Source organism: Globicephala melas, chromosome 16, assembly GCF_963455315.2.
Source record: "Globicephala melas chromosome 16, mGloMel1.2, whole genome shotgun sequence".
Classification (NCBI taxonomy): domain Eukaryota; kingdom Metazoa; phylum Chordata; class Mammalia; order Artiodactyla; family Delphinidae; genus Globicephala; species Globicephala melas.
This window is the reverse complement of record NC_083329.1, coordinates 30,791,978-31,080,335: the sequence shown is the minus strand read 5'-3', so window position 1 is coordinate 31,080,335 and position 288,358 is coordinate 30,791,978. Positions and strand designations below refer to the sequence as shown.

Sequence of the window (288,358 nt, the reverse complement as noted above, 5' to 3'; positions counted from 1 at the left end):
CAGCCGCTCCGCGGCATGTGGGATCTTCCCGGACCGGGACACGAACCCGTGTCCCCTGCATTGGCAGGCGGACTCTCAACCACTGCGCCACCAGGGAAGCCCTGATCCTCTTCATTTAAATTGCCCCCCTCACCTCCACCTTAACATCTTTATTCTTTCCATAGCACTTATCACCGTCTGGCCAACTCTAATTCATTTATTAGTTGTATTTATTGGTTCCCCCCCACCCCACTCCGTGATAGAATGTAAATTCCATGAGGGCCAGGATAGTCTGTTTTATTCACTCTGTATTCTTATTGTGTAGGATAGCGCCTGTAGTATAGTAATCGCACAATAAATATTTGTGAATGAATGAATTAATGAATAACCCCAGTTTAGGCCTCCATCAGCTCTCTCCTCTCCGTCTCCACGTCTCTGAGGTGTCCCCTTTCTAGACTATTGCAGCATCACTGCTAGGCTGACTTCCTCACGCCACTCTCTGCTCGGAAGCTCTCCATGGCTTCTCAATGCCTACTCAGGCTTTCAGCACTCTCCGAGAGCTGGTGCAGCCCTCCCGGCCCTGGACAGGCCCCCTCCTCTGTGAGCAAATTCTCTGCCTCTCCCCTCCCCTCTCTCCTCTGAATTCCTCCAGCAAGAGATTGTAAGAGGGGCAACTTAAACATCCTCTAGGGTGCTCTGAAGAGTGAGTGTGAGGTTGAAGGTTAACGCACGTCACAGAGACTAACATCTTTACAGATGACCACGACTGCTATGCCATCATCATACGATTCTGCCATCAACTTCTCATTTAAATCATAGGTGTCCTGAAGCTAGGAGCTAAAAAATCAAGTCGGATTCTCCACTTTACTAGAAACAAAGCTGATCTAGTGACTCAGATCACAGTGGTGTATCAGAGCTGGCTAGTGCCAGCTAACAAGATCCAAAGGTGAAATGTTCTAGAACTTTGAGAGCGGATTGTTAAACATTCACACACTCCTGGCCACCTATCTGATTCCTGTGTTTATTTCTGGTTTGCAATCCAGAGGGGATAGAGGTGTTACTGGTTACTTCAGAAACACTATCAAGTGAGAAGGAGAGAATTAAAAGGATCTGGGGACAGAGGTGAAGGAGAAGTTTGGGGAGTGAGGATAGAAGTTCTGTTTCAGACATTTTGAGTAAGACCCATAAGAGGAGACTATATGGGCTAGGCATTCAAGGGAGAGGAATGAACCAGAGATAAAGATTAGGAAATCCCCTGGTTCTGGCAGCACTGGAGGACTTACCCCAGGGATCCAGCAGCCACTGCTAACCCCGTCCACCCAACCTACGGCCAACAGCACAGTCACCAGGGCCTGCCTCTGTCACTTTAGACTCAGTTCAGGTTCTCTCCTGCCATCCCAGATCAGTCTTTGATTACCTCATGCCTAGATTAATCCAACGGTCTCCTAATTTCTTCCCTTCTCTACCTTTCCGATTCATCCCATTCATTACTGCCTGGTTGGTTTTCTTGAGGCTCCATTTCATCACATTGTGCCTTTGCTCAAACACCTTCAACAGCTCCCAATTCTCTGCAAATAAAATCCCAACTCTCCTATTCAAACTCTTCTTCAAGGCAAATACCTGTACTTTCTTACCTCCATGCTTGACACCCATGCTTTCACCCACCATTTTGTCTGCAGCTGGAGTTCAATAAATATTTTTTTTTATCAAAGTATAGTTGATTTCCAATGTTGTGTTAATTTCTGCTGTACAGCAAAGTGATTCAGTTATACACATATATACTTTTTTAAAATATTCTTTTCCATTATGGTTTATCACAGGATATTGAATATGGTTCCCTGTGCTATACAGTAGGACCTGTTGTGTATCTATTCTATATATAATAGCTTACACCTGCTAACCCCAATCTCCCACCCCATCCCTCCTCCAACCCTACCCCCCTTTGGAAACCACCAGTCTGTTCTCTATGTCAGTGATTCTGTTTCTGTTTCATAGATAGGTTCATAGAGTTTAATAAATATTTTTGAATGAAGACTAGAAGTCACAAATAAGCTGTTGTTTCCATCAATTCCCTTGTTCTTGCCATCATTCCTCACCTTGTGGATGAAGGGGAAACCTCAAGTTATAACTAAAATATAGAATTTTCTTGTATTTATTGGCATCAAGGATACAGAGCTACAGATTGATTTTCAGTGGCAAGAAGCAAATTTTCCAAGATTTTTGTCATTCAGGAAACCCCAGGAATTTTCCTGAGGAGGCAGTTCAAAGCTCCAAAAAACACTTGCTGCTGAGAACCAAACACAGCTGTCCAGGCAGCGGAGGAAGCTGGTGCTTGGTGAGAAACCAAACCAAAACAAAGCCCTGCCCGCACATTTGAGGATGGCAGAGTTCCCAGGTCGACAGCTTGAAGTGAGTAGATGATACAAGATTTTTGATATAAAAGAAAATAAAACTACCGGAAGCAGAAGTTTTCTCTCTCAAACTGACTTCTTCTAATGCACAGAAACGGAACAACAACAAGACTTCTCAGGACAAAAATAACGTTTTGTTTTTTTTTTCTTCTTTTGACGGGAAGAAGCCCACTTCCCCACCCAACCCAGGGAGAACCTGCAACCCTCTCCCTTCTCTCCTGCCCCAGATACTCATACTCAATAAAGGTCTGTAAGATCAATCATATGGATACCAAGTATTATCCCAGATTGAAAAACAAATCAAGATTAAATGAAGGAGAACAGCAACTGCATAGGAGCCGGAGAGTGGCAGCCAATGGCCAGGTGTGCTCTCTGTTTCCTCATAGCTGCCATCACCTACCCAAGCCAGGACCACTGGTTGTGTCTCCAGCACATGGGAGTGGCAGTACAAAGGGGAGGGTAGAATAGGGACCACGAACCCACAGTGGGCCAGGTGGCTATGTTCATGTTATCTTGTTCATCACTTACAATGCAATGAAGTCGGCACTATGATTGCCGTTTTACAAATCGGAAGCCGAAAAGCCCACAGGTTAAGTGACTTGCCCAAGACCACACACCTGGTGAGTGGCAGGTGGTTACCAGGCCTAACTCCAAGACCCCAGGCTGAGTGTGTATGCAGCTGTCAACACCTGTGGTGTTCAACAAGGTGATCTAGGAAACAAACCAACCAAAAATACAAGCAAGTTGGGAATACATTGGGCTAACCTAAAATAAACAGGTTTCTTTACTGCAAGGCTCCCCGAATAGTCTAACACACATAAAGCTTTTCTGGCTTCCCTTAATACACCACAGAACTTTCTGTTTTGCATGGAACACTTCATGAGAATGGTGTCACCCAGCACCCATTTTGGGAATCATGGCAGGACACCCTTCCAGTCTCATTGAGATCCTCGGTCTGTTCTTGAGTGGGCCTGACACCACTTTTGGAAGAGTCTAGGGAAATCAAAAGTCCAGTGAGAAGTACACTGACAGAAATACCTCTCAATTGTGTGGGAACACCACAAGGGACAGGGGAGGGAAGGGGGCAAGAAAGATGAGCTATTATAATGACAATGAACACTTTTTAGCACTTGCCGCCTGCCGGGACTCTTTGAGGTAATTATTTAGTCCTTATAACCACCTATAACATAGAAATAATTATAACCTCCATTGCACAGATGAGAGAATTGAGGCACAGACAGGTTTGATAACTTACCCAAGGTCACACAGCTCATAAATGTCTGGGTGTTGAATTCAGGTAGTCTGGCTCCTTTATTACTGTGTTATACTTGCTCACATTGAAGAGACATTTAGGTGGGAACTTGTAGCATGGAGAAAGGCAGACATGGCAGAAGATTCACATCACAGTTATCCAAACAGCATAAAAGCTTAACAAAAACACCAAGTTAGATTTGATTTCTAGTTTATTCTACTTTTACTGGTGCCTACTGTACGAGGAGGTGTGTTAGGTGCTGGGGATTCAGATGTTAACATGCCCTACATGATTCCTGTCCCAACAGGACTTACGGTCCAACAGAAGGTACACACAAGGGATTAGTGTATTACAGCACAGAATAGCATGTGCTCTTATGGGCAAGGAGACACAGAAGACTGTGGGAGCACAGACGGCACCTGACCCAAACTTAGGATAGCCCTAAGTACTTTAGTGCTTTATAAAGTACTTTCACCTCTATATGATGCTTGAAAGAGGGAACAATTGGTATGAAGTTATTTCAGGGGGGTCACATCTTCTTGTCCCCAGGACCATACCCACAGCTTGGAATTCTGGCAAGCGCCCAGAATGGCCTGACCACTGTACAGTGTGGTCCCCCTCTTGAAGCCTCTCCTCTAGGAGGTGTAGGGCTCTGGCCCTCCCTAATCTCTTCCCCAGGCTTGGTTCAGGTGCAGTAATGTCCCCTTGACTGGGAGTCTTCACAACCATCTGTCAGCACTTAGCTTGATCCTAGGCACTCCCCCTAAATCCCATGTGCTCCCCTGCATTTCCAAGCCCTGCTGTAGTTAGGTGGACTATGTGGCTAATCCTGACCAATGGGCTATGACCAGCAGTCATATGAGTATCATTTCTGAGACAAATTTCCCCTTAGAATAAGTATGCCTTCAGCAGTGTAGGTGATTCTCCATTTCCTACACCCTCACTTTCACTGGACAATGTATTTGTCAGTCAGGGTCCAGTTAGGAAATAGGAAAGCACACTAGATCTTTCAACAAAGAGAATTTAATATAGGAGATTGGTTTAGCAGGCATCGGAGGGCTACAAAGAAAAATGAGAACACTGAGATATCTCAGAGAGAGTAACTGTAGGAAGCATGTCCCACCCCAAGGGCTGCAGGAACAAAGGGACAGAGCAGGCGTTGTTGAAATCTGAAAGTTTGGAGCAGGCAGTCCCCATGGAGCTGGAAACCAGATCTCTGAGGAAAGGGTGCTGCCTGCTGCTGGTGTTGCTGTAGGAGTTCATAGGAAGATCCCTGCAGAGCTGAGACTGTGCCAAAAAAGGGGGAGAAAGGTTAAAAAAACAAAAGCTGGAGATGCCAGAGAGAAGAACCATTACTGAGAAGACCCTGAAAGTATCAGCAAGCAAATCAAAAGGGTCAAGTCCTCCCCTCTCCAGGCTTGCAGTCTCTCTCTCTCTCTAGCGCCCCCCTATCGGCAGGGCCCAACACGGAGCCAGATGACATGAGAGATGGAGTTTGCACGGTCCTAGCCCCAAAGGCATAGAGTAGATCATAGAAACAGAGATTTCTTGATTGAGAGACAATAACCTAATAACCAGACAGGCATCATCACATTTTTAATTTTTGATAGTAATCTTTCCAATACAAATGATTCAAAGCAAATTAAATAAGACATTGGTTAGCATAATATTTCAACGATTTAATAGCTTTATAAATCATATAGAATTGATTTCAGATCAAAGTGGGACTTCTCTAAAAACAAAACACGAAATCACTACCAACTGACATTTATTTAAAGTGCTTCCTCTGTGCCATACACTCCACTCAGGAGTTGCTGTGGGTTACCTCAGTCAATCCTCATTTTACAGATGGGGAAATCTGAGGTTTAGAGAAGTGAAGCACCATGCTCAAGGTCACAGTTCCAAAGCAATGGAGATGATGAGATTTGTACAGGCAGCCCGATGTCAGAGCCTGAGCTCTCAGCCATGTCTCTGTACTTCTCCATCCCTTTTACCACTTAGGTGACATACTGGTTCTTCCTCTGGCCATACCCTGGAGGTGAACACGACAATCCCAGATTCTTGCCAGAATCTTTCCCCTACTCCAGGCCACGGGGCCACTTGGTAGTTAAGACTGCATTCTCACGTGAAACATTCAGCACTTCAGTAACCAAAAGCCTACCAGTGAAGACCACAGTGGACTCTCATCCCAGATTTTGATCTTTGGCAAGCAATCACAGCACACTGGAACGGTAGAACTGCAGTAAAGGTCTTACCAGATGTTTAAATCCCTTCTGTAACATTTCAACAAACAGTTGTTTGGACTCTATTTGAACAATTTTCATGACCTGTAATATCCCACTATGCAATGTGGCCTCTCTATTTTTAGAGAACCCTAGTTAATAAAAAGTTCTTACTCTCAGAGAGTTAAAATCTATTACTCTGGAAATTCCCTGGAGGCAGTGGTTAGGACTCTGTGCTTCCACTGAAGGGGGCGTGGGTTCGATCCCTGGTCCAGGAACTAGGATCCTGCAAGCTGCCGGCTGGGGCCAAAAAAAAATGTATTACTCTATAAGTTCCATCTGAAGATTTTTGATCTTTCTTAATCAACACAGATAGCTTTGCAAAGGCTTGAAGGCAGCTGTCATATCACTTTTCCCTGGTATTGTGGTGAGGAGTTCATGTACTTTTGAAGGTAGCAACAGTCTCAAATAAGGCAGAATGGATGAGCAGAGCTCAAATTTGTTATTGGGGAAGACACATGTAGAGGAAGGCTTCTTTGCAGTTAAGAGCACAGGTTTCATACGCAGATTAAATTCAGTCATTTCCTACTTGTGACCATTGACTAGTTCTGTGACCTTGAGAAAGTTGTTAAACCCAGTGGGGATGCTAGTACCTACCAGACAGTGGTGTGAGGATTCAGTCAGCTAAGGCTTTTAGGTGCTTGCCATGGCCACAGAGTAGATGCTCCGGAAACGAGAGTAGTAAAGTGTATTGATGAAAGACACGAAATTTATTTTACACATAAGGTTATGAAAATGTCTCTTTATGGCAGTAATTCTCACCTAAAGATCATCCCATCCCATCCCAAAAGATTAATTTTAGGCTTATATAACAGACTACTTAGTCTCCTGAACAGACAACATTAGTCTACTGAAAAGCTGAGATATTTAGCATTTGAAACCCAAAGACCTAAATCAAGATCTGATTCTGCCCCTTATTCTGTGATCTTGAGTACATTGAGCCTTTGTTTCCTAACTTATAAAATGCACCAGCATAGTTAAAATGCCCACCATGAAATTCCGATGGAGCAATTAGAGGCAACAGATTAGAACACAGAGTAATGTGAAAGGATCCGAAAACACAGTTCTGAGTGAAAAATAAAAAGGTGACCAGCAGGATGAGAAGTATAACAGTGCCATTTATGTAAAATCAAAACAACCATACACGATGAATAACACCCATGCTAACTACAGAAATCCAATGTATTGCAGTGCCAACCTATGAGGGGAAGAGAATGCAAGCTACTTGGGAGGTTAAAAAATCATCAAAAATAAAGACAAGGAGAAAAGGGAACCCTCTTGCACTGTTGGTGAGAATGTAAATTGTTATAGCCACTAAGGAGAACAGTATGGAGGTTCCTTAAAAAACTACAAATAGAATTACCATATGACCCAGCAATCCCACTACTGGGCATATACTCTGAGAAGACCATAATTCAAAAAGAGTCATGTACCAAAATGTTCATTGCAGCTCTATTTACAATAGCCAGGACATGGAAGCAACCTAAGTGTCCATCGAGAGATGAATGGATAAAGAAGATGTGGCACATATATACAATGGACTATTACTCAGCCATAAAAAGAAACGAAATTGAGTTATTTGTAGTGAGGTGGATGGACCTAGAGTCTGTCATACAGAGTGAAGTAAGTCAGAAAGAGAAAAACAAATACTGTATGCTAACACATATATATGGAATCTAAAAAAAAAAAAAATGATCATGAAGAACCTAGGGGCAAGACGGGAATAAAGATACAGACCTACTAGAGAATGGGACTTGAGGATATGGGGAGGGGGAAGGGTAAGCTGGGACAAAGTGAGAGAGTGTCATGGACATATATACACGACCAAACGTAAAATAGATATCTAGTGGGAAGCAGCCGCATAGCACAGGGAGATCAGCTTGGTGCTTTGTGACCACCTAGAGGGGTGGGATAGGGAGGGAGGGAGGGAGGGAGACGCAAGAGGGAAGAGTTATGGGGACATATGTATATGTATAGCTGATTCACTTTGTTGTAAAGCAGAAACTAACACACCATTGTAAAGCAATTATACTCCAATAAAGATGTTAAAAGAAATAAATAAATAAAGACAAGAGGGGTCTCAAGAAATTTATAATAAGTAAATAGATTAATTAATTAATTAATTAATAACATGGGGAAAATGATGCTTCCCTACCTTCCTCAAAAGGTTATTCTGAGGATCTGATGAGATTATGCATAGGCACCCTAAAGTTAATTTACCATTTCCATTATCATCTCTGTACTGGACAAATGAACAGAGGTAGCAATTCCCCATGGATCTTCAGCAGGAAGTCATGAACAGGGCAGAGCCCAGTGAGATGGTGAGATGACATCAGGGCTCCTTATGAAGGAGGGGCAGGCTCTCCCTCACTTCTGGAGACACCACTTGTTGGCACAGCCAAAGGCAGCAGCAGTCTCTTCCCATGGATCCGCTGCACGTGGCCCCCTCAGGCCCTCGGAAGAAGAGACCCAGGCAGCTGGGTGCCTCAATGGCCTCCCCTTCTTATGACATCAAGTTTGGAGATTTGGTCCTCTTCATTTTGGAGAAGAAAATGGGAACCACCCGCAGAACCTTCCTCATGGAGCTGGCTCGAAGGAAAGGATTCAGGGTTGAAAACGAGCTCAGGTAAGACATCACGGATTTCAGTTTGTGAATAAGCAGGGCTTCTTTGGAACCCGTGTTTTCCTCCACCTACAGAAGAGGTGACTCTCCCACTGGGAGAACAGGTATGAAATTAAACAACAAATTTGAGGCCATTAGTTAAGGGAAATAAGATGAGTGGGGATTTGATGCAATTATATTGAAACCAGTTGGCACCAAAAGATAACGTAATTTTCTTTTTTTTTTGGCCTTTCACTATTATGAGATGAGGTATCTAGGGATGATCAACAGAAACCTAGTTGGGAAGTTCAATTATGAAACCATTCGAGTTTGTTCTTGACCAAATTAAACTAAAGCACCACTGAGTTCAATCAAAAACTGTCAGCTGCTTGGAAGCAAAAAGATTGGTTTGATTGCTTGGCCCTTGAGCTGTGCATCTGACTGTGCTGAGGTGGGTAGTGTCTGTGATGGTCTAGGATGAGTGACTAGCTGGCTCACCATAGGCACCAAATGTGGCTTTGATCATGCTTTTCTAAGCAGCAGTCTGAGTGGGATTTGTAGAGAGAGGGATGCTGGTTAAAGATTCAGGGGCAGCTCTGTCCAGGGGTGATGGACACCACGCTGAGAGTGATGAGCTCAGAGCCCAGACAAGAAGGCAGTTGAAGCAAGCATGTGGGGCACCTCAACTGGTTCACTAGCAAACCCACTCACATCCCAGCGCTGGCCCTGCTTTTTTTCTAACAGTTACGTAAACTCTTCACTGGTTTCAAACAAAACAAAATCCAGACACAAATGGTATTAGAACCTTGGCATAAACAGTTCCAAACAGAATTGCCAGAGGGCTTGTAGTGAATAAAGAATGATAATTAATGCAATTGGCTGGCTCTGATTGTCCAAGGAATAGTTGGACCACATTTTTTCTTTCAGGAAAATCGATAAGAATTCTGTGTGAAAATACATTTTTACTTTGAAGATGGTCTTTGACATTAAAAAATAAAACTGACAAGCATTTCCTGAGGAAGTGTCAGTTTCAGATTGCTAGAGAAACATATGTCAAAAGTCAGTAATCAGATATGATAATTTTCACAATACCCATAATTCATATGAAAAGTCAATCTCATAGAAACATTTTATTTATTTATTTTTTACTGAAGTGCCCCATTCAGAAATTCCTGAGTTTCCCATGGTCTCCCTCACCCGATTTCTCTTTACATGGTCTCCTTCCCCCAACTCCTGCCTCTTTTTTCCTTTTTAACCCCTATCTCATTTGGGATATTAAGCTCAAAATCTCATTGAAACATCCCTTCCACAAAATCATAGATGTCATCCAATTGTTGAGTCTGCCTTATTTAACAGACTTACATAAAATATTGGAATCAGGAGGGGGAAAGACGACATAGGTAAGTGGCTAAAAACCGAAATTGAAAAAAAGGAAACTGAAAAAGTAGAAACTAGAAGCCTTAGCAAATATGGAACTGCTCTTTGCGGTAAAGAAATTTGGCAAAGGGCCAGACAGGAAGGTGAGAGCCAGATGGTCAAGGCATCACTTACATAGAAAGCTCTCTGTCGAAATGTCCACACTTCCAGCAAGAGCTGACTAGTTTAGTTACAGGCACAGCTACGAATATGCACACGGTAGCTGAGGCAGGTACTAGGAGAGACGCTGGGAGGCAAGCTTCTTCTTTTGACAAGAGCCCAACAGGCAGCTTTGCTGCCAGGGACCGAGCCCAGCTGCTCAGGCGACAGAGGAAACTGGCGCACGGTGAGCCAACTGCTGCTGTGAGATGACGGTGGCAAGGTTCCCAGGCTGGCTGCTCAGAAGACACATTAAATACAAATGTGTTTTATGGCACAAAAATTAACCACAAGAAGTAAAAGTCCTAGCTCTCAAACGGAATTTCCATACATAGTTATATAGACTTTAACTGGAAAAGACAATGGAAATTATTGTAGGGGAAAATCTCTAGACAAGAAATCTAGAGACCTCAAATTCTGGCTCTGACCCTTCCCAGCCATGTGATGTGGGGCAAGACCCCCCTCTTCTCTCTGACCTTAGTTTCTTGATAAATGGTCTAGTCTATCTGATGTGATACCATATGTGATGATGGATGTCAATATACTTGGATAAATTAAAACAGTTATACAAATGTAAAGTGTGGTTGTTTTCTTGTTACTTAGCTGAATCCATTGACCTTTACAGTAAATCCCTAAGGAGAAGGCTCTCTCTCCACACTCTGAACTAGATCAAATGACATAAATAAATAGAACAAGGAAAGGAAGGAAACCCATCAAATTGTCTATTTCGTAGGGAAAGGGGTAGTAGGGAGAGACTAGGCAGTAGGCGGAGGAGGTCGTAGGGAGACATTATGGCTGCTTTTATGCTCTGTGTTTTCCAAATGTTTTTACAATAAACGTGTATTTTTAAAATGAAAATAAAGGAAGTTGTTTTTTAAAAGAAAGGATACTTCTCAATAAGAACAGCTAGATCTCTCCTTTTGATATATAGGATTCAGAGAAAGAGGAGCTAAAATTAAAAATGCTCTGAAAATAGACAGTAATCTCCATAGTTTCTAACACATTCTTTGGCTGCCAGGAGGATTAAATTTGAGGAAAAATCTGATTCCTACTTTACCTGGACCTGAACACACAGCTTAGAAATGGGGTACCTGAATGCATAGAACTATCTGGAACTATTTAAATTTCTAGCATATGTGCACTGTATCTTTATAGTTGGATTGGACTTCATTAATATTTATGTTATATTGCAAAAGACATGCTATTCCATGTGCCATAGGAAGCTGGTTCTTGAAATATAAATCAGGAGAGGTGTCAAGTCCTTTGAGGCATTTGTTCACATTCATTAAAAAGGTTTCTGAATTTTATTCCATGGCCAACATCCTAAATTTTAGAGCGGCTTCATGATATTCGAGCTACTCTAGCTGGGACAAGATAGAGAAGGATCAGAATCTAGTGTTTGTCATGTTCTTCTTTTATCCTTGATTCCAGTACTTTGAGCTATTTTAAAACTTTATCTGCATCAACCCTCCTCTAGGAACATATTAGCTAAGCCTACCATCTATGTCTTGACCTAAATCATTGATGCTGAAGAAGAAAGGGCTGGGTAGGAAGGGTGGATCTCCATGGTTACATCGCCCAGCAGATTAACACTTGCTGAGTTCCACTGTTCAAGCTGTAGAAACCCATCAGAGGATACTTTTGCCCTTCCTGGACCTGCATAATTTGTCTACAAGGGTACCTTTGGAAGGCACTGATTTTACTGAAAGCAAGATAGACCATCATGGCATCACATATAAAGAGTTCTGTTAGTACCCACTCTGCACAATATGTGTCAGGTTCTGGAGACAAAAAATAGTAGAAGACTTGAACCCTGCAAGCAAAGAGTTTAAAATCAGACAGGAGAGTCAGGAACTGTACCTTTGTTGTCACCTAGCATGAAAAGATAGCATAATGTATTTTCCAAGTATGTACTCGTCTTCCTCTTTTTTTAAAATTAGCATTTTCCTACCCAACACTTCGAGCCTTCTTGTGTCATTTTGGTTTCCATCCATTCACTACGTAATTTTTGAAACGTGGCTTCTGCCTCACTCATTATCCCAAAACTATTGTCTTCACAGAATTTCCTGGTAGTCAAATCCATGGTTTTTCACCTGAATGTTGATAAAGACTCTTTCCTTGACTAAACTCTAGTGTGGCTTTTAGCAGCTTAAGGCCATGTCCCTAGGATTGTACCCCTGGCCCCGCCTTAAAATGCCTGCCTGAGAAAGTTCAAGATTACCGGAGAATTTACTGTTTGTTCCAGCCAAAACCTGGCAATAGGCAGATAGACCCCTGAACCCCCTCTTAGAGCAGGTACTTTAGAAACCTTGCCAGTATAAACCCTTTCTGTGCCCCTTTGAGATGTAAATCTTCCAACCACCCAAAACTGTCTTCTCAAGGACCTGAGAGCAAACATCCAAGGAGATCATTCTCACCCCCAGTCTCTGCAGGAAGGTAAAGGCCTAACTTCAGTGGGCCCCTTGCTCTAACTTGCCCCACTGCCTCCTGTCACAAAGATTCCAGACGTTTTCTCCTCTGAATAAGCAGCAATTAGCAAATCCAGGTGGCCAGGTCACAAGGACCAGCCCCCTTAATGCCTCTCGGTGCCTTTCCCACACTCCAGCCTTTACAAGGTCTCCTGCCTTCTGTTCGCTCGGAGTTGAGTTCCATTCATGCTGGACCCTCTTCCCTATTGCAATAGTTATTACTGAATAAAATCTATTCTTACTGCTTTCAGTAGTATCCAGCTCTGTTTATCTTTGACAATGTCTGATCACTTCAAATTTGTGGTATCTCAAATAAGAATATTAAAAGTCATTGTTTGCCAAATAAACTAAACACCAGATGAAAGAGCTGTTACCTGCTCTAGAAAATACGATGTGGAACTGGTCCACCTCTAGGCCTCTTCTGGGTCCAATGTCCAAACACATCTGCATTGGTTTCTCTTTATGGGTTTTTCTCACTCTTTCTCCCCCAACCTTGAATGGCTCCTCCCTGCACCTCTCTGCATCTAAGACCTAAGGTCCCTGGAAGCCTTCCTAGAGGAAGAAACTTCCTCCGTGGACACAGGTGTGATCCATGGCCTAGGGTTGGGCCCCGGCTCTTCCATTTGGGTTTGCTCCTCATCTCACCCAGTTGCCCGTCCCTGACTCCATAAGGGCAAGGGCGTCATCTGGGCCATTGTGTAGACCTCATCTTCATACCCTTGACAATTTTCTTACCCAGAGTAGGCTTCAGGAAATATTTGCTCAAAGAATGATTTATCTGGTGAATATGAAGCCAACCAAAGGAACTTATGATTACCAAGAGTAATTTTTGTCACTAAACTTTTTTTTTCTACAATGCACCTGTATTATCTTTGTAATCAGCAAAGTAATGAAGACTTTATTTTTCTGAGTTCAAGAGTATGCAGTGTAAAAATTAGTCCTGCTCTGGTCCAAAGTACTTTATATTTCAAAATTTGTGGACTTTAAAAATGAAAATGTTGGGCTTCCCTGGTGGCGCAGTGGTTGAGAGTCCGCCTGCTGATGCAGGGGACACGGGTTCGTGCCCCAGTCCGGGAAGATCCCACATGCCGTGGAGCGGCTGGGCCCGTGAGCCATGGCCGCTGGGCCTGCGCATCCAGAGCCTGTGCTCCGTGGCAGGAGAGGCCACAACAGTGAGAGGCCCGCATACCGCAAAAAAAAAAAAAAGAAAGAAAATGTTCATAGTCCCATTTACTGTGGGTCAAAAACTCAAGGCAAGACCCTCTCAGTCTTAAGTATATCAAGGACTGGAAATAGAAACTTGGCTTTACTGGTGCTAGTAAGAATGTGCGATAAAACCAAATAAAACTACCTTGATTTTTCAGTGTCAGGGATTCTGAAACAGATCAGTTGCTAGGGAAATTTGCAAGAGGATATTTTTAAACTGTGAATGTCTCTGCTCAACTATAAATAACTATTTAAAGTTATTGTTTATAAAATAAGTCCTATGTCAGATGGAAAGAATTAAGAAATTAACAGATACAAACTACTATACATAAAATAGGTAAGCAACAAGGATTTACTGTATAGCACAGGGAATTATATTCAATATCTTGTAATAACCTATAATAGAATATAATCTGAAAAAAATAACTGAATCACTGCTGTACACCTGAAACTAACACAATACTGTAAATCAGCTATACTTTAATTTAAAAAAAAAGAATGCCCTCCCCAGGGAAAGAAAAGAGTTTTAAAGACAGAAAAAAGCAGGTGACCATCCATGAGGACAGCTTGGGGTGTCAGTCTGGCTCCTGGCAAAGAAGGATGGCTGCCTCTTTCCTCATGGAGAGTTTTTCTAATTGTATCAAGAGGCAGGACCAACTGGGAAAAGAAAGACAGAAAGATCAGGAATACTGGTATCTGAGAAAAAAAATCGGAACTGAGATTTGTGAGTTACTCTTTCAGTTTAGAGCTTTCTGGACATCTGAGGGCCACATTCATGATCCTTATAATATCTTTTACCATATGGATTATATATACCTAATGTGTTTCTTTTAATTGCCCCTAAACAGAATCATTGCAATTTAGCCCTATCTTAAGGAATAATAATCATAAAAACCATGGGTCTGATATACATAATTTAAACATATAGGTTTAATAAACATATAAACTTTTAAAATGTTCAGTTATGTACTCCCTAAAATTATTTCATGTGCCTGCAGAGAAATGAGTACCATGTGGGGAAACCTTGCTGTAATTAAGCAGCAAGTCCAGCATGGGGATCAGATCTAAGCTGGGGCAGGTAAAGAGCGATCTTTCTCTATAGCTCCGTTCCACAAGGTGGAGTTCTTGGGCTGTGAGGTGGTTTTGAAATATGGTGGCCCCCACGGAGTGACAGGGACTATTTTCCCTTTCCTTACATTGGGGGTGGGGGGCCTGGTGTACCCGATAGGGTACAGCAGGAGTGACACTATGTGGCTTTGGGGGCTAGGTCATAAAAGGCCCTGAGGCTTCTGCCGTTCCTTGGACCCCAGAGCCTCAGGTAAGAAGTTTGAGTTCCCCCTGAGAGAGGCCACTTAAAGGTGCTCAGGCTGATCGATGCTGCTGAGCCCAAGCTCCCAGCCACCCTCGCCAAGGTGCCAGACACGCAGGCTGTGTGGAACACCAGTACCTCCATCAGCCGTATATGCAACAGAAGGATGGCCCAGCTGAGCTGCCTAAATTCCTGACCCACAAAATTGCGAGACGTAACAAAACTGTTCCTTTTCAAAGCCATTACATTTGGGGGTTGTTGGTTGTGCACCAACTAGATAACTAGAACTGACTATGTCAGAATCACCAAGGGAGCTTGTCAAAATCCATATTTCTGGTCCCTAGGTGAGATTTACTGAATCTGAATCTCTGGTAATAAGGCTCATGCATCTGAACTTTAGTCCACCTTCCTGTGTGTCTCTAGTGGACACTAGAATTTTTGAAACGTTCCTTTAGAGCTATAGATTAATCAGTTCATTCTACTAGTGGGCTCTCTATTGACCATTGCTATAAATCTGGCCATGAGCTGGGCGCCAGGCATGATTATAACCAGGCAGATTATAACACTGTCCCTGCCCTTAGCGATGCCAAGCATCAAGTCAAGCACATTTCAGTTCAGCACCAGTTGAGGAACAGGACCCTGCATGGTTTTCCCTGTGGGAAGCTGAAGGACAAATCCGAGTTCAGAATTCCTGTCATTGGTTCACAGCCTGCCAAACCTACTCCAAGGCACTATTAATTGGTCATGGCTAAGAAACTGGATGCACTTAAAGAATGGAATCCACTGATATTCCAGGAACAGCCAGCTCAGCACTGCCTTGGGGTCTTTAGGAGAGATGGAAGGTGGCTGCCTGAGGCTCGCTGCCACCTTGTATCATAAGAAGAAAGCCCAGGTCTTTGGGGCCAGCCCCAAACAGCCATCTCAGCCCCGATCCCAGGTTGCTTTGCCCTTGAAAATGACATGCATGTGTATTTATTCCTTTAAGTGGAAAAGTGATGAAAGATGGTTCATGACAGAAAATGGGAAAATATAGAAAAATGCTTAAAACAAACAAAACCTCGCACAGGGGTCTAACCACAGTCTAGCAGAACGTTAAGAGATTACGCGAGTCATGAACACCTGGGTTTGAATCTTGGCTTCATGTAACCTCTGTAGACTTGGTTTTCTCATTTGAAATTTCATTCCCCACCTCATAAGACTCTTGGGCGGATTGAGTAAGAATATATCCGTGTGTGTGTGTGTGTGTGTGAGTGTGTGTGCGTGTGTGTGTGCGTGCATGCGCGTAGTTTTTGTTATTCTTGCTGATTGTCTGGAATGTTTCTCTCTAGTCTTTTTCTTTCGTGTATACCAGTATTTAATTGTTTGTTCATTGTTTTACAGCACCCTTCCCCCACATCCCTAGGCATTCAGAATGTCTGTTAGAGGCAGGGCTGAGTCCAGAGATACCCTAGGTGAGAGATGGTGTGGAGGAACCGGGAGTGGTAAGTGTGGATGGTGAGGGACCTGAATTTGGAAGAGGAGCCCCGGGGGTTCCTCCTGAGCACATCTATCTCCCTCCGAAGTTTAGGCAAAACCCAGAGCTCAGGGAGCCTGACAGCCCCTCTGTGACTACTCCATCCTGGTGTGTAGCCATAGCAACTGTTCTTTCAGACTTCTGGGACAGTCCTTATTGTAGCCCATATTATACTGGACATAAAACATCGAAACATGAATCCTATGTGGCAGCAGCAGGGAGAGAGTGTCTAACAGTGTTATGTAGGAAGTGTCAGTCCACCTCTATTTCTGCACTTCGGAGAGAATCTTCATCGTGATCATGATGGTGGTGGTGGTGGTGGTGATACTCATCCTGATGGTATTCCTTTTGAGAAAAGGAATAGCTCTCGCCAGAGCCATGGAATTAAGCACAAAGTCACAGAGGGACAGCTCAGTGTGGTCTAGCACACAGGTTTTATTCTATTTTATTTTTTTGGCTGTGCCACACAAGATCTTAGTTCCCCTACCAAGGATCGAACCAGCACCCCATGCAGTGGAAGCATGGAGTCTTAACCATTGGACCACCAGGGAAGTCCCCCAGTACACAGATTTTAGATTAAAACAGACCTCAGATCAAATTTCAGCTCCACCAATTATTAGCTGGGTGAACTTTTAATGTCTCTCAAAAGCTCTCTTTTCTTATTTTTAGATGGGGATAATCATACCTACCTCATAGTGTTATTGACAATTAAATGAGGTAGTGTATGAAATGTGCCTACCATGGTTCTGCTACGTGGTAATATTCAAATATGATTAGTCTTTTCAATACTGGAGTCTTCAGGGCAGAGAGAAAACCACTGTATCAGCAAAGGGCTGCCACAACACAGCAGTAAGACACTGGCAGCAGAACATACTAGAGGGGATGACCCTTCTTGGTAATACTATCTGCTAAGGGCTCAGAACAGAAAGTGAACAAATGCTTTATTGTGGTGGTCTGGAACCGAACCTGCAATATCTCTGAGATATGACTGTACTGTGATGATGTCAAAGTTCCTAATGGTGACTTTCAAGCTCTCACTTTGTGGGAACGAGTGACAAACAGCACTGAACTCCGAATAGCACAATGTGAATGTTTGATTTTTTGTTTTTGTATGTGCTTTATTGCTGTCGTTGTTGTTTTGTTCTGTTTGCTAGTTGCTTAATGAGCAGGGGTTGGAAGTCTAAATCAGAGTCTTCCTTCATATGATGTATAGCCTATATTCACAAATACGCTTATATGAATTCAGTAAGAGATGAACGTGGTCCTCATCCAATAGGGTGAGCTCACATATCCCCACTGGGGGATGGTGGTACAAGAGTGGATGGTGAGGGTCTAAATTTGGACACTGAGCCCCAGAGCGCCTCCTCAGCACACCCTGCTCCCTCTGAGGTTCAGACAAAACCCTATTTATAATAATAAGAATAAATATTATAATAAATAATGTAATAGTAAAATTTCCCTTCAAAGGGCAGAAATATAGAAGGAATAATAATTACTATGTAGCCCTGTTAATTCTTTTGTTGTTCAAGTCTTGACATAAACAATCTTTCAAGAAGTTTACCATAAATAATCTTTGGAATTATGTGGATCTGGATTAGGGAAGCAGCTAGCCGTCTTTCCTCATCCCCTGTAAAAGGTTGTTTTACCCTGACTTATTTCTGCCTGGGCCTGCTGCACATCCTGCCATCCAGATGGTCTCAGCTCTGATCTCCAGCCCTCACCTCTCTCCCAGCGCCAGCCTCAGATCCCAACTGTCAGCCAGCTATTTTCATTTGGATCTCCAGCCATCCTTCCAATGCAGCATGCCTGAAATAAACTTCAATTCCACTCCCCCACCCCTTCCCCCAAAGAGATGCAACTTCCTAAATCCCTGTTTCTACCAAAAGTGATAATACTTGAGTGTGATAGATATGCTGGAGTCATATGTGAGTCTATTCTCCACACCATCTTTCATAGGCGATGCCAGCTGTCCATCATATGTCTTCTTTGCCTTCCTTTCTAGAGCTATAGGAACCAGAGTGGGGTAAAAGTCATCTTATATCTGGTCCAGTGATTCATCTTCCTAAGTAGCTCCCCACCTTTCCCCAACCCATGACTCCCCCTTCCAAATCATTGTGTGTAACAGATTAGTCTTTTAAAATAACACGACAACACTATCCATGTCCTGCTCACAAAAGCCTTCAGTGGCTCCATAATCCCAGAAAACAAGATCCAGCTTCTTCAGCCAGGCTTCCAAGACCCTCTGTAATGTGGTACTCAGCCACATCTACAACTACTTCCCAACATGAATTCTTCACTCCAGTACAGGCCATTCTCCTTCCTTTCCTCTGAACCTTTTCTTCCAGGACGACCAAAAGTTCTGCCTACCATGTACCTTATCCCTCCCATCCACCCAGACAGGGCACAAATCCTGCTTTTCCACAAAGCCATCCACCTCTCCCAGCCCACACCAAATTCTTTTCCCTCTCTGTGTACCATCTGCAGATCCTGTCCATGTCTTGTGTCTTATCATAACATACTGTTAACATAAGATACTGATGCCCAGAGACTTCTCTTTTCTTCTTCGGTACCCATCACCACCACAAGAAACCTAGGGCTGTGCATATAACAGTGAACCAAAAAATACCCAATGAATCCAAGAGTCAGTCAAGAAAAGGAGAAGGAGAAAGAAGAAGTCAAGCAAGAGAAGTGGGAAAAACAAGAGAAAATTGATTTTTTTCTCTTAGATACCTAAGTACACTATTTGCTCTTGTTATTTCCCAGATTCATAGACTACTTGAACTGAAGGAGCCTTAAAAATTATTAGTTCCAATGATATAATGCTGACTGTGGAGACTTCTTAAAAACTAGAAATAACATACTTGACCCAGAAAAGACAGTCAAAAAGGATAAATATCATTTACCAGCTGTGTGACCTTCAGGATGTTCTTAACCTCTCTGTTCTTCAGTTTCCTCATTTTTGAAGTGTGACTAGTATGACATTTACTTGAGGAGCTATGTGAGTATTAAATCAGATAATGTATGTAAAGTACTTGGACAGTGCTGAAACATTGTAAGTGCTCAGTACTTACTAGGGAAAAGATACAGGGTCTTACGTCACAGGGTTGTACTTTGAAAAACATGTAAAACAGGGACTTCCCTGGTGGTGCAGTGGTTGAGAGTCCGCCTGCCGATGCAGGGGACGCGGGTTCGTGCCCCGGTCCGGGAAGATCCCACATGCTGCGGAGTGGCTGGGCCCGTGAGCCATGGCCGCTGAGCCTGCACGTCCGGAGCCTGTGCTCCGCAACGGGAGAGGCCACAACAGTGAGAGGCCCGCGTACTGCAAAAAAAAAAAAACCACGTAAAACAATATTTCTCAAAGGCTGGTCACCTCCTATTAATGGGTTGTGAGATCAGTTTAGTGGGATGTTATAAGCATATCGACATCTACATCTATATTTTGGGTGATGATATAAAATGTGTTTCTAACTGTGGGTCACAAATAAGTTTGAAAGGCACTGGGTTAAAGCCCTCTACAAATAAAAACAAAGTGGCACATCAAAGCCACAAGCAGAGGGCAAGGTGCTAATTTAAGAACGGTTTTATCCTCCATCCTCTCTGGACCTTGGTTTTCCATTGACACCACAATCTTACTAATGTTTTCTTAATTTTTCTTGCATCTGGTATGTAACGTAGACCACTGTTGTTACACTAATTTAAGTAGAATTCCCTTGCATGGAGGTCTAGGTTCTCTGTGCCTATGGTCAGGTCTACTGTGCACCTTTCTCCATCAGATGGAATGCTCTGAAACGCCTCAGGGAAAGAGGAGAGCTTCTCATTTCAAAAGTCCCTTCAGCTGGTAACTTTGTCTTGCATTCTGCAGTGATTCTGTCACCCACATTGTGGCAGAAAACAACTCTGGTTCAGAGGTTCTTGACTGGCTTCAGGTACAGAACGTAAGAGCCAGCTCACAGCTAGAACTCCTCGACGTCTCCTGGCTGATAGAAAGTATGGGAGCAGGAAAACCGGTGGAGATTACAGGAAAACACCAGCTTGTTGTAAGTGTCACGAATGTGATTTTCATTGCCTTTTGCTTGATGATTAAGAACATGGGCTGTAGAACCAACAGACCTGAGTTAAACCCCAGGTTCTCTGCTTATTCCCTGTGTGAACTTGGACAAGTCACTTAGCTTTTCTGAGCTTCAGTTTCTTCCACTACATTATGAGAATAATAGTGCCTGCCTATCTTGTAAGATGGTTATGAGGATTAGAATAACACACATGTAAAGTGCTTAAGACAGAGCCTGATTTATATATGCACTTACTAAATGGTAGCTATTTTTACAAACAAGTCTATACACAAATATTTCAAAATATTGAAGTCTTGATGTCTGGCAGTCAGAAAAGTAGAAGTTTCTTATTTTTTTTCTTACTGTGATCATTCATAAAGAAAAAAACAAAGTTAAGCTCTTAATTCCACACCCATCACCAACGGACCATAACTACATAAGTTCACAGAAAAGAAAAATGGTATTTAATTGGTAGTATTTTTTCATGTTATGTTTTCAGATTGCAAAAATAATACATGTTAATTGTAGCAAATTCAAATATTAGAGATGCATATAACATAAAATTTGAGCCTCCTATAATTTTATTCTCTTTCCAGAGACAATTACCATCAAACTGCCTTTTTCTTCACACACATCTATTATTATTACCACTATTAATTGTTATTTAAAATGGATGCTTATGCATTTGTTTAGGTGAGAACAGACTATTCAGCTACTCCCAACCCGGGCTTCCAGAAGACTCCACCACTTGCTGTAAAAAAGATCTCTCAGTACGCGTGTCAGAGAAGAACCACTTTAAACAACTGGAACCACATGTTCACGGTAATGGAGATTTACAACAACACCTAGAGCAAACGCAGGGCTTTCTGCTTCTTTCCATGAATCTCCAAATTAAGTTATGAATATTCCTGAAAATCTAGGAATGTTTTTCACACCCTTACCCACTCCTCTAACCTGATCTCTGGTTCCTCTTTCTGTCAAGAATGGGTCTCCTTTTGTCATGGAAATAGACAAATATATTCGGAGCACATCCTTTAGAGACAGTAGGTTACTACTTATCAGAAGTTGTCATTAATGGACGCAGCAGTTATCAAAGGCAAATATTCTGAAAAAACAAATATGTACTGTAATTAGTCCATTACATAGTAACAGCAAATTACATAGAAATAGCAATTGTGTATAAATAGCTTTGCTGGGAAGCCAGAGGATTGAGAGTCAGCAGACCTGGATTCAGCCTCTCTGATATTAACTAGCTGGGGCAAGTCAATTCCTCTCTCTGAGCCTCAGTTTCCTCATCTGCTCAAAAAGGAATTAGCTATAGATCATCTCTAAATTCAGCCCTGAAATTCAATAATTATGTTTCAAATGACCCGAACAAGCCTATAACTGCTTGTCCTCCAGCCTAGAGTCAGTAGTCAGACAGATAAAACATGCATTAGTATATCAAATACAAAACTTCTCCTTTCTAGTCTTCTAGCCCCACGTGTGCAAGGAGCACCAGGAAATTGCAGCTACTGGGCACACTGAGCATCAGGCCGCACAGCTGCAGCTGCTTCCTCCTCTGCCAGAAATGCAAACGTGCCCTACCTTAAATAACCCCCTACCTTAAATAACCCTGCCTGTGGGTTTGCGCCACTTATGATTATACCCATTCATTCAACCAGCCTGTGCTAAGTGCTGACTATATTTCACGCATGAAATAAGAGATGGGGCTTCCCAGTGATCAAGACAGAATCCTGGCCACAGGCTGCGGGGACAGTCAGCAAAGAGGGAAGGATCGTGCCAAGTAACAACTAGGAAGATGCAATGAGCACAGTATCATTTTATAGTTATATCACTCCTGAATATCTAATGGCAGAGAGCTCAAAGTTTCCTTACAAAGCACTCTGTGGCCTGTCTTTTCAACTCCATTCCGCTCATCCACCAAGGGAGGGGTGTAAAAGTACAGGACACCCAATCCTGATCTTTGAGGAAATAGTCACGAGGTGTTCTAATACTTAACAGAGAGCAAGAGGTGTTTGCAAGTGGCTGCTGGCTCGGGGGCTAGGGGCCGAGAAACAGACTGTGTTTTGCTCATCTGGTTTTATTCTTCAGGATGCCTTTGAGGTATTGGCTGAAAATTATGAGTTTAAAGAAAATGAAGTCTTTTGTGTGGAATTTACTAGAGCAGCTTCTGTACTTAAATCTCTGCCATTCACAATCATCAGTATGAGGGACACAGAAGGAATTCCCTGCCTGGGGGACAGAGTGAAGTGTGTCATGGAGGTAAGGGTGAAAGGTGATTCATCCCAACTCCTGATAGGTAGGTAGGGAGGGAGGGAGAGAGAGAGTTGCAGTTAATGGATTTTCCTGTTAACTATATAGATGTGGTATTCATGACTTATTTTCCTTTTTCTCTAATATAGATTATATAGATATATATATTTTATAACATATATATTACATAGATAGATAGATACACATATATATTTGTTTAATTCCTACTCCAATATTTTCTCTCCTGGAGCTACGTGGGGTCAGCTAGTGGGAAAATAACTCTCCCGTATCATTAATCACAGTGAAAGACTCTAGTGACCTAAAAGCTCAACGGGAGAGGATACTATGACTTCAAACACAGGCTGTGTGAAGAACCTCACTTCCACTCAGGGGACATTGCCCTCCAGAATGGTGGTGGGTGTGATGGGCAGTGGAGCTGATTCTGCATCTCTACCTGTATATTCTAGGAAGAGAGCCAGGGATGGGTAGTTATTTATTTATTTATTTATTTTGGTAGTTATTTATTTAATGATGTTTAAGGATTCCCTGGCAAGGCAAATTGGTCATCCAAGAGTAAGTTTCGATATAGTCAAGCTCGAGGTAAATTATTCAAGGGAAATAATCCCAGCTCTATTTAGAGGATGTTGGGTGGCTCTGAGCTGGACATCATAAGGGCTTGAACCCGGATTAGCTTTTCAGTGGGTCCAAAATTAACCGGCTCAGATGAAAAGTCCTCTTGTTTCAGCTAGTTTATATTAATTGAAAAGAAAACTATCTCAAATATTTAGACACACCTTTGTCAGTGAATCTTTTGGTTTGGTGTTCTGTAGATTTGGACCCTAATCATTCTGTACCTTCCTCCTTGAGGATTGTAAAGGGGTCCTTGGAAATATAATAACCTGAGATTTTTCAAGCAGGAAATGTCTTGTTTTCTCCAGATCAGCTAAGGAAATATCCTGTATACAGCAGGTGTATTTCATGAAAAATTAAGCTACTAGATCTGGGGATTTGAAAATCTTAGACTGCAGTTAACATCACTAAGGTAATATATTTTTCAACTGTTCGTGCAGGAAATTATTGAAGATGGAGAAAGTTCTGAAGTTAAAGCTGTGTTAAACGATGAACGATATCAGTCCTTCAAAGTACGTGATTTTTATATGTATTTATCAAAAATGGTTTTTCAGTTAATCCTATTACTTATTCTAAGTGGTTGTATTAGTCAGCTTGGGGTACCATAACAAAATGTCGCAGACCAAGTGACTTAAACAACAAATATTTATTTTCTCACAGTTAGAGCCTGGAAATCTGAGGTTGGGGTGCCAGCATGGTTGGGCTCTGGTTAGGACTCTCTTCCTGGTTTGCAGACGGTCTCCTTCTCAATGTGTCCTCGCATGACACAGAGAGAGAGCAAACTCTCTGGTGTCTCTTCTTATAAAGGCACTAATCCTATCGTGAGGACCCACCTCATGACCTCATCTAAACCTAATTACCTCCCAAAAGCCCCATCTCCAGATACCATCACACTGGAGGTTAAGATTTCAACATATGAATTTGGGGGGGGGCACAATTCAGTCCATAGCAGTGGTCTAGGAAGGAGATGCCTAAATAAATACGGGTGCTCGAGCTTATTGCCATGCTACGGTGAGATACAAATGACCTTACCTCCCAAGAGTCTGTCACTCCTGGGTACCCTAAGACTGTGAGACAAAACAAACCTACTCTTAAAGAACAAACCTGTTCTTTAAGAAACCTGCTCCTCACCGAATCCTTGTCTACTTTGAAGCAGGGTTTGTTACCTCCCAATGTTCCCTACCTTGGAGTTGCAGGGTCCAGAGACTTCCACCTAGCAATCCCTTGGGTTCAGAAGTGATGCTCAGGCTAACCTGTGGTCGAGGGCAGAAGGCCAGGCTCAGAGGGCGGACAGACTGGGTTGAGTCTGGGCTCTGACACTTACCAGTTGTGTGATGGTGGAGAATTCACACAACCTACACGTGCATCCGTCTTTAAATTGTGAGGGTGAATGTGCATGAGTGTGTGTAAGACACTCTTGGCCAAGGGTTGGGTACAGATCCCTGTGGTCACGCATTGACAGTGCAGGCAGTCCTTATTGGATATCTGGAAGCCCTCGGCAGTGCCAGAGGCGGGCTCCTCCCTTCTGCTTCATTTAGTAATAACATATGTCAGGAAGGGACCCTCCTGAAATAGAAATGCCTCTGAAAGATTACCATTGCCCACCTGCTTGTCATATTCAGGAGGAACTAGGTCAGAGCTTGTTTACACCTTTTCTTAATCGCTTGACCTTGAAAAGTATCATTTCATTGACATGATTGTTTTAGAAACTAAAGGCATGCCTTTCCCTTTGTTTCAGCTCTTTACTTCTGTATTTGGAGTGGGATTGAAGACATCTGAGAAATGGTTCAGGATGGGGTTCAGATCTCTGAGTAAAATAAGGTCGGACAAAACCTTGAAATTCACAAGAATGCAGAAAGCAGGTGAATTGTCTCTCCTAAAAAAAATCTCATGTTGTTGCCAGGGGCTGGTCAGGCTGTGGTAGGGACCTGTCTGCTGTACTTCATACGTCAACTCCAGTCTTGGTGAGCTGGTCTCTTGTTTGGCCTCTTTTCATGCTATGGCTAAAAGCCCAAGCTTTTGGAATCAGACAGACCTGGATCCAAATCCTGGCTCTGGCACTCTCCAGTCGTGTCATCTTGAGAAAGTTAGTTAAAATCTTTGAGCCTTCGTTACCTCATCTATAAAAGGGAGGTAACATCAGTACGTAAGTGGGGAACAGATCAGATCTTGCAGGCAAAGCGCTTAGCCTGGCACAGAGCAAATATACCCTGCATGAGGGCTGTTGTCATTCCTTTATCCTGCTGTCAAACCTGGTTGCACCATTGATCTAGTTCTTACTGAACTGACCCTTTCAGATATTTGGGTCCTGGCTGGGTAAGAGGTATGGGTGAGGAATCCAAGACAGAAAGTTGACCTGGAGAGTTGGGGAGTAAAGAATATTTGAACGAACTAGAGCTGTTGCTTGGTACAAATACGGATCTGCTTTAGAAACTGTAAGAACCAGGACATAGAAGGGAAATGGTGGAAATCTAGACAGGGGTTTATCTACCCAACCAGGACTCCTTAACCCAGAAGAGTGTAGAGACAGGCATCTGAAAGCCTGGCAGGGCCTCACGGAGGTTGAAGATGGCTTGATCACTTCTATTTATGAAGGGTCCTGGTATATTTTTTTCAATCAAGGAATGTCAAAAAACAGGGTCAAAAATTGTATCATTTAAATGTTTATTTTTAATATGCAATAGAAATACAATATAACTGGGATTTGAAAGGAAGTCACAGCCCCAGTTCTGAGCACTATGGCTTCTGAGTTAGAAAGAATGAGGATGTTGTCAACATTTTTAATCATATGAAAGTAAGGGAATCTTCTACAAGAGGAGACCAGAAAGAAAAGAAAAGAGAAAACAGCTATCTTCTGTTTAAGTGATGAAAAGAAACAAGGAAGCGGAGAGGAAGAAATCAATTCTTGGTGGTTCACATCAACACTACCATAGAATTCCCCAACTTCATTAAGTTGCTAGCCTCCGAAAAATTGCTAATAAGGTTTATAAGATGCCACATAGGAACTAAAAGAGCCTAAGGGAAAAAAAGACCCACATTCATATTCTGGGCTTCTGAAAGTGCACACTTAATAAGCGTGATGGACACCAGCTCTAGAGTTGCCATAGAAATATATACGTAAGTATTAAAATATACATAAGTATTAAACATGGCTCAGAATGATAGTAAGGGCTGTCAACACATAGAGAGAAAATGGGAGGCAATGCCGTATTTCCCTTAGATGAAAACCTTTATCAACTGACACCGAATGCTCTTGGGATCCAAGTAGCTCCCAATTCCCCAGCTTTGTAAACTGGATTTTTCTCTTCCTATTTGGGCTCTTCCAGACAGATGAATGAAGCAGCTATTATTCTCTCAATCCATCAGTGATGGCCATCCGACTATCTAATGCTTTTGTTTTATGTAGAACTCGAGGAATGCCTTCCTATCATACTTATAGCTGAAAAACCCAGGCTTTATGTGTCCCTTGTAGCAGCGCTACAATGAATGGACTTGTCAATGGGAATAGTTTAGCATTTTGCCAAGGGTAAGCTAACTGAACATGTTGAAAGTACGATCCAGGGGTGAAACCCTGATTCAGTTTTACTTATAATCATACTTGGTTTTAATTCCCTGAGGCTTGAGGATTCACATGCCACATTGGTTTCTGAAATATAACAGCACACATGTAACCCTGAACAGGGTAATAAGTTAACCTCCCTACCATACCCAAAAGGAAAGCCAATTAAGTTGCTTTCATAGGTGTCAACAAATTATTAAACTATCTCCATGTTCATTCCTGACACCTGCATATGTCCTTAAAGAAATTGCTGTTAATCATGACTTTTGGTTTAGGTACATCCTGAGTAATCACAGGAGTTTTATGGTTACCAAATGAGTTGTACTGTGACTATCAGCCATGATGAAATTTTTGTATCAAAAAAGAGCCAAATGGAAATTGTTGTTCATTTTTTTTCACATTTATACATGATTTGTTTAATTTTATTAAATTGATTTTTTAAAATATGGTACGAACACAACATGAGATCTACCCTCTTAGCAATTTTTCTTCCATTGGTATCATAATTTATTTACCCATTTCCTGTTGATGGACATTAGAATTATTTCCAGGTTTTGGCTATGAACATTCTTGTACCTGGGGATATATGTCCTCATTTCTCTTGTGCATACACCTAGGAGTGAAATTGCTGGGTCAGAGGCTGAATAGCTATTGATTTAGCTCTAGCAGACACCCCACCAGCACTGTGTCAGATACATAATATGCAAATATCTTCTCCCAGTTGGTAGCGTGTTTCTTCATTGCTTGATAATGTCCTTTGATGAATATACGTTCTTATATTCAATGAAATCCAAATTATCAATCTTTTCATTATAGTTAGTGCCCCCACACTAACTGTATTATTTATTTTTGGCTGCGTTGGGTCTTCGTTGCTGCGCACAGGCTTTTCTCTGGTTGTGGCGAGCAGGGGCTACTCTTCATTGCGGTGCGCGGGCTTCTCATTGCGGCGGCTTCTCTTGTTGCAGAGCACGGGCTCTAGGCACGCGGGCTTCAGTAGTTGTGGCACGCGGGCTCAGTAGTTGTGGCTCGCGGGTTCTAGAGCGCAGGCTCAGTAGTTGTGGCGCTCGGGCTTAGTTGCTCCGCAGCATGTGGGATCTTCCCGGACCAGGGCTCAAACCCGTGTCCCTGCATTGGCAGGTAGATTCTTAACCACTGCGCCACCAGGGAAGCCCCCCGCCTTCCTATTCTTGACTTCAATTCTGTAATTCATCTATAACCGTGCAACCCCAAATCTTCCCACCCCTAATCTTTATGCATTATCTTTTTAAAATAATAGGGCACAGCTTATTGATCAGGAGGGCTGGTTCTTCAATAGGAAGTCAGATTTGAACAGCTTGGTTCTAGGATATGGAATATTGCCTCTTCCTTAGTCAGGAAATTGTAAGTCTCTCAGTCAGAAAGCAAAGAGCCATTGTTAACATGAAAAATTCACAACCAAGAGAACGCAGATCACTCGGTCTCTGGGGAACAGTTTGGCATTGATGTCTGTGGCCACGTTAGCTCTATGTGGGGACGGATCCCCTCTCACTGAGGGCTGGTCATTTCACACGAGATATGTCCCTTTCTCCATTGACCTGTCCAATGGCCTCTCAGGATTCCTCTATTATGAAGACCTTGTCAGCTGTGTGACCAGGGCCGAAGCAGAGGCAGTCGGTGTGCTGGTTAAAGAGGCCGTCTGGGCATTTATGCCTGATGCCTTCGTCACCATGACGGGAGGATTCCGGAGGTAAATAATGCTGACGGCTGCTTTTACCTCCCCTGCTCTAACACCTTCAGTGGCTCCCCATGCTCAGGAGTTTGGGCACAAAAGGCCTTCCGGGGTCTGGCGCCAGCTTCTCTCTGCAGCCTCATCTCCTGCACCTCATGCTTCACTCCAGCAACCCCAGGTGGCTGGTCACTCTCAGCACACACGGAGCTCTTTCTCGCCTCTGTGACTTTGCTCCGTCCCACCTTTCTGCTTGGGCTTGTTTCCCTCAACTCATCAGCTGGCTCACTTCTCCTCATCCTTTAAGCTTCAATTCAGATGCCACCTCCCCCAGAAAGCCTTCCTTGACTCCCTCCTCCCCATGCTGGGCGAGGCACACCTCCTCAGTTCTCCCTGGACAGCTGTCAAGTAATTGTTTGTATGCGTGTTTCCCCACTAAGGTTCGGGAGCTTAGTGCTCAGTGAGAGCCAGTGCGTGGTGCCTGGCACACAGTAGGCACTTGAGAAATATTGGTTGTGTCAATGAGTGAATAAATAAACTCTTCACAGAGATGTGTGCAATTTTTGGATATTGAAGCCCCGTTTCAGAAAGAGACTCCTTCCCTCCCACACCCTTCTCCATCTCTCCCCGTGGTCCTCTTACATGGTGGCTGTTGGCTGTGGAGGTGACGGAGAAAGTGGGAAGACAAGATCAAATCCAAGAAAATGCCCTTAGTCTATGTCGTAATTGCAAGAACCCTATCTCATGTTACGTGAATATAATTCTTGGTTTGCTTGTTGTCCAGCTTGTCTCTGGCGTGTGGGAGTGTGTGCACGTGTGGGTGTGGAGAAGAAATAATCTTTGCCATTTTTACCCACATGTACATAATCATATACGTACCGTATATGATTTTTTAATTTTTCTGTGTCATAAATTTATTTTGCAAGGAGGAGAGTTGTGTAACCAAGGATCTTTTGTTTAAAAGATACATCATGAGCATTTTGTGTTGCAAACCTTAAGCATGGGGCATAGAAACCCAGGTGGCTTTTTTAAATTGAGAGCTAAAAATCTAATTCATTTCAATTTTATACAATTTTTAAAATCAGGCGTAAGAAGACTGGGCATGATGTAGATTTTTTAATTACCAGCCCAGGATCAACAGAGGATGAAGAGCAACAACTTTTGCCGAAAGTGATAAACTTATGGGAAAGAAAGGTAAGAAGAAAGATCATAAGTAGATGTTTGGGCACTCAAGAATTATGTTAATACCGTTGGATTCGGCACACTATTGACCTTGGAAATGTGTAACGATCATCTAACTGATTCTCAGTCGTTGGCAACAGCTTACGCAGTGCCAGTGACATGCAGCGAGACGTACCTGCTTTGGGTCCTAGAGTCCGGGTTGTGAGCTTGTATATACACACTTGTCCTGTTACCAAAGGGGCCGAGGGCGGCTTGTCTCTGTGCTGGATGTGCGGAGGCATCAGAGCCCTAAACAAAATGAACAGCGTGTGCTGAGAAGACCTGGGAGGTGTGAACCAGGGTAGAGCAAGCTTAGGGGTGGGGCTAAGACTAGGATAAAATCAGCCAGAGAGGTGTTGGGGCTGCCTTGAACTCTATGCTGGTCAATAACCACCTTGACTTTGTGCTGAGATGGGAAGAAGTGAGCTAATGAGGGCAAGCTGGGCCCAGCAGAGGTCATGGCTCAGGAGCCCCCACCCACTGAGATCGGATTTGCCCCGGGCCACATATTACCCAGTGGAGGGAACTAAGGATGACCCTGTGGCCAGAGCCACCTGCAGGGCCCTGACTCCTGCCCAACCCCAGTGAGAGCGCTGAGGAGACCAGAGGGCCCTTCCCTAGGAACCCGTAGGCCTGGACGGCTTGAGGAGGCTGGGGCTGGTGTTTTTCCAGCACAGCCTCATTTCTCCTGAGTGATTTAGCATCTTCTGGGTGTGGACAGATCTCCCTGACACACAGGAGAAAGAAGACCTCAGACACAGTTAGTGGAAGAAACACACGACTCTGGTGCCAGGAGTACCAGAATCGAAGACCCAACTTTGGAACCAGATCCAAATTCACCCACGAGGCCCCTCTCTCAGGAGCGGGGATCCAGACAGCCAGGAGCTCTGAGTGTGAGCATCATAGGCTGAGCCAGGGGAATGCCGGACGAGAAAGAGTCAGCCGAGCCTAGGCTGGCCCTACTTCTCCACTCGAGCAGGAAAGCTGAAAGATTCTCATGGACAGACAGCACCCTGAGGGGCTCTGCCAGCCACGGCCTGGGTGGAGACAGGGCTGCCTGCACCCCCATCAGGGGCTCTGGCAAGGGTGGACCTATTTGACCTTGGTAGACAGTCACCACCCTCCCCACGCTCTGAGACTGTTCCAGCACGACATGGGATGGGGTTGGGAGATGGGGACAAGAAGCCTCATTTTCGCTGGTCTGTCTTCGGCCGCCAGGCAGCCGTACTGCTGGTCCCCAAGCAAAGAGATGGGCAGACACTGGTGGAGGCAGAGGTTAAGCACGCGGGTTTTAGATTTAGGATTTTAAAAGCACAACCCTGCCATGTACTGGCTGTAGGAGCTGAGACTCTCTCCTAGCTTCTCTTTCCTCATCTGTGAAACAGGGATAGCAAGCCTCTCTCATTTGTTAATGGCAGGATTAACTGAGAGAATTAGTGCAGGGCTTGATAAATGCCTATTAAACAGTGGCTGTAGTCATGATCTCTCCTGCACGACTGTATACTGAACTCTGCCAGAGAGCCAGGCACTGTGCGGGGTGAGGGGACCCAGGGGAGAACGCGAGCAGCTGTTCCCCCTCCCTTGTTGACAATCGGGCACCCACTCTGTCCACACCCCTGCAGCCCCACGCCTGCCCCCAGCACCTCTGTTGTGAATCATGGTTAACTTCCACCTCTACCTCACTCCCCACCCCTGCCTTTCTTACCAAAATCTGCACTTTCCAGATTAAAATGATTATATCTCATGCAGGCACACTCGAGCACATGCTTACACAACACACGCATATACACATAGGATGTTTTAAAACACCTGCAGAACGAATGAACAGCCAATGGGTATGGTTTTCAGTTGCCTATCAGATGAATCTACATGTGGGCCTTGTAGAAGACCTCTCCGTGGGAGAAGGGGAGGAAAAGAGCTTGGAAATACTGATCTTGGGGGGAGAGTGCCATCCAGAAGACTCCACTGGCCACCAGCAATTCACCCCAAAGAGGGGAGGGCTGGCTGGGTGTAGTTTGGGTTCCTGCCTGGTGGGTGGCCCGTGTGTCTATGACCAGCCAAAGTGTCACCACCACGTGGCAATAGTGCAAACACAGTTTACAACTTTTAGGAAGCCAGCTTTGTGAATTTTTTTAAAGGGGGGAGGGAAGTTACAAACTTGGCTTCAAAGTAAGACTGTTTTGATATTTTAATAGCTCGCTTTTCAGATTTACATAATTGAAATTGACACGAAAGGTTGTGATATTGACTAATCTTAGTAAGTTTCATTAAAAAGCAGAATTGTGTCTTCCCGGAGGTGGTTGTTAGATTTGCCTAGGGCAACACCTGCCTCCTGCACCAGAGGCTCTTCCTGACATCAGCGCTGCCCCACAACCCCCCACTCCCCACCCCAGCTTCAGACGGCGCCGGTTCTTCCTCATGCCTTTTCTGGGAGAGGCACTGAAGGGCCAAGTGTTCCCTCTTCTGAGATCAGCAAAAGGAAAAGCATCCCCTTCTCAAAGTGTTGAGTTGAATTGAAACAATGTCTCTTGGGGGTGGGGGTGGATTGCGCAGGAAATGCCAAGCGCTTCTAATAACAATAGCAAATGGAACGAGTGATGCTCCAACTGTGGTCCCTAGATCAGAAGCATCAGCACCACCTGGGAACTTATTAGAAATGCACATTCATCTCCCCCCCCCCGCCCCGCCCCCGCACGAATCACTCCGGGGACAGGACCTCCCAAACCGTGCTTTAACAAACCTTCCAAATGCGTCTGATGATAATATTTGAGAATGTCTGACCTAAAGAATCCGAGAACAGAACATACACCCTAATAGCTATGACTAGATTATTTTCAGGTTATTTGCTCTTCTAGTTGATACTCAGATTCAGCAGTTAGTTGCAAGCTCTGCCTTTCCCTACCCCACATCTGCCCTGTGCCGTGAGGAAGTCCCACGGAGCAGATAAATTGGAGGATGGCAGCTTGCTGGGCGTAACTTTCTGACTAGGCGACGTTCGGTGACGTGCCACCAATTTTGTCTGAGTCTCCAAGGCAGGCAGAGCAACAGTCTCAAAGTGCTCCCTAGAAAGAGTGAGTCATCAGGTCCCAACGCGGCTGAGCCTGAGCCACAAACTTTGGAGCCAAGTAGACCTAGTCATCAGTATTTTATGCAGGGACACTAAAACTCAACAACCGCATAGAAACGGCACGGCTTTTTGTTCACAGTTGGTTTGTACTTAAGGGAATGCGGCACGTTTGTGAACGCTGGTCAGCCGTCAGACCTTGCGGGCGTAGATTCTCTGGCAGCTTTGCCATGAAGTGGCCTTGGCTTGGCCCCTCTAATCGCTAAGTTCCTCTGCTGCAGAGGGAGTGTAACACACCCACTCCATGGCTCCCTCTGCTAGTGTCGCCAGGTGGGCTCACAAGGCAAGGACAAAACGCACCCACGTTTTGCTTAAATCTGCAAAGCTTTCTTTAAGAGCGTTCATTAAGAGCCCAATATGAAATCTCTGACCCTCTGCATCAGGGACTCTTCCTGATGTCTTTCTGCTTATTTTCAGGGATTACTTTTATACTGTGACCTTGTGGAGTCGACATTTGAAAAGTTCAAGGGGCCAAGCAGACAAGTGGATGCTTTAGATCATTTTCAAAAATGCTTTCTGATTTTAAAATTGCACCATCAGAGAGTGGACAGTGACAAGTCCACCCAACAGGAAGGAAAGACCTGGAAGGCCATCCGTGTGGACCTGGTCATGTGCCCCTACGAGCAATATGCCTTTGCCCTGCTGGGCTGGACTGGCTCCCGGGTAAGCGCTACCTGTATCCGTGGGATGGTCTTAGCTTTCCAGAAGAGGTAGACTGGGTCTACCTGGGCCCAGGGGAGAGACAATGGCAGTGGGGGTGGGGATGGGGGGGAGACGGACAAGGAAGGGGGAGGGGGTGGACAGGAGAGAGGGAAGTGGCCAGAAATCTCAAAACCAGGGCATTCCACCTGCACATGGTCACCTGAGACAGATGCATTTAGAACAGTTATTCTCAAAATGAGATCCCCTCTGAACTGGGAGATTGGGATTGACATGTATACACTGATGTGTATAAAATGGATGACTAATAAGAAAATAAATAAATAAATAAACATTAAAAAAAATATGACACACACAAAAAAGAAAGAAGCCAAGACACAGAAGGCCACATATTGTATAAATCCATATGAAATCTCCAGAATTGGTAAACCCATAGAGACAGAAAGTAAATTAGTGGTTGCCAGGGGTAAGGTGGAGAAGAAAAGGAAGTGACTGCTAACAAGCATGGATTTCTTTTGGGGTGATAAAAATGTTCTGTAATTACAGATTGGTGATAGTTGGACAACTTCATAAATATACTAAAAGCCACTGAATTGTACACTACAAAACAGTAAATTTTACTGTATGTGAACTATACCTCAATTTAAAAAAATAAATGAATTAACACAAAATATGTAGTTAGTGAAACTTACTGATATATTAAATGAAGCATATCTTAAATATTTCATCTGTCATGAAATCTTACCCTTCTAATAAGTCTAAGAAACTTGTTTTTATGATGTAAACATTTTTGTTAAAAATAATGTCACAACTGTCAATAATTTTTACCGTGTTTCAATGTACCCATCAAAACTTTAGATTAAAAAAGACTTTAAGAAGAAAAGTTGCAAATTAAAACAAAACCAAGTACGGATTTATACCAGTTACACGATTCCCTTAGAGTGGCTCATGAATCATTGGTATATTCTGAGCATCATAAATGATTATGATTACAGACTTATTTACACAAGGTAAAGTTTATAAATCTTTGACTAGGAGTCAAGTTTCTAACAAGGAGTCAATGACTGCTAATTTTTTATTTTGTACCACAACGGATGTCCAAAGCCAAGTGTTTCTGCTCTTGTTATGTCGCAATTCTATTAATTCCCTTCTGGGAAAAAAAAAAAAAAAGACAATTCTACAGGAACTCAGAACAGCTGCATGTAATAGCTTAAAATCGTATTAATTCAAATTAATATTACTGGAGGAATGTATGACATTACTACCATAAAATAATAATGTGTGAATTATTAATATATGAAAATAAAAGAATCTTCTTATTCCTACTACACAGAGTAATTCATTTTAATTCTAGAGAAGTATAGTTAACTGCCAAGCCAAGAGCCTGCCTACTTCATTAAGTCAACAACTATTGGCTGAGCAGTTATTATGTTCACAATATAAGGAATAAAAAGATACTGGTCCCCACGCTCAAGGGATTTATAATGTAATACAATATGGAAGTGGGCAGGTAATAGAATGTGGGGATGGATTATAAATGTTGAGGATCTTACAGTTTAACCTATAGGTAACAGGGAAACTATTTAAATGATCTGAATCATCTACTGAGTTAGACTAGGAGGTTAACACAATAGTCTAGATAAGGATGAGAAAGATCTAAATTAAAGTAATGGCTGGGAAGGGCAGATGAAGAAAGACTCTCAAGTCTTATTTAGGTGGTAAAATCAGTAGGACTTGGGTGACTGCATATAGAGGAAGCAATACCACCTAGAGGTTAAGGCTTGCATAGGCTTTGAAAACACACACACAAAAAGAAAAAAAAAAAAATGAGATCCCCTGACCAGCAGCATCAGTCTTACCTGGGAACAGGGGAGACATGTAAATTCTCCACCCCACCTCAGACCTTCTGAATCAGAAACTCTGGGGGAAGAGCCCAGCAATTTGTGTTTGGAAGAACCCTGCAGGTGACGCAGCTAAAGTATGAGAACCATGGAAGCAGAGAAAGCAGTCTGGTGGCTAAAGGCACAATGTGGCTCATCCCAGACCTGGTCACAAGCCCCTGCTCTGACTCTTGCGAGCTAGGTGATCTCCGTCAAGTTCCCCATGTCCTCTGAGACTTAGTTTTCCCATCAGGAAAGTCAGGGCAAAAATGCCTCTACCTCCCTGGGTTGCAGAGATCCAGTGAGATGAAGCTGGCGAAGCCCCCAGCACCACGCCAGGCACGGGGCCAGTGCTCGCCGAGTGGCAGCTCCCAGCTCCCATCATGTGATATTCATAGACATGGCGCCCGAGATTCGTCCCATTAGCTTGTGCTCCACCCTCCCAGCTAACACCCCACACTGTTTTCCCATGTAGTTGGCTGTTGCTTTGAGTGACATGAGTCGTTAAAGGATTTTATATGATAAATGACGTAGAATTAATTGTCCTCAACCTTGAGTTAAATGTCAGGTGTGTTTGCTTTCAGCCGGAATCATTTCAGCACAGGATCTCAGCACTAGAGCTTCTTACCCTAATCAAAAACGTTGGCTGGCATCTTTCATTCATTAAAATTAGGAAAGCTGATGAAACAACACATCATAAATGCGCTTTGTTTGATAGACATACATCTCTGGGAACAGTCTGTTGGGAAAGGGGAGAGTTCCAAAAAGAAGCCCAGCGTTATACAGGGTCATGCCGGTCAGGACTCGTTGGCAGAGATGGTTGTTCTTTGTTCACTTTGTTTTGAACATGGGCATCTCTTCAGCACATTTTATTCTCTTTTCTCAGAGTCCTCAGAAATTACTCTTATTGGCTCTGCGGGGCACTAACAGAGCACTAAGCTCTCCCACTTTTTAGCTGGGTGACTTTAAACAAATTATAACCTCTTCAAGTCCTAGTTGCCCCATCTATATTGTGGATAATAGTGGCGCCCACCTCCCAAGTTTGCCATCCGGTTAAATGAGATGCATGTGTTTAAACGTGGTAAGGGCTCAGCAAACGGTAGCTACTTGTGTTACCATCTTTACGCCCCCGCTTATGTGACCGCTGAACGCGATGTGTTTTGTCCCCAGGTGGATACATGTTGGTGGGTGACCAGGTTTAGGTCTGGTCTAAAATTTTGTAGGTGAGAAATTTAATTTCACCTTTTAACCCAAAGATTTCAGCACCTGGGAAATGTTCTTAAGCCACTTCACCTATTAATCTCACCCCAGTTTGGGGTCATTAAGTTACCAGGTTGTCTCATCTACTAAGCTGACAAAGTTTCCTTTGGATCTTGTGCCCTAAAGATTTCTTGAGTAGGATGCATCCACTGGGACACATTAAGCTGAGGTTTTTCTAGAACCATCCAAGTACAGTGCAATTTCTGGACTGGGTATGGACTTCATTAGTTTAAAAAAAAAAAAAAAAAAGCTTTTGTTTTCCTCTGAATCATATTTCATCAAACTAGATGTGCCGTTTGTCAGCATGACTTTATTGGCTGAGATTCCTTCAAGAGTATTGTCCACGTTTGTGTCAGGTGCTAGAGGAGGTACACTCTCTCCTCCGGAAACACATGGACAATGGTGGCTAGATGCCTAGGCTACCCCAGCCTCTTTACTAGCCCAAATGGCCCCCTTTCGCCAACTTTAAAAAGCATCTCTTCCTTAAAATACCTTACTGCCATTTCCCAGAAAATTGTCATAAGAAACATGCGTATTTACAAAGACTACACAGTGAATGGCGCCCTCTAGAGTTTTGCAGTGCACAACTCGCACAACTGTATGCAGCACGCACGGGCCAACCTCTGAAGTGTGTTGTGACCAGTGATACAGCCAGACTGTAGTATCACTGCCCCTGCTCGATGTTCAGTTTTCTTTATCTGAAACAAAAGACACCATCCTTGCCCTGCCTATCTCACAGGGTTGTTGAGAGAAACTAAAGAGCTTGTAAAGCAGAAGGCAGAACTGTCCAGGGTAAAGAACCTGAGCTTTGGGATTCAGGAGTCTGAGTCCTAGCTCCATCATTGGCTGTGTGGCCTTGGGTAAATTACTTAGGTTCTCTGGGCCTCCTTTCTTCATCTGAAAAATGGGACTAATAATAGCACCAACCTCACGGGATTGTAATGAGGATTAATTAGACAGTGCCTTCATCTTAACACAATTCTGAGGCTAATTGTATACTTAATACTGTTCTTTTAGAAGTATTGTTAGACTCTTTTAGAAGCTGTTAAATACTAGTGATAATAGAGTAGATCAGAAATTAATATAAAGCAAGAAATCAGCCCAGCACCCAGCACAGGGTAAGCTCTCCATAAACATTAACTAGGATATCATTGCCCGGATTATGACCACAGCTGTTCTGACTGGTATCTTGCCCCCTACAGCCGAGTGATCCTGTCATAACATAAGTCAGATCGGGTCACTCTCCTGCTCAAAACCTGGCAGGGGCTCCGCATTCAACGCAGAGTAAAGGCCTTCCAGTGGCCACGAGACCCTGCGTGGTCTCCCCACACCCTCATCTCTCTGAACTCCTCCCCACTGCTCTCTCCCTAACCAGGCAGGCTCGCCCCTCCCTAAGGCCTCTGTTCTAGCTGTTCCCTCTGCACGGTGTGCTCTTCCCAGAGTCCACTTGGCTAGCTCCTTCACCTTGGGCGAGTCCTTGCTCAGATCCTACCTCCTTTATGAGGCCTGCACTGTACGCAGCATGACCTTTTAACATATCATGTAATTTACTTATGCTGTTACTGTGTCTTATTTGTGTCCCCTGTTGAATCCAAGCCTCACCAAGGCAGACATCATTGTTTTGTTCTCTGTTATAGTCCAAGCATCCAGAACACACCTGTCACATAGTAGGTGCTCAATAAATATTGGTTGAGTCAATATGATTACCCTTCAAATGGAAGACATCATTATAATTCCTGACAGAATATGGAAAAATGCTCCTGAGGATTTAGCAGAGGAGTCCAGGCATAGATCTCTCACCACACAGAACTGGGGAGCCAAGGGGGGCTTCTCACTGCACCTGTTACCCCATCCTCTCCAGCCTCCCCCCACGCCCAGTGTGAGGAGCCGTTGCTCTAAGTGCTGGGGGGACAGGAGGCAAGTGGCCCAGGACTGTAGGAGGCCGTGTGCTAAGCAACACTCCTGTACTTTCACAGGCCAGCAGCTACTGCACCCAGAATCTGCTTCACCCTGATTCTTCCACAGCCATAGTTTCTCTTCCACTCCCTTATAAAGAACTTCTGGCTGGAAAGTCTGTCTTCACACAGCCAGGTGAGGAAGGGCAGTTCCCAGTCCCTGCCAGCTTTCCCATACTCGCCACTAGAGGGCGCAATGATTCCCTCCTTGCTCCCTAATCTCACATGGAAAGGACAACATTTCTAGATCTGTGCTTCTTAGGAAAATTAACCTCAACGACAACTTCATTCATTGTCCTCCTTTTCCAGGGTTTCCCTGTCCTCTATCTAAGGCTGCAGGTTTTGCTCCCTGGAGCCTCCGAGCTCACCCTGATCATAGGAGATGCTACTCTGGGGCAGGTGGCTCAGACCATCAGTTTTACAGAATCTCGTATGAGAGGATGTTACAGCCAGAGGGGACCTTACTCATGCACTTCCTCCACCCTCTGAACCGAGATTCAGAGAGGCTGGGTGACTTGCAGAGAGATGCACAGCCAGACAGGAACAAAATTCAGGCTGGAATCTGGGTCTCCTAACCCCTCATCCTCTTTTATATGAGTGATATTCCAAATAAAAAACAACACCAAGTATTATTTATCCAGCATTTACTCTGGACCAGGTATTATTTTGGACACGATCCTCACAATCCTCATTTATTCATTCAGCAAATATTTGCTGTACCTCTATGTGCTAGGCGTCATTTGAGGAGGAAATATGGTTATGAACAGAACAAATCAGGTTCCTTTTTTCACAGAGCTTACAGTCTAGTGTGTGCATGTGAGCTTGGAGCTTTGTCATCGTAGACTATTGCCCTGGGGGAGAAAATTGCTTGGAGAATGTTTAGTGGAGGTAGACATTTCATTACAGTAAGTCCTCTACATACTAACCTTCAAACTGTGAACTTTCAAAGATGCAAACGTGCATCTGGTTCCAGCAAGGAACCAGAACCTGAGCCATCAGCGTCAGGCATGAGTGAAATCGCAGCCTGCCCTCTGTCTCCTCTTGCTGACGATCCTTCAGCTCTACCATCTCCCACCTCCTCTCCCTCCTCCAGTCAGTAACTCTTCTTGCCTGTTCACTCGATGCCAGCCCCTGTATGCCAGCTGTTGTCCTGTACTACTGTACTTTTCAAGGTACTGTACTGTAAGATTTTAAATGTTTTATTTTTCGTGTTTGTTTTCTTTGTATTATTTGTGTGAAAAGTATTATAAGCCTATTACAGTACAGTACTATATAGCCGACGGTGTTAGTTGCGTACCTAGGCTAACTTTGCTGGACTTACCGAACAAATTGGACTTACGAATGTGCTCTCGGAACGGAACTCGTTTGTATATAGGGGACTTCCTGTATTGGGATTTAAATATCTCTAAACACATAATACCGAAGACATTCTAGACTTGATAGTAATTTATTTATTTATTTAAAAAATTTATTTATGTATTTGGTTGCATTGGTTCTTAGTTGCGGCAGGCGGGCTCCCTAGTTGCAGCACGTGGGGTCCTTAGATGTGGCATGCATGTGGGATCTAGTTCCCTGACCAGGGATCGAAGTCGGGCCCCCTGCATTGGGAGCGCAGAGTCTTAACCACTGCTCCACCAGGGAAGTCCTGATAGTAATTTATTTTAATTGTTTCTTATCCAGCAGTTTGAGAGAGACCTCCGGCGCTATGCTACACACGACCGGAAGATGGTGCTGGATAACCACGCTCTATATGACAAGACCAAGGTGGAGCTGTCTCCCTGAGATGGGCCTCTTTGATCCTCATCACCAAGGCTGGCTCCCTGAGTGCTTTTCCAGAACTAATTTTAGTGTCCAGGTTCAGTTTCCTCTGCCCCGAGTGCCCTGTCCGCACAGATCACAGTTGAGGGCAGCTGGAAAGATCCTGATGGGAGCATAGCCCCCACCTGGCCCAGAATGCACCTCAGAGGCTTTGGACTCAAAGATGATGGGCTAGTTGGGCCCCTAGAACCAGTCCAACAGTGAATATTAATTGAGTTTGGTATATCCGTGGTAACTGCAATGAGTAACTCCAAAGAAAACTAAGGATCCCCCCAAATCACAAATATCACTCAAGTACCCCTCAGATGCAGTGAGAATCAGCATTTTGAGTGATCATATAGGTCATTAATGAGAGTCCACTGCAAGAAGGAGAGCAACAGAGCTGCCCTGAGATGTAGATGAGCAGTCAGCTAGACTCACACACCAGCTGAGACTCACTTAGTATGCTAGCCTTGCAGTAGTCCAAATGCTGCCTCAGCAAAATGATAGATTACTGTATGAATTAGGAAGAGTTAAATATTCAACTAAGTCCACAAGTGCCAAGATCTACTCTTCCTATGGTGATCAAAGACACTAAACAGAGCTCCGAGGAGGAAGAAGACACAAAATAACTAGAAGTAATGGCTTTTACCCTTTAGGAGCTTATAGTCTAAATGAGGTGTATTTAGTTAGAGCTGTCTCACAAGTGTCAGAAACCCAATACAAAATGGAAATGGCAAAAAAAAGAAAAGAATTTGGCTTATATACTGTAGCATCTGTGATAACATGGACTTCAGGTGTGGCTGTATCAAGGTGATCATGCAAATTTCCCTCAGTGTTGGTTTCACTCTCAGGCAGCGTATTCCTATGAATTCCATCCTTCTAGCTTAGCTACCCCTTCAGAAAAGAGCTTCCTTCCTAATAGTTCCAGCAAGAGCCCTAGCTGATGTTCACTGGCCAGGCCTGGGCCATGTGCCAATCCCTGAACCCTTTTCCAAAGCTCTTATTGGCCAGGCTTGGGTCATGTGCCCCTCCTTGGAGGTGGGATTAGCCCCACCTGACCCTCAGAGACTGAGAGTAGGGAGGAGTGGTTTCCCAAAGAAAAATCAAGGCGCTGCCGTCATAAGAGAGGGCTGTGGATGCTGGCAGGAAAGCCTCAGTGGTCTAGCATGTGAGTGGAGACAGCTTCACATAACACGATGTAGGAAGACTTACAAATTGACACGTAACAAATAGTTCAACATAAGCGAGTGCCTCCTACAGGCCCAACGCTGTGCTATAACAAGAAGGGCTGGAGGAGAAGTGGTGCTTGCTCTAACAGAGATCATGCGGTGGGAGCCTGGCGGGAGCGGGGCAGGGGTGGAAGGCCAGGAGGAGGCCCCAGCATACACAAGTATCCTATAATCATCGTTCCTCCTTACCAATGGCAGCAGTACGTAATTCTGAATGCACAGGAGAATTTCCCAGCCCCCTTAAACAGATGGAGGACAAGACCTCTCCGAGCTTCTGACTTCATTGGACTGGGGTATAGCTCAGTTTTCAACATTTAAAAAAAAAAACTCCTTCAGGTAGTTCTAATGAGCAACGTGGTTAAGAACTACAGATCCGTAGGAAGAATACCAAATGCCTCTAGTTGAATATGTAAGGCTGTCATCCTTTTACCTTAATTTATTAAGTTTTGGGGGGTGGGAAAATACAAAAAGTACGGAAGTCAGGTAAGATGAATTTCTATCCTCAGAAGCAGGGTAATGTGTTTTGGCAGTGATTTGTTTTGACAAAACAGTTCTACAAGTTATATTTTCACTGTGTCAGCATCGAGATGCTTAACAAAAATATCTGAATGCACACATGTCTTGTTATGCTTTCAGAGGATGTTTCTCAAAGCAGGAAGTGAAGAAGAAATCTTTGCACATCTGGGATTGGATTACATCGAACCATGGGAAAGAAATGCTTAGGAAAAAGTGGTCGACTTCTTTTCTGGTTTTTTTTTTTTTCAGGTTAGATAAATTATGCTTCATATTATAATGAAAGATGCTTTAGGAAAGTTTGGGATTCTTTACATCTTACTGAAATGCAGATTGCTTCTAGAAATAAATAGTTTGGGAAACATGATCATGCCCCACCTGGTAATGGTTTATGCTCTAATAGGCCATTTGTGGGACTGTTACTTAGGATTCACAATGCATTTGCCACAAAAACAGTGTTGTAATTGGTGGCTTGTTCTCAGGAAAGCTCATCAAAGCCCACTATGCCCACAGTGTAGCTGAAATTCTGTATATTTCCAATAAAAATAGGAGAACACAAGATGGTGGAGTCTTTTGTTTTTCACTCAAATATTTTAAACTATTCTTAAACAAAAATGTAAGAAAATGAAAGAATAAAGAGTTTCAGGTTTACCTTCAGGGGCAAAATAGGTTTAATCAGAAGATCAGAGATTCTAGAGGGGGTTGTGCGTCCCTCCTGGAGCTTTTGGAGGAGGGGGACTGAGCCCTGACTCTCAGCTCAGGTCAAAGCCTGCTCCTCCCCTGTCACCTGGAGCTGTGTCCCTTGGTGTCCTGGCACAAGGCCACATATGGGATGTATTCTCACTGCTTTCACTCAGAAGGAAGCACAATTTCCTAAACCACCATCTCTGAGTCTCTCTCAGGGAGATGATCTCTCTTGCCCTCTTCATCTCAGGGCACCCAAGGGAACGGAGGCAGCCTTTGGAACTCCCAGGCTGCAGACCCATTTGGACGTCATGCCTTCTCTAGGAAGGCATCGACTCCATGCCTTGAAGAGACCCGAAAGGCCATCTGTTCCAGCTGCTTCTGTGTCCTCAGCCTGCTGGAGAGCTGGGAGGCCTCACAACGATCCTTGCCCTTTCCTTCCAGCCCCCTCAGAGGAGAGGAGATGGCGAGATCCAGGACCCCATAGAGAAGCTTGATGCCCCGCCCTGGGCACAGGGAAGGAGTCTCCTTCCCTTCCTGGTGCTGGAACCTGGGGGTGGGGTGTATATGAGCTAGTATTGCCCCAAATTCAAACTACCCCAAAACTCAGTGGCTTAAAGCAACACAGATCTGTACACAGCCTGGGGGTTTGGCTGAGCTAGGCGGGGCTCTGCTCCTCGGGTCCATCCTCCTACTCCAGGGACCTGCGGGCTAACCTGGCCCTCTCCTTCTCAACGATGACAGCGGAGACAAGAGAGCAAGCAAACCCCAGCGTGCATGTGCTTTTCAAGACTCTTTCCATGTCTGTTAATATCCAGTGGCTGAAGCCGGTCACGTAGCTAAGCCTCCAGAGATGGGGCGTTATGCTTTGTCACAATGGGATGTATCGCAAAGGGCATGAATGCAGGGAGGGTGAGGAATTGGGCCCATGAATACGAGCTACTTCAGACAGTTACATGTTTAGTTTCTTTTACATTCTTTTCTCTTCCTATAAAGCATCTCTTTTAATCCTGATAAATCCTGATAAAAGCCATTAGAAGCTGGGGAGGGGATTCTTCTGCTCAGCTGGTGACCATGAGCCCATACACGGGGGAGCAGGGCCAGAGGAGAGCACGGAGGAAGCCGTGGGAGGGAAGGAAATGGGAGCAGTAGTGCCAGGAGGATGGAGGCAAGGTCCCCTGCCAAAGCTGGCTTCTGAGGGATGGCGGGGACATGGGGAATGCCTGCTCTCCTGGTCAGCAGTTCCAGTGCCCATCAGGGCTTCACGGCTCAGCGTGCTGGTCCATGACAGTGAGGTTATCATCACCCACCTTCCTCTTCCGGATTATTCAGCAGAACGCTCTGTGGCTGGGCTCAGGCAGCATCTGGGAGATGGACTCATAGCAACACGTGGCAGACAAGCACAGCCGCGCCCTAAGGATCGAGGATGAGCACGTCTGTCTCATGGGTGCTGGGCCCCAAACCCAATGGCCAAGCAGCACCTGGGACCAGGTGAGCAAATCGGTGGAGAAGGATGTTTGAATCAAAGCTCCTCTAGACACCACATTAGGCATAAAGAGCATGAAGAACAAAGATCTCAAGGAGCCCAAGGGTCGACAGCAGAGCACAGCTGGGCATCCCCGGAACCGCTCCTTGGAAGGGACAGCCAGAGCTGACTCTCAGGGCTCCCATGCCCACCTTGCTTCTCTCTTTCTACAGCCCAACAGTCCTTCAATCTCCTATTGAAATCTTCTATTTCTCAAGACAGAATCTGATAGGGTCAGCTTGCCAGTTTCATGTAGGCCAACTGGTCACTGGCTGCTCTCCAGCTAATAGGTGCGCTGCCTTTGGGCCAGGTGTGCATTATGGGTCCAATCAGCCATGTGACGGGGTGTGTGTGTGTGTGTGTGTGTGTGTGTAAGGTGAGGTGGGTGTGGGTAGAGGTCGTTCCTCTTGGAAGGGCTATGACCATTGGAGGCTGGGAGCTGTAGCTTCTTAGGGCACAGCCGCTCCCGTAGAACCCAAGGCCCCAGGCCCTCCTCCGTGCTTGGTCCACTCTCCAAGTTCAAGTGGCCTCGAGGTCTACCCCCCAGCACCCCTCAGCACGTCTGTCACCAAAGAAATGTCAGCCTTGAGGCCAGGGAGTCAGCAAGGAGCCCAGGCCTCCTGGGGAGGCGGAGGGAGGAATCATGCATCAAGGGAAGTCAGGTCTCGATGTCCAAAATCCAGATCTCCCCTTCATCATAACAGTCTCTTTCCAGGAGAGACCTGGAAAACAGCGGAAAATGAACAAGACGACAATGCCAGAGAGCAATGGCTGGTCAGCACAACGGTAGCAGTGCTGCCACCTAGAGGGGAGGATGGGCAATGCGGGCTTAGAAGTAGGAGAGCCCTGTGGGCCAGAGGCCTTCACAGAGGAGGAGGGAACACAGCAGGTTTTTTTCTTTTTTCTTTTTAATTGAAATATAGTTGATTTACAATATTGTATTAGTCTCAGGTGTACAATATAATGCTTTATTTTTATAGATTACACTTCAGTTAAAGTTATTATCAAATATTGGCTATATTCCCTGTCCTGTATGTTACATCTTTGTAACATATTTATTTTATACCTAGTGGTTTGTGCCTCTTAATTCCTTTCCTCTATTTTGCCCACACCCCCTCCTCTGTTAACCACTAGTTTGTTCTCAGTATCTGTGAGGCTATTTCTGTTCTGTTATATTCATTCATTTGTTTTATTTTTTAGATTCCACACATAAGTGTTAACACCCAGTATTTGTCCTTCTCTGTCTGACATATTTCACTAAGCATAATACCCTCCAGGTCCATCTATGTTTTGCAAATGGCAAAATTTCATTCTTTTTTATTCTACTGTTTTAAAGAATGGGAGGATTTAGATCCACATTCGTGGTTCCAGCACAGAGACTAGGGAAAGTACATCATGTTTTATAAGCAGCAACAAGGGTAGCTGATCCAGGAGCCAGAGCTTTTGTTTTTATTTTTGGGGGGCTGCACGGTGCAGCGTGCAAGATCCTAGTGCCCCGACCAGGGACGGAACCTGCCCCCTCTGCAGTGGAAGCACGGAGCCCTAACCACTCGACCACCAGGGAATTCCCAGAGCCTGTTTTTGGAATGAACTTCTGGAAATGAACTTCCCAAGCCTTCCTGTGCACGCTGAAAATGTCAAAGGGGGAATAAGAAGTTTTTTTTATGTATGACAGAGGCAAAAACTGGCAGCCCATGGGCCAAATACAGCCCATAGGTGTATCTTGTTTGGCCTTCACTGTGTTTTAAGAAATTTTAAAATTAGTGGTCAATGCTTAAAACCTGATAGAGTACATTAAAAAAAAAAAGGATTTATAGCTTCTCTCGGGAAACAATCCATGGCAACAATGGGCCACATTCCTACCTGACATCACGGGCTATTGCTGAGGGGTGCTGCCCTCCGGAGCTGGGCCGAGGTCTCCAGTTCGGCACCAGCCCCCAGGCATCAGTCACTGCCGCTCCGTTCAGGGTCTGAGCAGCTCCCTTTGGTGTCAGTGTTTGGGCTCATCCTCTCACCTGTGGAGTTCAGGAGTCCGAATGGTCAAAAGAACCAAGTTACAACAATGACGCAAGAGCTACTTTCCCCATTTGAGAGTCAATCTATGGAAGTTAGCCCGCAGGGAACACAGATGCGCGACAGGAATGCCACCACTCCCCCTACCCTGTAGACATTGATAATCAATCCGCTGGACACAGAACCTTCTCAACACAAGTGACTTTTCCAAGAAAGGCTTTTCCAATTTATCAGGTGAAAGCTTTTTTTCTTTTTTGGTGACAAAATATATGTATCATAAATTTCACCATTTTAACCACTTCTAAGCGTAAAATTCAGTGGCATTAATTACTTTCACAAAGTTGTGCAACCACCGTCACAATCCATTTCCTGAACTGTCTCATCATCCCAAACAGAAACTCTATGCTCATTAAACAATAACGCCACACTCCCCTCCCCCCCATCCCTGGTAACCTCAGGTCTACTTTCTGTCTCTATGAATTTGCCTATTCCAGGTACCTCATGTAAGTGGAATCATACAATACTTATGCTTTCGTTTTGGGCTTGTTTTGCTTAGCATAAGGTTTTCAAGGTTCATCTATGTTGTGGCATTTGTCCCTTTAAAAGGCTGAATAATATTCCATTGTACATCTAATATACCACATTTTATTTATCCATTCATCAGTTGATGGACATTTGGGTTGCTTCCACCTTTTGGCTATTGTGAATAGAGCCAGTATGAGCATTGCTATACAATATCTGTTTAAGTCCTTCCTTTCGGTTCTTTTGAATATAAACCTAGAAGAATTGCTGGATCACGTGGTAATTCTGTAATTTTTTGCAGGAACCACTGTACTGTTTTCCATAGTGACTGTACCATTTTGCATTCCTGCCAACAGTACACAAGGGTTCTAGTTTCTCTACGTCCTTGTCAAGATTTGTTATTTTCTTTTTCCTTTCTTTTTTTTTTTTGTTGTTATTTTGTTTTGCTTGTTTTTAATGAGAGCCATTCTAGTGGATGTGAAGTGGCAGATGAAGACTTTTTGCCTATCCTGGAATCAAAAGAGAGTTCAGGCTGAAAACAGTTGTACGCTGGACAGGGCTTCAGGTATATGTACACGTGTCACATCTGGAGTTGCTGGCTAAGGTGAGCTGGGGAAATGGGGGGGTGGGGAGTGGACGGCAGCTACTCCCACTGAGAAATGCCTCATGGTCTGACACCACATGGCAGGTCAGTTCACAAGCCTCAAATCCCCAAATCACCAAGTTTTCTCCTAGTACCTTCCACTGCCTCAGTGTTTCCCGAGTATGATATTCAAGATTATATAGGTAGTATGTAGATGAATATCTTTGTACTGATATAATAAAAAATATCCATTGAGTGCCTACTAAGTAACTCATTTTTCTAGGCATTGGGCATGGAACAGAACAAAACTCTCTGATTCTAAGCATGGAGGTTATATTCTAGAAAGGTTTATTTTCGTACATGTTACAAAAATAATGCTTTTCCATTTATAATAGTGATAAAAAGCTTCCCTTTTTTTTTTTTTTGCGGTATGTGGGCCTCTCACTGTTGTGGCCTCTCTCGTTGCGGAGCACAGGTTCCGGATGCACAGGCTCAGCGGCCATGGCTCACGGGCCCAGCCGCTCCGCGGCATGTGGGATCCTCGCGGACCGGGTCACGAATCCGCGTCCCCTGCATCAGCAGGCGGACTCTCAACCACTGCGCCACCAGGGAAGTACAAAGCTTCCCTTCTGAGTACACTTATTTAAGTGAGAAAAATGAATCAACGTAAGGGAAAACATTTAGTAAATATTACCAGCGGGATGGGGACATGGCAAGAATCGGGAGGGAAGGTAGAGAAGCACAGGGGGCTGATGTTTGGGAAACGTGCAGGTGGCCTGCTTACCTTCACTCACCAACTGCCCAGCGCTGATTCTCTCAAGGTCCCCACCACACAAAAGCCCTAGGAGGTACGTGATGGAGGAGTTTCCCCATGAGAACAGCAAAGATTCTAACAGGGGTTCTTGAAGTAATTTTCTTATTTGGAAAGCCTTGTTAGGAATTCCACAAATTCCCTCTGCTAAAGCTGCACACGAATTTTTGTTCTTGGCCAGAATTTTATCAATTAAGGGGGCGACTATTAATGGGAACTCAGCGTTCCCCAGTGCCTCCTGCTTTGGGAGCAGAGCGCCCTCTGGTGGCAAACAAAAGAACCTTCGGCGGCAAGTACAACATAATAGCAGATCAAAGGCGGCCAAGAATATTGAACAGGAACTTGGGAGACATCCTAGTCCACCCCTCTTGTTGTGCAGGTGACGAACAAAGGTCTGGAGAGAGGCCCTGGCCTTGCCAGAGTCACACAGTTCATGCCAGAGTCTCTGTTGATTCGGCAGAAAATATGCACACAGGCCGGGCTCCCCTCATTACTAGCTGTGTGACCTTGGACAAGTTACCTAACCTTTCTGAGCCTCGATTTCCGCTTTTGTGAAATCAAGATGATAATGGTTTCTCCCTTTGCATCTGCTGTAGGATTAGATGAGCTAACACTGTAAAGTGCTTGATCTGGGATCCTTTGTATTGTGAAGGACCAAAGAACAAGTTACTTTCCTTGGGGGAAGTAGCACTTAAGTACACTGCCAGTGCTTCACTTGCAGTACTTTATACCAGTAAGTACCAACCCCCTGAAGCCAGAACAGCAGGTGGTGAAGATTAGGACTACTGTCCTGGCTCTTGGACCCCCAGACTAGAACCTGTCTTGACCTGACCAGCACCAGCTACGCCGCCTGAAACTCTCTAGACACCAGGCTGAGGGTGACAGGAGGCAAAGGTCCTGTCCCATGACTCTGGAGTTTCTTGGAAATCAAGGGCTACTTTACGGGGACTTTCGGGTACTCACCGACCTTTATCTCTTACGGACAGATGGGAGCTATAGTGGGAGTCAACTTTATCTGTTTTGAATGCACTTTTTATCAATTAATTCACACCACTGTAAGTATTTCAAACCCTTCCCTCCAACATGTATATCAAAGGACCCAGAACAGTACAGAAACCCACCGCTATTATCAATTAAACTCATTATCCTTTACTCTTTCTGCAAACTTAAATCATCCCTCAAAAGCAATTTGCTTTACAATGTCCAGGACCAATAAAATTACCTTTGTAGAGCCCCAGTTTTCTCATCTGTAAAATGGACATAAGTAACACCCACATGGCATTACCTGCTGGGTTCAGTGTAAAAATCAAACAAAATAATGAATGAAAAGTGCTTTGAAAACTAAAAAGTGCTATAAATGTAACAGGGATTAGTCTTTTTCATATAATCTGGGCATCGTTCAGGCACCTGGGGACTGCTTCCCAGAAAGGCAGGCATACGACTTAAGAAGACAAATCAGTCCTCTCATACGGGCTGGCACTGTAAATCCAAGGACAAGAATATACTGTTTTAAAGAAATCCAGCTCCTTTGCTGAAGCTGGAAACAAGGGAGACTCTTCATGACCCTCACTGTGGTGTACTTGGACTCGAATGGCACTGTGGCCTGCAATCCGTTTTGCGTCCCACATGTCCCTGTTCTGTAGGGGATAATATTTTCACAAGAAACAAGTACGAAAGTGTGTCCAGTGTTTTAGCCTTCCTTAACCCTGGGGCAGGAGGCAGAAAGAGTGAGGTTATTCACCTTCACCATCTCTACCTTCTTGCTGCAAAATTGATGATGATGATGATGATGATGATGGGGGACAGGATCTCCTTTGGAGGCTGAATGATTTTCCAACATGATGCATCGAGTGTGAAATACAGCAAAACTCACACTCAGGCTTCTTACCTATAATTCTTACCAAGTATTCTCAGCAAATCATCTCCATGACCTTCATGAAAACAGGCATCTATATAGGAAAGGTTAATTTTTTCCCTCCATTTTCCTTTCTCTATAGAAATATAATTATTAAACTAACAAGGCACAACCATTACTAATTTCAAATCAGTTTGTATTAAAGGTGTGGCGACAAGTCGCTTAAGAAAGGTTGAATTTGACATCTTTGTCACTAACCTTCAACTGTAATTACCACTGTTTACATTTAACTGTTGGGAGGGTGTTGCAGATCCCTTTGAGAATCTGAAGGGAATCATGGAATCTGGCCCCTGAATAATAATTATGCATATAAAATTTGCATACAACGTCACGGAATTCACATCTTCCTAAACTACATTTAAAGGAGTCCTAATTTTGCCTCTAGTTTGGGTAACTCGCCCATCATTCTTCGGGGTAAAATTCTTCTGCAGTACATGTGGTGTTGGGAGCTTTTCAGGTCTTCAGGTCAGGCTGACACTGAAAGCCCTTGAGAGCAGATTTCATTCTACATTTTAGGCACTGAGTACATGAATCTATTTTTGTCTATTTCTAACTTCTCCAGAAAAAGACTGCATTTGTCCTTCTAGGACACCAATCACATTCCCACGTCCTCTTGTTCTCCTGGCAAAATGCTGAATAAAGAAGGAGAGATTTTGACTCTGTGTGGCTTGAATGCTTTAAACAAACAAACAAAAAAAGCTTAATTGAGGTAGAATTGACTTTCAATAGATTATATGTTTAAAGTGTACAATTTGATAAGTGTTGATGTGTAATAACACCCACGAAGCTATCACAACAATCACGATAGAGAACATATCCTTACCCCCCAAAATTTCTTTGTGGCCCTTTGTAATCTCTCCCTCCCACCCTTCCTCACCCCACCATCCCCGGGCAACTGCGGATATGCTTTCTGCCCCAATTGATTAGTTTGCATTTTCTAGAATGTGACTGGCCCAAGGTCATCTCAACGCTAGCACCGACCCTAGGTTGGGGGGCTGGAGCTTCTGACTTCTGGTCTCAGCATTTTCCTCACAAGGTGGGCTGCCCTCTGTGAAGGACTGAACATCTCCATCACGGGCCCAGCCAAGAAAGTGTCAGCACCAGGAATATCCCTGGGATACCCTTGATTCCAGCCCCAGGGTCAATGTCATATACTTCAATATAGGCGAAGAAACACCATAGACGTGTTGAAGGTCCACAGGAATGACCATTTTGCTTTTCACTTTATTCTAAAATGGGTTCTTGTGCATCAGAGCAGAAAAAAAATGACAGAAATACTGAACCTAGCGAATTTAGTAGAAACCATTTAAAATAAAGATACTAAGTAATGGATTGCAAGTAGAATTAAAATAAATGATCCAAAATACAAGTCTCACTTTACAGACTACAAGGCTCATTCACTTGCCTTCTCCAGCCTCACAACACCCCTAAGGGCAGGAGGAAGAAAACGGCTGTCTCCATTTTGTACACAGAGAGCTAAGGCCCATGATATGCTCCAGAGCTCAGACCTTTGAGTGTCAAGGCTAAGGCCACAGTCATGTTCTCAGCAAATCCAAGGTCCTTCCCAACGTGTAAGAGAAGTATAAGCACCTGGATCCCTGGGCATGTCCGCTTAAAAATGGACAAATCTGCTTGTTAACGTGACTAGACTCAGTGGACTTGGTACAAAACTGAATTTCACAAAGAGCTTTGAAGAGCACGTGTCAGCGTGTGGCAGTGATTGGATGTGTATAACCTGTCCTTGGTTATGTGAAGAAGAGGAGGTGTGTTTCTGAGCAATCAGGCACCCCGTATGAGAAAGGAATGTTTCCACAGCATTTCAAGGAGGCCCATGGAGCTGGTGGGTGGACCCCAAGATGCCCTGGACCCAGGTTCTCCCACCAGGAGACCCGGCGTGCTCACAAGCCATGGACCTGCATAGGGGAACCAGGACTCCTGTAAGCCTCCTCACAGAAGCGATGGTGACACTGTCCATGGGCAGTGTCTGTCGTGCCTCAGCCGACAGTCACGTTGCCTCAGCCGACAGTCACGTTGCTGCTTGGCCCATCCCTTTGGTCCTGTGTTCATCCACTCAGAGTCCTCTTGATCTTTCTTCCTGCTAATGAGTTTTTCCCCATGATGGTCCAACGACTTGGGCCTTTCTCTCCACTCCCGCAAAATGGGTATAGCCCTCATCTCTAATAATCTTTTGAAACAACCCCTGCTTTCCCTTCTCCCTATTTACCCTCCGTGCGCACGCACCCACACACAGACACAGAGCCCATTACAGAACTGCCTTCCTTAGATACCCTCTGATCACAAGTGATGAATGATGCAGCAGTGGGCTGTCCCTGTGGTCAGGGAACATGTGGTTCCACATGGTTTCTACCCTGAGTTGTTCAGAAATAAGGAACTGCTTCTCTTCACACATCCCCTGTACGTTTCATTTATATCCCAACTTCCTCCATGCTAGCTTGGCCAACCTGCCCATGGAAGCCAGGTCTGACGGCTTTTTTGAGAAAATGGATATGAAAAAAGATGAGGGGGCAAGTCACCGAGAAATCAAACCCCCTTCCCCAAATCACAAAGAAAAGCAAATCCCCACCGGGGTCAAGAGCAGGACCCAAGGGCTCCTTTTGATGCACAATGACTTCACTGCTTATTAAACCACAAGGTCTGAGCGTTGGAAGGAACCTTACCAGATCTGTCCCTTAAAGAGTAAAGTCAACCCCAAAGTTTTCCGGATCTGCAAATGAAATTTGGATTGGTTAAGAAGCAGCGTGGCGTCTCTCCTCCCTCCGAGCACAAATCCCTGTGTGCTTAGCTCTGTTCCAGCTCCAGATCTGCTCCTTGGCTGTGCTGCATCACTCCATGCTCAGTCTGGGAATAAGCCACCACAACGCCCTCCTTCTCTGCACTTCAACAGCAGGACGGTAAGTGTCACGAATGGGCTCCTCACTTCCTGGAACAGTCTGCACGTATATGTGGGCTTCTTCTGCTCCCGTGATATTCTTCTCCTGTGTGGGTAACCTCCTAGGATTCTTGAGAAAACAAACAGGTTTAAAAAAAAATACATCAAAGACTTTTGCTTCTGGCCAAGTTGGAGTAACAGAAGCCAGATTTACCCTCCCACCTGAAACAACCAACCGTCAGACAAAATGTTTGGAACAGTTTTCAATACATTGGACACCATCAGTGTGATCATTGATATGGTTGGGTTTTAATCTACCATCTTCCTATTTGTTTTCTATTTGTTCTACCTGTCTGCTGGTACTTAACATTTTTTTCTGTCTTCTTCTGTATAGATTTTAGAAGCACCTTATTGAGTTCCATGAAAAATATTTGCTGAGGTTTATACTGGAATTACATTTATTATACAGATCACTTTGAAGTTGTTTGATATCTGTATACTATTGAGTCTTCTTATCCAGGAGCATTGAATACCAACTCCCATTATTTAGGTCTTACTTAATATCTTTTACTGAAGTTTTATTATTCTCCATAAAGGGATTACATGTTTTTGTTAGATTTATTCCTCATCATTCTGTGTGTTTTTATTACCACTACAAAATGGTATTTTTTAAAAATTACTTTTTCTAATTAATTGTTATTGAATTTTAGCAATGTGAATTACTTTTTAATAGTGATTTTATATCCAGTAAACTTGTTAAAATATCTTGCTAGTTCTATTAATTTAGCTGTAGATAATTTGGCTTTTCTATGTAGATAATCATATCATCTGTAAATAATGACATTTTTGTTTCTTCTTTTCCAGTCTTATACTTTCTGCTTCTTTTTCTTTTTTTTAAATCTTTATTGAGGTATAATTGACAAATAAAATTGTAAGATATTCAAAGAGAACAGTGTGATTATTTGACATACATATACATTGTGAAAGGATTCTCCTGCACTGAGTTAATTTCTACTTCTTTTTCTCATCCTGCTGTGTTGACTAGGACCTAAAGTATAATATCAAATAGAACTGGCAACAACGAGCATCCTTGTTTTGTTTCTGATCTGAAAAAGAATCATTAACATTTTACCTTTAGGTATGATATTTGCTGTAATTTTTTTTTTAAAGATGTCTTGTTTCAAGTTAAGGAAGTGCCTTTAAAATTTTTGGTTTGCTGGGAGTTCACATCACAAATGGCTGTATAATATTTTTGAATTCTCTTCCATGGAAATGGTCACATGATTTTTCTCTTTTACCAGTGAAATAAGTGATATTAAATTAATTTCCTAATATTAAATAAATCTTGAATTCCTGTCCAGCCAGTAAAAATATAATGAGAACCTCCTTTGTGCTTACCCTGCACTTCTCCTGTACACCAGAGGCTTTAAGACCCTTAGCTTGCTTGCCATGTGAATGATGTATAGTGATTATAACCAAGAGTTCTTACCTCAGCTATCCTGGGACTGTCATAGATTTCTGAAATTTCACAAGGCCTCTCACTTTCCTAAGTTGTTTTAAAAAATAAAACAAAATAGAGAAGAAGAAGAAATGAAAGGTTACAGCATTTGCCCATGACCATGATTAAAATCAGTGGTTCTTAAACCTGGCTGCACATTAGAATCACCAGAGAGCTTTAAAAATAAAACAAAATAAACAAACAGATAATAACTCCCCCCTCCCAGAAAAAACATAAACAAGAGATACCACTGTGAATTACTTCAAAAATAATCCAGGTTGACAGTGTGGAAAAGTGGGTGGAAGCGGAGATGAAACAAGATTGGCCGTTGTTAATAACTAGATTCATTATGCTATTCTCTCTACTTTAGTATCTGCTTAACGTGATCCATCATAAAATGTTGAGATATTTTTGGTACCAATGCCACAGCTCTAACATTCAGAGATTCTGATTTAATTGGTTTTGGTGGTTGGTATTTTCATAGCCTCCAAGATGATTTTAAAGTGCCCTGAAAGACTGAGGAACCATTACTTAAATAATACCACCAACAACCACAATATTTCTTAATATATTTAAAGTTTACAGCTTGTCAACACATCTTTATACCCATGATCTCATTCCATCCTTACACCTCCGCTTACCTCTTAAAATAAGTTGGGTAGGGACCTCCCTGGTGGCGCAGTGGTTAAGAATCCGCCTGCCAGTGCAGGGGACATGGGTTCGAGCCCTGGTCCAGGAAGATCCCACATGCCCGCGAAGCAACCAAGCCCGTGCACCAAAACTACTGAGCCTGCGCTCTAGAACCCGCGAGCCACAACTACTGAGCCTGCGCTCTAGAGCTTGTGAGCCACAACTACTGAGCCTGCATGCCACAACTACTGAAGCCTGCGTGCCTAGAGCCCGTGCTCCGCAACAAGAGAAGCCACCACAGTGAGAAGCCTGCGCACCACAGTGAAGAGTATCCCCTGCTCACCACAACTAGAGAAAGCCCGCGTGCCACAGTGAAGACCCAACGCAGCCAAAATTCAAAAAACATTTTTTTAATTAAATAAATAAGGTGGGTATATACTTTTTTCTTTTTGGCCGCACTGCACAGCTTGTGGGATCTTAGTTCCCCACAAGGGCAAGGAGGGATTGAACCCTGGCCCTTGGCCGCTGAGACCACGGAGTCCTTACCACTGGACCGCCAGGGAATTCCTGAGGCGGGTAGTTTTTATGACTCTTATTTTGGAGTTGAACTAACCAAGAAACAGAAAATGTTAAGTCACTTGTCCAGGATCATATAAATTGTACAGTGGCAGAGCCAGGGTTAGAACCTACGTTTTTTACTCCCCGTTAACGCCTACCACTGTGAGAACGATCAGGAATGTTCATAAATAAGGATGGAATTAGAGCCCAGAGTCTACACAACACAGTTGCATCACAACCATGGACCCTGGCTGGATGTGGGTCAGGGTGGCCCTTGAATTCTGAGCCTGGTCTCCAGAGCAATCTGGTATTTGCATGGGGTGGGGTCGGGAGATCCCTTGTGACTGATGTGTGTTCAGAAGTGGGAAAAAGACAAAGATAAACAGAGTCACATACTCCTGGACGTATCCCTACGATAGACGCCTCAGGGTCTGTTTGTCTCCCATCCTTCCTAAGATCACCTCCATCCTCTTTGTGAAGCTTGTGGCCTTGTTTCTCAAGGTTAGAGAACACACCTACTGTACCGACGTGTTTGCCGTAGCAGCAAACGTCCCTCTCCGCTGCTACTTTTTGCCATCCCAGATACCGTCCTCAAGTGACACAAGGGTTGTGTGACAAATCAGCTCTGCCTGGAGGATAATGTCATGAGTCTGAGACAGAAATTGAGGCACAGAAACATCCACCACCTTGTCCTCAGAAAACAGACATGGGTCCTGACACCCTCAGCCCAAAGCCAGTTCATCAAATACCGATTCTTGCCAACACGGCCAGACCCAAAGAAGCTGCTAATCACCTCGGTGGACTCACTGCTGCTTCTTCTTTGGTGAATCAGAGTACATAGTAAGGCCACCAGCAGGGCCGTGGCCACCAGGGACGGGATGCCAGCTGCTAACCCAAGAGAAGGTCCACAGTCCTGCAAAGAGAAAATAGTCAGGTTCTCCCAGAAAAAAAGGAAGAGTTTGATTGATTAAAAGTAAAACAAAACCCTACATGGACCCTAAGTATCGTACACAAAATCAAAAGGGTCATGAAATAACAGTGAAAAATTGTTTGCAACGTACATGACAAACGGCTCATTTTCATAGGAGTTAATGTACATAGTTTAAATCAATTGGAAAAGCGTGATAATTCAGTAGAAAATTGGACAAATATATGAACAGGCCATTCCTAGGAACAGAAATACAAATGTTGCATCAACACAGGAAGAGCTGAAATACAGTTCAAAGCAACAATTAGATACCATTCTTATCTATTAGTCTGGCAAAAAGTAAAAGGTTTTAGTGTATCCCACAGCATTTTGATATGAATTTTTTAATTTATTTACATTAAATGCATGAGCCAATTGATTTTCAGACTCCCATTTTGCTTTGATCTGAGTGGAAATAGCCATGCTTGTAGCCCCACAGGTTTTCAGATTTGCAGATTATTTGAAAATACCAAAGATAGGGTTCAGAATCTCTACACACATGCAATGTCGTATAATACTGGATTCTTCTTCATTTTTGGGGGGATGATTTTATTAAAGAATGACATGATACGTAAAAGTATATACATTATAAATATACAGCTTGATGACTTTTCACGTGATGAGCCCACCCATGTAACCAGCACCCAGATGAAGAAACAGAACATTACCAGCCCCCCAGAAGCCCCTTGGGCTCCGTTCCAGTCACTGCATGTGTAACCTCTATCCTGAAATCCATCACCATAGGTTAGTCTTGTCTGTTTTTCAACGTCATCTAGATGCACGTAGAAAGTATGTAGTCTCTTGTGTCTAGCTTCTTTTGTTCAACACTTTGGGAATCATCTGTGATTTTGCGTGTTCTCCTTCCCTTTTGAACTGAGTTGGTCATAAGAATAATAGTTGAGGAAGATTCTGTGCTTGGTGACAGTTCACATATCAAACTTTAATCCTCAAAACGAATGCATGAGATGGGTACAGCATTATCCCCATTTTCTAAGTGACCAGACTAAGGCTCCATAATTTAAGTGATATACTTACTGCTCCTTTCCCACTGGTAACAGCTGGGGAGGAAGTCTGGGTGGAAAAAGAATATACGTCTTAAGAAAACAAAATCACACGTCACACGTCACACAACACAGTCTGTCCAAGGCTAAGCTGTAATGCCTGAAGTATATACCTTTGCTAAACTTTTTATTAAAAACAACTGCCGAACAGAACCCTCTTTGATTGCTTCTCAGGTAAGAAGGAATAAAATTGGGTTACAAGGAGAGAGAAATCAGAACTTCAGGTGAGGTCTTCATTATTCACCCTGTGGATTTGCCATAACAGGTTTCAGAACTCAAAAAGTTTTTCACCTGTCCTAAGTCCCCACACCCTTCCCAGCACACTTTGGGCCTACTTGTCCCCGTTGCTAGAAGGGAAAAAAATTCAATACCAGTGGAAGCCAGGCTCTTTAAGGAGGCCTTACCTGTTTCCAAACTGCAATGAAACAAATGGCTTGGGCAGGTATCTGAAGTTGTGAATTATCCATGCTCCTGGGGTAATTCTACGCTGAATGAGTACAGTACATGTTCCCATGTCACATCTCCACTCAAGGAGGGGCACTGGATTTTACCCATTTATGAGATATATCAGATGAGAGTCTTATCTGGATCAATAAATCTCAGGGCACAGAGTTCCACATTAGCAACTGACCCACGTAAGCTACGCTAGGTGATGCCGTGTGGGGTTAAGAGCACGAGTCCTAGGCTCACACTAGCCGGAATGAAATGGCGATTTCTCCACTCACAAGCTAACGAGCCTCATTTCTTCATCTATACAATAGGGCTGTGAGTACCTACCTCTAGGATTGGTAAGAGGATCAAATGAGCGCCAGGAGTATAAGCTTTTGTCATTCCTTTAAACTTGGCAAAGCTCTGGCCAGACCTGTTATATATTGAATATTCTCATCAACCTCAGTGAGTACACTGGAATCCCAGGGGCTTGGACTTTTGACAGTTATTGTCTCTATTTTACAAAAAAAAAAAAAAAAAAAGATCCGGATCTCAGAGAAGTTATAGGTCTTCTCCCAGGTTTCACAGATAACCATAAATCTACCCCGAATGTGGATGTTTGCGTTCCAAGCCTAAGCCCCTTTCCCAGAGAGCTCCCATCAAAGGAGAGATTTGCTAACCAGGTACTGACACTTGGTACTTAAATGGCTACAGTTTTTAAAAATAGAACTACCGGGGCTTCCCTGGTGGTGCAGTGGTTGAGAGTCCGCCTGCTGATGCAGGGGACATGGGTTCGTGCCCCGGTGCGGGAAGATCCCACGTGCCGCGGAGCGGCTGCGCCCGTGAGCCATGGCCGCTGGGCCTGCGCCTCCGGAGCCTGTGTTCTGTGATGGGAGAGGCCGCGGCAGTGAGAGGCCCGCGTACCACAAAAAAAAAAAAAAAAAAGAACTACCATATGACCCAGCAATCCCACTGCTGGGCATATACCCTGAGAAAACCATAATTCAAAAAGAGTCATGCACCACAATGTTCATTGCAGCTCTATTTACAATAGCCAGGACATGGAAGCAACCTAAGTGTCCATCGACAGATGAATGGATAAAGAAGATGTGGCACATATATACAATGGAATACTACTCAGCCATAAAAAGAAACGAAATTGAACTATTTGTAGTGAGGTGGATGAACCAAGAGTCTGTCATACAGAGTGAAATAAGTCAGAAAGAGAAAAACAAATATCGTATGCTAACGCATATATATAGAATCTAAAAAAAAAATGGTTCTGAAGAACCTAGGGGCAGGACAGGAATAAAGATGCAGACACAGAGAATGGACTTGAGGACACGGGGAGGGGGAAGGGTAAGCTGGGACGAAGTGAGAGAGAGGCATGGACATATATACACTACCAAATGTAAAGAGATAGCTAGTGGGAAGCAGCCGTATAGCACAGGGAGATCAGCTCAGTGCTTTGTCACCACCTAGAGGGGTGGGATAGGGACGGTGGGAGGGAGGGAGACGCAAGAGGGAGGAGATATGGGGATATATGTATATGTATAACTGATTCACTTTGTGGTACAGCAGAAACTAACACACCATTGTAAAGGAATTATACTCTAATAAAGATGTTAAGAAATAAATAAATAGATAAATAAAATTTAAAAAAATAAATAGCTACGGTTTTACCGAAGCGCAATCTCACCCCACCCCCACCTTAAAGCTGCATTTACCTTAAGGGTTCTATTTCTCAGGGTGATGCCAAGAGTTGCATATCGTTTTGGGTAAAATGTTTTGTCTTCAGGTTACAGAAATTCACTTGGGCTGGCTTTGGCCCCCCAAAATAAGTTACCTCTAAGGATTCAGGGGTACCTCATGGAGCCCATGTGCAGTGGGAATCTGGCCTCTCTAGGGACTGAAGCTGGGGACCGGCAACTTGTCAGAACCAAAGCCATCCCTCCTGGGATCTCTCCATCACTCCTGGGTAGAATGGCCCTTCACCAGTACTTTTCCCTGCCTGTTTGCTTCCTTCTTTCTCTCTCCAGATGGATTTTTCTGCCCTCATGGACACCTGCTAATCGTACCAGCTAATGCTTATGGAGAACTTACTATGTGCCAGGCTGTTCAAGTACTTTTCCTGTATCAACTCATTTATTCTTCACCATAGCCAGTGAAGCAGGACTACAACGATCCCCATTTTACAGAAGAGAGGAGTGAGGCACAGAGAAGTCAAGTAACTTGTGCAAGGTCACACAGCCCTAAGTGGCAGATGCCGAGTGGTCTGGCTCCAGGGTCCAAGTTCTTAACTGTTGGACTACTCTGCCTTCCATGACCAAATGCAGCATCCCAACCCAGTTTTTATACTTGACAGTTCAGTATGGCCCAGTAGGGGCGGACTTGCATAGGTGGCCCTGTCCCCAGCTCCCTGCAGAGAAGCTCTCATGAGCTGAGTATCCACCTTTCCCTACCTTCCAGGGCTCTGGTGTTCCCAGTCATCCAGCTGCACCAAAACGGAAGGGTTCTGTGGTAGAAATATGACTGCCAGGTAGGGTGGCCAGCCGTCCTGGTTTTCCCCAGAAATTGCCTAGGTGGTAGCGCATTCAGTGCTAAAACCAGACAGTCCCAGGCAGGCTGGGGTGGCTGTTGTCCTACATAGGTTCAAAGGGAGGAGGGACAGTTCTCAGAGAAATGTGCTGTGAACCAAGGAGATGCTCCCAAAGTGATGACTAACAGTGTAAGGGCCTGCCTCTCAACCCATTCACCCTCACCGCCCCAAGCAACGGCTTCTTGCTTCTCTGAGTTACCTTCGTAGACTGGGCCAAGCCAGGATAAGACAGAACCCGGGGTCTCTATGGACCTGCTGGCTTCGAGCAGCCAGGGGGAAAGCGCCAGCAGTGGCCATATTAAAAGGTTTTGACAGGTAAGGAGAGGGATAGGGGAATTTGTCTGCAGACAACAGGCAGAGGCAGAAGCAGGGAGCAGAGTAAGTCAGGGAGGGTCTGAAGGTAGGGCTGCCCCGGGAGGGTAGAGCAGGTGCCAGGGAGTCACGGACAGATGTCAGGGCCGCCAGTGGCAGCAGAAGGCCGGCAGTGAGTCTCGAGGTTCTACCTTTCTGCTGCTCTCCAGAATGACGCCCCCACGGTACAGTAAACACGAGCACGGGCTTAAGCGTCCTCTTTCCTGATGATTCAGTTTATTCTCTTTGAATAACCATATGACTTTTCAGAAAACTTTGGCACAGCCAAAACCACTGAAAAACTGGGCCAGGAAAACACCTGACTCCATCACAGCAGCACTTCCGCTCAGAAAACAGAGATAACCTGGCGTGTTAGCTCTACACAGCACGAGAACAGAAGACGGAGGACCAATTCTGGATTGAAACGGTCCACCATCATCAACTGCAAATCTCCATGTGGACTTGCAACTAAATGTCACAGAGCCATAAAACATTCATCCTTCTTGACCCAATAATTCCCCTTCTAGGCTACATTCTAAGGGAATCAGCTTACGTGCTGACAAGGATTTATCTATACCTACGTTTATCACAAAATCATTCCTAAGAGTGATTAATCACTTAAAGAAAGAATTCACTTGAAGAAATATCATGTGACCACCCTCAGTACGGTTAAAAAGGTGGACGGAAGACATTTATCATATAAAATTATGGGTAGAGTAAGAAGCCCATGGTACAAATGCAACAAAAGCCAAAATTTATGTCGAGTCGGACAGGACTGGAATTAGTGTCCCCAGTGTTTTCTGCTGATGGCAAGTTAGCTGTTTTGGTTTTTTGCTATTTTCCTTTTCAAAATGTGTATTTATAATTTTTATAATCGAAAACATTTCTCTCAGCACCCCCAGCTCTTCGTAATGCCTTTGGAACCCGTGTAACTTGTTGCTTCACGTGAGCTTTGGCATCCTGGAGGCCCAGTGTCAACTCTGCATTGATCTCTGCTGACCTGCCTGGTGAACGGGGACCGCTGTACTCACTGTGTTGGCCGGCAGTGTGAAGTTCAGTGAAAAACTCTGGAAGAGAGAAGGAAACATTAAAGCTCCCAGGAATGGTCAGCCAGGCTCCTCACCCCGCCACCAAATGTCACTGGCCCTGGCGGATTCCGACCACGGGCTCAGTCAGTCCCAGCCTCCCCTCCCAGTCTTGGCCCCAAAAGACGGCAGGGGAGCAGCGGAGCCTGAGGTCATGAGTTCCTCCCTCAGCATCAAGGCAGTCTTGGCCTCTCTCCTTTTCCAGGTCCTCAACCAGGGCCAGATTAAGGGACCAGCCAGTGAAGCTATTGCCTGAGCAGTCCTGACCCAAAAGGGCAGCAGAAACATCACTAGAAATTCAGCAGAGTGCTAAAAATTGCTTTCCCCCGGAACTCCCTTCAGGGAGGAAACTGTAAAGTGATGGCGCTTTCTTCTTGGGGTGGGAAGTAAGACCCCCCAGGGGCTCCAACAAGAACACCTGCTCCGGGCTTCCCTGGTGGCGCAGTGGCTGAGAGTCCGCCTGCCGATGCAGGGGACGCGGGTTCGTGCCCCGGTCCGGGAGGATCCCACATGCCGCGGAGCGGCTGGGCCCGTGAGCCATGGCCGCTGAGCCTGCGCGTCCGGAGCCTGTGCTCCGCAACGGAAGAGGCCACAACAGTGAGAGGCCCGCGTACCGCAAAAAAAAAAAAACCAAAAAAACCCTGCTCCTTCAACCCCCTCCCAGGAGGAGAAGCTGAGGAAGACAAGCTTCTGTTTTTGCAGAGTCTGAGGCAGGGGTTCCAGGCTGGAGCTGAGCTGGTCAGAACGACAGAGGAGATGCTAACCCTCTGTGCCATCCCCTCACTCAGCAACCAGCCTTACCTCTCCCCCCAAATATGGCATCAGTATTTAAAGACTGTCGGCTCAATGGGGCACCAACATGTTAGCCTGCCCACGTGCCCACCTACCCGGGTCAGACCCTGCCCAGGGCCTCCAGTGGCTCCTTCCTCTTCCCTGTCCCCATGTCCTGTCACTCCAGTTTGGGCTCTTTGATGCCAGTTTTTCCAGGCTGCTCTTTACCCAGTCCCTTCTCTGCCTGGATGTGAAAAATGGGTGGATTTTGCTCCAACTCAGCTGGCGACGCTCTCTGCCCCTTGTTCAGGGAGCTGAAGTCATGTGTCTACTTTCCGGACCCCTGCCACGCCCCCCGCTCGTGTCCACCAGCCCTGATTCCTGCCTCCTGGCTGGGCTCTCATTCAGCCCCAGCCTCCCTGGTTCCCCACAGCTTGGCTTAAACTCCAGCTCCTGATCTTCCTGAAGCCTCCCAAAACCTGGTTCTGTCGTTCTAGAAGCAACGTGTTTGCTAAGTTTTAAAATTAAATGGTAGCCAACAATGGGAAGATTGGGAAGGATTAGAGAATCCAAGAGAATCCTAACATTTCAGACCTGAGGTGCCTTCAGGATCATCTACCTCAGAACTCTCATTTTTTTTAATACATCTTTATCAGAGTATAACTGCTTTACAACGTTGTGTTAGTTGCTGCTGTACAACAAAGTGAATCAGCTATACGTATCCATATATCCCCATATCCCCTGCCTCTTGCGTCTCCCTCCCACCTTCCCTATCCCATCCCTCTAGGTGGTCACAAAGCACAGAGTTGATCTCCATGGGCTATGCAGCAGCTTCCCACTAGCTGTCTATTTTACATTTGGTAGTGTAATATGTCAATGCTACTCACTCACTACATCCCAGCCTCCCCTCCCCCCTCGTGTCCTCAAGTCCGTTCTCTACATCTGCATCTTTATTCCTGCCCTGCCACTAGGTTCATCAGTACCATTTTTCTAGATTCCATATATATGCGTTAGCGTACGGTATTTTTCTCTTTTTGACTTACTTCACTCTGTATGACAGTCTCTACGTCCATCCACCTCACTACAAATAATTCAATTTCATTCCTTTTTATGGCTGAGTAATATTCCATTGTATATATGTGTCACAACTTCTTTATCCATTCATCTGTCGGTGGACATTTAGGTTGGTTCCATGTCCTGGCTATTGTAAATAGAGCTGCAGTGAACATTGTGGTACATGTCTCTTTTGGAATTATGGTCTTCTCAGGGTATATGCCCAGTAGTGGGATTGGTGGGTCATATGGCAGTTCTATTTTTAGTTTTTTAAGGAATCTCCATACTGCTTTCCATAGTGGTTGTATCAATTTACATTCCCACCAACAGTGCAAGAGGGCAGAACTCCTACTTTACAGAAGAGGAAGCTGAGGCCCAGGGACTCCTCTGAAATTACCTCACGGATAAGTGAGAACAGGTGGAGCTTATCTCTTAAAACAGGCCAAGTGGGATTGGTCCATGTGACTCAAATCCAACCTGGAAGATGGTTCTAGAGGCAATAGAGGCAATAGTCCCAATATATGCAAAATTGATGAGACACCTGTTTTAGCCAGCTTTCTGGAAGGTTGGAATTCAGAGAGGTTAATGAATGAGAAATTCCTTTGCGAACTAAAAATGTTCCAAGCACCTACAAAGTATAGTTCCCCCTACCCCCTGCCTCAGAGATTATGTCTTTCAATTAGGATGTCCCTAGCCAGCCGGCACACTTCAGTGGCGACTCTTCACTTCTCTGTCTCTTAGCAACAGGGGGCCCTCACTTTATAGAGAAGAAAATCGGTGAAGAATTTGAACAAGTTGCCCAAATTCACACGACTGGGTCTTTTGGTGACAGCCTCTTTCTGCTACATTACAGGCTTCCTCAGGACTTCTAGAGTTTCTGCAGAATAATTGGAGCCCCCAATTATTCTGCACCTCCTCTTCCAGGACAGTATTAGGACAAGAGAGACATCTGGGCCACCTCAGGTCAGGGTCTTCCTGCTCAAGGGACCTAACCACTACCTTTCATGGTAATGCCAACTGAGCCTGCAGAGGACACTGGATGTCTCTGCCTCAAACGCAGCTGCCCAGAGCCTTATCTCATCAGTGAGCACCGGGTACTGATGTCAGCAGGCCCAGGACAAAGCTTCCTTTGGGGGGACAGCAGAAGGGAGGAGCAGCAACAAGTGGGCCATTACACGTGCTGTTTATCAACATTTGGATGACGAAGGTTTTGGCTAATTTCAGAAAGACATTTATATTTTGTAGAAGCACACTACAGCGCTCTCATGGAAAGAAAAACATCACGTAAATGTGGGTGGAGAAGAATCTCACGCAGTGTCCTTTAGAGAGGCAGCTGGGTGGGGCAAGGCAACCCTGGGCTTGGAGCCCCCTCATCTAGATTTGAGTCCAGACTCAGCCACTTAGTAGCTGTGTGGCCTGGGGAAAGTGAATCAAACTCTCTGGTCTCCATTTTCTCACAACAAATCTATTCTACCAGGCACTGTTTTTCCATCCTCAAAACAGGGATCTATTAACTAAGCCCAAAGGAAATAATGTCTGTGGCAGCTCTTCTGAAACTGTAAAATACTCCAGGTGGAAGATCACATGGTGTCATATTCTTCATGGCCTAGTCAGCACAGAGCGAGGCACAGAGAAGCCCCTGGGAAGATCTTGCTGGATGGAATTGTCTACATGGATTAGCAATATTCAAAGTACTGGGATTTGGTACAAGGCACTCATTGCTAGTCTAAGCACTAGGTGGTATCTACACAATGGTTCTGAAGGTACATCAGGATCTCAGTGGCTGAGTGTCACTCATTATGAGTCTGCTGTTTGTGATGGGAAGGGGGGGGATGGGATAACCACCACTCACTGTTATGAGTGAGTGGTCACACGCTGCACTCATAACCTCCCCACAAGGGGGGCACTCTCATCTCTACATCATGGGTGAGGTGACCGAGGTCCCCAACTGGTAAGTGGGAGAGACTAGACCACAGATCTTCCCAACTCCAAAGCCTGAATTCAACTCCTTTTTGTTCTTTTTTAAAGTTTTAACTTCTTGTTAAAAGACTTTCAAGAGGGCTTCCCTGGTGGTGCAGTGATTAAGAATCTGCCTGCCAATGCAGGGGACACGGGTTCGAGCCCTGGTCCGGGAAGAGCCCACATGCCGCGGAGCAACAAAGCCCGTGCGCCACAACTACTGAGCCCGCGCCCTAGAGCCCGCGAGCCACAACTACTGAGCTGGCGTGCCTAGAGCCCATGCTCTGCAACAAGAGAAGCCACCACAATGAGAAGCCCATGCACCGCAAGGAAGAGTAGTCCCCACTCACCACAACTAGAGAAAGCCTGCGTGCAACAACGAAGACCCAATGCAACCAAAAATAAATAAATAAAATAAAATAAATTTATTGGGGAAAAAAAAAAAAGATTTTCAAGAAACAAGAATGCAGAGGGCGTCTTCTTTAGAGGACAGCCTTCTTCCTAACCTTCTGAACCCTCCCTGAACCGCCCTTTCCCCAGGAACTGGGTCCTGACTGTTGAATTCTGACCCCTAAGTCTCTAGTCTGGCTACTCCCCCAGCCCCTAGTAGATAGAAATGCGGGTTCTGGATCAGAAGAGCTCTTCCAATATGGTGCCAGCAGGCAGGGCCCCTCCCCACCCCCTGAGGCCCAGAGGTGGGAGAGGTCAGCCCTCTAACCTGGGCCTGCAGCCCTTCAGTCCTCCTGTCACTCACCCCTCCCATCCTACATCTGTTCACGTGTGCATGCTTCTAACAGACTTTACTCCTAGATGTCAACTCCTCTTAATAGTCTCTTTAAAAAGGAATCACAGAAGCCTCTTCTAACTTACCAAGCTTCATTCGACTGAGTCATAAGCAAACGTGTATCAAGTCAATAAGGAAGGTGGAAGGTTTCCGATGCAACTTACGACTCTCCCTGTTGCTGATCACGCAGCAGAAGGCAGACCGAACAAACAAGGATAAAGGCATGGGTCGGACCCATTGCTTCAACTGGGAACTGAAATTAGCCGAAACATTTACTTTGCACCCTTGTATGTGGGGTTTTAAAAACAAAACCTTAATATTAAAATATAAGATGGAATCATCAAATACTAGATAGAATGTTTTTAAATGATTGTACATTGGAAAAGAATTAAAAGCCAAGCTCCTTAACTTCTTGCCCCAAGGGTACATTTATATTTGAATTAGGAGATGTGAAATCTAAACGTCTGGGCATTGTTTTCTATAGAGAGAAATGAAGGTTAGGCAGAGGAAAGACGCTAACTAGCACTCACCATTTCCGACAGCCTCCCGAGAGCTTTCTCCAAACACTGCCCTCAGCAAACTCCTTTCTTGCTGGTGTTATTGGCTTGTGTCTTGCATTTGTAGGAACATCCAGCTGGGAGAGCAAGGGTGACAGGAGAAGAGGCGGCTCCCACAGAGCTCTGGCCAAGCCGTTTATGGTCAGGGGAGGAGCCCAGTCCTTGGCCCGCCCCTTGGGGAAGCTGGTCTTCTGCTTCAGGGCCACTGTGTAAGGGCCAGGTCATCTACTTTCGTCGTCTTCATTTTCTGTCCTTTTTACTTTTCAAGCCCCTTCCTTGGTTACACCTCCATCTCAGCAAAGAGCCCAGAGCTGGCCTGAGAGCCTGGCGACTCCTGCACCAACATCTCTTTAGAAACAATGGGTTACACAGGCTGAGGGAGGCGGGCCACTCCACCTCCAGCTGCCAGGCCGTGGCGTGATCCCCGTCCCAGCAATGATGGAGTCAACACATCACCAGCATCGATGTAGGGGCCTGGGAGATGGGGGCTGCAGCCCGCTCTGTGTCGGAGGCTGTAGCTGCCTCAGTGAGCACACGCCTCAGGCAATGAGATGCGTGGCGGTGAGTTAGCTTCACTCCCTTTCTGTTCTCACATTTTAATGGGGAGCCTCACAGAGCTGGAGGAAGCCATGAATGTGGGCTGCCTTATAATTCTTATGAGTTCTTTGTTAGGAGTTTGCTTCTTTAAAACAATGAAGGAGTTGGAGTCTCACGTCCACAAAACAATTAAAACCAATCATTTGGTCATTTCAATGAGTACATTCATTCATTTACTAAACAAATCTTTTTGACAACTTCTTTATGTCACGTATTATTCTGAGCACTGTCCTGGGCTTGGTGATAAAGACAAATGAGGCCCGAACTCTTAGGAAATGTATGTTCCAGCGAGGCAGACGGACAACAATCTGAACTAAACAGCAAAAACCACTGTGGAGGAGCAAGCGGGGTGTCAGGGAAGAGTGACTGGGGTGACCAGGAGGCAGTTGCTTTAGACGTCTCTGAGAGCTGACATTTAAGATGCACGTGAAAGATGAGAAGAGGGTCCCAGGCGGAGGGAACAGGAAATGCAAAGTCCCGGGGAAGAAGCAGGCTTCGTGCGCTGGGACCAGAGGGAGGCCAGTGTACCTGCAGGGAGGGACCTGGAAGAGGTTAAAGACAGAGTGAGCTAAGGGCCCGTGATGTGAGCAGGCAGGGCACGGTAAGATTTCCACGTAGAGAAATGGGAACACCTTCAGGGCTTTTGAGAGGGAGAGGGGATGATCTAACTGATGTTGACAATATTACCTGGCTCCTCTGTGGAGCCTGGTTTATAGGGGACACAAGTGTTAACCTGGAGACTGGTTAGCAGAGCCCAAGTGAGTGGTGAGGCTGGCTGCCCTGGGATGAGGACAGAGGAGATGGAGAGGAGTCAATGGGTTTGTGGCTTATTGTGGGGATAAAGGCAGTGGGGCTTGACGATGGAAGAAATGTGGGGCAGGGGAGGGGAGAGAAGGGGAGGGGAGACGAGGGGAGGGGAAGATCGGAATGAAGCCGACTCCTGGGTTTGGGGCTTGACTAACAGGCGTGGAGGCACCATCTGCTTAGGCAGGTGATACTGGAAAACGGGGTGTGGGGATCCAGGCACTGGGATGCTGTGCTGAATAAGACCTACGTGGCCTCTGCCTCATGGGGCTTCCAGTCCCCAAGACGCCCCAGTGACAGCTAAACTGAATCCACAGGTGCCTGGACGTTGGGGAGACAGCACAGTTCAGAGAGGCCTGTGTGGAAAGCCTTGGCCGCCCTTCTGGACTGTGTGAGGTCTTAGGCAAGCGAAGTAACTTCTTCCAACCTCCGCCTGAATCTATCAAGTGGAGAAAATACAGTTTACAATGACTGGACTATTTAAATCAGCACAACTGGTACAAATTATGCTTCTAACTTTGCTTGGTGGGCATAGACTCACACCTGGACCAGAGAGCTGGACCAAGGAACTTGAGTTGGTGGCCCCTGTTCCCTCTGACTAGGCTGTCTGTGGACGGGCAAGGCCAGCAAGGTCCTTTTGGACTCTTTGTTTGCTATGCGTCCACTGATCACCAACTCTCCCTCTGACGGACACGTTACTTCTTTAGAAGAATTGCCAAGACCTCCATCAGAGGGTGCTCTGGCCTAAGAGTCTGGGTCAGTCATGGTTCTCTGGTCATAAGCTTCAAAACAGACTCTTTTTAATTTAAGAAGAAGGGGAATTGGTTGGTTGCGTGTAGGGGAGCTCACAGGAAGAAGAGAGGGCAGGGACCCCAGCTCTGGGTTGTTCCTGAGGCTTCAGCAGCAAGGACTCCTAGATAGTCCTCTCAGGATATCCTCCCAGGGAAAACCAGCTCCGAAGTAGCTTGGCCCTTTTGCCCCTTGACCAGGACTCCAGTTCCAGGAAGATGATCTGATTGGTCTTGAGACAGACTGGGATCTGGGACCTGGGGCCCTTTGCTGCAGGGCTTGCACCTGGACAAAACCCTCCTCAAGCAACAAAATACAAAGAAACTATAAGGGGCTGAAAATAACTGTGTGCATGTGCAGTTGGGGCAAATCATGAACAACAAGATACAAAAAGACCAAAAAACCCAGCTGCCACTTCTGAGATGTCCGAGCAGAAGCAGGGTACTGTGCATACACCCTGCACGTGGTACCACCAGCGGGGTGGACAGACCACCTAAGTCACCCTTCTGGCCTGACCCTCACCTCCTATAAGGGACGAGCTCGCCCCCTCAGAGAGTGAGCAAGAGAACCTGTTCCGTGTTTTCGCTCCCTGGCGCTGCAGCAGGAGTCCCAGTAAGGCCTTGCCTGAATTTCTCATCTGGCCTCCTATCAATTTCTATTGATCAAAGAGTCCAGGGACCCTGGTTGGTAACAGTCTGGTTTGGGTCATGTGCCCAAGCAGGACCTAGGCCTGGCTGACAGTCTGCCCAACGTGGGTCCCTCCAATGTGAGACGAGATGGTTCTGCAAAGGGAACTCGACATCATCACGCAAAGAAGAGGTTATGGGCGAAGTGAGGTTATCGGCTCACTTCCTCTGGAAGGTATCGGATCTGAGAATTATCACCTTAGAAACTGTAGAAGAGATGCCCTTAGCGGGTGAGAGGTTAGAGCTGCCAACCCTGCGATTCTCTAATCATTTGTATTTAAACCTGTACAAGCCCGATCACACGGATAGTTTGCCAGGCGACAACTGGTCAGTTTAAAAAGCTGGTCCATTCCAAATAGTAGGTGGTCTTATTCTGGTTTTAAAATATCTTTATCTGAAATATCAGTAGGGAAGTAGTGATGAGGTAAGCTGTGAAAACACACAGAAGGATTCTGGTCGTTTCCTGACCTATGAATGTCACACGTGAGAATCATTGGTGGGATCCACCAGGCAGTTCTAGTTCATTTGATTCTTAACGGGAGTTATGAGTTGTTTTGGCCAATGCCATGTGAGTAGAAGTGATGTGTCACGCCCAGGCAGCCATGAGAGGCAGTGTGTGATTTGTCACGCTCTCTTTCCCTCTGCCACAGAAATCAGCAAGCCTCCAGGTAGCCGCTGCTCCGTCAGCCTAGTCCTGACTGAGGACGGTGTGGAAGGGCTTCCAGACACCAGAGACGAACACGTAGTATGAACAAGAGATAAGTCTTTCTTCTGTAAAGACCCTGACAGGTGAGGGTTTTTTGTTGTTGTTGTGGCATAAGCTACCTTATCCTGACAGATACATAGAGCACTCACACCCCTGCACCACGGGGGCTCATCCTTTAGGTACTGGTGACTGCAAAAGGGCAGAGAAGTCATAAAACCTTGACACTATACCTATAGCACAAAACAGTTGCGTGTGTTAGTTTTGCATTAAGACTGAGTGTTTCTAAAAACATGGCGCCATATTACCCTTCCCTGATTTGACCCACAAAACTCCAAACACACCCTAAAGTCTCTTCATCTGGTCAACCCCAAAAGACCGTCCTTGATCAGACGGCGTCTCTGTCCTTGTGTTAGAAATGGACCCTGTATCAGCCAGGGCCCCCACAGGAAATGAGTGATATACTCAACTAGCTATATTTAAGGGGGCTGATTAAAAGGACTATTTATAAAGGTTCCCCTTGGGGAATAATGCAGCACGAGGGTTAGACGGGCAGAGTGTCATTTCCCCCCCAGGTCTGAAGGGACAAGTGAAAGGAGTGGCTGCCCGAGTCCAGAGAGAAAGCCCCCTTATGGGAGCCGTGACCTTCAGTTTTAGACATCACATGTGGTCCTCAGGCTCAAAACCAGGTGGAGAGAATTGCTGAGGGACAAACGGAAGATGTCTACCACATCTAGCACTGTTACAGCTGCAACCAGCGCCACGACGTCCGTGTTGTCAATTTCCAGACTGTTTGGGTTCAAGAAAGGGGCAACTTTGAAGCCCTCTTTAGCTTTGCTCATGACTTTCTGGGTCCAACAAGGAGCTCTGTTCTGGAGCCAGGCACTGGGTACTCACCAGAGAGTAGAAAGCCAGAGAGAGGGTCCCCTTTTTTTTATCTCCTCCCCAAGTTCTCGTGGTATTGGAGAAAATGATCACAAAGATCTTGTCTGAACTTATGATACAAACCCAGGACACATCAATAAATCTTCATTCTTTAATGAAACACTTCTTTCTAGACATATGTTAGCTCCTCTCCCCTTTACCTTTGAAACTGACAACATTTCATGAAATGTACAATTACACAAAATAAAAAATACAATATATTTATAGATAATGCTCTAAATGGTTTTTCTTTTTTCTTTATAAAGAATCCTTCTAGGCATTTGGGATTATTTTTCAGAAGTTCAGTCTACAAAGGAAACTTGAAAAACATATGCTGAAGCCAAAGGAACACTTGTTGACACACTGGACAATAACAATACCATGAATTATCTGAGATTTATCAAATAGACCAGATCAATGCAAACCTCAGTGTGATTTGCTAGTTAACAAGATTTTACAAATGATTTAACCAGGCTGAGCATTTCATGAGTAATAGGAAACTTAACTTTAGAGGAAAATAGTCTTACAGTGAATCGATGCACAGCCTCATTTACTGTTTGGAGAAATTCCACAAGCTGAAGTTAATTCCAGATCCTTACCCTTCCCTGGGATCCAGGTTCTAGCATCTACTAGACCAGATTACACTAGAATTGGACCAGGCTGAAGACCCAGACCCCAAATATTTCATCGGGTCATCAAGATAATTCTCTGAACTGAAGCCAGTCTTCTTGGAGCTCTGTGACAGCCCCAAGGACAAAGCAGGCAGGGGTAATGTCCCCTGGGATATGTGCAGGAAGGTCACTGGGCATTTGGAAGAGCCAAGGCAGGGGCCTGGGTCTTTCTGCTGAGTGGACTTTCTCTTGTTGAAGCCAGCTGTGCGTTCGTTGCAGAACCTGCACTGTGCGTACGTCCTGTGAGTCTGAGTTTCCAAGGGGAGTGGTCTGGCCAGCCCCAGCTGAATCAGAGCTTGTCTTTTCTAGGAATACGTCACTCACAGAAGGCCTAAATAAAGGTTTTCATAAGAGTCCCATTGTTTCAAATTGGCCACAGGTTGATAATTGTTGAAGTTGTGTTTTTGAAAATATTGATACTAGAGAGAGAAAAATAAGTACCATTGTTTCATGAGGGTGGCAAATACTGAGGCAGAGCTGACTCTGTTTCTGACTCCCTCTCACTCTTCCAGGGAATTCATTAATCTTATTCAGACTTCTAAAGGCTGAAACTACAGAATTTTCATGTTCTTGGAGAGAGACCCTTACCAGTCACCTTATGCATCCTGATTTCAGTTTCAACTCTGAAGATCAGATGGGGCAAAATAAAAGCCGCCAAAACACAGAAATCAGAGGAATGGAATCCACCCTATGAGGCGGGTAAGGCCTGAACCAGGGACAAGCTGCTCTATGTGCTGAATCAAAGATCCCCCGGAGGGCGTCCCTGGTGGCGCAGTGGTTGGGAGTCCGCCTGTCGATGCAGGGGACGCGGGTTCGTGCCCCGGTCCGGGAGGATCCCACATGCCGCGGGGCGGCTGGGTCCGTGAGCCATGGCCGCTGGGCCTGCGCGTCCGGAGCCCGTGCTCCGCAAAGGGAGAGGCCCGCGTACCGCAAAAAAAAAAAAGATCCCCCGGAAACAGGGGCTGTGATAGATCACAATATAAGAATGTAGGCTGGACCTCCGTTCGGGGCCAAGAAAGGCCAAGAGAGAGCTTGGTGAAAGAAGACCCACAAAACACAGCACGAGTCCAGAAGGGCCAGTCGGTCAAATCAGTGGGTCAGTATTTATCACACTGCATTGACTAAGGCTCTGACAGTTGATCCTTTACATTCATACATATATACAGACATATATTATTATTAATAATACTTTGTTTTTTGCTGTTTTAAGGAAAAAACAGTCCCATGCATTTCTTCTACCTTTCTTTGTATTCTTCTTTTTTCATCTTTTTTTTTTTTAAACTCCCAGCAATCATTTTAATTAGACATAGTCCTCTGGGAGTGTATGCTGATCTTTAAAAAATACCACCTTTACTCTTTTACAAATACTTTGTTTCAAATGAGGCTGATTCATCCCAAAGGAATTCTGGTGCTTGGGAGTGATCTCGGCTCTCACCGAAAACCCTCTCGTGCGCTGTCCTGTGTTCGATACCAACCACACGGGACTTACGGTCATGTAAACATTATTTAAAAATTATTCCAACATAAATACTCTTTTAAAGCTAACATACCACAGGTTTTAGCTCATAATGCCCATAGATGCCTTAATGAAATGCCATTCAAAACTACCTCACTGTTTAAAGTACGCCTGGAGGTTGCAAAATTATGTAAACAACATCCTCTACACTTCTCTAGGACAAGTGCCAAGTGTGGTGAATTCTGATTGCGGGTTGGTGACTGAGTGCTAGTTAGCCTGAGCAACGTCACCCATGCACTCTTGAACTCTACTGGTTTCAGGAAGTCAGTCACAGTAGACTTGTTCCACAAGGTGTTGATTCTTACATAACTTATAATTAACCAGTTTTCAATGATGTTAACCCCACGAGGGACCTGAATGGTCCCTCATAAGATGTCTTTGCACGTCTTGCAAATGCAGTTTGAGTTGGCTGTCAAGAGTCAAGGTCAACCACAGCAAGTGCCTCTAAAGCTGGAGGAATAGATGTTCTCAGCCCATGGAATTCCAAGGCCAGGCGGAGTCTTCTCCAAGTCAGCGAGGGCAGGAGGACAAGTCAGGATGTCTTCCTGGCAGATTAGGGACTCTCACCAGCAAATGTTCTGCTGAAGTTACAGCAGATGCCTTAGTCCTTTAATGCAGTTAGGGATGGGGGAGCCCAACGTGGGCAGGGAGAGCCGATGATGCAGAGGAAAGGCTGGAGGTCTCCTTGCTATGTGACAGGGATCCTCACACACCAGCTCCCTCCGTGCACTGCTTACTGTGATGCCTTTTCTAGTCCTGACGCCCATATTCTCAGGTTTCATGGGTGACGTGTCCCTGGCAGAGAGATAGCAAAAGTCTCCAGCCAAAGCTGTGAGGAGCACATGCGCTACAGCCAGGCTTTTATCCTCATTGCGCGGTGTAGACAGAAGATGATCCGAGTCTCCAGGACACGGTCACACTGCCTGACACCTATGGAAGCCCATCCGGAAATAGAGGAAGGACCCACCCAAGAGTGGGCTTTTACCTCATAGGAGCAAGGGACAAGGAGAATGAACAGGCATAGCTTGAATAGTCAGGGACATCAAATCTTAAAAACTCCATGATTGATAACATTGCAGCTGGAATCAAAGGAACATCTTCTCTCCTTGTTTTGGCCGAACTTCATCAGATACACACACCTCCAAGGCTAGATGTTGAGTTTTTGTTTGAGAATAATACTGCACACTGCTTTAAGGAAATTCACAAGGTGCCATTGTTATAACAAAAACATTCTCATTTCCTGTTTTCCAAGCACAACGTTATTTCTTCATGTGCAGGGCATCCTGGAACTTGGTGCTCGTGTACTGGGCCTGAAAGCCCTTCTTGTTGATGGTGTCGTCCGTGTGGAATCGAATCATCAGAGAATCCCCTGCAGAGTAGATTTCTTCCAATGGCTGAGGGGAGGAGAAAGGAAAACCAGAGGGACTTTAAGCCAGTTGGCTGTGGTTGGAGTTTAAAATAAGGAGAATGAGACAGAACTTTACACAAAGACATAGGATGGCTGACGATGCCACGAGGCATCCCTGGCACCAGAGGCTCTGAAGGGCAACAAAACAAGCTCTTTTTCAAAGGAAAGCTTTTCAAGATCTGCTCTAGAGAGCACCCCCGCCCCCTGCCCCAGCCGTGCTTTTCCAAAGACAATCTGAAATGCATAGAATCTGTTATTTATTAAGTGCATAGATTAATTAAGTGCACTTCTCTAAGCACTTTCAGATCTCATCTCATGTAAACTTTACAACAACTTTGTAAGGCAGGTTCTATCTCTATTCTATACTTGAGGAAACTGAGATGAGACTCAAGTTCACACAACTAGATAGGCTGCAAGCTCAGGTTTTTCTCACTGTAAAGTGTATACCATGAATCACCCGGCTCTAGGGTCGCCACTGTGATGTGTCTTCCAGGAGACCTAAGACAGAGACCACTGTTGAGGTCCATGTCCTGTCCAAGGACAAAACATGGGACGGAGCCACTACATTTGTCAGAAAGGTTTTGCCAGGTGGTGGATGAAGGGGAGCCAGGTTCTGAGGCTGCTGTCTGACAGATTCTAACGGAACCAAACTGGGCTTCCCGTACATTTCACTGCTCAGGACCCTCCGAGGTTTTCCTCTGCATGTGGACCCCACAGTTTGAAAGACTTCAGCTCTCAAAGGCACTGCATCAGCTAAGTCACACTTCGGCATCCTTTCTTCTTTGGAGGGTGAGAGAAGATGAAGGGAAATTATTCAAAGACTCATGCAAATGCCAGTTTGAGGTTCTGTTTAGCACAAGCACTAATGACTCCAAAATGATTTAATGTAAGTCCAGCCAGTTGCAAAGAAGCTTGAGTGATCAGCCCTGGAGGTGGACAGTGCCCAGCATGGTACAGCCAGAGAGGGCCCAGGACACTGAGCTGGCTGGTCCACACACTGTCACTGAGCACCAACTACGTGCCAGGCCCTATTTCAGGCGCTGGGGAAATAGTGATCAAAACAGGCCTGCCCTGTCCTGAGGAGGTGGCCCAGGAAAGAGGTGATAATGAGAAAAATGATCATGACCTTGAGCATAACTAATATGTTTGGAGTAAAACAGTGATTCATAATTTTCACAGGCATTTGGTTTTATTGGGAGAGAGAATTGTGAATATGTGGAATATGCAAAAGTATAATAAAAAAAATTTTTAAAGCCTGAAGGCTAAAGAAAAATGGGTGTGGGGGGGTAGGGGGGCGGGGAGAGACAAACCCTTTGCAAAACTAGGCAGTCCTAAAAAGGTCTTGCTCTTACCTAGCTGACCTCGGTATTAGGTCCCCGGTACCTCCCAACCTCCTCTGCGAATACCCTCCAGTTTCCCTCTGTGCTCCAGCAGAGCGGGCCTCCTGGCTGGTGTTATAAGCAGCAGGGACCCTGACGCACGTGTGTCTGACCCAACAGCTCCGCGGCCCGCCTCCCCCGCATCCCCGGGACTCACCCCGGAGCCGCAGAAGCGGCCGAGCCTGGGCGCCGTGCTGTCGTAGCCATCGTACGCTTCCATGTAGTCGTAGCCACAGTCGGCCTCCTCCTCGACCTCAAAGGTCCGGAATATCAACTCCACGCCGTAGCCGTCCTCCGCCGCGATCACCCAGTCGCAGCGGGCCTGGCTCGGGTAATTGTTGTCCCCAAACTGGGCATGGGAATAGAGCTCTTTGGTCTGCACTTCGGCCTTCAGCCTGCCCCCGCACTCTAGAGCGGAGAGAGAAGCGCGATGCCCCCTCCGCACAGAGAGCGCACGCTCTGCATCCCCTCTTCCCGGCCCCCAGTTTCTCTTCACACCCTGTGTACAGGCCAGTTTTCTCCACAAAGCCTGGTGTGTGCCCTGTGCGAAGGGTCGGGAAAGTTTCATCAGCCCATTTTACAGAGGAGTAAAAGAGATCCAGGAGTTTCAGGGCTCACTGGCGAGTCCAAATTGACCCTTACGTACAAACCAAGGTCCTGTGTTCCCAGATTGGGCCATAAGGAGGCCTCGGGGAATACCGGGGCGTGCTACTGACAAAAGCCTTTTCCCCTCTCCAGTTATGGAGACCTGGGGCCAATGGATGATTTGCCCGCCTGGTCGCTGGGATGTGACGGATCATTACCACTTTACTGCGTGGAAGCGCTAGAAGCATTTGAAAAGGGCTCACACTTGCCCGGCCGACTTACTGTAATTCGTTATTTTGCCAGCAGAGGGCACCAAAAGCACACCAAAACTGCTGGTGAGCGCTCAAACCAGAAACCTCAGAATAGACCTGGCTGGAACCTGCATTTGAGAGCCTAACTATAGGCCAACTTTGAAACCCCTGTGAGTGTTACAGGCGAGCTGCGCCGTGTACTTTGGACTTGTATTCTGTAGCCTTGGCTTCTGCGTTTTTTCACTGGGACGGTAACTCTGGTTGGCCTGAGTCCCATCCTACCATGTGTCTAGGCTGCTAGAGACCACATAATAAAAATGTGTAAATGAGAGGGATGGGAAATTAGAAAGCAACAGAAATTCTGAAGGCAAATTCCTCCACAGCAGGTCCTCAATGTGTTCCATGCCTCCTCCCTCTGGCATGGCTTCCACACTATCTGGTAACATTCCCCAGCCCAGCTGGAGCTCCATGTCCAGCCTGGCCCCAGTCCTGTCCGACTGCCAACTCTTAATCCCATGTGTGCTCTAGCTTAGAATTTCTTCCAGGTCTTTGGGAAATTTCAAATTCTTGAGACGTGGCTGGCAAGGAAATGGGCACTTAGCAGGGCAGGATGCCTTCCATCCATCCTGCCAGATCCCCTCTCCATTCTTCCCCACCTGCTCTGGGCCCCTGGAGGCAGACCTCTGGGTCTACATGGATGAGCACTTTGCCTTCATGATCCAGCCACAGGGAACACCAGCAGATCACAGGAGGGAGGAGGAAGGTCAGGGCATTAGTCCCAGGCCCCCTCCTTGCCTGGTCCTCGCTCCTGTTGGGGGGCCCTCTGTTTGCTCCCCTCTATCTCTAGGCTCCAGGAACCATTCCCTCCTCTGGTATCCAGGCCAGGGGTAGTAACAGCCTTGCAACCTAGCCCTGGTCGCTGCGCTGTCCCCATGGTGTCCTCACACCCTGCCCACCCCTCTGTAAACAGTCCCTTATTAAACTCTCTTCAATTAACGATTCTACCTGAGTGTGCCCCCATTGCCTGAAGGACCCTGACCTACCCTGAGCACCCACACTCAGTCCGCAGGGACAAGAGGGTGAAGTCACTAGTTAGTGGCTTTTAAACTTCACCGGGGAAGTGACAACGCAGCCGTGAACGGTGGGGAGTTTTCTCCCAGGCAAGGGCCAGCCAGACGGAGAAGGTGCTGGCTGTCATTTTGTCTCACCTGATTCATGTTTTCTGGTTCTGGGAAAAAACTGGGAGGAGGGGCTGTTAAAGGGATCAGAAAACCTCACAGTGATCGTCATCATGATCTCAGACTCTGAGTGGGCTGCACAGTCACCGCTTTGCCAGAGGGCCAGGATCAGAGAGTCAAAGTTGCTTCAAGGGTTCTAGTCCCAGGTTGTATCCTTTAAATGCCTAAAGAGCAGAGCCAGTGTTCTTACTGACTTTCTTCCGTTTAACACAGTAAATAATGTAAGTTATATGCATAAACATTTTCCTCCAAAGGGCTGAATAAAGTTATTTATTTCAAGTGAGGAAAAATAATGGGGAACAAAAACACTTTTCATTTTCTGGAACTGATCCTTGGAGGGTACAAAGGGCTACTCTCCACCACTCAGCACCCAGACTCAGGGTTTCACAGACCAGCAAAATGACAAGTAAAATTTTAAAGGCGGGGTGGGGGGCGGTGGGAGGAAGAAAGAAAGGGAGGAAAGAAACATGGCGCCGACAAAGGGTTGCCCCTTTCAAAGGTTGTCAATGAAGGACATTAAAAGAAAACAACCCTACACCTATGGTTGCCCATGTTTCATTTTAAAAGGGACATGTTATCATACACTGCTCATCCCCCATAGTCAGAATTAAAGGTGGTCCTTCCCCTGCCTTGATCACCCATCTATCTCCAGTCCACATGGGGATCAGCTGAAGGCCGGGCTCCCAGCCCACGCACCTGTGCTGTGCATGGCTTGGAATCCTCTCCTCTGCACCGAGGCGTCTGAATAAAAGCGGAGAAACAGGCTGCTGCCCGAAGCCACCACGGGGTCTGGCTTCTTGCTGCCGCAGAAACGGCCGAGGACCGGGGCCAGGCTGTCGGGCCCATCGTGAAGCTCCAGGTGGTCATAGGCACATTCCTGGTGCTGCTCGATCTCAAACTCGTTAAACGTCTAGGGATGGAAGAGCAGAAAGTGAGGCAAGGTCACTTCAGCTGGGGCGGGCCCCCCTCTCCCGCGGTGGGAGAGGAAGGGGCACGAGGACACGCATCTGCCCAGCCAGCTGTGCAGGCGGCATGGAGCCCGTGGTGATGGTGGCCACATCTGTTGAGCAGGTCTCCAGCTGGCCCCTCTCTTGGTCCCCAGAACAACCCTATGAGCTGTTGCTACCACGACCGCTTTGCGGATAAGATGGCCGGGGTCAGAGCGTTTCGGTGCTTGTTGTGCTCCTCTGGCACATCCTGCGGCTTCTCCCTCAACGATGAGAGCAGCAGGGACCAAGGTGTTCACTCTGAGCCAGGGGCTGTTTTAAATGCTTTGTAAGTAGTCATCCTCACGACCCTGTGAGGTGTCCACCATGAGAACCTCCACCTTACAGATGAGGAAACTGAGGCACGGGGCTGTCGGATAACTTGCCCAAGGTCACACACTGGCAGAGTTGGGCCATGACCAGGAGGTCAAGGAGCCCTTGCGCTTAACCTCTGCACTGCACCGTATGAACGAGGCTTCATGAAGTGCGCGCTACTCCACGTCATTGTCCTGAGAGTGGCTGGCCAGAGTTGAATATTTTTTTCCATGCAGAGCCCTGCATTTTCTCACTCAGTTCTGATAATACTGTAAGGGAAGAGCTACTATTATCCCCAGTGTGCAGAAGGGGAAACTGGGTCTTAGGAAAGTTAAGTGGCTTGCCTACGTTCAGACAGCTAGAGAAGGATGGAGCTGAACTGGACCCCCAGCCAGCCTGACTCCAGGCCACACTCCTAACCATCACCAGGCTATACTGCCTCCCTCCTCTCTGTCCCCGCCAGACCGTCCCCTGAAGCAGGCCAGGGCAACCCCATAATTCCAGGCCGTAAACCAGGCTCTGCAGCCCCAAATGTAGGGCCTCTCAGGTGCTAGGACTGGCTGATGGCCTGCCCATGGCTACGAGGGGGATGGGACAAGGTGAGAGGGGACAGTTTAACTGAAGACTTGGACCCAATGACAGAGAGGGAGAGAGAACATTAGCTGGGGGTTGGAAGGGATCGCAATTCACAAGAAGGGGCCCGGGGTGACAGAGCAGAGATGGAGTTAGGGAGAAATAGAGGGGCCGTTGGCTTTCGTAAGAATGACACACACATCTTGTGTTTGAGCTTTGAAATGGGCAAAGCTCTTCACACTTATAGGAAGGGAGGTGGGGCCAGAGAGTTGGGGTAGGGATGGTGGCCAGGAGTAGGAAGCGGGGGCTGGTGGGACCAGGGTGAGCAATGCAATGGGAGGGTGACGGTGGGCCAGGGAGACGGGGTGCTCCCCAAAAGTCCATAGGACACCCTGTGGCTATCCCTGTGCAGACAAACACTAGCTTCCTGGTAAGTATTCAGCCCACACTCTGGTAGCAAAAAGGTAGAGCATGATCAGTGTACCCACCATCCACCTCCCAAGGAAGCATTTAAGAACTAGCGCATATGCATGTGCCTCAGATCAATTGGAGATCTGGGCTCACTCTGGCCACTGTGATCGGTTGCTTTATTTCCTCAGTACTGTAGAGAACAGGAAAAGACGTTTGGGGCAGTTACTAAAACCTTGTGGCCCTTCCAGGGAAGCGCCGCTACCAGCTGTGCAAATTGCGCGTTCCCAGCCCCAGGGCGCGCCATTCCCCCGCGGTCTTCAGAGATTTGTGTTGCCATGGCGATCGTCTTCCGGCAGACGGCAGCCTTTCTCTAATGCACTTGCTTTAATTCACCCTCGCCCAGATTCAAGGCTGTTCTGACTGACCCAGGAGAGCAGCCGAAAGCATTTCCTACGCGGACAGCCATGCATACGAGGTGCCCACGTGGGCACCCGTGGTCAGGGGCCCTGCCTTCACCCCTCGATGCCCCAGGCCTGCACCCGTGCCCAGCCTGGGCGCCCATTCATCCACCTGTCCTCCTCACCGCTCTCGCCAGTAAAGACCCACGCAAGTCCCTGGGTGATCGTCTATTTATCATCACCTTCTCCTTTGTTCTCTCCCCTTCTCCCTGCATTATTGGTCCGTGATGCAGGGGGACATCCATATACATTCTGAAGAGCTTAGCTATCTCCAGAGCTAGAATGACCCATTTAAAAACTGTTTGTCTGCTGGAATACAACAACTTCTCCGGAAGGCAAGAGGGCTTGTTTTACACTCCACGATCTGGGAGCCCCTGGTGGCTGAGAAACAAGACTTGTGGGAAAACTCATTTCTCTTTTGAAATAACCGAGCATGGTGCGCAGACCACCACAACCATATGCGTGGATGGGACTTTAAAGAAAGGCTGGGAAGATATATATTTTTAATTCAAGAGAGAATTAGCATACATAACTTAACCTCCTATTGTTAACTGGAAAAAATGTAAGTCGTAGAAGAATATGAAAAATAGAACCCGTTTGAGAAACGTGAGCAAGAAAAAGGGTACGTATTTGCTCCTGTGTGCACACACACAGAGATTTCTGGAAGAATTCACAAGAAAATGTTCCGAGAAGTCATTCCTAGAGTGAGCATGGGGATCTGGAAACTTGATTTCCACTTTCCAACCCTCTGACTGACTACATTTTTTTTTAAACTTGAGAATGTTTTGTTTTGTAAAATATTGTAACTGGAAACTATTGAATCTCAAACAGCGCTTGAAATCTGTGTGATGGGTGCCAGGTCATACTGACACCACTGTGAACAGGTGCTATTTACAGAGCTTTTCTCACCCACCACCCTGGGCGGAGGGCTTCAGGTGCCTCCTCTCTTAATCTGCACAACAGCCCGGAGAGGTAGGTTTCATTAGCAGCTCCATATTCCAGATAACAAAACTGAGTCCTGGAAATGTTGAGTAACCTCCCCACGTTTCAGAGCTGGGAAGAGGCCGAGCAGAGACTCAGACCCGTGTCAGCCTGATCCCGAAGTCCGTGTTGTCCATCAACTTTGAAAATAACTCACAAGTTTCACCCTGTGGCCCGCGGTTGAAGAGATGTTCCAGGTACACTCCCTCCGGCTCGGGTATTTGTCAGGCCAGTTGGGGCTCACCAGGGTCCCCTCTGCACTGCTGATCTTGTGCACACAGCCAGCTGGGGGTGACGGGGTGGGGGGACACAGAAGAGAGAGAGAGGTAATTCATTTGTGGGTCTCTTCCCTGACCTCTTGTCACATGGTCATAATATGTGAGGGCAGGGTTTGGCCTCAATAAAGGGTCCCCCAGCTCAGAGATCTGCTGATTTATTTGGCTTTGCTGCCTTCCTGGAGCCAGGTCACCTTTCTTACTGCTGCTATTCTCATTGTGATTGTCACTGGAAATATGGTAGAGTTAGTGGATGAGACCACAGGCCCTGGGGTCAGATGGGCCTCAGTTCAAGTCCTGGTGCCACCACCTACAAGCTCTGGGACTCTGAGCCTTGTGTCCTTATTGGTAAAAGGGGCGCCAACATTGTAGCGGAGATGCATGGATTAAATGAGATAATGCATGTGAAATGCTCAGGAAGTGCTAACAAAGATCTCCATCACTATGCCTCTGTCTTTTAGTTTCCAAAGCAATTTCAGTTGGAGGCTACAGATGCTGGCCTGGTAACCATGCTATTTGCAAAGAGTGGTCCCACGACTTGCTTAGTAAGTAGCGTTTTCGCCAATAGCTGGAATTTGTCTCTATCTGTGTCGAGCACTGCACTAAGCACTTTGATTGCATCCTTTCATTTAATCCTTCCCACCTTCTAATTGAGAAAATAAGCTGAGAGATGGCAAGTGACCTGCTGGTCGGGGGTAGAGCCAGGCCTGCCTTTGCTCTTGCTGATTAGGAAATAGAGGACGCTGAGGAGGTACCACTGCTGTCTCTGCCCTGTGGCTTCAGGCTGAGGCAGCTGGAGGTTGAGGGTGGGTGAGAGGGAGGGGCGGCTGCACAGAGGTTCCCCCTCATTGCTGCCTCTGCTCTGCAGCCCCACAGAGAACGGGCGCCAACAGGGGCAGCAGCTCAGACGTGGGATGTTCGCTGCCGCACTCCCTGCCACCCTGGGGGAACGCATACAGTTCACCTGATGGGACCTTAGCAGAGTTATATCCCTCCTGCCCGCCCCCCCCCATCCACGCCACAGGGGCTAAACAAAGTTTTTTTTAAGTTCCAGAATGACAGTTCCTTCCAAGTTCTTCCAACCCACCTCTCAACCCAACCTGTGACCTCCTGTGTCCAGGTCACAGCGCTGGGCTCGAGGGTGGGCTTCTGAAGATGTCTAAGCTCATTCTTTAACCTTCCGGGGAGGCCCTGACCAGTCTCTGTGGCGCCCCAGCCAGTATCTCCTAGTTCTGAAATGTTTATCCCAGAACAGGGGTGTGAGGTCTTCATATCTTCCCTCACCCTGATGTGCATGCGGGGCTCTGTGGTGGGGACAAGGCCTGGAGGCCTGTGTGTTCATCGAGATGCTCAACTCCCTTTGCAGGATGGGGTAAGAACATGGAAGGCCTTTCCCAGAGTGACTGGACGTGAAAAGCCATCTGGACTCCCAGTAGTGAATGGAGCCGGGAAAAAAGTCTTCCTCAAATTCTATTTTACTATTAGGCCTGCAAACGGTAAATATGATTATGACATAGATGGCTGATATCTATCAACATTTCAAGCGCTTAATATGTGTCAGCCTGTCTGAAATACTTTCTAAGCATGCTCTCATTTAACCCTCACAAAAACTTTAAGAAGGAGGTATGTTTAGTCCATTTGAAACAGAAGAGGACACTGAAGCTCAGAGAGGTTAACTAAGTCTCCCAAGGTCGCACAGCTAGTAAGTAGCAGAGCCAAGATTTAAACCTAGGTGGTCTGATTCTGGAGCCTGGCGTTTAACCACTTTGCAATAATAACCGTAGGAGAGCACTCAAGGGCCCCTACAAGCTTCCTGAAGGAGTGACTGCCCTGGTGAAAATCACTCTTGAGCAGGAAGGTGGGAGGAGGGAAGGCAGAAGCTGAGCCTCAGTTCGGGGCTTGCTAGACCTGGAAGAAGCGCCCCTCGCTCTCACTCTTACGCATGCGCACACTCGGGCAGCCAAGGTGAGCCTCCCTGCGCCCTCCACCCCGGTCACGCTCCAGCCTCACCCTCTTTGCAGTCCTGCCGGTTCTCATGGAGCCGGTAGCCGTTCCTGCACCTGCACAGGTAGCTGCCGAAGGTGTTGACACATTCGTGCTGGCACCCGCCGTTGTCCTTGGCGCACTCGTCCTTGTCTGCGGAGATCAACGGACTCTCCTAAGAGGAACCACCAACTTGGGAACGTCCCTCACAGCCCAGAACCCAGCTCAAAAGGAGTCTCCACCAGGGAGCCTCCCTGATTGTCCCAACTCTGATTATCCTTCCACGGGGCCGAGGGTGGGGCAGTATTCCTTGGCTACTACCTGGCCCTGGTACATGTTGAATTCCCCATGCTCCTAAAGCACTTTAATGTATATATAGGTTCTCCCCTCCTGCTCCCCACCCAAACCAAGGAGCTCCTTAAAGGATAGGCTAGTATTAATAATAATATTAACAATAATAAAAATAACCACCGTGCACTGAGTATTTACCCTGTGATGGACACTAATCACTCTATTATACCCTCTGTATTATCTAAGTTAATTTGCACACAACTTTAGGAGGGAAGTGCCTATGCCCCCATTTTACAGGTAGGAAAACTGAGGCTGAGAACGTTAACGTGCCCAAGGTTACTCAGTGAGCAAGCAGTCTGAGTGACCAGAGGCCTGGGCTGTTACTCCACGGCCCCACACCTCCTCCTGCCTGTGGAGCAGGTAAGCGTGCGAGCCTCGGGCCAGGCGGCCCAGTGCCAGCCTTGCTCCTCCACTTCCAGCTGTTGTGACCTTGGGGAGCCCTTGACTTCTGTACCTCAGTTGCCTTACCTGTAAAGTGGAGTCACTTATGGTGTGCTTACCTCACAGGATTGTTGAGAGGAGGAAACGAATTAGTACAGGGAAAGCACTTAGAACAGCGTCCAGCCCTGAGTCAGTGTTAGTTTTTATTTATTATTATGGATGGACTCAGATGTTAGCTGTTGTCGTTATGGATCTTGTAGCTCAAGCCGGCACAGTATGCAGCCCTCTCCTAAGCCAGCTTCCTTCCCTGTTAACCGAGGACCAACCTCCATCCGCGGCCCTCCCACCAGGATAACTTCAAGGGTCAGGGACATCTCCCTCCTCTCTGTACCCTCCGCCCACTGCGGGTAATGTGTCACTGAACACTTGGTGCTTTAGTTTTGCCCTCTGATTCTATGAGGACAACTAAGAATCCTTAAAGAGCCCGTAAAAAATAAAGAGATGAAGACCACCCAACACTTCAGTGCTGGAACCACGGGCTAGAAAGAGGCAAGGAAGGCTCCTCCCCAAGCCCTCTGGGAGCGTACAGCCCTGCCCACACCTCGGTTCCAGACCTCTGGCCTCCAGAGCTGTGAAAGACAACAGTTTTTGTTGTTTTGAGCCACCTGGTTTGTGGTCGCTTGTTTTGGTAGCCCTGCAATAACATAGCCACCACGCTATAAAACCAGGACCGAGGCACAGACACTGTGAGGGCCAGGGCAGCGGGCAGAGAGGGGCGGGAGGGTGCCCCGAGGCTGCGAGCCCGCAAAGCCGTGTTGCCCTCAGCCTGTGGTCTTGCCCCCAAACCTGCACACCTGAGAAGAAGTGGGCCCTGAAGCCGCGTTTGGAGACCGTGTTGTCGGACTTGAACTCCACGCGCATGTTGTTACTCTGCGAGGTGATGACTTCGGGCGTCTCAGAGCCACAGAACTTGCCGTGCAGCCCGGCATCAGGGGACAGGCCGCTGCGCACCTCCACGAAGTCGTACTTACACACCTGCAAGGGGGAGCCATGGGGAGCCGCCCGGTTCCCTCAAGTCCCGCCGCAGACCCTGGCGCATGGCAGGGCTGCCTTCCTGAGAGCTGTACCCTGCCAGGTGGGCAGTCGAGCTCTGTCAGGCCCAGTGGGAGGGTCCTCTCGACTCTTACTGGGATCCCTCCAGCCCAAGGTGCAGACAGGGGGCACTCCTGACTAGCTGTCCAGCTGTAGGGCTCTGCCTGGGCCTCGGCTGGCTGCCTTGATCATCCCGTGACCACCGCCCAAGGGAGGGAATGGGGTGTTTATGCCACCCTGGTCGCCAGCTGCATCTCACCGCCTCCATTCCTCCCAGCTGGATGCCAAGCCCCAGATTCCTACCCCAGGGGATGTACCTGTCCTGACCACCTCGCACCCCCCGCCCCCAAGACCCGCCTCCTCCTCTCTTGTCCTGATTCTCCTCGGATTTATCAGTGACGAGAGGGCCAAAGCCCTCCATCTGCAGAGGGTGTGCCGCTGAAACTGCCTCACCAAACACCCCCCCGAGTCCGCCCAGCTACAACCCCGCGACCCTAGGAGGCCACCTCCCCGCCTGCTGAGCCCCTCGCCAGTTTTCAGCCCTGAGCCACATCCCAACATGATCCCCAGTCAAATGGAGTGCAGAAACGTACATCACTGCCTTCCAGTTCAAACACTTCAAACTGAAGGGAGATCCGGTACTGAGCGGGGACCACCACTTGCCAGACGCAGTTTTTGTTTGTAGGATACTCCTTTGGCCACCCAGGACTGGTGATGGTTCCATTCAGCTTGGTCATGAAACCGCCACAGGCCACTGCACGGGGTGGGGGGGGGAAAAGCAAGATTCATCTGGTTTTATTTCCAAGTGGCTGCAATTTCCCCCAAGCAGCAGTAAGCCCTGCTGTTCTTTAATAACAACAACAACAAATAGACCATCTGAACTGGTTAATTCGGCCTCCTTTCTTCTAGTCTGTTTCAACTGAGGATTTGGAGGGATGGAGGGGAGGACAAGTCTTGACAGCTTTTTTAAAAAAGATGATGCGTTTGTGCTTACCTCTCACTCAGAGGCATAGCTGGGGACTTCACATGACTTGGACCAAGGATCACACACACACTTGTAGCTGCCCAGAATTTCAAGATTTAGAAATGTTTGCACCAAGCTATGCAATGTCCCTGGCTTCCATGAACAAGCAGTCATTCAGGTGGGCAAGGAAAACACCACCAGCCAGGTAGGAATGGAATGAATGAAATGCACTGTTCGTTGAGTCACACCGAAGTGCTCATACTTATTCTTTGCTTTTATTCGCTGCCTTAATAATCATATGAATTTCACACAGTCACAGAAGAAAATGAACCATGGTTCCACCTGCACAGTTGCTGGGGTGGAGTCCGATAAAGTCATCTCACGTTTGTGGCTTCATCGAGTTGTTTTCCCTCCAGGAAGGAGGTGGGTCATCCCCACAGCTGTCCATTGTTACTTCACAGCCAACCAGCTGCCCCATCTTCACCTGCCCCCCTTCTCCTAAGACTTGTCCCCCATCCCCTCTCACTCCAGCTTGGCAGGTCCAACACCAACCTTCACACGCCTTCTTGTCAGAGGCCAGCTCATAGCCAGGATCACACACACACTTGTAGCTGCCCAGAGTGTTCACACAGCGCTGCTCACACCCGCCGTGATCTGGCCAGGAACACTCATCCACCTCTGTTGGGGAGGAAGGTGACCATGGTTAAGTCATCACAAAGCTGCCAGGTCTGTTCCCCGTCGCTTTCCACATCCCGGGATTCCCTCTAAGAAAAAGAGCGACTCCTGGTGACCGCCCTCCAAGGAGTCCCCCGTCCACGTCTCAGAAACCAGCAGCAGCCACAGCTGCGAGTGGGATCTTGACAACACACAAGGCTAACTCGTTAGCCAGAAGCAGGGCTCCTTTGAGAGGAGACCGGGCCTGGTATAACTTCATTCTCTGAAGGGTTCAGTCAGCAGTATCTGTGATCTTAGAAAATCTCAAAGCTTTCATACCAAAGACGATCAATTTCAATGCCGTAAAATTGGGGGTCCCCCATAAATGCGGAACGTCTCAGGACGTTAAGCAAAGGGTAAGGACAAAGGGACACCTTCCTAGATGAGGATGTATAAGTATTCTCCAGGGACAGAACCAGAAGCTGTGACTTAGCATTTTGATCACTAATCTGAAGAGGTGATCTTCAAGGTTACAGAAAACGCTGGCTCTTAGGTGAACCGATGCCTCCAGGAGAAACTACAGGAAGAGGCCACAGAGAGACTCAGTTAGCGGGGGAGTTACATGGGATTCAGCACCGACAAGTGTCCAATGATGTGTCTGGGGCAATTAAACAGCAGCAAGGAAGACGCCGTCCAGAGGCAGAACGTGGGACTCATTGGAGAATCTCCCCGGACGTGTCAGCCCATGGGCCACTAAAGAAAAGAAAAACCCAGTCCATTGGGCATCTCCAAGAAGAGTATCAGAAGTAAAAGGAAAAAAATCATTGTTTTCTGTTGCCAAGTTGTGGTACATTTATCCCTAAAGAGCATGCAGGTGGTAGCCTAACAGCTGCAGAGTCTAATGAAAGGACAACTAGACACAGAGACATCTTCAAACAACAGCAGAAGCCCAGCCTAGGAGGAAGAAAGGGTTGGAGAGCGGGTGGAAGTGTTGGTTCCTAACGCCAGGGAAGGTAAGAACAGAGCAAGGCCAGAATTCACGAAATCTCGGGACACCTCGCATTACACATAAAATAAATGAGGACATTTTCAAGTTGGTAAAGACTTGAAAAGATCCCCAGTCCTGCCACCTCAGCAAGGATCCATTTAGTAACATTTCTGGTAGGTGGCTTTTCAGAGCCTGCTGGAAAACACCTAGAGATAGGAATCTTACCGTTTTTAAAGGTATTTCTTGTCCTTTGAAATTTGAATTGTTAAAAACTCTGACTCCTTGCAACTTCCAACCCAATGGTCCAGCAGAAAATGCAAACCTTTCAACCACCATATCTCCTTTTTCCAACTCAAATAAACTCCAACTCAAACACATTTCCTTCCAATCTCCCTGATCCATGAGGCACAAAATACTCATCAACCTGGTGGCTCGTCACTGGGTGCAGGACAGTTTGTAAATATCCCATCATTTCATATAGTGAGGAGTAAACTTAGGTGACTCTAAGAGTGATGTGTCCTTGGGCTCAACAAAAGCTTAAATAAGTTGGTCAGTAGGAGAGACTGGGTTTAGGAGACATGCTCTAGACAAGGGGTTGAAGTTGTCCTTAGCTTCAAACAAGTATAAGTATTAAGTTTGCTAAAGTAATAACAATCCTGCGATTATTTACTACTTTACAGTAGGCAAAGTACTTTCTCTGACATTTGCTAAAAAGTATAAAAGGAGGAGAATCAATAACAATGAGGAATAGAAAAAGTCCAGCCTTTCGAGTGAGCCAGACAGACCTGGGTTGGATTCACCAGGGGATCTTCCTTCAGTAAACTGGATGATTTGACCTTCTGAGCCTTCCTCCACTTTTAAGATGAGAATAATATCTGCTTTTAGGGTTGTGGTGATTGAAAATGATGCCTGTGAAGTACCCAGCATATAGACACTCAGTACACATTAGCTATTGCTCTAGGAAAGAGCAGGGTTGCTTTTGAAATTCCAGTGGATGGAGAGACACAATGATGGGAGTAGTGAAAAGGATACAGTTACCCGGCATCCCTGAATCAGGGAAGAGTAGAGTAGGCCTGGGGAGGGGAGAGAGAGACAAGGCAGGAACAGAAAGAAGGAAAAAGTATCAAGGATGGGCCAATGAAGGAAGACTAGATGGGCAGGAAGGCAGCACAGCAGAGTCAAGAAACTGGCGGGAGGGCGGAAAGGAACCATGGAAAGAGCCCATCAACATAGAGCAAGTTAAACAAAGGGCCGAGCTGGGTGGTTGGGGGAGAGGAGACTGATGCCAGAAGATGCAATGGGCAGGACACACGATTGTCATAGGCAAGAAAAGGAGGACCACTGATAAGTCTCCTGGCACCATCTTAGCCATGTGGAGGGAGAGAGGCTGGTGGATTGGATTTGCACCTAAAGCAAAGAGAGTATATTTCCTCCAAAGACTAGAAGGGTAGGGTGTTTGGCCCAGGAAGATGGGTAAAAGGTATACGTTTACACCTGAGCTCTCTCCAGAAAGAGCAGTGTGATGTTTGGCCATTTCCACCCCTGCTCCAGCTCGGGTGTATGGAAGTGAACCAGGGGCCCTGCTCTCAGGAGGAGCCTGGGTGTCCTCTGAATCACCTCCACACTAGAATGAAGTATCAGCTGCTTCAAGCCCACAGGCTCATGCTTGCTCTGGGCTACAGTGGCCAAGGCCAAGCAACCCAGAAAAATCTGGGAGAGCGTGGGGGTGGGAGAAGAAGCTGAATCAGGGCCCAGCTTTGCTGACTCTGGCTTTTTTTGGCCTTCCCCAAGTAGTACCAGTGAAAGAAGGAACCATTCTGAGATTAGATAATGAGATGACTCAGGTAGGATCCCAAACATTGTTTCAGAGAGAGTTAAGGAAAGGGAAGGCAAGGCACATCCCTAAGCTTTTGAAGTACCTTGAAGGGAGCCAGCCCCCCACATCACAGATCCCATGGTGGGCCATCAGTACTGGGACTGTGGAGCACGGGGATCAAGGTGGGAAACCCTCCCATTTATGTGGGGAGTGTGGCGCCAAAATGGCCCTGCCAGCCCGAAAATGCACTTGCCATCTCCCCAAGTAAGCAGAGATGTGAGGTGCCTTGCCTGCTGCCCGGCCAGCAGGCCCCGAGAGGAACTTCCATCTGGCACCAGGAGAGGGATGCAGAGGCCAACTGGCACCCTGGACAGAGCCACGTGCCAGCTGGGCCCTGGGCAGAGACTCCTGCCAACTGGCACCAAGGCAAGAGCTCCTTTGGCTGGTCCAGCTCTTCTGCGTGGCCTTTGTAGTTACTCTTCCACTTTCTTTCACTGGAGAAGTCCTGACACACGCACTGGCCCCTGTGTGCTCACAGGACATCCTACTGACAGCCTTGCTGGAAAAAGGCTGACAAAGAGCTGGCTGTGTCGGGGCTCTAGACCTGGGCTAACCTGTGCTAGACCCCATGTGACTACTGAACACTTGAAATGCAGCTATTCTAAATTCAGATGTGCTGTGAGCGTAAAACACACTGGATTTCCAAGACTTAGTGTGGAAAAAAAAAAAGCCATAAAATCTCTCATTAATATTGTGTATTTTGGTTACATATTAAAATGATAGTGTTTTTGATATATTGGATTAAATATAGTATTAAACCTAATTTTGCCTCTTTCTTTCTCTGCTTTTTTTTTGTAAGGTGGCTGCTGGAAAGTTGAAAGTTACATTCATGGCTTGCATTTGTGACTTGCCTCCTATTTCTGTTGGACGGCACTGCTCTGCACTGTGGTCTCTGGCCTCATTCACTCGCGTGGGAACCCTGAAAGGTAGGCAGAGCAGGGAGCAAGAAGCCCAGTCCACAAATGAGAATCTGAGCCTTATTCATTCATCCACTGCCCTGTAAGTATTTATGGAGCCCCCTGTGGGTCTGGCACTGTCAATACGGAGGAGGACAAAGCAGGTAGGATCAAGTCTCAGAAAGGAAAACTGACCCTGAGAGCAGCAAGCTGGTAAGAAGTGTGTGGGCAGGGCTAGACCCCGAACTGCAGAGGCTGGATCCAGGGCCCTTCTCCCTATACTCCCATGGCAGAAGGGTGACGGATGTCAGCATCAAATCAAAAATTCAAATCCCTTCACTTAACTTTCCTGTGGCTTTCAGGTCTCTGCAGAGGAGAGAGAATGAGCTGTGAAGTCCTACACATGCAGGGCCTACTTCTAGCTCGGCCACCTTAGAACTTCAGTTTCCTCAATTTTAAAATGGGGGTAATGATGCCAAGCAAGGGGCTGTCCTGAAGACAAAGTGAGGTAGCTGGTACAGCCTCTGGCATACTCGATAGATGTCTTTTCTTTCTCCTTTAATAGGTCCCAAAGAGGCTTCCACCAGACCTGACTCCTCTTTTAAGATTCAGGGTCAAGGTCAATGCTGTATAGTTCTTCTCTTCTAAATGTGGCTCTCTACAGTCCTTCTTTGTTTTTTTTTTTGGCGGTACCCGGGCCTCTCACTGCTGTGGCCTCTCCTGCCGCGGAGCACAGGCTCCGGACGCACAGGCTCAGCAGCCATGGCTCACGGGCCCAGCCGCTCCGCGGCATGTGGGATCCTCCCGGACCAGGGCATGAACCCGTGTCCCCTGCATCGGCAGGAGGCCTCTCAACCACTGCACCACCAGGGAAGCCCTCTACAGTCTTTCTTAACATAAAAAAGATGTCAAGCTGGGCCTGTGCACTAAGTTAGTGTAGATGGGCTTCAATTAACACCTTTACAGGCATCTAAAAAGCTGTTTGCCAACTGACATGTCCTTGAATATCTAGGCTGGGTGCTGACCCCACCCCCATGCTGAGTGAGACCCTCCTCCGATGTCAACACTTCACTATCACTGCCCACTGGCTCACAGGTCTCCTTTGTCACCATGTTCTCCTCTGTCCCACAGCCCCTGAGACAGTTTGGTGACTGCTGAATAAATGTTAAAGGTAGAAGAGGGAGAAGATGGCATTTTCTAACCACTAAAACGGAGCTAGTTATCATGGCTGCTCAGAGCAGGCCAAGGTTCTAGACTCAGTCCCTCACAAACTGGTTTAGCATCACAGATAGAAACACCCCTCTCCACTGCACTGACTGGAATCTCCAGTAGGGTTGCCACAAAAAAAGCAGAAGGATCCATTAAAGTTGAATTTCAGATGAGCAATTATTTCTTAGTACAGTATGCAATATTTGGGACGCACATATACTAAAAGATCATTCTTTATCTGAACTTTGAATTTAACTGGGCAAACGGTTTTTAAAAATTTGTTCAATCTGGAAACCCTAACCTCCAGTTTTAGCTGGTCCTCTCAAAGATTGCAATGCTGATCGTCAGCAGAACCAGGAATGAGATGTGGGTGGGCCAGTGCCAACTGGTTACCAGTTGTCTTACTGGAAAGAAGCCCCAACACCTAATTTACGGACCTGGGGGTGGAAGTCAGGGAAGGAGAAGGACAGGAGAATTAGGATAAACAGAATTAGAATAAAACCTCACGATTATTTGTGACGTGGTAAGTAAAATGAGGTCTCCCAAAGTCGTCCACATCATAGTCCTGGAACCTGGGGATGTTACCTTACCCTTACGTGGCCAAAAGGACTTTGCAGATGTGATTAGATGTGATTTCAGGTTCTTGAAATGGAAGATTATCCTGGATCGTCTGGGTGGGCCCACTGTAACCATAAGGGTCCTTACAACTGAAAGCGGGAGGAGGAGAGTCAGGGTCAGAAAAGGAAACGTGATGATGGAGGCAGAGGTCTGGGATGCAGCCCGAGAAGGTCCCAGCTGCCCTTGCTGCTTGAAGACCAAAGAGCACCACCAGCCAGGGAGTGCAGGCGCCTCCCCTACAAGCTGGAAAAGGCAAGGGAATCTGACCTCGAGAACTGTAAGATGGTAAGTTTGTATTGTTTTAAGCCACCACATTTGTGGTCATTTGTTACAGCAGCGATAAGAAGGTGACACACGGCAACTGCAAGAAGTTGTCACATCATTTTTTCCAGAGAGAAAAATAACTTCAGAGATTCCTTCCTTAGAAAAAAAAATTAATGGGACTAAACATGACACCATGTGTGTTCACTTAATGCTATTTCATTTTCTCCTGACAATAACTCTGCGATAACCTGATAGTATTGTTTCTACAGGTAGAGAGATAGGGGCTCAGAGAGGTTTTATAACTTGCTGTAGGCGACCCAACCAGCGCGGCCGCTAAGTCAGACGGGGGTCTCCCCAGGCTGAGAGACACCCAGCAGGTGCAGTCTGGGCTAGGGTGAGGGGAGGGCTGTGCATCTCTACTTCTACTAAGGCATCTCTACTAAGACTCCCATGTCCTTCTTCCCACCACAACCACTAGGCGAACTGCATTTGAAATACACTTGATGTGGCTTGGGTTTTTGGTTTTTTGTTTGGTTTTGCTTGGGAAAGAATTAAACTTTGTCTCCAAATATTCAGAGCATTAGGATTCTGCTCTGTTTCTGTTTGGGTTTGCTGTCCCCAGATGGCTCAAAGCAGAAAAAAAAAAAAAATCCCACACACTTGTGTGGTACTTTTCAGCTTATGAAGTGTCTCCACAGCCATCATTTCATTGGGGCTTCACAGCTGGCTGGGTAAAATGGGCAGATTTCCTTCTCCCTGTTTTACAGAGAGGAAAGCAGGGGCTTCAGTAAGGACAAAGGGATGCTTGCTCGGGGTCACACAGCTTGAAGTGGGTTCTTCTGACACCATCTGCTCACCTAAAACCTGGGAGAAGGGGATAAAGAGGGGGCAGATGGGGAGACAGAGTAAGGAAGGGACCAGGAATTCTGGGTTAGCACAGCCAGGAGCCCTGGGAGAGGAGGGAGGAAGGGGTCACTGATTGGGGACCACCAGTTGCAGATTGGATATCTCCATTCAGTGGCTGCTGGTGTGATGGTGGGCGCCCAGTCACAATGCATTGGGGAATAGCCGATATTTCCTCTTAGCATGTGGTCTGAGGAATTCCAGGGCTCTGAGAGCAGAGAAGGAAAACCTATCTATTCAAAAGAGTCTAAGGATGGACCTAGAGTCTGTCATACAGAATGAAGTAAGTCAGAAAGAGAAAAACAAATACCATATGCTAACACATATATGGAATCTAAGGGGAAAAAAAAGGTCATGAAGAACCTAGGGGTAAGATGGGAATAAAGACACAGACCTACTAGAGAATGGACTTGAGGATTTGGGGAGGGGGAAGGGTAAGCTGTGACAAAGTGAGAGAGTGGCATTGACATATATACACTACCAAATGCAAAATAGATAGCTAGTGGGAAGCAGCCACATGGCACAGGGAGATCAGCTCGGTGCTTTGTGACCACCTAGAGGGGTGGGATAGGGAGGGTGGGAGGGAGAGAGATGCAAGAGGGAAGAGATATGGGAACATGTGTATATGTATAACTGATTCACTTTGTTATAAAGCAGAAACTAACACACCATTGTAAAGCAATTATATTCCAATAAAGATGTTAAAAAAAAAAAAAAGAGTCTTAGGAAGCTCACTCTGCTGGGGCCAGGAATGCTGGTCTTCCCATGCCATTCTGCATCTGATTTTATCAAGATCTTACAGAGCAGTCAGTCCCTAAGGTGGCACTGAGGTTTGTTTCCTGTGAGCGCCACGCTTTCTCAGTCTCCCCCCGCCCCCTGCCCAGCTCTGCCCACTTGAGGGTAGGCTTGTAGACTGGGAGCTGATGCTTCTGGAGCTGCAGACCTGGGCTGCCTCTCTGGCCCACATCAGGGCATGCAAGGCAATGTTCTAGAAAGAGTTTGAGCTTCGGAGTCAGACTGTGTTTAGATTCTTGATCTGCCACTTAACTGAGTGACCCTGAGCAGCCCTTCTCAACCCTGATCAAGCATGATCTAAACCCAACTCAGAGGTTTATTTTGGGAATTAAATGACATAGTGTAAGTCAAGTACCTTGCACGGTGCCTGGCATACAGTAGGTGCTCAATTAATGATAGTGACTACACAAATATGTATTGTTACCAATGCTCAGTTTCACTAAGGTTCATGAAGTAGACCTTGGAAACTTATAAACCTAATTTCCAAGTGCAGCAGCACAACTTTCTGCCACAAAGAAGCCAAGGCTGAGCCTGTTCCCGAGTCAGTCGTGAACTCCGCTGGGGAATCTACGCACAGCTCTGAAACGCTGGCTGCCTCCTCACTGCAGGAAGCCTTGTTTGGCGCTAAGGTTCCCTATGGGTTTTGTGATTCTTAGGCCAGGGGGGCAATACTTCATCCTGTGGCTAAAATGGAAACAACTGCTAATTCATACCCTTGAAAAAATTGGCTGCAAAGCCTGCTTTATTGATAGAGCCATCAGACACAAACTTCATCCACATTCTGTTGGAGCTGGACTTTACATCCTCTGGCTTCTCATAACCACAGAAGTGGCCGATCAGGGCGCTCTCTTCCGCAGGGCCGTCGCGGATTTCCAGGTAGTCGTATGCACAACTGTCGTGTCTTTCGATCTAAACGGAGAAACGGAGACAACGTGAAAGACAGCAGCTTGGCCTTAAGGTTTTCAATTTAAGAAAGGAACCTAAATATCACTCTTAAAAATCTAACCAAGAGACAAAAGGACCCAAACGTGTCCTGGGCTTTTCCAAGCTGTCTCCTACTTGTGCAAGTCGAGGATGAATCAAGCTGCAAAGAGATTAAGTCATGATAAACAGGGAAGAAAGATTCAACAAAACGCCCTGGGATCCCATTCTAGACGACTTCTGCTTCAATTATTCCCCCACCCTCTCCAGCAGCCTTCAGCAAGGAGGCAGATGTGATTTCAAAGCCTGCAGAGGCTCTGATAACCAGATGTCCTGGCAAAATGCATCATGGACTTGAAATGGCCTCTTAGGTTCCTGTTTTCAACCAAAAAAATGGAAACGTATCTTTATAGAGCACAGTGTCTAAGATCAGCAGTACTTACCTCAAAAGCTTGGAAGGTGAGCCCCACGTGAAATCCCTCCGAAACCGTAATCCTCCAAACACATTCCTTGGAAGGTCTGTAGTCATCCGGGTAGTTTGGGGATTGAATCTGACCGGCATCTTTGTTAATGTCTCCCCCACAGGTAGCTTTAGAAAAAGAGCCAGGAGGAAAGGGGGGTCCCTGGTCAGACCCTTACTAAGGAAGTACACCACTAGGTGGCTCCACTTGCCAACATTTTCATTTCCATTCAACCAAGACTGTGCCTCCGGGAAGGCATAACCTCATGTGTTTGCAACTCTGAATTTTTCTCATATAAAGAAAATAACTGTATAGAGCAGTGGTTCTCTACCTTTGCTGTGCATCAAAATCACCTGGGAGATTTTTCAAACTATGGGAGCCAGGGCCACATCCCAAGAAGTTCTGATCAAGTGTGTCTGGGTGATCACCGGGGGTTTGAGATCCCCCAGTGATTCTGATGCAGAGGGTGGAGGTCTCTGGTACAGAGTGATGTGTACACACGCACACGCACGCTATTTCCTTTATAAAAACAAAGCTCTGGCCTCTCCAAAATTACAATTTAAGTCCCTAAGGGGCCTTAATAACTATTTAGTGTTTTCCTTTGGGTGGAGGGCGGGCACAGGGGTAACTAGCCAGAGAAACCCAATATGTGGAACAAACAGAAGCAGAATTGCCCTGGTGGCAGCTGCCTAGAGCCCAGACCTATTGGTTCCCTCAACTCAACCACGATGATGGCCTCAGAGGCCCTTCCAAGAAATGTAGCTGGAAATTCCTTGACATTGTCCAAAGTCCTCTTTTCACAAATGTGACTCAGAGAGGTTTGGATTCTTTGCTCAGGCTCACACAGCTATTCAGAGGCTGCTTTCATTTCCAAAGTGTTCTATAACCTCCAACACAACACCATCCCTGCTGGGTGGTGACAGGTAGGTGGCGCCTGTCCTGAAGGGAGCCCAGCTAGCCTCTCAGCTTCCATAAGGTGGGAGAAGGGGACGGTGCTGCCCCACCCTCAGGGCTCCGGCAGCTGCCACACGTGCAAGGGTGGGAAGGGACACCGGCTGCATGTGAAGGACTGAGGCACATCAGGAACCATGCCGGCGGCTCCTCTCATCATGAACAAACCTTCATACACCGCGAAGAAGCCCTTGCCCAGGATGTTGCTGCTGCTTCGGAATTCCACCCAGAGCCGGCTGTCTGTGGAGATGAGCGGCTCCGGGACTTTGTCGCCACAAAATCTACCTGGGGAGCGGAAAAGAACGGTCAGGCTGCTGGCGGACAGGACGGAGGGACTCAGTGCAGGCAGAGAGAGAGCAGTGTTGCTTCAAATGCAGTTCAAGGTGAGCAGTCCTCGCTGGGCAACTCATCCTGTAGCACATACGGGATTAAAAGCTGGGATGGAAACAGTCACACGCCTGTATGCCTCCTTCAGGAGAGTCTCAGACGCCCATCGATCAAATACCCTGCGTGTGGCCCAGGCACCCCCTCCCCTACCAGTGGGTCTTGTTGAGGTGCTGAGGGGGATGAGGACGTCCCAGCAAGGCCAGTGGTGGGATGGTGGTCTGAGCGAGTGGTGAGTGTCCTCCCTGGTATTTCTATTACATATACACCCTTCTATTCGGGGAGCATGCCTTATGCCTTCCTTGTCTCGGGGAAGGGTGGCCAGAGGACACGTGATGACAAAATCAGTTCTTGGCTTTTGAATTCCACAAGTCTGGCCACAATACCAAAGATTTGGGAAAATACACAGTGAATAAGAGCACATTTCCCCTGCCTTGTAGTCTTAGAAAGATTCCTAGGATGGAGGAGCAAATCCTCTCCTAGAGGGAGAGAAGATTGGAGAGGGCACCATGGAACCTCCGAAAGGACCCTGTGCCCTGGGTGGAGAAGGTTGATAGAGACCCCAAGGAGGTTTAAGGAGCTGGGAGAAGCAGAGAGCTGTGCCCCCAGGGCAGTCCCTGGCACAGCCTGGAGGGGCAACAAGACCCTGGATTCCCCGTGTCCCACCTGGGGTCAGAACAGGAGTGTCTGTGTGTTTTCGTAAGACATTAGGCCAGGAGACTGGCATGCAGAGTTCTTCAGGGAAAGCGGGACACGACGGCAGCAACAGGACTCCTGGGAGGGGATGGAAGCGACTTTCCCATAGCCCAGAGGGCCTGGGGAGCCATAGCACGTCTCCCATAGAACGTCTTCTAGGGAGATGTGGACTTGGTACCAATCTGAACTGGCCTAGGGCAGAGCCAAGGAGGAGGCACCGCAGCCACTGAGGTGGACAGAGGACTGGAGACAAGAGGGGGATGAGGACATCCCAGCAATGCCAGTTGGGATGGCAATGTGCCAGACACCATGCCCTGGCACAGTGTGCCCCCCACTGGCACCCTGTGGGAAAAACCACAAATTGACTGTAATTAAGTTCCCACTACCTGATGGAAAGGGGCTCATAATTGCTACTGAACTTGTGGTATTGAACATACAAATAAATGTGTATTTCTTAGACACTTGGGTACATTGTGTGAAATTTGGACTTTTTACGGAGGAAAAGGGGGAAGGCCAGGCCTTCCCAGGACATGGTCATCCTTGGCCATATAATTTCCAATGCCACATAAGGATGGCAGCCAGGGCAAGAACGGGGGTGGGGTGGGAGATGGACTGAGTCATACTCATCATCAGCTCACAACACAGACCAGCCAGGGTCCCTCGGAACGGAAAGCGTCCGCGGCTCCACCAAGCGCTGACTGTGTGAGTCACTCGAGAATCCATTTAACATGGGGGGGAGGGGGAGTGACGGTTAATGGGTATGGGCTTTCTCTGGGGGACGATGAAGATGCTCTCAGACTGTGGTGGCTGTACAGCTCTGTGAGCACACTGAAACCACTGACTTACGTGCGCTAATGATGAGATGTATTATGGTGCATGAATTTTATCTCCAAAAAATGTTTTAAAGTCCATTTGACAGATGTTTAGTGGGTATCCTCTTATGGCCAGCACTGTGTTAGCCACCAGATCGACCCCTTGAAGCTGTAACGCTGCTCTGCCCTTCTGAGAACTGGGGCGGGGGGGTGAGACTGGGGGAGTAATAAATGTCACTACAGACACTACCTAGTGGCCAACTGTGGTCGACATTCTTTGGGGAGACACAGGGGTAGAGGTTGCTAATCTTCCATTTCCTTCTGATTCTGGTTGCCTGTAGCCTTTCGGATTTGGGGAGCTTAATATTAAGGGAGATGAGCTAAAACTGCTGTTGAGAATTGGGCAAGGAAAAATCCATCAGAAGTCTATACACTTCCAATAACGGTTCCTCGGGCATGGCCAATTAGTATCAATTAGTTCTTGGAAAACAGCATGTAAGCCTGGGGAAGTATTGCTCACGAGTGAGAAGACGGAGCCACTGAACAGCAGTGAAGCAATGACGGTTCACAAAAGGAACTCTCTTAGCCAAACCGAGTTTCAAGTCCAAATTTCTCCTTTTAAAACCCCAGCTGTCACAGCCGCTGGGGAAGTTTTCAAAAGAGAAAGGGACTTCCACCACCTTCCTGCCTAAGAAACCACGCACCCATGGGCCACAGGACCACCCGCCTCTGCTCCGTACCCCGGAGGAGACAGGAATTACCGGCTCAGGTGTGTTTTACTGCCTTGGCAGAGCTAGACTTGGTAGAATAAATTACAAATTATGTCTAAGCAACGTCTCCCCAGATCACCTTGTAATTCTTAACTAGAACCGTCTACATTGTCCCTGGACTGATGTCTCCAGATTCTCACCTTCACTGTAATGGTTCTGACAAAAGCTCCCTGTGGAATTGAACCAGACTATGCCAGACGCTGTCCTACACACTCTACATGGATTCTCTATTTGCCTCCCTACTACCTTCTGAAATAGGTGCTATTATTAATCTCACTTCTGAAAAAACTGAGCTTTGGAGAATCTGAGCTGAGTTACACTCAGGATTGTAAGTGGCAGCAGGATTTGAACCTTGGCAATCATCAGTCTCACGCTCTTCATCATCATCACCATCACCGCCACCACCATCCAAAGGAACTCATCTGTTTGAGGTGCAGTTCTGAACACTGCACCTTTTTTGGATCAGCAGACATCAAATCTGCTGTCTGGAATGTAATCACTATTCCCATTTCCCAATTTGGAAACAGACATATAGGAATGAAGATCAAAGACTCAAACCATAAAGCAAACTTGTGGCAACACCAGGCTGGCCAGTTTGATTCATGCCATCGGTTCTGCTCACTTGGGGGGCCGCCCCTGCCCAGGGAGCCCTTAGTAGAGGAGCCACGCGACACTGATTGGCCAGCCTGGCCTTTCTGAACTTCCCTCCCCACTTCAGGGAAGGCGGAAGAAAAGCCTTTGTGTGCGTTGTGGTGGGGCAGAATGCCCGAGGACCGTTCTGCCTACAAAAGTGCATTGTTAGAGTAATTCCTCTAGCAGAAATAAGGGAGGGGAATCCAATTAACAGGCCAGTGTTTCAGATTACTGGATGGTTCTGTATGCGGCCACCTTCCTCCCCTCTTTAGGTGCAATCTCCTCAGTGACCCCGACACTGAAAAAAACAACCTGCTATCTTTAAGCAGCCGTGAAATGTTCTCAATCTACTTACATTTCCCTTTAATCACTATGTGAAAAGCTGGGCCCCAAACACCCTTCTCCCAAGGAGACTAGCAGGCTGGAGAGAAAATGGACTAGAGAAAAGGTGTCAGATTCCTAAACTGAAATCTGGTTCCTGCCTTTGGAGGAGGAGTTTAATAAGGATATCAAGAAGAGGAAATGCAGATGAGGACACTACAAGTGGACTCCATGGGGAGTCATAAAGGGTTCATTCATAAAAAGTTATGCGTCCATTATGCCTGGATTTTCACACACTGCCCTGGGAAAATATGCGATGCACAGTTTTTCAGAGCAAGATGCATACTTTCACAATCCGCCCTAATCCGCTCTCTCTCCTGCCAAAGGGGCATTGACCTGCCTCCTCCCGGCAGATTTCATGGCACTGACCCCTCCCAGGGACCAGCTCGGCCCACACAATGCACTTGTTCCAAACACAAAAGTTCACTAACAACTGCATTTGGAAACATCAGAGCAGGCCAAATAGTTGGCAAAGGAGAACTCCTGCAAATGAAGAATGACGGTTACAGGCGCTGGGCCATGCCTTGGCTACAGCACACTCGGTGCGCGCGCGCACACTCTCTCTCTCTCTCTCTCTCTTTCTCTCTCTCTCTCTCTCTCTCTCTCACATCCACACACTCTCACATACACATACACACACTCACTGCAAAAGTGTGTAAAATATAAGCAAAACAAAAAAAAACCCAAACAAAAAACCATCATGGATAATGACGAACAGCAAAAGCTCCACCCAATCACTGAACGTGTGATCAGAGTTCCCAGGATCTGCAGCGAGAAAATTCTTGTTTCAAGTTCAAGGAACAGCTGGAAATCCCTCTGCCTGTGCCCATTTTCAGGAGCATGCCTTGGCCCTCTCCATGGAACTTTAGGAACAGAGAGCTTCCCCCTCCTGAGCTTTTTAAAGTCTATCACATTCTCTGGGGGGTATAGGGTTGCCAGATTTAGCAAACAAAAATACAGGAAGCCCAGTTAAATTTGAATTTCAGATAAACAACGAATCATGGCAGTCTTATGGGGAGCCCCTTCTAGATTCAGCAGTCCCCTTGCCCCATCAGCTGGGCGTCTAAGTTCTGACCTGATCTCAGCCACCAGCAGGCTGTGTGGCCTTAGCGAGTTGGTTTTGCACTTGGGGAGTGTGGTTTTCTCATGAAGGTGTGTGATTAAGTGACTCTAAGGTCCCCGAGATTCCATGTTATCATGAAACTCCTCCCAAACAGTTTCTTTTATTAATTATAAAATAATATCTGAATGCATTCTTGTAAAAGAGCCAAATAATCCAGAAGTATACACACCAAACCATGAGGTTGCCCCCCACCCTGTGCTTCCTTTCTCAGAGTGCAAGGGCGCTCATCAAAACTTCTTTACAAATTCCTGTCTATTTGTACCTTTAGGAATTTAAACTCATGGCCCTCTGGACTGAGTGGGCTTGTGTGCCTTTCTCAGTGGTAGCTGATCTGGCTGAGACCCTTTGGCCATACAGAAGCTTAGTACCTGCCAGGCCCCCCTGGGTCCAGCCAGACCCTCTGTCCCTGTCTCTTCCGATCTACCCCAGAATCTGAAACGAAGCTGGGCTCAGTCTGGCAGTGAAACTCCCCACCTTAGCTCTCTCCCTTCTTTCCGGCCTCCATCTTTGGTCAGTTGTCCTAATAGCAGCTCACACTCAGGCCAGTCATTCGAAGCATAACAAGTATGGCTTTTCTGCCTACGTGAAGACATGCCAGGGACAAAGTCTGCACCGCGAACTTACGCTGGTCCAACTCAGAAGCCCACCCTGAATAGCACTCTAAAAATGAGAACAACCCACTCTAAGCGGACACCCTCCCAGCTGGCCCCTTATGACTCTGCTTCTCATTCTGGCTCCACCATGGTGGACATTTCTGGGCCAAACGAGTCCCCATGTCCGTTGTCCTAACACTGATGCCATTTGTCCTCTATATGACGGTAATCTTCCCTGGTCACCCTGAGAGACCTGCCCCTGGTGACCAATCCTGAGTGAACTGACTTTTCTCTTTATGCCACCTGCCTACCTTCTCTCACTCAAAGGTCCACCTGCCTTTTCATGGATGAGTTCAAGCACTGTTCATCTCCCCCAAAGAATACACGCTCATCATAGAGAAACTGGAAAATATAGCTAAACCAAGAACAACAACAGAATAATTTTAAAAAATACTCCATCATCCTGAAATAACCACTGCGTGTTATTTATTTATATGTCTTGTTTTACTGAATATTTATATTGTAGACCACAAAATGGTTTCTTCCAGTCAAATCCAGGCTGCACAATGTTTTCAGTAATTTTGTTTTGGGTAATTTGAGTCGGGATATTTACTGTTCAGTTTGCCACACTCCCTGTCACTTCTTACTTTATTATACCAGCCCCATCTCACTCATTTACACCTTATACCCGAAGGCATCTGGTTTTGCAACGCCTGCATCGATATACAAGTGTATTTTTGTTAAAACGGAATCCTACGTGTTGCATATCCTATTTTGCAACACCTTTTGTGTAGCAATGTACAATGAACATCTTTCTGTATCAATAAATAGCCCCCTCCAACTTTATTTTTAACGGCTGGATAGTTTTTCATTGAAAAGATGTATTATAATTTATTCATCTAACCCCTACTGTTGAATATTTAAATTGTTTTCAATGTTTCCTGCTTCACTGAACATCCCTGTAGTGAGAGCTTTGCACACTTCCTTAATTAGTTCCCTAGGATAAATTCTAAGAAGTGGAACGGCTGGGTCAAAGAGTATTCGCAGTTTTAAAAGCTTTTAACATGTGCGGCCAAATGGAGTGTTCAGAGTTTTACAATGACACCGACCCGTGAGAGCTTCCTGTGACTGGCGGGCTGGACCCTTCCAGATATTAACAGCATCGCAGACAGCATCTGAGCACTCCTCTCTTAAGGCTTTCTGAAGTCAACTCACCCAACAGGGGGGCTTTTCTCCAATAACCATCCCGGACCTCCACGTAGTCGTACCAGCACAGGCGGCTTTTAAACAAATCCATGGATGTGAAGTTTAAGGCGATCTGCAAAGAGTTACCGTAAAGTGAGTTTTGGCAGCCAAGCCTGAGGAGTTTTGAAGATACGTCTGGCATAGCGGTGTTCTCACGTTACCCTTTAGCATACAGAGCTTTCAGACCACAGTAGGAGTGTCCTCTCAAAAGCACATTCACAGGAAACCTCATGACATTCAATAATAAACCTTAAACAGGATGGGGAATAAACAGAGGAGATGGGTTCTTTGGTTCTGTCTGGGGAATAACTTGGGCTTTTGAAGTCACTTGGTGGTTTATAGAAAGCAAGATGCATTAAAAAGACTGGTCGGGATGCGCTGAGACTGGGGATTTGGAAGGAGGTAAGAGGTCAATGGAGTTTAGAGATACGAAAAGATCTTAAAACATCATCAATCATTCCAAAGGGTTTGGGGTGAACCCGAGTGCATCCGAGCACCTCTGTGATCAGTGTTCCCCTGGCCATGACCTCACTCTTCTGAGGTGTGGTGTATCTAACAGCCTTCCTACAGTTAGTCCGTTCATTCATTTATTCATTCATTCCACCATTGTTAGTTGACCCACTGTGTGCCAGTCTGTGTTGGCCAATCAAGATAGAAAGATCAGTAAGACAGAGTACTTGCCTTTAAGGAGCTCAGAGAATGAGGGAAGGGCAGATGTGCCAAGCCAATGAGAACACTATGGAATAAATGCTGAGAAGAAAGGGATGGACAGAAAGGCACTCTGGAGCCCCAAGGAAGGAGAACTAGATTCTGCCCGGGAAAATCTGGAGAAGGCTTCTCGGAGGAGGTGGCATTTAACCTTAGGAGAATAGGGGTCCAGGGGCCAGAGAAGGAGGGCCAGACAGAATTCTGATGCAAGGGACTGACACGAGCAGTGCAAGGAGATGTCTGGGGAGCCGCGCCATGCATCTAGCAGGGTCATTGTGCGCATGTCTGGAATGAGGGGGCAGAAGAGGTGAGGAGGAGTGAAGGCTGGGGAGGGGGGTTCCGAGGGACTGGGAAGGAAGGTTTCCAGTCCCTCTGGACACACTTGAGGCCATTCAGTGGTGCCCCTGCCCACAAGCAGTGGAGGGGAGGGGGGGCCCTACAGACTTGCACCCCTTCCAACTCAGACGGCCCAGACCGAGGTCAGGTTTGCTTTCTCCCTTCAGCCCCCTTCAAGCCCCGCCATGCAACGTGCCCGGGATTGTCTGGCTGCAGCTCCCAAGTGGGCTCCCTGCCCGTCCTCGGCGTGTACCCTGCCCGCCGTCTCTCAGCCCTTTCGCTCTCCAGAGTCCCCTGAAGTGCCCTGCCCCAGCTCCTGCACCTCTGACCCTATCTATGGCTTTTCCCACTCGGGGGGGACCTTGCTATCGGGCAGTTCATCTTTTTCTAGCGTCTTCACTCTCCTCCCTCTGCTGGCCACTTTCTTTTCTATTCTTACAGCCCTGGGTCCCACTGTCTCTAAGTAAACCCCTTAGGCTGGAGGGCTGTGGGTCAAAGTTTGCAGTGCCCTCCCGGCCACATCGAAAGGACTTAGTTCTTTGTCCTTGTTCTCTGGCCCCTCTGCTTTGAACCTCTCCTCTCTGGTTTCCACCACACTCTGTCCACTGTTCTTTCTCCTCGGCTGGCTCCCGTCCTCCCCGCTCCCCTTCTGAGGTAAGGACACCTCAAAAGAAAGCATTGTCCTCCCAGCTTCCCTGTCTGTAGGTGACGTCCTCGCCCCGATCACTGAGGTGCTGTACCTTGGGGTTAGCTCTCCTTGGCCTCTATTGCTTATCCCAGGGCTGACAGACTTTCTTCCTTTGAGATGTCTGAGTTCCCACTCCAGGTCAGTCTCGCTGCCCTTTCAACAGCCCTGCCTGCATTGTTCCTGCTGAGATGATTCCGGAACCCCTCCCTGCCGTGCCCCCGTCCATTCTGCACACTAGGTCTTCTGGATCAATCTTGCACTTACAGCTCATGTCTACCAGATCCCTCCTGTGCTCAGAAAACTTCAGCAGCTCCCTATGCCCCCATCTCATAAATTAAGCTCTGATTACTTTCCAGAGCCTCCAGCACCCATCCCATGTGACCTTATTTCCTGGCGCACCCTGATATATCCATGCTAATAAGACCCTCCCATGCCTGGATAGGGGGCCCCTCCCTCCCCCCGAGTCCTTCCCTGATTTCCCAGATGGATATGATCTTTCCCTCTTTGGAACTCCTCCCTCCCTATCTTAGAGTGACTCTAGAGCAGGCATTTTAGAGGCAGGCAGATCTGGATTTCCTCCCAGCTCTACCCTTCCTGGCTCTGGAATCTTGGGAAAATACTTGTCCTCTTGGGCCTTTAGCTTCCTTGTCTGGAAAGAAACATGCACACCATTGGGCTGTTGAGGGGACAGCACGAGAAACTGTACATGGCATGTGCAGTGCTATGCCTGGCACGTAACAGACACTTGATGAATGGCGATTTAAAACATCAAGCCACACTGAACGTACACTTAATGCACCATGAACCGGACACACAAAGTGCTCTTCACACAGGCTGCCCATCTTGAGTGTGTCCACTGGCTCCCTTGTTCAGGTCTCAGGACAAGGAGCACCGTCTTCCACAAAGCCCTGTGATCTCCTAGGAGATGAAGTCAGTACCAGAAAATAACTGGCCAGCTTACCTGCTGTGTTGTAGTGTGTGTGTGTGTGTGTGTGTGTGTGTGTGTGTGTGTGTGATGTCACTTTTCTTTCAACCTGCTTGTGGATTAGAATCACCTCAGAAGTTAAAAAGATACCAGTGCCAAGCAAATGCCCCTCCTTCAATTAAATGAGACTCCCTAGGGGTGAAGGGCGGACCCCAACTAAACTCTAAGTCCCTTGAAGACAGGGGTTGTATTTAGATTTCTTTCGCCTCTCCTGCGGTGCTAGCATTCAGGTGCAAGGGCTCGGTAATCCTTGCTAACTGGCTGCAATGTAATTCTTCAGCCTTTGCTTTTTAAAATTTCAGAAAGGAAATGTTATTACAACTTCCTTGGTAACACGTTCACGATCTGAATGAACGGATAATTATTCAGGCTAATTATTTAAGTATGTTAGTGAACCATAAAGACCATAGGGGAAGAGGTGATGAACAAGAGGTGAAACTCAAATCAGTCAAGTTTGCTGATGCCCAGCAGCTCTGGGGAAGGCTGGGTGGGTGAAGCAGAAGTTGAAATAATTGGTTTTGGAATCTCAATGATATATTCTCCCTGCCCCCAGTCAGCAATAATAATTAAGGCTTGGTGAATCTCATGCAGTTCAAACAGATCACAGAGCCTCTGCTATTCAGGGCAATTCAACAATTTAGGGATTGCCAGATCCCTTCCTCCCCCTCCCCCTTCTTCCCTCCCATGGATGCCTCCTGCAGGCACAGGGACCTCATCTGCCCAAGGCAGACAGGTCTGAAGTTCCTCAGGCTCACGATGACAACCACACAGTCATAAATGCTTAGAGCCAGAGGAAGGATGTGTGCGTGTGGCTGTTGTGTGTGTGCGTGTGCGTGTGTGTATGTGTGCATGTGAGTATGTGTGTATGAATGCATGTTCAAATGTCTATCAGCCTGTCCCCTTTGAGGAATAATTTAGGATGATAGTTAAGCATTCAGGCTCTCAGAGTCAAATTGCCTGGGGTCAAATCCCAATACAACAAACTGAGTAGCCTTAAGCGAGTCCATTTCCTTAACTGCAAAGTGATGTGGTAATAGCGCCAATCACATGAAGCTGTTGTGAGGATTCAATGAGAGACTCCACACGATATGCTGAGAATAGCGCCCAGCCTGCAGAAAATGCTCACAATGGTCTAAGCCATTGTTTCTCTCTAGTTATCACAGTATATTTAACTCAACATTTAAGTGGACATCTTTTTTATAGTGATGAATTAGGAATATCTGAAGATTGGCTACAGGCACCTGAAAATCCAACACCTCCCACTGCACGCCCATTCAGCCGCTCATCCATCTACACATCCATTCAACAAATAATACTTATTGTATGACTCTGTGCCATGGGCTGTGTTGGGTGCTGAGGTGAACCACGTCTGTACTCAGTGAGCTTAGGGTCTAGAAAGGGGACGGCCAAATAGCCAGCAGCCATGATCCTGTGAGAGAAGCCACAACAGGATGACTGCAGGGAGACAGGCCCGAGGGGCAGAGATGCAAAAGTAGCTGCATCTAGGTTGAGACAACATGAAGAACCCTTGGCTTTGTAGTGAAGTGTAGGGAAAAATACAAGCTTCGAGGTGCAGAAGCCCCAGTTCCCAGTTCTATATCTTCCTCTGAATGTGGGCAATTTTAAAAATGTCTGGGCCTCGGATTCCTTGTTCAAATAATGGATATAAGGAGATGAACCCTGCAGAAAGGTTAAGAATATACCACCCCTGGACCAGGGCAAAAGAGACCCCTGAGCTGGGCTCAAGTTTAGAGGGTCATGGAATCTTCAGAACCAAAGGAATTGCCTACACAGAGTTTTCCCAGCTCCTAGACCGCACCTCAGGAGCCCAGGACCTTAGAATTCCCTGCCCCAATAGCCCTGAGGCCACTTCCAGGTGTACAAGGACCTCTGCCCTGGATCCATCCTCCCGAGCGTGGACAGCACACCTGCCCAGTCCACCTCCACTGGAGAAGGAGTCAAGAAACAGCTGTTTGCAAGGTAGGAGTGGAGGGTACTTGGGATTGTGGGCTGGGGGTTGCCCTGGGTGCTCCTAGATGGAGCTGGGGCTGGGAAGAGGAAGAGGGGCCAGCCGTGTTTGGGGGCTAGCTCTCCCTGTAGTGCCACCTTCCAGAACAGCGCTCCGAGGTGTCAAGAAATTCTAAATTGGATCCTCACCTTCCAGGACATCCTGATGGTGTATTTATCAAGGGAGGAGGGTGGCACCTACTTTGTTTTACATACTGTGAGCTTCATTTATAGCCCCTGTAGACATTTAGTACATAGGCCTCCATTTGTATGGGGGAGGCTGGTGGGAAAGTCCAGAAATCATGAACGTTAAGCAAGCTTGCCCAGTGACTGGCACATAGTAGGTGCTCATAACAGCTATTATTATTACTATTAATAATAATACTAGTTCCTCATGCCTCACCCAACTCAAAGAATGCGCTGTCATTTCCTGAGGTGGTTTCATACCTACCTTTTCCCCTGGAGTGACCGATATCCTCCAGACACAGTGGGAATAAGAAGGGTAGCCATTCGGGAAACCGGGTGCGGAAAAGTTTCCCGTCGTGTCCTGCAGGGTCTCCCCACATGCTGCACAAGCAAAACAAGACATGTGATCCAGGCATGTGCACACACTCCCCGCCCATGCAGCCCCCTGGACAGGGCTGCTGAGCAAATTCACCCCTTTACCAGCCAAAGCTCTCAGAACACCTTGGCAAAAAGCATGTCAGGCAGATTGACATTTTTCTGGCAAAATGTCAATAAAATAAAAGCAAATACATGTCAATAAAAGCAAAACTCGGGCCTGGGGGCCAAAAAGTAACACCCCAGGGGTTTCTTCTGAGCCTCTCAGGATTGAGTACAACCTAGAGGTTTGAATCTCAGCACTCTAGCCAGCTGTTTGGTGGTGGGCAAATATCCCAGCCTTGCTGGGCCTCAGTTTTCTTTTCTGTGAAATGGGTGGGACCTACCTAGAGGGTTAAAGAAACCATCTGCATTATATGAAATGGCTCAGTGCAGTGCTCAGCACACTGTGAGTTCCCCCCCTACATAGTGGCCGTTATAATTACTGCTAATAATATCTGTGGCAGAGAGAATACAAAAGTGCAAGCACATGGAGCAAAAAGAAAATGCTTTGAAATTTATTTCAGCTGTTAGTTGGAATCCTGTCTCTTCTTTTTCTGCTACCCACCTCTGAAAGAGCTACGGAATAGTCAAGAAAACAGAGGAAAATGACCAGAAGCACAGGAAGCTGGAATATTCTAGAGTAGGCTAGTCTGCCCTTGAATGTTTGAGGGTTGCCTGGAGTCTAGAACCTAGTCCTATGTATGTGAAAAATATTTCCCCTAATTTGTCCTCAAAAGAAAAGGTTATGCGTAACCTTTTGTATCCCCTCATCTCTAGGGATTCAGACCCCAAAGACAGGTACATCGGTTTGCTGAGTGCCCCTCCTTTCATGGGGCCACCTCCAGAGTGTGGGAAACACACTTCCTTACATTTCTTTTCCTACATGCAATTCAGCGTCTGCGCGGCAACCACCTTTGCTTTCAGTTACTACTTGAAACTATTTGAAGATGCAGTTTTTGGAGCTGCAGGAAGGAAGAGCTGGAGAATGGCCCATATCGGCCTCAGGAAATCCTGGATATCGGGGCTTCAATATCATGTTACCGAACAACTGCCAGGCATCATGAGGATTATGCCCAGCAGTGAACACCCCCGAGGGTTCCATGGAAATTATTTTAGAATAATCGTCAACGTTCTGCAAGAACACATACATTACTGCATGGCTCCATGGTATTTACCAGCTGCTTCCAATCCTTTCGGGAAGTAAGAAGCATATACATTATAACTAAATAAATACTATGGCATTTCCCAGGGAACGCTATAAGGTTCCTCTTTCAATTCAGCAAGGTTATATGATATGTGTATCCTGTATTTCAGCCCTAACATGCCCCCAGATGACTAATAGCTGGATGGGCTTATTTCCCAGAGTGTCGTGATGGAGCAGTCCCACACGGTCCTTTGAGCACCCCGTCCTTTGCACACGAGCTGGGGAAGCCAGAGACCTTTTCTGTGCAGGTGCAGGGCACAGATGGTCGGGGGGTCTCCCAGAACGGTGGCCTGGAGGGAAGCAGTGCCAGCACTGCGGTCCTTTAGGGGTCGAGTATGGTTGTCGCTTTGCAAGTGAGCGTGTGCTGCCGGCAGTGTCGTTTGAAAAAAAGCTGCGAGTCCAATTTTCTAAGATGGCCCCTATTCCAAATATTCTGTCCCATGATCGAACCACGTGTTTGGTCTGGGAGTTTGGAAAAGGTTGCTGGACCTTTTGGTAATGGAATTTCTTTCTTGCCCCCCAAACCACCAAATCACCTTCTCACCCATCACTGGTAAAAACTTGGCTGCTGTCAAGGAGCGCTTTACACTGAAGCTCAGCAGCTTAAAGGGGCCAACGTGAGCTCCCCACTGGGAGGCAAGGGGGGCGGGGGTGACAGTGCTGAAGGCAACGAGATGGAAGCAAAGAGGGCAAAGCCAAGGGGCGGGGGGTTTCGAACTGGCAGAGAAGCAGACATCTGCTTGGATCCAGTGTACCGTCCCATCTCCAATGGCAGAATACTGGCCACTGACTAGCACCCTGGATGGCTAGGAGAGCCCAAGCCCATAGAAATGATCTCATTTACAGCACTGAGATGCCCTCTGCCTTCCAGTGTTTGGGAAGCTGGCTTCTACCCTTTCAAAAGCATTCTCCTTCACTCTTTGCCTTTCTGCAAAACCTGGGGTTCTTGTTTTACCAAACCCACGTCCCCTACTCCCATAGAAAGGAGAGTGCTTTGATCCCTATGGGAGGCACACCGCACTGGACTCCCGTTCACTACTGCACCACTACGCCTCTTCCTCTTCTGAACGTCAGGGCTTTGCCGGAGAATTCCAAAGCTTCCCACAAGTTAAGCTGTGGGCTCTAAGACCTATTGTTTGCTTCACCACCTGCAGCCCCTCCACCGCTAGGCTTTCTGCACTGTCCAGCACCTCAGCACGCCAGGAATGACAACTGCCAAGGGGGAGACTCTTCAAGTCCCCCAAGGAGTCTTCCCAGCACCAGGGATGTTTGCCTGTGGTGGTTGAGTTAAGTGGTCTCCATGGTGCTCTGGAGGCCCTGGAACCCCTGCGATTCAGTTACCTGGGCATTTGTACAGCTTCCTGGCTTGAGCTATGTCTCCCTGACTGAGCCGCACACGCTGGCCAATGGTTGGCCTGATGCCATTGTCGTCTCGACGGGGGAGGATGGTGTCTAAGAAAACTCCTCTACAGGAAGAAAGGAGAGAGCGAGAAAGGAGAACGAAAAGTCAAGGCTGTCAGGCTGTCCGCGTGGGGATTTCGAGTCTTCATTTCCTTTGCCCACAACCCCATGAACATTCCTACCCCCTGGCCTGCTCGCCCCAGGCTGACATGACTCATGACGTTGCCTCCCCTTGTGCTGGCATGTTAGCATTCCATTTCTTCAGCTGCCGGCTCCCTTTCCAATGGGAAAATGACTCTGCCAAGTTTAAAACTATGCCCTAGCCCAGTGGCCCTGAGGGCTTCCTTACTGAAGTGTACCGAGCATCTCCACAAAGGCCCTGACAGGTCCAGGCCCCAGGGCCCCCCCACTGCACAGCTGCAGGGAGCACCATTCAGAGAGACAACTGTGTGAGTGGCGCCCTCTGGAGTTGTGCGACGGGCAGCTCCCAAAATGGGTAAGTCTTGGAGAGGCTCCAGAGAAAGCTTGGGAACCAGTACAGTGTGAGGTTCTCAGGGGCTGGTCAGCAAGCGCTCGTTGATGAGTTGGTGAATGAAGCAGTTCAGGGTTTGGGGGCCTTAGCTGGCAAGAGGGATAATCAGACGGAAAACGGGATGAATGCAAAGAACAGGAGGTAGTCAAGAGAGCTCTGGCCTAGAGATTTCTGTGTAAGGCCTCCCTGCCACCTGTAAGGCCTCACTTGCCTCGGACAAGTCCCTTCCCTCCCTGAGCCTCAGTTCACCCCTCTGAACAGTAAGAGATTGGCCTAGATGGTCATGGCAGCCCCTTCTAACGTTCACATCTCATTCTGCTCCAGTGGGAGTGAAACCTAAGAGGAGCAAAGCAGACGAATGTCCACCAGGATGCCTGGCGGGGTACTGGCTCTATTCACGCCTCCATTTGGTGGGTGTGGTTTACCCCCTGCCTGATCTTCCCACTCTGCTTCCAGACCCCCAACCTGGGACCTCTCCTGGAGGGTAGGGCCTTCCCTTGAAAGGACACCTTCTCCAGTTACCACCCTATTCCTTTCTGTCCCTTCTTAACCAAGTTTCTGGAAAGAATTGTCTCCATTCTCTGGCTGCCTACCTCACCTTCACTCCTCAATCCAACTGCGATCTGACCACGCCAGCAATGGTCCCCAGTCCCCGACCAACTGACAAGTCAGATGGCCCCTTGCCAATGCTCACCTGCCCTCTCGGCAGCACCGCCCCTTTGCTGGCCCCTCCTCTCTTGGACTCTCTTCTCCCTGGTTCCCAGGCACTGCTCTCTCTGAGCCGTAAGTTAGGATCTCTCCCTCTTCTGCTTCCCAGGAGTGCTATCCCTAGGGTTCCGCCCTCCCCCTCTTCTCTCCTCTCTCCTCTCTCTTGCTCCACTTGCTTCCCTGGGTTTTAACTGACACTTACAGGCTGACAGCTAATTCTCTGATTCCAGCTCTAGAACCATCTGCTAAGACAGAAGTCTGGTGACCGCTCCACTGCACTGTCCTTTGGAGCTCTTATATGCAACTCATTCAAAACCTAATGCATTCCGTCCTCCTGCTCCTTCCATGAATCTGTCTCCTGAGACTGAATCTGAAGGTGCCCTTGGCTCTGTCTTCTTCCTCCCACTCCCTTGTCAAAACTGGGAACCAGGACCTGTCCATGGCACCCTCTCTACATCCCCTGAATCTATGCCTTCCTCCTCATTCCAGACCACTGGTTTAGCAATCAGCATCCCCTTCCTGAACTCTCTTTCCAGTAGCTTCTCAACTGGCCTCCCCCCTGTAGACTCTGCCACCTCTGCTCTACCCTCCACAATGCTGCAACGTGATCATCCTGAAATGTAAGGACAGGCATGTGCCCGCTCTGCTTACGGGCCTTCGCCGACTTCCAATCACCACCTGGATCTCCAGGCCTGTGGCTCGCTGGCTTCTGCCTTTCTCTCCTGACACCTCCACCTCACTCGTTATCATAAGCAAGCTAGTACTCCTGCCAGCCCCAAAAATGCCCTTAAACAAGCTGTCCTCTGCCCAGGCTGCCCATACCCCATCTTCTTGACCACTACCAAACTCCTGTTCATCCTCCAAAACACCACCAGATGGCTTTCCCTCTTAAAAGTCTTCCCAAGCCCTTTCTATCCCTCCCATCCTGAGTGAACCACTCCTTCCTCTGGGCCTTATTCGCCTAATACGATATGATTCTTATCATACTGTATTGTCTTTTTGGGGGTGATGATAATTGTCTTTTCTGCTAAACAATAAGTTTCTTCAGCAGAGAGGCTGGGTCCTTGTCTCTATGCCCTCAGGAACCAAAGCGTAGCCAACTCAAAACATGCTTCTTGAATTAATTTACGCAGCCAAGATAGGACACTGGCATCAAAAGATTTTGCAAAATAATTATTTATACTCAAAAGGAAATGCAAAAATGCTTGTTACCTAGTTATTAGCTGCTCTTTCCTTTTTCTTCTCTTTCTCTCTCAAACATTTCCTTTTCCCTAAATTCTGCACTACTTTGGAAAATATATATTATCCCTAGTTCCTCCTTTTTGTTTGTGTAGATACTTTTCCCCTAAATCAGATTTCAAGCTCGTTTTCTTTCCTATATTAGCACACCAGAGCCTAGATTGCCTGCCGATGTCCTTTTCAGCACCGCTCTCCCCAACATTTAACCACCTGGCCTGTCTCTCTCTAACTCCCATCACCTCATCTCTGGGTCCTTCAGAGAAACTTTTGTGGAATCTTTGGTCTCCCTCAGTGACCTCACCAAGTTTGAAACCACAAGTGATAACTCTACATAAAATTCTAAATTCAATCACATATGAATCTTAAAAATGGGTACTTCTGCCCTAACGTAAAATGTGTTCACTTGTAATCGTTTTCTTGATTCTCCTGGAGAAAGACATTTTGCTGCATGAAATGCAAGCCTCAGTACAATCTCTCGGCAACTCAGGCTAAATGACCACGTGGAAGCCCACACAGTGCAGGCAACTCAGGCAGCAGCCTGCTGTGTGGAGAGTGTGTGCTCACACCCGCTGTGCGTTCACAAGACCTTCCTATGTGCCAGGCCCGGCCTGGACCCTTTAAATGCACCATCTCATTTAATCCCCACAAACACCCTAGGAAGCAGGCGCTGTTTATTAGGGGTCCTCTCTACAGGTGAGAAAACCAAGCCTGCGGAGCCTAAGGGACTCACCCGAGTACAAAGCTAGTGATGGGGAGCCAGCCGTGAACTGGACGCAGGCAGGCCTGGAACCTGCCTCCTAGCATCTACCTCCCTCCAGCCAGTGTTTCCCACCACCCAAGAAACAGGTCTTAATGTCTGTTAGGTACGTGGTAGAGTTAGGAAGCTTGGAAACCTCTGAAACCAAAGCAGGAGGAACCACCTGGGCTCACACTCAGACAGCTCTGCGAGCTGAGACTCCCTCCCCTGCACGTCCCTGAGCTGCCAGCACAGCGGTGGGCTGTGGAAGATGTTTACTACAAGAGACATCCCTATATAAACCGCTGCAATTACATCCCCCCTTTTTATGTAGGACACTCTCAGCATTGACATTCTGCTAAACTAAGAAAGGGTTTGGCAGATGCCCTTAGGGAATAAAACTGTCAGCTCTGAGTTCTCCAAACAAAGAAGCCCCTGTACCAGAGAACTGTTTCCTAATCTCCTGGACCCTTGCCCAACAAAACCTCCAAAGACATCACTCCCCACAGCCCGGGGTCCAACCATGGGGAGGAGGGAGGGACTGCAATAAACTAGAGGGAATAAAGTTGGAAGGACAATCGTAAAGACACATGAAGATTGGGTTTCCCATCAGCAGGAATAGCATTTGCCTCTGAGATGAGCAAATGTTCTATAGGCCATTTTCTACTCTTTCACAGAATCAAAGACAATGTGCGGGCTAGCTCCAGGGGACATGTGACCAAGAGTAATGACATGGAACTAGGGAGAGGGAAAATCTTACAAAAAGTACCCAGTTAAAGACTCCATTGATAAATGCCCCCAATGAACAAAGTAGTTTTCTGAAAATCCATGCAGAAAATTGGCATAGGGGACAATGCTACAAAATAGATTTGCCAAAATCATTCTCAACTCTGGGGCAGGGGTGTGAAGGTAGCTGCGGTGGATTGTTAAAATAACAAGTCTGTGCCTCCTAACATCCGTATCCCTCCGCAATACGAAGTTGCAACTCCTCCCATTAAGAGGTAGAATCTCTTTCTTCATCACTTGAATCTGGGCTGGTCCTGAGCCTTGCTCTGGCCAACAGAATGTGACAGAGGTGATGTCACGCACATCCTAAAGCCTGGGTCTTAAGAGTCTTAATGAGTATTGCCGTGGGAGCAATCCCAGGCAAGCCCAGAGAAGAATGAATCAGAATGACCCACAATGTCATAAAAAATAAGTTTTTATGAGCTGTTAAGTTTGGGGGTAGATTGTTGTAAAACAATAGATAACATCATGTGAGCAGAAGGGGACTTCTGCCGCCCTTTGACCCCTTCAGGGAAGCTGCTCCTCTCCTAACTAGCAGCCCATCACACCCATGTGCTGCTCCCTTGCCAAGCTCCCTTCTAGGTGGACTTTTGATGAGGAACTGTTATTTCATGGGTTTGGTCCATGGGTTTCCATTGGTCTGTGCTGATAAAATCCTTCACGCTGACAACGGTGTTAAAACGGTTATCTCCTGAGGGGCAAAAGGGATGGCATTACGGGTTAGAAATCAGAAAAAAAAAAAAAAAAAAAGAATTTTTTTTCTTGAAAGACAAGAAAAGAAATGTTGGTGCTAGAAGACAGTCTGTCTTCACTCTTGCCTCGGCCTCTGGCTTCAGAGCTTTGCACAGTTACTGGCACGTCGCAGGCATGGAGAAGGCAATGCAGTTTCTATATCCCATTTGTAGTAATTTATCCAAAATTTCCTACATAATAGAAACTTGTAGATTCTTCTTAATGAAGTGACCACTGTAACTGCATGTGGAAAGAACTGCAATGAGACGATGGACATTTCTTCCCTCACCTAGTCCCCAGCACTGCAGATCTCCTGTCTCCTTCGACTCATTCATTAATTTATTCATTTGACAAATATTTATTGAACAGCTACTCTGTGCCAGGCGCTGTGTTGGGTGCTGGGGATTAGAAGAGAATGAGATAGTCTCTGTCCTCAAAGATCTCAGTCCAGTGAGGGAGAGGAGAATGCAACAGATAAATATTAATAAATAAATTTATAAGAATAATTGATAGATAAGGTGTAAAGCAATATGAAGAGTTTGGACAGCTATAAAAACAAGACCCAAGGTACAAGCTTCTCACCTGGACCAACTTGACCTTGATTCCCTGAAAAAATCAACACTTTGGCTCTACTTAGCCGCCTGCAACCCCTGGGGCCGATGCGATGTGAGCTGGCTATTCCCTAAACCATTTCCCAAACCTGAATCAGTCCCACCGCCACACCCAAGCATCCCACCTCTGACATCTGCAGAGGGGCCACTTATCCTGACTCTCACACCCCCAGGTAGGTCCCTCAAAGTCTCAGTTTCCCAGCGTGGAAGAGGAAGCCTCGGATTTCCAATACGGCAATGAGTGTGATCATATCTGTCAATCCCTCACCCATTCTCGTTAAGAAATTACAACCTGAAATGTTCGAGCTGGAAGGGGCTCAGGGAACATCTGGTCCAACTCTCTCATGAGGGAACTGAGGCCCAGGGAGGTGGCGATTTGACCCTACACACAGCTGCCCCGAATTACTGTCTGGACCTCCTTCAACAGCAAGGTACATGGGAGAGAACGAGGGCTAGAATCCAGCCTTTGACTCTCAGTTCAGTGGTCTCATCCCCACATCACATTGCCTTCTGTGTCTTCTGATAAAGAGCGAGGAGAAGAGTAAAGAAAACAGGGTAGGTCACTCCCATGCCAGGTGTTCAAAGATGCTAACTTTGGCCAAACTCCTCCCATTAGAGTTCTGGAGAGCCCCTGCCTGGGTGCAGGATGGCCATCCTAACTAACTCAGCTGTGTGGCCAGAGCACAGTGCCCCCGTGGAACGTGGGATGCTGAGGGTTGGAGGATGTCTCCCACGGTTCTACGACCTCATCAACAGGATGCTTTCAGCAGCCGTACCCAAGAGCCAATCAGCCTGCGTAAATAGTCTTCCTTCTACTCCCAAGAGCACTATGTCTCCTGACCTAATGGTTTCCTTTGATCTTTATGGACACAGAGACTTATGAAATGGATTGTTTCCCTCTTTGCTATGACTTGCTAGGAAGCACAGGGCAGGGTTTTCTGCCAACCCCAACAAAGGGTACATGACTTTATGGCATATATTCTGAATACCAAACTGATGCCAAGCTTCAGCTTAGCCATCGACCCTTATATTTCCCTCCCCCATCCCCAAGTCTTCTCACCTAGTTTTTCTTCTTGTGTATATTGGGAATCACCTCAAATCTTTTTTAATGATTAAATAAATAAAGAGCAAACAAGCTGGTTTTAAGAAGAGACCGGGGGAAAAATGCCAAGAGAGAATACTCGCACTGTGTCTCCTTTAAGTCGAGTGGAAAGACCTACAAAACTGGGACTAGCGGGCGAAAACTTCTATATACAAAACACTTATATGATCTAGAAGCAAGGGCAATACAGAAAATACTTAAATACTGGGTCCAGCACAGCACGAACTCATCAAAACAGATCCTGCTGATGCCAGCTGTACATAACTGGTGTGACCATGCTTGAGGAAAACAGCTACCCTCATGCGCAGCCAGCAGGCAGGAGACCTGGAGTTTTGTTCTCACTCTAATCCCAGCTACCTGTGTGCCCACCAGCTGGCCGGAGGCTCATTTTCTTCTAAAATGAACCCATGATTTACCACCCTCCCAGCTATGACACAGTCTAGGTTCCAATAAACCACACTGCTTCTAGGAGAACTGGTTGGCGTCACCATGCTTACATCAAGGACATACTTCAGAAGATACCCACCCCCCCCCCACTGGAAATTTTATACAGAGCCTTTAAGTTATTATCCCAGCTAACCTCTTGATAATTTCCCTTTTCTAGTTTGCTGTTTGTGACACGAGGGCATGATGAAACACCAGCTTCACAATGGGATTCAATCTTATTAGCGGGAACCTGATTAGATTATATTTCACTGCAGCCCAGAGGCCACTGTATTTCAAGGACAGACACGCCAACCGTGCTAGGGACATGCAGAGACCCGCTCTCTGCAGACCTCCAGGAATCCGACCCAAGCCTGCGGCAGGCACATTACAACACAGACGAGGCATAACCATAGATTCCGACCTTGAGAAGGTGTTCCGGGCGTAGTGCATGATGCTGTCAAAGTCGTACATCTCTCCCAGAGAGCTCACTTCCCCAGCTTCCATTTTTAAGAAATTATACTCCTGACCTGTGACATAACACTCTGTTAAGGCCTTTGAAAACCAAGGCAGGCACCTGAAAGGAGGCACAGGAGGGAGAAGGAGGGCCCATAGCAACTTCCGAGAGCTCTGTTAGCCCAATCAGACAAATGACAGGTTTGGTGGTGGTTCTTGTTGTTTTTAACAGATTGGAAATTTGAAACAGAACAGCACTATGTGGTCACACCCCACCACACAACACCCCTCCCAAAATGCCACTCAAAACTCCTAAACTCGGGCTTCCCTGGTGGCGCAGTGGTTGAGAGTCCGCTTGCCGATGCAGGGGACACGGGTTCGTGCCCCGGTCTGGGAAGATCCCACATGCCACGGAGCGGCTGGGCCCGTGAGCCATGGCCGCTGAGCCTGCGCGTCCGGAGCCTGTGCTCCGCAACGGGAGAGGCCATAACAGTGAGAGGTCCATGTACCGCAAAACACAAAAACAAAAACAAAAACAAAACTCCTAAACTCAGTTAGTAGACAGGTTAATTATCAGTCTGCTTGCTCAAAAAAAAATTGTTTTTAAATCTCTAATCTTGCTATTGACAGAACAAAAGAAAACAAATCCAAGAGTTAACTTCAACCCCACATTCACAATTCAGGCTCTCAAAAGCATTTTTAAGGCAACTATATTATTCAACCAGCTACTTTCATGTTCAGTATGAATTTATGTATAAAACTGTTTCACAGGAGGAGGTATTTTTAAGAAATCTAGACACTATCTGCCTTGGGATAGGCAGGAATACTCTTTTTACGTGTACTGTATCTTAATTATATTTCAGTTTCAAAAATATGTTGCCTACATCAGCAAAAATGAGTCTTAGAAAAGCAACTGGGAGAACTCTTTTTCTGGCTTATCAGCTTTGATGCTGCAACAGTGTTCTGGTAGATTCTGTTCCTGTTAGGAAATGGAATTGGATTCCTTTACAACGTGGAAAGTTATTTCACTTCTGCTCTCTCCTACAAGCTCTGGCAGATGACCTCCCAGGAAGGGCCACCGATGGACAGTGCTAGTGACAAAGGCCTCCATACTTATAAACGAGTGTTGTCTGCTCCCCACCCCTGCCCCTTTACTCCTTCCTGACCCCATGGATGCCACCTGCCTGACCGGTGTCTTCCAGGCTCCATACAGACTCCTTACCTGGCTGGATGTTCTCTCTGATGATGGTGACGTGCTGGTCTCTGTCTGGCCGGGTGTGTTCATGCCAGAACCCGACCACGTGGCCCAGCTCATGCGCCACAATCCCAAACTTGTCACAGTTTTTCCCAATGGATATGGCCTGCGGGCCTCCACCTCGGCGCCCAACATAGGAACAACAGCTGGACAGTTGCAGAAATACCCAGGTCAGCAGATCAGGGAATAGCAAGAGTCTAACACCCCTCCCTTGGGGGTGTGTGTGTGTGTGTGTGTGTGTGTGTGTGTGTCTAAAAGAAACGCAGACTTGAGAGCTGAAAATGATCTCATTGTCTAACTTCCCTCTCAACGCAGAAATTCCCTCCAAAAATGGTTCTTGACCTTTATGGTGGTCATGGATTCCCTTGAGAATCTGAAGAAAGATATGGCCTCTCTTCCAGGAAAAAAGCAACTAACTTCCCCCACCCCCCAATCTCCGCTGGACCATCTCTGATGACAAGGAGGAGACAATGGTTTCTGTAAAGCATGAGTCTTGATACTATTACCAGAGGAGCCTTAGAGATGACTCCCCTTCTGGGCACAGTTATCTTTTTAAATATATATTCATTATTCCTAATATAGAAAAGTATAAAAAATAAAATGGCCCATAATCCCACCACTCAAATAACTTCTATAAAACATTTTAAAAATACACGCCCACGTTACAAAAGATTTAAGTATTAAGGCTCTGAAGATAACCACTGTTAACAGTTTCTTAAATGCTATTCCAAAATATGTAATACATCTATGTACATATATTCTTTTAATTACAAAATACACCATGTACATTGTCCTTCATCTTGCCTTTTTTCCTCCTTAATTTATAGATCTTCTTATAACAGCACATGTAGACTTATCTAATTTTTTTCAAAGCAACATAGTATTAAAATTTATTTAATCAGTCTCCTATTAATGTACATTTAGGCTGACTCCAGTTTTTGCTATTTAAACAAAGCCTCAGGGGAGAGGGAGACAAAACAAACAAACAACAAAATGCAAAACAAAGAAACCATTAGGGTCTTTCTCGTTTGTGGTAGGGTAAATTCCTAGCAGTGGAATTAATAGAAGAAAGAGTATGTGCATTTGATATTTTGTTAGATACTATCAAACTGCAATCCCAAAATGTTGTGTCTCTTTATATGCCCACTAATAGTATATTAAAAAGCCCTGTTTCCCCACAACTGGGACAGCACTGGTTTTGCCAAACTATCTTTGTCAATTTGATAGGTGAAAAGTGGTATTTCACTGTACTGAGGTTGGATAGTTTTTCATGTTTTATGTGACATTTATATTTTTTTCTTGGGAACTGTGAGATCACATTTTCCCCCAATTTTGGGGGGTTGTTCATCTTTTTATTACTGATTTGTAAGAATGCTTTGTACATTATGGGATCAAGTCCTTGACTATCAGACGTGTTACAAATATTTTTCTTGCTTTCTTATTTAACTTTGTTTTTTGTGTTGTTTTTGTCATATAAAATTTTAATGTAATTTCTTTATGTTCTTATGTTCTGTTTAGAAAGGCCATCTGCATTCCAAGATTATAAGTAAAATACACTCTTGCTTCCTTCTAATACTTTTCAAATTTTTGTTTCTTTTTCTTTTCTTTCTTTTTCTTTTCAAAATGTTTATATCTTTGATCCAGCTAGAATAATTTTTGGTATAAGAAGTGAGGTAGGGCTTCCCTGGTGGCGCAGTGGTTAAGAGTCTGCCTGCCAATGCAGGGGACATGGGTTCGAGCCTTGGTCCAGGAAGATCCCACATGCCATGGAGCAACTAAGCCTGTGCGCCACAACTACTGAGCCTGTGCTCTAGAGACCTCGAGTCACAGCTACTGAGCCTGCGTGCCACAACTACTGAAGGCTGCACACCTAGAGCCCATGTTCCACAACAAGAGAAGCCACTGCAATGAGAAGCCCGTGCACCACACGAAGAGTAGCCCCTGCTTGCCGCAACTAGAGAAAGCCTGTGTGCAGCAACGAAGACCAAACGCAGCCAAAAATAAATAAATTAAAAAATAAATTAATTTTTAAAAAAAGAAGTGAGGTAGGATTCCAGCTTCATTTTTTTCACAATGAGCTATTTAATTATCCCAATGTTCAAATATCCCAATTGACTAATACATCTTTCTCTCACTCATTTAAAATGCTACCTAAATTTGTGTATAAACATATTCATTTTAAACTCTTTTGTTCCATATTATCTATTTTTTATTGAGTTCCAAATGGTTTTAATTGTTATTATCTTCATTTGCATTTTAATATCCTATATGTTGGGATAGGACACCAAACACTCCCCTATCTCTGTCCCTGTCACTATTGTTTGGTTTCTCTCTCTCTCTCTCTCTTTCTCTCTCTCTCTCTCTCTCAGTTATTTCTACATGAAAAATTCTAATACCATTTGTTCAAGTTCTTAAAATACATGTATACACATACCCACATATACATACAAATCAGAATGGCATGAATTTATAGGTTATTTTAGGAAGTCCTGACATCTTTACTATGTTGGGCATTTCCATATCAGGAAATGGTATGCCTTTTCATTTTTTCTTCTTTTTTAAGTTTCTTTAGAGTTTTGGCATTTTCTTTCTATAAGTCTGGCATATGTTTGCATTTTTGTTAAGTTCATTCTTAAATATATTATCTACTATGTTTCTATTAAAGTTGTGATTTTCTCCATTATGAAAGTATATCAAATTATTTCATTAAAGGAAAAGTAATTAATTTTCTGTTTATTAATTTTGTAATCAGTCACTTTAATAGAGTCTCCTTTTGTTTCTGATAGCTCTTCGATTGATTTTCTGAGTGTTTTAGGCACACATTACATTAACTTCAAACAATACAAACACTGGCTTGTTCCTGCCAATATTCATTGTGTTTATCTCTTTCTCTTGTCAAATTACATTAGCTATTATTTCCAGAAAAAAATGTTAAATAATTGTGGTGATCATGAACATCTTTGATTTGTTCCTGACTCTAACAGAAATGCTTCTAGAATTATCTCTGATAAACATGAAATGTGCTTTGGAGATATATATATATATATATATGTATGTGTGTGTGTGTGTGTGTAAGTCAGGGATCTATCCCTGACATCTCTTCTTGTACTACCGTGACTACTTTTTTAAAACAACAAAGGCATGTCGAAACGTGCAGATGCCTTTTTAGCATCTATTGAGACATGAATATGGCTTATCTCCTTTGATCTATCAATATGTTGAATAATGCAAAGATTTCCTAATGTTGAACTAGTCTTGTATTCCTTAGATAAACCTTCTTGGCAGCCTACTCTTCTATTCTATTTTTCACGGCTGTTCATAAGTTAGATGAGTCTATAATTTTCTTCCCTGGTGTCATCTTTTTCATTAGGGGGTAGCAATGCCATGATACTTCATTAAAAGTTAATTGGAAGAAAGTGTTCTTTTGTGCTCTAAAAAACTTAAATAGTACCAGAATAATCTGTTTCTTGAAGTTTTGAAAGAATTCATCTGTGAAACTCTACATTGGAGGCGTGGGGAGAAAGTTTTTCTGTCAATTTTCTGATTTCTTTCAGTTACTGGCCTGTGCCAGCCCTTTATATTTACCTTGAAGTCATTCACATTATCCAGATTTCCACATTTCTTGCCTTAGAGTTTTATAAAGTACTCCTTTATGATTCTGCTGAATCTGTGGTTATTTCCCCCTTTTGCACGTCTGATTTTGTATATTTCTGCATTGTCACTTTTTTGTCTTAGACTAACGAGTAAGTAGTTTGTCTACAGTTGTTTGTTTATTCAAAGAATTTACTCTTCAATTTATCAGTCCTGTAATGTGTTACCTTGTCCATTTTCTTCTGCTCTCACTAGGTTTGTTTTGTCGTGGTGGTGGGTTTTATGTATTTATTTATTTTGCTTATGTCTTTGACTTGAATATTTCATTGTCATTCTTAGTGATGTGGATATCTGAGGCTGTGGGTTTTCTTATGGACATAGCTTTACCCAGATCTCTTCAATTCTGAATTGTAGGGCTTTCATTTATCTAGACTTCTTATCATTTTAATCCTGATTTCTTTATGACCTAAGAGTTGTAAAAAAGGGAACTTTTAACTTACCAGGTAATGCAGGAGTATCTATTCTATCTTTTGTTGTTATTATGTTATGTCCAGTTTCACTGCTTTGCAATCAGAGAATATTTTAATGTTATCTCTGCCTTTTAGAATTCATTGAGGTGTTCTTTTTTTTTTTTTTTTTTTGGTACGCGGGCCTCTCACTGTTGTGGCCTCTCCCGGTGCAGAGCAGAGGCTCCAGACGCGCAGGCTCAGCGGCCATGGCTCACGGGCCCATCCGCTCTGCGGCATGTGGGATGTGGGATCCTCGCGGACTGGGGCACGAACCCGTGTCCCCTGCATCAGCAGGCGGACTCTCAACCACCGCGCCACCAGGGAAGCCCACTGAGGTGTTCTTAATACTTAACAGATGAACAATGTCTATAAACATTCAGTAGGCATTTAAAAAATGTGTTATCAGGTTATAGAATCTGACTCATAGGATCAACTCTACTAATATTCTTCCAGTCCTCTACAAATCTCTACTTATTTTTCGGTCAACTTGACATTGACCTACTTGGGTTCACAGACATGAAATAAAGTCCTCTGCTGCTGGTGTTTCTCTCAATTTACCCTTGAAACCCCTGGGGCTTGTTTTATGACTCTTAATGCTATGCTATTTGGTGCATAAAGATTTATGACTGTTATATTCTCACCGTAGTTTGAATTCTTTCTCATTATAAAGTGTCTCACCATTTTTTTTTTTAGTACTTTCTGACTTAAAAAACAACAACAACAAAAAAGCCTGTCTACAACTAGAATTGTGATCCCAGCTTTATTTTTGTTGGTATTTGCCTGTATGCCTTCTTACCTTTTGCTTTTAAACCTTTCTGGATCATTTTCTTCAGTAGTCATCTCATGTATACAGCATGTAGTTGGGTTTAAGTTTTTGAACTAATATGGGAAACTTTTCCTTTCAATAGGAGAGTATATCACACTTACATTTATTGGCATAACAGACAGTCATAATCCAGTCATCTTATTATTTGTTATGTTTTCTGGAGGAAGTCTGTAAGCCCATGGAGCCCACAAAATTACATGAAGAATTTTGCATATATGTACATCCATAATGAGGGAGCCCATAGCTTCATCAGATTCTCAGTGGAATCACTGGCCCCAAGGCGGTTCAGAACCACTTTGTATGAAACACTCCCAATTCCTTCAACTGCTCCCATGACAGGAGATACAGACACCTTGTCATTCTGGAGTCTTCCTCTTGACCTACCCACTTTGTCCCTGGATTGTGAGTTCATTGAGGGCAAGAAGAGTTCCTGACAAATGCTGGGCTTCTATATATTACAGCATATTGGAAACACTTTGTTTCAGAGAGAAAATTCAAGACTCATGAGCCATCTGACTTGTCTGCCTCAGATTCCACTGAGGTGAACTTGCTTTCACTTACCCACAGGTTCTGTAACTGAACACAATAAAGCTTTCTTCATCCGTCCTCTCTATGAAGGTCACACAGGTGTGCTTTTCCCAGTGTCTCATGGCCTGCTTAAAAATGGCTCTCTGGCTTCCTGAAATGACAGGTCCATACCTTCCTTAGATGCTGGCTGACAACAAAGCATGTTCTAATGATCAAAAAAAGCTCATCTGGGTGCCCCAGAATAAAAATGAACTAGGACTAAGGATTTCCCTAGCTAAGAATACAGTATAACTTTCCTGAATTACCGAAACCTAGAGAGTAGGAGTTTGTGAATTGGGAGAGAGGGTAAAAATAGATTTTTCAAAATGTCCCCAACTTTTCCTTTGTATTGAAAGTACTTTTCTAAATTTTAAAAAATGTTACTCAGGTTATTCAATTTGGCAATTTTAGGCTCTTGAAGTAAATCACCAGCACTGCGTTCCACCCCTTCATTCTATTTTATACCTACAGGATGGTATTCCCATATGCTCTATAAATTCTATTTGCATGTACATTCATGCTACTTTTGCATTGGGGTTCAGTGTTTGCTGGGGGTTCCTTTTTTTTCAAATATAATAATCCTGTTGTATCATTCTTTTTTTAACATCTTTATTGGAGTATAATTGCTTTACAATGGTGTGCTAGTTTCTGCTGTATAACAAAGTGAATCAGCTATACATATATCCCCATATCCCCTCCCTCTTGAGCCTCCCTTTCACCCTCCCTATCCCACCCCTCTAGGTGGACACAAAGCACCGAGCTGATCTCCCTGTGCTATGAGGCTGCTTCCCACTAGCTATCTATTTTACATATGGTAGTGTATATATGTCCATGACACTCTCTCACTTAGTCTTGCTGGGGTATCCTTGAGCCTAATTTTCTGCAAGTCCTTTGAAAACAGATGAATTTCATACTTCCTCTGAACCTTTCTTCATATTTCCCTGATTAGAAATTGGAAAAGCAATAAGTAAATTGGGAGCAAGAATAAAGTAAACTCTAGGCTGATAGTTTCATCTAGTCAATAAGTATTCTTTTCAAAATCTATCAGTCTGAAATAAATAATACTACTGTATTTTGATTTTGCTAGAAGCAATGAGAAGGATCTAGAAAAATAGTTGTTTGGGAAGTACACAGGATGGTTGGGGATTGGGTCTGAATTCTAGAAAGACTTTGTTGCAAAAAACAAACCAACGAACCATTGGGAGGCTCCCATCATAGTGTAGAAGATGCGGATGTGGTGTCATAATGTCCCCCCAAAACATACATATAGAAGAAAGAGTAACTTAGCCATCCAAGTGTCAAGTGACATCTTGACACTTTTAGTTAAAATTGTTTATAGAGCAATTACTCACCAAAATGGCAATCCTACTAATAACAAATATCTCCGTGTAAACAAAGTTCTCTATATAAAATTAGTTAATTTGGAAGAAGATTATATAAATCTTTGGCCAGAAAAGCACACCAGATCTGAAAGAACATGGTTAAGACACCAAGGAACAAAAGTTAGTAGCTGATGACAAGTCCCACATTTTAATTCTTTAGGAACACATCTCTCTCTCTTATTAGGGCTGAGGGCCCCTTGAGAGCAGGATGACATCTTAGTCATATTTTTATCACCAGCACCTAATTAAGGATCTGGCACTGGTGGCCCTGGGTTAATGCCATGGGAGTGCAACGGAACCAAGGGCATGGATGCTGTCAGGAAGGAGGGTGGGGACTCCACCAGGGTCATAGGGTCACCACCTGCATGAAGCCTCAGGGACCAGGTGACCACTTTTGAGGACATAGCACCAACAGAGACTGCAGTTTCCTCAGGTCGATTGCACTAGACCCTGTGGGCAAGAGGGAGCTTCAGCAGGGGGACTGCTATGGCTCCGGTGTCTGTTCCATCCCACCGAAGTCCTTCCTGGGAGGACTTTGCCCACCTAGGAAGACAAATCATCCAGCCCCAAATCAGGCCTCATTTGGAGCTACTGACCAGTGAAGTTCCCTCCAATGACATAGGGGATGACCCCTCCTGGCCATATCCTCTCTGTCCTTGAGGTTGTAGCTCTTCGGACCCGGGGAGAGAAGGTCTCAGCTCCAGCATGCAAGGTCCCAGGGCTCTGTGGAAGCATAGCATTCTCCTTGCCATCTGCAAGAGAGTCATGATGCCATTTACTTTGTGTGGACATATATTTTCAGTTCTCTTGGGTATTTGCCAAAGAGTGGAATTGTTGGGGCATATAGTAATTCTATGTTTAACCTTTTAGAGGACTATCGGACTATTTTCCAAAGGAGCTGCATCATTTTACATTCCCACCAGCAAAGCATCAGGGTTCCAGTGTCTCCACATCCTCGTCAACACTTGTTATCATCAATCTTTTTGATTATAGCCATCCTAATGGGTGTGAAGTGGGTGGCATCTCATTGTGGTTCTGATTTACATTTCCCTAATGACTAATGATGTTGAATGTCTCTTCGTGTGCTTACTAGTCATTCGTATATCTTCTTTGGAGAAATGTCTATTCAAATCTTTTGTCCATTTCTTAATTGTGTTGTCTTTTTATTGTTGTGTTATAATTATTCTTTATATATTCTGGATACCAGACTCTTATCAGATATATGATCTGCAAACATTTTCTTCTATTCTATAGATTGTCTTTTCATTTTTATGATACTGTCCTTTGAAGCACAAAAGTTTTTAATTTTGATGAAGTCCAATCTATGCATTTTTTTGTTGCCTTTTTGTATCATATATAATAAATTACAGGCATACCTTGTTTAATTGTGCTTCACTTTATTGTGTGTTTTTTACAAATTGAAGGTTTTTGGCAACGCTGAATTGTCAGGTGATGGTTAACATTTTTTAGCAGTATTTTTAAATTAAGGTATGTACATTATTTTTTCAGACATAATGCTTTTGCACACTTAATAAACTACAGTATATTGTAAACATAACTTTTATATGCAGTGAGAAACCAAAAAATTTGTGCAACTCACTTTATTGCCATTTTCATTTTATTGCGGTAGTCTGGAACCGAACCTACAATATTTCTGAGGTGTACCTGTACAGCTTAATCCAAACTCATAATGATTTATATCTATGTTTAGTTCTATACTTTTCGCTCTTGTATTTAGCTCTTCAATCATTTTGAGTTAATTTTTGTATATGGTGTGAGGTAGGGGTCTAATTTCATTCTTTTGTATGCAATATCCAGTTGTACTAGCACCGTTGGATGAAAAGACTAGTTTTTCCCCCATGGAATTGTCTTGGCACCTTTGTAACAAATCAATCGGCCATCCTTTTCTAGCTTCTTGAGTTGAATGTTTGGCACATTAATTTTCAATCTTTCTTACATTCTAATATTACCATTTTAATACTAAAATTTCTCTGAGTTCCTCTTTGCCTGCATCCCATCTTTTGACATGTACATTTCAATGTTAGACTTTGATATATTCTGTAAGTTCCATTTGGACTTTGTTCTTTGATCCTTGGATTATTTAGACGTGTGATTTTTAATTTCTAAACATTTGTCTCTCTGTGTGTGTTATTGATGTCTAACATTGCTTTGTGTTCCAAGGACCTATTCTCCAAGGCACAGGTCAGCAAACTTTTTCTGTAAAAAGCCAGATAGTAAATATTTTAAGTTTTGTGGTTAATATATTCTCTATTGCAACTACCCAACTCTGCTATTATAGTGTGAAAGCAGCCGTAGACACTGTGTAAATGAATGGGTATGGCTGTGTTCCAATAACATTTTATTTGCAAAAACAGATGGCAGGCTGGATTTGGCCTTCTGGCCATGGATGGTGGCCCATGCTCCAAGGTATCAATTCTTTGTTGTTTTGAGCCTTGCTTTGTAGCCCACTACGTGATTGTTTTTATAAATATTCCTTATAACCTTGAAATAATGTGCATCAGTTTCCAAAATTGATGGTTGAAGGGTGCCACATCTGTTCAAATATTCTACTTACAAATGTTTTTGGCTCCTTAGTGTATCTGCTACCGAGAAAAGTGTTTTAAACAACCTTGAGAACTAAGCCTGTGAACTGTCATCTTCTCCTTTATTTTTAATTTTTCCTTCATATTGTTCAAGGCTATGCTGGTTAAATAAGACAAGTTAAGGATTGTTAAATGTTCCAGATAAATTGCTTCTTTCATCATTAAATACCTTCTGTATCTGTAATAATGTTCATCCATAATAAAGATTATTTTGACTGATATTAATATTGCTATGCCAGTTTTATTTTGATTAGTATTTGCCTCATATAACTTTTCTGCATCTACATATTTTCAATCTTTTTGTGTAATTATGTGTTTTGTTTTAAATGAGTCATTCAATAGGTGTTATTCTGTGAGCAATACATTTCCCACAAGAAACAATAAAACAAGTTTTGCAATGGTCATAATGTTGAGGTTCAATATTACTTTTTTACTGTATATGAAATAGTTTTTGTAAATTGAAAAAATTTTGAAATAATTGTAGATCTACATGAAGTTGCAAGAAATAATACTGAGAGACTTTTTACACCCTTTACTCTGTTTCCCCCAATAGAAATATTTTATGAAACTATAGTACATTATTACAACTGGGATATGGACATCTACTGATCTCATTCAGATTTCCCCACCATTATGTATACTTGTGTGTGTGTGTGTGTGTGTGTGTGTGTGTGTGTGTGTGTGTCTAGTTCTACACAGTTTTATAACATGTATAGGTTTGTGTATCTACCACCACATTCAAGATACTGAATAGTTCCATCACCATAAGGATCCCTCATATTGTCATTTTAAAATCACATCCACCTCCCTTCCCCTCCCTCCCAACCCATCCCTACACTCTCAACCACTAATCTGTTCTCCATTGCAAAAATGTTTTCATTTGAAGAATATTATTTAAATGGAATCCTACAATGTATAACCTTTGAGAATTGGCTTTTCTCACTCAGTGCAATTCCCTGGAGATTCATCCAAGTTGTTGCATGTATAAATAGTTTCCTTTTATTGTTGAGTAGTACACAGTTTGTTTAACCATTTACCTGTTGAAGGACATCTGGGTTGTTTCCAGCTCTTACAAACAAACCTGTTATGAATATTCATGAACAGGTGTTTTTGTGAAGATTTTTATTTCTCTGAGATAAATACCCAATATGCTGGGTCATATAGTAATAGGGTTTACTTCTGGGTTCTCTATTATGTTCCATTGATCAATGTGTTTATCCCTCTGGTAATATAACACTGTCTTATTACTGTAATTATATACAGTCAGTCCTCCATACCCCTGGGTTTAACATTGGAGATTCAACCAACTGTGGATCAAAAGTATATTTTTAATTCCAGAGAGTTCCAAAAAGCAAAACTTGAATTTGCCGTGCACCAGCAAATATGTAGCATTTACAATGCATTAGGTATTAAAAGTAATCTGGAGATGATCTGAAGTATATGGGAAGATGTGCATAGTTTACATGTAAATACTATGCCATTTTATATAAGGTGCTTAAGCATCCACAGATTTTGGTATCCATGAAGGGTCCTGAAACCAATCCCCCAGGGATATTGAGGAAGGCTTGTAGTAAGCCTTAATATCAGGCAGAGTGATTACTCTCATTTTAGACTTCTTTTCCATTGTTTTAGCTATGTTTCCATATGAATTTTGTGTCTTTCCATATAAATTTTAGGGTAAGCTTATCTATGTCTACAAAAAAAAATGTTGAGATTTTAATGGGAATTACATTAAAACTACAGATCAATTTGGAGAGAAATGGCATCTTTATTATATTGAGTCTTCCTTCCAATCCACGGACATGGTATTTCTCTCCATTTATGTAGGTCTTTATTTCTTTCACCAGCATTGTGTAATTTTCAGTACACAAATATTATACATGTTTTTTAAAGTGTATAAGTATTTCATTTTTGTTGAGTGATTATAAATGGTACTGTGTTTTTAATTTTGGTTTCTGCACATTAATTATTAGAAATATAAGCATTTTTTTGTGTTTTGGTCTTGTATTCTGCCATCTTCTTAAACTCACTAATTAGTTCTAGGAGTTGTTTGTTTGTGGTAGATTCCTTGAGATCTATATAGACAAACATGTCATTTGGAAATCAGAACAGTTTTATTTCTTCCTTTCCAATTTGTATGCCTTTAATTTCTTTTTCTTGCATTATTACAGTGTCTACAACTTCTAGAACTACTTTGGTTTTCTGTTTGTTTGTTTTTTTAACATTTTTATTGGAGTACAATTGCTCTAAAATGGTGTGTTAGTTTCTGCTTTATAACAAAGTGAATCAGCCATACATATACATATATCCCCATATCTCCTCCCTCTTGTGTTTCCTCCCACCCTCCCTATCCCATCCCTCTAGGTGGTCACAAAGCACTGAGCTGATCTCCCTGTGCTATGTGGCAGCTTCCCATTAGCTATTGATTTTACATTTGGTAGTGTATATATGTCCATGCCACTCTCTCACTTCGTCCCAGCTTACCCTTCCCCCTTCCTCGTGTCCTTAAGTCCATTCTCTACATCTGCATCTTTATTCCTGTCCTGTCCCTAGGTTCTTCAGAACCATTTTTTCTTTTTTTTTTAGATTCCATATATATGTGTTAGCACACGGTATTTGTTTCTCTCTTTCTGACTTACTTCACTCTATATGACAGACTCTAGGTCCATCCACCTCACTACAAATAAGTCAATTTCATTTTTTTATGGCTTAGTAATATTCCATTGTATATATGTGCCACATCTTCTTTATCAATTCATCAGTCGATGATCAACTTAGGTTTCTTCCATGTCCTGGCTATTATAAATCGTGCTGCAATGAACATCGTGGTACATGTTTTTTGAATTATGGTTTTCTCAGGGTATATGCCCAGTAGTGGGATTGCTGGGTCATATGGTACTTCTATTTTTAGTTTTTTAAGGAAGCTCCATACTGTTCTCCATAGTGGCTGTATCAATTTACATTCCCACCAACAGTGCAAAAGCATTCCCTTTTCTCCACACCCTCTCCAGCATTTATTGTTTGTAGATTTTTTGATGATGGCCATTGTGACTGGTGTGAGGTGATACCTCATTGTAGTTTTGATTTGCATGACTAGTGATGTTGAGCATCCTTTCATGTGTTTGTTGGCAATCTGTGATTACCTCCGAAGCCCGAGCCTCAGCTCCCAGCCCCCGCCCGCCCCGGCAGGTGAGCAGACAAGCCTCTCGGGCTGGTGAGTGCTGGTCCGCACCAATCCTCTGTGTGGGAATCTCTACACTTTGCCCTCCGCACCCCTGTGGCTGCGCTCTCCTCCGTGGCTCCAGAGCTTCCCCTCTCCGCCACCCGCAGTCTCTGCCCATGAAGGGGCTTCCTAGTGTATGGAAACCTTTCCTCCTTCACAGCTCCCTCCCACTGGTGCAGGTCCCATTCCAATTCTTTTGTCTCTCTTTTTTCTTTTTTGTTTTGCCCTACCCAGGTACGTGGGGAGTTTATTGCCTTTTGGGAGGTCTGAGGTCTTCTGCAGCATTCAGTAGGTGTTCTGCAGGAGTTGTTCCACATGTAGGTGTATTTCTGATGTATTTGTGGGGAGGAAGGTGAACTCCACGTCTTATTCTTCTGCCATCTTGAAGCTCCTCCCCCTCAGATCTATTTTCTATTTCAATAATTCTCTCTTCAGTTGTGTTCAATATACTATTTATCCCATTCCAGTTTCAATAAATACAGTTATCATTACCAAAAGCCCTATTTAGTGGCTTCTAAATTGATCTGTTCTTTTTCTCCCCCACAATAGTTTCAAATTCTCCCATTGGCTCTTTAGTCATTTTATGTATACCTATTTAATCTCACACAGATTCTTCTATTATTTCTGCATCTTGGGGTACTAATTCTCCAAGTTATTGTCTCTGTTGATTATCCTTCATGGATTAACTTTTTGTGTTTCTAATGTTTTCAGTTAAAGTTCATTTTTGTGGGGGAGGGTTATTCCTTTCTGCAAGAGTCTCATATGCCCTCAGCAATGAGTGTGACCCTGATTTTCATTTTTTCAGGGCTCTTGGGATTCTATGGGTCCTAGATCAATTTTTATGTTAATTTCTAAGTTTATGGTTTCCATACATAGGAAATGAAATTTGAGAACTTATACCTGTCTCAGGAACAGGCTTTGGGATTCAGTTTCTCATAGAAGATATGTTTTTACCCCCACTTAGAACCTAGGAAAGATAGCAAGATTTCTTGCCCCTTCTTTCAGCCACTGGACAGAGTTTTTCTAGTCTTTTCTTTTCTTTCTTTCTTTGTTTTTTCTTTCTTTCTTCTTTCTTTCTTTCTCTCTCTCTCTTTTTCTTTCTTTTTTAATGATTAGGAAGCCCTTTGAAGGAGTTCATTTTATGCAAGATCTCAGTCTCCAAGGCCACGGGACCAAGGCCACAAATCCTGAACCTATATAGCTGTTACATGGGCATAAAAAAACCACCAGCCCTCAGTACCCCAAATCCTGGCCCAGTCTCAGTGCCCTCTGCACAGTTTTGCCACCATCTGAAGCTTAGTTTCACGGGTTTATGTTCCCTGTTCTTTTCTGATAATGACAATTTCCCTATCTTTTCTTTGAGCTTAACTCTGTATTTTTAATTTGGAGTAAGAGGAAGGTTATATTTTTTTCCAGTAGTTCTATGTTTGTAAAAGGGGTCCCTGCCAGTTCAGTTGCCAGAACAAGAAAGTTGGCATATAACACATTTTTAAGCCTGAACATAATTGTTTTACTGCTAGAATTTCTAGATCAGAAGTCACACACTTGCAGCTCTTGGGATAAACCCAACCCACAGATGTGTTTTGTTTGGCCTGGATGCTTTTGGCCTACACTTTGGGTTTTTGTTTTGTTTTGTTTAAAAACAAAGTTGGCTTCTCATTTGAGAAGCCAACTTTTAAAAATCAAGGAATTTCACATAAAAATCCAGATTTTCTAGTTTTTCTTTAAAAATGGAAAGATCTGGCAACAGTGGGCCCATCTTCCATCATTTACAACCCATAGCAGTTAAGTAGCACCTGCTCTCTACAGTCAGGGTACACATTTTCCTGGTTGTTAGAATCTATCTCCCACTCCTCAGGGTCCCATCCAGGCATTTCACCCATTGACATTACCTGCTTGGTCTCTACAGATACTCTAACTTGCTCTCCCAGCCCAGGACTACAAATTGCATCCAGATTTCAAATGTGAGTTGCCCCAGTAGACTGACTGGAAGCTCCATGGGGGCAGGGACTGTGGTTGGCTCATTCACCACTCTATTCACACCCAGCACAGTGTCTGGCTGGTGGTAAGCATTCGGTGCTCTTGGATTTTGAATTAATTAGTTAAAGAATGGATGAGTTATTCTAAAAATAAACAACCCAACAGTCCAAACAATTCTGCGGCAGAAACCTCTCCAAAATGTTGGCAGCCCTGAAGTCCTTAATGTTTAAATCCTGAGAATCCTGTCTTAAGTAATCACAGGCAGTGATGTAGCAAGTGGAAGTTTGTTATTTCCCATACGGTTTTCAACAAGTCTCTTAATTTTCCTCTGCCGCCAACTCTCCTTTGGAGAATGGGCAAAAATATCAATACTTCTCTATCTGAGGGACTAACACTAAGAAATCCAATGTTTCTCAGAGAAGCTGTGCTATATACACACGTGACCCAGTAATGTTAGGGCCTGGTGCAGCCGAGTCAGCATGGGAAAATCTTAAGTGCACCTGGAGAGAGACTGGGGTGTAATTTCCAGAGATGGGTTATTGAATGACAGCTTCCCCCTCGGTCCAGTGAGAAATTTAATTTGCTGAGGACTCAACACAGGAAGCATTTGCCGATTAAAAATATGTCTAAACAGATGTTCTGCTTAGCCTGGAAGAAGGATCTTAATGCAACTGTCATTATTGGATTTTCTTGGATTACTACTATCTGGAATTGGAGTCCCAATAGAAGGATGTAATTATTTATTATGGTCCAAGAGGCCTGCATCTGAAGAGGAGCAAATGCAGAGGAGGACTCCCTTCAGGGGTGTCTGAAGGGATTTAACATGCTGGGGGCGGGGTGGGCTGGGGGATAAAGTCCATTTAAATTCTCTGGCTCTGGGAGTGTACCCTATCCTCTCTGAAAATCTGCCATAGCTATTCGATGTTCCGTTTCCAGCTGAAGGCACAGCCGTATTATAAATGGCACAGCCTCCTCAAGCAAGGAACTGCGGATTTTCGATTAGTCAACCGGTCCCTCCTACACTGGAAGTAAACATCCTGACAGTCCAGCCACCTGCATAACCCTCACCCCACGGGTGACTGGCAAATTCGCACCTTGCCTGTGGCGATCTTGAAATGCTCAGTAAAGGGGGAGACTGTGGATTATTCTGCTCGATGGTTCCCAAACCTGACTGCACATTGGATTCAATCAGGAAACTTTTAAAAAATTCTGGTGTCCGCCCCCCTGCCCTGAGATTGGGACTCAATTGGCCTAGAGGACTGTCAAGGCATCTGTGCTTTTTCAGGCTCCCCAGGTGATCCGGATGCATAAGGAAGTGTGAGAACCACTGATGTAGCCCAAAGATTAAGAGCAAGAGATTCAGGGTCAGGGGGACTTAGGCTCAAGGTAAATGCTGCCATTCACTACCTGTGTGGCTCTAGATGAGCCACTGTCCCCTGAGATCTCCTTCCTGCTGCATGGTGATGTCATGGGCATGGAACCAGGCAATGAACATCAAACGTCTGCTGTGTAAGGGCTCAATGAGAGCTGCAGTTATCACCATCACATCTGCATTTGGGGACAGGCTAGAAAGAATGCCTAAAGTCAGGTTCAATGGTTACACCCAGATATGCTGACATAAGTGACATTCAGGGGTCAGGTGAGGCCCTGTGCCCAAGTTTGAGGGATCCCTGCTCTCTGGTGCAACCTGATTCCATTATTATTTGCTGCAGCACAGAGCCCTTAGGGACTGCTACAGAAAGTGAAAGGTCCATTCTCTTTTATGAATATGGTTCTGGAAATCAGGCTCTACCAAAACAGTCGCAGCTTCATTTGAGGAACAGTTACACACTCCATTTCATTAATCCCATTATCGGCCCCGAAATGCATGCTGAGCTCTCATCTCCAGGGTAGGAAGGCTCCTCAGACCAGTCTGCCAAGGGGTACCGAGTGAGCAATTCCCCAAGCCCCCCAGACCTCCCCAAAGCTGGAAGCACAAATCCCCGCCATCAGGGCTGAGGGGAGCAACATAATGCCAGGAAATACACCTGGTCCTGCAGCCAGCCGACCAGGGGCTTCCCTCAGATCCTTTCTCCTGCTTGGGCGGTCCCTTTTTCTGAGGGTGGCGGAAGCGGGGTGGGTTGTGATTAAAGGGGAATCTGAGATTGACACAACTTGCCTTATCTTTAATTCAAACAAAAACAAGAGGCACCCAGGCTGGCACCTGACAGTGTCCTGGAGGGACAGATGGGAAGGCTGGGGGAACAAGCTAGAAGGGATGGCCTTCACCTCACCTTGGGGGTCTCCTTCCTCCTCAGGCTCACCCTGGATGCTTAAAGACCTGCTCGTCTGCTGCTGTAATACAGAGTGAAGGGACTGGCCTAACCTTGACATTATCCTCTTGAAACACATCAGGATCATTTGAGGGGCTGCAGACTATGGATGTAGCCAGCTGCAGGGGTGTGCGGCATGGGTGGGGCAGTGCTGTCATCATCCTCCTCAAGACACCCAAGAAGATCTCTCGTCGCCGTGTGAGTACCGTGTACAACCCAACCAGAGGCAGAATTGTAATGGGCTGCGGGAGCCTTATTCCTTCCTGTCTTCCTTAATGGTGTTTCTGTGCAGCTGTTAAACAGCTGTGAAATCCCAGTCCAGAGGTGGACAACGCACTTTTCGTGCTGGATAATCTAATTCTTGGAGGTGAAGGTGGAGAGAGAGAAGGAGAAGAGTACTCCTTGGGTACTCATTGGGTACCTTTTAAGTTCCAGACACATGGCGATGAGCTTTGCATAAATATTGTTTCTAATTCTCTCCAAACCTTAGATGAAGAGCTGGATAACTTATCCAAGGTTGTAACTACTAAGTGGCTTGCTGGGATGCAAACCCAAGTGTGTCTGACTGTTCAAGTTTATTTGGTTGGGTAATATGATGCCCAAAAAACCAGTAAATATTAATATTAAAAATTCTGACAATAGCTATTGCTGGTGAGCAGGAAAGATGCAGGGAGGGAAGGCAGTAGATGGTCTCCAAATATGGCCACAGCTCTCATCCCTGTAAGTTCATGCCACTTCTCACATTAAGGGGTGGAATCTATTTTCTTTTCCTTGAAGCTGAGCTGGCCCTTTGGCTTGTTTTGACAAATAGAATGTGGCAGAAGTAGCATTCAGAGTCCATGCCTTAAGTGGACGGGTGGCTTCTGTCTCCTCTCTCTGGCAAGCCAGCCACCATGCTATAAAAAATCCTTAGACAACTAAATGGTGAAGGTCCATGTGGAAAGACAGCATGTGGAGGCACAGTGAGGCACCAAACATGTGACTAAAGCTTTTTTTGGCCCTCTCGGCCCAGCGCAGCTGCTAGATGAATGTAATCAAGTGAGTGACCCCAGCTGACGTCAGCCAAAGAACCACCCCCGAAAGCCCAGTCAATGCACAGAATCATGAGAGATAACAAATCACAGTTTGAAGTCACTAAGTTTGGGGGTGGTTTTCACGCCATAATAAATCACTTAAATCGTGAAGGAAAAATTAGGTGTGGCATCTACATCACTGAAGGGTAATGGCAAATCCTTCTGGTTTCATCCTCACACCCTGTGTCCATTTTCACCACTAAGTGCTGGTCATCTGCGGCCAAAATGAAGTGACACGGATTTTACCAGGTGACTGGGAGCCTGAAAACGCCTAAGTCAAAATACCTTTGAGAAAGCAAAGCAGAAAAATACAGATTTTAAAGGGGCCCTGCGCACGGTCCCAGCAATACTTGGTGCGACTTAAAATCAGATGCACGTTTGTCAAATGGTGGTGGTGGGGATTGTGAGTGGAAGAGTCGGCCTCTCTCTAAAGGAGATCAGACTGCTGAGAGGGGATCAGCAAGCCAACAGGAAAATGGGCCAAGGACAGGAAGAAGCGAGTCACAGAAGTGCACCCCCAAATCACTGACAAAGGTAGGAAAAGACGCTGAAAGTCACCAGGAGTCAGAGAAATACAAATTAACTAATAATAAGCTATCGTTTCCATTATTAAAAACACTGATAATACCTAGTACCAGGGAGGACATGGTGAAAGGAGCACACTTACACCTTTTGAAATGCATTTTAGCAATATCTATTTAAAACATACTAAGTGTGTAAGGATCTATATTCAGGTATTTTACTGCAACATTGTTTATGATGGCAAAAACTTGAAGTTATTATTAACTGATAAAAGAAGGATTGAATAAATTATGGCCCATTCATACCAGGAATATTTTGCAACTATTCAAAAGAATAAATTGAAGTTATACAAGTGTCTTGGAGGGGTTTTCCATGAGGTACTGATGAGTGAGAAAAGCATAATGCATAAAAAACACGTATCAAATATGATCCCTTCTTAAAAAAAAGGACAAAACATATCTGTATATATGTTTATGTGTTTATATGTATGTTTATGTATGCATATGTATACATCTCTGCATCAGTGTATATGTGAATATATGTGCATGGAGAAAAATATGAAAGGGTGAAAACAAAGTTATTAGCACGCATTACCTGGGGAAGAGTAGAGGGGTAACATGTGGAAAAAAGAAGTGAAGGAGGTAGCCAAATTAAAGGGAAAAGAAAAAAAAAAACACTAAGAAAAGTATATGATGATATCATCACATTTGTACATTACTGTGAAGTTATATATATATTGTGTGTGTAAAATATAAAATAACATTAAAGAAAGAACATAAAATGAAGTGAATAATGGTTTGTACTTCACCTCTACAGAAACATCCCTGAAACACAGGATTCTGGCATTTTAAAAATGATTCATTTTGCTCTGCGTTAATTTTATGTATCAATAGAAGGAATGCCCTTGTCGGCAACAAGCCCTGATTCCTGCAGGATGCAGGCTGGACAGAAGCCCAGCAGCCCTTCTCCTTCAGCACAGCTTCTGAACAGGAAAACCTTCTCCAAAACCAAGATGCTTCCAGTGAGGTGCCTCCCATAATCTCCACTAGAATCTCTGAGAGCGCATGCGCGTCTGGGCGCTGGTGTGCAGACAGGCAGAGGTGGTACCTCCAGGCAGGCCCCTGCCACAGACAGCCCCCCCGCAACTGTCCACGGGGTCTCTAGTCTACACCTGCCTCCCAGTCCCCACCCCAGCTTTAGCTCCCTTTCTTGCTTCCCAGGCCCACTCATTCTGTCAGACCCCTGGTTCCCAAAGCCCCGTCATCCCTCCTCTCCGTCCTCCGGGCCTTCAGCTCGCCAGCCAAGGGCTACAGAGAAAAGTCACGCCCAGACTGCAGAGTCTAACTGGAGGCCATCCAGTCCCCGAGCAACCAAATACCACCCTTATACCTTTCTCTGGCAGACGGCCCACCCCACTCAACAAAAGGCCTCACTGCCCCCTCATTCACAGACTTCACTGCTTCTAGTTCACTAAGATTGAAGTAAAAGGTACAATAAGAGGTTCCCAAAGCCAGGATCAGGGATGGGGGAGGGAAATGGGTGCGACTGGAACTAGATAGTGGTGATGGTGGTACGACATTGTATATGTACTTAATGCCCCGAAATGGTACACATTAAAATGGTTAAAATGGTAAATTCTAGGTTATGTGAAATTTACAACAACTGAAAAACAAAGAGTACCCCAAGGCCTGGTGGGGCCTCACATTACCCTCTCTAGCTTCCTCACTGCTGGTATTCGTGGCTGTAGCATTCGACCAGCTCTCAGATGGCTGCTCTCCAAGCCCACCTAAAGGAACAAAGAAGAAAAGAAACGTGAGGACGCACCAGCCTTCTTTGCACCAGCACCATGAGATGAGGGAACAAACCTGGTCACCTGGGGGATGCTCAGAATCACCAGTGGGTCAGTAAAGATCTGTTAACAAAGGATGACTGGGCCCCTACTCGATGCTCAGGCCAAAAAGAACTTGCGTTCTTATAACCATGAACATAGTTCAGAAATTATAAATGTAGCCTCCTCGATCAGTTCAAGGGCACTTGGAGTGAAACATATAAAGTTAACAGGCGAATCCCAAAGTCAGCTTCCTAACCCCCAACTCCCTGAGAAAGCCCAACGCAAACCGGACACTCTCAAGTTCTGGAGTCCCCCGCACGGGATGCAGGGAGACGTCACCAGTGCCACTCCTAAATATGTGATGTGCCAGTTGCTGCTGCCTTGGCTTATACAGGCATCCTGGTTTCCTCTTTGGGGTGTGAGTCTCCTTTTAGAAATTGCTCTGCTTACTTTATAAATCAGACTCTGCCGACACTGCCTCAGTCAAGGGCAGTGATGCACGTACTCGTTTGCTAGTATCATCATCTAGAAACCAGATTCACATCTGTCCCCACCAGGAAGATGGTCTATCACCATCTATTATTAGACCTACTGTGAACCAGGTACAGTCCCGGGCAGCAGGGATTCAGCAGTGAACAGGACAGACAGTGCCTAAGTTCCAAATGGGCAGTTGGACAGTAAATGGTAGGTAAGAAAATAAAGGAATAAGATGATTGCAGGTTCAGAAAATGCTCTGAAGATCAAACGCAGTATGTGGTAACGCGGCCTGGAGCAGCTGCTTAGAAAGCGGTCAGAGAAGGCCCTTTAGGGAGGTGACAGTTGGGTTGAGACTTGGAAGACAAGAAGGAGCCAGCCACACAGAGAGCCGGGCCAGCGGGTCCCAGCTGAAGGAGGATCAGGAAAGAATCTGGATTGGGAATGAGCTTGCCATGTGGAGGGGCTGACCGTGGTGGAGAGAGGGAGGCTGGATCCTCAGGGATATTAAGAATATTAAGAGGCTGATGGCTTAGATATGAGGGACTGAGGGGGTCCCGAATGATGCCTACATTTGGCAGTTGAGCAGCTGGGTGGGTCGGGACACCAGGGAGCAGATTTGAGGACAAAGCCTGTGTCCAGGAGAGACTATCATACACGTGAAACCACACCAAAGCACCTACAGGACAATCTACTCGTGCAAAATATTTCTTGCATTTGTTTAGAAATCTGAAGCTTACAAAGCAGTTTCCCCATCTCCCCTTTGACCTTGATGAAAACACTCTGTAGCAGAAGTGTAACCCCATTTTACAGAGGAGAAAACAGATTCAAAATGATCAGCCCCGGGTTGCCAGCCCGTAAAGGAAGCTGAGGGCTCAGGACAGTCTCCTGGTCAGAAGCCCGATGATATTTCCTGTGCTCCATAGGTCACAGGCTTCCAGAGCTGCTCAAGGAAGGGTCCCAAACATGGAACCCAATGCCCTGGCCCCTGACAACCACGGAAGACAGCCCTGTGGTCCTGCATCCCAACTCCTGCCATGCAGACCACCTCTCTCCCTCTGGTGACTGACACTGGCGGTGGACCAGGCGCGCGCAGATATTTTTACATGCCTTCATCCTGCTCGTCCGCTGCCTTTCTGGCCAAGTCAGAATCCACTAACACACTCCCTGCAGCTGCCGGGGCGTTCGCTGCCAGCTCCCAGCCCTCTGGGTATTCTTCCAGTTGCGATATCATTTCCTCTAGGGCTAAAGGTCAGGGGAAATCCTGATGGTATGAAAATCACTGGCCAGCAGAGGAATGTGCCCTGTGCAGACTGAAGGAGAGCCTGAGGCCAAGGCTCTCAGACTAGCTTAGTCTTCACTCCCTGTGTAACTGAGGATGAGACCTTGGGTGTTAGTACTTTTCATCTGTCAAATGGGCTGTTCCAAGTTCCGAATGAGGTAATGGTTTGTTTAGGCATTTGCTCATTCAACAAATGTTCATCCGACACCTGCTGCATGCCAGATGCTGTTTCTGCTGCTCAGGATATGACACTGAACAAACTCTACCCTGACCTCATGGAAATTATATTCTGGTGGAGGGTAGAGGAGAAAATGATAAACAAACAGGTGACTAAATATATAAGTCGGTTGTTGACAAGCGCTATGAAGAAAATAAATAAGGGTGAGGGGAACAGTGAATGCTAGGGGTGAAGGATTGCCATTTCATACAAGGCAGAAAAGCAGAAGCCTGAAGAAAGTGAGGGAGAGGGTCTGCAGATATCTGGGGAAGAGCATTCCAACTGAGGGGACAGCAGGTGCAAAGGCCCTGGGGTGGGAATGTGCTTGACAGTATGGAGGTGGGTATGACTGGAATGGAATGAGCCAGGGAAAGAATAATAGGTGATGAGGTCAGTGAGCAGTGGAGGGTCTGGGGGGGTCAGCTCCTGGGGGACCTTGCAGGCCATTTTCAGGATTTTGGCTTTTATTCTGAGAGATCTAGATGGGAGCCAGAGGACGTGAAAGGGTTTTATAACTGCACTGGCTCTGAATATGATCCGGGTTATTAGTAGCGAACAGGAGGGGAACACAGGAGCTGGGATTTGAAAGGAGGTTCTGCAAAGCACCAGTCCATCATGGAGGGTTGGAAAGTTTAGACCTGCTTGGCTCCTACAAAAAAAAAAAAAAAAAAAAAAAGACCTGTAAGGATACCTGAGCACAGCCTGGTTCAAGGTTAGCTGGAAGCTGTGGTTGAGGGAGCGATGGCTGCGAGAGATTGACATTCAGCTTTGCAGCAGGCAGAGGAGGTGGGGGGATGAGGACTTCTGATTCCCTTGGCCCCCTGGCCCTTGGGGTTACAATGGGAGCAAAGCTCTGGAGCTGGGGGGAGACCAGGGGCCCCCTAGCAGATGGAGGTGGGGAAGGAATCAGTGTTTACTGTGTGCCAATTACGGTGCTGACCATGTGCTGGGAACAGTGCTAAACGCAGAGTTTTGTAATTCTAGCCTCATGAAGACTCAGCGACAAAAGAGCTACAAACATCCTCGTCTCACAGATGTGGAAACAAGGTTCCAAGAGGTGAAGTGACTTGCCTGTCCTGAAGGTACAGAGATGGTTAGTAATGGAGAAGCTGAAGGTGGGTCCTGGCGGACCTCCCCAGATCTGTGCTCCTTCCCTCAGCCTCAGACCCAGAAAGAACAGGAGAACAAGTGGGATGTCTTGGCGGGGTGGTGGTGGTGGTGGTGGTGGTGGTGGTGGTGGCTGTCTATTCCCAAGGGAAAGCCACTGATGAGACTGGGGTCACAGCAATTAAGAACACACATCCCTTCTCTGTCACCCTTACCAGCAAGAGACTGGCAGCTCTCGTCATTTCTCCAAAGGGCAGCAAATCGCATGCTTCTAGTACAGCTGAGCCTGGGATCTACCTGGAGTGAATGTGATTTGGCCACTCCCCTGATGAAAACCCTGCCAAGGTTTCCCACTGCCCTCGGGATGAATTCTAAGCCCTAACATGACCCATGAGGCCCACCCCTGTGATATGGCCCTGCTGGCTTCCTCCAGCCGGTACCTCAGGGCTTCCTGCTACTCCCCCACTCCCACTCTGTGCTCAGCCACCTAAGCTCCTCACGGTCCTCTTGGATTTCCATTCTCCTCTTGTTGATGCGCCTTCCTCTGCCACACCCACCTCTTCATCTGGCCAAATCCTACTAGACCTGCAAGGCTCAGCTTGAACACCACTTCCTCTGGGAAGCCCCATTGCTCCTCTTGGGTTAGAAGCCCCCTCCTCTGTGTTACCAGCACCCTGGGCCTTTTCACATCCCTTGCCACAAGTAATTGGGATCTCCTCTCTACTCAGCTGATCCCCTAGTTTAGTTTTTAGCATCCTGAAGAAAGGGACCTTGCCTTGTCCAACAGTAAACACCCAGCACTGTGCCTGGCAATAAATAAAATATGTGATTGATGGATGAATAGATGGATAGACAGATGGATGAGTCAGGTAGACAGTGCTTACAGAGAAAACCCACTCATTTCTAACTCATCATCACTGACGGAAAAGTTTGTCTTTTTCAGCTTATGGAGGGAGGGAAGTAGATATTCTTGGAACAATGGCTTTCAACCTTCGCTACACTTCGGGATCATCTTGGGAAGCTTTTTAGAAAAGTACTGAGGCCTGCATCCCACCCCCGGAGGTTCTTATTTGATTGGCCTGGGCCTTGGGATTTTAAAAAGCTCCCCAGGTGATTCTAAGGTGCAGCCGAACTTGAGATTCTCTACTTAGAGAACCCTGTAAGAGGTAGCCTCAACTCATGATGTTTTCTTAAAACTAACCTCCTTCCTCCCCAGCTCACCAGGAATGGAAGATGTGGAGCTGAAGACAGACATCAAGTACTAAGAAAAGTCATTTCTCACATCTAAATCAATGGAATGTGTTGCTCCATTTCAGTAAAAGCAAGCAAATAAGACAGGTGTGACTGTGGCTATAACTGCAGCCATAAGCACGCAGAACAAGGAAGAGAGAAATATAGTCTGATGGACAAAGATTGGGGGCAATGGGGGCAGGGAGTATTCAGGGTGTAGGGATATCTTTTTCCTTGGGTGTAACTGCAAGACAAAAAATATTTGAAAAAATACATATATATGCCCATATTTGATCTTTGGTTAATTACCTCTTCAGTGAGAGGCTATGCAAAGACCCCGTAGATTTCATTAGTCACAGGGGCTTATTCAAACGTCTCCTTTGCATAAGAAACCCAGGCTTACAGCTGGTCTCTGGGAAAGAATGCCCTCCAGGCCTTGAAAAGAGAGCTCCAGGCCTGTTCATGCAGAGGTCAGCAGCCCGTGATGCATGGGGCCAGGCTGAAATGTTTCTATCCAGCATTTGCAATTCAATCCCACAGTTTCCTTTATGGAACAATTCACTAAATTCAGAGTTGTTCTTTTTTCTAATTCACCATATAATTCACCTCCCAAGTTCAATTAAGAAGCAATCTGTTAGCAACTTTGGGAGCAAGCTGCTTTTCTTTGGGAAAGCCCAATTTTCTTCCGCTCCCAACAAAAAGTGGCTTAATTATATGCATCATATGAGACATTGATGTACACACAACGCCCCTCTACATAATTAATGAAATATTAACTATATACACCCAAAGACATCTAGGTAGAAAGGGATGGGCTTTTCCAAAGCCCGAAAAGACAGCCTTGGATCAATACTGTTCATTTGAATATATGATAATTCATAGTGACTATGAATTAATATTCATGAATATAATTAACAAACAAAACCTTACAGTAATTATTCCTTCTGTCTCATTCTTAGAGCCTAACGTTACTTGGCCCTCAGTTTTCTTTTTTTTTTTAAATTTATTTATTTATGTATTTATTTTTAGCTGCATTGGGTCTTTGTTGCCGTGCACGGGCGCTCTCTCATTGCGGTGGCTTCTCTTGTTGCGGAGCACGGGCTCTAGGCGCGTGGGCTTCAGTAGTTGTGGCACACAGGCTCAGTAGTTGTGGCTCGCGGGCTCTAGAGCCCAGGCTCGGTAGTTGTGGCGCACGGGCTTAGTTGCTCCATGGCATGTGGAATCTTCCTGGACCAGGGCTTGAACCCGTGTTCCCTGCATTGGCAGGTGGATTCTTAACCACTGCGCCACCAGGGAAGCCCCATAACTGCCATTTTTAAATGCTGATTATTTGCAGGTACTCACATATGTTATCCTGTATTTAATCCTCAAACTAATCCTCTGAGGTGGGTATCAGTGCCATTTTACACGCAGTGTAACTGAGGCTTAGAGCACTTAAGATATCACTGTGGACACACAGCCATTGGGTGGAGAGGTTGAGATTCTCTCCAGATCAGTCTAGTGTCAAAGCCTTTAAGATACAACACAAATAAGCCTGCTAGGACACCCTCAGCTCTCACAGTTACTGACTTTTTAATACCTGTATTTACAGCTCCGTCTCATCAGAGGTAAATCTAGCACAAAACTGCTTTGCTTTACTCTAAGAAAAATTAAAAAATAATCTCTAGCACAAGAGCTTAAAAATCACTTTATTGCCAGTCCATTCATTCAATAAATACTGATTGAGTGTCTGCTTTGGGCAGCACTGTGCTGGGTTCCTGAAGGCAGAGACAGGCAGAGTCTATCTTCATGGTGCCTTCATGGTGCTAGTGGAGGGAAGAAAATCAACAATAAACAATGAGATCCTGGGACTTCCCTGGTGGTCAAGTGGTTAGGACTCCACGCTTTCACTGCCATGGGCCCGGGTTCGATCCCTGGTTGGGGAAATAAGATCCCGCAAGCCGCATGGTGCGGCCAAATACAAAACAGGACAAAACAAACAAACAAACAAAAAGAGATCATTCTATGGAGGGATTAAGCACTTTCAAGAAACTAAAACAGAGTTTATGAAAGAGCAATGGGGGATGGGAGCCCAGGGAAAGTCTGAGTTGGTGAGATCTAAATGATGAGAGGGGGACACCCATCTGGGGAGAGTGTTCTAGCAGCAAACAAAACAAAACAAAACACCAGCAAGTAAAAAAAAGTCCAGAGGGAGGAAAATAAGAGTCCGATGGAGCTGGAACTAAGGCTAATACCTGAGGGATGCAGGGCCAGTTTGCCTTTGAGTCTTACCCTCACAGTCAACTTGCCTTGCCCTTTGGTCATATGTAATACGCACAGCAATCCTGTGAATAAGTAATATCATTCCTCTTCTACAGAAGAGAAGACTGAGGTTCATGAATAAGTTGCCCAAGGTCACCCAGCTGGTAAGAGACTGAAGTTGCCTTTCAAGGCAGCCCCTTCTGACTCCAGAATCCATGCTCCTAACCCCTGCCCTCTACCTCACACCTGTACAGGTGTGGTCTGAACAAGCATCCCAAGCAAGGCCGATGGACGACACATCTGCACACCTCTGTCAGAAAACTACTGGCGAGACACACACAGCAGAGCTTTTCATTATTCATTAGGAAAAAAAAAACGAGGCAAAGCCCCTTTAACAGGTTGATTTAGGAATGAACTAGGCAACCACTGCGGTAATCAGTGTGTAATCCTAAGCAATTCAGTGCCAAGTAAAGTTTATATCTGTGCCAAATTTCAAATGTTACAGAAGGGAAAGAGAAAATGGGTTAAAAGATCACTGCCAGTTTTTGTTAATGAAATGATTCAATATTGGCAAGTGTATAATAAAACGGGAATTCTTATACACTGCTGTTGAAGGAGGAATATACATTGGTAACATGTTATGAGATAATTTAGCAAGATGTATCAAAGTCTTTTAAAACAAGCAATAGTATGATTTTGACCCAATGATATGACTTCGACCCAATAATATGACTTCTAAATATCAGTACTAAGGAATCGATTGACAATGAAAACAAAGGATGTTCATTCTCAACATTTTAAAGACAGACTGTAACAACCACACACCCCCAATAAAGGAATTATGATATAAAGGAACTTAATGTAACATTTTAAACTGTTTTAGAAGAAAGATTGCTAAACGGGAAAAATGTTCATATTATAAGTCAAAAAACAGGTTAGGAAGTAGTACCCAGTATGATTCCATCTTTTTAAAAAGCATATACGAAAAATTATGGAAAAAATACTGGAAGGAAATAGGCACAATGTCCATTGTGATGATCCCTGATGGGTGATTTTTGGGTGAATGTTACTTTTTTATATACTTTTTGTAATTTCTAAATTTTATTCAACATATTACTTTTATAATCAGGAATTAAAAATAAAGAAGAACTATATTACATCATACACTTTGCCTAAGAACATGTGCTCTGCACTTTGTAGTGTATGTCTGTACACACATACACATACACACACACACTGTTGCCGGGAAACCCTTTTCCGATGGGAAAGAAACATACTCGTGTTTATGCAGATGGAAAGGTTGTGGTCCAATCTTTTTTTCTACTTTTCTGCTCTCACCATGGAAAGAAAAAATAATGAGTCCACACCTTGGCAAGATGGAAGAAAGGAAAGCTAAGCTCATTGGTGAGAACGGGAAAGGGCTTGCTGGAAACTTCTTTAAGACAGTGTTGGATGGGCTCTTGGGAGATCCAGTGCGCTCTTCCCCAGTCAGTTAACTGGCTCCCACCTGTGTCCTAGCACTGGCTGATGAAGCCTTGGAATTTGCTCCGACCCCAGGCAGAAGCTCATGGGAGGCTTCTTAATCATGCAAATTTGAGCTCTCTCTTTCCAGAGCCTCCAGCCAGATGTCCATCTTGCTTGGTGTTGGACCCTCCACCCATCCTGAATGCCTGTGTCTGCATCTTTCCTAGTCCCTGACTGTTGGCTGAGCTACACCAGACCTTCTGCTTAGGGATGCTCTTGAAGGACTTGCTGCTCACCTGGCTTCAAACCTTCAGTGCTCTCCTGGGCCCTGGACTCTAGGTCTTCTTGCACACTTGGTCCACATCTTTCACACCCAGCCTGGCCTTGGCTTCTTGGCCATTTCCATCATTTATTGCTGTATAACAAATTATCCCTCTAAACAGAGTGGCTTAAAATAACCACCATTTTATGCTTGCTTCTGATTCTGAAGGCCAGGAGTTTGGGCAAGGAACAAACGGGGCTGACTTTTCTCTGCTCCGGGACCTGAGCTGGGTTGACTTGAAATGGCCGAGGGATGGCCGAGATGGCTCATGTGGAAGGCAGCATTCCAAAAGGATGAGCCCCACCGTGCAAGTGTTTGTCAGCTTCTGCTTCCATCATGCTTTCTAATGTCTTACTGGCCAAAGCAAGTCACACAACCAAGCCCAGAGTCACAAGGAATGACTATGCCAGGTGAGGTCTGTCAGGGACCACGAATGGAACAGCCTACCCCCTGTTTGAGCTCTAGAGACTTAAAGTTCTAGCAAGTCAGGTGGTTTGCAAGATGGACCTAGAGTGCCAGCTCTGGAGTCAGACTGTCCAAGGTTAAACCTTTACTATGTCACTTACTAGCTGTGTGATCTTAAGTCACTTAACCTCTCTATGTTTCAGTCTCCTCATCCATAAAATAAGGATGAGAGTATTCACCTCTTAGGGTTGTTACGAAGATTAAGAGAGATGATACATTCAAGACATAGAAAAATGCCTGGCTCACAGTCAGCACTCATTGAGTTAGCTATTATTACTATTGGCTCTAAAACTGTTCTGAAGGCTGAAAGAGCAGAATGGGTTGAAACAGTAAGCCACAGAGACAAGACATTTTATACCAGAAACACCACAAGTGAAGTAAAAAGTTAAGTTCTCCTTAAAGTGCACTGAACGAAACCAAGTTTAGGCTGAGGACCCATTAATACTCATTGGCAGGCAGTGACAATAAGACATCCACTGTACCCAAGCATGTTATTTTTTTAAAACTTGCTCCATAACAATTTGAGACATCAAATAACTAAAAAATTAACCAAAGATATATGTTAAGAAAAGACTCGGGTGACTAGGCTGTGTGTAGTCATCCTGTTATCCCTGGGAGAGTGGAGTGGCTTGGCCAAGATAGTTAAGAGTCATTCACTGAGTAGTGGGTCCCAAATTACAGGCTAGAGCTTTGCTGAGAGACCCAATAATGTTTACTGGGTCTTGTGTGCCAAGGACTGTGCTTGCTGCCTTACGTGTATTTTCTCATTTAATTCTCAGCACAGTCCTGTGAGGTAGGGACTATTACTGGCTTTACTTACAAAAGAAAGAACTGAGGCTTAGAAAACTTTAAATAACTCACCCACAGTCACACAGCTAGTAAGAAGCAAAACCCAGATATAATCCCAGGCCCATCTGATTCTACTGATGGTCTTTGTAATACAGGGCTAGGGATTCCAACCTTAGTAATTGACAGTAAATGTCCCAATATATAAGGCTGGGAAAATCCCAGCTCCTCATTCTCTAGAGTAAGTTAGGTCAGTGGTCCCCAATCTTTTTGGCACCAGGGACCGGTTTCATGGAAGACAATTTTTCCACGGAATGGGGGGTGCAGATGGCTCAGTTAGCAACGCGAGCGATGGGGGGCGGCAGATGAAGCTTTACTCGCTGGCCCGCCGCTCACCTCCGGCTGTGTGGCCCAGTTCCAAACAGGCTGCGGACCGGTAGCAGGCCACGGCCCCAAGGGTTGGGGACCCCTGAGCTAGATGATAAAGGGTCATGTTCCCAGGGAGATCTCTCTACATCTCAGGCATGGTTCTGAAGGCTCAGTGACCCGTGTTTGTATTGCGAGGTGGGAAGTGCACAGGAGACTGGAGCAAGACCCCTGAGGAAGAGGAGGAGAAGACAGATGATGAATGGGAAACTGAGCTCCCAGGGAAGTTGTCCTGCAAACCACTCTCCACTCCCTGGCGGCTGCCCCAGACACACTGACAGTCAGAGCTCTCCAGCCCCAAATCAGGGATCATGCCAGATGTCCTTGAAGACTGAGCAGGTTGTTCCTCAGGAATAGGAAGTGGTCCCCTCCAGGCACAAAAGAGGGCCCCTTCACTTTCGGCTGAACTCAGGACCACTGGATTCCCTCAGAGCCATCTAAGGTATCCACCTCTAGCCAGGGCTCACCACCTGCCTTGAATCAAGCCAGTTCCACAATGTGCTATGAATCAGACACCGCCCCATCCACAGGAGCCATGAGGCAGAGAGAACAGTAAGAGCAACCTGGTGAAGGAAATCCCACTCTCAACCTGGAAGTTTAGGAGGGCTTCCTGGAGCCCTCCTAAAGGAGGTGGCATTGAAGGACAAGAAGGGTTTCAATAAGTAGAGACGGGAGGGAGTCAGGCAGGATAGACCATAGAAGAGAAAAGACTAGCCCAGCTTGGTAGCACAGCTTTTTTGACCTGAGTGATCTTTGGCATGATACTTAAATTCTTAGAGCCTCAGTTTCCTCATCCATAAAAAAGGACACAATGGGATCTAACTTTTTAGGTTGTGAGCAACACATAATACAATGTCTGGCACCTTGTAGGGACCCCATAGCCTTACTGATGATTATTCTCTTTTTTTTTTTTTTTTTTTTTTTGCGGTACGCGGGCCTCTCACTGTTGTGGCCTCTCCCGTTGCGGAGCACAGGCTCCGGACGCGCAGGCTCAGCAGCCATGGCTCACGGGCCCAGCCGCTCCGCGGCATGTGGGATCTTCCCGGACCGGGGCACGAACCCATGTCCCCTGCATCGGCAGGCGGACTCTCAACCACTGCGCCACCAGGGAAGCCCAGCCTCTGGTATCTTGATGACCATACTAAAGTTTAAGCTCTGGCCAGGAGCACAGCTATACCAACCTGTTATCTGTCTTCAGACCCCAGCCTGCGAAACCCAGCCTCCCCCATTCAGGACAGAATGGAGTGTCCTGACAGAATGACAGCTTTTCTCTGCCCTACCCCTTGCCCAAAATTTTAGTAGGGTCTAAGAGCACATCCCAGTGTCATTTAGAAGAAGGAAGGGGAGAGAGGGAGGAGGAGACAGATGAGAAAGGAGTAGCTGCTCTTTCCCTCAGACAACTGTCACCTGAACTTCCCATGGGGTTTGGTCCTTTTTGGTTCACAAAGCTGTAGAGGGGAATTGCTGGTCTTCAGAGGCCCTGGAGGGACTAGTTGGGGTCTCTTTCACACGGATTTCCAGAAGCTTCTGGGGCAGGGGGGTGCTTCTAAAGCAGGGAGTGGCTGGGTGAAGAAGCGGTGGGGCAGTAGAGAGGCAGTGGGGGAGAAATTCAGACACAGCGCTCATGGCTGATGGTGAGGCAGGAAGGGATCACAGGGATCCAGGAGCACGGTGGGACACCGATTAAATTCTCCCCTGAGACGCTGAAGGCCAAAATTTGGACCACCAAGCTGAATGCATAAGAGGAAGATTCTAGAAGAATCTTCTCAGTCCTCATTTATTTCCTTCGGGGATCACTGAGCATTACCAGGAAGGATCTCATTTATTTGCTCACATGTTTATTGCCTGCCTCCCTGACACTCTCTAAAAAGCTAGCTCCATCTTCTCCCCTGATGTACCCCCTGGCCTGGGACAGTACCCAACACATAGGAGGTGGCTGCCGGTGGGAGGGGGGACTGGGGAAAGGGAGGCTGCAGGATGTGAGGCTACAGCGGACATTAATGCCTGTCTCCAGTCAAGAAGTGGTGGCGTCCTGGAGAGTTGATAGGACTGTAGGGATGGCGAGAGTTTGCTTGGGAGGGCTATTTAGGTGATGGGATGAACATAACTCGGTACCCAGATGGATATGAGAAGAGAGATGGAGGGAACTCCCTTCTCAGCTCTTAGATGTGATAAAGGCATACCCTTGCCCATCCTTCACACTGAAATATGCCAAAAGAAGAGAAATTTTCAGAGGGCCCGTTCGAATAGTCAACCTAAGAGACTTGGGATAACTTTAACAGGAAGTGTGGATAACTGCAAGAGGAGAATTATACATTTGTACTGCAGTTTATAAAAGTAGTAGTAAGTGAAGAAAAGACATTCCATGTTCCTGGATGAATTGGGTAAATGCTACAAATGTATCCATTTCTCCAAATGAAGTTATAAGTTTAATGCAATCATGATCCAAATTCAAGAGGATTTTGTTGGGATCTTCCTAGATTTTTGTGGAGAAGTGATCCTCAAAGTCATGTAGAAGAATAAACAAGTGAGACTATTCAAGAAATTTCTAAAAATGAAAAGCAAGGACCATGAGGAAGGATGGCCACCAAATATTAAAACATATAAAGAAATTAACATGAAAAGACACACAGATGAATGGGATACAAACGCTAATGCTACATGTAAAAACACACACTATGTGATAAAGGAGACATGGGGAAAGAATATGAATTAGATGGTAATCCCGACAAGGGATTAACCTCCAAAATATAGAAACGGCCCATGTAGCTCTAGTCAAAAAAACAAAAACCCAATCAGAAAATGGGCAGAAGATCTAAATAGGTAGCTCTCCAGAGAAGACATACAGATGGCCAAAAAGCATATGATGCTCAAGGTCACTAATTATCAGAGAAATACAAATCAAAACTACAAGGAGGCATCACCTTGCACCGGTCAGAATGGCCATCATAAAAAGTCTACAAACAATAAATGCTGGAGAGGGTGTGGAGAAAAGGGAACTCTCCTGCACTGTTGGTGGGAATATAAATTGGTACAGCCACTATGGAGAACAGTATGGAGGTTCCTTAAAAAACTTAAAATACAGCTACCATATGATCCATCAATCCCACTCCTGGACATATATCTGGAGAAAATCATAATCCGAAAGGACACATGCACCCCAATCTTTATTGCAGCACTATTTACAATAGCCAAGACGTGGAAGCAACCTAAATGTCCATCGACAAAGGAACGGATAAAGAAGATGTGGTGCATAAATACAATTGAATGTTATTCGGCCATCAAAAAGAATGAAATAATGCCATTTGCAGCAACATGGATGGACTTAGAGATTATCATACTAAGTGAGGTAAGTCAGACAGAGAAAGACAAATATCATATGATATCACTCATATGTGGAATCTAATTTAAAAAGAAAGACACAAATGAACTTAACGGAACAGAAGCAGACTTATAGATATCGAAAGCAAACTTATGGTTACCAAAGGGGAAACATTGTAGGGTTGGGGGGAGATAAATCAGGAGCTTGGGATGAACACATGCACACTACTATATATAAGATAGATGACCAACGGGGACCTACTGTATAGCACAGGGAACTCTACTCAGTACTCTGTAATGGCCTATATGGGAAAAGAATCTTAAAAAGAATGAATATATGTATATCTATAACTGAAGCACTTTGCTGTACACCTGAAACTAACACAACATTGTAAGTCAACTACACTCCAATAAAATTTTTTAAAAATTCTAAAAATGAAAAGCAAGGACCTTGAGGAAGGATGGCCACCAAATATTAAAACATATAAAGAAATTAACATGAAAAGACACACAGATGAACGGGACATAAATGCTAACACTACATATAAAAACACACTATGTGGTAAAGGAGACACGGGGAAAAAATATGAATTAGACGGCGTTGAGATTATTATTCAGAACTTGGGGGGAGGGGTGCCTCCAAATAAAACCCAAATGGATTGAAAGAATTAAGTATAAACAAACAAACCATAGAAAAACTTTGGAAAAATATGTTATTTCCCAGAGCTATAGTAGGAATAATTTTATACGTTTAGAAGTATAAGAAAAAGAAAATCTGACTTGATATATTTAACTTCTAAACTTTAAAACTTTTGTATATCAGAAAGACTAATCCCCTAAAATGAAAATAAAACACCCATACAAGTGAAAATATCTGCACTGAAGATAACAAATGGTTACTATCCATATTATATAAATAGCTCATGCAAATCAATGAGAAAATCTTTATGTCTAATATGCATTGGATAAAGGAAATTGGTGAACATGTCATAGAAGAAAAATGTAATTAGTAGGTAAATATATAGAAGTTGTTTACCCTTGAGAAATGAAAATAGAAGCAAAAATAAGGTACCATTTTCCAACTATTAAAGTAGCAAAGTAAAGAGATTAATGGTAACGATGATGCTGAGTCAGGTGGAAGTGGAATTTTCATTTTGTGAAGAATTATTTGTTCAGCAAATTTGGTGAGCATCTACCATGTGCCTCTCACAGGACTAAGCACTGGGAGGGCGCAGATAGATGATAACTCACAGAGCTCACAGTCCAGTCTGGGAGAAATAGGAAGACATCGGGCATTCAGAGGCTTCCCCGAGAGGGGCTGGCTGAGTTTGAGGGAAGGGCAGAAGTGGGGGCACGAAGACTTTCCGGGCACTGAGGCGGGGTAGAGGAGGGCCCATGGAGGAGAGTCCAAGTCCTCAGCCAAGTCCCACAGGAGTCTGATCCCAACACTCCTTTCCAGCTTCTCTTCTCCCCCAAGTCCCACCTTCTCACCCACCTGGCAACCCTGCCAAGCTCCCACTCCCATGACTGTGTTCAGGCTCTGCCTTCCACCTGCAATGCCCTCCCCACCTCGATCCTAATCAAATTCCTTCACAGCCTCTTCCATGAAGCCATCCCTTGCCTCTGTTTCACCTACATCCCCCTCGTGGCCCTTTACTCATTCACCCGTTCATTCATTCCCTCATTCAACATGCTTCCTCGGGGCACCTCTCTGTGCCAGGCACTGTACCAGGTTCCAGGGATAGAAAAAAAGATCAGACACAGCCTCTCCTCTCAAGGAGCTCCCAGCCCTGATCATACCATGCCTGGAGTATAATTCTTTGCAGACCAAGTCTATTGTCCCTACAAGGCACTTAACCCCTTGAGGATGGAGATAACATCCTATTTCCATTGTGTGGTGTCATAGCAGAGGCTTAACAAATATGTCTATTTGAATTGGACTGAATAGGATTGACTGATGCTTGCATATATTATCTCAGTTGTGTGTATTCTCACTGCACCTATGTGGGGTGAGGTATTATTGTTACTCCCATTTTACAGATGAGGAGACTGAGGCTCAAGGAGGTTAAAGCACTTGATCTGTGGTCACCAGCTGGTATGTAGCAGAGCTGGGAGGCTCTAACCCCCGGCCCTTGCTCTGTGCCTCATCACCCTGTCCCTTGGTGTCTGACAGGAGCAGAGAAGGAATGGAAAACCCCAGGCAAGGAAGTTTGTAGGAAGTTAACCTACAACTAAGGGTTAAGACTTTCTCACTACCTGGTAAAAAGTCCTTCAGAAGAGACACAAGTTTGTCCTCATAGAACATCTTAAAAGGATTTTATCACATGGCCTTTGCACAGATGACCAAATGACCGATAAAGATTTACAGATGTCTCAAAGGACCCATGAACTGGGTCACAGAAAGAGTAGCAAGGAATTCAGGAATCAAAGAAAGGAAGACCAGCCCAAGCCCTCTGCAGGGAACTGGAGGAGAGAAGCAGAAAGAGAACCATGGAGCTCCATGGCCTGTCTTTGACCTTTTGGGACAGAAGTCACCTCAGTTCAAGGAGAAGTACAGATAAATGGCTTCACCTTTAAGAGATAATCTAGGTGAACAGAGGTTCGGGTAACTAGTGTTTTTCTGGGTGGTGGCATATGTCAGTGAGGTGGAATGATCCTTTTGTTTCAGAAAGGCTAATAGCTATTAATGGTCCCATCCCTCTGATTCACTGGGGCAGAAAGAAACTGTTTTGATGCCAATACATGTGCTGGGCCATAAACCACCCGCTGCAAGACACTGTCCTGTTGGCCTGTTCTGTATTTCACCCCAGTGCCAGCCAGAACCTGGGACATGGCATGCTGTGTTGCAGGGGTGGGGAGGGTTTGGAGGGTGGGGGTGGGGAGGGGTTAGAGGGTGGGATGGGGAAGGGTTAGAGGGTGGGGCATGGGGAGGGGTTGGAGGGTGGGGGTGGGGAGGGCCAGAGATTGAAAGTTCAAAGAAAAGCAGAAAAGAGGCTCCAGAAGGATCGTCTTCCAGACGACTGGGCAACAGTTAAAGCCTAGGGACTCCTCTCTGGACGCAGAAAAGAGAAGCAGCCCTGGCCGGTGTCATGGGGCCTGCATTAGGGCCCAAGGATGTTGTCCCTTCCCCACTGGCCCAATGTGCCAACTCAAATGCCTAGAGTTGGGGGCCCAGGCAAGGAGTACATCAGCACGAAAGAGGTCAGTGTGAAAGATGAATAGGGAGTAATGGGGTCTCTGGCAAACCACAGAGCACCTGCTCCTCCAGCATCCAACCCATCGTTATGCAACTCCACTGATTGTTGCCATGTGGGATTGCTGGACCCGTGTGACCAGATATTCCAACTTTGCAAGAGAAGCCAGAGTTCCGGATTTTTATGAGAAATTTGATTCTTAAATTTTGGCAGTAAATTTTTAAAAATATTAAGCACTACAAAACGTATCTGCAGACTATATCTGTGTGGTGGACTGGCCGCTTAGGACCTCTGGGCTGCAGAGTGAATGGGAAAGTCGTGCCTCTAGGGGGTGCCCATGTCAGGGAAGACAAGAATTCCTCTGGCAATGGCAGTAAGGTCCAGGGATGCAGGAGGGTCATGGACAACCTGGGAAGCAGAAGGCAGTAGCAGCAGGAGCAGGATGGGGGCTGGATAAAGTTCAAAGGCTCAGCATCAAGGTCAGCTGGGGCTTTTCTCTCACTGTTTATGAGCAGTCTTATTAAAGGACACTAAGAGAAATAAGATGACCAGAACGCAGAATGAGATTCCACTGGCACCCCCACCACCTTCACCACCTTCTCCCTCTGGATCTCTTTGGAAACCACAGAAATAATGACCCACAGACCTCAGTGTAAATGGCCCCAGAGAAATGTGACTCTGTCCGGGCCATCCAGCACTTCAGCCACAGGTTAGCATGATGCGGGGAGTCTCATCCCAAACTCACACCGCAGAGCCACCCCTTGAACTGCGTCTCCAGCTCTCCCAGTCCAGCCCCCTTGTCACCGGTGTCCAGTGTCTACATCTGTCACGCGGCTCTGGGGCAGGGGGCGGTCTGACCTTTCTCAACCTCCTCTCTCCAGCCCATTGTTTGTTGTTGTTTTCGAAGATGGGACAAAGGGAGGCCACAGCCGCGTTGCTGCCAACACCTGTGGAAGCCCACTGGAAGGTCTCTAGAAGGCCTAGTGTTAGATTTGAACAGACTGTTCTAAAGTTCCACAAGGCATCACATGAAGGGAGGGCTGAAGACACTGCAGGTACTAATCAGCTGTGACACAGCAGACACCGTGCATTGAGTCCCCATACATTCCTGGATTATCTTTGGCAAAAGGACTGAGAGACTCATTCTTGGCCCTCAGAAAGCTTAAAGTCCAACCCCCCACTCTACAGATAAGGAGTTCTCATGAGGTGAACTGACATGCTGTACAGTGGGTAACTGAAAAGTTGTAGCCCTGGTTTTGTTCGAAAACAATTTAGTTCATTATCATGCCCAATAAGAAAATACTTGAGTAGTAAATGCATTTGAAACAAAGGTCAGTTTCCAGCTGTAACGAAATGCACACATCCAAAAGAGGCCGAGAAAAACAAGCGCAAATTTGCACGAAAACTAAACATGCTATATTAAAAAATTTTAGGGGGTGATTACTTTTTGGATAGACAAATCCTTTATTTTGTCAAAAAGGATTCACCACAGGGTGCTCTTAGGTCAGTGTGGGGAATTACGTCTATATTGAGGCCACTGATGCTAGAACAATCAATTGGAGGGTTGCACAAATAAAAAGACAAAGTATGGTTTATTTCATTTCATTCTGCTTTAGAGATCACCTACTATTTAAATTAAGAACAGAAAACATAGAATCCCATTTAGTAAACACAAACAAAAACATACACAGTTAACAGAGCATGAAAATAGAATCAGATTAAGAAGCAGCAAAGAGTGATGCTCAGGGAGTGAGGCACAATCTTTCTGTTGCCAAAACTGACAGGCGAAGGTTAGATCCTCACCTGAAACATCCCCAGCTCTCATGAGGCTGTGTTCCCAAATTCCAGGGATTAAGATGGCTAATGGGAACTCATAAAGTATTTTCCCATGAAAATAATATAAATGGCAAAGTGGGTGTGAGGTTACCAGGCTTGACCTCAAGACTAGGTTAACCCCAAAGGGAGCTACTTCCACATCTCCACATGTGGGAGGTCAGTTCACTCACCCATCCTCTCCACTGACCAGAGGCTGCCCCATCCTTCATTCTCTCTCAAGCCACAGACACAGACCATTATCAGTTCCTTTCTTCCTCCTGCCTCCCTGGGGCACTGATCAGCTCACTTTATATACTCCTTCCCTTGGCAATTTCTTCCACTCTTAGGGCTTCTTCGGTACCCTTATGTAGGCGGGTACCACAAGCTTTCAGTGGGGGACACTCGAGAAGAGGGATCATGATACGACTCACACATGGTGGCCATGATGGGTCAGGCGCAAGAAGAAGAGAAAAAGCAGAAAAGAGATTATCTGTGGCCCCTGAGAGAAGAAGCCAGCCTTGTTCTTTTCTCTTCAGTCTCTAGTCAAGTCCCCAACAGGCCAGTTCTTCTGCTTCTGTCCTTGGATGGCCATGAGAATATATTCTTAAATAAACTCTTTTATCGACCTATCTTGAGTACGATTCTGTATCTCAAAACCAAAAGAACCTTGCCTAGAATGTCAGGCACTAAACTCTTATTTGTCCTGGTTTCTCAAGCTAATCTTCCAGTTTTGACTCAGGCCCATTGGCAGGGGCGAGGGGCAGGGGTGGCTGGAATAACGGCTCCCTGGATGGATGGCCAAGGGTGGTCACTGCCCCTCCCCCACCTGGCTCTGCACCCTGTTGTGACTCCAAATGGACTCCCAGCCCAGTTTCTCCAAATTCTGACAAATGCAGTCATAATAAAAAATCAACCTAAAGGTGAATTTACTTTTCCCAACGCTTCAAGTTCACAGTGAATTCTGGCTTCAGTCCAAGGTGTAATCAGCCTCTGAATGAGGTCCCAGGGAACCAGATGATAGAATCCTTATGCTGCATTCTTTTTTCCTTCCCAAAGAGCAGTTGTGCACTTTATCAGATGCCTCTTTATCATCTCAAATCATCTTACTAAACTGAAAATTTTATGAGCGGAATAACTGTCAGGCGTCACCCGGTTCCTGTACCCCAGCCCTCCTCTTCTCCAGCTGCTGACTGCTGTCTGCACGCACAGCCAGCCCCGTCCTCGGGTGGGGGGATTTAAGGATTTGGGGCTCAACACTCGAGGGTCACAGCAGCACATCATCTTTGGCTCCGATTTTGATCTGAGGGATTCTGCTTAATTTCAGACCTTTGTCCCCATCTTGTTCTCTCAGGCCAAGCCTCTGACTTCTTGTCCTCCTTAATACCCACTTCACGGAAGAATCAGGTGTCCTTGCCTTGTTCTTCTGAGCTCCCAGCACAGCACTGGAACTCTCTGTGAGTTCTATTAAAGGCCTCTCTGATGTTATTTGCCTGTGTCTCTGGCCTCACACAAACATTCCTGCCTCCCATCAGGCCCTGTGTCCCAAACTGGACACCCAACACCAACTTCTGCCTGGATGACGACTGTTACCTGGGGCTTTCTCTCCAGGTGTGAGTTCTGCCCACTGGACCATGTCTCCTCTGGGAGGTCGGTGGGGCTCCACACCAGCGGGGTCACAGGTCCTCCCCCCCCCACAGCCTGCCCCATTTCTCCAGTACTGCCAAAGCATGACCATAATCACTTCCATCATTAAAACTCCATCTCCGGGCTTCCCTGGTGGCGCAGTGGTTGAGTGTCTGCCTGCCGATGCAGGAGACGCGGGTTCGTGCCCCGGTCCGGGAAGATCCCACATGCTGCGGAGCGGCTGAGCCTGTGAGCCATGGCCACTGAGGCTGCACGTCCGTAGCTTGTGCTCCGCAACGGGAGAGGCCACAACAGTGAGAGGCCCGTGTACCGCAAAAAAAAAAACAAAAAAAAACTCCATCTCCTTAATGGCAGAAGAAAAAAGTGGGTACGGCTGTATCCTTGGTGCTGAACACAGAAGAGGTCCCCAATTAGCATCTGTTCCTTGAAGGAAGGAAAGAGGGAGAGGCAGGAGAGAGAGGGAAAAGGACAGTAATCAAGAAGGTGGTGTGAGAGGGTCAGCAGAACTGACACAAGGGGAGTGTAGGTCATGCCAGAGGAGCAGTGTAGCCATAAAGATGAAGTTCTAGACCATGGGAGCCAAGGTGAACTGCCACGGGAGGGGCAGGGGTGAAATGGAGCCGTCAACGGTGGGGTGGGGGGAGTGGGCGCAGGTCTGTGAAGAAAAGGGCTGAGCAGAGCCCTGGAGGAGTGAGCAGGAAGGCCAGCACCCTCTCTCTGCCTTGGAAAAGACCTAACAACCACACCTGGGGTTCTGTCTGAAGGGCTCAGTAAAGACAAGCTATTGACCATGTGGCCAAAGAATGCCCTTTTCAGACATTCCCTGCAAGGTGATCTGGGCTTGCCCAGCCCAAGTGCATCACCCCTGAGCATAAGCCTTTCTTCCATTGCAGGCTCCCACTCTAAGCATCACACATTCAAACAAACAGGGGAGCAGAGGGGCAAGGAGGCCATCATGCACTCCTGAGACTCCATCCTCAACTCACAAGGGTTTCTCTGGTGCTGTCGCTGTGCCCAGGCTGATGCTGGAACTAAAGAGGGAGGGCCAAGGCCAAACAAAGACAAGTCACAGCTGTTGACAGTCTGGTGGATGCAGCAAGGCACATACTGAATGGCAACCTGAGAGGACAGAGGGCAGGATGAAGTGCAGCCCCAGAAGTGAGTAGAACTTGCCCATGTCTCCTATCAACACCTCTCAAAGGTAGTCGTGGGGGGACTAAGTCTTCACAGCTCAAGACAACAGGGTTAGTGGTGATGCCAGCATCTATTTCCAGAAGCAATGGAGTGAAGAGGCTAAAAGCAGCCTTTGACATTAGACAGAGTTAGGTCCTAATCTTGGCTCTGCCAATAATTAGTTGTGTGATCAAAGAAATGTTACTCACCTCTCTGAACACACCTGTAGGTATCAACAGTACCTGCCACATAGAGCTGTTGCTTGAAGATAAATGAGATCAGACTTCCCTGGTGGCACAGTGGTTAAGAATCCACCTGCCAATGCAGGGTACACAGGTTCGATCCCCGGTTCTGGAAGATCCCACATGCCGGAGCAACTAAGCCCATGCGCCGCAACTACTGAGCCTGCGCTCTACAGCCCACGAGCCACAACTACTGAGTCCGTGTGCCACGCTACTGAAGCCCGCGCACCTAGAGCCCGTGTTCTGCAACAAGAGAAGCCACCGCAATGAGAAGCCCACGCACCACAACTAAGAGTAGACCCTGCTCACCACAACTAGAGAAAGACCGCGCGCAGCAACGAAGACCCAACACAGCCAAAAATAAATAAATAAATAAATAAATCTAAAAAAAAAGATTAATGAGATCATTTAAGACAAAAGTAGCACACAACAAATTGTAGTTATTATTATTCTTTTTGTTGTTGCTATCAAAGAAGAACCAGCATCTAATCAATTCTCAGATCTCTGTTTGGCCAACTTCATGACCTAGAGTTTGACTCAGGAGAACTAGGAAAGGCTTCATGTTGGGGATTGATAGAGATTCCCCATGTGCTGGTGGAATCTAAATCCAAGGATCTGGTCAGGTCACATTGGTGCAGGTCCAGCTCCAGAGACCCCAGGGGGGTGCAGGCAGGGTACTGCAAAGGAGAAGACTTCCAAGGCATCTAGGAAGTGTGGAGTCTGAGACACAGAGGTGGGCCGGGGAGGAGAGAAGGCAGGACCCAGCACACAGGCAGCCATGTGGCTACTATTTCTTGAGCACCTACGAGGTGTCAGACTCTGGGATGAGTGCTTTACCTCCTATACTTGCCCAATCCCCCCTCTCCAATCCCATTTTCCAAATAAGGAAGGAGTCTCCCTTACTCCTGCAGTTAGTCAGTACAGAGCCAGGGAGGCCTGCCTGACTCCAGTACCCATGCCTTTCTACACTGCAACTCTAGGATCCAGGATGTCCACGTGAGAACACCTCCAACAGAGTGGAAACAGACAGAAAAAGGGGGCTGTGGACTTGAGGTGCATAACTGGGGATCCACGGAGTAAAATTCTTGAAATTGCAAACAAAATTGTGTGTGTACCTTTTTCTTGGAGAAGTGCTGAAAATATTCATCAGACTCTCAGAGGGTGTGGGAACCACAAAATGTCAAGTACAATACACGTAGAGAAAAGAAGTCCCCAAAACCTCATTCCAAAGCTCTTGAGGAGACAGTGGAAAGGACGAGTAAGAGTGCCCCCTGACAGCTTCTTGTCCCTCTACTCCAGTGGCCCCAGCGGCAGAGGCCACCAGATCTCACCGAGATGGTGTTCCATGATGTGAGAGAAGACAGCCTCGAACCCAGCTAACTGTCTCAGCAAGTCTAACCTGGCATTCATCCGTAAGCTCAGGACACTGTCCTTTCTACAGATGTCACAGGGAGCCACCACTGCCCCCACTTCTTTCCTGGACACTGGTCAGTCAGCAGCACTCCCACCACCAATAAAGAAAATTAATGAAAAGACGAAGCCATGTCTACAAAGCCTGGGGAACGTCTGCATGGGAGCAGAGCCAGAAACACCGCAGCCTGTCGATTGGGCTGCTCAAAGCAGCCCCACTCGTGAGTTCTCTCAAGGGCCTCAAAGCTAAAACCATGTTGGGGACAGAGATGTTGGGTCCCTTTTAGACCCTCAAGCCTTGGAAGGCAGGACCCAGAAACCCGTGTAGTACATGAGGGTCTCTCACGGGTGCGTTTTAGCCTTTTGTGCCTAAATTTAGTCCCTCGATGCCCAATGGCCTTTGTGTCCCCTCTTTTCTCCAGCCTGAAACACCAGCGTTCAAATCCAGGTGCAGGTAGTCATTCCGTTGGATATGGTTTCAGGAGACCCTCTCTTCAGAGGGGACACTTGAGACCAGGTGACGGTAGTATGTGCCCCTCCAAGTCATAGACAGCATAGGAAAAGGAACTCAAGGAGTTGAAGACTCTGTGGGGTCCATCTCTGAGTGATGAGGCCCAGGGAGAGGAGGCAAGTTAGCCAAACGAACGTCTTCGACTCTCTCCTGCTAATTTATTATTTTGAACTCAAATGCACAAACTCTTAGGCTTATGTGGATGCCCTACACAGATGGCAGGAGTTTAGACTAAGGTTGGTTTCTTAAATAGAGGTGGACACGGCCCAGTGGCTCAGAATAGACAAGACGGGAAACATCAGCTTCCATCAGAGCCAATAAGCAATGAAAGCCATTTCCCCTTCCAGAGTCTTCATTACAAAGAGCAAGAAATCAGATCCCTTACCCGGAGGGAGATAACTGCAAGATGAGGTTTCCTCTCCAAGTTTCCAGACGTTCGCAAAGATGAGAATGTTCAACTTTGCTTCCAGGACTCTTTAGGGAAGAAATAAACAACCAAAAAGTCCCCAGACATCAACCACACGGGGCTTTCCTCCACACCTTGTGTGGTTAGGGGGTGAGGTGTCCCAGAACTCAGAAGTGGGGGTGTCAGGTTCTGCACCACCACATCGAAGAGGATGCAGGAGGATGGGAGAGTGTGTGTGTGCCTGCTCATGTATCTGTGTGTGTGTCCAGCTAAGTACTTCCTTCACTACACAGCTAATCCGATTAGCAGCTTTAGGAAACTCGGCAATGTTAATTCAAGGGCCCCATTCATAGAACAGCTTGGCCCATGCCTGCCCAGAACTCCCATTCTTCTCACTGCAAATAAAATGCACACAGAAGGACTTTCTCTCCCTGAAGAATGCGCTCTTGCCTCCTTGCCCCCAAGCACATCCAAAAGGCTGCTGCCACTTCCTCTGGAGGCTCTCACGACAGGGGAACGGGACTGTCTGAAAATGGGGGGAAAATAGCGCTCTCTCCATCTGAGGCACAAAACAAGGTTAATTTTAACAGCGCTGTCAACCCAGGTGGACTCCCAAGCTGGCAGCTGTGCTGACTAAAGAGGTATCATGAATCCCACCAGATGTAGGGCCCTGGGTGACTCTTAGGCTGTCCGTGGACCTTCAGTTCTTTTTCTGTAGAATGGGGACTTGGAGCAGAGGGCAGAGCTGGAACAGAAGGCTGGAAGGAAGGACACTTGGGGCCTGTAGACACGACGTCACTGCGTTTGGCAGGAGGCTGAGGGGCGGGAAGGGAGCCGGATATGTCAGTTGTGGATAAAGCGTGGAGGGCCTTGGGGGCCAGATAAGGAATGTTTCTGATAAGTGATAGGCAGCCATGGAAGGGTTTTAGAAAACACAGTGGTATCAGCTATCTAGGGCTGCCGTAACAAGTTACCACAGAGTTGGAGGCTTAAAAACAGAAATCCATTCTCTCACAGTTCTGAAGCCTAGAAGTCTGAAATCAAGGTGTTGGCAGGGCCGTGCTCCCTCTGCAGGCTCTGCAAGAATCCTTCCTTGCCTCTTCCTAGTCTGTGGCAGCTCCCGGCAATCCTTGGTGCCCCCTGGCTTATGGCTGCATCATTCCAGTCTCTGCCTCTCTCTTTCACGTGGCCTTCCTCTGTGTGTCTCTCTGAGTCCTCTCCTCTTCTTATAAGGACTCCGGTCATTGGATTGAGGGCACCCCTAAATCCAGGCTGATCTCAAGATCCTTAACTAATTAGATGTGCAAAGACTTTATTTCCAAATGCGGTCACATTCTGGGGTTCAAGTAGACATAAATTTGGGGGGGACACTATTCAACCCAATACGGTGGTTGCAAGGTCAGGTCCAGGAAGATCACCTGGAAGCAGGATGCGGAAGCAGAGACTGGAGGCAGGGAGACTGATCGGAAGTAATCACCACGAGCCCGGGGTCCTAAGTGAACAGCGAGGATGCTCCCTACTGGGGGCCCGAGAGCTCTCAGAGGCTTTTTTTCTGTGGCCAGCACAGCACCCTGAGTGGGCTCTCATACCAACCCGGGCACAAGGTCTTTGCTCGCTTCCTGGTCCAGAAAGACTCCAGCTACTTTCCCAGGGCTGGCAAAGGAATGACTGCATGCACCTCTGTTGTTTTCCATTCCTTCCACCTGGCAACATGGCAGATGGGTTGGTACAATGGAGGACACAGCCTAGGAGATGGGAAACCTGGGTTCTCGTTCTGGTTCTTCCACTGACTGAATGTGGGACATTGGGCACATCTATGAAACGAGGGAGACTAGATCACTTCTAAGGCAATGACATCGTTTCATTCTGCAACCAGGAAAGCAGCTTCAAGTTCACAGGATAAACCAGGGAAAGGAGGCATCTGGGGCTGCATTGCATCCCATTCACCTCCAGGGATTAAGCCCTCTTCCCACGCCACCGCCCAAAAAACCAGGGGCAATTACCAAAACTTGGAAATGAAATAACCGATATCTAAGAACACATCCTTTCACACATGTGGAAGTAGAAAGAGCAGATAAAGCTGTGGTTCCTTTTAAATTTTTTTTTTTAATCAAAGCAAATGTTTAAAGAACAATAGCACAGTGTTGTTCACAGCATCAACATTTCTAATAGAAAAAAACACTACAGAAAAGAAGGGAAACAACCGTCATGTCCATCTGTATGGATTCATTCGATAAATGGTGGCAGAGTTGCATATTAAATGTGATAGACCTCAAAGTACCACGTGAAAAGATGTCCATGGTGTGGTGTTAAAGACACAGGTTACACAACAGGGTGTTGAGAAAAATTCCTTTTATGTTTAAAAAATATCTGCACATGGCCTGAGCACAGTAAGGCTGGAAGGAATCCAGCAAACAGATCATGATGGGGACCCCCAGGGCTGGGATAAAAGGGGATTTTCACTTTCTACAATTTTGAGCTATTGCACTTTTTTTTTTTTTAACAACTAGCAGTGTTAGTTTAATCAGCAAAAATAATTTAAAATATTCCCATTCTGAAAATAAAATAACTATTTTAGATAGATGCAAAGTACTATTGGCCCTCAGAGAAAACTGATCAGGGTAAGAATCACCTTGCCATAAAAACATAGTGGAAAAAAAAATACATATCTCAAGCTTGGGAAGGAGGAAACACCAGAAAGGTACATGTTTCAAAGGCCTCTTGCCCAAGCCCCCGAAGTTCCCTCCAGCACGTAGCAAATTTCTCCCATTCTCCACTTTAGCCTTAAACCCTCCCAGGTCAGTGTTCTTTCTGCAAATACTACTACTAATAATAATAAGGAAGAGAAGGCAGAGTTGATATTTATTGCACATTTCTTATATGCCAGGCACTGCACTCAGCACTTTCCACGTATTCTTCCTTTTCTCCTCACAACATCACTCTGAGGTAAGGATTATTACTATTCCCATTTGACAGATGAAGAAACTGAGGCCCAGCCCGAGGATTCAAGCCCAGACAGTCTGAGACCAAAGCCTGTGACGGTGGTCAGCGCTTTCACTGCCCTCCTGGGAGCAAAGCCCTGTGGGAGTTCTTCACCCCAAGGCCCCTGGGAGATGCTCCAGGGCCTGCCAGTCTCTGTCTATCTCTTCCCTCTCCCCTATCCAACAATGCTGGCCAGTGCCTTCTAGATACAAAGTGCCGGGCCACCTCTGAGGGATCCAAAGTCAAATATATGTGGACTCTGCCCTCTCTCAGCTCACAGGGGAGAAGGAAAAAGAAGACAGGTACTCAGGTTCTTAGACCATGAGGCTGACCATGGCGGTCAACTGCCATGGTGGCTGGCCAAGGCCCAGACTCTCTCTGGGGTCTCTCACTCACATTTGCCAAGCTTGGGTCCCCATGCTGTGCCATGGCAGGTCCCCCAAGGACAGCAGAAGGATTGCTGACAGGACCAACCCTGAGCATTCGTGATGGTGTCCTATGCTGTGCAGGTCTGGAGGTGTAAGTGGGGTCCCCAAGCCAGAGAGACCAAGACCCAAAGGCCTACTTGGATCCTGCGTGGTCACCCCCCACCCCCTGCCCTGCTTTCCAAATCCATGTGTACTCACACAGAGTGTAAACTGGTACTACCACTTGGGAAATCTGACTGATTCTACTAATAACTTACATATACCCTGTGACCCAGCAATTCCATTCCTGGAAATGAGTGCCGAAGGATATGTACAAGAAAGACAATAGCAGCTTTAGTTATCATAGCCCCAAACTGTCAACTGTCCAAATGGCTGTCAACAGAAGAATGAATAAACCAGGGTACATTCATTCAGGAGAACACTGCAAAAGATGAAAGGACAAACCAGCGCTCCACCCAGCAACATGGGGGAATTTCACAGCCACAAAGCTGAGGGAAAGGAGACAGACACAAACACACACTGCATGGTTCCATTCATGCAGGTAAACTGCATCTGTGGGGACTTCCCTGGTGGTGCTGTGGTTAAGAATCTGCCTGCCAATGCAGGGGACATGGGTTCGATCCCTGGTCTGGGAAGATCCCACATGCCGCTGAGCAACTAAGCCCGCGAGCCACAGCTACTGAGCCCGCGTGCTGCAATTACTGAAGCCCGTGTGCCTAGACTCCATGCTCTACAACAAGAGAAGCACTCGCTCTCGCAACTAGAGAAAGCCTTTCCACAGGAATGAAAACCCAACATGACCAAAAAATAAATAAAAATAAAAATAAAATGCATCTGTGTGGAGAGAGGTCAGACTAGTGGCTGCTGGGGGGTGGGTGCTGGCTGGAAGGAGGCATGAGGGAGTCTCCAGGGGTCTGGAAATGTTCCATCCTTTGGTCTGGGTGGTGGTTACGTGGACACGAACACATGTAAAAGTACATCACACTCTATGTTTGAGCTACGTGAGGTTCACTAGTTTTAAGTACTAAAGTAATAGTGCAAAAAGGAAAGTTAAAAAATTAAATCAGGGCTTCCCTGGTGGCGCAGTGGTTGAGAGTCCGCCTGCCGATGCAGGGGACATGGGTTCGTGCCCCGGTCCGGGAAGATCCCACATGCCGCGAAGCGGCTGGGCCCGTGAGCCATGGCCGCTGAGCCTGCGCATCCGGAGCCTGTGCTCCACAACGGGAGAGGCCACAACAGTGAGAGGCGCGCGTACCGCAAAAACAAACAAACAAAAAAATTAAATCACACGAAGTTATAATCAGATCAACTTCTCTAGGCCTCCAGGTAAGAATCTGGCGGGGTGGGGGGAGGGGGGGAGCGTATGATGACTTGGAGTGACAGAATTATGAAGAGATGCTGCCTTTTGTTAGACCTCAGTTAAGGTTGTGTATACAATGGTGTGAAAAATAATCTGGATTCCAAAACCCCATTTAAAATTCAAATGGACTTTTCAAAACATCCACGAGAGGTCCCCCAAATCCGAAGAAGTGATAATCATAGAGCCAGACACCAAAAACGTGCCTAATCGTTCCTCCCTCCTCCCGACCACTGGTGATGAGGACCCCTGGCCTTGTGACAGCCTTTGCCCTCTTGCCTTCCTCATCCTTACATCCTGTGTGGAGCCTGGCCTAGCTCCTGTAGCTGCTCATGTCCCCCTGAGCGGTGGGAGGCACCCCCCACTCTGGGCACAGCCCTACCACCCCCCCCAGAAAGAGGGAACCAACCACTGGACAAGAAGGAAGCATGTGACCTCCTTAGTGTAGGTTGCCATCCCAGTTCCCACCCCAAGAAGGACGACTCCCTCGGTCTGGAATGTCCTTCTCTAACCTCTGACTCCTTCTTCTCCATCCTGGGAAACCCCTCCACCTCCCCAGGACCCCCTCCTCTGGGAGGCCTTTCTGGCTCTCCCCACAGCAATGGTCCCAGTTCTTCTTAGTGCCCTCCACTCCCACTGTGCTTCCTGGGACACCCCACCTCCACCTCTCACTCTTTACCCTTTTTGGTTTCCGCATCTATTTCCTCCAATAGCTGGTAAGTCCTTAAAAAGAGAAACCTCATGGCTTCCCTGGTGGCTCAGTGGTTGAGAGTCCGCCTGCCGACGCAGGGGACACGGGTTCGTGTCCCGGTCCAGGAAGATCCCACATGCCGCAGAGCGGCTGGGCCCGTGAGCCATGGCTGCTGAGGCTGTGCGTCCGGAGCCTGTGCTCCGCAACGGGAGAGGCCACAGCAGGGAGAGGCCCGCGTACCACAAAAAAAAAAAAAAAAAAAAAGAGAAACCTCAGTCTATACCATCTCAGGGTCTGGCACAAGACCTGGCACAAAGTGAACACTCCATAGAGGTTTCAATGAATAAGTGAGTGAGTGAGTGAGTGAATGAATGAATTGGGACCACATCCAGAAACATGAATACAATATATTCTTCTCCTTCCCTCCCAAGTGGATACAGATCGCAGGGCCTTTTGTGCCAGGAAATACTGAAATGAAGAACTGGTGAATTAGTTCTGGTGGAATCTTGGAGCCTTGCAAGACACTCAGGGATGGGGGGCTTTGGGGATGTACTTGGAATCTACCAGGTTCATCAGCAGAGGGAAAGGGGTTGCCTTGACAACCCCGCTCCCATCATCACCACCAGCAAGCAGCATGGTGAGGCTGCCCAAGCACCCAGCGCGGAGCCCAGCAACCTCAGGGCAGCTGGTGGGCTGTGGAGAGCAGCGGGAGAGGGGGCTCCACCAAGACTCCCCCAAGCCAAAGATGAGCACATCACGTTCTTATTCAGAAACCTTGGGCAGGACCCCTGCCACCCACAGGGGAGAGCTCCAGCTCATCAGCGCAAGAGGCACCAGGGGAGTTGCCTCCTACTCTGGGCACATTCCCACCCACCCCGCCAACAGGCACCTTCATCATCTACCCCAGCAACTTCTCCTGGTGCTTCTCTCTACGACAGCCCCCCGCAAGAGCCACCCTCCAGTGACCCACACCTTTCCCCTGTTCCTCAACTTAAGACAGCCCCTCTCATACTCCCTGCCTCTGCACACAGTTTCTCCTCTGCTGAAATATCTTTTCTTGATTCTTTCCCTAAGGAACTCCTACTCATCCTTCAAGACACAAGGCAAGAGTGCCCATTCCCATGATGCCTTTCTTGGCCCATCTTCTTCCCACTGCTCTTGATTCATTGTAGCTCTTGTCATGAGGAATTACAGTTTATCTATCTACCCTTCAGCCTCATTCCTCCGGACTGGGGTGCTTAGTGATAACATCTGCCTTTGCCGGAGAACGTGCCATGTGCTAGGCACCAGGTTAGCCTGTTACTTTTGGAGTCGATCCTCCCAACCCCTGCTGAAGTGAGTGCTGGTTTCATCCCCATTTTACAGATAGGAAAACTGAACTTTGGAGATGTTAGCAAGCTTGTCCACCCTGTCTGCCTGGCGTGAAAGGTCTCCTTGAAGTCAGAGGTCACATCTTATTCCTCTTTCTCTCACCAGCACCGCATTAGATCCGTGATAGGTACTAAAAAAGGGGGGTGGTGTATAAACTTCAGTTATACAAGATGAATGTTCTGGAGATCTGCTGTATCACATCACGCTTGTAGTTTATGGTACTGTATTGTACACTTAAAATTTTGTTAAGACAGTAGATCTCATGTTAAGTGTTCTTACCACAATTTTTTAAAATCCTCGAGAGAAAGGAAGGGAGGGTGGGTGGAGGGGTGGCAGGTAGCAGAGACAGTGTAGCATCAGGCACACACGAGCCTTGGTCACTGAATAATAAGCCACAGTCAGCCACACAGCCTATCGGCTCCCACAGCTCAGTGCCTGGGGTTGCTTCTGAGAATGGAGATTCCACAGAGGGGAGGCATCTGAGCCCAGTGGGCAGGGAGGTGAGGAGAAATCAGGAGACCAGTCTCATTACTATTCACCCCAAGGTGAAGGCAAGGAGGAAAAGTAATCAAAGGAGAAGAGTAATCAAAGTCTGACACCCAATCTGTGTTTCCTGCCCCCAGGGGATGGTCACCTGGTTTGTAGGCCAAACAAGTGCACAATACCACCCCGCCCCGGCCCCAGGCAAGCATCTTCCCACTGCTAATCAGTATCAGCATCACCATCAGATATGCCCTACATGGAGCCCATCCAGGAATACTCTCCATTGGGAAGTTCTGGACCCTGAGGCCAGAGTCCTGAGAACCTATGTTGAGTTCAGCTCTGAACTCTGAGCTCAGGGTTGAATCTTTGGATAAAGACGCTAATGAAGATTTTCTTAGAAGGATAAGCAAACTTGGAGGCTCCAGCTTCACAGCCTGCAACAGACAAGGGGTGACCCCTCTGGTTTTCCATTGACAGGTGGGCACTGGACTGACAGGTCAAATACCTATGTCCACATCACCCCGTGCTGGAGTCCCTGACCCTTCTCTCCAGGGCAGGGGTGAAGGGGACGCAGTACTTACCCGTGCTGTGTTCTGCTTCCTCCACTGACTCCTTGATCCAGTCACGGGTTTGGTTGATGTGAAATAACTTCAGGTCCTCTTCATCTAAGGCAATGTCTCCCCAAAAGACAGCTGGGAAGAAAAAATAGAAATGGATCAATTTAAGCTGGAGACCAAGGAATGAATTCACTAGTGGCCCAGAGGGTATTGGAAACTGAGTAGTAAACTCTAGAAAAGATATTCCATCCAATCAAATTTCTTCCTGAGCCTAAGAGATAGGACTGGTAGAAAAAGAACAACAGATAATATATCTGTGCATCAAAGCCACAGGGCTGGGGACAACCACAATAAAGGTCAAAGGCCTAGGTCTGTAAGGTATTTTGAAAGGTCACCCTGTCTTACTGTCACTGTAGGCAGCTGTGGGCAAAACCACCACACAAAGACAGCTGTTTCTCCCTTCTTCAGAGTTTTCAGGATATTTTTTTAAAAAGCATAATATAATAAATGATACTAATGTTCATAATATTTGCTTCCCTTCCCTGGGAAAAGATTCTATTTCCCTTCCCCACTGATGTCAGGATTGGCCACTTCACCTGTTATGGCTAATCAAATGTGAGAAGGAGCTTTAAGAGCTAGTGTATGATTCACCATGTCCTCGTTCCCTCTCCCAGAGGAAAAGCAGTGGCTTAGATAGGGGTGACTGTAAAACCCTAAGTTCTGGAGTAAATATGATATGGAGCGGAGGGATGGCTGATTAGGACAGATATGTAACATGAATGAGGAAAATAAAAACCATTATTTTTATAAGTACCTGAGATTTGGGGCTATTTGTTACTGCAGCACAACCTCTTTATCCTGACTAATACAGAAATTGCTATCAGAAGTGGTATGTTTCTTGGTAACAAAAATCCATTGTCTTTGGGCCAGGTAGTGGGTATCAAGGAAACTATTACTGAAAGCTGGAAGAAGGCAATCAATATTATACAGTGATGAAGTATTTGGTAAAACTATTGCCTGCATTAACTTGGAAGGCAGAGGATGAACTAAATGAGCTTATGGCTTTAAGTGAAGAGATGGGGAGTCAGAATGTCAATAGCACATCTTGGTTACCATTAGCTGTGTTTGACAAGATACTACAAGAAAGATAAGGGCTTTAAAAAGAACTGGGCATGGAGGCATCATGCTCCCTGATTTCAAACTATATTACAAAGTGGTAATAATTAAAACAGTATGGTATTGGCATAAAAACAGATACATTGATCAATGGAACCCAAATAGAGAGCCCAGAAATAAACCCATGCTTATATGGTCAATTAATTTATGACAGAGAAGCCAAAAATATACAATGGGGAAAGGACAGTCTCTTCAATAAATGATGTTGAGAATATTGGAGCCACATACAAAAGAAAGAAACTGGACCATTATCTTATACCATACACAAAAATTAACTCAAAATGGATTAAAGACTTGGACATAAGACCTGAAATCATAAAACTGCTAGAAGAAAACATAGGCAGTAAGCTCCTTGACGTTAAGTCTTGACAATGATTTTTTTGAATATGACACAGAAAAGCAAAAGCAACAAAATCAAAAATAAATAGGCGAGGACTTCCCTGGTGGTGCAGTGGTTGAGAGTCCACCTGCCAATGCAGGGGACATGGGTTCGAGCCCTGCTCTGGGAAGATCCCACATGTCATGGAGCAACTAAGCCCATGTGCCACAACTACTGAGCCTGCCCTCTAGAGACCGCAAGCCACAACTATTGAGCCCACATGCCACAACTGCTGAAGCCCATGCGCCTAGAGCCCGTGCTCCGCAACAAGAGAAGCCACCCTGATGAGAAGCCCGCACACCACAACGAAGCGTAGCCCCCGCTCGCCGCAACTAGAGAAAGCCCACGCGCAGCAACGAAGACCCAATGCAACCAAAAATAAATAAATAAAATAAAATTTTAAATAAATAAATAAGTGAGACTATATCAAACTAAAAGTCTTCTGCATTGAGAGGAAACCATCAACAAAAATGAAAAGGCAACCTACTGAATGGGAGAAATTATTTGCAAACCATATTCTGATAAAGGGTTAATATCCAAAATATATACAGAACTCATACAACTCAATAGCAAAAAACAAACAATCCAATTAAAAAATGAGCAGAAGACCTGAAGACACATTTTTTCCAAAGACATACAGATGACCAGTAGGTACATGAAAAGAGGCTCCACATCATTAATCATCAGGGAAATGCAAAACCACAGTGAAATATCGTCTCATACCTGTTAGAATGGCTGTTATCAAAACGACTAGAAGAGCAAGTGTTGGCAAAGTTGTGAGGAAAAAGAAATCCTTATGCACTGTTGGTGGGAATGTAAATTGGTGCAGCCACTATGGAAAACAGAATGGCGGTTTCTCAAAAAATGAAAAATAGAACTATCATGTGATCCAGCAGTTCCACTTCTGAGTACTTATCTAAAGAAAATGAAAACACTAATTTGAAGCAAAATCTGTACCCCCATGTTCATTGCAGCATTATTTACAATAGCCAAGATATGGAAACAACGTAAAGTGTCCATATTATTCAGCCATAAAAAACCCAAAACCTTGCCATTTGCAACAACATGGATGAATGTTGAGGGCATTATACTAAGTGAAATATGTGTATCTCTATCTATATCTATATAGATATTTCATATATATATGAAATAGGTGAAGAGAAATAGGTGGAAGAAATAGGTGAACTCTTTTTGTTTTATTGCTGTTTAAATAAATTGAATTTTTTAAAAAAAGAATTGAGCAATTTATAGTGGGAATGAAAAGGAATGGAGAGAGTCCAGAAATTCAGGGACTTGAGGAGTTGGAAGAGCCAACCTATTCTCATCGCTAAACAGTAAAACAAAAACTGAGTAGGCCTTTAAGTAACAAAGACTGATTAAAACTCAGGCTTATGGTGTAGAGAATTGGAAAACCTCATACACTGCTAGTAGGGATGTAAAATGGTATACTCCCTAGGGAAAGCTACTTGGCATTTTCCTAAAAAGTTAAACTTATCACAAGACCCAGCAATTCCACTCCTAGATATCTTCCCAAAAGAAATGAAAACACAGGTCCACACAAAGACATATACTCAAATGTTAACAGCAGGCTTATTAGTGATTGCCCCAAACTTGAACACAACCTAAACGTCTATCAACTGTTGAATGGATAAACAAATGTGATCTCTCTATACGATGGAAAACCACCTAGCAATTAAAAAGAGCAAACTATTGACACACGCTACAACATGTATGAATCTCAAAAACATCATGCTAAGTGAAAGAAGCAAGATGCAGAAGACTACATATTATATGATTCCATTTATATGAAACGTCTAGAAAGGCAAGTTTATAGAGCTAGAAAGGTCAGTGACTGCCTATGGCTGGGGGTGGGAATGAGACTTGACTATAAGTGACCATGAAGGAACTTTTCCAGGTGGTAGAAGTGTTCTAAAACTGGATTGTGGTGATGGTCGCACAACTTCAAATTTGCTTAAATCTTTGAAATGTACACTTATTTTCACCTTGTTGAAATGTGTAACAAAGCTGGCTCAGCCAAAGATGGTTTCCAGCTGCCGGTCCTGAGCCCCTCCCACCTTCCTGAAGACTTCACACAAGTTCACAATACAGTGCCATCTCTTCCTCAAAGAAAAAACGTCTGTGTCAATGATGGTATTCACAGTGGTAGATCATCAGGAACACTTCTCACATTCTGAGAGCAGAAAGAGAAGCAAGAGGGCAGATGGAGAAGGGAGTAGATTAACAGGACCTGGGAAGACTCCACCAAGCCACGGAAGTGCTCAAACTTTTGTGCTCGTGTATTCCCAAATAATTTTTAAAAACCACATATCCTTATGTATATTGTGAGCCTGACATTTATGATTTTTCACCATGAGTTTAAATGTCTTTTTATTTTGTTCATAAGAAGTAAAAAAAATAGTAAACATTTTATAAGATGAGGATTGACTGTAGCTGTAATAAATGTTTCATGATGTGATTTGGTAAAATAGATTTAACCACCTTATTGAATGACATAGGCTGCATCAGAAGGAAAACAAGAAATTATTCATCTTGGTTTTTATCCACATATCTTGAAACATTAGAAGTCCAGAAAACATTGCAGTTATACTTAAAAGAATCACTGTCATTAACTTACTCTATTTCAGTTGTTCTGAATTCAAAATATTCCACTAAGCACCAAGCCACCCCCTTAACAGAAATTCACACAGACAGGAAAAGACAGGAGAAAGCCAGGTCTAGATGCCTTGACTCATCATCAAAGAAGGCTGCTCTGTGACCAAGCGTTCTCATTTTCCCTTTAGCGCTCAGAGGTTTTTGTACCCCAGCCGATGCACGCAGTGGGATTCAGGATGAGTGACAAGTGAGGCTCTCTTCTGTAAAGTGGGGTAAGGATCACCATGACCAGGGCATCCTCCAGTAGTTTTAATAGAATCTTATAATAGAATCATATAGAATCTTATATGGAAGCACCCCTTGCTAAGTCTCTGGTGTACCTGCACACATCAGTTTGCAAACCAGAGTGTGACAGAGGTCAGGGCAAGGGAGCATAGGGCTGCTCTTCAGCAACTGCTTCCTAAGTCAGAGGGCTGCTGAGAATTCTACTCTTCTTGCACTGTCCCCAGGGCTTGCTCAGCCCACCTTGGTCTCCATCTGCTTTCCAGCACTTCAATGCCCAGCACTCAGGCATCCTCTTGACCTCAAAAGGCAGTAGCCGCAGGCTGATTCCCATGCAAGGAATTCTTCCCGAAGGCACTTCCTGCCTGCAACTTTTGTATTGTTCACCTGTGGAGGCAGGTTGATTAAAAGCATGTGCTTTAGAGCCAGAGAGATCCTGGGTTCAAATCCCATTATTGCCATTTAATAGCTGCGTGACCTTCGGCAAATCACTTGACTTCTCTGAGCCTTCTCCCCAACATCAGGCTTCAAACCAGAGTAACTGGCACCCCAGAACAGAGGTCCAGAATCAGGATGCCATCTCCAGTCCTACGCTTATCCCGTTCCATAGACATGAGCATGTTGTGCAGAGAGGCTGAGTGACTTGTTCACAATCACTTACCAAGTAATTTGGCAAAGGCGAGACTCAAGTCCAAGACAATTCTCATTATGCTCTGGTCTAACCTAGCAGAGTAGAATCTGTCCACATACAGCTGGGAGCCAGGGGTGAAAACCCCAACACCAAAGGGGCTTTGGATATTCTAAATAAGCCTGAGGCAACAGTGGGGAGTCACCACCCCAGACTCCTACCACAACGTGCTCTTCCTAACATAGTTGCTTCAAGGATCTCAAGAGTGATCAGGAGTCAGCTTGGAGGCAGGTGGTGTCACTCTGGGATTCCCCGGAGGTCACAACTCCATGTCAACACAATATCTACTATGGCTCTATGGTTTGTCTTCCAGGAAAAAGGCACAATGAAGAGCAGACTGAGGAAGGAAGGCAGGAAGGAAGCATTTATTGAGCCAAGCACACAGGAAGGGCTCTGTTTGCAGCCTAAGAGATGGCATGGATGCCACCAGAGCCTCCGGCCAGGCTCACATCCCGAGAGACAGGCTCCACCTGCACTGCAGGGACTTTGAGGGCTACATCCATGGAGTTACAGAGAGAGTGCATTTCTGAAACAGCCTCCCCTCTCAGCTAGAGAAAGCCTTTGTCTCCTGTTTTTTTCCAAGATAGTTCTTGCCAGCCTCTCCTGAGTGTCCTGGAGGGTTGTTCCAGAAGGGTCACAGGACATTCTACCCCTCCTGAGCCATCCTGAGTCATGAGGCCACACTCTCGAAAACAGCCATTCTACTCCAACTTCTCCTATGTGATCTCATCACAACCGAAGTTAATTAACTTCTATCTGTGCAGTTCCATGAAGGCAAGGACTGTGTCTGCCTGCCCCATAGGTCCATTCTCAGCACAGTCGGGGTGCAGGAAATATCTGTGGAATGAATGCCTTGCGGAAGCTTCAGAGAACTGTCTTCTGCCCTGAGTCTCTCCACCCTAAGATGGAATCTGAGACCCAGCAGAGCTTCTAGACCCTTCTTTAAAGGTTATTTACACCTGAAATAGAAGGAAGTGCACATTCTCCTGTAGGGATGGTCACTGTGTCTCAGTCCAACAGGCCGAGGCCATGTCAGGAAATGAGGACAGGCCATTAGCTCTTAACCCCATGGGAGATAGTCACCAGGCCACTCTCAAGACTAGAAAAAAGTATTATGCACAAAAATCAGGTTGAATAACTGCCCTGGTTGGGAAGCCACCATAAAACCAGAACCCAAGGTACCACTAGAAGGTCTGTTAATGTAGGCAAAGATTTTTGCCAACTTTTTTGGCTACAGTATCCCTGTAATGCCCAGAACAATGTCTGGCATTGAGAATATGCTCAGGAAATACTTATCGATAAATTAATGAAAGGAAATGAAAATTACTAGAAATTAATTCTATTTATGTGAGTTCAATCCCCAAAGCCACCTGCCTGGGAAGTAACCATGTCTCCTTCTTTTGAGATGACGGGAATGTCTGAAAACATTAAACTGGTGAGTTTTCAATACAGAGTGAGTCTTGTTTCCTGCATCCATCCTGCCACTGTGGCCCCAGTGAGGGAAGAAGGGTGAAAGCTACTTCAGGGAAGGAGCTGGATATGACACAGGGGAGTCCCCATCAGACAGAAGGGGGAGTAGGAGGAAGCCCTCCACGTCAGAGGACAGGAGCGGAACGTGTGGTGGGAGGGAGCCTGGGCACATAAGGCTCTTAGCCAACTCCCCGAGGCATAGCCCAGTGAGGTTCAAGTCTGGGAGAAGCTGCCCATCCACCACACACAGAGGCAATGGGACAGCATGAGTAGAGGGGAGTGTCCAGAGACGTGGGCCCACGGTGCTCCCAAATCTGGCCCCCAGAACCTGGTGTCTGGGGCTCTGGGTGCTCCCACATGCCTAGGGAGGATGCAGAGGTGCCGAGAGGGCCAGTGGACCAGCAGAGCCCTGAGGTCAGGGTGAAAAGCCACAGAGGAGGATTTATAGGCAGAACCAAAGGGTCAAGAGTACAGGCTTCACCAGCAGAGACCACATGTCAGGCTGAAATGCTAGAGCTGAGCAGATACTCCTCAGTATTTTATTTTATTTTAATTAATTTAAATTTAAACTGCCACATGTGGCTAAGTGCTATAAGTATACAATGTAAATAATATAAAATAAAATTTTATATAAAGTACAGCAATATAATATAAATAATATAAAATAAAATAATAAATTCTGTTTACAATAGCAGCAAAGAGCATCAAATATCTGGGAAAAACCTTGACACAAAAAGCAGTGCTATGTTGACATTGTAAAATTCTACTAAAAGTTATAAGAAGTGACAGGAAAGGAAAGACATACTGTCTTTCTCTGAAATGTTCTTTCCAAATTAATGCATAGGTTTAATACATTTTAATCAAAACCTCAACAATTTTTTTATTATTGACAAAATGATATTAAACTTCATCTGCATAATTAGGTGATAACAGTCAAGAAAAAGAGTACCAAAGGAAGGCTGGTCTCGTCTGACATCAAAATATGTTATAAAGCTTCAACAACCCTGCAACATGGGATAGTCTGGAAGCAATCCCTAGTCTATATAAGAAAGTTCATTTATGACAAAAGAGGTCTCACAAATTTGTGGAAAGAGGGGGACTAATCAATGAATTACGTTGAGACAACGGGTTAGCTCTTTGAGGAAAAATCAAGTTGGCTTTGAACCTCACACTATACACCAAAATAAATCAAAAATTAAAAAATTAAATCGTTATGGCTACCAGGGGGTAAGGAGGGGAGGGATAAACTGGGAGATTGGGATTGACATATACACACTACTATATATAAATAGATAACTAATAAGGACCTACTGTATAGCACAGGAAACTCTACTCAGTACTCTGTAATGGGCTATATAGGAAAAGAATCTTAAAAAGAGTGGATATATGTATATGTATAATTGGTTCACTTTGCTGTATAGTAGAAACTAACACAACATTGTAAATCAGCTATGCTCCAATAAAAATTAATTAATTAAAAAAAACCATAGTCTAACTAAAAAAGTAAATAAATTAAAATTAAATTGACGTATTGGTTGAACAGTACTTAGGATCTAATGAGCCAAGTCTATACATTCAAAACACAGAGCTACTGAATGGTTACCAAAAGGCAAAACATGTCAACCTCCTAAGAGAAGACTCTCGAAGGAAGGACTCCTATCACCCGGGTAACTTTCTTCTTCTACCACCACTGACCCTTGGCTACTCAAAGTGTAATCTCTAGACGGGCAGCATTGAGCTCATCTTGAAGCCTGATAGAAACACCCACTCCCAGAGCCCACCCCAGAGCTGCTGAATCGGAAGCTGCATGTTAACAAGATCCCCAGGCAGGACGTGTGCACAGAGAAAGTCTGAGAAGCACTGACTCAAGGCTTTGCCTCCAGCAACCACGCCCCCATGGTCCCAGGCTCCTCTGCACCTCTCTATGCCTGTCATGGCTGCCACAAAGAGGTCAAGCAGGGTAATTCTTCACAGAAATGTAGACCTTGAATGGATAGGCCATAGGAAAGATCTAAAAGGCACACCAATGGAAATGCTATCTGCTCCAGTCTTGGCTGACCCCACTGGACCTCCAACCTGCAATTCAGGGAGTTGTCACCTGGTGGCAGTGTTTTGTTATGAAGCTCTGCATAGTGACTATTTCAGGAATAGATTATGAGCTACAATAGGAAAATTGCTTTTTGGAAATCAAAAACAGAAACCTTTAAAGTAGTCAAATAAAATTTTAAAGCTATTATATAATAAATTTAAAAATATAAAAAGAGACATTTTAAAGAAATACTTTCGAACGATATATAATCAAAGATGTGCAGATATTTAACAATTGCCTAGGTGAGGAGAGAGCCTTAATTTGTAGCATTTGCTCATTTCTCTGGTGTAAATACTCCCACCGAGGCTGACTTCAAGATCACAAAACATGGAGATGGAGAACATGTGTACACTCGGCTCTCACAAGCAGGTAACAGCCAGCTCTAGCACACTACTGTAATAACAATAAATATCTGTAAAGTCTCTCAGTTTCTAAAGTTATGTTGTGTTCCCCATCTGGTTCCATAAGCCTGATTCTCGAGGCTGCAAAAGATGACCTAATCCTTGCAGGGAAAGGTCCATCACTGCAACTCCCATCTCGGGGTCTCCACAGCACGGCATCTTGCCCAAAGCAAAGAGCCGAAGCAAACAGCACCCTGTCCCAGGTATTAGGATAAATGCCTTCTATATCATTAACCCTCCCAAAGGAAGGCTCCTCCGCCCAGAGAGGAGGTAGGAATTGGCCAAGGTTGTGTAGGCAGGATGAGGTTTCATGGGTGTTCTAAGTCAGAAAAGGCCTCCCAGATTCCCAAATCACAGTCCTCCTCCACCAAGCCAACTTTTCCCAAAGTTTCAAATTCTAAGAAGTTAATAAGAAAGGCTATTGTAACTGAGCAGGACCCTATGAGGCCTTCCCAGAACAGACCTCCACCCATGTCCTCCACCCACCTTTTCTCTGTAGAAGAACTTTAGTCAAAGAAAAATTTAATCAGAGAAGTGAGAAAATGCAGAAAGAAAGGAAAACAGTCAAGTAAGACAAAATAATAATACTTTAGCCATTAAACAAAGTCAAGGACCTTTAGTTCTTCCTCAATGACTACAAATACTATTCTGAGCTGTGTCCTTTGAGCTGCGTTGCAGATACTGAAACCCCCCACCAGGTGGAAGAAGTTAACTGTATGCTGTCCACAAGCATGCAGACCCCAGACCCGCTGGAAACAGGAGGTTGATGATGCTGACTCCCAATTACCTCACCATCAACCCATCAGAAGAACGCCCACGAGCTGATCACGCCCTGCTCCTTGAACATTATAAGATTCCTCACTACCCCCTCCAGGGTGGGACACACAATCTTGAGTGCATGAGCCCCCTGTGGCCCCCTTTGCCTGGCAAAGCAATAAAGCTTTTTTTAAAAATTTATTTTTATTGAAGTATAGTTGAATTACAATGTTGCGTTAATTACTGCTGTACAGCAAAGTGACTCAGTATGCTATATATACATTCTTTTTCATATTCTTTTCCATTATGGCTTATGACAGGATATTGAATATAGTTCCCTGTGCTATACAGTAGGACCTTGTTGTTTATCCATTCTATATATACCAGTTTGCATCTGCTCATCCCAAACTCCCAATCCAATCCTCTCCCACTCCCCCTTGGCAACCACCAGTCTATTCTCTATGTCCCTGATTCTGTTTCTGTTTCATACATAGGTTCATTTTTGGGGCCACTTGACACAGCCTGTGGAATCTTAGTTCCCTGACCAGGGATCAAACCCGGGCCCCCAGCAGTGAACTGCTTTTCTTTACTGCAGTACTTCTCAGAGCCTTTACAATCCTAACAAACATCACAACTCTCCAAGAGAAAGAGAATGCAGCATTTGCCAATGTGGTTGCCCTGGAATTTCTTTTCACTGAATCTTCCGTCCTAAGGAACACCTTTTAGAGACTGCTGCAATGCTCAGCAATCTTCCTAGGACTAGAAGGGGCCCTACTGATCGTTGGGTCCAACCCACCATGTGATGCCTGAGTGGCCTCTTCTCACACCCCTCCATTGACAGGGAGCTCACGCCCTTCCAACACATCCCCCTTTATCTTGAAACAGCTCTCTCTGTTTCTTCCAAATCTGGTGTTTTAATTCTTCTCTCAGGACCAAGGCACTGAAAAGGAAGGGACTGATACTTCTGGAGCACCAGCCACATGCTAGGCTCTCCACACTCTCCTAACCCTCAAGACAGCAACTCTGTGCAACAAGTATCATTACGCTCTTTTTTCCGATGAGGAAAGTACGCTCAGAGAGATTAGGCAACTTGCTCTAGGCCACCTCTCAATTCTAACTCCCAACTGCCATGCGTCTTTGCCTTGAAGTAACCCCTGCTGCTCAGGCAGGGATGGAAGCGTGGATAGGAAGAGGGACTAACTCAGCCTTGGGGGTGGGATCAGGGAAGGCCTTGCAGAGGGGGTGATACTTGAGTAGGAAGGTGACCTGTGAGCAGAAGTATGGCAAGTGGATAACAAGAAAAAGGGCATGCTGGTCAAAGAGACAGCATGTGCAAAGGCCCTGAGGGGAGAAACAGTGAGGCACTGTCAGGCAGGAGCAGAAGGGACCCGGTGAGGGGCCCTGGCTGAAGTGGGGACCCAGTCACGTGGACTGTCAACGATAGTGAGGCAGGAGGTGAGGCTGCAGGAACCGAGAGGCTGGGCAGGGGCAAAAGGAAGTCTCAGACACAGGGAACAAAATTCCAGGGTTATTAGAGCACCCAAGGTGGAGCCGGGCACAAGGAGTCCCTCACTCGGGTGCAGCACTTCACAGTTTGTATCCCCTCCACGCACACGTTCTTCCCCACCCCACCCCACCCCAGCACCCTGCTCAGGGACTGGCAAGGACCTTCAGTTCTGGGACCTTCCGTTTTCGTAAATGAGCCAGTGAGTGAATGAGCGTTCCTCACCAAAGTCCTAGGGGAAGGCAAGGCAAACACCGTCAGCCCCATTTCATGGGGGAAGGCCAGGCTCAGGGAAGTTCACGACCAGCCTGTTAACTTACAACTGTGAGAAGGGGGTGCGGCTTGAGGGCAGACCTCTTGGCTCTAAACTTGGAGCCCAGTTCACTGCCTCACAGAGGACCCCGTTTCTAGAACTGGATTCAAGGTGGGGCCTGATCTCATGGTCAGCGGTAAGAGCTCTGTTCCCAGATGAGCTGCTGGCCTGTCCAAGACCAGACAGTCCAGTGGGGGTGACTGGAGGGGACAGAGGACAGGAGGGGTTGGCCAGAGGGTCCTTCACAACCCTCCCCCCAACGCCCCCTGAGATCCAGAGAGTCTCGAGCGGGGATTCTGGGGATATTAAGTGGCCCCTGGCTTGGGGCCTGCAGAGCTGGAAAGTCTGTGAGCCTGGGAGAAGCCCAGCCAGTCAGAGGGAGACCCCTTCAACTCTACTGTCACCTTCTGTTACCAGCCACACCCTCCCCAAGACTGCTTCCTGGCACCCAGAGAACGGGAGGCCCAGGAAGGGCTGCCACAGCTGGAGGATAACTCCCCCCCTCACCCCCTGCAGCCTTCCAGCCCATCCCAGCCACAGGCCCTGCCCTACCCCAGGGCTCACTCCAAAACCAACAGAGTCCTGGATTTATCCTGCAGGGGTGACCTCCAGCAGGTGCTAACCTGGCCTCATCTCACCTCGCCTCCACCAACCAGGCCGGTCCCTGATTTTCATTTCTACACTACAGCCTGGCCTCGCAGGTTTATTTTTCAATTAGTTTCCCACTTAGGGGCCTAATCATAAATGTTCCACAGTAGAGCTGCAACTTGGGACACGAAGGGCCAGAGTTAAAGCAGTATGGAATCACAGGCATGGCCTACACTGGGAAGAGGGCGCTTGATGCTGCATGTGACACCGGGTGGACCACTTTTCCCTTTGGTGTCATTTTTTTCACCCATACACTGAGAAAGCTGAACCAGCTCAGGGATTCTCAAGGCGGGGATTCTCAAGGCGAGGCCACAGACCACTTTGTTAGAAGTGTCTAAGGAGTGTTGATACACAGATCCCAGGCCCCATCCACATCTACGGCATCAGACTCTCCAGGGACAGGGCCCAGGAACATGCATGTTAAGTTCACATCCCGCCCACCCCCACAGGTGACTCACGGTCACTGAAGTTCGGAGACCAATGGAGGTGATGTCTCGAGGTCCCTCTAGCTCTGATGATTGGTTTATACAATGTCTACTAGAGAAGCGTAAGGCATCCACCCAGGGATTGCCATTTGTCCATCCCAATAACAAGCTGCTCAAGAAGGACCTTGCTAATGTTCCAGAAAATGGTCACCTAGAGAGAAGCTGAGATTACCGGAGGAACTAAATCCGGAGGCTTCGAACCATTGGAATTCCTCTCAGGAAACAGGGAGGGGCCAGAGGCAGGGAGAGTTACAGGGAAATCCTACCCAGAGACACATTTAGTTCACTTCAAGTTCCAGCAGAGGGATTTAACAGGTTTAAAGCAGTTTTCTGTGAATCTTTGTCAAGGGAGTGTATGTACAAACAAACAGGGAGGGGTTTTTTTTAGTGAAAAGTTAATCGGCTTAAAGTGTGCAACTAAATAAGCAAAGCTTACATTAAAGTGACCCACAGAGAAAGGACCCCATGGAAAGAAAGTTCTAGGAAATACAATATGGCCTCTATGTTCTTTTGTAGTTCCATGCTATAAATATTCATGGGGCGGTGTTAATGGGGTCCACAGCTCTATGCAACCACAATAGTTTTTTTGTTTATTCTCAGGACCATGAACTTTGAAACCATGAACCTAAATTTCAGGACTCTGCATTCAGGCGTGTTTGCAGAGCAGGAGGCGAGAGGCGCAGGCTTGAGGAGGACAGAGGAGAGGAAACAGGGTGAGATGTGAATCATGCCTCCTGGATCTTTTGGTTGAGATTAAAGAGGAGAATCTGTTTAGTATGGGAGACCTCCGTCTCCAGGGTCTTCTGCTGCTCCAGCCTGGGGAAATGGCCTTCACAGGCATGGAGGGCTTAGTTACTCAAGCATATGGCAGAGAGGGGTGGGGAGCTAGAAATAGTTTAATTGGATCAAACAGACTTTTTGCAAGTTCTACACTGAAGACTTAAAAAAAAAACCCAAACTAGTTTGAATCATGGCATTTCTAAGATGGAGAGAGTTTAAACGTCACCTAAGCCATGTCCTTGCTTTAAACGTAAGGAAACTAAGGTCCAGGAAGGTTAATTGACTTGCTCAAAGTATCACATCTAGAAGCCACATCTGCTGACTCGAAACCAGTGATGGCAACTATGAGACAAACATGTACCCCTCTTAGCCCCTCTGTCCCAGAGCAAATATCCTTCATTGATCACAGCCTTCCTGTCCACTGAACCTGGACACAGCCTCCAAATCTATCTCAACACAGTCTACAGAGGGCCAGCACAAATGGATAGAAATGGCAGATGAATTGAGACCTATTTGCCATCTATGCCCTAAACCATGCTGGCAATGTCCATAACCCATTGGCCATTTGTTCCAGCTAGGAGTTTTCTATTCAAAGCCACTTAAAGTCTGAACTCAGGGGTCTGAGCGTGCACTCCAGAAAAGTAGCAGGACCTGAAAGTCCATAGGACTTTCCATGTTAAAAGTCAATCCTGAAAAGATGCTCAGTATGGCTAATTATTAGAGAAATGCACATTAAAATCACAATGAGGTATTACCCCACACAGGTCAGAATGGCTATCATCAAAAAGTCTACAAATAACAAATGTTTGAGAAGATGTGGAGAAAAGGGAACCCTTGTATACTGCTGGTGGGAATGTAAATTGGTGCAGCCACTATGGAAAACAGTATGGAGGTTCCTTAAAAAACCAAAAATAGAGCTACCATATGACCCAGCAATTCTATTTCTGGTGGAAATGAAAACACTAATTCAAAAAGATACATGCAGCACAATGTTTGTAGCAGCACTATTTACAATAGCTAAGATATGGAAGCAACCCAAGTCCCTATCAACAGATGACTGGATTAAGAAGATATTCACATATATATATATATATGTATGTATATAATATTACTCAACCATAAAAAAGAATGAAACACTGTCATTAGCAGCAATGTGGATAGACCTAGAGAATATTATGCTTAGTGAAATAAGTCAGACAGAGAAAGACAAATACTATATGATATCACTTAATATGTGAAATCTAAAAAATAGTACAAACAAATGTATGTACAAAACACAAACAGACTTACAGATGTAGAAAACAAACTTGTGGTTACCAAAGGGGAGAGGAAGGGGGAGGAACAAATTAAGGGTATGGGATTAAAAGATACAAACTACTATATATAAATAGATAGGCAACAAGGATATACTGTATAGAATAGGGAATTATACCCATTATCTTGTAATAACCTATAATGAATATAATCTGCAAAAAAACCTGTGAATCACTTTGCTGAAAATAACACAATATTGTAGATCAACTATACTTCAATTAAATTTTTTTAATTGAAGTATTGAAAAATTAAATTGAAAAAAATTTCAATTAAAATAAAAATTTTACAGGTCAATCAGTACCTAGGAGAGCACCACACACAGATGGGTACCAAAGAGCAACTGGTCTCTGAAAGCTGATTCCATCTCAAGAGAACACCTAGTCCTGCCTTCTACCTTGGCGGGCATCATCCTACTTTACAGAGGAGCCAAGAGGCCACCTTGCTCAAGGCAGACATCACCTCCTGTCTCGCCTCTTCATCTACAGTACAATAAGGTTGCACCAATGCATTTCAGAGCCATGCGACAGCTTGGCTTTCCAAGCAGGACTCACTTGGCTTAAGAAATACCTGCTCAGCTAATTCCCCAGAAAAAAAGATTCTCTACCAGACTAGCATGAGCAGGTAGGCCATATTTGCAAGGCCAGGTAAGTTTTACACCTCCAAATATATTTCATCTCACATGCCCAGCCCACTCAATTGGTGATGTTTTCTCTAAGTGCTGTGCGGTGACTTCTTGGACCCTCAGGAAAAGGAGCTGTGATCAATTAGCCATGTCTGACACTGGCCTGGGGAGGGAGTGGCACTGGAGGTGCCACACATGGGCCATTTACAAATGTATGTTGTAAAAATACTAAAATAGTTCCATCCATGGGAAAGAATATCTGCAGCAAGGCCTGAGCTATGATTCAAGTTATTCTTTTTATACTTACTTTCCACCCTCTCTGCCCTGCTCTGTGCCCAGGAAGGTGGATCCTGTGGACTGCTTCCTCCACGTCTCACTGCTCTCTGGCTTCTGCTTGCATTCAACCAGGAGGAGATCCTGGCAGATCAGAGGGAAGAGGGCAGAGAGCTGCAGGCATTTCTTCCCTGCTTTCTCCCTGCTTTGGTGCTGTATCCAAACTACTACATATAAAATATATCAGATAGGCAACAAGGATATACTATATAGCATAGGGAATTATACCCATTGTCTTATATACGGTCTTATGTACTGTCTTACCTATACTGGAATATAACCTGCAAAAAAACCCTGAATCATTATGTAGTACACCTGAAACTAACACAATACTGAAAATCAACTATACTTCAAGTGACTCAGCCCCCTCCCCTCCTGCACAGCTCCAGCTCCTGTAACACGGCTCCCTTCCCGTTTCTTCAGCCACAGGGGAGACTTGTTAGTCTCTGGGTGCCTCACACCCTTCTTTGCATCCTAACCCTGTCTCTGTAAGTAGTCCCTTCATGAAGGTCTCTTCATTTGAAACATCTGGGGTAAAGTCTGGTTCCTGCTGGCACCTGGCTTGTACTGCTGTTCTAAGAAAATCCTCCCATTATTTCCACAGCTAAATGGGTAGATGGCATTCTGACTGGTAAACTGAATGGCTACTTTGGCCTAAGATAACACTTTTCACTGCTTAATTCCAGCAGCATATGACTTACTGCTGTCTCACACCTCCTATGTTCCCATAGCCTAAGCTCACATGGCTTCCACTCAGTAACGGAGAAAAGGGAGCAGTTTAGGTTCTAAAAGCCAGAAGCTTCCTAGGCTCTAATTTTGCATCTTATGTGCCTGATTCCAAGGCCAGGTATATCTCATAAGCTCTAATACCTCCACTGTGGAATGATCTCTTGTGGAGCATTAAGTTACCAGTGCAATTAAGCAGGACTCATTCTGAAGACAAAGGCCCATGGAGACCCTAAGTAGTGCAGAGAGTGGAAAGATACACTAGGTGGAGAGTAAAGGAGACCCGGGGTCCACCTCCAGGCATGCCGGGAGCTATCCATGTGAACTTGGACACATTACTGCCCTTTCAGGCCCTCAGGGTTCTCATAGGAAACATGAAAAACAGTACAAATAATTCCAAGGGTAACTTCCAGCTCTAACATTCTAAAAGATTTTACTCTAAAATCTTACCTTGTGTATCTAGTTAACATTCAATAATGGTCATGAGCCTATCATCACTTTGACTAAATTTTCTTCATAAAGTTCCAGCAAGTAGTCTACTGTGGCAGAATTATTGGCCACCAATACCTTTCCTCCCTTCTTCCCTAACAACAGAAACTATGATGTTCAGTTCCAGACCTTCCAGAAGAAATATTTCCCAGAATCCCATGTAGCTATCTGAGGTCATGTGATTAACTTCCAGCCAACGAGATGAAAGCAGATGGCAGATGGCATCTCCTGGGAACCTCTCACATTCTTAGTTCTTTTTCTTTTCCATGCCTTCCATGTTCAGACCGTGTTTGTGATGGTTTGAGCTCTGGCTACCATCGTGGACCATGAGGACAAGGGCCTCAGCCCAGGGAGAGTGGAGGGGCAGGCTGGAAGGAGGCTGGACCCTAGAGGACTTCCTGGACCTGGCCATAGACTGTGGACCTCCAGACTTTGATGTGAGAAAGAAAGAAACTTCTGGCTTGTTTAGGCCAGTGTTTCAGCTATCAATATATTGCCTATCAGCTCTATCAGCCTATCACCCTTCTTTGTCATGCTTTGTGACACCAGCTGGACCCCGAAACATTTCTCCTTTGTCAGCTGGCACATTAGATTTTGTCAGTAGAGGGCACTAGAGGGACTGCAAGAGGAAGGGAATTCTCTTCCTGCTTCCGGGCCTCATCTTTCTTGCTCCTGTAGAGTGTAGCCACCAGCAGTGTTTGGGAAACCCACTGGCACCCAACTTTCAGAGTTTTGCCCAGACTCCAGTGGGCAATTCCCCACTTGTCAGCCGCTTCCTGTAGCATCTCAACAAACTTCTCCAACTGTCAGTGGGTCACAGCCACATCCTCTCCTATGAAGTTACAGCCGGGGAGGGAAGTGTGTGGGGTGACCTCTTCCAAATGTATTCCTTCCCTAGTAGCTGCTCCCTATATCTACTATTCCTGTTTTCTTTAAAGTTCTCTCTACCTCCTTTTGCTAGTTAATAATCCTTTATATTAAATTTTTGAATTATTTCTGAAATTACTGATGTGGTTTCAGTCTCCCAACTGGACCCTGACGGCCACAGCCAATTAACACGGGTTCATTACTAGCAATTTAACCTGATCTTAACTGATAGAGCCATGCAATCCTCTCCACGGAACAAGTGAGTGATATGGTACAGGATAAACTTTCTGCTTTTTAAAACTCTTCTCTCCAAAAATTATTTGTGACAAACGTGTCAGATAAAATGTTGAAGTCCTAATCTCTAACAGTTCCTACAAAATGTTTAAAAAATGACCACCTAATTAAAAAATGAACATAAGCAGAAAGAAAAAGGGTCCATAAATAAGAAGGAAAAAAAGCCCATAAATAGGAAATTCACACAGCAAAATAAATACAAATGGTTAAAATATATTTAAAGATTTTTGTTTTATGTGGCCATTTTTAAAGTCTTTATTGAATTTGTTACAATATTGCTTCTGTTTTGTTTTTTGGCCTTGAGGCATGTGGGATCTTAGCTCTCCGACCAGGGATCGAACCCACACCCCCTACATTGGAAGGTGAAGTCTTAACCACTGGACCACCAGGGAAGTCCCCCAAATATATTTTTGAAGGTTCAAAATTATTTGAAAAAGAAATACAATTACAATATAAATGCAAATTAAAGAAACTGTAAATTATTTTTCTCTTATGAAACCAACAAAGATTTTAAAAACTAGAATACAAAAACGTTAATCTTAATGAGAGTGCAAAGGAGTTAAAAAAAAAATTTGAAGGGCAATTTGAAAAAAAGAATCAGAAGCCCTAAAAGCATCTATACTTTTGACCCAGCAATTCTATGGGTAGAATTTTTTCTAAGAAAATAATTTAAAACATACACAAAAATCTAGCAATAAGGATGACTCCAGCATGATTGTTTATAATAGCAAAAGAAATGATTGGGGGAAAAAATCTTTATGTCCAACAATAGAGAACTGATTAAATTAAATTACATCTATACCGAACAACTTAAATTGTTGCCATACAAGTACATGTATTACATAAGCATCTTTATTATCGTGGAAGGAGGTTCATGGTACTAAGTGAAAGTGAAATACAAGCAGGTTCAAAACTATATGTGTAGCATTTTTTTTAAATTACAACCATGCATGAAAAAATTTTGGAAGAATATACAACAAAGTGTTAACAACGGTTACTCCTCGGCCATGGAATTGCTGGAAATTTTTACTCTTGCTTGCTCTCTATATTTTCTAAATGTTCTCCAGTGGATGTATATTAGCTGTATAATTAAGAAAACTGCTTTATGTTAAAAAAAAACAATAATCTCCCTTTCCGGCCCATCTCAAGGGCACCCCAATGCTTGCCGAGCATCTCTGGATGAACTCATTTATGTTTCACTAGACTCTGAGGCAGAGCTCAGCTTGGGACCTCTCCTACACACAAAGCCATGATCTCTCCCCCATTTTCCCTTCCTTTCCATTCCTGAGGCCCAAGTCTGAACTTCACGCTCCCAAGCCTAGAACCCCTGGTGGTCCTCCTATTTCCCGCTTCTACAGATCCTAAACATCATTTGTCTTCATCATAATGGTCGTCTGCTCAAAAACCATCAAGCGCTCCCCGTCTGCTCAAAAACCATCAATAGCTCCCCCTTTCTTAAGGGGCATGATTTAAATGTCTCAGCTTGACATTCACTGTTCCAAGCTTCTTTCAATCTTGCCACTACTATTCTGCAAAGTAAATCAGGTACCCCCACAGCTCCAGACATATCCAAAGCATTCCTGCTGCCTTGCCTTAACTCACGATGTTTATTCTACCTGAAATGCCTTCCCCTGCACCCCGGTTTCTCCAAATCCTTTCCATCCTTCCAGGCCAAACTCAGGGCTCACCACCCCCCTTACCAGGAAGCCTTCCTTGACTGTCTCACAGTGATTGATCCCTTTTCCAAATCCCTATAGCATCTCATTTGCTCAGTTTTTCATTTGGCAAATATTGGTTGAGCACCCACCACGTGCCAGGCACTGTGCTGGTGACTGGGAAACCAAATGAGGCTAATTTCTACCCCTTGAAGTTCACTGTCTGATGTGGAGACAGACATTGAGCAAATAAATAGTCACTCCAATACCCAGGTACGGACTGTAACACGTGCAGGGAAACACAGGTGATGAGAGATTTAAAAGAAGGGACCTGATTGAGAGCAGGCCTGAGAAGGCCTGGGGGGGAAAGGATATGTAAACTGAGGGTCCTAAGTGGGTCTAATTTTGCAAACATGATCAAACGTGCAATTCAAAAAGATCATGCTGCCTGCAACATGGAAAACAGATTTTGGGAGGCAAGGGGAGGGAGACGGGTTCAGGTACCATCGCAGTAGCCTACGTGGGCGCCGGTGGGATTTAGACCAAACAGTGGCAGCAAAGATGGAGAGAAGTGGATGGGCTTAAATTTGGAAACAGAATCAGCAGGACTTGGGTTGGACTACATGAGAAGGGGAGGGAGAGACCCGTATCCAGGATGGTACCGGGTTTCTGGTTGAAGCACCTGGCATCACGACAAGGTGCCACCTGGCACATGCCACCATGAGGCCCAGACCTTAGCGAACCACAGCCGACTCTGAGCCCAGGGGGAGAGGATGGCGAACCAGTGCCGGCTCAGCGGGAAGGAAAACTGACCCAGGGATGCGAAAAAGAGTTAGGGCGGAAGGTGGCCTGCTCCTGTGGGAAACTGGCTCACACAGGACTCACATCAACTCAAGGCCAGTAACCCCGGTGGGAGGAAGGGCAGGAGGCTCGGTGCAAATTGCAGGATGAGCCGGGACATACGTGGCCCAGCTGGTGGAGCGGGTGAAGACTCGGGGCTGAACATCAACACTCAAGTGCTCACGCAGGCGAGCTTGAGAATAGTTATTGGTAATTGACAGACATGGTTAGAGGATGGTGTGATCACAGATAGGTCTGTAACCAATCAGCAGGAAAGTTCGGTTCCTGTTGCTATGTCTGCATCCGGGCAGAACCGTATTATGAGCGGGCTAAGAGGATACCCTGAGAAACCTGCTTCTATGCATTTGGTTTATCTGTTATCCGCTCCCTGCTTCATGGATGAGAGCAAGCGAGCTGTGGAGCGATAAATTATCACTTGCTGCACACTCTGTATCCCAAGAGAACTCGCTGCAGAGGGAGAGATAAGCCGACACAGGCCACTGAGAAATTGTCACTTATAGGGAAATTCTTAAATAGGGAACAATAACAGGCGTAATCATAATAGCAAGGAGAATAGCTAAAAATTAGTGACCGCTTGCTAAACACTTCTTGTTCACTGCCTCATTCAATCTGCAAACAAACCTAGTTCATGGGTATTCATATCATTCCCATTTTCTAAATGAAGAAACTGAGGCTCAGAGAGGTTAAGAAACTTAGTCAAAACCACACAGGCAGTGACGACAGAGGCAGGCTTCAAGTCACAGGCTGCCTGATGCCAAAAGTAGTCTCTTAAACAGGATGTTTCACTGCTCTGCTCTGTTACCCAGGCTGCCACTCACCCAAGGCTTCCTTAGGAAACATGGGCCATCGAGGCCCTCTCCCTCTGGGCTGGGGAGGGTGGCTGGACCCATCGTCCTCAACTGACCTGACACCCAGGCACTGCCCTGGGCCGTGTGGGAAAGGGATGGGGGAACAGAGAGGGAGAAAGTTGCATTTCAACACCTTGTATGATTCATTTATTCTTCCCTATGCTTTGAGACTAAGAGTACTCTAAAGGCCAGAACTGTCTCATCCTTGTTGGGTTCCTAGCTAAGGACGGAGAAAACAGTGGGGAGAAGGTGGTGGGCTATGGTGCTCTGTGGAACAAGTGTACAATTATGACCTTCAGACTGAGCAGCAGGGAGATGCTTGTTGACTGGGGGGTCAGGGATCCAGGAGAGGAGAAGCCGTTCTGGGGCTGGAGAGGCGGTGTGCTTCAAGGGGAGAATAGGGGTTTGAGGTGTTTGTCCCACTGCTTACAAGTTCAGTGTCCTATGCGGGCCCTAGCCCAGCCTCTCCCCTGGACAAGCACCCAGACCTCGTCCTGCAATGCCCACAAGATCATAAGATCTCAGAGCTTCTCCCGTGAGTGCCCGGATCACCTCCTGGCTATCCGAGAGACCAATGGAGAGAACAGAAGGAAAGGAGCTTTATAAACAATGCTAAGGCAATGCTGTAACCACTGTGAGAGGTTAATATCATTGTCCTTCCTCTTGAAAAACATGGTGAAGGGTGAGAAGGCAAAGGTTTGGGGACCAATCAAGTCACAGCCTCTATTCGGATTGCCTGACTATCTATGGTAGAAGGATGTGCATTGCCATCAAATGCGACGTGGGCCCAAATCCTGCTTGTACCTCGGCTATTTGGACCCTGGAGGAATGCTGCTGGAAAGAGGAGTGGCTGGGAGGAACCACGGGCTGAACGGAGGCTCAGACTCAACACCATTCGCACATCTCCAGTCAGGGGCTGGCTTCCCGGGTGGGGCCTGGACATCTGGTTGGCTTGCAGTGCGTGGAACCCCCAGCCTAACAGCAAGGAAGCCAGTGAGTGCCACGGAAGATTTGTTTTTAGAGCAAGGTCTCTGGATATAGAGGAACTATTGCCATCAGCATGGCTTGGAAGCATAAAACTCTGAAATCACCTGCTCCAGTTGTTCAGATACTTGGTTTCCTGCTCTTGGAAACCTTGTTGGATTTCTGTGGGATGATAATAATAAAAACAACAATATTTACTGAATGTTTACCGTGTTCCAGGCACTAAGTGCTCGGTCTATGTTAACTCATGCAACCTTTATAATCACCCTCTGCGGTAGACACTAGTATCCACATTTTATGGGTGAGAAGACTGAGATCAGAAAGCTTAAGAGCCTGGCTCAGGGCCTCACAGCCATGCAGTGGCAGAGCTAGGATCTGCAGCCCGGCAATTCGCCTCCAGAGTCAGCTCACTCCTCAGCGCTCTCATAGGAACGGAAAGTGATGCTGTTCGTGTAATTCAATTTAATGCGCGCGACAGGTTCTTGGGAGGCCACAAAACGACAGCAGTATTTCACATTTATTGAGTGCTTCTATTTGCTCAGCACAGTATCAACAACAGCCTGTGAACTAGAAGTATCTCTTGACTGCATGATGGACATGAGGAAACTGAGACTTTAAAGGCTGCGGGACTCGCTCAAGGTCTCACGGCCAGTAAGTGACAGAGCTGAGAAGGAAAATCCAAGTCAGTCTGACTCCAAAGTTTGAGTACCGAACCAAGAGGCCAGAGAGGACCTAGGCGTTCAAACAACCATGGCCCCTGGGCCGGGGAGAGCCCTGAGAGAAGCAGCGGTCAGGGAAGGTCCAGAGCTGATGGGAGGCGCTGCTGGCCTGTCTGCACTCGGCTTCCATCAGGAGTATCTTCCCGCTGAGGAGGCCACGCCCAGGAGCTCCCGGGGACAGGGCTGAGGTCTGATTGGCACTTAGCTCTTCAGCACCCACGGCCTGGCAGGCGCCCTGCAGACCAGGGGCTGTCGTCATGGCTCCGCCTCTCCTCTCACTGGGCTGGATGGAGGAGTAAAGGGCACTTCCCCACACACACACCACCCCCAGGAGAGGGTGCAAGACACTGACCGCTGCACGGCTGGGCAGGAGAAAGATGGAAAAACGGGTTCCACTGACATCAGAGTTGCGGACCCACTTGGAGACTTTTCTGTCTCCAGTGTAGAGCTCTGCCTACAGAGACAGCGTCAGAGGTCAAAAGAGGACCCATGTCGGGCAGAGGGTCTAGGCCCGAGGGTGTGTCTCCAGATGCAAAATGGGAACCATCCCAGCTGCTTGCCTACTCGGGGGCTGGGGTGAAGGTCAACGGGCTGGTGTTCTTACTATCATGCAGCTCTAGGAACATCCTTGCCCAAAAGGGGCTGACGCGTTCCCCTTCTGACCTCCCCTCCCCCAGATGCTGCACCCCCTGCACCCCCCAGCATAAGTCATGGTCCTGGCTGGGACCTCTGGGCTCTGTTGGGCACCTGATGGCCACACGTTCTCTGCCTACTCGGTCAGCCGAATCCTCAGTGTGGGCAGTCTGTGTCTCTCAGCCGACAGTTCCTCAGGAGCCAAGACGGTGCGTTTCCTCCCCCAGCCTCTGCCCCGGCCCCTACTCATCATCACTGACTTTTTCCTTTTTAATCTTTATTGGGCTATAACTCACATACCAAAAAAATTCACCCTTCACTTACTTTTGAGACTCTGTTTACCAATAATTATCAGGTCTGAATTTACGAATCCCTAACTGAATACACTACATGAAATCACTTGTTCACTTATCACAAAAATTCAAATTCCTCTAGAGCATTTCAACAAGAGTTCAAGAAGTACTGGTGAGCAGCTGCTCTGTGCTCTAGTAATGTACATACCCATCACTGAACTCTTGCCTCGTCCAGAAAATGTGCTGAGCACGTGACAAACATTCTATCATTTGACCCTTGCCATGACACTGAGAAGTGAATATTAGTACTTCTCAAGGGAGGGAACTGAGGCTCAGAGAGGTTAAGTAACTTTCTCAAGGTCACAAAGCCTTGCAGGGGCAGCAGATTTTGGATCCAGGTCTGTCAAGTGTCAAAGCCCAAGCTCTTCACCACCTCGTGCCCTGCCCCTGGGCACTTCAGGGGTGATAAATTGGAGACAGAGGTGGACTAGATGCGCCTCCTGCCTGGAGAAGTGGGAAAGATGAATATTTCATCTCCATACAGCCCTGAAATATTTTGACTCCATCAAATCAGCACCTGCCCGAATCAGCAAGGACACCATGACAAATAGGGATAAAAATAAAGTTGTAAAACTGCCAGCCGCCCTCACCTGGGTGTGGCCGCTGGGGAGAGACAAGGTGCCAGGGAGATGGCAGCTGCTCCCGCTCTGGGGACAGGCTGTGCCAGGGAGACAGCCTTCCAGGAGGTACCATGGAAGCCTCACATCTGTACAGAAGAATCCAGGGCACCTGCCCCTGCCATGAAGGATGGAAACTCTGGGGGAGCTCTGCCCAGGACCACATCCCCCAGCTCCACCCAGAGCGCTCTCAGGAGGGCTGCTGCCCACTGGGATGGCTCTGCTTCCCTTCCAGGCTGACAGTGAGCTTGGAGGCTCCTTCAGCCATGGACCCAACCCACACAGGTCCAGAATCATCATTCCCTCATTCAGCAAATATTGACAAGTACCTATGACGTGTCGCTGGGCACTGGGATTACAGCAGTGATCAAAGCAGACAACAATCCCTGACCTCACAGTTTGACATTCCAGCCTCGTATCAGTAACGTGAGGGCTGCTGGCAGGAGCTGCCCAGAGAGTGCTGTCCTAGAGGGCTCTGATGACCCCCCAAATAAGGAGCTGATTGGTAAGGTCACTGTCTCTGGGAGAGAATGACAAGATGGAGTGGGGCCCCAAATTCCAGGCAGAAGTCAGGTCTAAAAGTGAGAGGAAGGACTACAGACTTGCTCGTGAGGAAAGAGCTAGTTCCCAGGCCAGCACCCTCACCCTGGCTCCTGAGCCATTAGCCATCAGGGACTGCCGACTGTATTTACTGATGAAGTAATATATATGTTTATCATATGTGAAGGCCCTGGCATTTATCAAGCCACCAGCTGAAAAGTAAAGCTGCTGTCAGCCAGTTCCCTTGGGTTTAATAAACCCAAAAGGCTACAGAGCACTTTACAGTTTACAAGGTTATTTGCATATCGTTTGAGCCTCAGGTAGACAGTGTTGGTGACCTGAGTCCCATATACTCAGCTCAACTCTGGGCAGTTCCATGCATCCACTGCATGGCTCCCCACTTTTCTGCTTGAGAAATTTTTCGGAATCCATAGAGCTCAAAGCGCCTGCCCACGCAGGTGCAGGGAAGTTCATGCCTCAAGGAATGGTCATATTCTCCCAAACCGGCTGCAACAATAGCCCCCATTCCACATGCTCTTTTAACAATGTGACTCTGACATGCCTCTGGTGGAGAGATGGGCTATGTTCCCTCCCCTGAATCTGGGAGAGCTTGTGACTGTGGTGGAAGTGATGATACGTAGCTTCTGAGGCAAGGTCATAAAAGGCAATACAGCTGCCATCTGGTTCCCTTGTGATGTGTACACTTAGAATCTAGCTGCCATGCTGTGAGGAAGCCTAATCAGCCCGCATGGAGGGCACACAGAGAGGCTACCTGTAGGTTCTGGCTAAGAGTCCAACTGAGGCCCCAGGCAACAGCCATCCTCAACTGCCAGATATGAGAGAACAAGAAAGCCTCCAGATGATTCCAGCCCCCAATTGTCAAGTCACCCCCAGCCTGCAAGTCTTCACAGCAGAGGCTCAGACACTGGGGAGCAGAGGTAGGACCACTTCTGCTGTGCCTTTTCCAAACTCCTGATCTATAGACCCACCAACATAGTAAAATGGTGGCTGTTCTATACCACAGAGTTTGGGTAGTTTTTTTACACAGGAATAGAAACTGGAAAAGGGAGCAAACAATGAAGGACAGCAGCCTTTGGATAAATGCTCCAGCCTCCTATTCCCTGGGCACACAATTACGGGAGGCTTTATGGAAGGGCCGGGTGGGGACATGGCCCCATCAACTAAAGCAGCTACCTCAATTCCACTCCCTTCATTGGATTTCCTCTTTCCCTGTCATACTAGCCCTGCTCCCTCACCCTGTTCCTTGGGGTCACCTCCTAAACAATTTATCTACACACAAGTCCTGTCTAAGACTCTGCTCTCTCAGGAGTACAACTAGCCTTATGTCTATCCTAAAAGGCAAGCAGTTTTGTTCCCACCCCCATTTTGCAGATGAGGAGACTGAGGCATGGAGGCATGGAGGACCTGCTCAAGGCCATACGAAGAGTAAGAGGCAGGGGCAGGACAAGAATCCAGGCCTCTGGCTCTGAACGCAGCTAAAGAATTATGGGTGAGGGCAAGCAACCTGGAGAAGCCCTCAGAAGCTTTGCAAAAGTTGTTCTCAGGGCCGTGGTGGTTGGAAGGACGTCTTGTAATTTACTGTCAGTTGAACTCTTGACCTCACTTACAGTATCAGATGAAAAACAAACAGCAGAGCAGCGGACCACCAGACAGAGACCACACCCAGGAAGTCCCAGGCATTTACCAGCCCCAGGCCAGGAGGGCTTCCCAGGCCCACTCCCACTCCACAATCATCTGATTTTAAAAGGTCCCTTTTTACAGCATCAAATAGATTGTTTGCTAGTAAATTTAAATTTTACACCTTAAAACTTACTTCAAAGGTCAGCATGAAGATGTTCTTTCACAAGTTTCTAGGAAATCTGTTCATAAAGTACCTAACTATATGTCAGGTACTGTCCTAAGCACATTAATCTGTTGGGAATCATCCTCATTTACAAATGAGGAAACTAAGGCATGGAGAAATTCAGTGACTTGCCCAAGGTCACACACAGTTTGTAAATGACAGAGTAAATAGTAAAATGTGTAAATGGTAAAACTGTAAATGACAGAACACTGACCCGTTTGCTCAGCCTCTGAGATCCTGAGCTGGAAGCAAAGGTCATAGAACCATAGAACACTGAGAAGGAAGGGGCCAGGGGCACAAACTCAAGTGCCCACAAGGAGTGAAGAGGGCGCAGGGCAAGATGGCGGATGTGGACTAAGGGAGCCAGCTCCCTGGACCTGTCAGTTTGCCACCCTAACTAGTCCAACAGTTTCACTCTATGGATGAGGAATTAAGGGCCAGAGAGGAGGGGCTTGCCAGGGAACACAGCTCCTGAGAGGCCAGGAACAGACCCCAGACTCTCTGTACTCTGCATCCACAGTAGAATGGAGACACACCCCGCCCCCGCCCCAGCACAAGAAGCGGCAGGTGGGAGGTGTTTTAGGTTCAAAGCCCTGAGGCAGGTCCTAGGCAGAGGACTTCTGGCTAGAGGAGTCAGGGAGTTAGCATGGGACCGGGATAGGAGGAAAGGCTGCCCCTTAAGGTTTGGTTTGAATATGGAACCAGGAAAGACAGTGTTCCCCGCAAGCCAAGAGGCACTTTCTTACACTGAGTCTCCAGTCCTTGGTGAACTGCTTATTGTCCTTCCAGAAGGCAGTTCCCTTGCTCAGGTAATTTCCAGAAGCATGAGTAGACTGATGTGACATTTCCCCTAGGTCTCCCTTGCCATCGCCCTCTTCTGGTCACTCTTAGCATCAGCATGGATGAAGGAGAGGTCAAGGGGTTGGGAATATGGAGGATGGCTGCGGAGGATGAATGGAGCTGGCTGAAACCATACAGCTACTTTCCGGCCCTGCTGCCCATCCTGTCCAGTCTGTGAAGAGTCACAGAACACGCATGCCCTGGTTATCTAGCATTTTCTCCAAAATTACTGGAGAAAACTGAGGCCCCAACAGGCAAACCTGCTTTAGTGTTATTCCACAAGGCTGAGACCAGGAGCTGGAGAGCCCTCACAGACGGACCTATGCCTCTTTCACCGGGATTCTCAGGCCCTAGATCAGCACCCAGCATCACAGAGGTGCTCGATACATTCCCGAACACACTGATTGCTGCCTCAGCCCAGGCCCCAGCTGCCCACACTGCCTCCCAGAGGCCCAGTTCACATCCAGTAAAGTCCAGGACCTGACAGGTGCAGGTGATGGCTGATCACTTCGCCCTCATCCCAGTTTTGCAGCCCCAGTGCCCCTCATTTCAGGCAAGGGCACCATTCAGTGCTCCAGAGACTCTTCAACCTGGTCAGGACGGAGGTGCCATGAGGAACTGAGATACCTTAGTCAGGGCATACTACCTGCTGATACTCTCTCAAATTAGCCAGGAATCAACTCTGCCCTCCTTCCTAACTCAGAAGCCCCACAAGGTACAGTAATAGATGGCTATACTGGAGGAATCTTCCTGCAGCATAAGCCCAGGACCCTCAAACCTGGTATGATCCTCAACCTTCACAAGATTCTCAAGTCTCACACTCTCCTAGGTCCTCTGACCTCCCAGTAACTTGGTCTCCCCCAGACTTCACCCAGTTCTGACCTGCCCAACCCCCAGCCTAGACCACACTCGCTGCAGTAACAACACAAATAATTACAGTGTCATCACAATTATTCCATTTGCAGAGAATTTCTCCATAGGTTATCTGAGTCCTCCTACAATTACTGTCCCCAATTCAGATGAGGAAACTGAGGCTACTAGAGTTTTCCAGGGAGTGAGGGAACGGGGCCACACTGGATCATGCACGGCACTTCCCTCATCAACCAGGAGAAAAGCACCCTGTCCTTCTGCAGATGGAGGCTGCGAGCTTCCCTTGGTCCGCTCATCTCTGCGGCCCGCCGAGTGAAGCGGCCGGACCCTGCCTAGAGATAAACACCAGGACCGGCGGCCCCTGGCCACCGGCCAGGAGCCGCTCGGCGGGCTTCTGAGACCGTCCGCTCTCGGGGGCGTGAGTATCCCTCTGTCCCAGCTGGGAACTGTCCCAGACCCATCGGCTTTCTTTGGAACATGCGCTTGGGCCCTTCTGGGGCTGACGCCTCAACTACTCCGGCTCGGAAGCTGCTCCCCTTGGGACACACAAGCCAGTTGGTGGTTAGTGGGAAGCGGGAGTTGCAGTGCCTGGGCCGCGAGGTGCGCCAGAAAGACCCCCGCGTCCTGGGGCGCGGCTTCCTGGCGGGATTAGAGCACCTGACGGCGTCCATCTCCGCCGGCCCAGGGAGACCCCCAGGCGCGACCACACTGAGGGGGCTACAGGGAAGTTTGCGGCAACTTGAGTCATACACATTCCCCCTCGGCTACCTCTTTCTTTTTGCCTGCTGTGAAGCTTTTCGCTTTTTATACTCTCTTCCCAAGAGTAACCACAAGATCTTGGGAAACTTTGCGTTAAACTTACAAATGTCATGAAATCGGAGCCAGCAACACCGTGTGAGTCTGAGAACGCCGCGCCCAGCCCGGCTCCCGCTCCTCTGCTCCAGCCCAGCGCGACCGACGGTGGCCCGTGTTGACCACCTGGCTGTCAGGCGACTCCGGCGCCCGCCCCAGTCCTTGGGCGCCCTCTCGGCCTCGGGCACCCGCCCTTATTCGCTTTGGGAACGCTCCCGCGGCCGCCACCCTGTGCGCGCCGCAAACCAGGGGCCGGGACGTCCCAGTCGGAGTGTTATTTAAGCAGCCCCTCTGGGACATTGTTTTCCCGGGGAGCTCGAGGGATCTCGGGGGGGGGGGGGTTTGGGGTGGGGAGGGGAGGGGAGACCCGCCCCACGGACGGCTGAGCTGGCTTGCCCACCACCTCATTTGCATTTCAAAGACAAACTTCTGCCGGACATCCCCGGCGGCGGCGGCGGCGGCACCTACCGGCTTTGCACGGGTCATGGTAATGCTCCAGCTGCTGCTCCGCGCTCTCCTCGCCTTCCAGCACCGAGTAGTCCCAGGTGGCGTCCGAGCGCTCCCCGAGCCCCCAGGCGTCGCGGGGCAGCGGCAGCAGCAGTAGCAGGAGAGGCAGCAGCAGTGGCACAAGGGCCCCGGGCGCAGTCACCCGGGGCATGATTGCGAGGGGCCGGCGAAGACCGAGGGAGTTGGGAGCACCGAAATCTGGGCCCTAGCGGGGGACGGTGCACAGGGTCGGCTCGGCGGCGACCCGGGAGAGGCGATTACGCGCGGCTGCCCGGCATGGCTCCGGTGTGGAACCAGCAGAGCGCGGCGTCCCGGTCCGCGTCGGCGCGCCCAGGCAGCAGCAGCCGCTCAGAGCTACTTGCCCGGCTGCCGAGGCTGAGGCGGCTGCGACCGTGGTAGTGGCGGCGGTGGTTGGAGCAGTGGCCGCTCCGCCCCTCTCCACCCGGGCTGGACCGCACAGACCTCGCCAGGGGCCCCGGGCAGCCAATCACTCGGGCGCCCGAGGCGAGGCCCCTCCTCTTCCCGGCACCTCCGCAACTTCGGAGGAAGGGGAGCGAGGTGAACAGGCTGAAGGCAGGGACCCTGGGCCAGCCGCGCTGCCCCAGAGCCAAGGGAGCCCTTCTCCGGGCGCCACCGCGCCTCCGGCCCCCCAAAACGCTGCTCTGGAAGATCAGGGCTGGACCTCCCGCCTTGTTGTATTCTGAAAACTCACTTTGCAACTCCCCGATGCACACGTGGGTCGAAGGCAGGCAGCAGTGGTTAGAGCTCTGAGCTCAGGGCCAGGAACCCGATGCGAGCGATCCCTGATACCAAATCACTATGTGCTTTTCGGACAATCGTTTCTCTGTAGGGATGAAGCGAATCTTCTCTCTGGTTGCTTTCGGAGCAGAAAATAGATAGATAGATAGATAGATAGATAGATAGATAGATAGATAGATAGATAGATAGATAGATAGAGGATTAAGCTCCTCTCAGCTTTCTCAAACTTCCCTCGTCCAGCTGTGAAGGGCGCCTGATTGCAGCGCCGACCTAGCCTAGCGCGTGGCTGGTGATTTGAGTGGCTTAGGGAAGGATGATTTAAAATGATGGACTTCCCCTCTTTGTGACCCCATCCTTTAGTAAAACAGTGTAAGATGCTTCAAACAAGCAAAAAGATTGACAAACAGCTGTACGTGCTATTTGTGTTAAACTACAGACATGTTTTATTAAATAAGCCACTCACCATTAACTTGATGAACAAAAACGACCAATTTCTTTAGTCTGGTTAATTTTGTGCCAATTAAAAACATATGCCCAAATAATTTAAGAGAATAATCAAGAGCTATTTGAAACCCCCTCCTACGTTGTACCTTAAATGTAAACTTTACCTTAAATGTAAAAATTGTCAGAACTGAGCCATTTCGATTTACAGACATAAAAAGTACTATTACAGAGAGACTTTTCAAAGACCTTTCTATGCAAGCAAAATTGCCCCAGTCTTGAAGTAAAACACACCAATGTGTAGAGATTTTCAGCATCACTCCCAGTAGAATCTTTTTTCACTTAAACTGCAAGCAGAAAAAGTGGACTGAGCTTTCCTTTTAGATTTCTATATGGTTTCACAGCCACTAGTGACAAAAGAGCTGACAGGGAGCCCCAAGCTGGGCTTTACACAGAATTCCGAATTTCTTGCATTATGATCATCTGTCTTCTCATCTAGTAAGTAGGGTAACAAGTCCTTCAAACCAGTAGACTTAAAAGTTAACCACTAGAAGGGGGCTACTGGATATTTTGTCTTGGCCCTCAGAAATGCAAGTTGACCCTGCTTCATGCTAAGTCTTCATCAAATGGGCACATACAGGACGGAGCCAGATTGGGCAAGAACTGACAGACAGGAGGAAGTAATCTGGGGTGGGTGTGTGGGTGGAATGGATGTCACCAAATGGCAGGGAAGGCCAAGTGGCCATTAAATAGGTGTGGGAAGGGGTCAAACGTCATTTCTGCCTGAACACTAGGAGTCAAACCCAACGCCATAGGTCTCTGCATTCAACCCAGTGAAGGTCACCACCTGTCAGTAGAGAAGTCCACAAAGTCAACAGCTCAAAAGCCTAACAACCTTCTGTGACACTTCCAGGTCTCCAGATGGCACTAGGCAAACAGCCAACTGGCCTCCTCATTAGCAGGGAATTCCTCCAGAAAATAGACATTACAGGCAACCTCTTGGGCAAACACTGAGGTTGTGAGCTTTTATTGCCTCTAATCCCCACCTCATGAGTAGCTGCCAGGCTTCTCACCAACACTCTTTGCCCAAATATTTTGAAGACAGTCATGCTCTGGGATGAGCAAATGGCAGTTTTATGTCAGAAGCCCTGTTTATATGCTATTTTAAAGGCTATCAAACAAATCAATGAACTATTTGAGTTATAGTACAGAAGTTAGGAACAATTGAAAGGGATGGTTAATATTTTTTTCTCAGTTCTATGGTTTCTGATTTCACTCACCATTTTTGTATTTTAAACTTTAATCGGGATTCAAATAACTTTTAAAATGTATTCTTTTAAATCCCACGAAAAAACTAGAGATAGATTTAGAATAAAAGGCTTTGTGACCTAAAGCCACTCAACTCAGTTCCATTATCACATTCATAATTATTTGTGGGTTTCCTCCTCCACAGCTCATGGTCCTGTGGAAACCTGAATGTCATTACAAGCTTCCCCCCATTTTAGTCAGATGTCTGTCCTCCACTCAACTCGTTCCAGCTCTACCCCTATGCCCTGAGTGATGCAGCTCTCTTGCAGCAGCTCTTAAATGCCTCCACATCTACCAAGTTTTATCCTCCTTACCTACTCCACAGAGGCCACTTTCTCCTCCTTGTGCCTGTCCAGGTTACTATACACCACCTTCTCCAAGGCAGGGAGCAGAACCTCCAGGGTAAAGCGGGCACTCTCATTTGCTGGTTCATTTCTTAGTTTACATTAACTGACCACTGAGAGGTACTTTGAGTTTTAAAAATATTTAATACTGTTACAATTTTTAGCAGCTGTTGAAAACCTTCTGTGGCTCCTCTGAAACCTCTACCCAAGCCCGTGAGGGTGGCACATCAGGTCCTCCATCCACCACCAGGCCGTCCTTCCACATGGATTCCAGCCTTGGCTCTTGCCACCTCCGTCTCTCCACTCCTGTTGCATTAAACACCTTGCAGTCATCCTAACAGGGCCTTGCTGCTTCACACCTCCATGTCTTTGCCGGGGACAACTTCATAACCACACAGCCTGCATCTTCATGCCACCATTACTGCAGCTACCACACCTATGACATTTACCTATTTATGTCTATCCTACCCTTCTGGGTCTCTAGCCTGCAGCGGATCTGTCTGACCAACTCCAACTTGGAAAGTGCCTTCCACGTCTTACTCTCTAGATCCTCTCTTCCCTTCAGTGACCTCCAAGGTTAAGTCCCATAATCTTAGTGGCTTAGATTGAGCCACTAAGAACTGCAACATTGGCCAGTTTAAATGACTGACATCAAGTTCTCCCTACAACCATGTCCTCCATTTTTAAAATTTGAAACTCCTATCACTTTAAGCATGCAACACTTTGAAAATAACTTTAAAAACGTTTGTAGACTACATTACCACCGTTGACTCCATGTGTCCCAATGCAAGCTTATTCCCTCCCCCTTTTCTAATGTTAAACTGTAGATTAGCTATTTAATAAAAGTTCTCACTTTGAAATCCAGAAGGTGGTTGTATAGCAGATTCCTTTATACTCCTAGTTTTCCAATCAGACAAAAAAGTGTTCACTAAAGAGATCAAAAGTAACTCAAATTTGCACCAATATAACTATTTGGCTAACAGGAATTGCCAAGTATAATATGTGTCAACTGAGTCTGGTAATAAAATCAAGGGGAGAAAAGAACCAAGGAGGTTGACAATAATTTAAGTAACTAGTTAAAACCGAAGAAGAAAAAAAAGTACAAATAGACCTGGAGAAACTAACCACTAATTTTGATGTAGTACAATAAAAATAAGCCCTTCCGTTGGTATAGAACACTCATTTCTGATATGATCTCTATGACAATATTTCCAATATTATCTCCTCCATAGGCTGGAGAGGTGACATCCCCATTTTACAGTTACACCAGTCAAGACAATAGGACCCTAATTTTGATTACTTCTGGGCTAAAAATAAGAAACTCTTTAGCTGCTCTATACCTATAAAATGTAGCTGTCTACCCTATCAGCTTCACAGGATAGTTGTGAGAAAACATATGTGAAACTGTTGTGAAACAGTAATAAGTACTAGACAAATGCAATGCATTACCAATCAGAAGAATGACAGGCATAGGGGTAGTGGGGTTTGAATGCAGGAGTCAGAGTTTGTATATAAAGAAAGTCAAAGGAATGATAATAAAAATCATTTCTTAAAAAGACAAACCTTGTTCATTGTGCCATTCTTTCCATTTTCTGTACTTTTTTTTTTCTTCAAAATATAAAGCTGGGGAAAAAACCAAATCTCAAATTTTAAACCCTTTGTTTCAGGGGTCAGCCCACTATGGCCCACCGGCTGTTTTTGTTGTTTTATTGGAACACAGCCATGCTCATTAGTTGATGTACTTTCTCCCATGGCTGTTGTGCTACAATGGTAGAGCAGTTGTTACGGAGACTGTACGACTCTCAAAGACTCAAATATTTCCTATCGGGCTCTTTACAGAAAGTTTGCTGACCCCTGCTTTATTTAATTGTGGAAAGCTATTAGTAATCTCTTCATATGCGTGCCAATAATAATAGGTTATCCCTTATGCTTGGTTCACCTGTTTCAAAAAGGAAAGAAATAAAGCATCCAAGGGAAGAACATTTGACTTTTTATTACTTTTTAAAAATCCAACTTCAGTTAGATTAACAGACGAGATTAGAACTTCAAATGTGATACATTATCTGCACTGGATTTATATTACTAAAAAGCCAGTTGGAATATGGCCTACACGAATCACGGGTGGGTACAAAAATGGAAGTAATCATTGAGCATTAACTGTTTCCTTTCAACTCTGTCACCGATTGTCTGTACTCTGTGGGGATTTATAGATTCATGTTTGACACAGTTGAAAATCCCAAGTGGGACTGCTTTTCCAAAGATACTCTGTTGTCCTTCAAATAGAATGCCATGTTATTTCCTCCCTGCCTAAGCTCTTACTTGTAATGTTTATAACTTTCAAATGACCTAAACTGATGAATTACAGTTAACACACAGAATGCTGCTTTACCAGTCAATCATTAGCAAGACTCGTTCACCAGTACCTCAAGGTAAACATTCTTCACAACAGTTTATTTCCATCTCCTAATACAGTGAAACAAGAACTTATAACTTTAAGTGAAACTTAAAACTTTACTTTTGTCTTTGCACAATTCTGCCTACAGTTCCAAAGAGAATGTCAAATTAGATGGCTTTTAGAAAATGCTCATAGGAGAGAACAAGAGTTATTTCTCATAATGAATTTAAATTTTATAAAATTTCTGCAGCTATATGTTAACTTTCTGAACTACCCTACCTCTAAATCTAGTCTATTTCTATACACACTTCCAAACAATCTTTATAAATTTTCACTTCTCTGATCTCAATTGCTAAAATATAGCTTCATAAGTATGCAATTTTTATGAAGATATAAAACATTAATGAATACTTGTGTTCTCATATGTCACTACTCCTATTTATTATGTGTTCCAATAAATCAACAGAATGAAGCACTAAGACACGCTGAAATCTAAACTTAAAACCCAGATGGAACTGCAGTGTATAGATTACAAATAGGCTTTTCTTTCCCAGAATTCATATACAGAAGCCCTTCGGTATATAGCTTTTCCTGAACAAATGACATTAATACATTTTTTTCTTTTTTACATTTGTAAAAATTCAGGAAATCTTAATATTTATTTGCAAGACGTTTGGCATAAGGTGATCAATAAACATTTAGGAAACAAAAGGTCTATCGAAATGAATACAATTTGTGGATAAACCCTGAATAAGTGGCTTTTGGAAGAACTGGAATTTGCAGCAGCCGCCTTTAGAAAGAGGGCCATCCACTCGCAATGGAAAACACTCAAGCATACCGTTCACTAGGTTCAGAAATCACCACAATATAATGAATTCTAAGGGCGTGGGGCTCAATTTATGGGCAAACTCAGCACAATCTACGAGCCCAACATGATATACTAAAGAATGCTTTACCACCCTTCCAGCCATTACATTTCCACCTTATCCTACTCTTGTACTAGGATATATGTATTAACAATGTCACTTACTAATGTACCTAAATTTCAGGAGAAGCGTGCTTACGGATACAAATCCCCAGTTTTTGAGAGTGTTCAAAGCATCAGCTGATAAGTTGAGCAAATGTTAACAAATGAAAGACAACTAGCATTTATGGAGTGGAAAAGCCCTACCCTTTAATTAACTTAAATAACATATTTTACCATTCTACAACTGAGAGCTAGGGAGCTAAACTATTTGTGCATTACATCTTCTTCAAGAGACACACACACACACCCAGCCCCTCTAGGAAGCCATAAACCAAAACCTATTTTTTAAAGGACTTTTCAAGGTGACTTATACTCATTTTAATGAAGCTCTTAATGTATGTGGAAATTAGAAAATTATTTTTCAGTGAAGATTCCAAAGGACTTTAAATACAGATCAATTTAGTAAAAGAATTGGTGTACCTGAAAGCAGCTAAACCACTCATTCTTTAAAACCCCTACACCTTACTTGCAAGATTCATGAGAAAGAAATTTCATTTTATTAAGACAAAAGCTTGCCACCCAATTTACAATCTATCAGACCCTATGTTCTTATAAGTACTTTACACGTTTAAAATTTACATAATATAAACCATTAAGTACTGACTTTTAGTTCCTTTTAAGATCTTAAAGGAAGGTGTGAGAAGAAAGAGAAAATGGAGGAACCAGTAGATTACACTTAATATTTTGGTTTGAAGAAGAGGATTTACCTACAGCTTTTGATCAAATTTCTGTTTGTTCATGTCAGCCATACTTAAGTAGTAAGAAATCAAATTTTTCACCCTTTATAGTCCTTACATGCTACATTATAGGATGCAGTCTCTTAATTTATAGAAACGTATTTTGTAATGAAAACACCTTACGTAACTCTGAATGGCATGAGTTTCACATTAAGGTTTAAATTACAGCTGTTTTGAGTCTTTCTAAAAATACCAATATACAGTATTGTTTTAGGTGGTCATTTGCATAGCAAACTATTAAACTAGAAACTCAATGGTTCTAGGAAAACTTCACATTATGGATCGTTCCAGAAAGATGTATTCAAAATTAAAATTACTTCTCTTAGAAAACTATAACCTTTATTTGCTCATCCCCTAGTAAGCTAACCACTTTTACCCATCCCCACTTTACATGGTACACCAACCTGAACAGATTTTGTGCCACAATTTCATTCAAAGGGCTTCTCATTCACTTTGTGACTGTACTGGATAATCTAGATGTACGCAAGTTTGGGGATTTTAAAGTAATTGTCCCCTGTATTAGAAAAGCATGGTTTATAGTATAGTAAAAAATTTGCATTCAGTAATTGCCTTTTGAAAAAGATATCTTCAAATTGCAAACACATGTATTTTCACAAAACAATTTGGTCAGGAAGTTTTATTTTAACATTCTAAAGCAGTAACGCTTTAGATATTACTTAAGTGCCCCAGACAGGATTAACAAAATTAAATGTTTCTAAATTACAAATTTAGCTCCTGTAGGAGTCTCAGGAAAAAAACAAATAATCCCCCCTCCCAAAAGAAGTATGAACACACACATTTTGAAGAAACCCCAATGTTTCATGCAGTGGTAGGCAAGATGTAAAAAGCCACCCAAATTCACACATTTCTACACCAATCATATCAGAAAAAAGTACTCCGTAGTCAACCTGTACATCCAAATGCATTTGGGAATCTACACCTACGTTACATTATTTAATGTTATATACATTTATTACCCACCCCCCTTGTTTTTAATAATTTCTTATGTAAAACCTTCATTCAAACCCCAAAAAGATGTAAGACTAACTTGGGGGGTAGGGGGCAGATAATCACTTTAGACATTCAGTTAAAATGTAGTTTATCTAAATCACAAAATGTTTAATAAAAACAAATATCTCCTCCATTTAATACTTTGCTTTCTAACTGTACAGTAAATTGCATTGTAGAGAGTACACCTCTATCTTCAGACTGTATCTTCTTTGGATGGAATTAAGATGTAATTGGATAGTTTTAAGATAAATAAATGGGCAGTTGGTCCAACTAAGATGACAGCAGATATATTACACGCAGGATTTAATATTTTTAAATTCTCTCTGTAAAAAAAAAAAAAGGATGCAGTTGAATTGGAAAAAAAAAAAAGGCAGGTCAAAAAAGAACCCAGGTTCAATATATAAAAATGTCCCACAATAAGTTGACGATGGCAGTAAAAATAAGAGAAAAAATTAATCTTTCTGGAACATCATTTTTCAATAACATAGAAACACTAGTGCCAGGAAGATTTCTATTCATGTAATTTTAGCATCCAAGTTTCCCTCTATTTATTTTATTGGAACAAATGCTTTAAATAAACTATTTGTCCTCTTCACTGAAGAGAGCTGGTCTATTTCATCTTTAATGAGCTAGTTTTTGGGAAGATTAGCCATGTACTGTAGTAATGCCTACTGCATAAAATCCAAGCATTTGCTGTGAACAGTTGGAGAAAGCAGTCAGTTAAGAACCTAGGATCAATGGAAATAGATGTTACTTTAAGCCATCCACAAAAGAGAGACCCACAAAGTACCCAGTGTTAAAGCCCAAATCTCTTCTTGCGCTTTTTTTTGCTGTGCAAGTTCCACCCCTGTGAAAGAGAAATTGATCCGAAGTTCCAGGTTTTCTTGGGTCTTTAGTCAATTTTCACATTAGTATAGATTTTTCGGACAAAGGCACTTGTTCCCATGTAACCAATTGCTCCTGTAAAGATAAAATAAGATGTTTTGAAACAAATACATATAGAGCAGTATCCATCATTTACAAACACTAAATGCTCTCTGCTCTGTAAAGGTATTATTTTTCCATGATAACATCTTTTGTTAGTATTCTCTCTGAACTTATTAAAATAGTATCATTTGTTCTGCAAATCACCTGTTACTGTAATACACCAAGTTTGACCTGATGTAATGTTTTTATAATTAAATATCAATTAATACATGAAATTATGAACTATATGAATTAAAATAATCTCTTATAAAGAATAATTTCAGAATGACAAAAATTTGTTAAATGAAAAAAACATGTTTTTTTAAAATTTAAGCATAGATTATTCTAGGTCATTAAAACAATATTAACATGTTCCCCAAACCATATGATACCTTATGGATAATTCAGTAAGAAGTGACTGGGGATTCTCTCAGGGAAGGACTGAGAACCACGACCAAGTGCCATTTGAAGCTCTAGAGAGGAGGCTTCTTTTTTTTTTTTTTTTTTTTTTGCAGCACGCGGGCCTCTCACTGTTGTGGCCTCTCCCGTTGCGGAGCACAGGCTCCGGAAACGCAGGCCCAGTGGCCATGGCTCACAGGCCCAGCCGCTCCGCAGCATGTGGGATCTTCCCGGATCGGGGCACGAACCCATGTTCGATCGGCAGGCGGACTCTCAACCACTGCGCCACCAGGGAAGCCCTGAGGCTTCTTTTTTTATGTTTAAATTGTAGAGGCTATGTGATTGGTAGAGAGGCAGGCATTTGAGGGCATGCATAAGAGAGACAGGTAAGTAGATCACGAGTTTTTGAATAATTAGCTTCAAATGGGACCCAAAACACCAGAGAACACGGGTGTTTTTGTCTGTTTTGTTAATTAAGTTTCTGCCTCCTGGGCCTCAAAAAGTACTTGGCACATGATAAGATACTCAATAAATATTTGTTGAATGAATGAATGACTGTATAGTTCTTTAGAGCAAGTAATAAGGGATCTTTAAAACAAGACAGTTGGTCATTCATATCATAGAGAAGATTCTCCACTGGATTTAGGAATTTACCATCTAAGCCCATTATTCAAAGTCTAAAAGTATATCTTCCATGAGTTAACGATACATACATATATACCTAATTGTCCACCTTTGAACTGACTTTTATTTGCCCAACTGGTGTATGCAAGGAAAAAATAAGTCTCTTCTGCCTTTACGTATGTAAACTGTACCTCAAAGGAACCAAATGGCTGATAAAAGGAAGTTTCTCCTTAGAGAAGTATCCCAGCTAATAAATATAAAAGGAACAACAGAACGAGAATATTATAACCACTAACGACTTATGTGAGCTAGGCAATAATTATCAATGGCTGCTAACCTCACAGAGACAACCAGACATTAAGGGCCTCCTTATGAAAGTTCACAAACCACCTGCTAAGTATTCTTGGACAAGTATTAATATTCTTGAGTATGATTAAGTCTGTAGCTGTAACTACCACTTTACAGAAAATATGGGGGGAAGAAGTACATAGAGAAGCATTAAATAACACCTTAGGGATATAATCAGCAAAATCCAGAGTGTGAAAAACTCTACAGGAATTAAAACAAACCAACCCAAACCCAAGTTTCTTAAATAATTGCAAGGGAAAAGAGAGCAAACTGGATCTTGATGCAAACAAACTGTATTAAAAGAGAAATGAGGATGTGTGGGGCAAATTTGAACACTAAGTGAATATTTGAGCATATTAATAAATTATACTTATATATTGAATATATACTGAAATAATTTTATATATTATATAACTGCATTCATCCATATTATAGTTATATAATAATTATAGTATATAAACACTGCACATTTTATACACACACACACTGAAATATTTACAGCTGAAATAACATGAGGTCCAAGATTCATGTCAGAAAAAAAGCGGGGTAAGGTGGGACTATAAATAAGACAAGATTGGCTACCAGTTGATAATTACTGATGTGTTAGGTGTGTTAGGTACATGGCGACTCACTACATATATATCACTGTTCCTCTTTTTGTATATATTTGAAAATTCCCCATTATTAAATATTGAAAATATTTTTAAAAACTCACCCAAACAAAGCAAACCTATTTTTGCAATGAATAGACATTTATTTTTTAATATGAAATAATTATACTACACTTGAAAATAGTGATAATTCACTTTGAAATAATTATATACATACAAGTCCTTACAAGGTAAGAGAAAATACCATTCAATTTTATAAAAATAAATCTGAATTCTTATAAAAATATCTATAAAATTTTAAGTAGAATCAAAAATTTAACTGGCATAATACAACACTAGTCCAATAACCAAATCCAGTTTTCCAGACTTACAAAACCTTGTTCCATTTTGAGCAGAGGTACGCTTAAAAGCAAAACAGTGTCAACCTAGAGTATCATTTTTCCTAATCTTATGAGTATCTCAAGAATAAGCTTATAAAAATATGGCTTTATAAAAGGAAGATATTGAATATGCACTCTAGAAAAGTAAATGTCTTGGGAATAATACACTTTAAAACTTAATTTCCTTAAAACTAAAATGCTATGCTCAAAATATAAAGTCTACAACAATATCTAATTATTTCCCACCTTATAATTATTTATTTTTCCTACATTAAAAAAAATCTAATATTTTTCTTTCAATTACTGACTGAAAAAGCATTTTTAGCAACATAACCTGATGCGTATGTATAACTTTTGTATTATGACATTTTAATCATTTCCACTGTGAAATGTTTCCCCTCCCCCCAAAACACCAATTAACACTGAAGGCATACAAACCCTTTAAAGAATAAATGTTGGGACATTGCCAGAACAGCAGGGAACTGTAAATGTGCCAAGACTGTTAGGCAGTAAGATGAAATTTCAACAGGAAATGCGTTCAAAAACTTTAGCTAACTTAATTCCATTTTCTTTGTAAATGTCAAGATATTACCTCTCCAGGTCTTCCTTAAATCATATTATAGAAAGATTCAAGAAAAAAGTAACCTTCTGCATAATCCCATGACTCCATACCTCATTGATTGCTGGTGATAATCAAGAAAGATTTCAGAGGAGGAACCAAGATGGCGGAGTAGAAGGACGTGCTCACTCCCTCTTGTGAGAACACCAGAATCACAACTAGCTGCTGGACAATCATCGACAGGAAGACACTGGAACTCACCAAAAAGATACCCCACATCCAAAGACAAAGGAGAAGCCACAATGAGACAGTACGAGGGGTGCAATCACAGTAAAATCAAATCCCATAACTGCTGTGTGGGTGACTCACAGACTGGAGGACACTTATACCACAGAAGTCCACCTGCTGGAGTGAAGGTTCTGAGCCCCACATCAGGCTTCTCAACCTGGGGGTCCGGCAATGGTAGGCGGAATTCCTAGAGAATCAGACTGCGAAGCCTAGTGGGATTTGACAGCAGGACTTCCAACAGGACTGGGGGAAACAGAGACTCCACTCTTGGAGGGCACACACAAAGTACTGTGTGCACTGGGACCCAGGGGTAGGAGCAGTGACCCCAGGGGAGACTGAACCAGACCTACTTGCTAGTGTTGGAGGGTCTCCTGCAGAGGCGGTGGGTGGCTGTGGCTCACCGTGGGGAAAAGGAACTGGCAGCAGAAGTTCTGGGAAGTGCTCCTTGGCGTGAGCCCTCCCAGAGTCTGTCATTAGCCCCACCAAAGAGCCCAGGTAGGCTCTAGTGCTGGGCTGCCTCAGGCCAAACAACCAACAGGGAGGGAACCCAGCCCCGCCCATCAACAGTCAAGCGGATTAAAGTTTTACTGAGCTCTGCCCACCAGAGCAACAGTCAGCTCTACCCATCACCAGTCCCTCCCAACAGGAAACTTACACAAACCTCTTAGATACCTTCATCCACCAGAAGGCAGACAGCAGAAGCAAGAAGAACTACAATCCTGCAGCCTGTGGAACAAAAACCACATTCACAGACAGACAAGATGAAAAGGCAGAGGGCTATGTACCAGATGAAGGAACAAGATAAAACCCCAGAAAAACAACTAAATGAAATGGAGACAGGCAACCTTCCAGAAAAAGAATTCAGAATAATGATAGTGAAGATGATCCAGGACCTCGGAAAAAGAATGGAGGCAAAGATCGAGAAGATGCAAGAAATGTTAACAAAGACCTAGAAGAATTAAAGAACAAACAAACAGAGATGAACAATACAATAACTGAAACGAAAACTACACTAGAAGGAATCAACAGCAGAATAACTGAGGCAGAAGAATGGATAAGTGACCTGGAACACAGAATTGTGGGATTCACTGCTGTGGAACAGAATAAAGAAAAAAGGATGAAAAGAAATGAAGACAGCCTAAGAGACCTCTGGGACAACACTAAACACAACAACATTCGCATTATAGGGGTCCCAGAAGGAGAAGAGAGAAAGGAAGGACCAGAGAAAATATTTGAAGAGACTATAGTTGAAAATTCCCTAACATGGCAAAGAAAATAGCCACCCAAGTCCAGGAAGCGCAGAGAGTCCCATACAGGATAAACCCAAGCAGAAACATGCCAAGACACACAGTAATCAAACTGACAAAAATTAAAGACAAAGAAAAATTACTGAAAGCAACAAGGGAAAAATGACAAATAACATACAAGGGAACTCCCATAAGGTTAACAGCTGATTTCTCAGCAGAAACTCTACAAGCCAGAAGGGAGTGGCATGATATACTTAAAGTGATGAAAGGGAAGAACCTACAACCAAGATGACTCTACCAGGCAGGATCTCATTCAGATTTGCTGGAAAAATCAAAAGTTTTACAGACAAGCGTAAAAAAAAAAAAAAAGTTTTACAGACAAGCAAAAGCTAAGAGAATTCAGTACCACCAAACCAGCTCTACAACAAATGCTAAAGGAACTTCTCTAAGTGGGAAACACAAGAGAAGAAAAGGAACTACAAAAAACAAACCCAAAACAATTAAGAAAATGGTCACAGGAACATACATATTGATTAAACGTGAATGGGTTAAATGCTCCAACCAAAAGACACGGGCTTGCTGAATGGATACAAAAACAAGACCCAGGGCTTCCCTGGTGGCGCAGTGGTTGAGAGTCTCCCTGCTGATGCAGGGGACGCGGGTTCGTGCCCCGGTTCGGGAAGATCCCACATGCCACGGAGCGGCTGGGCCCGTGAGCCATGGCCGCTGAGCCTGCGTGTCTGGAGTCTGCGCTCCGCAGCAGAAGAGGCCACAACAGTGAGAGGCCCGCGTACCACAAAAAAAACCAAAAAACAAGACCCATATATATACTGTCTACAAGAGACCCACTTCAGACCTAGGGACACATACAGACTGAAAGTGAGGGGATGGAAAAAGATATTCCATGCAAAAGGAAATGAAAAAAGGCTGGAGTAGCAATATTCATATGAGATAAAATAGACTTTAAAATAAAGAGTGTTATAAGAGACAAGGAAGGACACTACATAATGATCAAGGGATCAATCCAAGAAGAAGATATAACAATTATAAATATATATGCACCCAACATAGGAGCACCTCAATACATACGGCAACTGCTAACAGCTCTAAAATAGGAAATTAACATTAACACAATAATACTGGGGGACTTTAACACCTCACTTACACCAATGGACAGATCATCCAAAGTGAAAATAAATAAGGAAACAGAAGCTTTAAATGACACAATAGACCAGATAGATTTAATTGATATTTATAGGACATTCCATCCAAAAACAGCAGATTACACTTTCTTCTCAAGTGCGCACGGAACACTCTCCAGGACAGATCACATCTTGGATCACAAATCAAGCCTCAGTAAATTTAAGAAAATTGAAATCATATCAAGCATCTTTTCTGACCACAACTCTATGAGATTAGAAATGAATTACAGGGAAAAAAACGTAAAAAACACAAACACATGGAGGCTAAACAATACATTACTAAATAACCAAGAGATCACTGAAGAAATCAAAGAGGAAATCAAAAAATACCTAGAGACAAATGACAATGAAAACATGATGATCCAAAACCTATGGGATGCAGCAAAAGCAGTTCTAAGAGGGAAGTTGATAGCTATACAAGCCTACCTCGAGAAACAAGAAAAATCTCAAATAAACAATCTAACCTTACACCTAAAGGAACCAGAGAAAGAAGAACAAACAAAACCCAAAGTTAGTAGAAGGAAAGAAATCATAAAGATCAGAGCAGAAATAAATGAAATAGAAAAAAAGAAAACAATAGCAAAGATCAATAAAACTAAAGGCTGGTTCTTTGAGAAGATAAACAAAATTGATAAACCATTAGCCAGACTCATCAAGAAAAAGAGGGAGAGGACTCAAATCAGTAAAATTAGAAATAAAAAAGGAGAAGTTATGACACTGCAGAAATACAAAGCATTCTAAGAGACTACTACAACAAACTCTATGCCAATAAAATGGACAACCTGGAAGAAACGGACAAATTCTTAGAGGGGTATAACCTTCCAAGACTGAACCAGGAAGAAATAGAAAATATGAACAGACCAATCACAAGTAATGAAATTGAAACTGTTATTAAAAATCTTCCAACAAACAAAAGTCCCGGACCAGATGGCTTCACAGGTGAATTCTATCAAACATTTAGAGAAGAGCTAACACCCATCCTTCTCGAACTCTTCCAAAAAATTGCAGAGGAAGGAACACACCCAAACTCATTCTAATGAGGCCACCATCACCCTGATACCAAAACCAGACAAAGATACTACAAAAAAAGAAAATTACAGACCAATATCACTGATGAATATAGATGCAAAAATCCTCAACAAAATACTAGCAAACAGAATCCAACCACAAATTAAAAGGATCATACACCATGATCAAGTGGGATTTATCCCAGGGATGCAAGGATTCTTCAATATATGCAAATCAATCAATGTAATACACCACATTAACAAACTGAAGAATAAAAACCATATGATCATCTCAATAGATGCAGAAAAAGCTTTTGATAAAATTCAACACCCATTTATGATAAAAACTCTCCAGAAAGTGGGCAGAGAGGCAACCTACCTCAACATAATAAAGGCCATATACGACAAACCCACAGCAAACATCATTCTCAATGGTGAAAAACTGAAACCATTTCCTCTAAGATCAGGAACAAGACAAGGAAGTCCACTCTCACCACTATTATTCAACACAGTTTTGGAAGTCCTAGCCATGGCAATCAGAGAAGAAAAAGAAATAAAAGGAATACAAATTGGAAAAGAAGAAGTAAAACTGTCACTGTCTGCAGATGACATGATACTATACATAGAGAATCCTAAAAATGCTACCAGAAAACTACTAGAGCTAATCAATGAATTTGGTAAAGTTGCAGGATACAAAATTAATGCACAGAAATCTCTTGCATTCCTATACACTAGTGATGAAAAATGTGAAATAGAAATTAAGGAAACACTCCCATTTACCATTGCAACAAAAAGAATAAAATACCTAGGAATAAACCTACCTAGGGAGACAAAAGACCTGTATGCAGAAAACTATAAGACACTGATGAAAGAAATTAAACATGATACCAACAGATGGAGAGATATACTTACCATGTTCTTGGAATGGAAGAATCAATACTGTGAAAATTACTATACTACCCAAAGCAATCTACAGATTCAATGCAATCCCTAACAAATTACCAATGGTAGTTTTTACGGAACTAGAACAAAAATTCTTGAAATTTGTATGGAGACACAAAAGACCCTGAATAGCCAAAGCAGTCTTGAGGGGAAAAAGACGGAGCTGGAGGAATCAGACTCCCTGCTTCAGACTATACTACAAAGCTACAGTCATCAAGACAATATGGTACTGGCATAAAAACAGAAACATAGATCAATGGAACAAGGGAGAAAGCCCAGAGATAAACCCACGCACCTATGGTAAACTAATCTATGACAAAGGAGGCAAGGATATAAATGGAGAAAAGACAGTCTCTTCAATAAGTGGTGCTGGGAAAACTGGACAGCTACATGTAAAAGAATGAAATTAGAACACTCCCTAACACCATACACAAAAATAAACTCAAAATGGATTTGAGACCTAAATGTAAGACCAGACATTATAAAACTCTTAGAGGAAAACATAGGAAGAACACTCTTTGACATAAATCAGAGCAAGATCTTTTTTGATTCACCTCCTAGAGTAATGGAAATAAAAATAAAAATAAACAAATGGGACCTAAAGAAATTTAAAAGCTTTTGTACAGCAAAGGAAACCATAAACAAGACGAAAAGAGAACCCTCAGAATGGGAAAAATATTTGCAAACGAATCAACGGACAAAGGATTAATCTCCAAAATATATAAACAGCTCAATTAGCTCAATATTAAGGAAACAAACAACCCAATCCAAAAATGGGCAGAAGACCGAAATAGACATTTCTCCAAAGAAGGCATACAGATGGCCAAGAAGCACATGAAAAGCTGCTCAACATCACTAATTATTAGAGAAATGCAAATCAAAACTACAATGAGGTATCACCTCACACCAGTTAGAATAGGCATCATCAGAAAATCTACAAACAACAAATGCTGGAGAGGGTGTGGAGAAAAGGGAACCCTATTGCACCGTTGATGGGAATGTAAATTGACACAGCCACTATGGAGAACAGTATGGAGGTTCCTTAAAAAACTAAAAACAGAATTACCATATGATCCAGCAATCCCACTACTGGGCATACACCCAGAGAAAACCATAATTCAAAAAGTCACATGCACCTCAATGTTCATTGCAGCACTATTTACAATAGCCAGGTCATGGAAGCAACCTAAATGCCCATCGACAGATGCATAGATAAAGAGGTTGTGGTACATATATACAATGGAGTATTACTCAGCCATAAAAAGGAACCAAACTGAGTCATTTGTGGAGACGTGGATGGATCTAGAGACTGTCATACAGAGTGAAGTCAGAAAGAGAAAAACTTATATCGTATATTAATGCACATATGTGGAATCTAGAAAAATGGGACAGATGAACCAGTGTGTAGGGCAAAAGTTGAGACATGGATGTAGAGAACAAATGTATGGACACCAAGGGGGGAAAGGCGCGGGGGTGTGGGGATGGTAGTGTGCTGAATTGGGCTATTGGGATTGACATGTATAAACTGATGTGTATAAAATTGATGACTAATAAGAACCTGCTGTATAAAAAAATAAATTAAATTAGAAAATTAAAAAAAAACGAAAGATCTCATTAAATAACGAGGAGTTCGGGGAACAATATTCTGAAGGAAGGATGGCCAATAATACTAAACGAAATTTTTGATTGCCAAGGGATACACAGGATGTTCGCATACAACACAAATCCAGACTTAGCTTTCAGTTCCTATTCAACTTTCTCTCAAATTTGGTTAACTAATTATCACAAGGCAAGGTTATCACAGCGGCTATAAATAAAAATGTGTAACTATAATACAGAGAACTGTCTTCCCTTATAGCTGGTGAAATTACTTTTACTACTTTACAGTCAGTGTCATTTGTTTATGTGTGTACACAGTGGTCACATACATGGTATATACGAACAGATTTTTTTTTTTAACTTTTATTTTATATTGGAGTATAGTTGATTTACAATGTTGTGCTAGTTTCAGTAGTACAGCAAAGTGATTTAGTTATACATATACATATATCTATTCTTTTGCAGATTCTTTTCCCATAAAGGTTATTACAGAGTATTGAGTAGAGTTCCCTGTGCTATATACAGTAGGTCCTTGTTGATTATTTTATATCTAGTAGTGTGTATATGTTAATCCCAACCTCCTAATTTATCCCTCCCCTCCATCTCTTTCCCCTTTGGTAATCGTAAGTTTGTTTTCTAAATCTGTGAGTCTGTTTCTGTTTTGTAAATAAGTTCATTTGTATCATTTTTTAGATTCCACATGTAAGTGATATTATATGATATTTTTCTTTCTCTGTCTGACTTACTTCACCTTGTATGATAATCTCTAGGTCTATCCATGTTGCTGCAAAAGGCATTATTTCACTCTTTTTTATGGCTGAGTATAGATTCTTTTTTTTTAATTATCATGTAATATTATATTAGTTTAAGGTGGACATCATAATGATTTATGTATGTATTGCAAAATGATCACTCAATAAATTTAGTTAACATCCATTACCTTACATAGTTTCCAAGGTTTTTTTCTTGTGATAAGAACTTTTAAGACCACTCTCTTAACAGCTTACAAATGTAAAACACAATATTCTTAAATCTAATCACCTTACTGTACATTACATCCCCAGAAGTTATTCATCTTATAATTGGAAGTTTGGACCTTTTGACCACCTTCTCTGGCAACTACCATTCTGCAGAACAGATTCCTCTGATGAAAGAAGAAAGCAACCTTGGTACCCTAAAGAGGTCCACAAATGTCATACCAGGACCCAGGTTTTAACGAGATAATTCTGTTTTCCTTATTCTATTGCCCATCCTATAGCTAAAGGCAGAATTACAAAAAAAAAAAAAAAAAAAAAAAAAGTGTGTGTGGGGGGTAGTTCTGAATTATACACTATCTGGAAACGTCTCCAGAGTGATTATTCATTAAGCCTTACATCATTCCTATGAGGTAACTAGGGAATTAGCTTCATTTATTGGGTAAAAACCTGAACCAGAAAAAAAGTGAGCTGCTTGTACATTTTCCCTTAAGATACCTCTGCCAGGACTCAGTGTCATGAAATTGCTCTGAGGTGAAAACACATGGTGTAGAAACCCAAAGAATCTACAGAAACAAAGACACAACCCCAGAAGAGAAGGACAGCCCAAGACGCTTGGCCCTCCTCAACCCCGTAACAGCAGCAGCCAGCACCCACTGAGCATCTGCCATCCACCTGATGTTTACCCAGTCAATCACTGACTCCTCATCACAACCCTGCAAGGTAGGTATTACTACTGTTTTGCAAATGAGAATGTTGAGGAAGAAAGGTTAAATAATTTGGCCACAGTAACAGGGCTATTAAGTAGGGGCAATACGATTTACAACCAGGACTAATTGGTCCCCCAAAGTCTAGCTCTTCCCAGAAATTCTCCACCATGTCTCCCATGTAACTGGCTATCTCTTAACACCTAATAACAGACCTGCATTACACTTGGTGCTTTACACACATGACACTACCACAAATAACTACTCTGAAAGCTATGCCCATTTTATAGATTAGAAAATGAGATTTAGAAAGGTTGATACGCCTTCCCATGGCCACAAAAAACAGTGAGTGGCAGCATGGAGATTTAATCCAGGTCTCTCAGGCTTTTCAGTCCATGTCTTTTCCATTTTTCATGCTGCTTCCAAAAGTTCTTTCTTTGTTTTCTAGTTATTTCACACATACTAGAGACTCTATCATTGGTGATAACTATCACGTCTTCCATCTAAGGGAAGATTGTGATAGACCTATGAAACAGTGGTATTATCCTCATTTTACAGAGGCTTGGAGAGCTTAGGGAACTGGATCAAGGTATAGAACCACAGATGGCACAGCCAGAACTTAAGCCCAGTCTGCAGACACCCAAGCGTGTACTGGTAACCAGTCAACTGTGCTACCTCCATGAACGGTGGAACAGAAACTTCCAAACAAAAATCATTCAGCCAAACCTTAACCTGTTTACATAATAATCTTTTCCAAAGAATCTAAACTAAACAAACAAAAACAACAATTCTCAACATGAATAAGAAACTAATTGTGGTATGGAAAATAAAAATAGTGCTATACAGAATTACTAAAAACAGGAAAGTAAAAAAGAAATCAATGAGGTAATAAATTAGATTTTGAGGAATAGTCAAAAGAATTGAAATCAGATGCTTGAGTTTATTTTGGTATTCCTGATCAAACAACAAAAAGTAGTTTCTTAATTTCCAATTACTGTATTTTTCTGATTCAGAAGCACTCAAAGATTTACTCATGATGTTCCAGGAAGTTCAGAACTTACCACACATTATCCCTAAGGCTGTGCTAAATACCGCCATATATCCAAAGTAAAATGATGTCTGAAATAAGCCATACATCCTGAAATAAAACCAAAAAATTATATATAGTATATCCATTTTTACTTTAGACATAAGGCCTAAATTCTAGTATTTAAATGACAAACTTAGCTTCTAAAATACAAAATGAAAAATTGTCTCCACTTACTTTGTTTTGAAAAAATAGTAGTAAAAGGAATACATGTAAACATAAATTGCAGTTGATGCAGCAGAGAGAAAACTTGTCCATTGCCTGAAGAAAAAAAATAACCCTTTTGAATGGATGGCACTGAAAGATTTTAAAGCAAAGACTTTTATAAAAATATCCTTTAAGATTCTGTATATTTAAAAACAAATGCATGTACAAATGTACAATGGCATTTAAATATATCAACGAGGAGAAAGCCTAAGAATTGGAAGGAGAGATCCTAAATTTTGTCAAATTTACTATTATAAATGACCCTAAATAAACCATTTCCTTTTTCAGACCTGTCTCCTAGTGTTTAAACTAATGACCCTCATTAATACCAACAAAATTTTTTTTGACTAATATTATTTTTCCTCTAAAATCATCAACATTTTTATAATTGAAAAAAAAATCCCTATACTATATTAAGGAGGAAAATTTCTATACAGATCTTTTACTCCACTTGATACACTTCAAATGGAATCTTATTTTAAAATATTATGGTCCCCAGAGGTTCTTCCCAGAAATAAGTACTCACCACCTATAATCCTCTGCATTTAGTAGAAAGTATGTGCACACGATGGTCACACAGACGGTCACAATGCACAGGATGACCAGCACCAGCATCATGAAGCCATAGACATAATAGATCTTATACGCCCAGAAAGATGTGAAGATGAAATACCTAAATACAACACAACGAAGACACAGTTTTCTAGTCTTTATTCATGTAGCTCACACTGCTCTTGCTAAATCTCACTTGCATCTTAGTTCTCACTTTTTTCTCACTTAAATCTCAATATTTTTCTTTCAAGTAACTTCCAACAGTTTCCCTTACCCCCTTTTCATTAAGTCATTTAAAATTCTCTCAAAAATATTTTCTTAGATAATCTTTCAAGACCAGACTCATTAGTAGGGTAGGGTATCCATCTCTAAGCAAACTAAATAAATTAGAAGCTTAAGGAGTATACTGTGGAAATGAAAATAGCTAAAAATTCTTATTTTTTAAATAAAGTCAATTTCCTTGTTCTTTCATTTTTTTCTAGATATGACACTTTATAAACAATGTATTTTATATTTTATAAAACACCCTATTAAATTTAAAAAAGGTTTGATATAGTAATAATGTATAAAATTAGGAAAATAAAAATAATTAGGAAAAGAAAGCCTATGGAAGCTTCATGCCATTTTCACAGTACCACAAAAGAAAGGGCATTAAGATTTTATACCAAAAAAAGACCCTTTACTCTAATTCCATTACACAAGCCATAGTTAAACAAAAAGCGTTTTGTTTTGTTTTTTGCAGGACATGGGCCTCTCACTGCTGTGGCCTCTCCCGCTGCGGAGCACAGGCTCCGGACACGCAGGCCCAGCGGCCACAGCTCACGGGCCCAGCTGCTCCGCGGCATGTGGGATCTTCCCGGACCAGGGAACGAACCTGTGTCCCCTGCATCGGCAGGCGGACTCTCAACCACTGCGCCACCAGGGAAGCCCGAAAACCACCTTTTAACAGACTACATAGACCCCTTTCTAGAAGCATGGACTTAACAAACTAACTCTGTTAGCTGTCTGCCCATCTGATGATTCTATACCTATCCTAACTCCTAAATTTTCTTATTACAATGAAATCCCCCAAAACATAAATACATTGCCAAAACTTACATTTCAATAAAGATTGAGCCAAAAGGTAAAATTCCTCCCAGGCAAACAATAACTGCAGGCTCCATGAACCTGGAAAATATTAAAATTAACAGTAAACTTCTAGTATGATTTCCACATTATATTATATAAACCCTGATAATAGAAATGAGATGCTTGGTACTTAAAAATAACCTAAGGATAGAAACAAACCAATAAACAGAAAAACAAAAATTCAAAGAGGCACAATACTGAGAGGGGACTTCAAATTAGCCATAGGTTATAGTCAAAATTCTTTTTGGCATTAAAGGCCGAGATAAGAACTTGTGGAACACAAATACTTGCTTACTGGCAGAACTCAAGAAAAACTATGAGTATTTGCTCCTGTTCTATACTTTTCAGTAACTTCTAAAAATTTTCGTCATTTACCTTACAGAAAGCCATAGGGAAAGAAAAGTCTTGAGACCCCCCTGCATCTGAAATAATGTTTCCCAAATTGTGGTCTTGCCAATCTCTTTGCTCATGCTTTCCTTGGTTCAGTAACTTGTTCTCCTATGAATCACACAATTAAGGTATTATGGGTTCTGAGTTATAAAAGGAGTCAAAGAACGAATAAAAAATAAAATTCAAACCTCATTCATTCACTCAACAAACATTTACTGATTGCAATCAGTAATTCTCCACCTGCAATGCCTTCCCTTGTCTCACGGTTCTCTCCTGTGAGCACTGACTCAAGTGTTCGCCCCATAAAGCCTTTCTCGGGTCTCCCAAGAAGAGGTGGGTTCTTCCACCGTCTCTTGAACGTAACTCCAGGGCAGCACTTACCACACTATACTGTACTGTCTAATTAAATACCTCACTAGATTATAAACCCTGGCATGCAGAAGCTATTCATCTAGGTATTCCCAGTGTCCAGCACAGTATGTGGCACATAAAAGATAGTAAACTACTATTTCTGAAATGAACAAACTACAAAACTGAGAAGAAAATGAGTTTGAGAGCCGAAAAAAAAAATTTTTAAGTCTAGTCTTCTTTCCTCCTTTTATGGAAAGCCAAGATCCACAGAGGTTAAAAATGACATGCCCGCCAGATCTAGTATTCAGATTTTGGTTCCCATACAACTATATAAAGAAAATGAAGAGACACGCAAGCCTTCCTACACCTAAATGTGACCCATGGTTATTAGCAAGGTCGCATGTTGCTCCTTCCTCTCCTTCACCAGCCCTAGTGAACCAGAGGAACTTTTGTGATTTCTATGCTTTTCCTTTAACCTTATCCTCCCCAGTAATGGGTAAAGGAACAAACATTAGGGTATCAATGAGCCTTAACAGTCTAATCTTGATTTGAAGATAAAACTGACTTTAAAAAACAGACTACAGAAGTTCTCATAAGCACCAATCCTAGAGAAAAAGAACACGGACAATTCCTAGGACTAGAACAGATCATTCTCCTTTACACTACGGGGCTATTTTATTCAGCCTCCACTTCTGCAAATGTCTACATACCTCCAAGTCTACAAAAGACTATAATATAAGTACTTAAACATAAGTTATACTTACAATATAGCAAAATATCTAGGAATGGAGGCTTTTCAATACATATCCCTTATTATGAATATGTAGAGTCTACCGTACAGCTATTCTTATGAGACGGGAAATAAAACAAATGTACAGTAAGACTGTTCTATTTATGTCTGCAAGTAAGAATTAGGAAAATAAAGAATGCAGAATAGCATAAATCAGCACTAAAACGTTCAATTTACTAATTTTATTATTTTTTTTTTTATTTATTTTTTTTTGGCTGCGCCATGCGGCACACGGGATCTTAGTTCCCTCACTAGGGATCGAACCCGCACCCCTTGCAGTGGAAGGGTGGAGTCTTAACCACTGGACTGCTGGGGAAGTCCTCAATTTACTAATCTTAAAAAGCAAAACATATAATGAGTTCACATTTTGTTCAAATTTGAATTACGAAAATTAGAAATATAAACATATTAGTAACATCTCATTTTATGTCCAAAAGTTGAAAAAATACAAACCATCTCAAGTTAAAAATCCATCAAGAATCACTATTTCAAAGCTGAATGGTCAAATGAACTATATGCTTACACTACTGCAGTAGAAGAATCGCTTTAGCTGTTAAACAGAAATACCTGTCATCCTTTGTCAGGATTAAATCTTGAATTATGGGAGATCCTCAAAAATACATTTTGTGCATAAAATGTGAAAAGTGTATTTGAGAGATTCTACACTATCCCAGAAGTGAAGGTAAAGAACATAGGTCGGTAAGTTATAATTGGTCTCACTACTAATTCCTCTCTCATTTGATACAAAATCTATGGCTATAAGTCAATGTTGTTTCAAATAATAAAATATCTGGAAAGGAAAGTGAAATTAGAAGTCAGGGGTTGGCAATCTTTTTCTGTAAAGGTTCAGATAGTAAGTATTTCAGGTTCAGGTTTTGCAGGTGATATGGTCTCTGTCATAACTACTCAACTTTGATGCCACCCTGTAAAAGCAGTCACAGACAATATGTCAACAGGCATGGCTATATTCCAACAAAATTTTATTTATAAAAACAGGCAGCAGGTTAAATCTGCTTTATAGACTGCAGTTATACAACAGCTGCCGCTTTAGGTCCCACCCACCTCTGTGCACTAGTGTACTTACCAAAGCATTTGATTTCTCTGTAAATGGCACCAATATTCAAAAAAGTGAAATAAGCATATCATTTATTACTACTCCTAGCAATATAAATTGAAGGAAAAAGTAAAAAGACAAATTCTTAAGTTTAAACTTATAAATACATGCCAATTCTAAAAATTATGTATACATAATAGCCTTAGGAATTTATATATTGTGAGAAGCAATCACATAAAATTTAGCATTCTCTTTACCATTTTTTCTCCGGTATGGGACGAGGCACTGCATTGACACGACACGGAAAGTTCGGTTGACCTGACAGATTTCGGCCAAGTATTGTACCAACAAGATTTAGAGGAAGGATAACAAAAAAACAGATGCAACAAACGGCCACCTGTAAATTAAATTAAAATATGTGTGATTACTCAGAGAACAATAACACTAATAAAAACAAGTGAAAACGACACTTAAAAATTTAAATACAATTTGATCACAAGAGAAAATGTTTAAGTTCAATATGGGTTAAAATTGTGCAGAATATATACTAATGGCAATAGGAAAAGAATGTGCTTTAGAATATTAGAATTAAACTAAATACAAGTTGAACTGTTTCCTATCTACTGTAGTTCCCAATTTTTCCTATTCTTCCATACTGTCCCTACTACAATCCTTTTTTCCTCTCCTTTCACTTTCAGCTGTCATGCTTTTAACATATCCTTTATCTTTTATCATCATAACCAACTTATTTACTTGCCTACACTTCACTGAGCTCCTAATATCCACAAGGACCTTTATACATGTTATTTTTCTACTTTACAGATGAAGAAAATGAGACTTAAGAGAGGCTAAGTAACTTCCCATGATCACACAATTAGTAGGTGGCCGAACTAAGATTTCAATTCAGATCTGCCTGTCTCAATCTGTCTGCTCATTTCTATTCTACAATGCCTTAGGATCTTAAAAATAGAAGAATATCACTATTTATGTACATATGTGTATTACTAAAATAATGAGTATTTTTCTGCCAATTAGTAATTCAAAGTCTAAAGTTACAGGGAAGACCACACAGAGATTCTAGAACCAAAGTGGTTAGTTAATAAATAAATAAATTTATTTTTGTGATTTTTTTTCTTTATATAAATCTGTACACTCAAGGAGACACACTCAAGCTCTTTTCCAGCCAGCATCTGGTTAGGATTATTTCACTCTGAACTTCTAAAACTGGAATAGGACTGAATCACCTCTAAGATCTCTTTCAATTATACATTTTGGGGTTCTAATAAATCAAAAGTAAAAGTGAGATGCAGCTCAATATTAAAGAAATAAACAACCTAAACCAAACATGGGCAGAAGACCTTAACAGACATTTCTACAAAGAAGACATACAGATGGCCAAGAAGCACATGAAAAGCTGCTCAACATCACTAATTATTAGAGAAATGCAAATCAAAACTACAGTGAGGTATCACCTCACACCCGTTAGAATGGGCATCATCAGAAAATCTACAAACAACAAATGTTGGAGAGGGTGTGGAGAAAAGGGAACCCTATTGCACTGTTGATGGGAATGTAAATTGACACAGCCACTATGGAGAACAGTATGGAGGTTCCTTAAAAAACTAAAAACAGAATTACCATATGATCCAGCAATCCCACTACTGGGCATATACCCAGAGAAAACCATAATTCAAAAAACACACATGCACCCCAATGTTCATTGCAGCACTATTTACAATAGCCAGGTCATGGAAGCAACCTAAATGCTCATCGACAGACGAATGGATAAAGAAGTTGTGGTACAGGGACTTCCCTGGTGGCGCAGTGGTTAAGAATCCACCTGCCAATGCAGGGGACACGGGTTCGAGCCCTGGTCTGGGAAGATCCCACATGCCGCGGAGCAACTAAGCCCGTGAGCCACAACTACTGAGCCTGCGCTCTAGAGCCCACGAGCCACAACTACTGAGCCCATGTGCTGCAACTACTGAAGCCCGTGTGCCTAGAGCCAGTGCTCCGCAACAAGAGAAGCCACCACAATGAGAAGCCCATGCACTGCAACAAAGAGTAGCCTCCTCTCACCACAACTAGAGAAAGCCCGTGCACAGCAACAAAGACCCAACGCAGCCAAAAATAAATATAAAATAAATTAATTTAAAAAATGTTGTGGTACATATATGCAATGGAATATTACTCAGCCCTAAAAAGGAATGAAATTGAGTCATTTGTGGAGATGTGGATGGATCTAGAGACTGTCATACAGAGCAAAGTAAGTCAGAAAGAGAAAAACAAATATCGTATATTAACACATGTATGTGGAACCTAGAAAAATGGTATAGATGAACCGGTTTCCAGGGCAGAAGTTGAGACACAGATGTAGAGAACAAATGTATGGACACCAAGGGAGGAAAGCCACAGGGAGGGTGGAGATGGTGGTATGCTGAACTGGGCGATTGGGATTGACATGTATACAACTGATGTGTTTAAAACTGATGACTAATAAGAACATGCTGTATATAAAAAAAATTAAATTAAATTTTAAAAAAACTCAATAAAATGTACCTTGATGGGAAAAAAAAGTAAAAGTGAGAGAAAAGCTGAATGAAAACTGTGAAGAAACTGACTGAGAGAAATGAAGAGGTGTGGGGTAGAAAATTCACAGTGATCACATGAGAAGGAAAGAATCTATTTTGAAGCAACATTGTGAAAACTCTGCATCTTCATTATATCCTTATGTGTGCTTGTGTGTGTTAAACAAGCCAAGGAGTATTTTCATCTTCCTTTCAGGTAAAACTTGCATAAATGTATGAGAGTTAAGAGAGTTCTGAAATTCCATTTTAAAGCTCAGACTTAGGAAGGCAAATCATTGGTGTCTCAGTTTAGACCTGTTAATAATATGAATTTCTGGGCTTCCCTGGTGGCGCAGTGGTTGGCAGTCCGCCTGCCAATGCAGGGGACACGGGTTCGTGCCCCGGTCTGGGAGGATCCCACGTGCCGCAGAGTGGCTGGGCCCATAAGCCATGGCCGCTGAGCCTGTGCGTCCGGAGCCTGTGCTCCGCAACGCGAGAGGCCACAACAGTGAGAGGCCCGTGTACCGCAAAAAAAAAATAATAATAAATAAATAAATAATAAAAAATATGAATTTTTGCCCATATAAATAACAAGAATATGTGAAACATAAAAAATAAGCAGACATTTTAAAGATATTTTAAATACTACGATATATTGTGAATTATACATACCTCATATTTGGGGGGTGAATTCTGTCTCAATTTTTGTTATTCATTGTTGATTGCTTTTTAAATTATTATTTTGCTATCATTAAGCATATAAAACTCATAAATATTAACACACTGTGATAGAGACCTATGTATTTTCCCCTTAATTTACCAGAATTCTAATTTCAGATAAGGATTGAAGAGAAGCTGGAGAAAACATTCCTATGTGGAATGACAATGGTCTAGCAGAGTGGTCTTCAAACTGTTCCACAGAACCTCAGGTCCTGCTGAAGAGTTTCAGGAATTCCACAAGCATTTGATTTGAGTATCCTTTTGAAAATAGTTTTTTTTAAATAATATTTTTAAGTGTAATAAAAATATACACACTCAAATTAGTTCTATATCAAATATTAATAACTGGAGATACCACAATCATGTTAACTCATTTTCATGCAAACCTCAGAATAAAGTTTCTCCTGCTATCTCTGTGTATATATTTGGACTCCTAGTAAACGTGTCATTGATTAGGAAGGCTTGTAATGCTACACTGGTCTCTTGTTCTCCCTCCCCATCCTCCACCCCGACCCCATTCAGGCCTGCACATACTTGCTCACTAAAAGCTTTACAAGCAAATGCACTACAGCACATGCATGTCACAAGCAATTAAGTGGCAGGTGAAATGAGGGCATATCTTGCCTTGTGTGCTTAATCAAAGCATAACAGCAGTCATCAAAGGAACCTATAAACGGTCTCATCAAGACAATATCAACTGTTTAGCATTTAATTTTTTCCCCTTTTCCTGACTTTTTAATACATGATAAAAAATGTGAGCAGTTTGTTAGAAACTGTTAGTGACTGAACTGTGAAACCAATTTCCTACTCCTTTATGTCCAAGTTCTAGATGACTCTACTTGAAAAATACTCTGAGACTGCAAGGCAAGCTATTAAAAAAAAAAAAAGTCACATGGAACTAAATTATCCGAGAAGTCAGGATTTTTCTCAATACTGATATTCAACCAAACAAACTGGTTACTGAAGAAGAATGTTACCTGTACCCCTTGGTATTAAATCTGCATTCATCGCAACTTTACTGCTCTCATTAAATTTAGAATGCTAAAAAAACTGAATTTGCAAAATTTGTTTATACTAACAGAATCAAGCTTGTATCTGTTTTCTTTATTGGGCTTCTGCATTAAGCTTTCGTTTAAAATGAAATTTAACAACTAAGAGTTAAAAAACCATTAGTCTAATACACTGGTGAAAACCCTGGAACTCAAACTAATACAGGGCCCACCCCTAGAGCTTCCTAGCCTCTGTTCATGGACCAATGAAAAGTGAAAACAGGGACGGGGGAAGGAAGGACTCACTCCAGGTTGAGGGCCTCCCCTAGCTACAATGAGAACAAGACAGAAACAAGTACTGCCTATCACTGCTTAATACCCCAAAGATGTACCAACTGGTCAACTATTCTCAACCTCAGTCACAGACTAAGAATGTGACTATTATTCTATCTTTATTTCCAGACTGGCCTTCTAAGGAAATCTGTGGTGTGAGTGGAATGGAAAGGGAAAAGGCAGCCTAAGATGGGCTATTATGGAATACTAAAGGATATAAATTTTACTGAGGATGATAGACAGTAACTGCTTATAGGTAAGGTGATTCTCAGAAAATATATCATCTTGTCAGTCATTATGTTTACGCATTTCCTTGACACTTGCTCAGAGTAGGCAATTTTTATGACTCCTTTTCTACCTTATACATTTTATGCCTTTATTTCTATATAAAAATTATTTAGCTTCAATTTAAGCATGTTGATAATAATCAAACCTAACAATCAGGACATTGCCAACATAAACACAAATGCTTATAAGAAGCCTATCTATTTTATAGATATTTTCAACATGCTAATTAATAACTCCCCATTCTGTTTCTTGGGCAACTTCAATACTGTAATAGAAGAAACACTGGGTTTGAAGTTAAAAACTTATTCTATAATGCTAGCATTATCCTGATAACAAAACCATAAAAAAAGACATTATAAGAAAATTGCAGATCAATATTTCTCATAAATATAGGTTCAAAACAAAAAGCAACAAATTTTAGCAAATGGAATCCAGCTATATTACAAATTGAGGTTTATCAAAGGAATGCAAGATTGATTTAAGATTCAATAATCAATCAATGCAGTTCACCATATTATCAGACTAAAAAGAAAATCACAGATCATCTCAAAAGGTGCAGAAAAAATCATTGCAAGAGCCAACCTCCCTTCACAATAAAACAAACTCAGCAAACTAGGAATAGAGGGGAACTTCATCAACTTGATTAAGGACATCTATGGAAAAACTACAGGTAATATTTCTTGATGGCACAAGACTGAATACTTTCCCCCTAAGATTGGGAACAAGAGAAGAAGTCTGGTCTCACCTCTTCTATTCAACATTGTACTAGAGGTTCTAGCCAGTGCAATAGGCAAGAAAAAGAAATAAAAGGCATACAGATTAGAAAGGTAGAAATAAAATTGTCTTTATTCTCAGACAACATGACAATCTATGTAAAAAAATCTTCAGGAATCTACAAAAAAGAAATTAGAACTAATAAGTGAGTTTAGCAAAGGTGCAGGATGCAAAGCCAACACGCAAAAATCAACTGTTTTTCTATACACTAGCAACAAGCAATCAGAATTTTTAATTTAAAAAATACCATTTACAAATAGCATAAAAAATATGAAATACTTAGGGGTAATTTCAATAAAAGCTGTACAAAACCTAAATATTAAAATCTATAAAACATTACAAAGAAAAAGTAAAGATACCTAAATAAGTCAAGAGATATACTGTGTTCATTAATCAAAAGACTTAATATAATGTTAAGATGTGAATTCTTCCCAAATTGATCCATAGCTTTAATGCAATCCTAATCAAAACCTCAGGGTTTTTTGTAGAAATTGACAAGCCGATTCTAAACTTAACATGCAAATGCAAAGAACCTAAAAAATCCAAAACAACTCTGAAAAAGAACTGATTTCAAGACTTATTGTAAAGCTACAATAATCAAGACAGTGTGATACTGGCATCAAAAAAAAACAAAAAACAAATTAATCAATGCAACAGAAAAAAAAGTTCAGAAATAGATACACATAGATACGTGGTCAATTGATTATCAATAAAAGTGCTAAGGGAAATCAGTGGAGAAAGAGTAATCTTTTCAACAAATGGTGCTAGAACAAATGAAGAGCCATAAGCAAAACAAAACAAAACAAAACCCTTGACCCTTAACTCATACAATATATAAAATTAACTACAAATGGATCATAGACCTATATTTCAGAGCGAAAACTATAAGATTTCTAGAAGAAAACATATGAGGAAAACTTACTGATCTTTGATTTGGCAAAAGATTTCTTAAAAAGGACAGAAAAGCACAAATCGTAAAAGGAAAAAAATCAATAAATTGGACTTCAAAATTAATAACTTTTGCTCTTCAAAAGACACTCTTGGACTTCCCTGGTGGCACAGTGGTTGAGAATCCACCTACCAATGCAGGGGACACAGGTTCGAGCCCTGGTCTGGGAAGATCCCACATGCCATGGAGCAACTAAGCCTGTGCGCCACAACTACTGAGCCTGAGCTCTAGAGCCCAATAGCCACAGCTACTGAGCCTGCGTGCCACAACTACTGAAGCCCACGCACCTAGAGCCCGTGCTCCACAACAAAGAGAAGCCACCACAATGAGAAGCCCACACGCCACAATGAAGAGTAGCCCCTGCTCGCCGCAACTAGAGAAAGCCTGCGTGCAGCAATGAAGACCCAATGCAGCCAAAAATAAATTAATTAATTAAAAAAAAAAGCATGTCCCCATCTTGCCCAATTAATATCAAGCAGATGTGGGGCAAAACCATCAAAAAAAAAAAAGATACTCTTAAGAGAATGAAAAGACAAGCCACAAAATGGGAGAATATACTTGCAAGCTACATATAAGACAAAGGACTAGTATCTACAATACATAAAGAACTCTTACCATTCAACAAGACAAGCTATAAAAAATAAGCAAAAGATTTAAACATTCATTAAAGAATATATATGGATGGCAAATAAGTACACAAAAATATCTTCAACATTAGTCATTAGGGAAATGCAAATTTAAACCACAATGAGACAACACTACACTTCCACTATAATGGCTAAAATTTAAAAGACTGACCATATCAAGTACTGGAGATAATGTGAAGCAACTGGAACCCTTATAAATACAATGCTAGTGGGAATGTAAAATGGCAAAACCACTTTGGGAAAGTTTAATAGTTTCTTGAAAAGTTAAGCTATAATATGACTCAGTCATTCCACTGTAGTTATTTATCCAAGAGAATCAAAAAATATGTCCACACAAAGATTTACATATGAATACTCACAGCAGCTTGATTTGTATGTAATAGCCAAAAACTGAAAACAATTCAAAAGTTCATTACTGGGTAAGTGGATAAACAAACTGTGGTACTTCCCTTACAATAAAATACTACTGAGCAATACAAAGGAACAAAACTATTAATATATGCAACAACATCAAGAGATTTTTAAAATAATTTTCTGAGTGAAAAAAGACCAAAAAAAGATCATACTGTGTGAGTCTACTTATATGAAATTCTAGGTAATGCAAACTAATCTAAGATGACAGAGAGCAGACCAGTGGTTACCTGAGAATGAAAAAGGGAAGGGAAAAAGAAAATTTTTAAAGTAAAAAAAAGGAAAAGGAAAGAAAGAGAGGGACTTCCCTGGTGGCACAGTGGTTAAGAATCCGCCTGCCAATGCAGGGGACACGGGTTCGAGCCCTGGTCCGGGAAGAACCCACATGCCACAGAGCAACTACACCCGTGCACCATAACTACTGAGCCTGCACGCCACAACTACTGAGCCCACGTGCCACAACTACCAAAGTCCGCGCGCCTAGAGCCCGTGCTCCGCAACAAAGAGAAGCCACCGCAATGAGAAGCCTGTGCACCGCAACGAAGAGTAGCCCTTGCTTGCAGCAATTAGAGAAAGCCCACACGCAGCAACGAAGACCCAACGCAGCCAAAAATAAATAAATAAATAAATAGATAAATAGATTAAAAAAAGAAAGAGGGAAGGAAGGAGGAGGAAAAAGGGATAAATTACAAAGGTATATAACAAAACTTCTGGACTTGATAAATAACTTTTTTAAAATTGTGGTGACTGTTTCCCAAATATATACATATATCAAAGCTTGTCACACTTTAAATAGATACAATTTATCATATGTTAATTATACCTCAATACAGCTGTAAAAACATACAGACCAAAAAAAGGCATAAAACATTCTTCATTCACCGCTCTCGGCATAAACCTGAACTCCGGGCAGAAAGGAAAAAAAGAAAAAAAAACTAAAACAGATCATCACCACCACCAGCACCACAACAAAGAAAATGTGACTTTAAGTGAAAAACTGAATCCTAGTTTTTTGCTTGGTAAAAGCGGGATAATGCATACCACTATCTCTATCTCTTTGAGTTCTTCTGAAAACCAGGTGAGACAAGGGGTGTGAAAGTGTTTTGTAAAGTACAAAATGCTATGCAAATGTACCTGTCCTTACTATAAACTCATCTTGTTAGATATGGCTCATCACTTCCGTCAGTTGAGATCATTTTAGATGCTGTCTTCATCATTCCATATTACTAGTCCCTGCCCCACACCCATCTCATGTCCTTGTTCAATTTAATCATCAGATCACTGTGCCTTTATATGTCATCAACAATGATTTGAATAGGTCAAAGTCAAGAATATCTGTCACGTTCTACTAAAAGACAGTATGTGACATATTATGGGTAATATCATACCAATACTTTAATTCTATAATTATTTACATGTTTACCTGACTGTACTATTCTACCCACATTTCTCCATCTTGTCCAACAAGATATAATACTTTATTTATACTCTTTGTTCTTCTAGTCTTGCTAAAACCTACTGAAGAGAGGAACTGAAGTTGTTCTGGTATTTTTGTTTTAATGAATCCATAACAGCTCCTAATGTTCATTACTTCCCGTGATTTAAAAAGTAAATTTTAATAACACATTCTAAAATCTTGTGCCTCATCAACATCAAGTTCACTATGTTTTGTAAGGGAGAATCCACTTTCTTCATTTTCCTTCTAGAAAAACAATTTGCCTCGTCTTACACAGTTATTCAAGCATTACTTATCATCATGATCTCTCAGTATCTCTAAAAGATCAGTTATATGAGCAACTAAACTTACTAAGGCAGCTGGGTACTCCTGTACAATCAATCCCCTTATCTAAGGCTTCACTTCCCTCTTATCAGGGATTATTTCCTCTTGTCTTTTCTTGTTTGAAGGTTATTTTATTTGATGAAAAATAAAAAGAGAAAGAATGAGATAGAGCGATTCTTCTTTTACTCTGTTACATCACTGATCCCATGTAATGAGCCTTTGGTCTTGCTATCAAAATATTTTTACAAAATCCTTTTGTTAGCCTTAGCACTTGTCAAGAGTTCAGGTTAGGAAACGGAGGTTTTCTAACACTATTTTTATAGACTTTAGTATCCTTTCATACTTAGGTATACTGTACTCTTCTCACAACCTTTGAGAGATCACAAAATAGCATGTATCCATTACTCTTTGTCTCCATTTTTTCCTCATTGTGTTAATTTCTGATTATATATCATGAATTTCTTTTTTTGTGTGTGTGTGGGGGGTTACGCCACACGGCATGCAGGATCCTGATCAGGGGTTGAACCTGCGCCCCATGCAGTGGAAGCGCAGTCTTAACCACTGGACCACCAGGAAAGTCCCCATGAATTTCATTTTTGAAAACCTCAAATTCTCAAGCCATTTTCCCAGTTGTGGCCCAAGACTTGGGTCATGAGAGAGCATTTCCCTAAATATTTGTGAAATCTGATTTCCTAAAACCTCGGGCCTATTTCTGATGACTTCCCTCCCAAGCTAAAACAAACCTCAAGATGACAAATATTACATGGCTCATGACCCCTGTTACTTCTCCATCAACTATTCTACCCATTAAGAGACAAAACCATAAAGTATGATAAGTCAAGGATTTATCAGTACATTCTGAACTGAGTAATATTTAGATTAGAAAGTTTATTAGTTTCTATGCTACCTTGCCTCTGAGTTTAAAACTCTGCAACTTGGCTCTTTGTCCTTTGAAAGCCTCCAATAACATTAAATTAAGAATCTGAGATTTACAACCCACAAAAGACTTGATGCCTAAAATGTTTTTTTCAGAATATCCTGGCAAACCCTTCCTCATTCCCAAGAAACTCTCATAGGACCAAAAACTCTGGGTATAACACCTAAATCATTTCTGAACAAATTCCAAAGGAAAAAGGTTTTACCTTACCAGATACAATTTAATTTGAAGTACACTCTCTCTGACTCTCTGTATAGTACCTCTGCCAGAACACACCAACTTCAGAAATAGGTATGTTCATCTCTGAACAGTCTTTGACCCCAAATTTCATTTAAATGCTCTCTTACATTGTTTTGTAATACTCTCTAGGAACCATGACTTAAGCCTGGGACACTAGACATTAGCTGAGATTACCACCACCACCCTCTACTTATGTTTCTTTTACCTTTATTAACCTGCTAAGATTGACTATTATTCAACAAGTTTAATCTGGCATGGATTTAATGGCTTTTTATGTATAATCAGGTACACATGAGCAGAGAATTTGGGGTCCAGAGACAAATTTCATCCATTTTCAATTTTATCTTGGGCTAGTCCTGGGGACAAAAGCAGTATTCTGACAAGACTCCAGATCCCAAGTGGGCAAAATCCCCATTGTTCTGGTGCCTCTGTAGGGCAAGACAGAGGCTGAAGTCACTATGACTACATCTGGATTAAGCCTTCAATTGTGGAATCTCTGAGAAAACAGAACCAGAGCTAAGATCACCAGAGAAAAGGCTCAATGCCCAAGAGATCAAAGGAATGGGGGACAGAATGAGCTAAGGCCTCGGGAAGAGCATATAAGAGTATCTGAAGACTCTGATTTTCAAACTAGGCTATTTTAGTAGGAGAACCAGCTTCTCAGACACATGTGGTCTGGGAGCTTTTCAGCTGACAGATCCATCCTCAGATGCTGGGAACCACAATCAGGTAAATAGTAGAGACTGGGTTTAAAGCAGGACAGATAAATTGGCATAGGATGAAGCCCTGGGCATTGAAATTTTTAAACTCCCCAGTGACTCTAATGTGTACCTACGGTTGAGAACCATGGAGTTTGTGAGAATATATAACCATTTCCTTCATAATGTCAACAAGTCAAATAACTTAAAATATAAGTTTAAGTAGTTAAAACACTTAATGGACAACTAGGTCAAACATTCACATCAATTCTTAAATTTCATGTTCTAAACAAGTTCTGATACGCTTAAAAAGACGCAAAAAATGTTAGACCACACACCTGATTAAAACCTGAGGGCAGTGGAATGCCCTTCACTCAGCATTTCTTCATTATAAATTAGAATGCAAATTAAGACCATGACATTGTAGGAGGCCGATAAGCACCAACAGCCAGTCTTTTATATGCCAAAGATCCATTTTACAAACCATCTCTGGCTCAGCAGAGAGTTTGATATTGTATTTGAATAATTAGTAATTATTCAATTATCTAAAGGCAAGTTACAGTGAATATTAACATTTAAAACCCCATTTACACAGTGGTAAAATTTATAATTTTAGTGAAACAAAGCATATAATTTTCACCACATCAAATTCAAAACTTTATGATGAAAATTATAACAGAACCAGAATTTTAATTTTTTAAACATTATGAAAGTAATTAATTCAGTAGATCATCTTTAAGAAGTAACTTGAATCTCTCTATATACTTCCTGATGGCCTGGAACTACTATGAAGCAAATTCTTTTCCAGTTAATTAATGAATGTAATTAATTACTTTACCCTTTCCTAACCTTTATCAGTTACTTTGCAAAAACAAAAAACAAACAAAAGCTTTCAATTTTGAAGCAATCTGCAAAATATTCCTAAATAAAAAATATTAAAGACTTAGTAAAAATATACATGCAAGGTGTCTTTGAAAAACCTGGACTGTAAAACAACCAATCATCTGGAATTTCTGTGAAACCATTCAATAACTCCCATACGATAGAAAGAAAGCCAAAACGATTAAAATTCAGATGGAGATATGGGTTCCAGTTACAGTTCTGCCGTTAACTATCTGTATGACCTTAACCAAGTTAACTGCCTCTCTGAAAAGCAGTAACCACCTTCCAACTCGCATACATATATGTACATGTGTGCGCAAGTTTGCAAAGTGTACATTAAGACTAAAGTCTACTCCAGGCCTAAAGCTGTTTCTAGTAAAAAGACAACAGGAAGAATCTGAAGACTGTGAGTTAACTGTGTAAAGCGCCAGTATTTCTGTGCTTTAGCTTTAATATATTTAAATAATCTAAAAAATTTCAAACTCTGTGATAACAGGTAAGATATGAGATAGGATTTTAATATCTATAGCACATATATTATCAATATTAATACAGATGCTTTCATAAGGTTCTAAAAATAGTACACTATTACCAAAAAAAACACAAAATGTTGTGGAGAGTCTTCACTTCCTACCACTGCACTCACCTACCACATTAAAACACCCATGTTGCTTGTGTGTCATCATTCTTCTAAAATATACTCACCAGTTTATCCCTAGCTGTTCTTTCACTTTATTGGTTGACAGAATCAAGAAAAAATGTTCTTTACCTAACTTTCCAGGACTGGGTAGGGACTGGCTGCAAATGGCAGAACTCCTAGTTAAGAGGTTCTCTGGAGAGACAGCAGGCCTCACATTAGAGAATGCTTACACTCTTTCAGTTTAAAGGTAAGATGCAAGCAACTCACCATTGTTCCAAAAGGAATGGCTCTCGAAGCATGGTAATAAATGGCTATAAAATTGATGAAGAAGGCAGTGCCACACACCATAGCTGGGATGAGGAATGCACCAATGAACATCTGTTTTATCCATCTCCTTCCTGAAAGAAAAGGGAAACTATAATAATCAGAGAGCTAGGTAGACAGACAGACATATATTAATGTTTAAAAGGTGGTTATTTAGTACCAAATTATCTAAAATTTTAATGTAAAGAACTTAAATTTGACAACCTAATAGCTGTTTCAAAACAACAGCTAATAAAGACCAGTCCAACTATTCAAGTATGTCTAGTGGAAACACGCTTTTGATGTGGGTGTACCGGAAAAGAGCAATGAACTATGGTAAAATATTCTGGTGTTTTGTCCTGATTCTGCCACTGAACTGCTGTGAACGTTGGTAAACCACTCAATCTTTCTGGGCTACAAGCTGGCCTAGAAAGGTGTTATCAAACACCTAGGTGTTACTTGGAGTTCTGGAGCTTCTAAGAGGTGCCCATGAAGTCACCGGTAAAGGAAGGGCCCAGGTCCTCCAGCCCTGCTTCAACAGAACAAGTTCATTTTCAACAGTTTCACACATTATAGTTTCATATATGCCCTCATTTGAAAAGAGGGTTACATTGCTTTAAACAAACAAACAAACAGAAGTTTAAAAACCCCTGGGTTAACGTTCCCTAAATTTACTCTTAGCTCTGATTATAAACATATATTTAAATTCATTTCTATGTTTCAAAAGGAAAAATCAATAGAATGTGTTTCATGAGCTTCCTCTCAGCAATTAGAACTAAATATTTATAAGTTTTACTATTTCTTTGAACCTCTTTGTATTGCCAAAATTCTATTTACTGAGAATCTATTATTTAAATAACCCAAGGAAAGAATTTTTAAACTATGTAATCAAAAATTTTTTAATCAAATTCATAATGACCAGAAGCACAACAGGAGCTAGCTTTCTAACCCAGCAGAGCACATGAGCAAGCACACCTCCGGGACACATCTTCATACTGCTCAGGAACGTAATGTAAAGATTTAACATGGGATCACTATTAAAGTTCAGCCCCACAACCATAAGCAACAGGACCCAAACAGAAAGTGCTACAGGAAAAACAAGCAATATCCTAACTTTTATTTTCTTCTATATAAAGTTCTTTTCAAACATCTGTCTCATAGAATTACTACCCCAGATCTTGACATTCTTGCAGAAAAACTCCTTGATTCTGAACTTTTGTCTCTATTTAATTTCTTTCTCAGGTACATTTCAAGAACCCCTCCTTGCTAAACTAATAATACTCAGCATTTGAACAAAGCAAAAAGGGTAAGAACTAATTAAAATGATTATTTCTCTTATTAAATTCCAACTCCTTCCTAGCATTCTCTTTTCCTGCACTTTCCATTATCTTCTCAGATTCAGACACGGGTTAATAAATTCTATATTCAGCTATATTCAACTCTCTCTTTCTCCCTTTCCCTCCAACAGTCAAAAAGAATCCCACGGGGCTTCCCTGGTGGCGCAGTGGTTGAGAGTTCGCCTGCCAATGCAGGGGACACGGGTTCGTGCCCCGGTCCGGGAAGATCCCACATGCTGCGGAGCGGCTGGGCCCGTGAGCCATGGCCGCTGAGCCTGCGCGTCCGGAGCCTGTGCTCCACAATGGGAGAGGCCACAACAGTGAGAGGCCCGCGTACGGCAAAAAAAAAAAAAAGAATCCCACGTACGTTCCACTGGGTACAATCAGTGGCCCAGGCATCTGCATTGTGCTTCCTACTGCTCCTCAACACCCTTGGAGACTCTGGTCTTTAAATTGGGTCTAGAGCACTATCCAGTGCACTGAGGACAGTATGAAGTCTTTGAGCTCCACTGTAGTTCAGATCCTGAGATAACCTGAAGAATCCTTGATTCTCTGGGCTGACCTCTATATTCACCTGGTTTTAGGGATCGCTCAGACAAAATATCAGGACATGATCAGACCTCCTCAGGGCACTGTCAATCAGAAAATAACCTTTAGATTATTCCTGGTAAGATTTGATACTCCTAGGCTTAGGTCTGAACTCTGTCAACTTTCAAGAATAAGTATAGTAAAGTTTGGTTGGGTGTTCTTAACTTGCAATTGGACTAAAAGCAAATTTATGTCCAAGGATGAATAAATTTCCTGTTTTGAGTAATCTGTTTCTGCTGTGGAGACTTTTTTGGAGGTCATAAACTGTACAATTCTTAGCCTAACTAGTTTTCAGGTTAAATTCAAAGTAGGAGTTACCTTAGGCATCCTTATTTCCTCAGGATGGTAGACCTGTGTGCTAAGACTCATTTCCCATATCTAGACGTAGAACAGAGAAACTGAACAGCTAACTAAAATAGTCAGGAATCTGCAATGATACTCCCTCAGGCAATCCAGAGAACTATCTCTGCTGAAGGTATACACCACATTAAGTCTGGTAGGACCAATTTTTTAAAAAGCCATGGTAAACCAGGATATCCTGAGGGAATTTTAAATGCTCTGAGCTCCTATAGACGATATGTCTAGTCTACTAAAAGAAGGCAGGATTCCCTAATGACGACACTGCTTAGGATGGGCTGGGAAAATCACATTAAGAAATCTCTATCCTTAGGAATATAATTTTAATGTTTTTCAACAACCCGTCATTCATAAACTAAAATATGCTAATCTACTACTTTTAGCACGTTTCTGACTCCAAACAATTACAGGGGAAAAAAAGGAACTTAAAAACCCTGAATGCCATCACAGCAAGAAACACCAAGGCGCAGTGTCCTCGTATATTCCATGTATACCCCGTCATTTCCAGGTCACAATAATAAAGAAGCAAGGGGGTATTCAAGATGAAGCTCTCTTAGCAAAAGATTGTGACAGAAAATCTTTGTGCATGTCCTTTGATAAGTATTTAAGAGTCAACAGAAGTAAACAGATTTCCTTCCTATGCTCTTTCACTGTCCAGACATTTATCCATAAACCATGAAACATGCCTTTACATTCGGCTATGAAGCTATATATTCTATGTGGAAACATCCCATGGAGCACTACTAGGGAACTAGGCACCTGAAAGCAAAATAGTATCAATAACTTAAATACACTCTCTCCTACATGTTCCTCAGGGCTAATTCACAGTGGACAATGGAGAAATCTATTCATTATTCATAATTTTAGGAAATAAAATACAAGGATTCCATAAAAGCAAATTAGAACATATAATAGGTATGGTGGAGATTATGTGAAATGGGATAACAAAGGACTTTACAATGGCTGTACTGCACATTTTAAATTCCATATACCTCACAGTGTAATATTAGCATCTATAATTAAAAATACAAAGCAGTAACTCATAAATTACCTCCTTGTCTAGCATACAGACTTCCTCCAAAATAACCATTCACTGGAGATGTAGCAGCATAGACAAATATGGCTGTACTGAGCATTGACCCCCTCCTAAAAAGGCAAAACAACACATATGATAAACTAAAACCAACGATTTAAAGAAAATATCATATAGCCTATCACATTAACATTAGTTTAATTTCAAAAATAAATTTAGCAGGAACACAAAAGTATCCTTCTGGACTGCAAAGGACCTCAAAAGGTCGCCTAGTGAAAGAATTTCTAGTTAAAATTGCACTTAAATAATAACAGACTGATCCTCATTCTTTTTAAATTTGAAGTTAAATTTCATAATATTCTAAACAAATATTTCACATTTCTTTGGCAAACATATTAGAAGCTGGCACTAAAACTGTTTTGCAACCCTGTGAACCAATCACATCATATGGAAAAGGACATTCATCTGTTAAGAAAAATAATTAGAATATTCCTCTATATAATTTAACTGCTGGAGATTCTTGCCTGCTGATGGAAATAAAATGGAAGTACTATAACCTATATTATTGCTATTACTTTAAATGGTATAATACTGAGACTTTTCCTATTTAGTTTCCTTTACATTAACTCAGATCAACAATTTCTAACCTCCTCTTCCAATAATATCTAAGCAATTCAGACCAACTCTCCTATTAAATAAAACTGGACAAAATATTTTAAATGCCATAATATAGAAATGTACTTAACTCACTAAAAATAAAGATCATTTCTGAAACTCACCACAACTAGGAAGGTAAAAGACTATAGATAGAAAATATAACCTTGTCAGTTTGAGATAAATACTATTTTAAATAGAATTTACAAGAGTATCACACTAATGTGTGCACTGGAAGGATACACAACTTTCAAAAATTAACCACCTTCTGGATAATAATTATTGTTCCATTCCATTGTCCACCTACAAAGGAATCATACAGTCTTGAAACATGTACCACTCTTCCGTTCAAACAATTATGTTCCACTTCTTAAAGAAGATACATAAGTTAAAACACTGCAATGTTTAATAACACCAATATATAGCTAAATACAAGTGTCGCATAATATAAAAGTCTGTCATTCCCATGTTTAGAAGACTGTGGGTCTCTCAAAATCAATCAGTTTAAAAACCAGATTTGCCCACAGCCAACATCATTCTCAATGATGAAAAACTGAAACCATTTCCTCTAAGATCAGGAACAAGACAAGGCTGTCCACTCTCACCACTGTTATTCAACATAGTTTTGGAAGTTTTAGCCACAGCAATCAGAGAAGAAAAAGAAATAAAAGGAATCCAAATCAGGAAAGAAGAAGTAAGGTTGTCACCGTTTGCAGATGACATGATACTATACATAGAGAATCCTAAAGATGCTACCAGAAAACTACTAGAGCTAATCAATGAATTTGGTAAAGTAGCAGGATACAAAATTAACACACAGAAATCTCCTGCACTCCTATACAATAAGGATGAAAACTCTGAAAGAGAAATTAAGGAAACACTCCCATTTGCCATTGCAACAAAAAGAATAAAACACCTAGGAATAAACCTACCTAAGGAGACAAAAGAGCTGTATGCAGAAAACTATTAGACACTGATGAAAGAAATTAAAGATGATACAAATAGATGGAGAGATATACCATGTTCTTGGATTGGAAGAATCAACATTGTGAAAATGACTATATTACCCAAAGCAATCTACAGATTCAATGCAATTTCTATCAAACTACCAATGGCATTTTTCAGAGAACTAGAACAAAAAATTTCACAATTTGTATGGAAACACAAAAAACCCCGAATAGCCAAAGCAATCTTGAGAAAGAAAAACAGAGCTGGAGGAATCAGGCTCCCAGACTTCAGACTATACTACAAAGCTACAGTCCTCAAGACAGTATGGTACTGGCCCAAAACAGAAATATAGATCAATGGAACAGGATAGAAAGCCCAGAGATAAACCCACACCCATAAGGTCACCTTATTTTTGATAAAGGAGACAAGAATATACAATGGAGAAAAGACAGCCTCTTCAATAAGTGGTGCTGGGAAAACTGGGCAGCTACATGTAAAAGAATGAAATTAGAACACTCCCTAACACCATACACAAAAATAAACTCAAAATGGATTAAAGACCTAAACGTAAGGCCAGACAGTATAAAAGTCTTAGAGGAAAACATCGGCAGAGCACTCTATGACATAAATCACAGCAAGATCCTTTTTGACCCACTTCCTAGAGAAATGGAAATAAAAACAAAAATAAACAAATGGGACCTAATGAAACTTAAAAGCTTTTGTACAGCAAAGGAAATCATAAACAAGACGAAAAGACAACCCTCAGAATGGGAGAAAATATTTGCAAATGAAGCAACTGACAAAGGATTAATCTCCAAAATTTACAAGCAGCTCATGCAGCTCAGTATCAAAAAAACAAACAACCCAATCCAAAAATGGGCAGAAGACCTAAGTAGACATTTCTCCAGAGAAAATATACAGATTGCCAACAAACACATGAAAGGATGCTCAACATCACTAACCATTAGAAAAATGTAAATCAAAACTACAATGAGGTATCACCTTACACCAGTCACAATGGCCATCATGAAAAAATCTACAAACAATAAATGCTGTACTGTTGGTGGGAATGTAAATTGATACAGCCACTATGGAGAACAGTATGGAGGTTCCTTAAAAGACTAAAAACAGAACTACCATATGACCCAGCAACCCCACTACTGGGCATATACCCTGAGAAAACCATAATTCAGAAAGAGTCATGTACCACAATGTTCATTGCAGCTCTATTTACAATAGCCAGGACATGGAAGCAACTTAAGTGTCCACCGACAGATGAATGGATAAAGAAGATGTGGCACATACATACAATGGAATATTACTCAGCCATAAAAAGAAACAAAATTGAACTATTCGTAGTGAGGTGGATAGACCCAGAGACTGTCATACAGAGTGAAGTAAATCAGAAGAAGAAAAATAAATACCATATGCTAACACATATATATGGACTCTTAAAAAAAAATGGTTCTGAAGAAACTAGGGGCAGGACAGGAATAAAGATGCAGACGTAGAGAGTGGACTTGAGGACACACGGAGGGGGAAGGGTAAGCTGGGATGAAGTGAGAGAGTGGCACGGACTTATATATACTACCAAATGCAAAATAGATAGTTAGTGGGAAGCAGCCACATAGCACAGGGAGATAAGCTCGGAGCTTTGTGACCACCTAGAAGGGTGGGATAGGGAGGGTGGAAGGGAGACGCAAGAGGGAGGAGATATGGGGATATATGTATATGTATAGCTGAATCACTATGTTATAAAGCAGAAACTAACACACCATTGTAAAGCAATTATACTCCAATAAAGATTTTTAAAATTAAATAAATAAATAATTAATTAAAACCAGATTTGTTTTTTCAAGTATCCAATTAAACACTGTAGGTACTAACTTATTTCTTCCAGACTATCATTAACAAATTGATCCATTCTGTTTACAACTGGGTGTGTGACCACTGACAGAGAGTTCAAAAACGCTGCTCATGTGACTGAGAGTCCACAATGACTACCAGCGGGTTAAGTTTGTAGTCCCCAGAGACATTTCCACTAAATGGAAGTGTGAGTACGTAAGTTACAGTTTTAAAAATCAGACGTACCCTTGCACCTCTTTGTTCATAAATATTTTGTGGGTATTTTACACCCAAAATAGACCATTTTCATCTACACTGAAAAAATCTGCTGAAGTGGGGAACTGTCCTCCTTGTTCATCTCTCCAAGACTGGGGGTGGGGGGAAGAGGGTGATATCTAAGTAGCTGCTTCACCTACACTTGCCATCTCACCACTGCAAAGCAAGTTTCAGCACAGCAGCTGCATTTTACCAGACTTACCCATACCTTCTCAAACACCATATGCCTTCTCAAGGGTTAATATCACACTAACCTGCATCCCTACATTGATGTTGATCCTCTACCTATCTAAATATTTTTTTCTTCCCTGATTGCTATGACCATCATTGAGCAAAGTAATTTTCACATGTTACATTATCTGCTTTTTATCCTCTAGAATCCTTTAGATTCCTACTCTGGAGTGAGTCTTACAAATTTTATGTGCAAGTTTTTCATTTTCTCACCGCTTTGTATTTTTACTATCTCTATCTTCATTTCTACAGCCCAGAAAATTAAGAGACACATTCTGGAGTAAGAGTGCCTAGGTTCAAATCCCAGCTTACTAACACCCTTTACTAACAGCTGTGTGATCTTACTCAAATTACTTAACCTCCCTGAGCTTTACTCTTCTCATCTGTGGGATGCAGATAAAAATAGTCCCTTTACGGGGCTGATGTGAGGATTAAATGAGCTAATGAGCATAAAGCTCCTAACACAGAACCTCAATAATGTTAGTCATTTTGATATCATAATAATACTGATATCATATCATAATAATACTGATATCATAATAATACTCACAGCTGCAGTACTTACCATGTAAATGATTAATTATGTTCACTTCAAATAAGCACTACGTAGAACAACTATCAATAATAATGACAGGCTAAAATAACAATGCATGACTTGCCTACTAATACCATCTATTAGATGCGGTTTCTTATTTCTAAAAGCTGAAGGTCTATAAGCAGAACAGCTTCGGAATTAAAAAATGAACTGCCAACGCTGTAACCCTAACGTTTCAGAAGGAACAAAGCAAAAACTTGGATTCTAGGAGAGGTTACCCACTACTAACTTATAAGACTGTGACTACTCCAAAGAAGACATACAGCTGGCCAAGAAGCACATGAAAAGCTGCTCAACATCACTAATCATTAGAGAAATGCAAATCAAAACTACAATGAGGTATCACCTCACACCAGTTAGAATGGGCATCATCAGAAAATCTACAAACAACAAATGCTGGAGAGGGTGTGGAGAAAAGGGAACCCTCTTGCACTGTTGGTGGGAATGTAAATTGATACAGCCACTATGGAGAACAGTATGGAGGTTCCTTAAAAAACTAAAAATAGAACTACCATATGACCCAGCATGCCACTACAGGGCATATACCCAGAGAAAACCGTAATTCAAAAAGAATTACTACCCCAATGTTCATTGCAGCACTATTTACAATAGCCAGGTCATGGAAGCAACCTAAATGCCCACTGACAGACGAATGGATAAAGAAGATGTGGTACATATATACAATGGAATATTACTCAGCCACAAAAAGGAACAAAATGGGGTCATTCGTAGAGACATGGATGGGTCTAGAGACTGTCATACAGAGTGAAGTAAGTCAGAGAGAGAACAACAAATATCGTATATTAACACATATATGTGGAACCTAGAAAAATGGCACAGATGAACCAGTTTGCAGGGCAGAAATAGAGACACAGATGTAGAGAACAATCTTCTGGACACCAAGGGGGGAAAGTGGCAGGGGGTGGTGATGGTGGTGGGCTGAATTGGGAGACTGGGATTAACATATACACACTAGTATGTATAAAATGGGTAACTAATAAGAACGTGCTGTATAAAAAATAAATAAAATTCAAGAAAAAAAAAGACTGTGAGTATACAGTCAGTGTCAATTCCGTAGTGATGCAGTTAATCCAGTATTTAATGTAAAGCATGACTTCTTGAAAGATTTGAAATGCTTTTCTTGAATTTGGGATTTCATTTGAAATATATTATATCCTAAAATAAGAACTACCTACCAGAACACTGAAGTTTAGGTTTTGGCCAATTATTTAAGGTTCATGTGGTAAATAAATTACAAAGGTTATATTAAAGAAATATGACAGAAACTATAGAGAAATAACTTTGTTGATTAATACACATTCACTGCAGTTCAACAAGCACTGATTGAGTACCCTGCATATACGAAGTTCTTGAGGTACTCTCAGAATGCAAAGATAAGACCCAGTCCTTGCTCTCAAGGAGCTTACTGTCCCGTGGAAAAAACAGCAAGTTAATATAGTTAAATATTTAATATACAGCTAAAGATCCATGCTTTCAGCAAAACAATTTACTGCTTGTCCACCAAATGCCAAGCATATTTAAGCAAGAAGGCATCATGAACTGAAACAGAGGTACGAGATGTAACTGGGGACAAGTGTCATTCTGACTGAGGACTTAATGGGGTGGCATCTATACCCCAGGCTTAGAGCATGTTTGCTTTGCTGAGGTCATGGTTCTCTGAGCACAAGGTTATAGTGCTACTAAATAGAGACTTGAGATCTTTGTGAATGTACAACTTTTTCTTATGATCCAAAGGCCTCACATCAAGAATTTCTTGCAGGACTTCTCTGGTGGTGCAGTGGTTAAGAATCCACCTGCCAATGCAGGGGGCACGGGTTCGAGCCCTGGTCTGGGAAGATCTCACATGCCGCGGAGCAATTAAGCCCATGCACCACAACTACTGAGCCTGTACTCTAGAGCCCACGAGCCACAACTACTGAGCCCGTCTGCCACAACTACTGAAGCCCACGTGCCTAGAGTCCATGCTCTGCAACAAGAGAAGCCACTGCAGTGAGAAGCCCACGCACCGCGATGAAGGGTAGCCTCCACTCGCTGCAACTAGAGAAAGCCGCGTGCAGCAACAAAGACCCAACACATCCAAAAATAAATGAATTTATCAAAAAAAGGAATTTCTTGCAACTGGTTCTGTTTTCAAAGAAAAAATGTACCAGAAAACCATGTAAAGATAGGATAAGAAGTCATTCAATTATTTTTCTAACCTCATGTGCCTTTTCCACCACTCTTTTTGCTGTTATTTACAATGCTTTCTTCTGTCTGTAGAGTCTACAAGTTTTGGAGGCAGATGTGAAGTACTAACTCAGTAAATGTGTAATCCTTGTGCGTTTCTTATAAAGATCTAATTGGATCTTCAGATTTCAAAAAAGTGCCTATTCACTTTGTCAAACAACTCTGATTTGTAACTAATTCTGCTCATACCTCTAATGGAATATAACCTTTATAACCAACCAAAATGTTCAGTAAAGTTAATAATTTTAGGATATAACAGAAAAATATACTTACAGCTAAAGAATACTGCTCATTATTTATTTGCAATAATGATATTTAGGCTATTTAAATTCTAAGATAATTGAAATCAGCAAGTATTTAATTATGATTGACTTAAAGGTTCCAATTATTAAAACTATTCAAGAACAACAAAAAAGTAATAAAGTTAAGCACATGAACTTACTCTGTATACAAATCTTCTATCATTGCAACAATAATAACAATGAGAGACACAGCAAATATCTGACATCCAGAACCAATGAGAGAGGAAAATATCAGCGGGTGACTTGATGGTCTAAATACATCTCCATGCACCTGCTTCCATCCATACTCATCTCCTAGGTCTCTATCCTATATACATATATATGTTGAGAGAAAAGAAAATAATTCAGAATGAAATTAAAATACATAAAATAGGTAAAAATTTACAATTACAGTCGTAAGTTCCCTCACTACAAACTTAAAGGTATTAAAAGGGTTTCAAAATATCAAGAAAAGACATTTGTTCAAATTTAAAATAATTTCTGCCTTAATAACTTATAATAGTAAAGTGCTGTAATATTACTGAGGCTCAGGAAGATGGATCCTGGTTGTACTCAGAGAATCTCAAAGAATGGACAAAGAAAAGGTCTAGGTGCAAAAAGAAATGGTCAAACTGGGAGAAAAGCCCAATGGCTCTCTGAATGTTACTTTCAGACACTACTCTTGACCTTTACATCATGACTAAGGCTCACATATGAGTGGGGGCCAGGAGGAGAGCAAAACTGAAGATTAAAACCAGTACTAGAGGGCTTCACTGGTGGCGCAGTGGTTGGGAGTCCGCTGGCCGATGCGGGGGGCGCAGGTTCGTGCCCCGGTCCGGGAGGATCCCGCGTGCCGCGGAGCGGCTGAGCCCATGGGCCATGGCCACTGGGCCTGTGCGCCCAGAGCCTGTGCTCCACGGCGGGAGAGGCCACAGCAGTGAGAGGCCCGCATACCGCAAAAAAAAAACAAAAAAAAAACAGTACTAGATGCCCTAGCAATGCAGAAATCTCCCTTATAGCCTGGAGCCTAAGAAAATACACAGGGAATATATCAAATAGTTAAATATCATTTAACTGTCTATAGCATTTTTTAAAAAGGATTCAATTTTGCCTTTTCAACCCAAGTAAGCAAATAACCAAAACACTGTTTCTTAAGAAATATCAGTCCCTCAAGATAATCTTTGTGGTTTTTTTGGCCTTGGCGGGGGGTGGGGGGGTCCTGGTCAGCTATGTTTGAGAGGCACCAAATATTTCATCTACCCTCTGATACTTCACAATACACGTGAGCATATTAAAATTTTAATTTGTTTAACTGTTTTCCAAACTTATTTAATGATGGAGCATATCTACACAGACTAGCCATTAACAACGGAATCACTCTGCTGTACGCTTGAAACCAACACATTGTAAATTAACCACACTTCAATTAGGAAAAAAAAAAAGAATAGCCATTAACATTCCCTGGCAGTCCAGTGGTTAGGACTCCAAGCTTTCACTGCTGAGGGCACGGGTTCAATCCCTGGTCAAGAACTAAGATCCTGCAAGCCACACAGTGCAGCCAAAAAAATTAAAAACAAAAAAACACCACTTTTCCTCATTTACGACACTGTTCAACAATTTAGTAAAAATAATTTAGAAACAACCCTCCCCTTTGAACCTATTAAACTAAATGTAAATCAATCCTTCCACCTACTCCCTTAATTTTATGCAATACTTAACAGCATTAGAAAGATACCAATACAAGTCTACGACCTCCTAGCTGCAATTCTGAAATCAAAAGCTCTGAAAAGTGAAAAGTCTGCCTCACAAGTTTGACATATCCTTATCTGGTGGCAAATCTTGGAGCTAACTAACAAGAGGTTATTTATACTGTTTATTTATCCCACTTAGGGTGAACATTCATATGTTTTGCTGAAAACACATTAATATATTTGATTATAGGACATGTAATCAGGGCATGTAAAAACATTAAAATATTTAATTAGAGACCCCTCAGGGAGCTTTCTACCTTCCTAAAACCTGAAAATTCTGAATTCTAAAGCTCATCTGACCTCAGGATTATGGACTTGCTTCCAACATTCAATAACACTAAGTTAAATTATTTTATAAATACAATGTAAAATGTTTGCTTACCATGTCATCCATTTCTTCTTCTTTACTGTACCGGGCATAATCTTTTCTTAAAGTTCTCATTAAAATCATTGAAACTAAGCCCACCAAGAAGATAACCATCATGAAGGAATTGAATATTGAAAACCAGTGAATCTAAAATAACAGAAAATAAAATATTACTTACTTGAAATACCAGTTACAAAATTCATAGGTTTCAAGAGGACAATGGGATGTTAATGCAAAAAAACCCCACAAAAGTCTTCTAAAAACTTTTACATGAAAATCCAAAACTAAGATATACTGGGAAAGAGTAATCAAAGGGATTGGCTTTCTTTCCAGTAAGCTTTAGATGCATTGAAAGTATGATACTGTTTACACGGATTATCACAATCAAATTTATTGTACAAATAAAATACAATTTGGCCGCACAGAATATGCTATTCAGCATTAGAGAGAAAGAACATGGGTTTTGCAGTCAAACAGGTCTGAATTTTAACACAGGCCCTGACCCCAGTTTTCCTACATCAAAAATGAAGGAAATAATACTATATCGTAAGTGATTTGTACGGTTTAATACATATATAAACTGTACAGCACCGTGTCTGGCACAGAGCAGTAAATAATAAATATTAGTTCCCTTCCCTCTAACTAAGCAACTACCTGAAAACGTCTTTAAAATTATAAGACTAGGGCTTCCCTGGTGGCGCAGTGGTTGAGAGTCCGCCTGCCGATACAGGGGACACGGGTTCGTGCCCCGGTCCGGCAAGATCCCACATGCCGCGGAGCGGCTGGGCCCGTGAGCCATGGCCACTGAGCCTGCACGTCCAGAGCCCATGCTCCGCAACGAGAGAGGCCACAACAGTGAGAGGCCCGCGTACCGCAAAAAAAAAATTATAAGACTAAACCATCATAGCTGCCCACCATGAACTTAGGCCACCTTCCTGAATGACCTGCTTCACTTGCTTCCAGTTCATCCTCTCCACCCTGCCGCCACCATCATGCACTCCTCTCCAAAGCAGCTATCCATGGTACAGAGAACTCTGAGGTACCCCATAGTTTCTCAATGCCCCCAAGGCTCTTGACTTTGATTTTACCCACACATTTGTCACAAAATTATGTCCAGATTCAGCACAGCTGACTTCAACTGTCTGTGGCACTGTCCAACAATTCCTTTATATTTTAATTCCCCAAATTTCCTTATGGATAGTTCCAAAATTTCTCTTCTCTCTCAATTTCATTTATTTTTCCCTTCCTCTCTATTTCCATGCCATCACCTCATACCTGATAGCTCTAATGGCCTCCTAGTTGACGACGTTTATGTTTGGTCTTTCTCCTTCCTTTCAATTTATCCGACAAAAGCTTATCCAGCAAATCTTTCTGAAACATCATGTTCATGTATCACTTCACTATTCTAAAACTTACAGTGACATTCCCTATTTTCTCACATAACAAACCTAAACTATTTTCCCTAATATTCTGTACCCCTTGTAAGATGGCCACCTCAGCTTAACTAGCCAACCTTTCTTTCCACTGTATCTTATATTCCAATCAGGCCTACCGTTCCTCAATGACCCAAAAGTACAGCTTATTCACTTCCACCTCTGTATCCTTCTCAGAATTTCTTCTCACATGGGACCCACTTCTTTCTACCTTTGTAAATTCTATCTACAATTTAAAACCCAACTCAAAACCCCTGTCCTCCATAAAACCTCTCATACACATATTTTAATTATTCACAGATATTCTCCTGCTCTAAACTTCTACAGATACATAGAATATTTAACATGAAGGAGGTACTGTTCTATACAATTAGGATTTTAATTAGATTTTAACTTGGGCTAACATGCTGAGCATGTGCACTAGAGTGAAAAGCAGTACTGGCTGTTATCCACCCTGAGGCTTCAGGCAACTGATAAACTATGGCTTCCCCTGAAAAACAAGGGGCAGTCAACTGCCTCTGCCTCTTCATAAGGTCATTTCTTCCTTCATTCAACAATTTATTTATTAAATACCTATTGAAATTATAAAGGAAATAATGAATGCATTATATTTTGAAATATTTACCAAAAAGGGTTGTATAAATTTAAGTTTATCACAGAAGTATCACTTAAGATTTATAAATGCAGTCTATAATAATAGGCTTTTCCAAAGGTTTGATTTTGTTTCTAATCTGGGAAATTAATGACCCAGAAAAGGACAAGAGAGAAAAAAATTTACATATATATACATATATATATACACACATATATATAAAACTCATATCTCTTTTCAGTCAATTTATCAAATTTTTGAAGAGAAAAAGGTTTATATAGTTACTACTTAGTAATAAGAAAGATACACCCCAAAATGCAAAACTTTCTAGCAAAGCTCTCTATCTTCTAATCTAATATACAAACATTAAACTAATACCGATTATAATGTACTACTAATTAGTTAGTACTAACGTACTAACCTGACATTTTATAATATTCCTTTATCCCCCAAATTATAAAATGTTGCATGATTCTGAAGTTATTAACCAAGGGAAATATTTCTTTAAAACAATAAAGAAATGAGATGTCACAGAGGGGTTACTAACCCTACGAACTGCTGACTCCAGCACCCCTAGTGTTGCTAATCCGAAAGCAGCACCCCAGGTTTGTCATAAATGTTAGAACACTGGAGATTAACTAACTATACCACCAGGGCTGCCTCTTCCTGAGCACCTGCTGTGGAAACACTGAACCAGGTGCTTTATATGCACTGTCAAATGGAATTTCACAACAACTCTGCAAGGAAGTATAACCCCTGCTTCACTACTGAAAAGCAGCTAAACAACTGAGTCATCTGACCACAGTTACAGTAAATGGCAGAGACAGAGTCTGTATCCAGCTGGGGCTCCTAAGTCTATGTTTGTAGCCACTGTATTAGAAACAATCCCAACTCTTACACAGTAGATCCCATCCACTCCTGCCTACTCAAGGAAAATGCTTCAGTAATTCTCCCCAATCTCCTGAATCACCAGTTTTGTACTCTCTACTGAACCCCATCAACATAACAAACATATTTTTCTTACATTTCAAAAAAAAAAAAAAAAACCCAAAAAACAAACGCCCACCCCCTTCCTGATTCCATCTTTCCTACCGGCTACTACACCATTTCTGCACTCCCTTTAGTAGCAAACTTGCTGCCTCCAATTCCTCTCCTCCCATTCTCTCTTAGACCAGCTCTGTTGAGATTTTGCCCCACCACTACACCAAACCTGCTCTTTGTCAAGTTCAGTGATGACCCCAGATGAATCAACACGTACTTTCAGTACTCATCTTACCTGACCCATCAGCAGCAATTCAGAACTAATCTTTCTATCCTCTGTGACAGACTTCCCTCTCTTGGCTTCCAAGATACCATACAATCTTTTTTTTGCCCCATACCTTACCAATATCTCCTCAGGGCCCTTAGCTGGTTTCTCCTTTTCTCCCTGAACTTATACTACTGCTCCCAGGGCTCAGTCCTTAGTCCTCTTCTATCCGTACATACTCTTCCTTGGTATTGCACTCAGTCTCGCAGCTTTAAATACTATTTATATGCCAATGGCTACAAAATTTGTAGGCCTCTCTTTTGAACTCCAGATTGATATATCCAACTAGCTGGTCATTATCTCTGGATATCTTACAGACACTTCAAAACCACCATGTCCCAAACTGTACTCTGATCTTCCCCTCCAACTCTCCAAATACAGCTTTTCCACCCCACTGACAGCAGTTCCACTCTGATAGATGCTCAGGCCAAAAACTGTGGAGTCTTTCTCAAACTTTCTTTATCTTTCTATCCATCAGGAAATCATGCTGGCTCTACCTTCAAAATACGTTCACAATCTGGCGTCTTCTCGCCACCTCCACTGCTATGCCTTGGTCTGAGCCACATTTACTTCTTATCTGCATTAATGCGACAGCCTCTCCAGTGGTAACCCTGCTACTCCCTGTTTCCCACACCACCCATTTTCAACATCACAACCTGAAAGACCCTTTTTAAGAAGAGGTCAGATCTGCCATTACCCTGCTGAAAACACTATCCTGCCCCCTTTGCACTCCAAGCCCTTAAAGCAGCCATGGATGATCTGGCTCCTGCTGCCTCTGACTTCATCTCCTACTTCTCGTCCCCTTGCTCTGCTCCAGCCATATGGGCCTCCTTGCTATTCCTCAAGCACACCAAGCATGTTCCCACCTAACAGGCCTTTCCATGGTGGTCCTTCTGCCTGGAATACTCTTTCTCCAGATGGCCACATTCCTTATTTCCTTCAACTCCTTTAAGCTTCTGCTCAAAAGTCCATCTCAGAGGCTTACCCTGTCCTCCATACTCAAAACTACAACTTGCTCTATCCACAGCACTCTTACCCAACTGCTCTTTTTTATTTTTCCATGTACACATTTTTCAACATATTATACATTTTAGTTATTATGTTTACTGCATGTCTCCCCCACTAGTATGTAAGCTCCAAGAGGGCATGGATCTTTGACATTCATTCTCTAATGTATTCCACTTACTGAGTACAGTGCCTGACACACAGCAAGTGCTCGATTAATATTCGTTTTAAAAATATATATGGTAAAAAAATATATATATATGGTATACAGTTCTACTAGTGAAAATGCCAAAAGGCAGCCTTTCCATCAAGTTGTCACTACCCCATGAGACTAGAAGCAAGTAGACCTAGGTGTTCTGGTAGGGAATGTCAGTTGGAAGTCCTCATATTCTCAAATGCTACTTAAAGTTGAAGTTATTTGTGCCTATATCTTTAAATGGACTACCATGTTCAGGACTGCCTGAGCGCTAAATCTGAGGAAAAGCCCTGGGAGGGTCGGGGAGGGAATCATAGCTCCAGGAGTAGCTCACTAAATCTTTCAGCAGGGGCTAAACCTCAAAGATCTTCATTTTTTTCTCCTAGGACCCCATGGAAGATTAGAAGTAGTAACAGGTTCTGGTGGAGTCTAAAGGTGGAAACTGGCTGCAATGATATAACTCTGAGACAAAAAAAACTTACAAGCCATCTCAAAAATTGGTGACTAATAAACTTCAGGATTTCAGTCCAAAAGATAGAAGAGGCAAGTCAGGAAGAAAGTCAGAAGAATGGATATATCCCCTTATACCTTGTAGTTTTTTCAGGTCCATCCTTGAAGGAGTTGAACGACAAAAATAAAATCTGTTTTTTGCTAAAAATAACCAAAGCTATCTGTACAAAACCAGCAGCAATGCCACTAGACTAAGGATCTGAGATCCAGTGTATACCTGCAGGTGGGGGGGTGGGAGGCATCTTTCCATTCTTGGTGTTTCTTTGGATGTGGAAGGATTTCCCCTGGCAGAAACTCCTGGTATCACTCCACTCTTGTATTCATTCCTCCCTAGAGGATGCATACATTCTGCTCTGTTTCTCCACACTGTAATTTTTACACACACAGGCACCCAGGGAGGAAAACTTGAAACAGTCCAGCACTGTCTGAGTGTAGTAAGTTTCTCCAATTCTGAGTTTCAATATTAAGAAGCCCACTTGACCACAGTTACAGCCACATTCTCCAGTATTAGCCTCATTAGCAATAAAAGTGGTATCTTGGCTTCCCATATGCTGTATTCTTCCTTGTGTATCTCTTCATTGGTTTAAACCAGGCATGATGAAGGGAGATTTTGACTGCTCCTCTAAAACTCTCTATCACTCTTATGACTCTGAGCTCACATCTGAAATCAGCCTTCGTTAAATCTTTGAGATCCACAACCCTAGCACAGTGCCCTATATGTGGCAGATGCCCATTGTTTAACTGATTGAAGCACATACTGAACGTCTTAAAATACACAATTTACCTACCCTGTGTTGAAAAAAGGATGGATCAAGGTATTTGTCAAATCGATCTTCAAATTTTACATCTGACTTTTTCCATTTTACCTGAAAAAAATTTTCTTCATTTGAAAATCAAAGCCAGTAAACAATAATCTGATAAAAAAAACTCTGAGCAAAATTTGAAAAGATTTACACACTTAGAATAAGATACTAGAGAAACAGTAGAAAGTTACTACCAATTTGAGAAGTTGAAATACATGATTAAAAAAACTAGCCAACTTTCCTCTCTGTGTATTAACAAAACTTATGACTTAGAGGGATCATTTCAGTTTTCAAGGACTATTAACTGTTGCTGACTTACATTCTCTGACCTCATAAATGTGATAACAACTCAATTAAACAGACCAAATAAAATAAGAATCTGTACATCTTTGACTTTAGATTGCATTAGTTTTATTACAATGATGTTTCTTTATAAGTATGGTTATGCAAATATTATTTGCCCTAGGTACATATGCCCAAAGCTTGAAAAACTTTCAAAACTGTCTACCAGCAATGGATTCATTCCAGTTACCCGGAAAAAAACTACTGAAAAGAGAGGCTACCTACGTCGGATTTCTCTTCTTCCCACTACTTTTAATCCTAACAGAACAGAATTAACTTGACAGTTGCAAGGGGCTCTGACAAGCTCTTACTCTGCAGGAGTATCTTATTCCACCTGATAAAGCAAAATGTGGTAAACTATACTCATCCAGAAATTTTCAACATGGCATCATCTCTTAATCTTCAACAGTAAAAAGGAAAGAGAAACAAGGAGTAATGTAATCTAAAAAGTAACCATGAAAACACATGGCTGGGTTAGCTAACTGCCCAGTTATAATGGTAAAGTTTGCTGAAGCAAATGGTAGGTCCTGCCAATGCATAACAGGTATCTAATACTACAGACCTTAAGTAAACCTCCCTGCTTTTAGGAGGCTTACTTACATACATTAATAATCTGTTGCATCCCATTTCAAGCTACAATTTCAATTACTAAAGTTGTAAAACATACTTAATTGTTGATATTAAGTGACAAATACTGCTTCCTGTATACAATTATTTTAATACTTACCGAATATGACATCTGGATTTTAGTATTGGGAACCAGTTTCACTTTTCCTTCACTAGTTAGATTAACATCAACAATTCGATTTCCATTAAAACCTATTTCAAGTTTTTTATAGGTCCAAAGATAGTAATCTTCCCCATTTTCATCTGCTTCACCAACAATACCTTCAAAAGAAATAACACTTCACACAAGGTATGTAATATCACTTAGTATTTAAAATACATTAGAAGCTAAAAGCTCATTAAAAAACATTTTTATAAAAAAGCAATACTACCATTATTCCTCATGGTTAGAACAATGAAAAGGTACCGGCTGGACTTCTCTTTGTTAACGACTTGGCAAACACAAAACTATTTTCACACCATGGTAAAAAAAAGTGATGCACAGCTCAGCATAACCTATCACTAATTTGATCCTCAAAGTTCATGCTCTGTCATTAGTATCACCTTCATTGTAATAATCATGACTGTGTAGTTTATATTCCTTAGTATCTCAAAATTTCAGGGAGCACTGTATCACTATCTGGCAAGGTTCTCAGTTTCGAGGTCAAACTAAAATTAAAACCAAGGTCTCCAGAGGTCTAGTCCAGTACTTTCTCTAATAACCTATGATCAACCCATTCCTAATAAGCTGCACATATGTGTATAGTGGGTACCAAAACTTAAAACGCCTCCCCTTTATACCTCAAGCATTGGACTTATCCCTGGGAAGTCAACAAAATGAAAGGAGAGTTGAAAATAAATGGCAATGAGGCAAAAATTAAAATGATCATTTTGATCACAATTTGGGATACTGAAGGAGAAGACTCAAACAAGGGAGTAGGTAGTACCTGAGGATCTCTCTCTCGTGCCCTCATACTGTCAGCTATTTATCCAATGTTCCCTACCCAAGCCTATATATTCATTAGCGCCTTAGGCTCTAAAAGTTACTCCTTAGGCCTTCCCTCTACGGTCAGTGCAACTCATGAAAAGCATTAGTGGGAAAAAAATGATCATTTCTTATTAAGAATTATTTGCTTATTAACCAAAGTTGTTCTAATTCGTACAAGTTCAAGGAATACAGTTTCACTTTGTTTGAGGTTGTAGAGGGATAATAAAATCCTTCTAATTTTAATTTCACCAAAGTTTATTTACCTATCTACTCTGAAAACTCTGAGGGTGGAGACATAATTATACCAAATAGGAAACTATTCTCTCTAAACGACATTTAAAAGACTGTGAAAGCTTTATCCCAAGAAAAGCCAGATAAAGATTTTTTTCTGACAGGGTTTCCCATGGTTCAGACATTCTAGGACATCCAAAAGTATCTGTCCTAAACATGGCAGAAACCCAGAGCTAAAAAAGATTTATGTTAAGACAGGAAAGCACAGCTGCCATGTTGCTTATGGAGGCCCACAGAAATGACGGAAAAAAACCTAAGGTTCTAGACATGAAACGCGTAAGCAATGCAAAAGACCTGCTCTCTCACCAAAAAAAGAGAAAACCCAGATTAATGTGGGTTCTCCTAAAACTACAGGCTCAGAAGTCTTCAGCGAATATTCAGCATATCTTCCTACTACCCTCAGAGACAATCACAGAAATGTCTGTTATACTAATTACAGTCATTTACATGAAATGCTTACTATTTATATCTAATTAACATGTAACACAGTAATGACAATGCATACAATTATATCTTGATATTAACTTTCTTATAAATTCCATCTTAGTACCATATTAAACTCTGGGCTGATATGTTCAGTCTTTCAGTTTGCTGTTCATGAATACAGTAGTCTGCTAATAACTTTAAGAATTAGAATATTAATTATATATTTTTTATATATAAGAACAAGTGTCCAAAGACCAAAAAACAAAAACAACAACAACAACAACAAGCCATTAAGAGAAAAATGTGATCAAACATGCTGGCTGTGATAGCTGGCTTTGCTTTGCATATTAAGTAATTTAATCAAGCCCAGCACAAACAATGTTTGGATTATGAATAAGTTGGTATTAACTACTGCATTGTTCCTCTCCATTAACACAGATGAACAAGGACATAAAACATAAAAAAGTTTTTAAAATTTTAAACATAATAGACTTTTGGAAAATAACATAGGAACTAGCAAAACAAGTCATTCAGGAGACTATTATATCTAAAAACCATACTACCACAGTCCCACATGAGAGAAAGCCAGAATATAACTTTAAGATCCTATTCAGTCCCTTTGATTGTTATTTGATAAAATAAGTCAAAATAAGATGTGAGAAAAATGGAGGGAGGGGGAATATTTCGGATTGTTCAAAGCATCTTTTGACCTCTTGAATATGAAAAGTTACACTGTATAAAAGTTATATTTTCAGGGATTTTTCATGTAAAGTTTGACAATGTCAAAAACCCTTCAAGTAACAGGAAACCATAAAATTGATGTTAAAATCATTCTGTGGAAAACAGTGAAAACACATTTATTGATTCAGTGTACAATCACCTGAATAGTCATTACATAAATCTTGCTTATTATCCAAATATTCCCCAAACTTTAAAAATAACATACAATACTTACCCCATATTGGTAAGTCATCTATGTACATCTGGTACCAGTAGTGATTTTTGATAGCATACACAAATGCATCTCTCTTTTCTTTATCTAAGTCAATTTCACAGTAAGTGGCTGGCATCATATCATCTGCATAAAATAAAAATTGCAAATCAGTACGCTCATTTGCAAAATAGTTACAGGAAGAATAACACACAAAAAAGCCAACATTTCCTGAAGTTAAAATTTCTACTCATAAGAGTTGAATCTCGGTGATATATATATATGGATTCAGTATACAATTCTTTCCTTTTTTGTGTATGTTTAAGATTGCTCACAATAAAAGAATTTTAATCATCTTTACTTTCAAAGATTATCTCACTAAGTGAAGAAAGCATCTCTTATATACAGAAAATTATACAGAACATTTACAAAGTAACTTTAAAATGAATAAACTGATTTAAAAACAGAAATGAAAAAGCTTAAAACACATAGGAAAGTTTTCACTTCATACAAAGACTCAAGAATATGATCTTAAATAGAGCTAACAATTTCTAGCTATGAGATCTCTGAGATAAATATTCATTTGAACATTCCTGGAAGTGCAAGTCACTGGAGGCCACAGATTCTATGAGGAATCCCAGTGACTCTTCATAATTCAGAAGATTAAAAGGCAAACCTCTATCTAGCAGGCATCACTGTTTATAAATTACCCAAAATTCCCTGGAGATGAGTCATTTCCACTCTTGACTGCTTTTAAAAATACTCCTATCTGAAAATAATATTCAGATGGTCTCTAACTTATAAATCTTTCAAAAATGTGCTTAGGATCATTAGTTTCTAAATAAAACAAAGCAAAACCTGAAAAGCACTCTAGATGTCCATCAAAAGGACTGAACTGTTTTTGTATGTTACTTAAGCAACTAGGAAAAAAAAAGAGAAATCAATCTTAACAACAACAACGAAAAGCACAGATGCTTAAGTTCTCCTGTACTATAATACTGGTTATTTAAAACATGAAATACAACTTCCTCCAAGAAACAATGTTAAATTTCCCAAATGTTCATTAAAACAACTTAAATATAAATTGCAGCCAAACTATAATTAAAAGCCATCTATAATGTTGTTTCTACGAGAAATAACAATCTGACTTATAACTCCAGACACCACCACGTTTCCCCAGTTCTCAACAGAGAGAATAGCTTATTATTGCTCAGCCCAGAGTGGACACCCCAAAACTACAAAACCAAAGATGGCAGGAAACACTGAAGTCCCATGAAAGAGGGACAGGGAAATTCTCTATCCCAGTGGGAGAAGAAAACTGCTTTGTATCCAACAACAATGGCTTCCACACATATTTTCTTTCTACCCAGGCCATTTTTAGGCAGCAAGAAATTTAGGGTTTTCATAATGGCAAAAACTGAGGCTGAGCAGAGGAGAAGGCAGGGAGAGTTAAGAGAGAGATTACTACAAAGGATGCCTACAGCAGGAGCTAGGAGAACTGGCAACAGGAAATTATAGCTACAGAGGAGAGAGCAAGAACCAAAGGAAGGTCCAGGTTGAGCAGCAACGAATGGCCACAGTGGCGTGGGAGGACTCACAGCTACCTCTGCGAAGCCACCAAACTCCTTGCTGTCACAATCAGATATTCACTGATAACTGTCATTAATAATACAGCAGTTTCCTGTATGAAGTTCTGAGATATGCAATATGACATTTACCCGTATATAAAGCTTTTAAAAGATTCCTTACAGTCTGAACTTTAGTTCAACTCTCTCTTTCCCCACGCTCCACCATCCTCTATCCCTATACTCTAACCAGACTCAGCCACCTGCAGTTCCCACACACCTCGTGCTCCCTTGGCCGCCGGATTTGTTGTTTGTGCAGTAAACCCCACCTCACATGTCCATCCTAAAATCTTTCCCATGCCTTACCCTGTCCCCCAGAGTAATCCCTGATTCCCTAACCCTCACTCCTCTCACCACACAGCCTGCCCCCTTCACTGAAGTCCCATGGCTTTCTCTCCATATCTCCTATGGCACCTAGGCCTACACCGCGCACAACCTCACACCAGTATCTTAGCTCCTCAAAAAGACCATTAGGTCTTGAGAGCTATGTCTATAACTGATCATAAACTTTTTGGCTCCAGCTATGCCTGTTTCAGTACGCTGCACAGAGCAGGCATTAAACAAATAAAATATTTTAACAAATTTTAAGAGCATAATTTTCCATTTATTTGGCAAAGGAAGTCACTAAGTACATCAGAGTATGCACATATACATGCATCTGTGTGTGAATGGTGTGTGTGTCTGTGTGTAAGGACAAAATGCCAATATAAACAAATGAAATTTTTGAGCTGAGTATCTCCGAAGGATTGACAAAGAAGTCTTGAAGAATATCTTTCACTAATACGAAACCTAGAAAAGAAATGTTGTGGTAAAAGAGAAAACATCATTATGGAAGGCTATAATAAGGGCCTGGTTGGTCATATTTTAATGAAATTCCTCTTGCAGGCAAGTAAGCAAATACAAACATCACAAATAATTAAAGAGCCTGGTTGCTCAACTGAAAAAGCACTTCTCTCAGGAGGGAGCCGCTTTGAAGATAACGAATTTAAGTGCCTGAGTATACCAAATCACCACTCAGCATTCTACATGACTGGAAAACAATCTGAAAATCTATTACCACAAATCACTACTTTAAAATTACAATAGGGCATACCCTTCTCACAGGAAATACACACCTATGAATCCTGAAGGGGATGCAATTAATATCTTACCAGTGCAAATACTTTTTATGAGGGAAAAAAGAAGAAAACCAAAGTTATAAACTGGCAAATGTCAATACTGATTTTTCAAACAGAAAGCAAGGGTAGATTCTGGAAACAACATGCCAATAAGTCTGTCATCAATTCTCAACAACACTCCAGACTAACAACTGAATAGACAGTGAAAGCACTGAAAAAAGAATGTGACAATTATTCATGAGTTCTCTAAGAACATATCATGCCTTACTTTGTTTAGTTTCTCTTTTAACAGCATTACTGAACTGGAAAATCAGAAATACTCTACCTCAAATTCAGCAGCACTTAGCAAAGTTTCTCATGAAGTCACTACAGACAAACTACAGAGAAATGGGCAGAAACTTGGGTTTTAGTCTGGGTTCCACTACTTACTAGCTCTGTGAATAAAAGCAAGTCACTTAACCTCTGAGAACCTCAGGTCTCTCAACTGTAAAACAGATAACATCTATGCTATCTCCTTCCCAGAGTTGTTTTAAGGACGAAAAGTGCCAATATATTCACAGTGTTAAGTTTTCTTGAGCCACACACCCCTTTGAGAATCCAATGGAAGTGATATCTCTCTTGCCCTCCCAAAATGCACAATCACTCAAAATTAAGTGTACAATTCCAGAGGTCCACAGACCCCTGACACCAGAGCTTCTGGTTCAACTCTGTATACCCACAGGGCTTCCACAGGGCTCTGGAATACAGTAAGCTCTCAAAACTGCTGAATGAACTTTTTACAGGACTGGAAAAACTGGCATATTCACCATTAATTAATCAACCATCTACATAAACCAATATTGATTAACTGACCAAACTGGCTGGCAGTATAAACTGTACAATTTTTTTCTAGATGGCTATTTGGCAACACGTATCAAGAACTGCCTTAAAAATGATTATACCTTTTGATTCAGTAATTCTACTTCTAACAATTTAACCTAATGAAACATTCATAGATGCATTAAAATACTTATGTGCTAGTATAGCTAAATGCATTCTTATTTCTAACAGAAAAAAAAGCAAAAGCAAGGAAGAAAAGGAAGAAAGAAGAAAACAATGAATATCTTGTCATTGGGAAATGGGGAGAAATTACAATATCAAGTTATAGAATACTATATAAATATATTTTAAACAGAGTAATTAACAATATGAGGACAAGCTGATAAGATGTTGTGGAAAAAAAAGAAGAGTAAAAACTAATTTATACATAACTTATTAAACGAGCCAGCAAGTGCTTAGAATGGTATCTGGTACATAATAAACACTATACAAGTGTTCATTAAATACATTATTAAAAATCATATATGGAACATGAACCCAATATTTAAACATTTTAAATAATGTGGATGAATGTAAAGATGGTCAGAAAGAAAGAAGAAACTGTTACTGGTATTTATATCCAGGTGATTTTTATATTCTTTACACTTCTCTGTAGTTTCTAAATTTTGTACATTGATCCTATATCACTGTTAAAATCAGAAAAAATATATACACACAACAAAAGACAGATGTCAATCTGAAAAGAAAACAAAAAAAAGACAGATGTCAATCTGAAAAGAACAATGTTAGCAATGGTTTAAATAAGAACTTATAAAAAGAGCATGCTTATCAAATTTGCAGTTAGCACAAAGTTTAAAAAATTGCTAATACCAAGAATTCAAAATATCTAGAGTCAAGATTCAATACAAGATTCAAATTATTTGGTCCAGCTAAAACACTTCAGTTGAAACCAATAGGACAAAATATTGCATCAAGTTCCCAGACTTCCGATTAAACAAGGCAGATTAACCACAAGTGTCTTTTACCTCCTGAAACTCCATTAAAATGTCAATAAAGGAATAAAAAGGATGTAGGCACACAAGGACAAAAAGAGGAGAAGACAGTGAGAAAAGATTTCAATCAATGTTGGGGAAATGGAAGACGGTGAATGACTAATAAGGCAGAGGAAACTGTAACAGAAGGGACAACAGGATTGTTGTCACAGAACACAGGAGACACTCAGAACTTGGAGGCACCACAGACGTTGAAAGGTAGAGGAGAGATAGATGTAGGGCTGAACACACAGGGGAACTGTATAAAAATATGTTTACGGAGGGGTTGGATGCCTAGGTCCCCTCCTGCACCCATCACACAGCTAGATGAATAATCTCCTCAACCTCCCCGCTGCAGACCAGAGGCACTTTCCCCTAGAGAACTTCAGCGGAGAGGCTCCAGAATCAGGAAGAGCAGGAATAGTAGAATCCAGGGACTGGAAACAGGGTGGGGTTCACCTTAAGCAAAAATCTTCGTTCGGGCTGAATGAAAAGAACTGCCACCTCCCAAGCCCTTTCCCCACCCTTTGGCAATCAGGCTTAACTACCCAGCCAGATATCTGGAGGGAAATACTGCATAGTAGTTAAAAGCTCAAACTCTTAACGCTAGGCTGCCTGGGTTCAAATCCTCACTCCGCCACTTTCCATCTGTGAATCCTTAGACAAGGTTACTTAGCCTCTGGGCCCCAACTTCCTCATCTGAAAAATAGGTATAATACACCTCCATAAGCTTATTTCGAGGATGAAAACAGACGAGACTGAGAATCACTGAACTAGAAATACATATGGCTCTAAGCAGCCCTTGTCATATCTACATAACTGCAGTACTCTCAACTTACCATTTCACTCTAGAGAAGTAGAAGAAATACTAACAAAATAATTTCACCCCTCTGTTAAGTTGGAATACTCAAGGAAGAGAAAATTCAAGGGAAGATCAATAAAATAAATGGGAGGAAGGAATCCTCTAGAAGTCAACTTTTCAACAATTAATATCCTTCATTATACTGCAAGAATTCTCAAATGAGATGGAAGGGACTGGGTGGTGACCTCCCCTGCTTAGGAATTACTATTCCAGATCACCTAATGATCATAATGAACCAATTATAATGAAGAACAAGTAGGCACAAACTAGGTGCTAGACAATTTATTAAGAGCTCACCATGTCTTAATAGCTAAGGATGCAACAGTAAACAAGAATGCAACTGTCCCTGCCCCAGTGGAAGTAACTAAATTACCCAGCAGGCTAGTGCAGCAGCTTGAGGATAAATCAAATCCTACACTCAATAAACTAATTTAACATTTCATAATTGCTAATACAAAATCAAGTTGGAAGCACAGACACACACTATGTGCTATTAGTATTCATAACAATAACCATTTCTTGAATGTAAACTATCAGGAACTTTGATAAATGATGTACATGCACTATCTCATTTAAACATGACAATTCTACCAAGTGGATATTATTTCCCTCATTTCATAGATGAGGACAATGAGATCAAAGAGACTGAATACTTTGTCCAGGACTACATAGGTAGGCAGAGGCAGAGCTGAGATGCATCAAGTCTCTCTGACTCTAAAACACGTGTTCTTTCCACTCCACAATGGCAATATTCTAGGGGGTACCCTTGAAAATTATAGGGTAATGATTTCAGGTCTGGTTGAAAGATATCCAATTTAAGTTTGCCCTTTTCATTTAATTTTGTCTAAACGTTCTCAATGCAGCATTTTGTCTAGCGATAGTATAAAAACATTTAGGAAGAAAAAAACAAAGTTGTGCATAAAACCTCAAAAGGGAGCTTTTGAGGCATCCTACATTAGACTCAAAACTATTGCTAGTTCCCTATAATAGTCTATTTAGTGACTTTCATTTTACAAAACCATACTAATCCATTTAGCCTGACAGAATCCACTAGGTTAAAAAAAAAAAAAAGTTGTGTGTTTGTGTGTATGCACATATTTAAGTGCGTATGTATATGTATAGTTTTTCCTAGTTTCACAATATTTCCAAAATTTTATTTTCTTACTATAATATGCCTTCAGAAGAACCTTTAAAAATCAAATACTTAAGGGATGAAAGATTAACAATATAAATATTTCTACAGTTTACACAGGGACAGAGGGTTCAAGTTTCCACACAGCATTAGTATGCTGTGATACGCCTTGGGTAACTCATCTTTCGGCCTCCCTAACAGGAAATCAGATGACACAATCGCTAAGGTGCATCCCACCTTTAAAATTTTACGATACTACAAAGAACAACCAGGAAACCTCACAAAACACTTTTCAAAGCACAATCAACTTTATCTTTGAACGGGGTAATCAAGGGTCTACAACAGAAAGAGAAATCTAATCAGCATTTACTATTGCATCTGGACCACTTAACGTGGCAGCTTCTTTAGCAGCATGTCCATGATGGAGTGTAGAGTTGACAAGACTCCAAGGAACCGCCGACTCTTAGGGAGTAACATCTGGCCAGTTCTGATTCTTTTCATCTAAAGGTGTTTAGTCTGAAAGGAAAATAAATCCCACTTTTATAGCCCATGAAAACCATACCCCTCTATCTAAATAATCTTTCCATCTCAGCCTCAAGAAACTAATAAAAGAATGGTTAAGACAGCTGAATGAGTACTCTTCTTTAGTAAATAAGAGTGAGGATTGCAACAAGTGATGAAATCTGTCCATAGCAGCAAAGTAGGACTTGGGGTTTTTGCCTGTTTTCTCTCTGGTTCCTTTTTAATAAATTAGAAATGTGTACCAAATATGGAAAAGGAGAGAGTATGTGAATAAATGTAGTATTGAGGTTCCCAAAGATCACATACTCTAGTCTAACTTTTCTCCTTACCTGTAATTAAATATTTAAATTACCTCATTAAATTAAAACAAGCCTCAGGGCATGTTTACAATAATTCATGAAGTTATAAGCCATGCCACTGTGGTTTAAATTTACAACTTAATTTTATAATTAAGCCCCAAGAAATAATACATGGGAAAAAAATGTAAATATGTATACCTATTTTCAACAACAGTAAGAAAAAAAATCCTAAAAACAAGAATAGAATTTAACAAATCAAAATTAAACATTATCTTCAAAATATTATCTTTAAAATATCTCATTTCACATTCTCCTCCCAAAAGCCTAAAAATATCAGAGGTCAGTTACTATTCATTTTATACATGTAGACAATGAAGTCAGAATTGGAGTAAACAACTTTACTAAAATCAATAGAGTAAAAGAAATAGAATTGAAATTCAAAGCTTCTGATTATAAGATCCATGCTCTATTCAAAAATCAAGACACCTGGGGCTTCCCAGGTGGCACAGTGGTTGAGAGTCCGCCTGCCAATGCAGGGGACACGGGTTTGTGCCCCGGTCTGGGAAGATCCCACATGCTGCGGAGCGGCTAGGCCGTGAGCCATGGCCGCTGAGCCTGCGCGTCCGGAGCTCCGCAACGGGAGAGGCCACAACAGTGAGAGGCCCGTGTACAGCAAAAAAAAAAAAAAAAAAAAAAAAAATCAAGACACCTAATCAAAGATCCTCCAAAACTTCAATTACTCAAGCTTCTGCTTACCAGGTTAAAAATGTCCATGCAGGAAATACACACTCTGACAAACTTCACAGAGAAAAATAAAACATCTAAACACACTCACAGGAACTGATAACAAAGAAGATACCTGCATAATAAATAGATAAGGAGGGTATTTTTCCAATTTTAACAAGTCCTTGACTTAAAATTTTAAACCACACAATCTAACAGGTACTGAAGATAAATTAATACAACACTGATAAATACATTGAGCCAATGGTACAAGTTTGAATTTGAGGCTTTACACATAATTTTTAAGTATCCATATAGCCCATTACATCCCCACTCCTCTGGAAATTACCTCATTAGGAATCTATGAAGGCTTTCCCTGACCACATTATGTCCAATCCTTAAAGGATTTACTAGAAAACACTTTTCAGAAATAAATATGTTAAGGAAATGTAATTTTATGAATAATCATTTATTTTATTATTTTATAAATATTCAAAATAAATCTTTGTTAGTTACTAATATACTTTTCTACACGTAATACACTTAACTTAGAGATTAAAACACATTTTAGGGTCTAGAGCAGTGGTTCTCAACCAAGGGCAAGTAGCAATGTTTACAGACTTTTCAGTTGTCACAACTGGAGAGTGCTACTGGCATCTAGTGGGTGCGGGCCAGGGACTCTGCTATATGTCCCACCCTGTACAGGACAGCCCCCACAAAAAAAAATAATTATCTGGCCCCAATGTCAACAGTGCCAAAGTTGAGAAACCCCAGTCTACGATCTAACTTTTATCATAAGGACTATTAAGGTTTACGTACCTCTGAATTTAATATCCAGACCACTAAATTCCAATTCAACTCCTTGAAGCGCTTCTCCCAGAGTTTCATGGTAGTGACTGATGCTTTTTTTTGACCCCACACAGAATGGAAGCGAAAAGTACTTGTATGTCTCTTGGCGATTATGGTAGGGCCCAACAGTATTCATCCATAAGACAACTTCCTCTTCATCTTGATACTGAAACCAAAAAAAAAGCAAGTAAGAATATGTTTTTTAAAAATCTAATTCAAATTAAGGGAATATTTGTTATTTGTTCCAAACAGAAATGTACTATCTCAGTTTGGGAAGCTCTAAAATAAAATGCTGGAAGCTTGTTTCAAAAGGATGGTCAATGTCTACACATTAAAAATGAAATTCGGGGCTTCCCTGGTGGCACAGTGGTTGAGAGCCCGCCTGCTGATGCAGGGGACACGGGTTCGTGCCCCGGTCCGGGAAGATCCCATATGCCGCGGAGCAGCTGGGCCCATGAGCCATGGCCGCTGAGCCTGCGCGTCCGGAGCCTGTGCTCCGCAACGGAAGAGGCCACAACAGTGAGAGGCCTGCGTACCACAAAAAAAAAAAAAAAGAAAAAAGAAATTCAGTGAATTTTAAAATTATATCCTCTGATTGTGGTCTCAAGCAGATTCACGTTTTCCAAACTTTGTTTTACAGAAGATACTGTTTAAACAAAACCCAATAACCTATAAGAACATGTTTATAATTAATATTTACACTATCAAATAACGATGAACCTAAAACCAACATGATTCACCATGCTAACGTGGACAAGGAAGGAGGAAACAAAATCAATAGCTTATCCAGAACCTCATGTTAATCACTAGAAACTCCAAAAACCTAATGCTGACAGCAAGCACAAATAAAATTTCATCTCCTTTTTTCCCCACAGCCATTGATCAAAGTACTAGAGAGGAGAGAAATGACTAAACAAGCGGAAGAAAAAGCCATACTATGAAATCTCCACAGCCCATTCAAGTCATTCTATGTTTCCCTTTATCAGCCTGAAAGACAGGTACTGCATGCAAATTTCCTTGAATAAATATTATGGCTTTATCCATCAGTGAATACTATATGCAGCTAAACCTGGAGTGTGGTCTGATGACTTTGGGTAGGTGACGTCACCTTTCCAGGGTCCAACGGGGGGCAAGTGCCAAAGATTTCTAAGATCTCCTCAAGTCTAAAATTCCAATGATTCTATGAAAAGCAGTTACCTGAGTAATTTTAAAACTAGTATTCCTAATTAGCAATACAAATTAAAGACAACAGTTGCAGCTTAAGTCAACTAACAGTGCAGAAATTAAATCAGTGAACAATTATTTACTGAGTGCCTACCATGCGCCAATAATTGTGTTTGTTGAGGATACAGCTTTGAACAAGACACATTCCCTGACACACTGGAGCTTAGAGCCTAAAGGGAAAGATGGACACTGAACAAGCAATTATAATAACGTAGGGTGCTGTGGAGCACGTAACAGAGGAACCTATCCAACTAGCCCAACTACCAAACATTACCTCCAGTCTTCCATATAAAATGAATAAACATTTTCCATCAAAATCCAGTATATCCAAAACCAAACTCATCCCACCCAAAACCTAACCCCCCAAACTTTGTTATTCTAATGGTACAATCCTCTCAGTCATGGCGACTCAAACCCCAAGCCCCCCGCATTCCAAAAAACACTGACTTGTCTACTCTTAGCCAAAGCATCTGCCTCTTTTGATTCATACCACCACCATAGTAGGACTTAGATCTAATCACCTCACCTTCAAACTTAATAAACATCTCATTGTTCATAAGACATTATCCAGGTACCTCATCAAGGAAATAAAAAACTACCTGACTTTTTGAATACATGAGACATGTACCATGCACAGCATTAGGTGTTAAGGTTATAAAGATAAATAACATACTGTCCTTTCCTTTAAGTAGTTCACAATCCATAGTGGAGCCAGACAAGTAAATGATTAACAATGAAGAAATAAGTATTACAATTAAGGTAAAAAGAGCTATTGTAGCAACAATAAAAATGATTAATTCTGCTTTGGCAGAGAAGGGTCAGGATGAATAACAATATAGAAAATCATAAGCTGTTTCAAGTGAATTCAGAAAAACAACTGTAGATAACCTTCATGTATGAAGGAACCAATCAAAGGTCTGAATGTTATACATAGATACCCATTCATAACTACTCTTGTCACTTTAGGGGGTTGACAAATATACGTATGCCACCACTCTTCCATCCAATGTTCAAGGTTACACTGCACTAATCAATCAAGGTACTCCTTTCTGCACAGGGATATAACGTAAGAATTCTCAAAACGGTTCTCTAAACCAATCACTATCCACTGAACAGGGCTGGTATTAGAATTGAAACCTGTTCACTGAGTAGAAAGCTCTTGGCATAGTATCATGTACACAAAAAGTATTGAATATGATGAAAAAACACTGAAGAAATGCTGAAATGAAAGTTTATTAGCAACTTAGTGAAAGAAGTTTGAAGTATGTGCACTGACTGAGATAGCATCCTTTGAGAGAAATAAGGAAGGCGAGGTAACCAAATGCATCCATTTAGGATTACCACACTGAAAGAAAGGACCTATTCTGCAGAATTTTTATAAATGTAACTCGTGAAAATAAACACAAAAACACTTTCTCTATAAATCCTAATACTCATATTCCTTTAAAAACAGACAAAAAACTTGAACATAAATACTTGTTAAAACAGAGCATTCATTTATTTCATACATACTGAAACACAGGACTAAAATAATTTAAGGGTCACAGTATGCGTTAAACTACACGTTCTGAAGTCACTCATTTTAAACGTTCATGAAACCTTGATGGGGCAGTAAAAATCTGACAACATGATGCAAACTATACTATAACAAAATGTGTACCATTCTTTTGTGTGTGTGTGTGTGTGTGTGTGTGTGTGTGTGTGTACCATTCTTTAGCCTAGGATTCCTTCTCGGAAGAGGACTGAAATAGGGATTAGAAAGAAAAAAATATATATATATACATGTAACATAGACACAAACATATATATACACAAATACAGACAGATTAGGGTGAATATTAAGGCTAAAACTGTTTTTCTTTTCTTTTCTATTGCTCCTTATGCAGACCACAATCAGATTTCATGAACTTAAAATGTTTACTTTTGGGGCTTCCCTGGTGGCGCAGTGGTTGAGAGTCCACCTGCCGATACAGGGGACACGTATTCGTGCCCCGGTCCGGGAAGATCCCACATGCCGCGGAGCGGCTGGGACCGTGAGCCATGGCTGCTGAGCCTGCGCGTCCAGAGCCTGTGCTCCGCAACAGGAGAGGCCACAACAGTGAGAGGCCCGCGTACCACAAAAAAAAAAAAATGTTTATTTTTCATTATAGTTCTTATTTATCCCTGAGAATAAGTGTTCCCAAGACAACGTCAAGGGAAGAGTTCTTTTTCAAGAGAGAAAACGTGTCTTAAAATATCGTGAAATTAGAAAATACCAAATGGAAGAAACTTTTTAAGGAGAAAAGCCTTTCCTTTCCCTAAGCTGCCAGGAAAGTCCCTGGGCTCCCCCAACTCAGTGGGAAGACAGCAACAGGTAAGGCTCTTCCCTCCACCCTTGTCTGAAAGGCTAGTCTAATTTGCTTTCAAAACATTCCACAACGTCCTAGCAAGCTCTTTTTAGATACTTTCCTCGGAAAAACTCTTAGCTGCCAATGACACGGAGAAAGATGGAATTTTATAACTTACCTGCAGAGTGTAACCAGAAGAAGGGGAGAAAACAAATCAAACAGGCACAGCAGTGGATCAGGAGATCCCTGAGCATGGGGGTGGCTCCTTCCATGAGGCCTCCCTGGGAAGCAGCCAAAGGACAGGAGGCCAATTCAGACTACCTGCATTCCTCACTTCACTGTTCCATTCGTTTCCAGGTCTCAGAAGTTTCACTGTTACACTCAACTTCTACGCTGGCCACTCCAGCCAAAATGGCTTATAACACTGTCTTCCTTTCCTTTCCTGCTCCACCTTGTTTCTTACGTCATTCCCCCAAGTCTATAATGCCCTCCTCCTACCCACCTGGCCGATTTCTACTTATCCTTCAGAACTGCCCAAATCCTCCTTTCTCCAATCCTCAGGTCAAACTTTAACTGACCAATCACTAACATGCACATGCTTACCGTCTTTTGGGATAGTATCATTATTAGCCAAAACTTAACAAGCACATACCATGCGCTGGGCATATTTCTAAGGTCTTTATATAAACATTTAATCTCTCAAAGCTCTGTAAGACAAGTCCTATTATTTCCCCCATTTTACAGATTCAAACAAACTAAATAGAGATGTTAAATAATTTGTCCAAGATCATTCTAACTAATTAGTATCACATTTACAAGCTTAGGACTACATTTTCTGCTAATCCTTAGTCAGCTTCATTAACTGAAGAGCAAAAACTAAATGAAGGAATATGGGAAAAATACAGCTGTACAAAGCACCTAAGGAAGTGCTGAATGCTGAACAACTTTTCTATTTGAGCCTTTAATCTGCACTAAGGAAAAAAACCTTCCTAAGAAGCTCCTTGTCCTCTGATCTCAAAAGGAATGACCTTCATTCTCAAGAAGTCACCAATGTTGGATCTCTCATTTAAATACTATTTATGTGCTGGGTAAGTGTAGGTGAGGAAGTTTCCCTCCTTGATAGAGATCGTGAATTACTTTTTCTCAGAAGGAACACTTCAGGAGATAATGTTACTGAATTTCTCGTGTAAAATCCCAATAAAGAAATCAGAATTTATGTAGACAGGCAAAGGACTGAGGGCTCAGACTAAGCACCCAAATGCCATCATTTTTATGGGATGAGGGGAAAGATATATGCTTACTTTAAAATACATATCTGAGAAAGCAAATTCCAGTTCAGAAAAATATTTCAGAAATCATAATTTCAATGTCTTTTAATTATTTAAAACACATACATCAGAATTCTAATACATATAAATTATCAGTGTATTTTTGGATAGTCTCTTGAGATAACTGCTCTCTCCCTCTCAAAATAGCTTTGTACCTAAATAAACTTTTAGTCTACCATAGAGTACAGCTGAAAATAGGACAATGAATTATGACACTTCCTAAAACTAGATCCATATTAAAGCACTCACAAATTCACTTGTAGCTAACAGCTTATCCTCTTTATAAATCTTCACATATGTTTTACTAGTGCCATACTCCCGACAGAGACAAAGACTAAAGGCTTCATTGCCTAAGTAAAGCAAACAAAACATCTTTTTTTTAGCCCGTAGTGTAATAGTGCTTATGGCAAAGGTTCAGAGTAGGCTATCCTAGACACAGATCGGGTCCTTTCAACATTACCTACCAGAGATACAACGGGCCACAAAGAAATGGGGTTTTAACCTAGGTAAATCACAACAGGCATCCCCAAGACTATGCATCTTAAATGAACAATCGTCTGCATTTGTTCACTGCTTTAAACGGTAGGGTTATCATGCTTCCAACACTGCATATTCTTATTCTTGGTAGATCCCTAATTACTCAAGTCACTCAACAAGCACTGATTAAATACCAGTTGCTGTGCCAAGCACAGAGCCTGGTATGTAACAGATGCAGAAAAAAAAATTTTTGATTTTCTGACCTTGAGGAAACAAAGCCAAAAAAAAATTCAAGGCTCCAGTGTAAACCATAAAATGCTTTTAAGATTCCTGTGCCACTGATTACTGTTTTTTTGGTGCTGACATTTTTACATAGTATTACTATGGAAATTATATGTTCAAGACAGGTAGAAAAAACGACTAGAAATCAGGTAGCTCAGACTCTTTCTGTGGCCCTGGGCCAGCCACTGGGCCTCTTCAGGCCATTAGAAAAACGAGTGTGTTGAATTCAACGGTCTCGAGTCTTTCCAGTTCTAAAATTCTATGATTCTCAATTTGCAATCCTTTTAATGGAGTCCTCTGGAATCTTAGGAGACATGATAATCTAACTCTAGATGTTTCCAAGTGCTCCAACTGTCAGAAAACCAAATAAGCATAAGCCATACCCTATACATCTTTCACTCACTCTAAAGTGTCCTTTTTATGATCCTTCAATCACCTATTAAGAGCCTGTCTTTCATGAAAGTGTTCTTTTTTTATTTAAAACAGTAAATTTGGGACTTCCCTGGTGGCACAGTGGTTAAGAATCCGCCTGCCAATGCAGGGAACACGGGTCCGAGCCCTGGTCCGGGAAGATCCCACTACTGAGGAGAAACTAAGCCCATGTGCCACAACTACTGAGCCTGCGAACCACAACTACTGAGCCTGTGTGCCACAACTACTGAAGCCCATGCGCCTAGAGCCCGTGTTCTGCAACAAGAGAAGCCACCGCAGTGAGAAGCCCGCGCACCACAACCAACAGTAGCCCCCGCTCACCGCAACCAGAGAAAGCCCGTGCGCAGCAACGAAGACCCAACGCAGCCAAAAATTAATTAATTTTAAAAAAACCAAAACCAGTATGTTGCGTAATTCATATATGATTCAACTTTTAAAAACTGAAAGGAACCCATTTTTATATATTCTACATGTGTATATACTCTAGAAGTCAGCAGCACATTCCCTTCTCATTATTCTTCTGAGAATATTAAGAGCGTTGGATAAATAAGCACATAAAAAATGCCATATGAGTCAAATGGTCAGCTGAATCCTAATTCAGTAGGTAAAGTAAGAGAAATCAAGGGCTTTCTGGAACTGCATGAAGTAGTCAGCTGCTCCTTCTTAGGACCAGCTATAGAATTTGTGAGGCCCAGCACAAAATGAAAATGCAGAAAGTATTAAGAATTTCAAATGGTGACAGCAGAGCATTAAACCAAGCAGTCTTTATGTCTTACACACATTAAGCGACTGCAAGGGTCACATGCCCACTGCAGCCCTGTCCCTCTTTAATGCTAACCCAAACACACCTTCAGTAACAACCCACTATGGAGCTAAACTTACCCAAACATTTAAGCACTTAAAAATACTATCAATACAGAGAATTATTCAATTTAATGCCAAGTGTATTACTATCCTATTTTTAGGATAAAAGGCCGTAGAGCATATCCTATGAGAGCGTAGAAGACTATAATTCAGTTTGCCTGAGTTCAAATCCTACCTCTACCTGTACTGGTTGTGTGGTCCCAGGCAAGTTACTTAACTTCTCTGGCATCCGTTTCCTCATCCATTCAAAGGACATAAGACCACTCACAAGATTATCAATGTATGTTTAAAATATGAGTTAATACATATAAAGTACTTAGAACAGTACCTACCACATATTGCTACAAAAGCCCTATTAGCTATTATTTCTATCTGGAAACTGCCTTCATAAAAAGTTAATCTAAAGGGCAAACTTTAACTTCTAAAGATTGTTCTTTAATTAATAATCCAATTCTACAAGTATTTATTAAACACTTACTCAGCAACCTTCCCTTGACAATTTTTCTCCTCCTTCAGTATCATTCTGTCTTCATTAGCTACTTCTGCCTTCTTGGTGGAAAAAAAATTCACTTGACCATAGCCTTTTCAGTATTATTATCTGCTTGAGGTGAATGCCTAGTTTTCAAGAAATATTTTCAAGAAACTTGTAAGAAATACAATATTTTGGCTAACAGCCAAAAAATATATGAATGACAAATTTTTTAGTTATATCTTAATGCTATTCTTCCTATAATTTTTAAAATAATAGGTAACCAACTGAGAGCAGTTCAATGTAAACATGACTGAAATAAAATGGATTCTAAATTTTTTTGTCCAACAATTCTCTCATACGTGTCATATTCTCTCAAAAACCTTTTATCCAATATTTCATATTCAATTTCTGGCTTCAAAAATTTAAATGTTAAAGCAGAAACTAACACACTATGGTAAAGCAATTACACTCCATAAAGATGTATAAAAAATTTTTTAATGTTCCTGGCAATAAAATTTCAATGAAATTGGCGTTTACATTTTAAATCTGTAAATTAATCTAAGACCTTTTTATTCACCTCCAATTTGTGAAATTTTAATTAATACGTACTTTTCCCTATTACAGCAGTTTATATAAAACACGAGATAAAAAAGTAAAATACTACTCTTAAGCTTATATGCCTGTATGGTGGAACTATACTTGAGACAATTCTGAGTTTTACACAGCAACTTTCCTTAAGTATTCAAAAAATTGGAAAAATATTAGTAACCACTGGCTAAAAGAATGCCCATTGGAAATGAACACTTCTTACACTTTGAGACAAGTTACTTGACGGAAAAAACAACAAGAAAATGTTTTTAACTGTTTAACCAGTGAACAAAATTATCTTAAGGTGAAAAGTCACAAATACAGCACAAAAACATGTCACCAGCTCAGGATTGTGTCCCTTAAAAAATATACAGGTAAGAAGTTTCTGGCTGTGACTGAAGGTACAAACGCCAAAAGTTTAGAACAGTTGTTAGCTAAAATAAGAGCCCAGCTAACCTACCGACTAGAGAAAAGAAGTTTGGTTGCTTCATTTTCTCACCTGTCAGGAATGACAGGAGACTTGCAGATTTAGTACCACACAACCTCTCGTGCAAAATCGTATCATTAATTAGTTAAGGTCTAAAAACACAACTACTCACAAGCACTCTCTAATTTACATGACTTTACTGCCCTGCTCAGATCTACCTTTCAGAAAGCCACCGACTTGCATCCCTAAGTGAAAGTCACTAGAGGAGTCGGTAACATCCAAGCTTTGATGTGGAAAATGCCAATTAAATAAACAGCCAATCAATTTCAGGCCAAATGCAAAAGGGAGTGTTCCCAGCCAGACAAGAGGACTGGGAAACTCAAGACCCCTCACAGTCAGAAGCCGCCTAGTTAGAGACCACCGGAATGGGAGCCTCATCTAGGGGCCAGAAGAGGGTGAAGAGAAAGTTACAAGAAAGGCCTCGCAAGCGGGTACGTGTAAAGTGCTCTTCACCCCAAGTTTATCAAGGCGGTCCCCACGCCAGGATTATGATCCGGTTTGGGCAGGAGGGGGAAGAAAAAGGCCGGTGAGCACCATAAAGTGGTGGGTATTTCCTGGTTACTGTAAGACGAGTAATACGTGGTGCATACATCTTCCGCCGTGTCGTAGTCCCCAGCAGCCCGGGCGCTGCTCCCTTTCCTGGGGGGCACCAGCTCCAAGCCTGGCTGCCTGCGGCCCCCACTCCCGCGGCCAAGTGAGCCCCGACCCTCAGACCCCGCTTCTTTCCCGTCTCCCAGGGCCCCTGGACCCAGGGGTGCGGCACCATTTAGATCCGGGTTGGGGAAGGAGGCCCAGGCACTTAGGGAGCGGAGCCCTGTCCCGGGAGCGCACGGAAAGGGCTCCTCCCCGCTCCCGGGGTTCCTGCTCCGCCAGGCCCAACCGGAAGGCGCCCTCGGGCGGCCGCGGGGCTCGGCGGGCCGCTGGGCCCTCCAGGCCGCGCCGGGCCCGCCGAGGCGGTGGGCCGGGGGAGAGGGCCGTAGCGGTCGCGCCGGCCGGGAGCAATTCTCACCGTGTGCTCGTGCTCGTCCGCTCGCGCCCGGGGCAGCAGCAGCAGCAGCAACAGCGCGGCGGCCGCCGCCACGCCGGGAGCGCCCGGCAGCGGCCTCATCCTCCGCGCTCCCACCGGCCCGGAGCTGGCCCACCGACTCCTCCTCCGCCGCCGCTGCCGCCGCCTCCGCCGCGGCCGATTCGCATCCACGGGGCGCGGACAGACGCACGGGGGCCCGGGCCCAGCCTTTGGCTCCTCCGCGCCGCCGCCGTCACCGCCCGCTCCGAAGCCTTCCCCGCCTCCCGGCGCCTCCTTGCCTCTTCCTCTGACTCAGCCACGTCATCCGGCCACCCCGGCACACGCCGGAAGTGCCTCGCGAACCGGGGCCGCAACCGCCGCCGGCCGCCCCGCCCGAGAGGGACGACCCCCGCAGCCCCGGAGGACCGCGCGAGGGCTTGCCCTCCCGCCGGCCGCCCCTGGGTCGCGGGAGAGGCGGCGCGCACAGTGGCCCCGGCCTCGCGCCCCTCGCGGGTGCCAGGGCCTAAGCCGCCTCCATTCAACTTGTGCAACCTGGGTCAAAACGCTTTACTCTTCCTGGCTTCATTTTCCTCGGCTGTGAAGTCGGGTAATGGTCTGACCTACCGCCTCTCGGTGGGGTCGGATCAAGTAGCCCTCACAAGGAGCTCGGCTCCCGCCGGGAATGAATCACCAGCTCTATAATCGTCATTAAGGGAGATTGTTAAACTGGTATCGGGTTGGATGAGTGTCTTAAAGTCAGTGAATATTTACTGAATATTTATTTCAATCTTGTTGAAATTCTTGTTCGTTTGTTTATTTATTGTTTGTTGGGTCTCCAGTGCACAGATATAAACACCTCTTAGAATCTAAGCTTTTCTCCTAAGCAGAGATCCTGTTCACTGACATATACTAGAACGGTGTCAGGCCCATAGCGGAAACTCAGAAGATATTTGTTAAATATATACATGAATATGGCATCACCATCTACACAGTCCTCTAAGCCAAAACTCTGGAAACTGGAGTCGGATTGTCTCCATCTCTCAGCCATCAGCAGGCAACAAGTTCTAGCGTTTGTTATCTTAGAAATGAATCAAGAATTTATTTTTCCTCTCCTCTGCCAGTAATAGCCAATCTTCTACACCTCACTCACTATGTATTACAGCAGCCTCCTACCACGATCCCTATCACCAATCTTCCCTCCCTGTTTATCCTCCCCAACAGGTGCCAGTGAGTCTTCTAAAAAGAAACCTGATTATATCACTCTCTTGCTTAAAACACTCCTTGAATATTGTTTACATAAATCAAGGAATCACAGCTAAGATTTTCATCTGCCAGGCACTATTCTGAGTACTTCACATGTATTGACTCAATCCTTATGCAACAGGCACTGTGAGTTATGTTCATTTTACAGCAATGATCGCTGAAGCCCGGGGGAATGGGGGGTTTAAGTGGTTGCTGAAGGACTGGATCCAAGCATCTGGTTCCAGAATCAGTCTTTCTTACTACTCATGGACTACCATCCATACAGTCATTTTAAGAAATGAAATAGAGGGGCTTCCCTGGAAGCCCCTGGTGGTGCAGTGGTTAAGAATCTGCCTGCCAATGCAGGGGACACGGGTTCGAGCCCTGGTTCGGGAAGATCCCACATGCCGCAGAGTAACTAAGCCCGTGCGCCACAACTACTGAGGCTGTGCTCTAGTGCCTGTGACCCACAACTACTGAGCCCTTGTGCCACAACTACTGAAGCCTGCACGCCTAGAGCCTGTGCTTCGCAACAAGGGAAGCCACCGCAATGAGAAACCCGCGCACCGCAATGAAGAGTAGCCCCTGCTCACCACAACTACAGGAAGCCGGCACGCAGCAATGAAGACCCAACGCAGCCAAAAAATTAAATAAATTAAAAAAAGAAGAAGAAATGAAATAGACTTGTATGTACTGGCATGGAATGATAGCCGAGAGATAATTTTAAGTGAAAACACTTGAAAATATAGAGTATGATTCCATTTTGAATATTAGTCTACCCACAGAAAACAATCTGACAGATTATGACTCAAACCATTAACATTGCACATGCATACAAATATTTGCACGTATGTGCTACATGTGTAATCAGGAAAAAAAAATCCTAAAGTATACTCCTGTTAACATGCAGCTGCAGAATCGGATCCCAGTTTATCTCCTCAGCTTCACCTCCCACTGATCTCTTCTACCTCAGGCTATAGCCCTATATTTCCCAAATATACCAGGTTCTTTTATACCTCTGTGCCTTTGCTCTTTTTTTTTTTCTTATTGGAGTATAGTTGATTTACAATGTTGTGTTAGTTTCTGCTTACAGCAAAGTGAATCAGTTAAACATATATCCACTCTTTTTTAGATTGATTTCCCTTTGCCTAGAAAGGAAATGAATGGACAAACTTTGTTACTCGTTTTACAGGGCGAAATGAATGACCTCTTTAGTGAAAACTTGCATGATGCCCTCAGGAAGTTGAGCATCCCTTCTTCAGGATTCCAGTTGCATTTATGTCATAACTACCATAGTCCCATTTCCTCTTCTGTACTACATTCTGACCTTTGTTGATGGCAGCCAACAAAGTACTGTACTACTATTTGTTTATATCTGTCCCAGCTGCTGGGACAGTGCTTGTCACATCATAGACATTCAATAACTGTTTACTGAAGACATTCATAAGTAAAAAGTCGCATAGCATAGAAGGATTTAAAGAACACATTCTAGATAGTCTAAGACGCATCACAAAGCAGTACATGATTAATTGCTGAATGAATCATATGCCAGTAATTACAATAGAAATCAGAGGAGGCTTCTTATACATCTTTGTATATCCCCCAGAGCACCTAACACAGTGACTTCCTCATAGTGGAAGCTCAGTAAATTCTCTGTGAATGAATAATCACAGTTTTGAATCAAGTGATGATGGGCAATTGAAGAACAAGCAGTGTAAGTGCTGAATAAAGATGCATGAGTAGTTTCTTGCTTAAACATCCATCACCAGCCTCCACAGATTTGAGGCAGTAAGCATTTGCTAGGTGTTGTCAGGTGCTCTAGGTTAGCAATTACTTTGGGGTGGGGAGGACACAAGAAAAAGTATGAAGTATTCACTTGGGGAGTGTAGACCTACAACCAGGAAACATTACACATAGAAGAGAACAGAGATTACAGTGTACAAAAAAGAACTGCACAAAATGTGACCAACTCTGCAAATGTTTGATAGGCAATAAGAGCAATGGGCAACACTCTCACCACTATTATTCAACATAGTTTTGGAATTTTTAGCCACAGCAATCAGAGAAGAAAAAGAAATAAAAGGAATCCAAATTGGAAAAGAAGAATTAAAGCTGTCACTGTTTGCAGATAACATGATACTATACATAGAGAATCCTAAAGATGCTACCACAAAACTACTAGAGCTAATCAATGAATTTGGTAAAGTAGCAGGATACAAAATTAATGCACAGAAATCTCTTGCATCCCTATACACTAATGATGAAAAATCTGAAAAAGAAATTAAGGCAACACTCCAATTTACCATTGCAACAAAAAGAATAAAATACTTAGGAATAAACCTACCTAAGGAGACAAAAGACCTTTATGCAGTAAACTATAAGACATTGATGAAAGATATTAAAGATGATACAAACAGATGGAGAGATATACCATGTTCTTGGATTGCAAGAATCAATACTGTGAAAATGACTACACTACCCAAAGCAATCTACTGATTCAATGCAATCCCTATCAAATTACCAATGGCATTTTTTACGGAACTTGAACAAAGCATCTTAAAATTTGTATGGAGACACAAAAGACCCCGAATAGCCAAAGAAGTCTTGAGGGGAAAAAAAACGGAGCTGGAGGAATCAGACTCCCTTACTTCAGACTATACTACAAAGCTACAGTCATCAAGACAATATGGTACTGGCACAAAAACAGAAATATAGATCAATGGAACAGGATAGAAAGCCCAGAGATAAACCCACGCACCTATGGTCAACTAATCTATGACAAAGGAGGCAAGGATATACAATGGAGAAAAGACAGTCTCTTCAATAAGTGGTGCTGGGAAAACTGGACAGCTACATGTAAAAGAATGAAATTAGAACACTCCCTAACACCATACACAAAAGTAAACTCAAAATGGATTCGAGACCTAAATGTAAGACCGGACACTATAAAACTCTTAGAGGAAAACACAGGAAGAACACTCTTTGACATAAATCACAGCAAGATCTTTTTTGATCCACCTCCTAGAGTAATGGCAATAAAAACAAAAATAAACAAATGGGACCTAATGAAACTTAAAAGCTTTTGTACAGCAAAGGAAACCATAAACAAGACGAAAAGACAACCCTCAGAATGGGAGAAAATATTTGCAAATGAAGCAACTGACAGGATTAATCTCCAAAATTTACAAGCAGCTCATGCAGCTCAATATCAAAAAAAACAAACAACCCAATCCAAAAATGGGCAGAAGACCTAAACAGACATTTCTCCAGAGAAAATATACAGATTGCCAACAAACACATGAAAGGATGCTCAACAGCACTAATAATTAGAGAAATGCAAATCAAAACTACAATGAGGTCTCACCTCACACTGGTCAGAATGGCCATCATCAAAAGATTTACAAACAATAAATGCTGTAGAGGGTGTGGAGAAAAGGGAACCCTACTGTACTGTTGGTGGGAATGTAAATTGATATAGCCACTATGGAGAACAGTATGGAGGTTCCTTAAAAAACTAAAAATAGAACTACCATAGGACCCAGCAATCCCACTACTGGGCATATACCCTGAGAAAACCCTAATTCAAAAAGAGTCATGTATCACCATGTTCACTGCAGCACTATTTACAATAGCCAGGAAGCAACCTAAGTTTCCATCGACAGATGAATGGATAAAGAAGATATGGCACATATATACAATGGAATATTACTCAGCCATAAAAGGAAACGAAATTGAGTTATTTGTAGTGAGATGGATGGACCTAGAGTCTGTCATACAGAGTGCAGTAAGTCAGAAAGAGAAAAACAAATACAAAAAACAAAAACACGTATGTATGGAATAGAAAAACAAAATGGTTCTCAGGAACCTAGGGACAGGACAGGAATAAAGACACAGACATAGAGAAGGGACTTGAGGACACGGGGAGGGGGAAGGGTAAACTGGGACGAAGTGAGAGAGTGGCATGGACATATATACACTACCAAATGTAAAATAGATAGCTAGTGAGAAGCAGCCGCATAGCACAGGGAGATCAGCTAGG

The 288,358-nt window shown here is 43.7% G+C and overlaps 4 protein-coding genes across 8 annotated transcripts; 1 reads left to right on the top strand and 3 right to left on the bottom strand.

Moving 5' to 3' along the window:
• The first annotated feature begins 8,329 nt into the window (after window positions 1–8,329).
• Window positions 8,330–42,648, top strand: DNTT (DNA nucleotidylexotransferase). Its single transcript, XM_030865571.2, has 11 exons — window positions 8,330–8,550; window positions 20,460–20,634; window positions 21,340–21,468; window positions 22,741–22,911; window positions 23,973–24,044; window positions 25,271–25,394; window positions 28,685–28,817; window positions 29,882–29,990; window positions 33,559–33,804; window positions 40,577–40,660; window positions 42,562–42,648. Exons 1-11 carry the CDS (start codon window positions 8,348–8,350, stop codon window positions 42,646–42,648), a joined length of 1,533 nt encoding a protein of 510 aa, XP_030721431.1. The 5' UTR covers window positions 8,330–8,347.
• A 9,030-nt stretch (window positions 42,649–51,678) lies between these two features.
• Window positions 51,679–67,984, bottom strand: OPALIN (oligodendrocytic myelin paranodal and inner loop protein). Of its 5 annotated transcripts, XM_060285931.1 has the most exons (8): window positions 67,657–67,983; window positions 62,506–62,541; window positions 60,987–61,166; window positions 58,873–59,038; window positions 58,070–58,105; window positions 56,861–56,980; window positions 54,871–54,927; window positions 51,679–53,511 (listed from the first exon to the last, which is right to left on the bottom strand). In XM_060285931.1, exons 4-8 carry the CDS (start codon window positions 58,924–58,926, stop codon window positions 53,335–53,337), a joined length of 444 nt encoding a protein of 147 aa, XP_060141914.1. In that variant the 5' UTR covers window positions 58,927–59,038; window positions 60,987–61,166; window positions 62,506–62,541; window positions 67,657–67,983; the 3' UTR covers window positions 51,679–53,334. The 5 variants fall into 5 exon arrangements, with proteins under 5 accessions (XP_060141914.1, XP_060141915.1, XP_060141913.1 ...); XM_060285932.1 differs by lacking the exon at window positions 60,987–61,166; XM_060285930.1 differs by lacking the exons at window positions 58,873–59,038; window positions 60,987–61,166 and having other exon boundaries at window positions 62,479–62,541; window positions 67,657–67,984.
• A 7,633-nt stretch (window positions 67,985–75,617) lies between these two features.
• Window positions 75,618–204,230, bottom strand: TLL2 (tolloid like 2). The gene is made up of 21 exons (XM_030865573.2): window positions 204,041–204,230; window positions 173,732–173,842; window positions 141,986–142,063; window positions 129,161–129,316; window positions 127,177–127,294; window positions 121,657–121,835; window positions 120,403–120,508; window positions 113,050–113,174; window positions 110,353–110,468; window positions 105,148–105,250; window positions 98,709–98,825; window positions 97,572–97,717; window positions 96,921–97,116; window positions 88,557–88,682; window positions 87,634–87,794; window positions 86,803–86,983; window positions 85,244–85,369; window positions 83,116–83,243; window positions 79,931–80,144; window positions 77,318–77,568; window positions 75,618–75,767 (listed from the first exon to the last, which is right to left on the bottom strand). The coding sequence occupies exons 1-21, from the start codon at window positions 204,228–204,230 to the stop codon at window positions 75,633–75,635; spliced, it is 3,063 nt and encodes a 1,020-aa protein (XP_030721433.1). The 3' UTR covers window positions 75,618–75,632.
• Window positions 204,231–208,904: 4,674 nt separating this feature from the next.
• On the bottom strand, window positions 208,905–283,391 carry TM9SF3 (transmembrane 9 superfamily member 3). The gene is made up of 15 exons (XM_030865204.3): window positions 283,081–283,391; window positions 273,561–273,756; window positions 264,635–264,757; window positions 262,096–262,256; window positions 261,012–261,089; window positions 255,197–255,328; window positions 253,225–253,391; window positions 246,005–246,099; window positions 242,636–242,766; window positions 229,771–229,910; window positions 226,899–226,967; window positions 225,775–225,921; window positions 225,219–225,302; window positions 225,016–225,092; window positions 208,905–213,061 (listed from the first exon to the last, which is right to left on the bottom strand). Exons 1-15 carry the CDS (start codon window positions 283,177–283,179, stop codon window positions 212,994–212,996), a joined length of 1,767 nt encoding a protein of 588 aa, XP_030721064.1. The 5' UTR covers window positions 283,180–283,391; the 3' UTR covers window positions 208,905–212,993.
• Between the last annotated feature and the right edge of the window lie 4,967 nt (window positions 283,392–288,358).

Excerpts from the sequence above, each read along its gene's own strand:
- TLL2 (XM_030865573.2), bottom strand. The coding sequence starts at position 204,230 with ATGCCCCGGGTGACTGCGCCCGGGGCCCTTGTGCCACTGCTGCTGCCT. Across the intron at positions 110,469-113,049 it reads GAAGCTGTACAAATGCCCAG|CATGTGGGGAGACCCTGCAG; the intron begins GTAACTGAATCG and ends TTGCTTGTGCAG. Across the intron at positions 85,370-86,802 it reads CAGGGCCCACTTCTTCTCAG|ACAAGGACGAGTGCGCCAAG; the intron begins GTGTGCAGGTTT and ends TGATCTCCGCAG.
- OPALIN (XM_060285930.1), bottom strand. Across the intron at positions 58,106-62,478 it reads CAGCGGTCCCCGTTCACCAG|ACTTCCTCCCCAGCTGTTAC; the intron begins GCAGGTCAGCAG and ends TTTTCCACCCAG. Across the intron at positions 53,512-54,870 it reads ACAGTCCCAGGATAGCTGAG|AATCCTAGGAGGTTACCCAC; the intron begins GTAAGAACTCTT and ends TGTTTTCTCAAG.
- TM9SF3 (XM_030865204.3), bottom strand. The coding sequence starts at position 283,179 with ATGAGGCCGCTGCCGGGCGCTCCCGGCGTGGCGGCGGCCGCCGCGCTG. Across the intron at positions 253,392-255,196 it reads AAGAAGAAATGGATGACATG|GATAGAGACCTAGGAGATGA; the intron begins GTAAGCAAACAT and ends ATATGTATATAG. Across the intron at positions 226,968-229,770 it reads CCCATACCGGAGAAAAAATG|GTTCATGGAGCCTGCAGTTA; the intron begins GTAAAGAGAATG and ends AATATTTTCCAG.
- DNTT (XM_030865571.2), top strand. The coding sequence starts at position 8,348 with ATGGATCCGCTGCACGTGGCCCCCTCAGGCCCTCGGAAGAAGAGACCC. Across the intron at positions 21,469-22,740 it reads ACTGGAACCACATGTTCACG|GATGCCTTTGAGGTATTGGC; the intron begins GTAATGGAGATT and ends TTTATTCTTCAG. Across the intron at positions 40,661-42,561 it reads CTCTATATGACAAGACCAAG|AGGATGTTTCTCAAAGCAGG; the intron begins GTGGAGCTGTCT and ends TTATGCTTTCAG.